This window comes from Alligator mississippiensis, chromosome 2, assembly GCF_030867095.1.
Source record: "Alligator mississippiensis isolate rAllMis1 chromosome 2, rAllMis1, whole genome shotgun sequence".
In the NCBI taxonomy this organism is placed as follows: Eukaryota; Metazoa; Chordata; order Crocodylia; family Alligatoridae; genus Alligator; species Alligator mississippiensis.
In genome coordinates this window covers 1,151,481-1,384,887 of record NC_081825.1, presented here as the reverse complement: position 1 = coordinate 1,384,887, position 233,407 = coordinate 1,151,481, and the positions used below count along the sequence as shown (strand labels likewise).

The window sequence follows — 233,407 nt, the reverse complement described above, 5'->3', positions numbered from 1 at the left end:
AAACCCCTGATCTCCATCCAGCCTGGGCCACTCGCAACCAAACCCCACATCCCCTCCCCTGGTGACACAGGCTGAGCTGAGCATTGCCTGCTGCTGCCCCAGCCCCCTGAAGGGAACTGCCACCCTGTGAGGCGATAACACCTCCACCCTACTCGCGTCACCAGCAGCGACTGTGGTTAACACGTAATGTTGGTGCTGTCGGGAGCCTGCAGCTGGATGTGGTGTGCAGCTTGCTGCTCAGATCTCACTTGGCAGATGTAGCATTTTTTACTTGGTGGTCAGAGGCCTTTCATTTCACTTGTTCAGAGGATGTACAGTGCTCACTTCTCATTTACAGTGCTCAGTCCCTACATTTCTCTGCACGAGGGATACTCTCACCAAGCAGTTGGGAGGAGACGGTGGCTGGGTTCTCCGTGCACGATGAAAGCAGCAGCAGAAGAGCCTGTGTACCCCCTCTCCAATTGAAGGGATCAGAGCAGGTGCACAAGCACTGTGGGAGGTGTAGGGACTCTTCTCCCCCTATAAAGCAGAGCCAGATCACTAGTGGGGACTTAACCATATACCTTTTAATGAGAGAACTGTGCTGGGAACATAACCGGTATAAACCAGGGGGTACTGGGAACACTACAACACCCTGAGGGGGCAGGATTCAATAAAGGTTAGACACTTACAATCACAGACATATTCATCCAGTTGACAAAAGGCAGGGTTAACAAAATATAAACCACAAACAGCACAACAAACTATACTGATGGGTGAAATATAAAAGGCTCAAAATGCAAAACATCAAATAACAAGGAATATAGGACTTGGGTACCTGGAGTGGGGGGATGAGGGAAAACACAGTGACCCCTTTCCACTGCAACAAGAACTTCACTTTGTCATTTCACTCACCCTAGCTGGGACTTGAACTCAAATCACCCATGGGGTAATGGGCAGAAACGCTACTACATAGCCACCCATACCAGGATGACTCTCTATTGCTAGGGATCTTTATCTTCCTGAAGCCCCAGCCTCATGTCAAGCTTCTAGGCTTCTCATTGGAGGAGCTGGAAGCAGAGCGGGGAACCTCTCAGGTCACCGCTCAGATCCTTGCTGGAGCATGAGTCTCTGGGGCCTGGTTGCTGAGGAAAGGGTATCCCAACCCCTCCAATCATCTTTCGCCCTTTCAAAACCCCTGGGCTAAGTCACTGCCAGCTAGCCCATCACATCCTCCCCCGCAGAACCCCTTCATCACCTGTGAAGCACAGGCCTCAGCCTGGGGGACTACTGAACCCAAGGGACAGCAATGGGGACCTCCCCCAGCACTCCTGGAGCATCGTAGGTGAACCAGTGGACTGGCCGAAGCTCCCACCTTGGCCATGGGGTGCGGTCTGGGGCAGGACTCCAAGAGGGTCCTGGCGACTTGGGTTTACTCTCACTCGAGGAGTCTGCCCCACTGGCAGGTAAAGGCATGGGGATGTTTTCTCCTTTGGTCTCGCCAGGCAGGGCCCCATGAACAGCCGTCCCCATCTCTCCTTCGCCCTGAGGAGTGGCAGGTCCTCAGCTCCGGTGAAAGTCAGTAGGGTACCACCAGTCAGAGTCCGAGTCCTCCATGGGAGCTGCAGGTACAACTGCCAGCTGTGTGGCGTGAGGCCTCCTTCTATGGGGAGACCTAGGCCTCTCTTCTCACGGCTCTCTCTCAGGCGGAGGGGGCCCCACCAATTCACCAACAGGCAGCAAGAGGTTCTGGTGGACCACGAGACTTCAATCCAGTCCAGACTCAGGGAGATTTCGTATACTGCGAGGTCTCCCAGTTGTAGCACCACTGGATAGGGTTCAGCCCACCACCGATCAGCGATTTTGTGTCTCCCAGTTGGCCCCACGTTTCACAGCAGCACCCGGTCCCCTTCTTGTAACCCTTGCTCATGAACAAAAGCATCATAAAGCCGCTTATGGCATTGCTGATTTCTTCCAGCAGTTTCGGCTGCCAGTCAGTATGCACAATGGAGATGAACCTGAAGCTGTTGTGCATATTGACCATGAGTCAAATGTTTCATAGTTTCAGAGTAGTTAGGGGTCAGAAGGGACCTGAATAGATCATCTAGTCTGACCCCTGACACTGGTTGGATCACATGACCCCAGACAGGTGCTCATCCAACCTCTTTTTGAATTTACCCAAGGTAGGAGCGAGGACCCCTTCCCTAGGAAGTTGGTTCCAGATTCTAGCTACCATGACAGTGAAATAGTGCCTCCTAATCTCTAACCTGAAGCTAGATGATTCATAGATTCATAGATGTTAGGTTCGGAAAGGATCTCAATAGATCATCGAGTCTGACCCCCTGCATGGGCAGGAAAGAGTGCTGGGTCTAGATGACCCCAGCTAGATGCATATCCAACCTCCTCTTGTACACCCCCAGGGTAGGGGAGAGCACCACCTCCCTTGGGAGCCCGTTCCAAACCTTGGCCACTCCAACCGTGAAGAAGTTCTTCCTAATGTCCAATCTAAATCTGCTCTCTGCTAGCTTGTGGCCATTATTTCTTGTAACCCCCGGGGGCGCCTTGGTGAATAAATCCTCACCAATTCCCTTCTGTGCCCCCGTGATGAACTTATAGGCAGCCACAAGGTCGCCTCTCAACCTTCTCTTGCGGAGGCTGAAAAGATCCAGGTTCTTTAGTCTCTGCTCGTAGGGTTTGGCCTGCAGGCCCTTGACCATACGAGTGCCCTTCTATGGACTCTCTCCAGGTTATCCGCATCCCTCTTGAAGTGCGGCACCCAGAATTGCACGCAGTACCACAACTGCGGTCTGACCAGCGCCCGATAGAGGGGAAGTATCACCTCCCTGGACCTATTCGTCATGCATCTGCTGATGCACGATAAAGTGCCATTGGCTTTTCTGATGGCTTCATCACACTGCCGACTCATGTTCATCTTGGAGTCCACTAGGACTCCAAGATCCCTTTCCACCTCTGTGCCACCCAGCAGGTCATTCCCTAGGCTGTAGGTGTGCTGGACATTTTTCCTCCCTAGGTGCAGCACTTTGCATTTCTCCTTGTTGAACTGCATCCTGTTGTTTTCTGCCCACTTGTCCAACCTGTCCAGGTCTGCTTGCAGCTGTTCCTTGCCCTCCGGCGTGTCCACCTCTCCCCATAGCTTTGTGTCATCCGCAAACTTGTACAGAGTACATTTCACTCGCTCGTCCAAATCGCTGATGAAGACATTGAAGAGTATCGGTCCAAGGACCGAGCCCTGCGGGACCCCACTACCCACACCCTTCCAGGTCAAACCCGACCCATCCACCACAACTCTCTGGGTGCGACCCTCTAGCCAATTTGCCACCCACTGGACTGTGTAGTCATCCAAGTCACAGCCTCTTAACTTGTTCACCAGTATGGGGTGGGATACCGTATCGAAGGCCTTCCTGAAGTATAAGTTGGCCAGGTGCATCCAACTTAGCACTGGTGAGCACATAGGTAAGGGGATTATAGTCTGTCCACACCTGGAAGGTGGTTCCATAAAGATAGTCCCGGAATTTCTCAGTGACAGCCCACTTGAGGGACAGGAATTCAAGCTTATGTACCGGGTAGCGCAACTCACTGGGTGACAATCCCCTGCTGGTAAAAGCCACTGGTCCCCAGTGCCCATCATGTTCCTGGTACAGTACAGCCCCCAGTCCTGACAGGCTAGCATCCGTGTGCAAAATAAAAGGGTGGTTGGGGTCAGCATATGCCAGCACAGGCACCTGAGCCAACCGCTGAGACACCTCCTGGAAGGCATCTTTACACCGTGAGTCCCACCATGGACCAAAAGGCTCTGTGGGGCTTCATGTAGCAGGGAGCCCATTTAAGCTATTGTCTCAACCCTTTTTGTGGGGTGACCTTCCATAGATTCATAGATGTTAGGGTTGGAAGGGACCTCAATAGGTCATCGAGTCCGACCCCCTGCATAAGCAGGAAAGAGTGCTGGGTCTAGATGACCCCATCTAGATACTCATCTAACCTCCTCTTGAAGACCCCCAGGGTAAGGGAGAGCACCACTTCCCTTGGGAGCCCGTTCCAGACCTTGGCCACTCGAACTGTGAAGTGTCTGCGAACCCCAGTGTCTGCGAATCAGGGCATTTAAAGGTCCAATTATTGTAGCATAGTCTTTAACAAATCGCTGATAGAAACCCGCAAATCCCAGGAACCTTTTCAATTCCCTAAAGTTCTTGGGTCAAGGCCAGGTGGTCACAGCACTTACTTTCTCCAGATCAGTGTTGACCCCTTCCTGTGATACAATATGTCCTACATACTTCACAGAGGCCTGGCAGAACTTACGTTTACCAATGGCCAACTTAAGTCCAGCAGTCTCCAGCCGATCGAGTACCTGGAGTAGCCGTTCTTCATGTTCCCCCACGGTCTTTCCAAAAATAATAATATCATCTAAATACACCAGTATTTGGGTCATATGCATATCCCCAACCACCTTCTCCATTAGTCGCTGGAAGGTGGTGGGAGACCCAGATATCCCCTGGAGCATTTGCTCAAACTGATAGAATCCCAAGGGGCAAATAAAAGCAATCTTCTCTTTGTCCTCTTCCCGCAGAGGTATTTGGTAGTAGCCACTGCGGAGGTCTAGTACTGAAAACCATTTGCTCCCTACTAAACAGTCCAAAGCCTCCTGCACCCACAGGACAGTGTTTTGATTGGTGATGGTCCGGGCATTCAAGGTTCAGTAATCAATACACATATGGAGTTGGCCATTCTTCTTCAGCACAATCACAGTGGGAGAGGCACAAAAGTCTCTTAGATTCCGTGATGATGCGGTGGTCCATGAGCTCATGTAGATGATGTCTTACTCCCCCCAGTCTCAGTGTGGGAAATGTGTCAAGACCTTTTGCAAAAGGGTCGTGGGATGATCAGATGAATGTGATGCTCCACCCCCTTAGCCTCCCCCACATTCCAGTCATGCAAGGAGAAAACATGGGCTCGATCCCCGAGTTTGTCCCGGAGCTGAGCTTTACAGGCTTCAGGCACCAGGGAGTTCCTGAAAAAGAACTTTGAAGGGTCAATTGGAGGGAGGTTTGCCTCCTGCTCAGGGCTCACCACTTCAGCTTCCTTTATCAAGGCCATCTTCTGTCCCGGGTGGACCATAATATCTTTCAAGGTTGGGTTAACCACTATCACTGTAACCGGGTCTTGATTGAGCCCTTTTGTCTCGATCATGCCATTATGGACCCTCAGCAAACCGGGTCTCTCTCTCCCAGTGGGAGTCTCCACCACCAGCAGCTTATTCTTTTCATCCCTCTCAATCCAATTGCATACAGTAGGCAAAGTCCATTGGCTCTGTGCAGGGACTCACTGGGGCTTTGCTCCAGAAAAGTGCAGGGTCCCCACAACCTCAGGGTGACCCCACATCTCTCTATGCTCCCATCAGTCATATGCCTCTGAGCGCAAGGCATGCATCGTTAACCATTATAGGTAACCTGGGCCAGCCTGTTTTTTACAGTAGTGACCAAGAACCTGGAAAAGGCTGGAGTTGGTCCCTACAATGAGAGTGGCCTCTTTTATTCACCCCAGATGAGGGCATACTAGAGTGATGGTTGACACTTCTTCCTCCACCCCAGCTATTTCAGCAGGGAATTTTAGCCTCATGTTCACATAACCCCTGTAGAGATATTGTTCCTGGCTTAAGCCACAAAGTCCCAGCCCCATAAGGGGAAGGAAAGGCAAGTGTCTCAGATGTTCCTTATAGAAGGATTGAAATAGGATGGTAACCTGGGACCCACTGTCTAGAATGGCCGAGCACAGGTGACCATTCCCAGTCACAGGGACCTCTGCACAGGCTCCCACTAGCCCCTTTGGCAGTGAATTTACTGAAGGTAATGTGCGGTAGTCTGTCTGGGTCTAGAGTGGAGCCGACTCCATTGCTCTGCCCCTCCCTCATTTCCTGCTGCCCACCACCCTTTTAAACTTTCAAATACCAAACCAGGGCTCTCAGGCTGAGTTCACTCCTGAGCTATGTACCCCGGCTCCCCACATCTATAGCAGAACCCTGGGGCCCTAGACCAATGACGAGCAGAACAAATACCCAGGTAAGCAACAGGGGCCAGGGCAGTACTGAGAGTAGGGGGCCAGTGCACACATCTTCAGGAGGTCTCAAATGCCTCTACACAAATGCTTGTAGTATGGGGAACAAGCAGGAGGAACTTACCCTCCTGCTAGCCGTCACCAACCCAGACATAGTGGTGCTCACAGGAAAGGTGGGAGTGTGATGCTCTTCGTCAAGGAGGAATACACATCCTCAACGAGTAACACAACGTCAGATGAGGGGCAGACTGAAGTGCTCTGGGTTAGAATACAAGGGAGTCAAGGGGAAAGGGACTTAATGGTGGGGGTCTAGTACAGGCCACCCAACCAAGGGGAAGAGCTAGACCGGGAATTCTTAAGTCAGCTCATGAAGGTAGTTAGGTCAAAGGAAGTCGTCATCATGGATGACCTGAACTTTCCAGACATCTGCTGGGAAGAGCAGTCAGCCAGGTCTGACCACTCATGTATGTTCCTAGCTGAGATACAGGACCTCCATCTAACCCAGGAGGTGCACAGCCCCACCAGGGGAGACGCCTTGTTGGACTTGGTCCTGACCATGGAGATGACCTGGTGAGGAGTCTGCGGGTGCTCAACCACCTGGGTGACAGAGATCATCGCCTGCTGGAATTCACCATCCAGTGCAAGGTGGCAAAGGCCTGCAGCAAGGCGGCAGCCCTGGACTTCAGGAGGGCAGACTTCAATGAGGTAAGGAGAATAGTTGGGGAGGCACTGAGGTCCTGGAGGGGAGAGGAGTCAGGGGTCCAAGAAGAGGGTTGTTCCTTAAGGAGACAATCCTCCAAGCCCAAAGGGAGGTAATCTCAACACAGATCAAAGGGAGCAAGAGGGCACAAAAGCCCCCAAGGCTCACCAAAAGCATATGGGAACGTCCCCTGGCTAAACGGGAGACGTATACCCAACTGAAAGGAGGGGCCATCATCAGGGAGGACTATACCTCGGTTGCTTGGTGCTGCAGGGGGGCAGTCAAAAAGGCCAAGACAGAGATGGAACTGGGACTAGCGACCCAGATCAAGAACAACAAGAAGTCCTTTTTTAAATACAGGGGGGTAAAAAGAAGGTACTGGGTAACGGGGGGCCTCTTCAAGACACACTAGGAAATCTGGTCATCACACCAGATGACAAAGCTAAGCTATTTAACAATTTCTTTCCCTCCATTTTCCTGAGCAGGGACTGGGTCACCCCCACCCCACCAGGACCTCTGTAGGCCCCAGGGGAGGCGCACCCAGACTTAAGGTCAGTGAGGATCTAGTCAGGGAACTTCTGGAGGGACTGGATGTATTTAAATCAGCTGGTCCTGATGACCTCCACCCCAGAGTGCTAAGGGAATTAGCAGGGGTCATTGCCTGATCCCTGGCATGGCTTTACGAGCACTCGTGGTGCTCTGGTGTGGTGCCAGAGGACTGGAAAAGGGCCAATGTGGCCCCCATTTCCAAAAAAGGAAGGAAGGAGGACCCAGGGAACTATAGGCCAGTTAGTCTTACCTCGATCCTGGGGAAGCTCTTTGAGAGGGTTATTCTGGTGCACATCTGCGAGGGAACAGCAGGGGGGATCATGCATAGGGGCAATCAACATGGGTTCATTAGGGGCAGGTCCTGTCAGACCAATGTGGTGGCCGTCTATGACCAGGTCACAAAATCCTTAGATGCAGGGGTAGCAGTGATCGTAATCTTTCTGGGTTTTAGGAAGGCCTTCGACACTGTCTCTCACCCCATTCTCATTAAAAAAATAGGGGACTGTGGTGTCAACACCTACACAGTCAGATGGGTCACTAACTGACTGGAGGGCCGCACCCAGAGAGTGGTGGTGGACGGGTCATTTTTGACCTGGAGGGATGTGGGCAGTGGGGTTCCCCAGAGCTCGGTCCTTGGGCCTGCACTGTTCAACATCTTCATCAGTGACTTGGACAAGGGGATGAAAAGCGCCCTGTTCAAATTCACAGACGACACTAAGATGTGGAGGGAAGTGGGCACAGTAGAAGGGAGGAATAGGCTGCAATTGGACCTAGGCAGGTTACAGGGGTGGGTGGATGAGAACATGATGGGTTTCAACACTGACAAGTGCAAGGTGCTGCACCTGGGGAGGAAGAACCAGCAGGAGACCTACAGGCTGGGGAACTCCCTTCTCGTCAGCTCAGAGGCAGAAAAGGATCTTGGAGTCATTATTGAGGCCAAGATGAACATGGGCCGGCAGTGTAGGGACGCAGTCAGGAAGGCCAACCGCACCTTGTCGTGCATCCACATATACATCTTCAGCAGGTCCAAGGTGGTGATCCTCCCCCTCTATGCAGCACTGGTCAGGCTGCAGTTGGAGTACTGAGTCCAGTTCTGGGTGCCACTTCAGGAGGGATGTGGACATGGAGAGGGTCCAGAGAAGGGCCACTTGCATGATCGGGGGCAGCAGGGCAGGTCCTACGAGGAGAGGCTAAGGGACCTGAACCTGTTCAGCCTCCAGAAGAGAAGGTTGAGGGGGGACCTGGTGGCCATTTACAAACCAGTCACAGGGGACCAGTAGGCATTGGGGGAGTCCATGTTCCCCCGAGCACTCCTTGGAGTGACAAGAAATAATGGTCACAAGCTGGCAGGGGATAGATTTACACTAGACATCCGTAGGAACTACTTCACTGTCAGGGCAGGTAGGATCTGGAACCAACTTCCAAGAGAAGTGGTGCTGGCTCCTACCCTGGGGGTCTTTAAGAGGAGGCTAGATGAACACCTTGCTGGAGTCATTTGACCCCAGTACTCTTTCCTGCCATGGCAGGGAGTCAGACTTCATGATCTGCTCAGGTCCCTTCCAACCCAACCAAATATGAAACTATAGGTAGGGGGCCGTGGTCCTCCCTAGGCACAATGATGAGGCAAGGGCTGACCCCTGGGGAGTGGGGTTCTGGTCACAGTAGCTGCTAGTGCTGGAGCCACAGGCTCCTCCTCCACTCCCAACAAGATGTCCTCATGGGCAGCCACCCTTAGCACCCAAACCATGGGTCCTCTCTGGGGGGAAACATCCTCTGGGACCCACATAGTTTCTGCAAGTCTGGATATGTCTTCCTCTTCATGAATCTCTCGGAGGAGGTGACTGAAGTCAGGTGGGCTGCTCCTGCTGCCCTCTAAGTTGAGGTTCCAGAGTAAATTCAAGCTATACTGTGCCCCAGTATGAATTTGCTGGAGCCGTATCTGATCAGCATCAGTGACACTAAGCGCTCCTTGGGTCACCAGGCATTGTAACACTGGCTCTAAGCGCAGGACATGCACTGAAAGAGTCTCGCCCTCGTGCTGGAAAGTTCCCAGCAATTTGTAGTATGCCCCCACCACTCCCTGTGGGTTGACCAAAAGCATCCTGAAGGACCTGCATGCATTGCTGGGTGGTGATAACAGGGTTCCAGACTTTGGCAGTCCTCACATCCCCAAAGGCAGGCTCGCTCAGGACCTCCAGCAGATGGCGTCGCTTATCCTCATCAGGTATTTGCCAAGTCAGTAAAGTCTCTTTGTAGCAGGGCACTAAGGTGTCTGCTACTTGGAGAGCTGAGATAACTCCTCAGGTGCCAGTTGCTTTCGTTCGCTGTTTGTAACCAGTGGTTTGGGTGAGGCTAAGAGGGGATGGAGGAGGCCTATTAGGGGACTCACAGCAGTGTGGAGACCACAGCACCAGTGAGGGCACAGCATACAGGGTACACTGACCCCAGCCCCAGAAAGGGGGCAGCGAGAATCCCCGGTGAGAGGGCAGCGATTGTCGAGTTCCGAAGAGGGCACAGAGAGTGAGATGGGGCTGCAGAGAGCTTAAGTGCCAGAGAGGGCGCGGAGAGAGACGGGGCCATGGAGAGCCCAAGCGCCAGAGAGGGTGTGGAGAGAGAGAGAGACAGGGCTCCAGAGAGCCCGAGTACTGGAGAGGGTGCAGAGAGAGACAGGGCCACGGACAGCCCGAGTGCCGGAGAGGGCGCGGAGAGAGAGAACAACATCAGTCACATCTGCAAGCCTTGGGGCGTGGTACAGGGGTGGTTGGAGCCACGCATAGCCCATAAGACTGGGGTGCACAGAACCCCAAGACAGGAAAGGAATAATTGTTAACAGAACTGTGGCCAGGAGGATGAAAGGCAGCCTCCCTATAAAATATATATAAGATTAAAGTCATGGTGGGTGAGAATTGGAGAATGCTAGTTGGCAGCTTGGGACAGTAAAGGAGGAGGCAGGGGAGAGCACGGCAACCCTGACCGCCCTCCTGTGACACTCTTGAATATGGGAGAGCCAAGAATCGAATCCTTCCTCCCCTGCAGAGACTGGAAGGGTTCCTGAGAAATTCTGGAGTCTCTTATAGGTCACCTGGTCACTGGAGGAATAGGTCACCTCCTGCAGAATCTGCTGGAAAGCCTAAGTACCAGCAGGTTGCCCCGCTCCTCTGTGCACCGTCCCATCACTCCCGGAGGGTATGCCAGACTGTTTGGCATTGGACATGTCTTCCGGTGGCACTCCCTCTCTCTACAGGCCTACACAGCACTTGAATAGTATTCTAGCACCCCCTATGCAGGGATCCCGGATGACCCCCCAAAATGTAACCCAGGCGGTACTCCAAGAGGTACCCCCTCTCCAATTGTTGGGATCAGAACAGGTGCACAAGTACTGTTGGAGGTGTAGGGACCCTCCTCCCCCTATAGACCAGAGCCAGATCACTAATGGCAACTTAACCATATACTTTTTATAAGAGAACAGTGTTGGGAACATAACCAGTATAAACCACGGGGTAAAGGGGACACTCCCTCTGCTGCTGAGCCTCCTCCTTGTGGCTTCTCTTGGTGGAGTCTGACTCCCTTCTCTCTCCCACCACGTGCCTCTTTGATCCATGGAAGATAATTTCTTCCCTCAGCTCCAGCTCTGCTGCCTCTTCTAGATTGGCGGATCTCTTCCGGCAGGCTTTAAACTAAGCTCATCGGGGGGAGGGGAAGATGAAAGCAGGGGAAGCTGTGGACCACCAAACCATGTGGCACCTACAAGGACAGCCCAGCCTGAAGAAGGAGAACATTGGGAACCTGCAAACCATGGGTCGGCCAGCACGACGGCACAGGTAAGCAATAAGCAGGTAAGAAATAAGAGGCCCCTTGGGAATCGGAGCGGGGGGGCAGCAAAGGCACCAGTCACAGGGCTCAAGTGCCCATACATTAATGCTAGGAGCATGGGGAACAAGCAGGATGAACTAGCTCTCCTGCTTGCAGAAAACACCTACGACTTAGTAGGGCTAACAGAAACCTGGTGGGATTTGACTGGGCGGTACATATTGAGGGTTATAGGCTGTACAGAAAGGACAGGGTGGGGAAGAAACGGGGGGGGGTTACGCTCTGTCAATGAGAAATATACATCGACCCTCATCAAGACGGAATCGAAGGATGAGGAAGTAGAAGGATTGTGGATTAGGCTACATGGGGGGCAAGGAGAAAGGGATTTGGTGGTAGGGGTCTGCTACAGACCCCCACACCAAGGGAAAGAACTACATTTGGGGCTCCTGAGGCAGCTCTCGGAGACCATAAAAGCTAAGGAGATGGTAGTCATGGGGGACCTAAACTACCCAGACATCTGCTGGGAGACGCAGACTGCAAAGTCCCACTGTTCACGCAGGTTCCTATCCTGTGTACAGGACCTCCACCTGACACAGGAGGTACATGGTCCCACTAGGGAGAATGCCTTACTGGACCTGGTATTGGCAATGGGGGATGACATGGTAGGGGACCTACAGATCGGTAGCCATCTGGGGGACAGTGATCACCAAATAATAGAATTCACCATAAGACGTCGAGTGGGTAAGGTAACTAGTAGGGTGAAAGTGCTAGACTTTAGGAAAGCTGATTTCAATGAACTCAGGCAATTAATCAAGGACGCACTGCAGAGTAGGAGTTTTGAAGAGATGGGAGCCCAAGAAGGGTAGCTGTGCCTTAAGGAAATGATCCTTCAGGCACAGAGGGAGACGATCCCGATGAGAGAAAAAGGAGGGAAAGGGGCCAGGAGGTTTCCCTGGCTGACCAGAGAAATCCAGGGCAGCATACGGGCCACAGGGGGGCACATAAGAAGTGGAAACAGGGAGAGATCACCAAAGAGGAGTATACCTCCTCTGCTCGTGACTCTAACATCTATGAATCTATACCTCCTCTGCTCGTGCTTGTAGGGAGGCAGTTCATAGATTCATAGATGACAGGGTCAGAATGGACCTCAATAGATCATCGAATCCAACCCCCTGCCTAGGCAGGAAAGAGTGCTGGGTCTAGATGACCCCAGCTAGATGCATATCCAACCTCCTATTGAAGACCCCCAGGGTAGGAGAGAGCACCACCTCCCTTGGGAGCCCATTCCAGACTTTGGCCACTCTAACTGTGAAAAAGTTCTTCCTAATGTCCAGTTAGACAGGCCAAAGCTACCATGGAGCTGAGGATGGCATCCCAAGTAAAGGATAACAAGAAATTGTTTTTTAGATATTTAGGGAGTAAAAGGAAGGTCCAGGGAGGGCCTACTAAATGGGCAGAAGCAATTGGTGCCAGACGGGGGGACAAGGCTGAACTTCTCAATGAGTTCTTTGCCTCAGTGTTCCTAAGCGAGGGGCAAGACAAGTCTCTCATTGTGGTTGTAGAGAGGCAGCAGCAGGGTGCCAGACTTCCATACATAGATCCTGAGATGGTGCAGAGTCACTTGGAAGAACTGGATGCCTTTAAGTTGGCAGGCCTGGATGAGCTCCATCTGAGGGTGCTGAAGGCTCTGGCCAACATCGTTGCACAGCCACTGGCAGAAATATTTGAAAGCTCGTGGCGCACGGGCCAAGTCCTGGAGGACTGGAAAAGGGCCAATGTGGTCCCCATTTTCAAGAAGGGAAAGAAGAAGTACTGGGGCAACTAAAGGCCAGTCAGTCTCACCTCCATCCTTGGCAAAGTCTTTGAAAAAATTGTCAAGGCTTACATTTGCGAGAGCCCGGCAGGACAAATTATACTGAGCGGAAACCAGCACGGGTTCATAGCAGGTAGATCATGCCCGACTAATCTATTCTCTTTTTATGACCAGGTTACTGTGCGGGCTGGGAGTGGTCCGAGGCTTTTGGGGGCACGCGGCGGTCTGTGGCCAGCAGCCCTGGTACGTGGGTTGGGGAATGCGGCACGACGGACTAGAATTAGGCACGGACTTGTAGCGGTTGATTAAAGATTATTTTACTTACACCGTAGATGGTCGCGATGCAGGCAGGAAACGCCTGAGTTGCAGTTACAAAGAAAACAAACGTGGAGTTTGCTAGGCTCCACAGAACGAACATGAACAAGACCCACAGAAAACTCAAGCCTCTCTTATAGAGCTCTTGATACCACGATGAGAGTCTGAAAGGTGACTCCTGACGAGCGTGCAAGGAAGGGTACGTCAAGGGATCGTGCGGTGACGGGGAGAGGCTAGAGGTTGATCAGGCCCCTGTATCCTCCTCTAAGACACACGCGGAGTTTGCTAGGCTCCACAGCGCGCTTAGAGTTCTTCACGAGATGGATGTGAAGTCCTCCTCCTCCCACTTGGGCGGAAACCGCTCAAGCCTCTTACACGACTAGCAAGCCAATCGCTAGCCACCATGTGGGAATAAGTTAGAACTGGCCAATAGTGGGAGACAAATTTACATATGGGTGGCAGGAACTCCTTTGCACCAGGGTTTTCTCTTTGCAACTGAGAATTGCAACGTGCAAAGAAAGCTCCTCGTGGCGGGAATAATTCTGCAGTGCCAAAGCACACACAAAATCATACCCATTGGGTCATGACATCCCCCCTTGCTGAAGGCACAGCTGAATTATACCACATGCTTGTCACTCGGGTCGCCAGTAGCTCTTACAACGGGTTGTTGAACTAAACGGGTAAACACAAAATTAGCTAACATAAGAAGTTCGTCCTCCAGGGATCGAATCAGATAATAGCCGGCACAAACACATACACACATAACCACATTCATAACAAAAAATTGAACTATCAGGGCTTCAGTGGGTGTCATGGCGAAGTCACGTATCAAGCCCTCACTTCTTTCGGTGATGTTGTCCTTCTTGGGGCTTCTCTCCGCCACGCACTCTGAATTCCGGATCTGTGAAAAGTATTCTCTTAAAACAGTTATTTCACTAATATTTACAAAATTTACACGGAACCGCACGACACGGCGGTCAATTAAACTTACTATCATTTCTAAAACATATAATACAGGTGTTTGAACATGACTCTTCTCTGGACAACCCTCTCTTGTACGCTCAACTAGATGAAATCGTCGAGGAATCATCATCCAGTTCTTCCAGATAATGAAAACGTAACCCATAGGCCAGTTGCCATTGGCCTGCATCTCCTAAAATTCGAAGTTGCTGCTTATTGAGTCCAGAACACTGTAGGAGGAATCCAAACATGTATCGCTCCTCTGGTGTTCTCTGTGGCAATGATGGAAGATCGGATTCACGGCGTCTTGCGTCTTGAGCCTCGGTCGGGCGTTGATGTTCCCGATCGCTGGATATTCTTGGCTCCATCAGGATACGCAGTCGTGACAACTGACGAAGGAGACTACTCACAGGTTGGTTAACCATTGGGTTAAGCAGAATCCAAAGGGCAATGATGTTTTTTTGCCCATAAACCTCAAGACAACTATCTATGCTGTGGATGGTCACTGGAACAGTTCCAGGGTTTCGTAGATGACAATAAGGCCATGGTCGTATTCGCTGGAGTGATGTTAGTCCCAGTGCACATGCTCTGGGGTTCCATGCACAATATGAGACCCCGATGATGGCTAGCATAAGTTGTTCTGCACCGGTATGTTCTGGCCATCCGTCATGCCATGCGTGGGCCTTTTGTCCGATTAGTCCTGCAACAAGCGCTGGCAGTGGAATAGGCCAGTGGACGTTAAACGCTACCATGTCGATGTCAGTGACATGTCCTCTACTCCACGAAGCTTGTCTGACCAAGAAGCTTGCTTCTTCCTGGTTTAGCAGGTCGGACCCAAGTTCCATGACCAGACGTCCCAACCACACAGCTAGAGTTTCTTCAGGTTGGATCCTTGATTCTCTACACAACTCCTGTAGTTCAGTTCTGGTGCGAGCGTAATAAGTAATAGTGTTGTTCCCAAAGGACAGTGAGTTCGTGCCTGGTGCGCTTGTGCCAATAAACACACAGGGGTGGAGGATCCAACTTAATCTTTATTTCTGCACAGAAAGTGGTGCTTGGCAATCGTTTGCAAAGCAAGCACCCCCACCCCAGTGGGCATCTGCCTTATATAGCTACGTAACAGGTTAAACTTGCTGATGTGATGAAATATGTAGCAAGCCCAGCAAGTAACCCCTCTTCCAGCTCCCCCCCAAGTAACCCCCCTTCCTTCCCTGGGACTTTGTTGATACAGCTTTTCCTTCTAGCGAGGCCAGCAATTAAACAACTAAGCAACAAGTGATCTCCCCCAGCCTAAACAACCTACTCTATGCCCTTGGTTAGATAAAATACTTTTTCAAAACATACAAAGCTGTTCCCGAAGTAGAAAATGCATAGTGAAAGTTCAGGGGTGCTCATCAGTAGCACAAATTGCACTCTGTGGATTGATGACTCGGCTAGTTGTTGCTACAGGCTGATCTGTTACTTCGGAAGTCGATGCTGCTGTTACTGCTTCTGGCAGGAGGGGCGGATGCACTCCTCCTCTCAATGCTCCCTCCCATTGGCATGAAGGCGTGGTCGCCAGAAGCGACGCTGTGTCGGTGGGTGGGGTCGCCAGCCGAACTCTCGCGGGTTCTTCTGAAGCTCCACCCTTCTCTTCCGGTTCTTCCACACGGTCTCCTTCTTGTTCGGCGCCATCTTGGAGTGGCGTCTCAGGTTTCTTTTTCGCAGCCGCTTCTTGGACCGCTTGAACGGACATACGCAGCTGGGCTTTCAAGCTTATGTTTTTCTGCATGAAATCAGTGATAGTACGAAAAGCTGCAGTTAACTTTCTCCCCTTGTCGTGTCCCGGGGTTACCCTTTCATTTGCGGCGCGTTCCTCCGTCTCCAGATCTTTGCGGAGCTCGGATGGAATCTCGCGACCCTTCAATCTAGATGCCAGCATAAAGGAGGGGGACCGGCCGATCGGCACCAGTTCCTCACTCTCCCGAGCACATCTCAAGCAACGGGCACACTCCTGGGTAAGGGTCGGGTTTACTGCACCTGCCGGGTTGACTCTAGCGAAGGACACAGTCTTCAGGGGCTTAAACAAGACCCGCTCATTATTCATGATAACCCAAATGCCGTGGGGTGAAGATACACCTCCCTCTCTTCTGGGGCTCCATCTTTGGAAGCTCCCTCTTCTCCCTTCAGCAAAAGGTGTCCGCTGATAAACCTCTCACCCGTTCCACCCACCTGGTGGTAAGCAATATGCGCCTCCAGTTCCACGACGCTTGCTTCGTCGCGTCTCCCACTTCGCCAAGGGCAGTTCTTAACTAATTCTAGTTCCATTGTGCTTTCCCCGGATCCAATCCTCGTCACCATGTGCGGGCCGGGAGCGGTCCAAGGCTTTCAGGGGCGTGCAGTGGGCTGTAGCCAGCAGCCCTGGCACATGGGTTGGGGAATGTGGCATGACGGACTAGAATTAGGCACGGACTCGTAGCGGTTGATTAAAGATTATTTTACTTACACCATAGATGGTCGCGGTGCAGGCAGGAAACACTTGCTTGAGTTGCAGTTACAAACAAACGTGGAGTTTGCTAGGCTCCACAGAACGAACATGAACAAGACCCGCAGAAAACTCGAGCCTCTTGTATAGAGCTCTTGATACCACGATGAGAGTCTGAAAGGTGACTCCTGATGAGCGCGCAAGGAAGGGTACATCGAGGGATCGTGCAGTGACAGGGAGAGGCTAGAGGTTGATCAGGCCCCTGTATCCTCCTCTAAGGCACACGTGGAGTTTGCTAGGCTCCACAGTGCGCTTAGAGTTCTTCACGAGATGGATGTGAAGTCCTCCTCCTCCCACTTGGGCGGAAACCGCTCAAGCGTCTTATATGGCTAGCAAGCCAATCTCTAGCCACCACGTGGGAATAATTTAGAACTGGCCAATAGCGGGAGACAAATTTACATGCGAGTGGCGGGAACTCCTTTGCACCAGGGTTTTCTCTTTGCAACTGAGAATTCCACCGTGCAAGGAAAGCTCCATGTGGCGGGAATAATTCTGAAGTGCCGAAGCACACAAAATCATACCCTTTGGGTCAGGACAGTTACAAAACTCCTGGACACAGGAGTAGGGGTGGATGTTGTATACTTAGACTTCAGGAAGGCCTTCGATACGACATCCCACCCCATACTGGTGAACAAGTTAAGAGGCTGTGACTTGGATGACTACACAGTCCGGTGGGTACCGAATTGGCTAGAGGGTCGCACCCAGAGAGTTGTGGTGGATGGGTCGGTTTTGACCTGGAAGGGTGTGGGCAGTGGGGTCCCGCAGGGCTCGGTCCTTGGACCGATACTCTTCAATGTCTTCATCAGCGACTTGGACGAGGGAGTCAAATGTACTCTGCCCAAGTTTGCAGATGACACAAAGCTATGGGGAGAAGTGGACACGCCAGAGGGCAGGGAAAAGCTGCAAGCAGACCTGGACAGGTTGGACAAGTGGGCAGAAAACAACAGAATGCAGTTCAACAAGGAGAAATGCAAAGTGCTGCATCTAGGGAGGAAAAATGTCCAGCACACCTACTGCCTAGGAAATGACCTGCTTGGAGGCACGGAAGCGGAAAGGGATGTTGGAGTCCTAGTGGACTACAAGATGAACATGAGTCGGCAATGTGATGAAGTCATCAGAAAAGCTAATGGCACTTTATCGTGCATCAGCAGATGCATGATTAACAGAACCAAGGAGGTGATACTTCCCCTCTATCGGGCGCTGGTCAGACCGCAGTTGGAGTACTGCGTGCAATTCTGGGCACCGCACTTCAAGAGGGATGCTGATAGCCTGGAGAGGGTCCAGATAAGGGCCACTCTCATGGTTAAGGGCTTGCAGACCAAGCCCTACGAGGAGACTAGAGAACCTGGAACTCTTCAGCCTCCGCAAGAGAAGGTTGAGAGGCAACCTTGTGACTGCCTATAAGTTCATCACGGGGGCACAGATGGGAATTGGTGAGGTTTTATTCACCAATCGCCCTTGGGGCTTACAAGAAATAATGGCCACAAACTAGCAGAGAGCAGATTTAGACTGGACATTAGGAAGAACTTCTTCACAGTTCGAGTGGCCAAGGTCTGGAACGGGCTCCCAAGGGAGGTGGTGCTCTCCCCTACCCTGGGGGTCTTCAAGAGGAGGTTGGATATGCATCTAGCTGGGGTCATCTAAACCCAGCACTCTTTTCTGCCTATACAGGGGGTCAGACTAGATGATCTATTGCGGTCCCATCCGACCCTAACATCTATGAATCTATGAATCCTTTGTCTCAGTTTTCCTCCCTCCTGCTCTACTCTAGTTCCCAGCTCTGCCCTGTGAGGAGGTGACTGGGGCTCCTGGACCCATCGCCAATGTGCCCCCTCCAGAGTTGAAAGGAAAGGCCAAATAGAAAAATATGGAGCTTCCTCTGCCACCAGAGCCAGGGACAAAGGGGAACACAGCGGGGGGCAGAGATTTGCTTTTCTCTTATATTTCCTTCACAGAGGCTCAGTGCATGGAGAAGAGGGAGACCTGATTTGATCAGTCTGCAGATTCCTGCAGGCCAATGCAGAGAGGCTGGAGACAGTCTGTTCTCTGTGGCCTCTGGGGACAGGACGGGAGTAATGGTTGCAAGCTGCAGCAGGGAAAGCAGAGACTGGAGTGGAGCAGGAACTCCAAGTCTCTGATTGGGGCCGAGCGCAGGAACAGGCACTGAGAGACGTGGGAAGGATCCATCCCTGGCAGGTCCCAGGAGCAGGTCGCACAGACGTGGCTGGGATGGTGTAGTGAGGGCTGGTCCTGCCTGGAGCTGGGGCTAAACGACCGTGTGAGGGCCTTCCAGCCTGACTTTCAATAGTCCTTTGACCCTGAGCACCTGGGTAGTCTCACACAGTCCCCGATAACCAGAACTCACAGATGAGGGGGACAGAGCACCAGGAGATGATGATGATCTAGTCTGGCCTCCAGCCCAGCAGGGCCAGGGAAGGCCTCCTCGGCTTCCAGCATGGAGGCCAAGGCTGCTGGCAGAGCAGTGACCTCTTGTCCAAGAGAAATCTGAGGTGCCATGTTACAGGTTGTGTGTGAGAGCCCACCACGAGCCCAGCTGACCCTCTGCATCAGACGCACATCGATCAGACCACTAATGGTCATGAGACCGGCTTGAAAACTCCTGCAATGCCCTCAGATAATGAGGTTTGTGAGGCTTTCCAGATTTCTTGCCTGTGTTAGGCCCCAGCTCAAGTCTGGGTTCGTGCCCGGTATGCAAAGGCCAATAAAGATACCAGGGGTGAAAGTATAAAGAAGATTTATTGCTAGCAATAAAAGGTGCAAGCAGAATAATTTCACAGAACAAGCACACTAGATTTCAATTCTAAGCCACTTTTATACAGAAGTTTTAGACCTGCGTAAGCATCCTTGTTTGCTAATTGGCTATAAAGGAGTGACGCAAGGAGTTCTTTACTGAGCATGTCTCTATACCTGTGTTTTAGCTATGTATCTCATTAACATACATATATGTTTCATTAGCATACTTTTTGCCCACCTAGGGGTGTGATTTTTAGTATTTTAATGAGATCTTTGACTCAGTACTCTGATTCTGCTTTTGTTTTCAAGCCTCCTTTATCTAAGACTGTCTCCTCCTTATCATTGCAGATGGGCATTCGTCACATAACATTCACTTTTGCTTAGGCTCTGCATAGTAGTTTCTAGGTCAAACCTCACACCTGGGCTTGGAAGCTGGAAGGAGAATCCCCTATGGCTACCACATCTGAGGGGAACATTCAGCCTTGCAGACCCCAACCACAATGGGTTTTTCCCATTGCTGTATGAAGGGGACATTGAGACAGTGACCTGCGCTGTGGTGGAGAACATCCATCCACAGCACTTGTCCCAAAGCAGAAGTCCAGCTCTGCACACTCTGTTGCCTCAGCTGTGTCCTGCCCCAGGTCCATCCTGTTTCCTGTGCCCTTCCCTGGCTCAGACCCTCTGACCTCCAGCACTCCAGCCATGCAGGGCTTCAGCAAGGGGGGAGCCTGCCGTCCCCACACTGTGGGTATCCAGCCAGGGACCCTCAGCATCTGGGCTGTCTGTCCTATGGTCTGGACTGCCCTCTCTCCCTTTCCCACGGCCTCTCCCCTCCAGGCTCAGCCTGGCCTTCCTCTCCTGGGACTGGGCACAGAAACCCCTGATCTGCATCCAGCCTGGGCCACTCACAACCAAACCCCACATCCCTTGCCTCGGCAACACAAGCCGAGCTGAGCATTGCCTGCAGTTGCCCCCAGCCCCTCTGAAGGGAACCGCCATTCTGTGAGGCTATAACACCTCCACCCTACTCGTGTCACAGCCAGTGAATGGGGGTAAATTGTAATGTTGGTGCTGCCAGGGGCCTGCAGCTGTGGGTAGCATGTGGCTTGCTGCTCAGATCTCATTTAATGGATGTAGCACTTTTTACTTGGTGGTCAGAGGCCTTTGGTTTCACTTGTTCAGAGGATGTACAGTGCTCACTTCTCATATACAGTGCTCAGTCCCTACATTTTTCTGCATGAGGGATTCTCTCACTGAGCAGTTGGAAGCAGACGATGGCTGGGTTCTCTATGCATAATGAAGGCAGCAGCAGAAGAGTCTGTGTATGAAGGTTAAGACTCTCCTGTTCTCTGCTTCATGGCCCAGATGACCTCCATCCATGGCTACTGAAAGAATTGGCTGGTGTCATAGATGAGCCACTGGCACAGCTGTTCAAGCACTTGTGGTGCTCCGGCCAGGTCCCTGAGGACTGGAGAAGGGCCAATGTGGTGCCCAGTTTCAAGTAAGGGAGAAGGGAATAGCAGGGTAACTTTAGACGAGTCAGTCTTACCTCTCTTCCTGGGAAAATGCTAGAGAAAATAATCAAAGAACACATTTGTGCAGGCCCAGCAGGGGAAACGATGTTGAGGGGAAACCAGCACAGGTTTGTCACAGGTAGATCCTGCCTGACAAACCTTGTAGCCTTCTATGGCCAGGTCACACACTGCCTGGACATGGGAGCTGATGCTGATGTCATCTTCCTGGACTTTAGGAAGGCCTTCGACACAGTCTCACATGATATCCTCATTGGGAGGCTAGCAGACTGTGAAGTGGACGCCTACACAGACAGGTGGGTGGCCAACTGGCTTAGGGACCACACCAACAGAGTGGTAGTGGATGGTTCCTTCTCGGCCTGGAGAGAGGTGGGCAGTGGGGTCCCGCAGGGTTCAGTCCTCAGACCGATATTATTCAATATCTTCATCAGCGATTTGGACGAGGACATGGAGAGCACCCTCTCCAAGTTCACAGATGATACTAAGTTATGGGGCAAAGTTAGTACACAGAAGGGCAAGGAGCAGATTCAGGCCGACCTGGACAGGTTGGATCAATGGGCAGAGAGAAATAGGATGCAATTTAATAAAGATAAATGTAAGGTACTCCACCTGGGAAGGAGGAACCCCAACACACCTATAGGTTGGGGAGTGTCCTTCTCAGCAGCTCGGAGACAGAGAGGGATCTTAGAGTCTGTGACAGGGGGCCACCTGGGGCCGAACTCTATGGCCCGCCCGCCTGTCACCGTGACAGCAGGCCTACTCAGAGCCGAGCTCTTCATGGTCCACCCACCTATAAGCGGGCGGTTGCCCAGAGACCTCACCCGCCACGTCTTTGATGATAATGAGTTCAATTAAGATGATAATTAAGCAGGAGGCTGCCCATTGTAATGCCCCGATGCCAAGGGGCGCTCTGCGGCTCCAACCTCCCTTAATACCGCAGCCCAAGCTTCACAGATGGCATCATGGTGTTCTTCCTCACCGGCCCCACACTGGGCCCCAGAATCTTTCACACAAGACCCCACTATGATCTTCGCTACTCAGGCGGCCACTCTGCCATCATCTGGGCTACCTCACCCCTCCAAAGCTATCTTCCCCTCTCGGGTGTGGTTCCCCCGGAACCTTCAGCTACCTAGCCCTGGCCCACCTCAAGGCCAGTCGGGACCCCAGGCCCCTGGCTCTTGGGCGTCCCTCGCGGTGGGCCCCCAGCCCTTTTGACCCTCACTGGTCCTGGCCCCAGCATGGGCCAGTCGAGGGTACTCTCCCCTTCGGGCTGGGTCTCTCTAGCCACTCACTCTCCTCCTCGGGCCTCACTGTGCCACTACTCCCATCCTCCTAGGAGCAACAGCAGCACCTCGCCCCCATCACTGCCACTCTCGGGGTCCGCCCTCTCTGGGCCCCTCACAAACACTATCAGGGTTACCCACCCGGTGGTGGTGGGAGCTAGGGGTTAAGGCGCCCCGACCCGCCTTTCACCAGGGTGATAACTGGCCTGGCATTTCCTGGGGGCTCCCGTGCCACTGAGAGCCCCACCAGGCCACTCACTCCCAGCAGGGTGAAGTTTCAGGTCATGCCCAGGACCAGGAGCCTCCTGCCAACCCCTTGCAGCTCCCCCTTACCTCCAGGTCATTCACAGCAGCCCTACAACCAGGCAATGTTGCTGCCTAACCTCCTGCAGCCGAACTGCTTGGTTTATATAAGCCTCAAAATGGCTGCCGCAATCAGGCACCTGGAGGCTGCCGGCTCCAGGCCCTTAAAGTGGCAGGAGCACCCTGTGCTCCGCCACACTCCTCCCCCCTTAAATCTTCACCGCCCCTTCACTGGGGCCTCTCATCACTGCCCCTTCGCTGGGGCCTCCTCATCACCGCCCCCTCACACTGGGGCTCCCCATATTTGAGCCTCCGGTCTTTTAGGCCCCGCGCACTACCGTCCTCCCAACTGGGCTCACCGTCCTGCTCTCTCCCTTCCTGAAGCTATCTTCCCCTCTTGGGTGTGGTTCCTCCGGAACCTTCGGCCTCTTGCCCTGGCCCACCTCAAGGCCAGTCGGGACCCCAGGCCCCCAGCTCTTGGGCGTCCCTCGCAGTGGGCCCCTGGCCCTTTTGACGATCCTGGTCCTGGCCCCAGCATGGGCCAGTCGAGGGTACTATCCCCTTCAGGCTGCTACCGCAGGACCCTGCCCCCTTGAAGCCTATCATTGTGCTGGCCTTCTACCGGGCTCGATGTACAGCCCCTCTCAGGCTCCTCATTGGTGGCCCCCTTCCCACTGGGGCCTCTCACTACCGCCCCCTCACACCGGGGCTACGCAACCCACTGGTTGCAAGTGGCAGGCACACACAGTGCACTGCCACAGAGTCATAATTGACTCCAAGATGAACATGAGCCGGCAGTGTAATGAGGCCATCAACAAGGCCAATCGCACCTTGTCGTGCATTAGAAGGTGCTAATAGATCAAAGGAGGCGATGCTCCCCCTCTACGCAGCACTGGTCAGGCCGCAGTTGGAGTGCTGTGTCCAGTTTTGGGTGCCGCACTTCAGGAGGGATGTGGGGAATATGGAGAGGATCGAGAGGAGGGCCACTCGCATGATTAGTGCCCTTCATGATAGACCCTACGGGGGGAGGTTGAGAGAGCTTAATCTCTTCAGCCTTCACAGGAGACAGTTGAGGGGAGATATTGTGGCCGCCTATACATTCATTAGGGGAGGTCAATGGGGAATAGGGGAAGTGCTGTTTACTAAGGCGCCCCAGGGAGTGACTAGGAATAATGGGTGTAAACTAGCTGAGAGTGGATTTAGGTTAGATATTAGGAAGAAATTTTTCACAGTAAGGGTGGCCAGGATCTGGGATGGGCTTCCAAGAGAGATGGTGCTATCACCTAGCTTGGAGGTCTTCAAGAGGTGGGTAGATAGTCACCTGGCTGGGGTCATCTGACCTCAGTCCTCTTTCCTGCCAGGGGCAGGGGGTCGGACACGATGATCCATTGTGGTCCCTTCCGACTCTACACTCTATGAATCTATTATTCTTCCTAAGAGGCTTTGCACTTGTGAGCAGCAGTGTCTTGGGGACAGGGCACAATGCTGCTGTGCAACACACATGAGCCATGAAGGCACCCAGGCAGTGTGCAGTCAGTCCCTCATCTGGTCTCTAGTGGGACGGTGGGTGGCATAAACCAGATTAAGAATGAAAAGAACCCCTCAGACTGGGACCAGGGGAGAGCACTTACTGTGCCCGACCTCTTTAGCCTTTTGCTGCAGGTTGCAAATGATGCTAGAAAAGGAATGTTGCAAGTCGCAAATAGTGCTAAGACAGCAAAAGGTGGCATCCTTCTTTTCATCATGGCAGACCTGGTCCCAGGAGTGCCACGATCCCTCCATATGCATGTTTCCAGTGAGGTCCTGGGAGGAGGCATAAGAGGCGATCCTTGTGCTCACTGTTTCCTATGGGTTAGCTGTAAGCTTGTGTCTGGTCAGTGCCTGAGCACTTCACCCTCCCTGCCAAACCACCAAACAAGAAATGGTTTTGCTTCTGAGAATGATCTCTATCTGGCCCTAGGCACCTGTCTGGGGAAGGGAGATTGTCTGAGAGAGGGGATTGAGGTCCAGCAGAGAAAGGCCCAGTGGCTGGACACTGAAAGCTGGAGAATTAGGATCACAGAATCACAGACAACGAGGGTGGGAAGGGACCTCAGCAGGTCACATCTCGTCCAACCTCCTGCTCAAAGCAGGACCAGCCCCAACTACATCATCCCAACCAGGGCTTTGTCTAGTCAGGGCTTGAAAACCTCCAAGGATGAAGATTGCACCACCTCTCTGGGGAGCCTGTTCCAGTGGATTACTAGCCTCTTAGTGAGAAAATTCTTCCTAATTCCTAACTTAAACTTCCCTTGCTGCAACTTGAAATTCAGAGCAGCAAGAAGGTCCAGTGTGTAAGAGGCCAGGCAAGAACCTTTAGCACAGCTTACTGAGGCTGGAAGGGGATGCTGTCTTACTGGAAATGTCTGTATCTAGATTAGAAACACCCATAGCATGAACAGAAGCAGAATCTCAGCTATCGGTTTCAAACCAGGTGAAGCAGTAATTGTCATGGCCTTCGTTACGCAGGGGTTCAGTCTAGAAGGTGATGGAGGGAACCAGCAGTGGAAAGGAGAGGATCCAGGCACACGTGTGTCCCGCACACGTGTGCCCCCTTACTAACTCACTGACCGGAGGCAGAACCAGCAGCAGAACCAGCAGAAGAAGAAGAATCAGCAGCGGGGGCAGCAACAGCTGATCCCCCGAAGGTAAGTGGGGCGGAGGGACCAGGCACAGCTGAGCCAGATCCAGAGGGGAAGCGCCCCGGGTCCCATATAGCTGAGCCAGTAGGGAGCTGCGCTCCCGAGCCACGCAGCATGAACAGAGCACGCATACAGGGTGGGCTCTGTAAGAGCACGCCGGAGTTTGTGCAGGCCTTTGCGCTGGTGGGAGGGCCAGGAGAGAGACTCCTGTAAGGGTAGGGCATAGACACCACACAGATCTACAAACAGCAGCTTACAGAATGGTGTCGACGAGGAGTGTTGCTAGGGCCTCTGCCCAGGGGGCCAAGCCCACCCGGGGCTGGTCTGAGGCCTCCCCCCAGACCGAGCCCATGGTGGAGCTGGTGTCCCCTGCCTCCTGGCCTGCGGGGGATCCCCAGCAGGTTTGGGGGGGGCAGAGATTGGGGGCCCCCACACCTGTCTGGCAGGTGCCCATCTTAGGGCCCTGGAGGCACAGTTGAGGGAGTTCTGGGAGGAGGTTAGCAGGCTGAGGGGGATCAGGGAGGCGGAGGATGAAATTGACAGCTATTTCCTTTCCCTGCAGGCCCAGGCACCTAAGGAAGAAGCACCCTGGGGAGTGCCCTCCACAGCAGAGTGGCAGATGGTCACATCCAGGACAGGAGCTGCTCACAGCGAACTGGTACCAGTTCCTCCAGTCCGACTGGAGAACAGGTATGAGGCCCTGGCGACCCTGCAGGAGATGGAAGGAGAGGAGGAAACCTCTGGGCAGGAAGCAAAACCACATTCTCCACACTCCAAACAGATCAAGAGATCCAAGCGGACCCAGAGGAGGAGACATCGAGTGCTCGTCATAGGCAACTCCATCCTGAGAGGTACAGAAGGGCCCATCTGTTGCCAGGACCCCTCAACACGAGAGGTCTACTGCCTGCCCGGAGCAAAGATTCAGGACGTGACAGAAGTAATCCAAGCCATGATTCAGCCCAATGATTACTACCCCATGGTCCTAGTCCATGTGGGCACTAATGATGCGGCCAGGAGAACCCCCGATCACCTGATGACAGACTACAAGGCTCTGGGTGGCGTGCTGAAGGAGATCGGTGCACAGGTGGTATTCTCTTCTCTCCTACCAGTGAACAGATGCAGAAGACGGCATGAGAACTGCATCAGAGAGACCAACTGGTGGCTTCGGCAGTGGTGTCTCAAGGCAGGCTTAGGCTTCCTGGACAACGACACGCACATCACGATGAGGGACATGCTCAGTTGGGATGGGCTTCACCTGTCCCCCAAAGGTAAGCGTGTGTTTTCTTCTAGATTGGCGGATCTCCTCAGGTGGGCTTTAAACTAGGCTCGTCAGGGGAAGGGAAAGATGAAGGCAGGGGAAGCTGTGGACCACCAAACCACGTGGCACCCACAAGGACAGCCCAGCCTGAAGGAGAACATCGGGAACCTGCAAGCCATGGGGTGGCCAGCACTACAGCACAGGTAAGCAATAAGCAGGTAAAAAATAAGAGGCCCCTTGGGATTCGGAGCTGGCTGGCACCAAAGGCACCAGTCACAGGGCTCAAGTCCCTATACACTAATGCTAGGAGCATGGGGAACAAGCAGGATGAACTAGCACTCCTGCTTGAAAAAAACACCTACGACTTAGTAGTGCTAACAGAAACCTGGTGGGATTCATCCCACGACTGGGCGGTACATATTGAGGGTTATAGGCTGTACAGAAAGGACAGGGTGGGGAAGAAAGGGGGAAGGGTTCCGCTCTGTAAATGAGCAATATACATCTACCCTCATCAAGACGGTCTTGAAGGATGAGGGAGTAGAAGAATTGTGGGTTAGGTTACATGGGGGGCAAGGAGAAAGGGATTTGGTGGTAGGGGTCTATTACAGACCCCCACACCAAGGGGAAGAACTACACTTGGGGCTCCTGAAGCAGCTCTCGGAGACCATAGAAGCTAAGGAGGCGGTAGTCATGGGGGACCTAAACTACCCAGACATCTGCTGGGAGACATAGACAGCAAAATCCCACCATTCACGCAGGCTCCTATCCTCTGTACAGGACCTCCACCTGACACAGGAGGTACACGGTCCCACTAGGGGGAATGCCTTACTGGACCTGGTTTTGGCAACGGGGGATGATATGGTAGGGGACCTACAGATCAGTGGTCATCTGTGAGACAGTGATCACCAAATAATAGAATTTTTCATAAGATGTCAAGTGGGTAAGGTAACTAGAAGGGTGAAAGTGCTAGACTTTAGGAAAGCTGATTTCAATGAACTCAGGCAATTAGTTAAGGACGCATTGCAGGGTAGGAGTTGGGAAGTGATGGGAGCCCAGGAAGGGTGGCTGTGCCTTAAGGAAATGATCCTTCAGGCACAAAGCAAGACAATCCCAATGAGAGGAAAAGAGGGAAAGGGGCCAGGAGGCTTCCTTGGCTGACCGGAGGAATGCAGAGCAGCCTACAGGCCAAAAGGGGGGCACATAAAAAGTGGAAACAGGGAGAGATCACCAAAGAGGAGTATACCTCCTCTGCTCGTGCTTGTAGGGAGGCAGTTAGACTGGCCAAAGCTACCATGGAGCTGAGAATGGCATCCCAAGTTAAGGATAACAAGAAATTGTTTTTTAGATATATAGGGAGTAAAAGGAAGGCCCAGGGAGGAATAGGACCCCTACTAAATGGGCAGAAGTGATTGGTGACAGACCGGGGGGACAAGGCTGAACTCCTCAATGAGTTCTTTGCCTCAGTGTTCCTCAGCGAGGGGCAAGACAAGGCTCTCACTCGGATTGTAAAGAGGCAGCAGCAAGGCGCCAGACTGCCATGCGTAGACCCTGAGGTGGTACAGAGTCACTTGGAGGAACTAGATGCCTTTAAGTTGGCAGGCCCGGATGAGCTCCCTCCGAGGGTACTGAAGGCACTGGCCGACATCATTGCACAGCCACTGGCGGGAATATTTGAACACTCGTCCCACACAGGCCAAGTCCTGGAGGACTGGAAAAGGGCCAATGTGGTCCCCATTTTCAAGAAGGGGAGGAAGGAGGACCCGGGGAACTATAGGCCAGTTAGTCTCACCTCCATCCTTCGCAAAGTCTTTGAAAAAATTATCAAGGCTCACATTTGCGAGAGCCCAGCAGGACAAATTATGCTGCGGGGAAACCAGCACTGGTTCATAGCAGGCAGATCGTGCCTGACCAATCTAGTTTCTTTTTATGACCAGGTTACGAAACACCTGGACACAGGAGTAGGGGTGGATGTCGTGTACTTAGACTTCAGGAAGGCCTTTGATGCGGTATCCCACCCCATACTGGTGAACAAGTTAAGAGGCTGTGACTTGGATGACTACACAGTCCGGTGGGTACCAAATTGGCTAAAGAGTCGTACCCAGAGAGTTGTGGTGGATGGGTCGGTTTTGATCTGGAAGGGTGTGGGCAGTGGGGTCCCGCAGGGCTCGGTCCTTGGACCAATAATCTTCAATGTCTTCATCAGCGACTTGGACGAGGGAGTGAAATGTACTCTGTCCAAGTTTGCAGATGACACAAAACTGTGGGTAGAAGTGGACACGCCGGAGGGCAGGGAACAGCTGCAGGCAGACCTGGATAGGTTGGACAAGTGGGCAGAAAACAACAGGATGCAGTTCAACAAGGAGAAATGCAAAGTGCTGCATCTAGGGAGGAAAAATGTCCAGCACACCTACAGCCTAGGGAATGACCTGCTGGGTGGCACGGAAGTGGAAAGGGATCTTGGAGTCCTAGTGGACTCCAAGATGAACATGAGTCGGCAGTGTGACAAAGCCATCAGAAAAGCCAATGGCACTTTATTGTGCATCAGCAGATGCATGACAAATAGGTCCAAAGAGGTGATACTTCCCCTCTATCGGGCACTGGTCAGACCGCAGTTGGAGTACTGCGTGCAATTTTGGGTGCCACACTTCAAGAGGGATGCAGATAACCTGTAGAGGATCCACAGAAGGCCACTCGTATGGTTAAGGGCCTACAGACCAAGCCCTACGAGGAGAGACTAAAGTACCTGGACCTTTTCAGCCTCCGCAAGAGAAGGTTGAGAGGCGACCTTGTGGCTGCCTATAAGTTCATCACGGGGGCACAGAAGGGAATTGGTGAAGTTTTATTCACCAAGGCACCCCCGGGGGTTACAAGAAATACTGGCCACAAGCTAGCAGAAAGCAGATTTAGATTGGACATTAGGAAGAATTTCTTCACAGTCAGAGTGGCCAAGGTCTGGAACGGGCTCCCAAGGGAGGTGGTGCTCTCCCCTACCCTGGGGGTCTTCAAGATGAGGTTAGATAACCATCTAGCTGGTGTCATCTAGACCCAGCACTCTTTCCCGCCTATGCAGGGGGTCGGACTCGATGTTCTATTGAGGTCTCTTCTGACCCTAACATCTATGAATCGTTGTAGTCTCATCCAGAAGATGGTAGAGATCTGGCTCATAGATTTCCAGAGGGAGTGCATTTTGTTTAGATCAGACTCTCTCCCTGTGTCCTGATGCTTGTGCCATGCTGGTAAAATGGCTTCTCTCCCGCTTCTTCTTGGATCAGGCCCTTATATAGTCTTTCTGAGCTCAGCAGCCCAGTCCAATAGAAGCCAGCAGGGTTGGCAACTAGCCAACCAATTTAAAAAGCATCACTGGTTACCTGGGCAGAGGAGCAGGGGCTTTTTCCTCCCCCACACCCTCGGCACCAGGCTTTTGTCACGTAGGCAGGGAGGAAAATCCCCGCTCTCTTAGGAATTTCACCCCAGTGTCCCAAGCTGACTGGGACAGATTTCTGGAGAGACACAGACGGTGGCATTTCTGCCACAAGCTCAATGACCAGAAAGTATAGTACAGCATATCCAACAAGTGATGACAATGTATGCAACATAGACAAGGTACTTTGGGTAAACATGAGATCTTTTATTAGCTCAACTAAATCATTGGAATAATTGTTCTTTACAAGCTTTCGAGAACAACCTTCTTCAGTCATAGGATGATTATGCTGGTGTTTGTGGGCTCCCCTGGATGAATAGAAACAAGCCAATGTGCAAAATGTAGGTCTGTGGAAATGCAAATGTATGGCAGGAAAGATCAAGAGGGCTATAACCAATACTCTCAAATATATAGAACAGGCATTCCTCTAAAGACTCATAGAAAATTGGGGTTGGAAGGGACCTCAGGAGCTCATCTAGTCCATCCCCCTGCTTAAATCAGGACCATTCCCAAATAGATCGTCCCAGCCAAACCTTTGTCTAGCTGGGTTTTGAAAACCTCCAAGGATGAAGCTTTCACCACCTCTCTGGGGAGCCTGTGTAGCAGAATACCATCTCTTTCTCTCCTCGAACTCTGGTATCTGACAGTTTGGTTCCCAGGGTCACTGCAGCGGGCAGACTCCTCTGGCTCCATCGGCTTCAGGTAACCCTGAGTTGTAACCTGAGCTGGACATTCCTGAGGGAGCAGGGAAAACCTACTCCCTCTGCCTATGTGACTGGCCTCACACACCTGGGTGGGGGCTTAAGCTCCCTATTGTTCAAAGCAATGCCAACATGACTGGGAGGGAGCTAAAGACCCTGCAAGTCTGCTAGGCAACCAGCAACGCATTTCAAATTGGTTGGTTGGCAGTCAGCAGTCACTGGCCTTCATTGGATCGGGTAAATGAGGTCATAGGGGCTACATAGGTTAAGGACTGCCCAGGAGGATGAGCAGCAGCCATGATAAGAACTCCCAGAGAAGCAGGACCATCTGAAACTCAACATCTCCTTTGAAATTCATGATCAATGAACTGTTTGTCCCCAGAGGGAATCTCCACCTGCCTGTGGATGATACTTGTAAGTAAGTTACTTAAGATCTAACTAGATATATAGTTTGCAGTAACTCAGATGCATGATCAAAAGCTGCCATGCCACTCTTTGCTCTAAAGTATTTCTCTGATATCGCTCTACCCTGTATCCTATTCCAAACCTACTCCTTGTAACCAATAAAGTTCTCCTTTGTGCCTAGTGCTGGAGACTTACTGGGAGAGGGTCTAGATTATTTCATAGGCATTAGGGCTGGAAGGGGCCGTAGAAGATCACTGAGTCCAGCCCCCTTCCCCAAGGGCAGGAAGTCAGGTAGGGTCAAAGGATCCCAGCAAGATAGATATCTAAATGTTTTTTAAAAAGAGTCCAGAGTAGGTGCTTGCACCACCTCCGGAGGGAGTCTATTCCAGGCCTTGGGGGCTCAGACAGTAAAGAAGTTTTTCATAGATTCATAGACTGTAGAGTCGGAAGGGACCACAATGGATCATCGTGTCTGACCCCCTGCCCCTGGCAGGAAAGAGGACCGAGGTCAGATAACCCCAGCCAGGTGACTATCTAGCCTCCTCTTGAAGTCCTCCAAGCTAGGTGATAGCACCACCTCTCTTGGAAGCCCATCCCAGATCCTGACAACCCTTACTGTGTCAAATTTCTTCCTAATATCTAACCTAAATCCACTCATAACTAGTTTACACCCATTATTCCTAGTCACTCCAAGGGGCGCCCTGGAAAACAGCACATCACCTATTCCCCGTTGACCTCCCCTAATAAATTTATAGAGGAGGTCAACAAGATCTCCCCTCAGCCATCTCTTGTGAAGGCTGAAGAGATTCAGCTCTCTCAACCCCCCTGCCCCCCCACCGTACGGTCTATCACGAAGGCCACTACTTATGCGAGTGGCCCTCCTCTGGACCCTCTCCAGATTCCCCTCATCCCTCTTGAAGTGCAGCACCCAAAACTGGACACAGTACTCCAACTGTGGCCTGACCTGTGCCCCATAGAGAGGGAGCATCACCTCCTTTGGTCTATAAATCATGCACCTGCTAAGGTATGAGAAGGAGCGATTGGCCTTGTTGATGTCCTCGTTACACTGCCGGCTCATGTTCATCTTGGAGTCAATTAAAACTCCAAGATCCCTCTCTGCCTCCAAGCTGCTGAGAAGGACACTCCCCAACCTGTAGGTGTGCTGGGGGTTCCTCCTTCCCAGGTGGAGTACCTTACATTTATCTTTATTAAATGGCAGCCTATTTCTCTCTGCCCATTGATCCAACCTGTCGAGGTCAGCCTGAATCTGTTCCCTGCCCTCCGGTGTACTAACTTTGCCCCATAACTTTGTATCTTCTGTGAACTTGGAGAGGGTGCTCTCCACGCCCTCATCCAAACCACAGATGAAGATATTGAATAATATCGGTGCAAGGACTGAACCCTGTGGGACCCCATTGCCCACCTCCCTCCAGGCCAAGAAGGAACTGTCCACCACCACTCTCTGGGTGCAATCTGTAACCCAGTTGGCCACCCACCTGACCATGTAGGCATCCACTCCACAGTCTGCTAGCTTGCTAATGAGGATAGGGTCCGAAACTGTGTTGAAGGCCTTCCTAAAGTCCAGGAAGATGACATCAGCTTCAGCTCCCTTGTCCAGGCAGTGTGTGACCTGGTCATAGAAGGCTACAAGGTTTGTCAGGCAGGATCTACCTGTGACAAACCTGTGCTGGTTTCCCCTCAGCATTGTTTTCCCTGCCGGGCCTGCACAAATGTGTTCTTTGATTATTTTCTCTAGCATTTTCCCAGGAATAGAGGTAAGACTGACTGGTCTAAAGTTACCTGGCTCATCCCTTTTCCCGTTCTTGAAAATGGGCACCACATTGGCCCTTCTCCAGTCCTCAGGGACCTGGCCGGAGCACCAGAATTGCTCAAACAGCTGTGCCAGCAGCTCAGCTATGACACCGGCCAATTCTTTCAGCAGCCATGGATGGAGGTCATCCGGGCCTGCTGACTTGTACCCATCCAGCTCCTCCAGGAGCTCCTTAACTATTTCAGAACTAACCATAGGTGGACTGGTGCCATGTGGACATCCATCAATGATCGAGGTGGGGGAATTGGCTTGGTTGGTACTTAGAAATACTGAAGTGTGGCTCGTCGGTGGGGAGGGGAGTACTGAACTAGGCTCGTCGGGGGGAGGGGAGTACGAGGGCAGGGGAAGCTGTGGACCACCAAACCATGTGGCACCCACAAGGACAGCCCGGCCTGAAGAAGGAGGACATTGGAAACCTGAAAGCCATGGGGAGACCAGCACTACAGAACAGGTAAGAAACAAGAAGGTAAGAAACAATGGGCCCCATGGGACTCAGAGTGGGGGGGGGCAGCAAAGGCACCAGTCGCAGGGCTCAAGTGCCTATATACTAATGCTACGAGCATGGGGAACAAGCAGGATGAACTAGCACTCCTGCTTGCACTAAACACCTATGACTTAGTGGGGCTAACAGAGACCTAGTGGGATTCATCCCATGACTGAGCAGTACATATTGAGGGTTATAGACTGTACAGAAAGGACAGGTCGGGGAATAAACGGGGGGGGGTTGCACTTTATGTCAGTAAGCAATATACATCAACCCTCATCAAGACAGAATCCGAGGTTGAGGAAGTAGAAGGATTGTGGGTTAGGCTACATGGGGGGCAAGGAGAAAGGGATTTGGTGGTAGGGGTCTATTACAGACCCCCACACCAAGGGGAAGAAATAGATGCGGGGCTCCTGAGGCAACTCTCGGAGACCATAAAAGCTAAAGAGGCGGTAGTCATGGGGGACCTAAACTACCCAGACATCTGCTGGGAGACGCAGACAGCAAGGTCCCATCGCTCACGCAGGTTTCTAACCTGTGTACAGGACCTCCACCTGACACAGGAGGTGCATGGTCCCACTAGGGGGAATGCCATACTGGATCTGGTATTGGCAACGGGAGATGACATGATAGGGGACCTCCAAATCGGTAGCCATTTGGGAGACAGTGATCACCTAATAATAGAATTCAACATAAGACGGCGAGTGGGTAAGGTAACTAGTAGGGTGAAAGTGCTAGACTTTAGGAAAGCTGATCTCAATGCACTCAGGCGATTAGTCAACGACGCACTGCAGAGTAGGAGTTTTGAAGGGATGGGAGCCCAGGAAGGGTGGCTGTGCCTTAAGGAAACGATCCTTCAGGTTCAAAGCAAGACAATCCCCGAGCGAGGCAAAAAAGGGAAAGGGGCCAGGAGGCTTCCATGGCTGACCACAGAAATCCAGGGCAGCCTAAGGGCCAAAAGGGGAGCACATAAAAAGTGGAAACAGGGTGAGATCACTAAAGTTGAATATACCTCCTCTGCTCATGCTTGTAGGGAGGCAGTTAGGCGGGCCAAAGCTACCATGGAGCTGAGGATGGCAACCCAAGTAAAAGACAACAAGAAATTGTTTTTTAGATATATAGGGAGTAAAAGGAAGGCCCAGGGAGGAATAGGACCTCTGCTAAATGGGCAGAAACAATTGGTGACAGACAGGGGGGACAAGGCTGAACTCCTCAATGAGCTCTTTGCCTCAGTGTTCCTAAGAGAGGAGCACAACAAGTCTCTCGCTGGGGTTATAGAGGGGCAGCAGCAAGGCGCCAGACTTCCATACGTAGATCATGAGGTGGTGCAGAGTCACTTGGAAGAACTGCATGCCTTTAAGTCGGCAGGCCCAGATGAGCTCCATCCGAGGGTGCTAAAGGCACTGACCGACATCATTGCAGAGCCACTGGCAGGAATATTCGAACGCTCGTGGCGCATGGGCCAAGTCCCAGAGGATTGGAAAAGGGCTAACGTGGTCCCCATTTTCAAGAAGGGGAGGAAGGTGGACCCGGGCAACTATAGGCCAGTCAGTCTCACCTCCATCCTTGGTAAAGTCTTTGAAAAAATTATCAAGGCTCACATTTGTGAGAGCCCGGCAGGGCAAATTATGCTGAGGGGAAACCAGCATGGGTTTGTGGCAGGCAGATCGTGCCTGACCAATCTAGTCTCCTTCTACGACCAGGTTACGAAACGCCTGGACACAGGAGGAGGGGTGGATGTCGTATACTTAGACTTCAGGAAGGCCTTCGATACGGTATCCCACCCCATACTGGTGAACAAGTTAAGAGGCTGTGATGTGGATGACTACACAGTCCAGTGGGTGGCAAATTGGCTAGAGGGTCGCACCCAGAGAGTCGTGGTGGATGGGTCGGTCTCGACCTGGAAGGGTGTGGGCAGTGGGGTCCCGCAGGGCTCTGTCCTTGGACCGATACTCTTTAATGTCTTCATCAGTGACTTGGACGAGGGAGTCAAATGTACTCTGTCCAAGTTTGCAGATGACACAAAGCTATGGGGAGAAGTGGACACGCCGGAGGGCAGGGAAAAGCTGCAAGCAGACCTGGACAGGTTGGACAAGTGGGTAGAAAACAACAGGATGCAGTTCAACAAGGAGAAATGCAAAGTGCTGCACCTAGGGAGGAAAAATGTCCAGCACACCTACAGCCTAAGGAATGACCTGCTGGGTGGCACAGAGGTGGAAAGGGATGTTGGAGTCCTAGTGGACTCCAAGATGAACATGAGTCGGCAGTGTGACGAAGCCATCAGAAAAGCCAATGGCACTTTATCGTGCATCAGCAGATGCATGACGAATAGGTCCAAGGAGGTGATACTTCCCCTCTATTGGGCGCTGGTCAGACCGCAGTTGGAGTACTGCGTGCAATTCTGGGTGCCACACTTCAAGAAGGATGCGGATAACCTGGAGAGGGTCCAGAGAAGGGCAACTCGTATGGTCAAGGGCCTGCAGACCAAGCCCTACGAGGAGAGACTAGAGAAACTGGACCTTTTCAGCCTCCGCAAGAGAAGGTTGAGAGGCGACCTTGTGACTGCCTTTAAGTTCATCACGGGGGCACAGAAGGGAATTGGTGAGTATTTATTCACCAAGGCACCCCCGGGGGTCACTAGAAACAATGGCCACAAGTTAGCAGAGAGCAGATTTAGATTGGATATTAGGAAGAACTTCTTCACAGTTCAAGTGGCCAAGGTCTGGAACAGGCTCCCAAGGGAGGTGGTGCTCTCCCCTACCCTGGGGGTCTTCAAGAGGAGGTTAGATGAGTATCTAGCTGGGATCATCTAGACCCAGCACTCTTTCTTGCTTATGCAGGGGGTCGGACTCGATGATCTATTGAGGTCCCTTCCGACCCTAACATCTGTGAATCTATGAAGTGAAAAACTCATTGAAGAGCTCTGCTTTTTTCCCCACGTCAACCACCAACTGTCCTGATTTGTCCTGCAGGGGCCCTATGTTGCTCTGAGCTTTCCTTTTGCCCACTATATACCTGAAGAAGGACTTTTTATTGTCCTTGACTGTTGAAGCCAGCCTGAGCTCAAACCCCACCTTGGCCTGTCTAACTGATTCCCTGCAATAGCACGCCAGGGAGAGAGATTCCTCCTTGGTGGCTGCTCCCTGCTTCCATTACGTATACATCTCTTTCTTTGCCCCTAGACTCTCCTGGAGTTCCCTGTTCAGCCAAGGGGGCTTTTCTGACCCCTTACTTCCCTTCCTATATAATGGGATTTCTTTATGTCCAACCTAAAATGGTCTTGGAGGATTTTGTGACCATTTGACCTTGTCATCCCCTAGGGCATTTTGGTGAACAGCCATTCCCACACATCCTGATGAGCACCCCTGATAAACTTATAGGTGGCTACCAGATCACCCCGAGCCTGCGCTTTGTCAGGCTGAAGAGCCTCATGGCTCTCGGCCTTTATTCATAAGGTCTATGCTCTTGCCCTCTGATCATGCGTGTGGCTCTCCTCTGGACTCTCTCAAGCTTCTCCACATCCTTCTTGAATTGTGAAGCCCAGAACTGGATGCAGTACTCCAGCTGTGGCCTCACCAAGGCTAAGTATGGTGGGAGGATGACATTCTGGAATTGACTTGGGAAGCATCTATGGATGCAATCCAGAGATTGGTTTCCTTTACCAGCTGCAACATAGCATTGGTGGCTCATGTTCATCTCTTGGTCAAACATGACCCCTATGTCTCTTTTGGTCATGGTGCTAGTGAGCATTGCACTGCCAAGCCTATAAGCGTGCTGCAGGATTATTCCCCGCCGCCCAAGTTGGAGCACCTTGCATTTGTTGGTACTGAATGTCATCAGGTTTGTATCTGCCCACTCTTTAAAGCTATCTAAGTCAGCCTGAATTATCAGCATATCCTCAGGTGTGGACGCTCTACCCCAAAGTTTAGTGTCTTTGGCAAAGTTGCCCAATCCACTTCTGATACCAGTTATCCATATTATTGATAAATATGTTAAAGAGAACAGGTCCAAGGACGGAGCCTTGGGGGACCCCACTGGTCACAGAGCACCATAATGATTCACTTCCATTGACTACCACTCTCTGGGTCCAGCATTGGAGCCAATTCCCCAGCCATCGGACTGTTATGCCTTGGGGTTGCCTTGGTTCGGCTGACTAAGGGAGACCACTATTTGCACTTCAGACTTCAGGAAGCACCCCAAGTTCTTGTAGTGGGTCAAGTACCCACAAGGACTACTAGGCCTGTGTTTCCCATAGGGCACAGGTCCAAGAACAGTCCAGACTCTGGGTGGTGGTGGCATTACCCCCAGGCTTGCGGGCATGCTCCAGGAAAGGGGTCGGCCAGACATGAGGCACTCCAAGGGAGGCACTCAGAGCCTGGAAGGTGGTCAGGCTCAGTGAGGTGGGTTGTTCAATGCTGGAGCACCCCCTACTGGCCTGTCACAGCCTTTTCCAGGGTTTTACTACCCTCCTAGGGAGAAAATACTTGCTAATATTTAACCTAAACTTCTCTTGCTGCAACTTGAGACCATTGCTCCTTGTTCTGGCATCTGCCACCACTGAGAACAGTCCAGCTCCATCCAATCTTGAACCCTCCTGCAGGTAGTTGAAGGCTGCTATAATATCCCCCCTCAGACTTCTCTTCTCTAGACTAAATAAGCCCAGTTCCCTCAGCCTAGCCTCATAAGTCATGTTCCCCAGCCCCACAACCACTTTTGTTGCCCTCTGATGGACTACCCAATTTGTCCACATCCTTTCTGTACAGGGTGGCTTACAACTGAACACAGGACTCCAGATATGGCCTCCAGTGTGCAAATATAGGGAAAGAATCACTTCCCTCCATCTGCTGGCAACACTCCTACGAATGCAGCCCAGGATGCCCTTAGCCTTCTTTGCAACAAAGGCACACTGCTGGCTTCTATTCAGTTTCTTGCCCCCTGTCCCTCTCAGGTCCTTTTCTGCAGGGTGGGTTATTAACCTCGTGGAGTAGCTCTGACAGGACATTTATGGAGCCAAATGGCTTTGACAGAAGGAGGGAAGCCTCAATATTCCCAATGGTAAGATTACAACATGCTGCAGTCCACCAGCATGAGACTACTTCCCTGGATGCAAACCCTTTCTGTATTGCTGGCAGAATTATGGACAAACCCGGATAGGGATGCACTGGTGCTGGGCCACTTTGGAGGAGTGGAGAAACACTTCCTGCACTCTGAGCATGGATGTGGTTTCTTCTCTGTGTGGATGATCTGGTGCTGGACAGGTGGGAGGATTGGGTGAAGCTCTTCCCACACTCAGAGCATCAGTATGGTTTCTCCCCCATATGGATGAGGTGGTGTTTGATTAGGTCAGAGTGCTGAGTGAAACTCTTTGGACACACCTGGCCCTGATGTGGCTTCTCCCCTGTGTGGATACACTGGTGCTGAGACAGACTAAAGTACTGAGTGAAGCTCTTCCAACACTCTGAGCACTGGTGTGGCTTCTCTCGTGTGCATGCACCAGTGCCTCACCAGGTTGGAGAGCTGCCTGAATCTCTTCCCACTGGGTGAAGTGGTGCTGCACACACTCGTGCTGGGACAGGTCTTGCAAGCAGATGAAGTTCTTCCTGCATTCAGTGCAGTGGTGTGTCTTCCTCCCTAGGGGAGGGAACGGTGGGGGGGGGGGGGGGGGGAAGGTGAATTTCTTGCCATTCTTGACACAGCTGTGCCTGATGCTTCCCCCACTGCACATGTAGGTGCATGACCAGGTCTGTGTGTCAAAGCTCTTTGCCCATTTAGTGAAGCAGTGGGGTAGCTCTCCAGAATGGATCTGGCAGTGAACAACCAGGGCAGAGGTAGGTGAAGCTCTTCCCACACTTGGTCTATACATGGGACTTCCCCCCAGTCTACCTTATCTTGTGCAGAGACAGGAGTGATGGGCATGTAAAGGATTTCCTGACCTTCAGGTAGGGGTGAGCTCTGCCCCTGTGCTTGGAAGTGAGCTCTGGCTAACCTCTGAGGCCCTCCCCACTGCCTTTGCTTGGATGCAGTGCATCTTTCCAGTGGGTCTTAAGGTCTCTCAGCTCCACATATTCTTCCCTACACCCAGGGCTCTTTCTAGGTTCTGCCCCTTCTCCACCCTCACACCCAAGTGGAGATGATACCTAGTTCATCGCTAGACTCTCCTTCTGTGTTTGAGGCCTCCCCTGACTCTCGTGGCATGGCTCCTTCTCAGGTCTCAGGGACTCCATCTCACCCAAACTCCCTGGGGAAGTCTGTGTTAGCTCCAGGTCTGCAGACCCTTCCGCAGAAGGCTGCTCCTCAGCTCTGCTCAGTGGCCAGGCACCTCCTGCATGGGGAACAGAAACTCCAGATTAGTCCCTACCCTGCTGGCAAAGGGCAAACACTGCTACTCCTTCTGTTGGGATGGGCCTCAGAGCAGGCCTGAACCATGGCATTGTGTTCCCTCAAGAAAACAAGGTCTTCCTGCCAAAACCCGACGTGCTGGGGGTGAGGGTGGGGGAAGTCCCTGTGCTGGGCTACTGTTCCCAACTCAGTGCAGATCAGACCCAGACTCTCAGAGTTTTGGCCCCAGCTGTCCATACCATCACCTCAGGCCCTGCTGAGACAAGCACACGTGGGACGTGCATTAGGGCAGTGTCTGAATAGCTTCATGCTCTAGTGGGCTGAGGATGAGGGGAAGACATAGAGCTGTGGCACTTTTCTGAGACAAAGAGGGCTGTGCTTCCTGCCTGCTTCCAGGGAAAGCTCTTGTGCAGGGCGTGCACCCAGGCAGCATCCATGTCACAGGACTCTTCAAGGGGTCTAAGGCCTCAGCATGAACCAAAACCAGGACTCTGTGCTGAGTCTCAGGATTCATGACTGTAACAGGGGGCCTGCTTGGGACCATTCTCAGAGTGTCCCGCCCACCTCTTCCTGGGCCAACCACCCACATTCTCGCTCACCACGCCTTGTTGTTATAATTAATTAGTTGATGTTAATAAGCAGGAGGCTGCCCATTTCCTGCCCCAATGCAAGGGGGTGCTATCTGCTGCTACTTTCCTCACCTACACCACAGCCCAAGCCTCACACATGGCATCACAATGTTCCTTTAATCACCGGCCCCCACACCGGGCCCCAGAATCCTCCAATTGAACCCCATCTGGACTCTCCCCTTTCAGGCAGCCTCTTTGCCATCCTACAAGGCAGCATAGCTCCCCGAGCTGGTTCCCCTTTGAGTGTGGTCCCCTCACTGAGATCTTCAGCTCATCTAGTCCTGGCCTACCTCCAGGCGGGTCAGGACCCCAGGCCCTCAGCTCTTGGGCATCCCTCACGTTGGGCCCCTGGCCCTTTGACCCTTCCGGTCCTGACCCCAGCATGAACCAGTCAGGGGAAACTCAGACAGGCCTGAATCTATGGCCCTTTTCTCATTCTCTGAGAGCCCACTCTCTGGGCCCTCCAAACAAAGGGGTCACCTACCTGGTCATGGGGGCTAGGGGTTAAGGTGCTCCGACCCACCTTTCACTGGGGTGGTCACTGGCCTGGCATTTCCTGGGGGCTCCTGCACCACTGAGAGCCCCACCAGGCCACCCATTCCAGGCAGCATGCAGTTTTAAGTAATTCCCAGAACCAGGAGCCTCCAAACCACCCCCTACGGCTCCTCCCTTACCTCCAGATGATATCAGTAGCCCTCCAGACAGGCAATGCTGTTACCCTGGCCTCTCACAGCAAAACTGCCATGTTTATATGGGCAGCCCCAGATCCAAAGATGGCTGTCCTAATCAGGCACCTGGCAGCTGCCAGCTCCAGGCCCTTAAAGTGGCAGCACATCCAGTGCCCTGCCACAATGACACTCAGAGCCCCAGAGAGAAAACAGGAAGGGGGCATTTCTGGTGGAAAGCATGGGGGACTCACTTCCCCCCACAACCTGAAATCTTGTGAATCCCACCCATGCCATGGAGTCATTTAATGCAGCTTCAGACCATGATGAAACTCTTCCTTGATTGCATGTCAACCTGACCAGAAGCAGCAAGGGACAGCCTCAGCATCTTTTTTGACCAACAGGAATGGCTATGCAGAACCTCTGTATACCATGCTGATTTCAATGGAGGACTACAAAACCCATCATACCCTGGGAGAGGGTGGCTACCTTGGGCCATGGGATGAACTCTTACATTGCTGAGTGAAGATGGAATGTTAAGATTGTGGCAGCCCACGGAAACTAGGTCTGGGCCAAAAATCAAGACAAACCTGATTGTCCTCTAACTTGTGTGATTAGACGAAGGGAACAGTTTCTTCTTTCCATATTGTTCAATTTCAGAGAATGGGAACAACACCTTCCTGGATATATTACATCAGAAGTGGGCAAAATGTGGTCAGCAGGCCACATCCGGCCCATGGAGGGGCTTTGTCCAGCAGGTACCAGTGCGTGCATCCCTGACCCCATACCAGCTCCAGGCTCACCTGTCCAGGCTGAGCAGTAGCAGTGCAAGAGAAAACCTGCTGCTCAGCACAGGGCAAAAATGGCCCCTTCCTAACACCGGCGCTTCCAGGTATAGCAGGTCTACCCTCAGTCTCCACCGTGTCACCGCTGCGTCCAAGCTGCCCAGTGGGGCAGAGGTGGCAGCACAAAGCAGACACAGGGCAGCCCCGCATGGGCTCTGGGAGGATGCCCCAGGAAGTGCTGGCAGTGGGAGGGGTTGCTTGTACTCCACCCTGAGCAGCAGTTTCTCTCCCGTGCTGCTGCTGCTGAGCATGGCCCCAGCAATGGCTCTGGGCCCGCCCCTCCAGGCTGAGCAGCAGCAGCTGTGCCAGGAAGAAACTGGTGCTCTTTGCAGGGTAAAATTGGCTCCAGCCCCTCACCACCACTGGGCAGCAAATGGTACATCCTGTGTGGCAGTGGTCAACATGCAGAGCAGCCGCAGGGAAGCCCAGAGGTGGTGGTGACTGAATCATAGGGGAGCCTGGAACAGTGCGGGCAGCCACACAAAAAATTGCCCGGTAGTGGCAAGGGCGAGGAGACACTCCCCCCCCCCACCCCACCCCACCCCACCCCGCTGCAACAAGCAACAGTTTCTGCCTGGCTGCTGCTGCTCAGCCTGGAGGGGTGAGCCCACAGCTGGCACATGGTGTGCGGGGTCAGGGCTGCAAGTGCTGGTCCCTTCTGCTACTGTGGGGCTGGGGGCAGTGGTGGTGGCAGCCAGAAGGAGCTGCCCTAGCCGTGATGCATGCCCAGGGGCAGTTGAATGTGCTACGGCTGGGAGGAGCGGGAGCTGGCTACACTGGGTTTGTACACTGTTGGCAATGGTGGGGGAGGTGCAGTGGGGCATGTGGGATCTGGGATGTTGCAGGGCAGGGGCTGACTGGCTCAGTTGGGCTCATGAAGGGGCTTCCATGCACACCTGACATATCCTCAAACCTTCCCCCACAAACCCCATAACCACACCATTCTCCACAAATCCCACACCTACCCACACTCTCCCTTACTGCTGCTGCTCAGCCTCAAGGGGCGAGCCCAGACCTGGCACATGGTGCACGGAGTTAGGGCTGCAAGTGGTGGTCCCCGCTATTACCATGGAGCTGGGGGCAGTGGCAGCGGCAGCAAGAAGGAGCTGTCCTAGCCACACTGCACATCCACAGTTGGTTAAACACCCCAAGTCCGGGGGGAGCAGGCGCGGGCCATGATGGGACTGTGCGCTATAGGCTGTGGCAGGGAACGAGCCACAGGTATACAGGCTCTGGGCTGTTGCAGGGCAGGGGTGGAGACAGGGGCTGCTATGCACACCCCACATACCCGAATTGATCTGCCCCACCATACCCCTTCCCTCCCCCCTGCCCTTCCACCACAACAGACTTATCACCTGCACACCACTTTCCAGGCTGCCGTGCTGTTCTGCTCACTGTGGCTGCACGCACACACGGGCACCGGTCGGCCAGCTTATTATCCACATTCAATTTCCGATATTCTCAATTTCCCGTATATCAGTGCTGTTCCGATATTGGACCGATGTATCGGTGCACCTCTAATACTCCTCCAGATCCCACCACAATATACAGGAGTAAGACTTCATTTTAGGCTATTATGCAATCATTTCTATACATACAGCATAAATTCACACAAATCAGGACAAAAATATTTTTTTTAATAAAATTAAAATATATTACTACAGATGTTTGATTTTCAGTATATAATGTGTTTTTCTTTCCTGGTTCCAAGATGGTAAATCCCCTTCCCAAAAGGAGTACTTCTGGGGGCAAGGGGAAGGTGGTTAGGAGGTTAGGACGGGATGTCCAGTCCCAAGATGGGAACTTAGGCATGCGTGCACCCTGACAACCCTTGACAGCTCACCAAAACTTCTTAAGCAACCCTTCAGCTAAAATAATTGCCTGCCCCTGCATTACAGCATAATATACTGTGTCTGAGGTCAGCACCCTGGAAGGGCAGCATAGGGCAGGCCTGCAGTTTCCAGGTCTCTCTGGGACTCAGGCCATGAGGTTTTACTGAGAGCAGAGCCGGGTCAAGGGGGGAACACCCATAACTCACCTGGCAACAGGTCCTCCCATCTTGAGATTTCCCTATGGTCTTCATTATCACAGACCCAGAGCTGCACCTGTCCTTGCTGGATGCTGCAGATTAAGTCAGGTGTGGGACCTCGATATCCTGTGTGGGCAGTGGTTAAAGAGCATTTGTGACTGGGTACTGGATGCAGAATCCAACTGGGATTTGGGGACTGGATCCAGTGAAATCAAAGTCTCTACTAGGGCCTTGATGGACAAAGAAGGATGGACATTTAAGAAGAGAAGGCACTGCAGGGAGAAGCCTTCAAGAGATAACAGTCCTTGTCACCCAGGAGATGAGTGGTCACAGGAGGGAAGCAAGACCCACAGATTTACCCAGGGAAACGAGGGCTTGGTGATTCTTCAGTATCTGCTCCTGGTAAAGCACCTTGTCTTCATCGTCCGGCAGCTCCCACTCCTTCCGTGTGAAATACACAGCCACGTCCTCAAACACCTCCCAGAGCTGCAGGCACAAGCGTTGCACCATCAGTGTCTCCTGGGCCAGCTGTTCCCAGCCCCCACAGCCCTGCCTGCAATCACTGGGTACTACCACGAATTGCAATCTTAGCCATGACAGGTAAGGGGACACAACTCCCCAGTCTTCAGAAGACATGTGATGTGGATGCAGCTGTGGACACAGGAGTTCAGGTGCCGGCTTTAGCCCAGATCACCCTGCTCTTTTTGCTCGGTCCTTTTTGGCAGCCTGGGCAGCACTTCTAGAGGCAGGGAGCCCCGGCTCCATGCACTGTGACCCGGCCTGCCCATGCCAGCACCCCTGGTATCTGCACTCGGGAGGGAGCTCCTGCTAATGCAGCTTGGGGAGTCTGCAGAGTCTATCATGCTCTTCAGGTCTCTCTTGTCATGGAAACACACACAGCATACTTTTGGGTCAGGTCAGCAGAAGCTTTTATTCAAAAGAAACTACAGCTGTAGGGGGGATTCCAAAGTGACATGGATTTCCCAAGCACTTGGAAGGGGTTGCCCCCCAAGAGCAAAATCAGGAGGCTTATATACTTCTTAACAGTCTCTTACAACTCACGTGATCATATAGTGAAATTAGCTAGAAAAGCAGCTATAACATTACTTCATTACTTCTTTGCTGTAATCAGGATGGGAACTGATGGGGGAGGCGAGGTTAGTTCACAAACCTCCTTCTTGCTCCTGGAAATCAGAGTTGTACATACTTTTTGCTATCTTCAAGGCCGTGGTGAGTTACAAAGAACAAACACTTTCCCTTGTGGCAGAAATGCCACCGTGGGTGCCCCTCTCCAGAGACCTGTCTCCGCCAGCCTGGGAGGCTGGTGTTTCATTCCTCAGGGCGGGGATCTCCCACCTGGTCTACATGACAAAAGCCTGGCACCTGGGAGGCGATGCTCTGGTCACCTGGGCAGGGGGGAAAGACCCGGCCCTGCGCGGGCCCAGGTAGCCAGGGATGCGGGGGAGATTGGTCGGCTTGTGGCCAGTATTGGCAGCTTCGATTGGACCGGGCTGCTGAGGTCAGAGAGGTTATTTAAGGGCTCGGTCCAAGAAGAAGGGAGTCAGCCATTAGCCATGCGGTCATCCAGGTGAATCTGAGCCTGGCTCTCTCCTCATCACCGCATGCTCCAAGAGTGCCCTGCCTCCAGAGGAAACAACAACCACCTCTGGACGATGCGAGTGAGTAAGCTACTAAAGATCCGATTAGATATTTAGTTTCAGTAACTCAGATGCGTTTAAACGGCTACCTCAGCCACCCTGGTTTGCTCTATGGGATTCCTTTGATATTCCTGTAAGATTTCTATGATACTGCTCTACCTTTTACCCTGTTTTCACCCTACCCCCTGTAATCAATAAAGTTCTCCTTTGTGACCGGTGTGGGAGACTTATTGAGGGGTGGGTCTAAATTATGCCAAGGAGGCCCCTTAGGTCTGTGGACTAAGGGAGACTTTCCTAATAAGCCCCTGACTTGGGGAAGTGCCCCAAGTGCTTGTATTGGATCTAGTACCCATTGGACGATCAGGCCTGCGTTCTCCAAGGCGCGCAGAGCCAGAAGTGAGTCCAGAGCCTTGGATGGTGGCAGCGGGACCCCAGGCTAGCGGGTGTGCTCCAGGGAAGGGGTCGGCCGGACGGGAGGCACCCTAAGGGAGGCACTCGGAGCCTGGAAGGTGGTCGGGCGCAGGGAGGTGGGCGGCTCAACGCAGGAGCGCCCCCTACTGGCCCGCCACATCCCTTATCTGTTCTACTGTACAGAGTCAGCAATTCTCCACAAAGCAGTTATGTCATCTTATAACTCAAATGATCAAAGTTTAAGGCATTTATTTTTTCTGATTCCACACTCTGTACCCCAAATTCTTTAAAGCACTTCTGGCTCCTCCTGCACTGTACTCCCCACCACAAGTGAACCAGGTGCCCTGCTCACCTCCGAGCTCTCCTCCTGCTTTGGAGGCCTGCCCTGCCCCTTCTGCACTTGGCCTGAATCAGGGGTCAGGGAGCTCCTCTCCTCCAGGCTCCCTGTGCACATCCTCTGCAGCTCCAGGATCACCGGCCCCTCCTTCAGAGCCTGTTGCTCAGCTCTCTGCAGGGTCCCAGCACCTGTGGGTGGGGAAGGGAGGGCCTATGTGAGCCCTGGTGCTGCTGGCACGGGGAAAGCCCTGCTAGTCTCCTGAACTGGCCTGGGACTGAGGAGACGGAAGCTTCAGTGTGTGGAAGAGAGGGGAGAAGGAAGATGCAGAACCCCAAGCTCTTGCTAACACACCTCCACAGGCATGAGGCTGGAGATGAGCCCAGTAACTCTGTCCCAGCGTGGGGAGGTGATCACAGCACCACGGCAGAGCCTGCAGGGACATCGCTCCCTGGGAAAGCAGCTCGAGCGATGCTGGGGCCATATCAGATCCACATGCTAAGGGCAAGGTAGGGGAAACGCAAGGTCGATCTTCTCCTGGGCTGTGAAATGATTGCAGGGGCACCAGGAGAACAAGAACCACTGATCTGTGGAGCACTGACCCCACCACCATGTTGTGGAAGGGAAATTTCTGCAGCGAGGGACTGTGCTCATGCTGCTGGAAAGTGGAGACCCACCGCCCCCTCCTTGCCCCGGGGACCGAGCCTCGTCTGGGCCACCAGCCTGAGCAGCTTTCATCTCCTGACAGATCTCAGGTCTCCTCCATTTCAGGGGAGTCTGCAGCAGCACACAGGCCTGGGTTAGCTGTACCTTCATCAGTCAGGGGCTGCTGGGGAATCTAATTTCCCCGTCACCTGCAGCAACCCCTTCTTGGGCACAGAGGCCTCATGGGGACATGAAGAAAGGGCAGTGAACACTGACTGCTGGGATGTGAAGTTTTTGTGGCAGCACGACAAGCCCCAAGCAAGGTAAAGCCTCTCTGTGCAGGGGCTGCACCCGTGCAGGGAGGAAGATCCGGGTCTCAGCACTGAAGCTGCCCACCCTGTTACCTGTCAGCTCTGTGTTCCTGAGGGAGCCCTGGCACCCAGCTTGCTGGATTTATAAAGTAACTTTTCTCCCCACTCCCCTCCCACCTCATCTAACCAAAACTAAGCAGAAGGAAAGTTTAATAGGCATCTTCAGACGTACATTCCCTGGTCCCACTATGGGAGGCCTATTTAAACTTGATTCAGTAAAACTCGGTTGCTGGTTGGGGAATGCTGAGGCAAGAGACTGAGTCAGAGGAGGTAAGGGCGACACTTGAACAATGGTTCAGGGTCCATCACAGCGTCCAGCCAAGGGGCCCCTGACCACAAATGCTGTCATACTTTTCCTGGCATGACTGGTGGAAGTCCTCCCCACAATGTTTATGAACACTTCAAGTAATCAATCCCTTTAAGTCTGTTCAAAGACAACAGCAAGATCTGAAAGTCATGCTGAGCTGAGGCTTGTTCACAAGAGGTAAAATACACAACACCGATGCTGACTTCACAGTGCAAGCATAGCTAGGCCACCTGAGAAGTCCATCCAGTATATCTTCTATATTCATAATAATTTCAAGCTGGCTCCTAGGTGTCTGGTTACTCCTTAAAACTTTATGTATTTTGTGGTTGTGAATCAGTTTCTTGAGATACTCCAAACCAGATAACTCCCTGTCACTGAAAAAGGCAATTCATTTAAATTGAAAATGTTTATACAACAGGATTTTCCCTGTCAATTATGGCTTGGGGCCTTCTGGATTTACACAAAGGAATGCTTTGAAGAGGCTGGACTAAGGGTATAAGAAAGCTGTAAAGCAGAAAACAGTGTGCTTCAGGACAGAGAAATCTCTCTGAAACCATCTTTCTCTTGCCTGTTTAACCTTCAAGGATTGTGCTGGGAACTTTGTCTGTCAACAAAACACCCGAGTGCCTTGGAAGGGGGAGATCCCCACCCAGAGAGTCGTGGTGGATGGGTCGGTCTCGACCTGGAAGGGTGTGGGCAGTGGGGTCCCGCAGGGCTCGGTCCTTGGACCGATAGTCTTTAATGTCTTCATCAGTGACTTGGACGAGGGAGTCAAATGTACTCTGTCCAAGTTTGCAAATGACACAAAGCTATGGGGAGAAGTGGACACACCGGAGGGCAGGGAACAGCTGCAGGCAGACCTGGACAGGTTGGACAAGCGGGCAGAAAACAACAGGATGCAGTTCAACAAGGAGAAATGCAAAGTGCTGCACCTAGGGAGGAAAAATGTCCGGCACACCTACAGCCTAGGGAATGACCTGCTGGGTGGCACGGAAATGGAAAGGGATCTGGGAGTCCTAGTGGATTCCAAGATGAACATGAGTCGGCAGTGTGACGAAGCCATCAGAAAAGCCAATGGCACTTTATCGTGCATCAGCAGATGCATGACGAATAGGTCCAGGGAGGTGATACTTCCCCTCTATCGGGCGCTGGTCAGACCGCAGTTGGAGTACTGCGTGCAATTCTGGGCACCACACTTCAAGAAGGATGCGGATAACCTGGGGAGGGTCCAGAGAAGGGCAACTCGTATGGTCAAGGGCCTGCAGACCAAGCCCTACGAGGAGAGACTAGAGAAACTGGACCTTTTCAGCCTCCGCAAGAGAAGGTTGAGAGGCGACCTTGTGGCTGCCTTTGAGTTCATCACGGGGGCACAGAAGGGAATTGGTGAGTATTTATTCACCAAGGCGCCCCCGGGGGTTACAAGAAACAATGGCCACAAGCTAGCAGAGAGCAGATTTAGACTGGACATTAGGAAGAACTTCTTCACAGTTCGAGTGGCCAAGGTCTGGAACGAGCTCCTAAGGGAGGTGGTGCTCTCCCCTACCCTGGGGGTCTTCAAGAGGAGGTTGGATGAGTATCTAGCTGGGGTCATCTAGACCCAGCACTCTTTCCTGCTTATGCAGGGGGTTGGACTCGATGATCTATTGAGGTCCCTTCCGACCCTAACATCTATGAATCTATGAATCTATGAATCCCAGCTCTCACTCTCTCTTTTTCTTTTTCTCTCTAGGCATAGCTTTCTGAACCTGAATTTTATTAGTTAAGCTTGAGCTAGGTTTCCCCAAATACACAATTAAATCTGGGTAACATTGTAATTGTTTTGTTTGTTTTTGTCATGGCACGGGGTCCTGCAGGATGGCCATGATCTCTCCAAGGCCCCCTTCCAGTGCCAAGTTGGCCCAAAGGGCACCCTCACTTCTTGCCCGCCATGTCATGATGGAGAATAAATATATCAGAGGCTGCCTTACGTCCTCTTGGACACGGTTTGCTCTAATACCTGACCCCATGGACTCCCAGACCTCTTGTGGGTCTTGCTCTGTAATGGGTGCTTCAGGGGCACCCTAGCCTTATGGGCTATGCATGGCTCCAACCACCCCTTTACCACGCCCCAAGCCTCACAGATGGAATTGACGTTGTTCAGTCAGGGCCTTGTTATAATTTGGCCCCCTTTTCCTCTCTGCGCCCTCTCTGGCATTCGCCAATGCTTCCCCCTCTCTTGGGGTTCCTCACTGCCCCCTCTCTTGGGGCTTCTCCAAGACTACCCCCTCTCTGGGGCTTCTCACAATAATGTTGCCCCCCACCCTGGGGCTTCTCACAATGCTGCCCCCCTCTCTGGGGCTGGGGTCAGTGCACCCCAAATGCCATGCCCTCACTGGCGCTGGGGTCCTCACGTTGCAGTGGGTCCCCTATGAGGCCTCCTCCAACCCCTAATAGCCTCACTCAAACCGCCGGTATTTAAGCAGCAACAAAACCCAATCCCTGGGCTGTAACACAAATTAAAATCGCCCTGCTAAAACATCATTCAAGGCTACCAGGGAATACTCCATCCCTCAGCAGTGTCAGATGCTGCTCCTGCAGTCAAGCGTCCCCTCTCTTCCCTGAGAGAGCTCCTGCCCCCTTGGCTGCTGGCAGGGAACTCCCTGCCTGACTTCAGCCCTGAGGTTTATATGTGCCAGGCCCTGTCCCCTTCATTCAGCTCACCGCTGGCAGGTGTGGGTCATTAACTATTCTAGTTGCCCTGGTGACAAACAGCTGGGCTCCTTACTCACTGCTAGGGCTCTTTCCCTAGCAGTTTCCCCATTTTATAGGAGCAGAGCACCAAAGTGCTCTGCGACAGTTTTCTAGGGCTGTGCGAGACTTTGGACAGAGCTTCGGATCCAGAGAAGCTTCGGATACTTCGGGGTCTGAAGCAGCACATTCAAGTCAAAGTGAAGGCCTCGTTAGGTTTCCCAGTGCTGCAGGGATGGTGGCATCACTATCTGGCCCCCTCTTGTCCTCTCTGGGCCTCCCTTCCTTTGATACATGCTCCCTCCGGTGCTAGGGCTCTCCTAGGCCCTATCTCACTCTGTGCCCTCTTCTCCGGGGCCTTATCTACAATGCTGCCCCCTCTCTGGGGCCTCCATGTCCACACTGGGACTTCTCAATAATGACGCCCCCTCTCCAGGGCTCACCAGGCCCAAACTGGGGTTTCTCAGTAAGGCTGCCCCCTTTCCTGGGGCTCACCGTGCCCACACTGGGGATTCTCAGTAAGGCTGCCCCCTTTCCTGGGGCTCACTGCACCCACACTGGGGCTTCTCAGTAAGGCTGCCCCCTTCTCTTGGGGCTCACCATGCCCCCACTGGGGCTCCTCCGTAAGGTTGTCCCCTCTCTGGGGCCTTCTCAATGATGCTGCCCCCTGCTGTGGGGCCAGGGTCTATGCACCCCGAATGCTGTGCCCTCACTGGTGCTGGGGTCCTCACACTCCACTGTGAGACCCCTATGAGGCCTCCTCCAACCCCTAATAGCCTCACCCAGACTGTGTCTGTTGCCCCCAAGCATTACCTTCCATGCTGGGCCCCCACAGATGTGCTCCTGGATAATTTTCTCAAAGTTCTTCCCCAGGACTCAGGTAAGACTAACCAGCTTATAGTTACCCAGGTCCTCCTTTCTCCCCTTCTTGTAAATGGGAGCCACATTGGCCCTTTTCCTGTCCTCTTGAACCTGGCCAGAGCACCACGAGCACTCATACAGCCATGCCAGGGGCCCTGCTATGACCCTCGTACTGGGATAGTCTCCCTCTGTGCCCGAAGGATAACTTTCTTCAGGAACGACCACCCTTCCTGGACTCCCATCTCACCAATACTCCTGTCCTGCAGTGCACCGTTGACTGCATTCCTGAGCATGCTGGAGTTAGCCTTCCTAAAATCAAGCAGTTTCACCCTATGAGTTATCTTACCCATCCCATGCCGGATGGTGAATTCGACTGATTGGTGGTCACCGTCCCCAAGGTGACCACAAGTCTGCAGCTCCCCTTCCAGGTCCTCCCTCATAGCCAACACCAAGTCCAGTAAGGCATTCCCTGAGCAGGACCATATCCCTCCTGCATTAGGTGACGGTCCTGCACGCAGGTTAAGGACCTACATGAACGGTTGGATTTGGCTGTCTGCTCCTCCCAGCAGATGTCCGGGTAGTTCAGGTCCCCCATGACAACCACATCCTGGACTGTATGTCCTCCAATACCTGCCTCAAGACTTCCAAGTCAAGCTTTTCCTTCTGGTGTGGTGGTCTGTAGCAGACCCCCCACCAGGTCCCTTTCCCTTTGACTTCCATGTATCCTAACCCACAATGCCTCAACTTTCTCCTCTTCTGATCTCATTTGGATTAGGGTAGATGTATAATGCTCCTTAACATAGAGAACAACCCCACTCCCCCTTTCCTCCCTTCTCTGTCCCTTCTGTACAACCTGTAGCCCTCAATGTGCACCGCCCAGTCATGGGTAGGGTCCCACCAGGTTTCCATTGGCCCCACTAAATCAAAGTTACTGTCTGCAAGCAGAAGTGTGAGTTTTTCCTGCTTGTTCCCCATGCCCCTAGCATTAGTATAGAGGCACCTGAGGCCTCCAAATGGTGACTTTGGTGCCCCTTCTGCCCACATTCCCCCATCCCTGGACTGATGCCCAAAGGGCCCCTTGGTACTTACCTGGGGTGTACTGCTGTGTGTCTCACAATTTGTAGGTTCTAGACTCTCTCCATCTCCTGCCTCCCCATCCCCTGTTGAACTTAGTTTAAAGCCCAGCGTAGGAGATTGGAAGGGACCTCAGCACATTTCATAGATTTCATAGACATTAGGGCTGGAAGGGATCTTGGGAGATCATTGAGTCTGACCCCCTGCCCCAGGCAGGAAAGAGAGCCGGGGTCAGACAACCCCAGCCTGGTGCTTGTCCTGTCTCCTCTTAAAGACTCCCAGGACAGGGAAAAGACCACCTCCCTTGGAGCCCATTCCAGATTCTGGCAACCCTCACCGAGAAGAAGCTCTTCCTGACGACTAACCTGAATCTGCTTCCCAGCAGTTTGTGGCTGTTATTTCCAGTTACTCCAAGGGGTTCCCTGCTAAACAGAGCATCTCCTATCCCGTGCTGCCTCCCCACCCCACTCCCCACTATAAATTTGTAGGCATCCACAAGATCACTTCTCAGCATTATCCCTTCTCTTGTGCAGGCTGAAGACATCCAGGTCCCTTAGTCTCTCCTCATAGGGCTTGTCCTGTAAGCCCCTAACCATACGAGTGGCCTCTGGACACTCTCAAGGTTGTCCACATCACTCCTGAAGAGTGGTGCCCAGAACTGGACTCAGTACTCCAACCGTGGCCTGACCAGTGCCGCATAGAGGGGGAACATCAGCTCCCAGGACCTGTTTGGATGGGAAGAGCTCTATTGTGGCTCCACTTGATTTTGAACTGAAATGTAGGATTTAATGTCCAGCGTGCTTTGAACTTCCCTCTCGTTCTCTCCCCTTCTCTTCCTGCTGAATGCATTTCTCCATGGACAGCTCACCTTTTTCTGCAGACTGAAATAGAATTAAGGTATTAAATATATGGGGTTTCTTTTCCTTGCACTATCCATTTTCCCTGCGGGGCAAGGCATGGGGCAAAGGCTGCACCTTTGTTCATCTTTGTATTTGCAGCATGCTCTCCATGCTGTGGAAATAATCTAGAGCAGTAAGTCTGAGCCGGGGTGATTGAGCACTCTGGGGTGCTGTGACCTGTTTGTTTATGCTGCCACACAATATTAGCCCTGCTACTTGTCTGTATATTTGCATATGAATCATAAGATAAATGCCGAAGGTTAAAAAAGGAATTGGTAATGTAAAAAATATGGTGACTTATTCTGCCACCTTTGTTTTGGAAAATCTGCTTTATTAATTGATTGATTGATTTACTAGCCAAGTCCCCATAAAGAACGATGGGAGGATGGCGGTGATAGAGCTTCACTACCCACTGCCCTGCACTGCCACCGCTCCGTGTCTGGCCATGCATAACCCCCTTACACACACACACACAGAGACTTGCCCCTTACAGGCTCCCACTTCCGCACTCTCGATCAGACACAGGCAGCCCCCCCCACCCTCCTGTGTAACCCTACAGATGCCAGGTGCATCATGTCTCTGCGGGCGGGGGCAGGGTGAGAAGAGGTGGGCTGGTACTGGGAGTGATAGCTCAGCTGCAGGGGGGGCTGGCTAACATGAATTTTTAGAGGCTCTCACCCCCAAAGCCATCCCAGTGCCACCAGCCCTAGCCCCAACTGCTCCCCCTCAGCAGGTGGGGCACGGCTCTCCCAGCCTGGCCCCAGCCTTGCCCCCCCTTCCCCCAGCCCCATGGGGTGGATACTTACAGCTCCCGGGGAAGCAAATGTAAAAGCTGCAGTTTTAAACTTGGTGCAAAAAATGGGTGGGAGATTAAAACTGTGGCTTTCCCTTCCCTGCTGGAGAGGATCTTGGGTCCCGAATTGGAAAGAGCCCCTGAGGTCCTGCCCAGCCCCTTCACTAATCTTCTTATTGTGTTGTGGGGAGCACTGCCACAGTGACCCCTGCTCCCTGCCGACTGCTGTCGGGGGCACAGTGGGTCCCTCGTCTCTACCTCCTCCCCTGAGCAGTGGTGCAAATTGTGCCTGCACCCACACTCTCAGTGGTGCATGCGCAGTTGGCCCAGAGTGTTACAGACAGACAGATGCAATGATACAAGGCTTTTTTAATAAAATAATTTTTTCCCCCATTGAGATACAGGAAAGTTAGAGTCAAGGATCTTCCTCAAGAACTATCTGAGGCCCCTAAGGTAGGCAAAATAGTTGCTTAAACCACAGCTGTACTGGCTGGAAATTGAACCCAGGTCCCCTGCATGGCAAGCAGGAATTCTACCATTGAACCACCAGTGCTGGACGTGACCAGCTTTTTGTGGTGGCCTTGGAAAAGAAAAGATAATGGTGACTCTTCCCTCCACCCCAGGTCACTCCAAGGAGAAACAAGCCAAAGCTTTTGGGTGCTTTTCAATCTTATGGTAAAAAGCTGATTGCTTTTTTAATTTAAATTTTTCCATGTTCCAAGACAAATCAGCCAAATCAGTTTCAAATCTGCAGGTCAGTCAAGAACCATAATTGGCCCTACTAGCAGCTATGGCAGAAAGCCACCTTTTTTTTCTCAGAATTGCCCAGAATGTGACAGACTACTGCAGATCTTGCAAGACGTGCCAGCACATGGGCAAAAGTGGGGACAAGAGAAAGGCTCCCCTACAGCCCCTCCCTATCATTGATCAACCCTTCCAAAGAGTGGGGATAGACATTGCAGGCCCTCTGAGGCATAAGACTCATAGAGGGAAGAAATACATCCTGACTCTAGTGGATTTCGCAACTCGGTACCTGGAGGCAATTGCTTTGAACTCCACCGAGGCACCTGTAGTTGCTGATGCGAGCAGCCCGTGACAACGTGGGAGGAGGACGATGACCTGCCCGATGCCATCGATGACTGCAAGATCTTCGATCTCATCTGCTCCATCAACGACCCAGAGCACCCACTCATGCTGGAGGAGCTCAACGTGGTGGAGCAGGTGAGGGTGAAGGTGAATGATGCTGAAAGCACAGTTGCAGTGGAGTTTACTCCCACAGTTCCTCACTGTAGTATGGCAACATTAATTGGCTTGTCAATAAAAGTAAAGTTGATCAGATCGCTACCTGAAAGGTTTAAGGTTGATGTTCACATAACGCCAGGAACACACATCTCTGAGCATGCAGTAAACAAACAGCTTGCTGACAAAGAGCGAGTAGCTGCTGCTTTGAAGAATTCTCATTTGTAAGGAAGTGGTGAACCAGTGTTTAGCTGCTCGATCTTAACTGCCTGATAAGAAGCTCTGCTTTTCTGATATGGTGGGCTAACTTTGTAAAGAAACATTGCTGCTAGTATTTAGTTGGATATGTATCTATAAGCAAAATAAAGCCCTAACCAAGACTTTCTTCCAGCTGGGTTTTCCCTCCAAGATCCTGACTGACAGGAGTGTGAACTTTCTGGAGGAGGTGATGAAGTACCTGCGGGAGTGCTGTGGGGTGAAACACCTCAAGACCACAGCCTACCACCCTCAGACAAATGAGCTCATAAAAAGGTTCAATGGGACCTTGAAAGGTACGCTAAAGGCCTGTGTGGACTCTAACCCCAATGACTGGCATGAGAAACGGCCGCATTTGCTCTTTGCCTCCCAGGAGGTGCCCCAGGAGTCCACTGGGTTCTCGCCCTTTGAGTTGATGTTTGGGAGGTGAGTTAGAGGTGCTCTCAATTTGGTAAGAGAAGAGTGGGAAGGGAAAATCTCTTCCACCAAGACCTCTGTGGTAGAATACATGCTCAGCTTTCGACAGAAGCTAAATGACATGAAGAAGGTGGCATGAGACTCCCTGGGACAGGCCCAGGAGAAGCAAAGCACCTGATAAGATGAAAAGGCTCGCTTTCGTACCTTTGAATGAGACAGAATAAAGACAGACTAGCTGCAAGCAGCTTGGGAAGCTCCTCATGTCATCCTAGACAAGCTGGACAATGTGACCTACGTAGTGGCCAGGAGTGGGAAAAAGCCTAAGACCATTCATGTGAACATGCTTAAACCATACTTTAATAGAAGTGATGCAGTATTCTGGATTTCCTCAATAGAAGGATCACCGGAGGATCCAGAGGAGCCGGTCATGTATGATGACTGGGATGGCGAGGCAGGGATGGATGCTTCCCTGGCTGACCAGAGAAATCCTAACGGCCAAAAGGGGAGCACATAAAAAGTGGAAACAGGGAGAGATCACCAAAGACGAATATACTTCCTCTGCTCATGCTTGTAGGGAGGCAGTTAAACGGGCCAAAGCTACCATGGAGCTGAGGATGGCAACCCAAGTAAAAGACAACAAGAAATTGTTTTTTAGATATATAGGGAGTAAAAGGAAGGCCCAGGGAGGAATAGGACCCCTGCTAAATGGGCAGAAACAATTGGTGACAGACAGGGGGGACAAGGCTGAACTCCTCAACGAGTACTTTGCCTCAGTGTTCCTAAGTGAGGGGCATGACAAGTCTCTCACTGGGGTTGTAGAGAGGCAGCAGCAAGGCGCCAGACTGCCATGCGTAGACCCTGAGATGATGCAGAGTCACTTGGAAGAATTGGATGCCTTTAAGTCGGCAGACCCGGATGAGCTCCATGCGAGGGTACTGAAGGCACTGGCCGACATCATTGCAGAGCCACTGGTGGGAATATTTGAACGCTCGTGGCGCACGGGCAAAGTCCCAGAGGACTGGAAAAAGGCCAAAGTGGTACCCATTTTCAAGAAGGGGAGGAAGGAGGACCCGGGCAACTATAGGCCAGTCAGTCTCACCTCCATCCTTGGCAAAGTCTTTGAAAAAATTATCAAGGCTCACATTTGTGAGAGCCCGGCAGGATAAATTATGCTGCGGGGAAACCAGCACGGGTTCGTGGCAGGCAGGTCGTGCCTGACCAATCTAGTCTCTTTTTATGACCAGGTTACAAAACGCCTGGACACAGGAGGAGGGGTGGATGTCGTATACTTAGACTTCAGGAAGGCCTTCGATACGGTATCCCACCCCATACTGGTGAACAAGTTAAGAGGCTGTGACTTGGATGACTCCTCAGTCCGGTGGGTGGCGAATTGGCTAGAGGGTCGCACCCACAGAGTTGTGGTGATGGGTCGGTTTTGACCTGGAAGGGTGTGGACAGTGGGGTCCCGCAGGGCTCTGTCCTTGGACCGATACTCTTTAATGTCTTCACCAGCAACTTGGACGAGGGAGTCAAGTGTACTCTGTCCAAGTTTGCAGATGACACAAAGCTATGGGGAGAAGTGGACACGCCGGAGGGCAGGGAACAGCTGCAAGCAGACCTGGACAGGTTGGACAAGTGGGCAGAAAACAACAGGATGCAGTTCAACGAGGAGAAATGAAAAGTGCTGCACCTAGGGAGGAAAAATGTCCTGCACACCTACAGCCTAGGGAATGACCTGCTGGGTGGCACAGAGGTGGAAAGGGATCTCTGAGTCCTAGTGGACTCCAAGATGAACATGAGTCGGCAGTGTGACGAAGCCATCAAAAAAGCCAATGTCACTTTATCGTGCATCAGCAGATGCATGATGAATAGGTCCAGGGAGGTGATACTTCCCCTCTATCGGGCGCTGGTCAGACCACAGTTGGAGTACTGCATGCAATTCTGGGCGCCGCACTTCAAGAAGGATGCGGATAACCTGGAGATGGTCCAGAGAAGGGCCACTCGTATGGTTAAGGGCCTACAGACCAAGCCCTTCGAGGAGAGACTAAAGTACCTGGACCTTTTCAGCCTCCACAAGGGAAGGTTGAGAGGGGACCTTGTGGCTGCCTATGAGTTCATCACGGGGGCACAGAAGGGAATTGGTGAGGCTTTACTCACCAAGGCGCCCCCGAGGGTTACAAGAAATAATGGCCACAAGCTAGCAGAGAGCAGATTTAGATTGGACATTAGGAAGAACTTCTTCACAGTTCGAGTGGCCAAGGTCTGGAATGAGCTCCCAAGGGAGGTGGTGCTCTCCCCTACCCTGGGGGTCTTCAAGAGGAGGTTAGATCAGTATCTAGCTGGGGTCATCTAGACCCAGCACTCTTTCCTGCTTATTCAGGGGGTCAGACACGATGATCTACTGAGGTCCCTTCCAACCCTAACATCTATGAATCTATGAACTCCACCTGCCGGACCATCTGCCCTCCCAGGACAAGGACAAGCTGCTCGCAGCACTCAAAGACTTTGGGACAGTGTTCTCCAACAAACCAGGTAAAATGGACCTGGCAATACACTCTATAGACATGGGCAGCCATTGCCCTATCCAGTCCAGACCTTACCCCATTAATGAGAAGGTGAAGCAAGAAATAATGTGAGAGATCACAGAGATGAAAGGGTTAGGGGTAATCCGGCCTTCAATGAGTCTCTGGGCCAGCCCGGTGGTACTCGTCTGGAAGCAGGTTGGGTCCATCCGGTTCTGTGTGGACTACTGGAAGCTGAATGCTATTGCCACCCCTGATGTTTACCCTATGCCCAAGATGGACACTTTACTTGATCGCCTGGGCCCAGCCAAGGTCATCTCTACTCTCGATCTGTCCAAAGGATTCTGGAAAATTGCACTGGATCCAGATGTCATAGCCAAGTCTGCCTTTACTACACCCATGGGACTATAGGAGTTTACAGTTTTACCTTTCGGTATGCGCAACTCTCCTGCATCTTTCCAAAGACTGATTAATAACCTCTTACAAGGATGTGAGCAGTTTGCCATTGCTTACATCGATGACATTGTCATCTTCAGTAAGCTGGTCTTACTGTGAAGTCCAAAGTACTTAAAGTGGAAGTTAATCCCTTGGGAACAGAACCTGTCATCCATTGAGAAGGAGTGTTTGGCAATCACCTGGGTGCTGAACAAGGTGAGGCCCTATTTGTGGAGGCAGCAGTTCACCGTCCTATCGGACCATGCCCCACTGCAGTGATTGCAGACAATCTATGTCTTCCACTAACATCTATGTCTATCCACTAACATCTATGAATCTATGAATCTATTATCCAGCATAAGACCCATCGTTTACCCATAAGCAAACCCAGTGCTCTCCCTTGAGCCATTCTTATTTCCCTTCAAAAACCCCTCCCTAACTCCAGTCTCTGTTCTGGGCCTTGGACCCCAGCTCCACTGGGACTTCACCTTCTTGTTTCCTGCCTGGATACCTTCACTGGTCATGCTGAGGGCGCTGCCCGTCTGCAAGCTCCAACAAACACACGGGAACCTTGACCACTTCAAGCCTTGCTGACAGGTAAGACCCCAACTTTCTCTGTGTCTCTTAATCCAGGCACAGACCTGACTTTTGCTGATGTCTCTTACTCCAGGTACAGCTTTCTAAACCTGACTTTTGCAGATCAAACTTGAGCTAACGTCCCCAAATACCCAGTTAAAACTGTATCATATCGTGTTTTTCCTTGCAAGGCTATTACTACTAGTATCATCATAAGTGTCCTATACCCAGCAATAAAATCACTTCTATGGTCAAGCTGGTTGCCATACTCTCTCTGAACCTCATTTACTCTTCCTTCTCGTCAACCTCCCCATTTGCTCTGCAGCAACGCTTCTTTTACCTGACCCAAACACCCAAAAATCCTGTGGGGTCTGCTCATCAAGGGATTTACTACCACAACAATTATGATGGAGGGAGGGGGGTTCTGAGTTTGGAGCCTTTGAGGGCGTCAGCCTGTAAATGCTGATTGACCCAGCTGGTTCAGATGGGCTCCGTGTCTGTGCTGAGTTCAGGGCCCATGAGGGTATCATCCAGGAAATGCTGAGTAGCCCTGCCCATTCAGATGTACTCTGTTAATTTGTGTGTATGTGTTGGCTTCAAAGCACCAACTCATGAAATCATAATAAATTCTAGTTTATTGGACAGGATGTGAAGTTACCAATAACATCATAAATGAAAACTTTGAGTTATGAGGGGTACTGGTCACCTTAGCACACACACAACACACATGCACTCACTCATCCAAACCCATGTCACCTAAACCCATGTAGAATAGTGTGCAGTAGCTGCTCTAGTGATTGTGAGAGCACTGGTGTCAGTATATCTACCTATCTGAGGCCCTGGACTCTGCTGTCGATGCTCAGGTTCCTTTAAGGCGATGTCTTGTCTGGAAAGTTCCACTGGTTTATCTGAAAATACATTTCTGTGTGTGCCAGGGAGGTGTGAACAGTCTCAGTGGCCCAGTGGAATAAAAAAACACTGGTTTCAGGTGCTAGGGTTTTAGAGTTTGAGTCCTATCTAGGTTGGAATTGCTTCACAAGTATAAAAGGAAAGAAATAGCCATCCTTTCTTGATTAAAATCTGACCATTGACTTGGAAAAAAAAGTACCAACATGTCTAACTGCATGAATGGTCCTACCAAAAGAAAAGGTCATTAGAAGCCTCCAAGTGGAAGGATTTCCCTTTCCCATTAGGAAGCAGAGAGTTTGCTCACAAGTGAGCAGGAATCAATGAAGCGGGGAGGTGAGGGCCTTTCTGGGACTGGGTTTGTTTCCCTGGAGTCCAAACACACACGCAGGAGCTGAGCTGTGGAGAACGAAAAGAGGATCCATTCATGCAACTGCTGAGGACCATATCCTAGAAGGAGAAACTATAGACTTGAAGTCATCTCCAGAGATCACACCTAGTCCAAACCCCCTTCCCATGCACGTTTCTGTCCCACCTATTCCTAAAACTACACAATTGCCCCTGAACTGCAACTCCCAGGCACGTTACCCACAGACACCTACAGTGCCCGCCCCAGCACCAGTCAAGCAGGGGAGGAGCGTGGTCGGTGTCTCTGCTGCTGCACGGGCTCTTGAAAGACACTGCAGAGATCAAAGGAGCACAGCCATGCCTCCCGCTACAGAGAAACGCAACCACCGGTGCTTCATACCCATCTGACCGTGGGCTTAAATCCCTTCCTGATCCCAAATAGGCCTGACCTGAATGCAGGGGCAAAACCTTCCAGCCAGGAACCTTCCCATTTTGTTGCCAGAAGGGGCATTGGCACATGTGGGGGTGGCTCCTTGGCGCCAACTGCTGCACTTTCCAATGCACTACAGTCACAGCGACTCCTAGACCCCCCGAGCAATGCCTTCCCCAAGTCTTCTGAAAATCGCTGAAGATCCAGCTAGTTCACTGCCTGACTGCTCTAAAAAGAACAAGGATTTCCCATCAATCCAATGTGAAATTACTTGGTAAACACTTCAAGACATTGCTAAATATCCATCATTCCCCAGTGTCACCCACAGACAGCTGTGGTTTTTCTTATCACACAATGCAAGTCCCACGTGGAGCGCTGTATTTAATTGCTAAAAACAGTGCTCTACATGGGACTTGAACCTATAGTCTCTGGTTCAGGGATCCAACGGTTTCTCCATTGGGCTAGCAGGGCTGAAAAGGCTCAAGCAAGTAGGAAAAGGACCTTTTCCCTCTTCATGCAACTGTCTCGGAAAAGGCCGTGGATGGCTGCAGTCCACTCGATTTATGCCCCACACTTGTCTGTGACCCAGGTTTCACAGACTGGATGCTTTTGTGATGATGACACACTCCTGTGAAGTTGGAGCCAGTGCTTGGTCCTCCATCAAGTCACAGGAACGTGCCCCCCAGAATTGATGCCAGACACGATGGCAACAGCAGGAGCCTGCACGGACTCCTGCAAACACTGCCCAGGCTTTGGCGCATGGATTCGGGAACATGCATCTTGTGCAGGGGCCTGAGAGGAGAGAACTGCAGACGACAGAGGAGACAGTGGGGACCTGCAGGGAGTGGGTGTGCAGTTGCAGGTTGGACTGAATGTCATGTTGGCTCCCTGGGGCAGGAGACAGAAACGTGAGCCCCGGGCCCTGGGTCCCGGTCATGTCTGTGAAGAACGTGCCTCGACTCCCGCCTGCCTGCGCCCACCGCCAAGCCTTTGAGAAATGCTTGTCTCAGTGTGCAACGCAAGGCAGTGCCCTGCCCAGGAGTGGGGTGGTGGGGGAACCCTGGCAGTGAGGGCACTGTGGCTTAGCTGGTTAAAGCACCTGTCTTGTAAACAGGGGGTCCTGGGTTCAAATCCCAGCAGTGCCTGTTTTTTCACCACAGTGCAGAGTTGCGATTAGGCCAAAAGAAATCTCAAGGTTCAACTAGGGCAAAATCCTGCATTTAGCACAGAGCAACCGGGACAGGCTCAGGGATGGGCAGCAGCTCTGCAGAAAACCAGCCCAATCCTCTAGTTGCTCTAGGTCACTCTGACTCCTAGCCCTACCCTTCAGCATACCTACTACTCCCCCCATCCCCAGCTTGGTGTCATCGCCCAGCGTGCTGAGGATTCACTCTGTCTCATCTTCCAGGACAGTGATGAAGATTCACAGGTTGTAGGGGCCAGAAGGGGCCTTGGAAGACCATGGGGTCCAGCCCCCTGCACCACTCAGGAAAGACTCCCGAGGGCCAGGTGACCCCAGCAAGGTGCTGTCCAGTCTCTTGAAGGTTTCCAGGGTCAGCGATTGCACCACCTCTGGAGGGAGCTTCTTCCACAGTCGGGACACCCTGTCTATGAAGGAGTTCTTCCTAATGTTGAGCCCGAATCGGTCTTCAAGGAGTTAATGGCCATTATCCTGGCTTTCCCCTCGGGTGTCCTGGTGAACAGTTGCCTGGATGTACCCCACTAGTGTAGCGGTAAGCTGCTACCAGGTGCCCGCTCAGCCTTCCTTTCGTCCGGCTGAAGAGTCCCATGTCCCTCAGCCTTTCCTCGTATGGCTTGCCGTGTAAGACTCTGATCCTTTGGGTGGCTTTTCTCTCGACTCTCTCAAGCTTGTCCCTGTCCTTGTTCAAGTGCGGTGCCCAGAACTGGATGTCCTCTTGCAACTCCACATCCCAAAGCAGCCCTCATCCTGCATTCCACCACTACACTACACCTGACTCCAGTGTGCCCCCTTCTCAACCGCTGCATTCACCTTCCCGTGTCCCGGGGCAGCTCTCCCCACTGAACTGAGTACTTCTGCCTCTGGGGTGCATCCGCTGTCATCTGCATCAAACCTCTCTCATCAATACAGTGTACGTGCACCCCGATGACTGCTCCCACGATTTATAGGCCTTGAGCGGGGCAGAAAAAGCCCCCTGCCCGCCTTGTTTTGGTGTAAACATTGCTCTACACATGCTGGCACCAGGCTGGAAAAGAGCGCCAAAACCCTGTCCAAAAAGAGCACCGCAATAGTGCACAAAAACGGCGCCAAAAGACTTGTTGGGGGCAGCCCCTTTTGGGTGGCTTTGCAAAGTGCTTGGGTGGTTGTAGGGATTGGAGGTGTGATGCCAGTGTCCAGGGATCCTGGCAAGCCAGACTTGTGAGGGGTAGGCACCCCTTTGGGTAGCATTGCCAGGAAGACTGCACCCCAAAAAATGAACACCCAATCCAGCCCCGCCCACCCTCCCACTCACCGGTGCCCAGCAAAAGCAGCAATACTGCATCCAGGGTAGGAGCAAGGGAAGGTTTTACATTTGAAAGAAGTCAATTAGCAACTGCTCAGGCCCAGCTTCCCCTCTTTGTTCTCCCAGAAGCAAAAGCCCTTTCCTTTGTAAAAAATGTATTCACCCTCAGTCTCCCACCATGACCCTTACACTTGGTCCCTGCCTACACTTGGGGTTTGATTTGTGCATCCTGCACTGCCCTCACCTCCCTCCACCACCCCCACCCCACACAGTGAGCAGGGATTTTGGCAGCCCTTCACAAGTAGGGAGCCACACAAAGGAAGGCAGGGTAACATGAGGCTTTATTGTAAAGGTTTGGAGACAAGGCCAGCTGGACAACTGGGATTCATGTGTCGGAGGGACAGAAGACTGCGCTCACATGGACCTACCACCTGCCAAAACAGGAAATGATGCCAACTGCGCCCCACAGCACCAGTGGATCTGTAAGACAGCCCTTGGGTAGGCTTGGCTGTGACACTGTGGGTGCATCTACAGGTGCATTTACTGTGCAGTAACTCATTCTGCCATAAGTTCATAGATTTTATAGATTTCATAGACATTAGGGATGGATGAGACCTTAGAAGATCATTGAGTCCAGCCCCCAGCCACAAGGGCAGAAAGTCAGCAGGGGTCATAGGATCCCAGCAAGATAAATGTCCAAATGTCTCTTGAGCATGTTCAAAGTAGGTGCTTTAACCACCTCCAGTAGCAGTCTGTTCCACACCTTGGGAGCTTGGACAGTAAAGAAGTTCTTCCTTATTTTCAGCCTGAAAAGGTCATGGAGGAGTTTGTGATCATTTGACTTTGTCATCCCTTGGGGCACTCTGATGAACAAATGTTCCCCCAGATCCTGGTGAACACCCCAGATAAACTTATAGGTGGCCATCTGAACACACCTGAGCCTGCACTTTTCCAAGCTGAAGAGTCCCATAGCTCTCACCCTCCCAGCATAAGGTCTGTTTTCCTGACCTCTGATCATGTGCGTGGCTCTCCTCTGAACTCTCTCAAGCTTCTCCACATCCTTCTTGAATTGTGGAGTCCAAAACTGAATGCAGTACTCCAGCTGTGGCCTCACCAAGGTCGAGTACAATGGCAAACTGACATCCTGGGATTTGCTTGAGAAGCTTCTATGCATGCAAGCCAGGGTTTTGCTCTCTTTACTAGCTGCCGCATCACATTGAAGGTTCATGTTCATCTAGTGGTCAATCATGACACCAAAGTCCCTTTCGTCTGTAGTGCAAGCCAGCGTAGCACTGCCGAGCCTATAAGCATGCTGCGGGTTTTTCTTCCCAACATGGAAAACCTTGCATTTTTCAGTGTTAAACACCATCAGGTTCTCATCCGCTCATTGCCTGAGCCTGTCAAGGTCAGCCTGGATCACCCCTCTGTCCTCAGGTGTGGATGCTTTACCCCTAAGTTTGGTGTCATCTGTGAACTTGGCCAGTCTGCTTCTGATGCCAAAGTCCATATCATTAATGAAGAGATGGAACGATATGAGACCAAGGACAGAGCCTTGGGGGACCCCACTGGTCACAGGGCACCATGACAATTGGCTTCCATCAACCACCGCCATCTAGGTCTGACCATGGAGCCAGTTCCCCAGCCAGTGGATCATGGTGAGGCCAAGGCCGCAATTAGCCAGTTTTGCTAGGGGTGATCATGGGATACCAGATCGAAGGCTTTTTTAAAGACAAGATATATGATATCAGTCTCTTCTCCCTTGCCCAGGTGATAGGTCACCTGGTCATCAAAGGAAATGAGATTGGTCAAGCAAGACCTACCCATGACAAAGCCGTGCTGGCTATCCCTCAGGATGTTGCCATCAGCCAGTCTGTTAATAACGGTGTCTTTGATAATCTTTTCTAAGACCTTACCCTGAGAAAGAGGTCAGGCTGATGGGCCTGTAGTTTGCCAGATCCACTTTCCTCCCTTTCTTGAAGATAGGCACCACATTGGCCTTCTTCCAGTCTTTGGGCACTACACCAGAGCGCCAGGAGTTCTGAAAGATCCATGCCAGGGGCTGAGCTATGATGCTCACCAGCTCCTTGAGTACCCTGGGGTGTAAATTGACAGGGCTGGCTGACTTGAAGGTATCCAGCATCTCAAGGTGTTCCTTCACGAGGTCAGCATTGATGGAGGGTAAGGAATGACCCTCACCTGGGTCTCCCTGTCCTGTAATGGGCAGGGGCGTCCCATTGGACTGGTGAAAGTCTGAATCAAAATATCCGTTAAGCAGGTTGGCTTTTTCCTGGGCATTGGTTATCAGTTGTCCCATCTTGTTTAGCAGGGGTCTAATGTTGCCCTTGCTTTTCCTCCTGCTCCTCACATATCTGAAAAAGGACTTTTTATTGTCCTTGATATTCAAAGCTAGTTGGAGTTCAGTAGCAGCCTTGGCTTTCCTGGTTCGCTCCCTGCAGGTCCAGACCAGAGCAGAGTATTCCTCCTTGGAGGTGGATCCCATCTTCCATCCTTTGTAGATCTGTCTTTTTAGATGCAGGAGGTCCGCTAGATCCCTGGAGAGCCAGGGGGCTGCTGTGCCCTTTTCCTGCCTTTCCTCCGAGATGGGATAGACTGAGCTTGTGCATTGAGGATCGCTCCCTCTAGGAGCAACCACTCATCCTGAACTCCCCTCCCCTTTGGGTTGTGACCCTTGAGGGCCTCACCAACAAGCCTTATGAGCTTGTCAAAGTCAGCTTTCCTGGAGTCAAGAACTTCCGTATCACCGACTGACTTGCCAGCTTCATGGCAGATGGTGAAGGTGATCATCTTGTGGCTGCTGTCACCCAGCTTCCCTTCGATCACTAAGTCACCGATTATGTCGTCCTTGGTTGCCAGTACCAGGTCGAGCAGCACTTTGCCTTTTATTGGCCCGTAGACTTCCTGCGGCAGATAGAGGTTATCCACGCATGAGAGAAGCTATGTGACTGCTCGGATTTGGCCGAGCGCTCTTCACACGAGATGTCTGGGTAGCTGAAGTCTCCCTTGACAACCGTGCACTGGGATCGTAAGACCTCATGCAACTCCATGGCGAACTCCTGGTCCAGCTCTTGACTTTGGGTGGGAGGTCTGTAGTAGACTCCCACCATTGTGTCCCCTGTGCTGTGTTCCCCACAGATTTTAACCCAGCGGGTCTCCAGCTGTTTACCCTGGTCACCAATGTCAGCTTGCAGGGATGCGTAGCTTTCCTTGACATAGAGAGCTACACCCCTGCCCCTTTTGCCCACTTGATCCCCCCTGTACAGGGTATAGCCATCTATACCCATGGTCCAGTCATGGGTGGAGTCAGGGGTGGGCTCCCTTAAGTGCCTTGGCCTGCTAGCTTTGCAAGGGTTGCTCAGAGGGCCAGCAGTGGCAGTAGTCCCCCCATCCCTCGGCAGGCTTAGTTTGAAGCCCGGTGGAGCAGGTCAGCCAGTCTGGCTGTGAAGAGCCTCCTCCACAGTGGAGAGAGGTGGAGGTCATCCCTTCCCAGCAGCTCACTGCCTCTCTCACCAAAGTGAGGACTGTGGTCATGGAAGCTGAAGCCTTCCAGATGACACCAGTGCCGCAGTCATTGGTTAACTACCTTGATCCTCCTCTCGCTCCTCAGTCCGTAGCCCAAAACTGGGAGGATCAAGGAAAACACCACCTGTGCCCCAAGGCCCTTTAGACATGCTCCCAAATCCCTGCAGTGCTTCATGACCCAGCTGGGATTGCTCTGCGCCCTCTTATTGGAGCCCACATGGAGAAAGAACACAGGGTAGTTGTCATTGGGCTGAAGGAATTTAGGGATCTTCTCCACAATGTCTCAGATACGGGGTCCTGGGAAGCAGCAGTCTTCCCGGGTTGAGCAAATTGCCCCCTCTGCCCCACTCAGGATGGAGTCTCCTACCACAAACACTTTGAATTGTGTCTTGGGGAGAGCGGGGGCGGTAGCTATTGTTGAGCTGGTGCAGTCTACCGGAGCTGGTGACTTAGCAGGCTCTGCTGGGGCTGCAAGAGTTTCGTACCTCTTCCAAAGCTCTAGTGGTGAGTGGGCCTCAGTGCGGCCAGGCTTGGGGCCATTGACCACCTTGGCGTTACATCACAGTAACTCTGTGTGTGGACTGATTTGGGAATAACTGGGCTTATATTTGCTTCCTGCATCATGCATTGCAAATGAATTTGTTACCTGCCCTTCACCTGGTGTCTGCACTGGCCAAGGCAGTCCTGATTGGAGCTGGGCCGGGGGCTGGTCTCCGTGGTCATGACCTGGCAGGTGTGAGCATGGCGCAGCCCAAGAGACACCATGGGAAACCCACCAGAGCCGAACCCGGCAGGGGACCAAGGCTGAAGCAGAGCAGAGATGCCTCCTCTCATGCCTGATCTCGTCCCACAGGTGCCTGGCACTGATTTCCAGCCCCTGCAACCATCACGCTGTGTCTGTGAGGGGAGGGTGGCCATTTTGAGCACGGGAGCACCCCTGAGGCGGCACCTCTGCAGGCGTCTGCACAGACAGACAAACCCCCAAACTCCCCTCAGCCTGTTGGCTTTTTTTCCCGGTGCTGGTTCAAAGTCAGACATGATTATTTCTGCCTCCCTTCCCTTCCCCACCACGTGCCTCTTTGGTCCATGGGAGGTGATTTTTTCCCTCAGCCCCAGCTCTGCTGCCTCCTCTGCCTCAGTTTCCCTCGCTCCAGCCCTTCTCTGGCTCCCAGCTCTGCCCCGTGGGGAGGTGACTCGGGCTCCCGGTCCCATTGCCAGCGTGTCCCCTCCACAGCTGAAAGGAAAGGCCAAATAGAAATATTTGGAGCTTCCTCCATGACCAGAGCCAGGGACGGGGGGAGCACAGCGGGGGACAGAGATTTGTGTTTCTGTCGTCTTTCCTGCACGGAGGCTCCGCGCACAGAGAAGAGGGCGCCCGGCCCCGTGCTGCCCTGGCACTGCACCAGGGACCAGCCATGCTGCCCAAGGCCGACCTGCAAGTGCTGCAGCCATGGCCTTCCCTGCCCGCAGGAAGCACTCAGCACCCACCCTGCGCCGAGCACACCGCTGCAGCCAGTGCTGCTCGCATGCACCCACATGTCCCCTGATTCATGCGCGTTTGGGCTGAATCCTGGGGCCGACCGCACTCCCGACACAAAGGTGAGTCCGCCCTGCCTGGCCCGCACCATTCACGCCTGACAGAGCCCATGCGAATGGATCTGGGAGAGACCCTGGAAATCTTCATGCTCCCGTCACAGCGGTTCCCAGGCGGGCGGGCGGGCATGCAACCATGGGTTTGAAGTGCAGCAGAACAGATGGTAGCCTGGAGCGGGGAGGTGAAGCAGGTGGTGTTTGGACGGTGGGCTGGAAAAGCTGGGCATTGAGTCTGGAGAGGAGAAAATGGAGTGGGGATTTGACCAGTTAGCAGATCCCTGCAGGGCGATGCAGAGAGGCTGGAGATGGGCTGTTCTCCGTGGGCACAGGGGACCGGACGGGAGCAATGGTCCTGAGCTGCAGCAGGGCAAGCAGGTGTGAGGTCAAAGGGTCAAAACAAGTGCTCCCCCAGGGGACAGTGAGCAGAGCACCCCGGACAGCGCCCACCGGCTGACAAACTGCAGCAGCTCACCGGCGGCTACTGCCCAGTGGTACTGTGGGGGAAAACTTAGTCCCTGGGTTCGTTGGCCGGAGGCTCAAACGAACAGGCCAATTGAAGTTTAAAGACTTAGTTTAATAAAGAATGCATTCCTGGTCAGCGTCATACACAAAATCAGAATTTTGCCATGAGGTCTGATTCTGAACATAGGCAGTGAGGGGGTAATATAGAAAATGTGACGTCATAAGTATAGCAACAGTATAAACCAATCAACATTAGCTACGATGCAGACAAGTCTGCACATGTCTTCAACTTGTTACTGGAGAAAAAAAACTAGTTTAAACCAGTCTGTAACAGCAAGGTCATGACCTGGCTACATGACTCGCTCACAAACAAAATGGCAGACTGGAACCATTTCGGTTTTCCCCTTCAGTACTCTGCTCAGACGCAGGCACGAAGGACACCAAGGAAAAACGCCCCGAGGTGACCGGGAGCCTTCCCGGCCAGAGCCTCCCGCCTGGATAGCCAGATGACAAGCTTGGCCAGAGCCAGGAGGAGGTTGACCAGTTGGTCCCGGGCCTTGGTGGGGCGGCGGATGGGGAGTGCATAAACCAAAAGGTGCAGGGAATAGTGCAGCCAGAACTTGAGCAACAAGTTCTGGAGGAGGAGGTGCAGGGGCTGCACTGCCTGGAGCTGGGACTATTGAAAGTCTCAGTTCGTCATAGAGATCTTAGGGCCACCCCAGTCGGGTGGTCGATGTTGATGCCGGCGTCCGGCTGTTTGCCAGACAGATGTCGATGAACAAAAAAATTCTTCGGGGGCCACCACTGTTTCTATTGGGCGGCTGGGCTCCCAACATTTAAATAAACATTACGGGGGACAACCAAAAGAAAAACAGGGTGTGCACATGGGGGGTCAAAGGTTCAAAATGAGTGCTCCCCCTGGGGGACAGTGAGCAGAGCACCCCGGACAGCGCCCACCAGCCCACAAACTGCTTTAGCTTGCCGGCGGCTACTGCCCAGTGGTGCTCTGCTCGGAGACGGGCACGAAGGACACCGAGGAAAAATGCCCCGAGGTGACCGGGAGCTTTCCCGGCCAGAGCCTCCTTCCTGGATAGCCAGATGACGAGCTTGGCCAGAGCCAGGAGGAGGTTGACCAGTTGGTCCCGGGCCTTGGTGGGGCGACGGATGGGGAGTGCATAAACCAAAAGGTGCGGGGAATAGTGCAGCCAGAACTTGAGCAACAAGTTCTGGAGGAGGAGGTGCAGGGGCTGCACTGCCTGGAGCTGGGGCTGAACTAGACGACCGTGTGAGGGCCCTTCCAGCCTGACTTCTAATAGTCCTCTGACCCTGAGCACCTGGGCAGTCTCACAGTCCCCAGTAACCAGCACTTGCAGACAAGGGGACAGATCACCAGGAGGAGATGACAATCAAGTCTGGTCTCCATCCCAGCAGGGCCCGGGAAGGCCAACTTGGCTTCCTGCATGGAGGCCAGGGCTACATGGAAGGGACATCGAGACACTGCCCTGCCCCAGATGGAGAAGATCCATCTGCAGCATCTAACACCGGCCCCATTGATCAAATCCAGCTCTGCCCATGCTGCTGCCTCAGCCGTGTCCTGCCCCTGGTCCGTCCTGTATTTCTGTGCCCCTTCCCCGGTTCAGACTCCCTGCCCTCTGGGGCTAAACCTATGCAGGGCTGCAGCAAGGATGAAGCCCGCTATCACCACACTGTCGGTGTCCCGCCAGGGACCCTCAGCATCAGGCATGTCTGTCCCAAGGCTTGGGCTGTCCTCTCTCCCTTTCCCATGGCCTCTCCACTCCAGGCTAGGCCTGGCCTTCCTCTCCTGGGACTGGGCACAGAAACCCCTGATCTCCATCCAACCTGGGCCACTCGCAACCAAACCCCACATCCCTTCCCCTGGTGACACAGCCTGAGCTGAGCATTGCCTGCAGCTGCCCCCAGCCCCCTGAAGGGAACCGGCACCCTGTGAGGCTGTAACACTTCCACCCAACTCGTGTCACAGGCAGCGACTGTGGTTAATGCGTAATGTTAGTGCTGTTGGGGGCCTGCAGCTGGATGTGGTGTGAGGCTTGCTGCTCAGATCTCACTTGACGGATGTAGCACTTTTAATTTGGTGGTCAGAGGCCTTTGGTTTCACTTGTTCAAAGGATTTGCAGTGCTCACTCCTCATTTGCAGTGTTCAGTCCCTACATTTTTGTGCAGGAAGGATACTCTCACCAAGCAGTTGGGAGGAGACGGCGGCTGAGTTCTCCGTGCACGATGAAAGCAGCAGCAGAAAACCCTGTGTATGAGACTATGGTCATGTCAGACGTTCCTTGCCAGTCTTGTGGGAAGGGTAAGACTCTCCTGTTCTCTGCTTCATGGCTTATTCTTCCTAAAGGCTTCTTGCTTGTGAGCAGCAGCATCTCGGGGACAGGGCACTACGCCCCTGTGCAACACACACGAGCCATGCGGGCACCCAGGCAGTGTGCAGTCAGTCCCTCGCCTGGTCTCCCATGGGATGGATGGGGGCATGAACCCGATTACGAATGAAAAGGCTCTCTCAGACTGGGGCCGGGGGAGCGTGCTTACTGTGCCCAAACCCTTTAGCCTTTTGCTGCCGGTTGCAAATGATGCTAGAAACCAAATGTTGCAGGTTGCAAATGGTACTAGGACAGCAAAGGGAGGCGTCCAGCACTGTGTACTTCCATTCATCCTGGCAGATCCGGTCCAGGAGTGCCACGGTCCCTCCCCATGTGCATGTTCCCAGCGGGGTCCTGGGAGGGGGCATAAAGGGCAAGCCTTGTGCTCACTGTTTCCCATGGGTTAGCTGTAGGCTTGTGTCTGGTCAGTGCCTGGGCACTTCACCCTCCCTGCCAAACCACCAAACAAGAAATGGTTTTGCTTGTGAGAATGATCTAAATCTGGCCCTAGGCACCCATCTGGGGAAGGGAGATTTTCTGAGAGAGGGGATTTGGGTCCAGCAGAGAAAGGCCCAGTGGCTGGACGCTGAAAGCTGGAGAATGAGGATGACAGAATCACAGACAACGAGGGTGGGACAGGACCGCAGCAGGTCACATCTAGTCCAACCCCCTGCTCCAAACAGAACCAGCCCCAACTGCATCATCCCAGCCAAGGCTTTGTCTAGTCACGTCTTGAAAACTTCCAAGGATGGAGATTGCGCCGCCTCTCTGGGGACCCTGTTCCAGTGGTTTACTACTGTCTTAGTGAGAAAATGTTTCCTAATTTCTAACTTAAACATCCCTTGTTGCAACTTGAAATTCAGAGCAGCAAGAAGGTCCAGTGTGTAAGAGGCCAGGCGAGAACCCTTAGCACAGCTCACCAAGGCCGGAAGGGGATGCTCCCTTACAGGAAATGTCTGTATCTAGATTAGAAACACACCCAAAGCATGAACGGAAGCAGAACCTCTGCCATCGGGCTTTAGCCAGGTGTAGCAGTAACTCTCACAGCCGGCGTTATGCAGGGGTTCAGTCTAGATGGTGATGGAGGTCATGTCCTCTGGACTGGAAATCTGGGAATGCCTTACACACACCAGTTCCCCAGGTGGGCTGAGTGATGTGTGGGCACACGCGTGTGCCACCTTCTGAGGTTCTGACTCATTGCAGCAGTGTGGACAGGAACTACAACTGGAGACTGTGCTGGGGACACTGATCGTGTGACTTGCCAAGAGATGTTTCTTCTTCTTCCAGGAAACCTTATCAAGTCCTCTCCAAAGAGATCCTGTGTCCTCTACGCTCTCCTCCTGCTGCTGAGCGTCCTCCTCGCGGCTTCTCTTGGTGGAGTCATGGCCATATGTAAGTCCAGCACCAGTCTCAAACGCAACTTTGATGTGAACTTTTGTGACTCAAAATGAATTCACTGGATGTCAGTAAATGCAGAAAACCTAGATATATAAAATGAGCAACTGGGCACAAGCTGGAGCAATCAATCCTCAGGAAACCCCATAATTACCACTGCCCAGCCCCTTGTTACATGAGGTGCATTCAGTGGGTCTTTTCTGGTCATAATCGCTGGGCATCTCACCCTGCTCCATCTCCTCCAGTCTCCTCCATAACTTAACACTTCCTGTGTCCTGAACAGACGTGATTGCTGCTGTGTTTGGTGATGCCTTTGTGGGCTCCATAAATATTGTGGATGGAAATGTTCTTGGTCCTAGGAGATGTCTGGTTCAGAGAAGAAAGACACAGAGGATAGAAAAAGGCTTCTGCTCATTCTGTGCTCCCAGCATCCTAGTCTAGCCGTGCAGTCAAAGCTAAGGTCCTCACTGTGGAGGAATCCTGTCCCAGCCTCCTCCTCTGCCGGGGGCAGTCTGTCCCTCCCCTTTCTTGCTCATGTGTCTATGACTCCAGTTGCTAAGCAACCCACTCTGCCTAGGTGCCTGAGGACAGGTAAGGGGGCGGGAACTCAACCCCTCTCTTCTTTTAAGCACTGACCTCATGGCATGGAGGTAGGGGCTTGAGCCATGTCACTGATGTAGGGGACCAGTGATGTTTCTCAAACTGGTTGGTCGGCCTCAAACAACACCGGTCCTGATGGGGTCTGGAACATGAGGTCAGAAAGATTATTTAAGAATCCCTCCATCCTGGAAGTGGGGGGGAGCCATATTGGGGAACATGGGGTAAGCACATAGCCTCTGGAGCTCATCTAGGCTCCAGATGAACATGTGAATAACTTACCTGAAACTTATCTAGAAACATAGCTTACTGTAATGTAGGAGCCTGTCCAAAGGTGACTTTTTGCTCTGGGCTATTCTGTGATACTTCTCTAACCGGTACCCTGCCCCAAGCCTACCCTCTTTAACCAATGAAACTCTCCACAATAACAAACTTGGTGGACTTGCTGGGAGAGGGATTGGGTCATGCCTTATGCTCCCTATGCTTGGCTGACTAAGGGAGGCTACTATCTGTGCCTTGGGTTGAAGGAAGCACCCCACGTTCTCGCAGTGGGTCAAGCACCCTCCAGGTCTACAAGGCCTGTGTAGCCCAGAGGGCACAGGGCCAAATAAAGATCAGACCCCTGGGTGGTGGCAGCAGTTACCCCAGGCTTGAGGATGTGCTCCAGGAAGGGGGATGGCCAGATGTGAAGCACCTGGGGGAGGCACTCGGGGTTTGGTAGGTATTTGGGCACAGTGTGGTGGGTGGCTCAGCTCCGGATCATCCCCTACTGGCCCACTACATGCACCCAATCCTTTGCACTCATATGCAGAGCCATGGTATGCAACACATTTAGGGCTGAATCTGCAGGACGGGATTAGTATCCTTAGTAAGAAGTATTAATTCTTTTGCAAACCAGCCATGTGGCCCGGAGGGAGGGAGACTTCTTCAAAGCCTCTGCTTCTTTGTATTTGGGACATAACCTGTTCCACATCCCCCTGTCCCTGCAGAAGTTGGCCCTGCAGCACCCTGTAGATGTAGCTGCAAATGGGTGAACCTGTACAGAAGCAATGGCTCTGTGAGCACACAGCTGTTGTAGATGGTCCTGGACTGTGTGGGTTGTAGGTGAGTTGTTGTTGGGCCCCTGGCAACCAATAAATGGGGCTCCAGGAGGAAACGGTCTTCCCAGTTTCTAAGCTAGTTCAACTGACTCATGTGTAGACAAGACCAGATGAACACTGGCTCTACAAGCCATCGCCATACACAGCCTCACTGATGCTCTCATTAGGCAGGCACGGGCTCTTCATTCTCCTCTGGACAAATGACAACCCTTCCCCTCTCCCTAACTGAGCCTGTCCTGATGTCCTCCCTAGATTTCCAAGAGCGGCAGGAGAAGCACCGAGTGGCCGAAGCGGTTCAGGAAATCCGAGACTTCTGGAAGGAAAACAGCACTGTGAACGTGTCTGTCCTGGAGCAGACGGGTGAGCAGCAGCACGGGACAGACTGGGTCAGACCGATGGTCCCTCTCCCTGTATCCTGTTGCCAACAGCGGCAGGGGAGGATGCTGCAGAGGGAGAGCACTGAACATGCTCCATCCCCTTTTCAACACCCTCCCTGACGCCCCCCAGCACTGGGTGAGACATGCCCGATGAAACGTCTCCACCTGTTCAGTGCCACAGCCACGAGCAGATCCATCCTCCAGCCATGTGTCCAGCCCCTTCCTGCCCCTGGCTCTGCTCCCTGCCCCCACTCCTCCTGGGGCAAACAACTACACACAACCACTGCACGTTGCATCAAAAAGTGCTGTCTCTTGCTAGTTTTACACCCATCACCTGCTCATTTCAGTGTGCCCCCCGGTTCTGAGAGGTGGTGAACACCAGGCCCCTCTTCCCTTCGTTCACACCCGTCAACATTTTGTAGACCTCGATCCTATCCCACCTCAGCCTTCTCCTTTTCAGTTGAAGTGTCCTGGCCTTTTCAGTCTTCAATTTGTTTTACCCCTGCCTGCCACCGGCCCCTGCCCTTCTGTTTACTTATCTTATGCTGCTGGTGACAGTAGGGTTGGAGCATTTGCTCAGCCATGATGGTCCATGACATGTACAGGAGGCAGGGATTTGGCGTGAGCCCTGTTCTATGACCCACTGATTAGCTGGAACAAGTGTTGAGCCAGCTTTTGAGCATCATGTGCCTTCTTTGGGTCTCCTTTCTACTCTGGGAGGAAGTGGCCACTACCAGAGGCTGAGGAAGGGCAGGTGATGCTTGTCCAACCCCACTTCCAACTGTTCAGTGGGTTGGATAAGAGAGGCTGCTCCCAGCCCTACTGGGAGGCACGGTGGGGTCAGATGGCAGGGCCAGGAACACCATCTGTCACACACGTCCTGTTCTGCTTCGGGCATCACCTCGTGTGACCTGCTCAGGCTCACCTAATCCTTTGCACTCATATGCGATGGCATGGTATGCAACACATCTACGGCTGAGTCTGTGGGATGGGATTAGTGTCCTTAGTAAGAGGAACTCATTCTTTTGCAAAGCTGCCATGTGGCTCAGAGAAACAGAGATGTCTTCAAAGTCTCTGCTTCTTTGTATTCAGGACATAAACTGTTCCACGTCCCCCTGTCCCTGAAGAAGTTGGCCCTGCAGCACCCTGTAGATGTAGCTGACAATGGGTGAAGCTGTATGGATGCAATGGCTCTGCGAGTACGCAGCTGTAGTAGATGGTCCTGGACTGTGTGGGTTGTAGGTGTGTTGTTGTGGGGCCCCTGGCAACCAATTAATGGGGATCCAGGAGGAAACGGTCCTCCCAGCCTCTAAGCTAGTTCAACTGACTCATGTGTAGACAAGGCCGCATGAGCACTGGCTCTACAACCCATCGCAGTACACAGCCACACCAGTGCTCTCACTAGGCAGGCACGGGCTCTTCGTTCTCCTCTGGACAAATGACAAACCTTCCCCTCTCCCTAACTGAGCCTGCTCTGACGTCCTCCCTAGATTTCCAGGAGCAGCGGGAGAAGCACCGAGTGGCCGAAGTGGTTCAGGAAATCCGAGACTTCTGGAAGGAAAAAAGCACTGTGAACGTGTCTGTCCTGGAGCAGACAGGTGAGCAGCAGCACAGGACAGACTGGGTCAGACCAACGGTCCCTCTTCCTGTATCCTGTTGCCTACAGTGGCAGGGGTGGGTGCTGCAGAGGGAGAGTACTGAACATGCTCCATCCCCTCTTCAACACCCTCCCTGACGCCCCCCAGCACTGGGTGAGACATGCCAGAGGAAACGTCTCCACCCATTCTGTGCCACAGCCACGAGCAGATCCATCCTCCAGCCATGTGTCCAGCCCCTTGCTGCCCCTGGCTCTGCTCCCTGCCCCCACCCCTCCTGGGGCAAACAACTACACACAACCACTGCACGTTGCATCAAAAAGTCCTGTCTCTTGCTAGTTTTACACCCATCACCTGCTCATTTCAGTGTGTGCCCCCTGGTTCTGAGAGGTGGTGAACACCAGGCTCCTCTTCCCTTCGTTAACACCCGTCAGCATTTTACAGACCTCGATCCTATCCTCAGCCTCCTCCTTCCCAGTGGAAGAGTCCCAGCCTTTTGAATCTTTAATTTATTTTACCCCTGCTTGCCGCTGGCCACTGCCCTTCTGTTTACTCATCTTATGCTGCTGGTGGCGGTAGGGTTGGAGCATTTGCTCAGCCATGATGGTCCATGACATGTACAGGAGGCAGGGATCTGGCGTGAGCCCTGTTGTTCGACCCACTGATTAGCTGGAACAAGTGTTGAGCCAGCTTGTGAGCATCATGTGTCTTCTTTGGGTCTCCTTTCTACTCTGGGAAGAAGCAGCCACTACCTGAGGCTGAGGAAGGGCAGGTGATGCTTGTCCAACCCGCCTTCCAACTATTCGGTGGGCCCAATACGAGAGGCTGCTCCCAGCCCTTGCCTCTTGTTGCCAGTGTTGGCATTCGGTGTGGTGGGGTGGGAGGGTAGAGACCCTGCTGGGGGGCACAGTGGGGTCAGATGGCAGGGCCAGGAACAGCATCTGTCACACACGTCCTGTCCTGGTTCGGGCATCACTTTGTATGACCTGCTCGGGCTCACACCATGGGGCTGCCTCCTGTGAAGCCTTTCCATCCTTTCCAGGCCAGCAGCTGGTGGGTGAAATTCAGCCATTACGGGGCCTGTGGGAGGAGATAGTCTCGCCCTGTGCTGTGCTCCAGGAGCAATACCGTGAGTACCAGAGGCAAGCGCTGCACTCAGGTCTGCTAGGGCAAGGGTTGAAGAGAAGGGGAAGAGCCCCCGCACCCCCGAGCCAGTCCCAAGGTTAAGAGATCGAGATTAAGAAAGTTCCCAGGACCGCCCTACACTGAGTGGGGCTTAAGCCCCAGCAGAGCCCCTGACGCAGGACATTTGTCCTAACTGGGAAGAATTCATCCTCTTTGGGCAAACTGCCAAACGTCCCACTGGCTCGTGGCTGTGGGCACAGGAGCAGGATGTGGATTGGGAAGCGTCAGCTGCTGGGGCTTCCTCCTAAAGTGGAAGCATTGGCACATTCACATAATGCTCTGCCCTGCCTAATTACCTCCAGCCTCTCCACAGAGCTAATTAGCCTGCCAGCATCACCACGCTCAGGCAGATCCCCTTTCTGGTTATCCCAGGCCTTGTCCCCGCAGGGTTATTCAAGTGAAAATGGCATCACTTTGGGACCCATCAAGCTGCAGGCAAGGCCCTGCCACTCTGGGTGCCGTACACCCAAATTGGGGGCTCACGGCAAGCTGCATCCAGGGTCCAGGTGGAAATCCGGGGGTTGCTGTTCACCTCAGGGCCCTCGTTGCAGCACCTTTGCACTGTGATTCTGCCTCATGCTCCTGACCTGAATCTTTAGGCTACCTCCTGACCAGGGTTTCCCAAGGCTGGAGACATCATGGAGGGAACCTCTACTACTTCTCAAAGGAGAAAAGTTCCTGGGAGGAGGCCGAGCAGTTTTGCGTGTCCCAGAACTCGCACCTGAGCTCCGTCCTCTCCTGGGAAGAGCAGGTGAGTGCAGGGATGTCTCAGGGACTTCCCCAACCGCAGCACAACAGCCTCCATGCCAAGCCCTTCTTCCCCATGGCAGTGAGGACATTGCTGCCCTGTAGCCAGGGTCACACTAATGCTGCTATTTGTGTCTGGTAGGAGTATCTTGCCACAGAACTCAGAGGCGCATATCACTGGATCGGGCTGAGCGACCGTGAGGCAGAAGGCTCCTGGCGCTGGGTGGACGGCTCCAAGTACACGGCGGGGTAACGGCACTGGGACACTCTGGCCTGGGTGAAGCCTCTTGGAAATTTCTGCTGGCTTCAGAGCATAATCTTGGGCTGGAAGAGCCCTCAGGAGACCTCTAGTTCATGTCCCTGCTCCAGGCAGGGCCTCCCAGTCTGCAACGCCCAAGACCAGGGTTTCATAGATTCATAGATGTTGGGGTCAGAAGGGACCTCAATAGATCATTGAGTCCGACCCCCTGCATAAGCAGGAAAGAGTGCTGGGTCTAGATGACCCCAGCTAGATACTCATCCAACCTCCTCTTGAAGACCCCCAGGGTAGGGGAGAGCACCACCTCCCTTGGGAGCCCGTTCCAGACCTTGGCCACTCGAACTGTGAAGAAGTTCTTCCTAATGTCCAGTCTAAATCTGCTCTCTGCTAGCTTGTGGCCATTATTTCTTGTAACCCCGGGGGCGCCTTGGTGAATAAATACTCACCAATTCCCTTCTGTGCCCCCGTGATGAACTTATAGGCAGCCACAAGGTCGCCTCTCAACCTTCTCTTGCGGAGGCTGAAGAGGTCCAGGTTCTCTAGTCTCTCCTCGTAGGGCTTGGTCTGCAGGCCCTTGACCATACGAGTTGCCCTTCTCTGGACCCTCTCCAGGTTATCCGCATCCCTCTTGAAGTGTGGTGCCCAGAATTGCACGCAATACTCCAGCTGCGGTCTGACCAGTGCCCGATAGAGGGGAAGTATCACCTCCTTGGACCTATTCGTCATGCATCTGCTGATGCACGATAAAGTGCCATTGGCTTTTGTGATGGCTTCGTCACACTGCTGGCTCATGTTCATCTTGGAGTCCACTAGGACTCCAAGATCCCTCTCCACCTCTGTGCCACCCAGCAGGTCATTCCCTAGGCTGTAGGTGTGCTGGACATTTTTCCTCCCTAGGTGCAGCACTTTGCATTTCTCCTTGTTGAACTGCATCCTGTTGTTTTCTGCTCACTTGTCCAACCTGTCCAGGTCTGCTTGTCTGCTTGGGTTTGTCCAGGTCTGCTTGGGTCTGTCTGACTGACTTCCCCAGACAGAGATTTCCCCCCTCTCCAAGGACCTGCTTTTGTGCTGAATGCCGTCAGAGCTGGAAAGGTCTCCCTAAGCTCCCACCCAGTTCTGCCAGCCTTTCCTCGCAGGTCAGGTTTTCTAGACCTCTGATCCCTTTGGTTGTTCTGCTGGCGTCCCTCCGTGGCATCTTTGTGTTTCTTGAAGTGTTCCCCATCGCAGGCTTCCAGGACCTCTGCGCTGCTCTAGAGACCAGTTTTGCAAAGATGAATGGGCTCCAGCATGACATGGCCCTAGCTCCTCACTCAGTAACGGTTGGAGCTGGAGGACAGGGGACAAGGGGATGTGCAAGTAGGCCTTGAGATGGTGGAGGTGTGGACAAGGAGAAGTGAGGCCCAGGACTCCCCTGGCAATGGGGAAAGGGAAAGGTCCTGGTAGGGGAGGTTTGTGCCCCTGCGGGATGGGGGAAGGAGGAGGAGGAGCACACGGGGCACGTCTGCAGCATGGCAGCGCAGCACTCAGCCTTGCTAATGAGGAAATGAGCCCTGGCTACCCACACCCACCCCTTGGGCATCCACACCACAATGCAAAGGGGGCACCTGGGGCTTTCCAAGCCAGGCTCTGGGGTGCAGGTGTGAAGGAGAGTGCTAGGGTGACACCCCACCTGCATTGTCTGCTGGCTGATGTGGGAGGACAGAGCTTATGGTACCAGGATGCAGAGAAGCCCTAGTGACCGTGGTGAGGAGGAGGCAGCAGAGGAGGCTCTCAGAGCTGCAGACACAGGGGAGTGGAAGGGTGTCCTAGGCTGCCCCGACATAGCTGGGGAGGGGAGGGCACTGGGTGCCACATGCTATTCTACCTCTTGGGTGTGCAAGTGGGCTTGGGCACCCAGGTACCATTTCCTTCTCCCGTTTCAATCCCTGGAAAACCGGTAATGCAAACGGTGGGTGGGTCCTGTTACTCCTCACTGCTTTTTGGAGACTGAAGGGTGACATGGTCTTACACAGTAGATCGGGGTGGGGAGAATGCGGCCTGCCAGGCCATTCTATCCCAGCTGTGGGGCCCCTACAAAATTTAGAAAATTAATATTTATCTGTGCTGGGCTGCCTGTCATGCAGCCCTTGATGGCTTCCCAAAGCTCAGTAAGCGGCCCTCTGCCCAAAATAAGTGCCCACCCCTGTACTAGATGCATGTACAGATTTTCAGGACATGAACCGGGTGGCACAGAAGCACACCTAAAACGGGAAACAGAAGCTGGCCCTAGAAGTCTGCAGCGGCCTTTGCCTATAGAAGAACAGAGCCTAATAAACCCTGGTCAGGGGCACCTACACTGGCCAGTCAGCAGGAAATGTCCTTTTTTCCCTAGGTTTTGGTCAGAAAGCCAGCCGGACAACTGGGATCAGGGAGTTGGAGGGACAGAAGACTGTGTTCACCTGAGCAAACCACGTTATGAAACATGGAATGATGCCAACTGCACCCTGCAGCACCGGTGGATCTGTAAGGCGGCCCTGGGGTAGGCCACTGTTGTCCCAGGGAAGCCACACGCGGTAGCCTGGGACCGTAGAATAAGCATCTTTAAAGCAAGCTCGCTCAATAGGTTAAGACAAGTTCAGATAAGTGCTTTTGGGCAGCACTAGTAGCACTTAAGAGTAACAGCCGCTGTTCTGCTTTGCGGTAAGAACTGAATTGCACGTAGTCAGCTAGCAGCCTAGGATCCCCAAACCGCGGGCACGCAGCTCCGCAGAGCCAGGCCCCCCTGCACCAACACCGACGGTGTGACAACACAACAGAATTGCCCTCGAGCCCCTGCTTGCACGCGTCCCCAGACGTGGGGGGAAGAGAGAAGAAGTCACCCCTGCCGGAACCGGGGACCTCACCCGGGCCCCAAGGAAGCTGGTTTAAGACATGGCAGCGAAGGCAGTCAGCGCATCTTGAATACAACGCGCCGCACAGAAATGTTGGGTGTCGACTGAGCGGGGGATTTCGGAGAGCCCCGCACATTGGAGATGCCGTGCCGCCAGTCTGCGTGCCACCCTTCTGCGTGTCCCGAGCTCGGAGAGGGGAATCTCTATTACACCGCTGTGGCAGCGAGACGGGCACGGTGACCAGCCTTTCTTCTTGTGCTTGTAGGTGTGAGCAATAAAAGCCTGGGCCGTAAACCTGTCTCTGCTCTCTATGATCGGGGCCTGGGCTACGGGGAAGCCGCGGGGCCGCGGGAGGTTTGCAGCCGCCTGCCTGCCTGCCTGCGGGAGCTGCGTGTGCTCTGGCTGGAGCCCCAACGCCACAGCAAGGAGCAGGTGCTGGAGCTGGTGGTGCTGGAGCAGTGCCTGCCATCCTGCCCCGGGGATGAGATGCGGGGGCAGCACCGCCCTGGCGGAGGGGTTTATGGGGCTGGGGCACCACGAGACGCTCCGGGAGAAATGGTTTTGCTCTGATCGTGGATGCTGCTGTCCCCGTCCCCGTGCGATCGGGGGACATCCCCCAGCCCCATCTCACCCACATCCGGCTCCACGGTGACGCGCGGATCTCGTCCCCAGGTCGCGGTGAGGGTGAAGGGCGAGGAGGGGCCCTCCGATGAGATGCAGCCCCCGGGGGCCCTGCAGGACCCTGGTGATCCCCGGCGGGAGCAGCCCAGCACCCATGGTGCGGACAGGCCTCTGGACAAGCCACCTCGCATTCCCAGAGAGGATCCCCCGTCCCTGCAGCACTCAGGTGAGGTCCAGCACGGAGCCGTCCATGTGGGTCCGGGTGCCCGAGTGTCTGTGCTGCGTGCAGGGAGCGAGGCTTGAACGTCCCCCCCTGCCCGTGATGGAGCTGCAATATGCGTAACCACGTGACTGGGCTGGGACAGACCTGATCCCTGGGGCGGGCAGCCCCCAGGCTGAGACCCTGATCTTTGCTTGCGCAGGCCCAGCACAGAGAGGCTGCGTTTGGCTTGGGGCTTCTCATGCAGCTAGGGTAACAATTGATAACCTAATCTCTCACGCTTCTGTGAGTCCTCTGCGCCCAATACATGACTGGTGCAGGTGCCATGGAAATGAAACTTCCCAGTGGCCTATGACTGATTAAGGTGCAGCTAACTCAGGCCTGTGTCCTGCTGCAGACTCCCCTGACCCGGAGCAGACCTGGCAGCTGTCCGCAGACGAAAGCTGCTCAGGCTGGTGGCCCAGACAAGGCTCGATCCCAGGGGCAGGGTGGGGGCGGTGGGTCTCCACTCTCCAGCAGCGTGAGCACCGTCCCTCGGTGCAGAAATCTCCCTTCCACAGCATGGTGGTGTGACAGTGCTCCACAGATCAGCGCTGCTTGTTCTGCTGGTGCCCCTGCAATCATTTCACGGCCCAGGAGCAGACCGACTTCGCATTTCCCCTCCCCTGCCCTTAGCATGTGGATCTGACACGGCCCCAGCATCCCTTGAGCTGCTTTCCCCAGGAGCGATGTCCCTGCAGGCTCTGTCGTGGTGCTGTGATCACCTCCCCACGCTGGGACAGAGTTACCGGGGCTCATCTCCAGCCTCATGCCTGTGGAGGTGTGTTAGCAAGAGCTGCGGGATTCTGAGTCTTCCTTCTCCCCCCTCTTCCACACACTGTGGCCTCCGTCTCCTCAGTCCCAGACCAGTGCAGGAGACTCGCAGGGCTTTCCCTGTGTGAGCAGCACCAGGGCTCACGTGTGCACTCCCTTCCCACCTGCAGGTGCTGGGACCCTGCAGAGAGCTGAGCAGCAGCCTGCTGAGGAGGGGCCGGTGATCCTGGAGCTGCAGAGGACGTGCGCAGGGAGCCTGGAGGAAAGGAGCTCCCCGACCCCTGAGCCAGGGCAAGTGCAGAAGGGGCAAGGCAGGCCTCCAAAGCAGGAGGAGAGCTCGGAGGTGAGCAGGGCACCCGGTTCACTTGTGGTGGGGAGTACAGCTGGGGCAGAGCGCAGGAGGAGCCCGGGGTGCTGTAAGGAATTTGGGGAGCAGAGAGACCTGTAGAGCATGAAGGCTGCATTGACGGAGGCTGCAAACACCCCAAACTGCACTAGCAGGAGGTCCCTTCCAAGTGCAGATACCAGGGGTGCTGGCGCGGGCAGGCCGGGTTATAGCGCGTGCAGCCGGGGCTCCCTGCCTTTAGAAGTGCTGCCCACGCTGCCCCAAAGTACCAAGCAAATAGATCGTGATGATCTGGGCTAAAGGCAGCACATGAGCTCCTGTATCCGCAGCTGCATCCACGTCACATGTCAGCTGAAGATTGGGGAGTTGTGTCCCCTTACCTGTCATGGCTAAGATTGCAATTCGTGGTAGTACCCAGTGATTGCAGACCGGGCTGTGGGGGCCGGGAGCAGCTGGCGCAGGATTCACTGATGGTGCAGCGCTTGTGCCTGCAGCTCCGGGAGGTGTTCGAGGACGTGGCTGTGTATTTCACACGGAAGGAGTGGGAGCTGCTGGATGATGAAGACAAGGTGCTTTACCGGGACCAGATGCTGAAGAATCACCAAGCCTTCGTTTCCCTGGGTAAAGCTCTGGGTCTTGCTTCCCCCCGGAGATATGTGAATTGTGCAGTTTTGCAGTCACCTCCCTGTTCCAACAGTCTCATCCTGATGAACTTTTGGCCGTAGGTTTAAATCCCCTTCCTCCCCACTGCCCTGTCAGTGATCAGCAGGGATTTTGGTTTTCCATTTCCCACAGAAAAATAGAGAAAACCATGGATTTACTATTTTTATCAGAGAAAACATGGATTTTCCCTTTTAGAAGAGAAACCCGTGGATTTCCCTCTTTTGCAAAGAGTTCTGCAGGCTAGCAGAGTTCCAGCCTACAAGAGCTGTTTGTAAAAGGGGTGGGGAAACCCTCAACCTTGCAGGGAGGGGAAGGGAGGAGGGAAGGGCAAGGCCCAACACTCACACTTATTGGAGGGTGCTTCGGGCTCAGTCTTCTTGCTGGAGGCAAGTGGGACTTGGGGGTTGCAGGGCAGGGCTGGTGGGGGGGAAGCTGGGTAGGGGCTGAGGAAGCAGAGAGGTTTGCAGCCAGCCAGGCATTCCGGCTGGGGGGGGGGGGTTTCAGCCTCCCTGCCCCCAGCCAGAGTGCTCAGCTGGCTGGAAACCCCTGCTGCAAACCTCCCCGCTCCTTCAGCCCCCAGCCAGCTTGGGCGCTCCCCAGTCAGGCACTCTGGCTGGGAGGGGGTTTCCAGCTGGCTGGGGGAATGGCGGAGGTTTGCAGCTGCCCGAGCATTCTGGCCAGGAGCAGGCAGGCTGGAAACTCCGTCCTGGCTGACGTGCTCGGCCAGCTGCAAACCCTGGGTCACAAACGCTGTGCTCCCCGCCCTGCCGCCCTCCCCCAGGCTCTCCAGAGCGCAGCGTGTGTGACAGGTGCAGCAGGGCACAGCGGAGCCATGCACAAAAGCTGCCTGCCGCTGCAGGTTCTGTGCTGCCCTAGCCACACTTCCTCTGCGTGCATGGGGGGAGTGCTCATCTGCCTGCCCCCACCTGCCCCCACAGATCTGGGGGGTGTGGGTCCCCCACTACCCCTCAGGAGTGCATGCTGCCACTGGGAGCTGGCCCTGCGCAAGCCTGCAGCAGGCAGGCAGCAGTGGGGGAGCCGGCTCCTGCTGTAGCAGCAGCTGCCTTCCATTGGGGGCACAGGACTGTGGACCTGGGTCCCTGGCCCCATAGCACTGGCAGCTGAGGGCCCCCTCCAGCAGGGCTGGGGGTCTGTGAGGGGGAAGTCAGGGACACCAGCAGGGCTGTGGGGGGCATTTAATTTTGACTACAGATTGAGGGATTTTTATCAGAGAATTCGTAATTTTTTTTCATGGAAAACCAGGATCCCTGGTGATCAGGCCTCCCTCACATTTTCAGACTGAGGTCTCCTCCTTCATTTGCTCCAGCCGCCTTCACTTGTCCCTTCCCCGTTCTTGTGACTCCTGGTTCTTCCACATGCAGCAGTTTCTTGGCAACACGATCTCCCTTTGCCTTCTCAGCATGTTCACACCAACTCCAGGTCCTTGTGCACGAATGCACTAAGAGCTGTTCCCTGGGGGAGGATTCCGACTTCCTCCCTGTCTGGCCTAGCGAGTCCTCTCCAGACACATTTAACAATCCTAGCATGCTCCGTTCTGTGAGATCTAAATCCCCTTTCTCTTGTCATTATGACCCAGCAGAGGTTAACAGACTTACCAGCCTCTGCTGCTACAACAGGGGATGATGCATTTCCTTAACTGCTCCTCTAGTGACGTGTACACGAGATGTAACCCAAGTTTGTCTGCGAAGGGGTCCCTGGAAGCTCCTGTTCACATTCCTTCCGAGCATCTTTATCTCCATAGACCGGAGACGCTGGCTTTGCTGTATTTGCTCTCCAGCTCCCTCTGCAACTCTGAGAAGTTGTGCTCTTCCTAAAATCCCTTTACTGATCAGGTACCCATGATCAGGATAACAAGAAGTGGGCTAGCTGCAGGACCTAGTGAAAACCAGTTTTCATTCCCAGAGGATCTCTAATACAGGGGCTTGTACTGGCTTGTGCGCAGGGTTGTGGTACTGAGCCTTTAAGAGGTCAGTTTGCTTTTCTGATGCTTTCTTTACCCTCCCTTCCCCCAGAGGAAGTGCTTCAATGTTTTCTCTAGCTCAGCAAAGACCATATGGACCATTTCTATATCACGGCCTTTCACATGCTGTGAAACGTGTCTCTTTCTGCCGCCTTCTGTCCATATCCACAGCTTGGTGTTCAAGCCTGCAATACTTGCCAACCTCTGCGCTCCTCACCCCTCCTGGGGTGATCCTCCCAATGGATGGGATGATGGCTGAGTTGCAGCTACAGTTATTATGAGATCATCCTTTCCTGTCCCTGGTGATGATGACTTAGTCTGTGTCCCAGAAAAAAGTCTCATATTTATCCACTTCTCAAGGATGCTTTTCACTGCCATGACTCCCTTCACTCAGCTCATTTTCACTTCTTTTCCTGGAATTACACTGATAAGATAAGTGTTATCCATCAATCAGTGTGTCCAGTATGTCTTCTTTTTGGTACCTTGCAAACAGTGAAAGCTTTGTTTTTGGTCCCCATGCATCATAGATTCATAGATGTTGGGGTCAGAAGGGACCTCAATAGATCATCGAGTCCGATCCCCTGCATAGGCAGGAAAGAGTGCTGGGTCTAGATGACCCCAGCTAGATACTTGTCTAACCTCCTCTTGAAGACCCCCAGGGTAGGGGAGAGCACCACCTCCCTTGGGAGCCCGTTCCAGACCTTGGCCACTCGAACTGTGAAGAAGTTCTTCCTAATGTCCAGTCTAAATCTGCTCTCTGCTAGCTTGTGGCCATTATTTCTTGTAACCCCCGGGGGCGCCTTGGTGAATAAATCCTCACCAATTCCCTTCTGTGCCCCCGTGATGAACTTATAGGCAGCCACAAGGTCACCTCTCAACCTTCTCTTGCGGAGGCTGAAAAGGTCCAGTTTCTCTAGTCTCTCCTCGTAGGGCTTGGTCTGCAGGCCCTTGACCATACGAGTTGCCCTTCTCTGGACCCTTTCCAGGTTATCCGCATCCCCGTTTGCACCGCACCGCGCCGTGCCAAGCCGAACGGCCGGGTGAGCACCGCCCTCCACACACGTCCGACCACACCGAGCTGCATGCAGCCTCCGCACGGGACTCGAACTGCCGTCGCTGGCGCAGGGCTCGGATCTCGTCCCCCTCTCCACGGAGCTGTCTCTGCAAAGGCCGTGGGTCGCTGCAGTCCACTCGCTTTGTGCCCCGCACTTGTCTGGGACCCAGGTTTCACAGACCGACACTTGTGTGATGATGACGACACGCTCCTGTGAAGCTGGAGCCAGTGCGTGGTCCTCCACACGTCACGGGACCGTGCCCCCCGGACTGATGCCAGACACGGTGGCAGCAGCGGGAGCCTGCGCGGACTCCTGCAAACGCTGCCCCGGCTTTGGCGCATGGACCGGGGCCGCGTGTCTTGTGCCGGGGCCGGTGGGGACAGACCTGCCGGCGGCAGAGCAGACAGCGGGGACCTGGCGGGAGCGGGGGTGCAGCTGCAGGTCGGACTGACGGTCACGTTGGCTCCCTGGGGCGGGAGACAGGGATGTGAGCCCCGGGCCCTGGGTCCCGGTCACGGCGGTGAAGACCGTGCCTCGACCCCCACCTGCCTGCGCCCACCGCCAAGCCTTTGAGAAACGCTTGTCTCAGTGTGCAACGCAAGGCAGTGCCCTGCCCCGGAGTGGGGGGGAGGGGAAGCCCTTCAGTGTGGGCACTGTGGCTTAGCTGGTTAAAGCACCTGTCCTGTAAACAGGGGGTCCTGGGTTTGAATCCCAGCAATTCCTGCTTTTTCACCACAGTGCAGAGTGGTGACTGGGCCTGCCTGGGCTGGTCCTGCCTGGAGCTGGGGCTGAACTAGACGACCGTGTGAGGGCCCTTCCAGCCTGACTTCCAATAGCCCTTTGATCCTGAGCCCCCGGGCAGTCTCACAGTCCCCAGTAACCAGCACATGCAGACGAGGGACACAGCACCAGGAGGAGATGACGATCTAGTCTGGTCTCCATCCCAGCAGGACCAGGGAAGGTCACCTCGGCTGCCTGCACGGAGGCCAGGGCTACATGGAAGGGACATCGAGACACTGCCCTGCCCTGGGGTGGAAAACATCCATCCGCAGCACCTAGCACCGGCCGCATTGCACAAGTCCAGACCCCACATCCCTTCCCCTGGCGACACAGCCTGAGCTGAGCATTGCCTGCTGCTGCCCCAGCACCCTGACCCTGTGAGGCGATAACACCTCCACCTGACTCGTGTCACAGACAGTGAGTGTGGATAACACTTAATGTTGGTGCTGCCAGGGGCCTGCAACTGGGTGTGGTGTGGGGCTTGTTTTCTCTGTCTCACTTGGTGGAAGCACTTTTTACTTGGTGGTCAGAAGCCTTTGGTTTCACTTGGTCAGAGGATATGCAGTGGTCACTTCTCGTTTGCAGTGCTCAGTCCCTACATTTATGTGCACGAAGGATACTCTCACCGAGCAGTTGGGAGGAGATGGCGGCTGGGTTCTCCGTGCACGATGAAACCAGCAGCAGAAGAGCCTGTGTATGAGACCATGATCATGTCAGACGCTCCTCGCCAGTCTGGCGACAAGGGTAAGACTCCTGTTCTCTTCATGGCTTCTTCTTCCAAAAGGCTTCTTGCTTGTGAGCAGCAGTGTCTCGGGGACAGGGCACTGCACCGCTGTGCAACGCAGACGAGCCATGCGGCACCCAGGCAGTGCACAGTCAGTCCCTTGCCTAGTCTCCCATGGGATGGTGGGGAGCACAAATCAGATTAAGAGCAAAAAGGCTCCCTCAGACTGGGGCTGGGGGGGGCTTACTGTGCCCGACACCTTTAGCCTTTTGCTGCCGGTTGCAAATCATGCTAAAAACCAAATGTTGCAGGCTGCAGATGGTGCTAGGACAGGAAAGGGAGGCGTCCAGCACCGAGTACTGCCATTCATCCTGGCAGACCCGGTCCCAGGAGTGCCACGGTCCCTCCCCCTGTGCGTTTCCAGCGGGGCCTTGGGAGGGGGCATAAAGGGCGAGCCTTGTGCTCACTGTTTCCCGTGGGTTAGCTGTAGGCTTGTGTCTGCCCAGTGCCTGGGCACTTCACCCTCCCTGCCAAACCACCAAACAGGAAACAGTTTTGCTTCTGAGAATGATCTCTCTGGTGCTAGGCACCGTCTGGGGAAGAGATTCATAGATTATAGAGTCGGAAGGGACCACAATGAATCATCATGTTCAACCCCCTGCCCCTGGCAGGAAAGAGGACCGAGGTCAGATGACCCCAGCCAGGTGACTATCTAGCCTCCTCTTCATAGATTTCATAGACATTCAGGCTGGAAGGGAGCTCGGAAGATCATGGAGTCCAGCCCCCTGCCCAAAGGGCAGGAAGTCAGCTGGGGTCATAGGATCCCAGCAAGATAAGCATCCAGTTTCATCTTGAAGGTGTTCAATTGAAGGTGCTTGAACGACCTCCGGTGGCAGGCTGTTCCAGACCTTGGGGGCTCAGACAGTAAAGAAATTCTTCCTTATGTCCAGCCTGAAACGGTCTTGTAGTAGTTTATGACCATTCGACCTCGTCATCCCTTGGGGCGCTCTGGTGAACAAACGTTCCCCCAGATACTGGTGGTCACCCCAATAAACTTATCAGTGGCCATCAGATCACCCCTGAGCCTGCGCTTTTCCAGGCTAAAGAGCCCCAGGGCTCTCAGCCTGTCATGGTAGGGTCTGCTTCCCTGACCCCTGATCATGCGCGTGGCTCTTCTCTGGACTCTCTCAAGCTTCTCCACATCCTTTTTGAATTGTGGAGCCCAAAACTGGACGCAGTACTCCAGCTGCGGCCTCACTAAGGCCGAGTACAGGGGGAGAATGACGTCCCGGGATTTGCTTGAGAAGCATCTATGGATGCAAGCCAGCGTTTTGGTCGCTTTACTAGCCACAGCATCGCACTGCAGGCTCATGTTCATCTTGTGGTCAATGATGACCCCCAAGTCTCTTTCTTCCATAGTGCTAACCAACATAGCACTGCCGAGCCTATAAGGATGCTGCGGGTTTTTTTTCCCAAGGTGGCGAACCTTGCATTTATCGGCGTTGAACACCATCAGATTCTCGTCCGCCCACTTGCTGAGCCTGTCCAGGTCAGCCTGGATCACCCGCCTGTCTTCTGGTGTGGATGCTTTGCCCCAAAGTTTGGTGTCATCGGCGAACTTGGCCAGTCCGCTTCTGACTCCAGTGTCCAAATCATTAATGAAGATGTTGAACAGTATGGGTCCAAGGACAGAGCCTTGGGGGACCCCACTGGTCACCGGACACCACAATGAGTGACTTCCATCAATTACTACCCTCTGGGTCCAACCCCGGAGCCAATTTTCCAGCCAGTGGATCGTGGGGGACCCAAGGCGACAATTGGCCAGTTTCTCCAAGAGACGATCATGGGACACCAGATCGAAGGCTTTTTTGAAGTCAAGATATATGACATCAATCTCATCTCCCTTGTGCAGGTGATAGGTCACCTGGTCATAGAAGGAAATGAGATTGGTCAAGCAAGACCTACCCGCAACAAACCCGTGCTGGCTATCCCTTAAGATGTTGGCGTCAGCCAGTCCATTAAGGATGGCCTCCTTAATAAACTTTTCTAAGATCTTCCCCGGGATAGAAGTCAGGCTGATGGGCCTATAGTTAGCCGGATCCACTTTCCTCCCTTTCTTGAAGATAGGCACCACGTTGGCCTTCTTCCAGTCTTCGGGCACTACACCAGAACGCCAAGCGTTTTCAAAGATCCGCGCTAGAGGCTGGGCTATGATGTTCGCCAGCTCCTCGAGTACCCTGGGGTGAAGATTGGCAGGGCAGGCTGACTTGAAGGTATCCAGCTTCTCAAGATGTTCCTTCACGAAGTCAGCATTAATGGAGGGCAGGGGATCACCCTCACCCGGACTTCCCGGCCCTGTAGCAGGCACAGGCGTTCCATGGGGCTGATGAAAGACCGACGCAAAGTACCTATTTAATAGGTTGGCTTTTTCCTGGGCGCCAGTTGTCAGTTGCCCCATCTGGTTCAGCAGGGGTCCAACGTTGCCCTTGCTTTTCCTCCGGCTCCCCACATATCTGAAAAATGACTTTTTATTGTCCTTGATGCTCAAAGCTAGCTGGAGTTCAGTTGCAGCCTTGGCTTTCCTGGTCAGCTCCCTACAGGACCGGACCAGTGCACAATAATCCTCCTTGGAGGTGACTCCCATCCTCCATCCTTTGTAGGCCTTTCTTTTTAGCCTCAGGAGGTCTGCTAGGTCCCTGGAGAGCCAGGGGGGCTGCTGTGCCCTCTTGCTGCCTTTCCTCCGAGATGGAATAGACTTAGTTTGTGCATTGAGGATCGCTCCCTTGAGGAGCAACCACTCTTCTTGAACTCCCCTCTCCCTGTGGTCACAGTCCCTTAGGGCCTCACTGACAAGCCTCCTGAGCTTGTCAAAGTCGGCTTTCCTGAAGTCAAGGACTTCCGTGTTGCTGACTGACTTGCCAGCTTTTCGGCGGATGGTGAAGGTGATCAGCTCGTGGTCGCTGTCACCCAGCTTCCCATCGATCACTAGGTCGCCGACTAGGTCCTCCCCAGGAGCCAGTACCAGGTCGAGCAGCGCTTTGCCTCTCTTTGGCCCATAGACTTCGTGAGTGAGGTAGAGGTCATCCACGCATGAGAGGAAGCTCTGCGACCGCTCAGATGTTGCTGAGCGATCCTCCCACGAGATGTCGGGGTCATGGAAGTCACCCATGACAACCATGGTCCTGGAGCATGCTGCCTCAGCCAGTTCCTGGGCAAACTCCTGGTCAAGCTCAGGACTTTGGGTGGGAGGTCTGTAATAGACTCCCCCCATTGTGTCCCCCGTGCCGTGTTCCCCACGGATTTTAACCCAGAGGGTCTCCAGCTGTCCACCCTGGTCGCCAATATCGGCTTGCAGGGACGTGTAGCTTTCCTTGACATAGAGAGCTACACCCCGCCCCTTCTCTCTACACGATCCCTCCTGTACAGGGCATAGCCATATATCCCCGTGGTCCAGTCATGGGTGGAGTCCCACCAGGTCTCCGTTATCCCTATGACATCGTAATTGTTTGCACTGAGCAGGAGGATGAGCTCCTCCTGCTTATTCCCCAGGCTCCTGGCATTAGTGTAGAGAAGACCTCCAAGCTAGGTGAAAGCACCACCTCTCTTGGAAGCCCATTCCAGATCCTGGCCACCCTTACTATGAAAAATTTCTTCCTAATATCTAACCTAAATCCACCCTCAACTAGTTTACACCCATTATTCCTAGCCACTCCCTGGGGCGCCTTATTAAACAGCGCTTCCCCTATTTCCCATTGACCTCCCCTAATAAATTTATAGACGGCCACAAGATCTCCCCTCAGCTGTCTCTTGTGAAGGCTGAAGAGATTCAGCTCTATCAACCTCTCCCCATAGGGTCTATCACAAAGGCCAGTGATCATGCGAGTGGCCTCCTCTGGACCCTCTCCAGATTCCCCACATCCCTCTTGAAGTACAATGCCCAAAACTGGACACAGTACTCCAACTGCGGCCTGACCAGTGCCACATAGAGGGGGAGCATCACCTCCTTTGATCTATAAGTCATGCACCTGCTAATGCATGACAAGGTGTGATTGGCCTTGTTGTTGGCCTCGTTACACTGCCGACTCACGTTCCTCTTGGAGTCAGTTATGACTCCAAGATCCCTCTCTGCCTCCGAGCTGCTGAGAAGGACACTCCCCAACCTGTAGGTGTGCTGGGGGTTTCTCCTTCCCAGGTGGAGTACCTTACATTTATCTTTATTAAATGGCATCCTATTTCTCTCTGCCCATTGACACAACCTGTCCAGCTCAGCCTAAATCTGCTCCCTGCCCTCTGGTGTACTAACTTTTCCCCATGACTTGGTATCATCTGTGAACTTGGAGAGGGTGCTCTCCACACCCTCGTCCAAACCGCTGAGGAAGATATTGAATAATATCGGTCCAAGGACTGAACCCTGTGGGACCCCACTGCCAACCTCCCTCCAGGCCGAGAAGGAACCATCCACCACCACTCTCTGAGTGCGATTCCTAACCCAGTTGGCCACCCACCTGACCATGTAAGCATCCACTCCACAGTCTGCCAGCTTCCCAATGAGGATAGGGTGCGGAACTGTGTCAAAGGCCTTCCTAAAGTCCAGGAAGATGACATCAGCTTCAGCTCCCACGTCCAGGTAGTGCGTGACCTGGCCATAGAAGGCTACAAGGTTTGTCAGGCAGGATCTACCTGTGACAAACCCATGCTGGTTTCCCCTCAGCATCGTTTCCCCTGCCGGGCCTGCCCAAATGTGTTCTTTGAGTATTTTCTCTAGCATTTTCCCAGGAATAGAGGTAAGACTGACTGGTCTAAAGTTACCCAGCTCATCCCTTTTCCCTTTCTTGAAAATGGGCACCACACTGGCCCTTCTCCAGTCCTCAGAGACCTGGCCAGAGCACCACGAGTGCTCAAACAGCTGTGCCAGCAGCTCAGCTATGACATCGGCCAATTCTTTCAGCAGCCGTGGATGGAGGTCATCCGGGCCTGCTGACTTGTACCCATCCAGCTCCTCCAGGAGCTCCTTAACTATTTCAGAACTAACCATAGGCGGACTGGTGCCACGTGGACATCCGTCAATGATCGAGGTGGGGAAATTGACTTGGTTGGTACTTAGAAATACTGAAGTCAGGAACTCATTGAAGAGCTCTGCTTTTTTCCCCACGTCAACCACCAACTGTCCTGATTTGTCCTGCAGGGGCCCTATGTTGCTCTGAGCTTTCCTTTTGCCCACTATATACCTGAAGAAGGACTTTTTATTGTCCTTGACTGTTGAAGCCAGCCTGAGCTCAAGCCCCACCTTGGCCTGTCTAACTGATTCCCTGCAATAGCACGCCAGGGAGAGAGATTCCTCCTTGGTGGCTGCTCCCTGCTTCCATTACGTATACATCTCTTTCTTTGCCCTTAGACTCTCCTGGAGTTCCCTGTTCAGCCAAGGGGGCTTTTCTGACCCCTTACCTCCCTTCCTACATAATGGGATTTCTTTATGTCCAACCTAAAATGGTCTTGGAGGATTTTGTGACCATTTGACCTTGTCATCCCCTGGGGCATTCTGGTGAACAGCCGTTCCCACACATCCTGATGAGCACCCCTGATAAACTTATAGGTGGCTACCAGATCACCCCGAGCCTGCGCTTTGTCAGGCTGAAGAGCCTCATGGCTCTCGGCCTTTATTCATAAGGTCTATGCTCTTGACCTCTGATCATGCGTGTGGCTCTCCTCTGGACTCTCTCAAGCTTCTCCACATCCTTCTTGAATTGTGAAGCCCAGAACTGAATGCAGTACTCCAGCTGTGGCCTCACCAAGGCTAAGTATGGTGGGAGGATGACATTCTGGAATTGATTTGGGAAGCATCTATGGATGCAATCCAGATATTGGTTTGCTTTACCAGCTGCAACATAGCATTGGTGGCTCATGTTCATCTCTTGGTCAAACATGACCCCCAAGTCTCTTTTGGTCATGGTGCTAGTGAGCATTGCACTGCCAAGCCTATAAGTGTGCTGCAGGATTTTTCCCCACCGCCCAAGTTGGAGCACCTTGCATTTGTCAGTATTGAATGTCATCAGGTTTGTATCTGCCCACTCTTTAAGGCTATCTAAGTCAGCCTGAATTATCAGCATATCCTCAGGTGTGGACGCTCTACCCCAAAGTTTAGTGTCTTTGGCAAAGTTGCCCAGTCCACTTCTGATACCAGTTATCCACATTATTGACAAATATGTTAAAGAGAACAGGTCCAAGGACGGAGCCTTGGGGGACCCCACTGGTCACAGAGCACCATAATGATTCACTTCCATTGACTACCACTCTCTGGGTCCGGCATTGGAGCCAATTCCCCAGCCATCGGACTGTTATGCCTTGGGGTTGCCTTGGTTTGGCTGACTAAGGGAGACCACTATTTGCACTTCAAACTGCAGGAAACACCCCAAGTTCTTGTAGTGGGTCAAGTACCCCCAAGGACTACTAGGCCTGTGTTTCCCATAGGGCACAGGTCCAAGAACAGTCCAGACTCTGGGTGGTGGTGGCATTACCCCCAGGCTTGCGGGCATGCTCCAGGAAAGGGGTCGGCCGGACATGAGGCACTCCAAGGGAGGCACTCAGAGCCTGGAAGGTGGTCTGGCTCAGTGAGGTGGGTGGCTTAATGCAGGAGAACCCCCTACTGGCCTGTCACAGCCTTTTCCAGGGTTTTACTACCCTCCTAGGGAGAAAATACTTGCTAATATTTACCCTAAACTTCTCTTGCTGCAACTTGTGACCATTGCTCCTTGTTCTGGCATCTGCCACCACTGAGAACAGTCCAGCTCCATCCAATCTTGAACCCTCCTGCAGGTAATTGAAGGCTGCTATAATATCCCCCCTCAGACTTCTCTTCTCTAGACTAAATAAGCCCAGTTCCCTCAGCCTAGCCTCATAAGTCATGTTCCCCAGCCCCACAACCACTTTTGTTGCCCTCTGATGGACTATCCAATTTGTCCACATCCTTTCTGTACAGGGGGGCTTACATCTGGACACAGGACTCCAGATGTGGCCTCCAGTGTGCAAATATAGGGAAAGAATCACTTCCCTCCATCTGCTGGCAACACTCCTACCAATGCAGCCCAGGATGCCCTTAGCCTTCTTTGCAACAAAGGCACACTGCTGGCTTCAATTCAGTTTCTTGCCCCCTGTCCCTTTCAGGTCCTTTTCTGCAGGGTGGGTTATTAACCTCGTGGAGTAGCTCTGACAGGACATTTATGGAGCCAAATGGCTTTGACACAAGGAGGGAAGCCTCAATATTCCCAATGGTAAGATTACAACATGCTGCAGTCCACCAGCATGAGACTACTTCCCTGGATGCAAACCCTTTCTGTATTGCTGGCAGAATTATGGACAAACCCGGATAGGGATGCACTGGTGCTGGGCCACTTTGGAGGAGTGGAGAAACACTTCCTGCACTCTGAGCATGGATGTAGTTTCTCCTCTGTGTGGATGATCTGGTGCTGGACAGGTGGGAGGATTGGGTGAAGCTCTTCCCACACTCGGGGCACCAGTATGGTTTCTCCCCGGTATGGATGAGGTGGTGTTTGATTAGGTCAGAGTGCTGAGTGAAACTCTTTGGACACACCAGGCCCTGATGTGGCTTCTCCCCTGTGTGGATACACTGGTGCTGAGACAGACTAAAGTACGGAGTGAAGCTCTTCCCACACTCTGAGCACTGGTGTGGCTTCTCTCATGTGCATGCACCAGTGCCTCACCAGGTTGGAGAGCTGCCTGAATCTCTTCCCACTGGGTGAAGTGGTGCTGCACACACTCATGCTGGGACAGGTCTTACAAGCAGATGAAGTTCTTCCTGCACTCAGTGCAGTGGTGTGTCTTCCTCTCTAGGGGGATGCACTGGTCCTGAAACTGGGGGGTGGGGGGGGGCGGGGGGTGGAAATGGGTGAATTTCTTGCCGTTCTTGACACAGCTGTGCCTGATGCTTCCCCCACTGCACATGTAGGTGCTTGACCAGGTCTGTGGGGCATGCAAAGCTCTTCCCACATTTGGTGAAGCAGTGGGGTAGCTCTCCAGAATGGATCTGGCAGTGAACAACCAGGGCAGAGGCAGGTGAAGCTCTTCCCACACTTGGTCTATACATGGGACTTCTCCCCAGTCTACCTTATCTTGTGCACAGACAGGAGTGATGGGTACGTAAAGGATTTCCTGACCTTCAGGTAGGGGTGAGCTCTGCCCCTGTGCTTGGAAGTGAGCTCTGGCTAACCTCTGAGGCCCTCCCCACTGCCTTTGCTTGGATGCAGTGCATCTTTCCAGTGGGTCTTAAGGTCTCTCAGCTCCACAAATTCTTCCCTGCCCAGGGTTCTTTCTGGGTTCTGGCCCTTCTCCACCCTCATACCCAAGGAAGATGGTACCTGGTTCATTGCTAGACTCTCCTTCTGTGTTTGAGGCCTCCCCTGACTCTCGTGGCATGGCTCCTTCTCAGGTCTCAGGGAGTCCATCTCACCCAAACTCCTTGGGGAAGTCTGTGTTAGCTCCAGGTCTGCAGACCCTTCCGCAGGAGGCTGCTCCTCAGCTCTGCTCAGTGGCCAGGCACCTCCTGCATGGGGAACAGAAACTCCAGATTAGTCCCTACCCTGCTGGCAAAGGGCAAACACTGCTATTCCTTCTGTTGGGATGGGCCTCAGAGCAGGCCTGGACCTTGGCATTGTGTTCCTTCAAGAAAACAAGGTCTTCCTGCCAAAACCTGAAGTGCTGGGGGTGAGGGTGGGGAAGTCCCTGTGCTGGGCTACTGTTCCCAACTCAGTGCAGATCAGACCCAGACTCTCAGAGTTTTGGCCCCAGCTGTCCATACCATCACCTCAGGCCCTGCTGAGACAAGCACATGTGGGACACGTGCATTAGGGCAGTGTCTGAATAGCTTCATGCTCTAGTGGGATGAGGGGAGGACGTAGAGCTGTTGCACTTTTCTGAGACAAAGAGGGCTGTGCTTCCTGCCTGCTTCCAGGGAAAGCTCTTGTGCAGGGCGTGCACCCAGGCAGCTTTTATCTGCTGACCAATCCCAGATGGCATCCATGTCACAGGACTCTTCAAGGGGTCTAAAGCCTCAGCATGAACCAAAACCAGGACTCTGTGCTGAGTCTCAGGATTCATGACTGAGACAGGGGGCCTGCTTGGGACCATTCTCAGAGTGTCCTGCCCACCTCTTTCTGGGCCAACCACCCACATTCTCACTCACCATGCCTTGTTGTTATAATTAATTAGTTGATGTTAATAAGTGGGAGGCTGCCCATTTCCTGCCCCGATGCAAGGGGGTGCTATCTGCTGCTACTTTCCTCACCTACACCACAGCCCAAGCCTCACACATGGCATCACAATGTTCCTTTAATCACCAGCACCCACACCGGGCCCCAGAATCCTCCAGTTGAACCCCATCTGGACTCTCCCCTTTCAGGCGGCCTCTTCTGCCATCCTACAAAGCAGCATAGCTCCCCAAGCTAGTTCCCCTTTGAATGTGGTCCCCTCACTGAGATCTTCAGCTCATCTAGTCCTGGCCTACCTCCAGGCGGGTCGGGACCCCAGGGCCTCAGCTCTTGGGCATCCCTCACGTTGGGCCCCTGGCCCTTTGACCCTTCCGGTCCTGACCCCAGCATGGACCAGTCAGGGGAAACTCAGACAGGCCTGAATCTATGGCCCTTTTCTCATTCTCTGAGAGCCCACTCTCTGGGCCCTCCAAACAAAGGGGTCACCTACCTGGTCATGGGGGCTAGGGGTTAAGGTGCTCCGACCCACCTTTCACTGGGGTGGTCACTGGCCTGGCATTTCCTGGGGGCTCCTGCACCACTGAGAGCCCCACCAGGCCACCCATTCCAGGCAGCATGCAGTTTTAAGTAATTCCCAGAACCAGGAGCCTCCAAACCACCCCCTACGGCTCCTCCCTTACCTCCAGATGATATCAGTAGCCCTCCAGACAGGCAATGCTATTACCCTGGCCTCTCACAGCAAAACTGCCATGTTTATATGGGCAGCCCCAGATCCAAAGATGGCTGTCCTAATCAGGCACCTGGCAGCTGCCAGCTCCAGGCCCTTAAAGTGGCAGCACATCCAGTGCCCTGCCACAATGACACTCAGAGCCCCAGAGAGAAAACAGGAAGGGGGCATTTCTGGTGGAAAGCATGGGGGACTCACTTCCCCCCACAACCTGAAATCTTGTGAATCCCACCCATGCCATGGAGTCATTTAATGCAGCTTCAGACCATGATGAAACTCTTCCTTGATTGCATGTCAACCTGACCAGAAGCAGCAAGGGACAGCCTCAGCATCTTTTTTGACCAACAGGAATGGCTATGCAGAACCTCTGTATACCATGCTGATTTCAATGGAGGACTACAAAACCCATCATACCCTGGGAGAGGGTGGCTACCTTGGGCCATGGGATGAACTCTTACATTGCTGAGTGAAGATGGAATGTTAAGATTGTGGCAGCCCATGGAAACTAGGTCTGGGCCAAAAATCAAGACAAACCTGATTGTCCTCTAACTTGTGTGATTAGACGAAGGGAACAGTTTCTTCTTTCCATATTGTTCAATTTCAGAGAATGGGAACAACACCTTCCTGGATATATTACATCAGAAGTGGGCAAAATATGGTCAGCAGGCCACATCAGGCCCATGGAGGGGCTTTGTCCAGCAGATACCAGTGCGTGCATCCCTGACCCCATGCCAGCTCCAGGCTCACCTGTCCAGGCTGAGCAGTAGCAGTGCAAGAGAAAACCTGCTGCTCAGCACGGGGCAAAAGTGGCCCCTTCCTAACACCGGCGCTTCCAGGTATAGCAGGTCTACCCTCAGTCTCCACCGTGTCACCGCTGCGTCCAAGCTGCCCAGTGGGGCAGAGGTGGCAGCACAAAGCAGACACAGGGCAGCCCCGCATGGGCTCTGGGAGGATGCCCCAGGAAGTGCTGGCAGTGGGAGGGGTTGCTTGTACTCCACCCTGAGCAGCAGTTTCTCTCCCGTGCTGCTGCTGCTGAGCATGGCCCCAGCAATGGCTCTGGGCCCGCCCCTCCAGGCTGAGCAGCAGCAGCTGTGCCAGGAAGAAACTGGTGCTCTTTGCAGGGTAAAATTGGCTCCAGCCCCTCACCACCACTGGGCAGCAAATGGTACATCCTGTGTGGCAGTGGTCAACATGCAGAGCAGCCGCAGGGAAGCCCAGAGGTGGTGGTGACTGAATCATAGGGGAGCCTGGAACAGTGTGGGCAGCCACACAAAAAATTGCCCGGTAGTGGCAAGGGGGAGGAGACACTCCCCCCCCCCACCCCACCCCGCTGCAACAAGCAACAGTTTCTGCCTGGCTGCTACTGCTCAGCCTGGAGGGGTGAGCCCACAGCTGGCACATGGTGTGCGGGGTCAGGGCTGCAAGTGCTGGTCCCTTCTGCTACTGTGGGGCTGGGGGCAGTGGTGGTGGCAGCCAGAAGGAGCTGCCCTAGCCGTGATGCATGCCCAGGGGCAGTTGAATGTGCTACGGCTGGGAGGAGCGGGAGCTGGCTACACTGGGTTTGTACGCTGTTGGCAGTGGTGGAGGAGGTGCAGTGGGGCATGTGGGATCTGGGATGTTGCAGGGCAGGGGCTGACTGGCTCAGTTGGGCTCATGAAGGGGCTTCCATGCACACCTGACATATCCTCAAACCTTCCCCCACAAACCCCATAACCATACCATTCTCCACAAATCCCACACCTACCCACACTCCCTTACTGCTGCTGCTCAGCCTCAAGGGGCGAGCCCAGACCTGGCACATGGTGCATGGAGTTAGGGCTGCAAGTGGTGGTCCCCGCTATTATCATGGAGCTGGGGGCAGTGGCAGCGGCAGCAAGAAGGATCTGTCCTAGCCACACTGCACATCCACAGTTGGTTAAATACCCCAAGTCCGGGAGGAGCAGGCGTGGGCCATGATGGGACTGTGCGCTATAGGCTGTGGCAGGGAACGAGCCACAGGTATACAGGCTCTGGGCTGTTGCAGGGCAGGGGTGGAGACAGGGGCTGCTATGCACACCCCACATACCCGAATTGATCTGCCCCACCATACCCCTTCCCTCCCCCCTGCCCTTCCACCACAACAGACTTATCACCTGCACACCACTTTCCAGGCTGCCGTGCTGTGCTCCTCACTGTGGCTGCACGCACACACGGGCACCGGTCGGCCAGCTTATTATCCACATTCAATTTCCGATATTCTCAATTTCCCGTATATCAGTGCTGTTCCGATATTGGACCGATGTATCGGTGCACCTCTAATACTCCTCCAGATCCCACCACAATATACAGGAGTAAGACTTCATTTCAGGCTATTATGCAATCATTTCTATACATACAGCATAAATTCACACAAATCAGGACAAAAATATTTTTTTTAATAAAATTAAAATATATTACTACAGATGTTTGATTTTCAGCATATAATGTGTTTTTCTTTCCTGGTTCCAAGATGGTAAATCCCCTTCCCAAAAGGAGTACTTCTGGGGGCAAGGGGAAGGTGGTTAGGAGGTTAGGATGGGATGTCCAGTCCCAAGATGGGAACTTAGGCATGGGTGCACCCTGACAACCCTTGACAGCTCACCAAAACTTCTTAAGCAACCCTTCAGCTAAAATAATTGCCTGCCCCTGCATTACAGCATAATATACTGTGTCTGAGGTCAGCACCCTGGAAGGGCAGCATAGGGCAGGCCTGCAGTTTCCAGGTCTCGCTGGGACTCAGGCCATGAGGTTTTACTGAGAGCAGAGCCGGGTCAAGGGGGGAACACCCATAACTCACCTGGCAACAGGTCCTCCCCTCTTGAGATTTCCCTATGGTCCTCATTATCACAGACCCAGAGCTGCACCTGTCCTTGCTGGATGCTGCAGATTAAGTCAGGTGTGGGACCTCAATATCCTGTGTGGGCAGTGGTTAAAGAGCATTTGTGACTGGGTACTGGATGCAGAATCCAACTGGGATTTGGGGACTGGATCCAGTGAAATCAAAGTCTCTACTAGGGCCTTGATGGACAAAGAAGGATGGGCATTTAAGAAGAGAAGGCACTGCAGGGAGAAGCCTTCAAGAGATAACAGTCCTTGTCACCCAGGAGATGAGTGGTCACAGGAAGGAAGCAAGACCCAAAGCTTTACCCAGGGAAACGAGGGCTTGGTGATTCTTCAGTATCTGCTCCTGGTAAAGCACCTTGTCTTCATCGTCCGGCAGCTCCCACTCCTCCCATGTGAAATACACAGCCACGTCCTCAAACACCTCCCAGAGCTGCAGGCACAAGCGTTGCACCATCAGTGTCTCCTGGGCCAGCTGTTCCCAGCCCCCACAGCCCTGCCTGCAATCACTGGGTACTACCACAAATTGCAATCTTAGCCATGACAGGTAAGGGGACACAACTCCCCAGTCTTCAGAAGACATGTGATGTGGATGCAGCTGTGGACACAGGAGTTCAGGTGCCGGCTTTAGCCCAGCTCACCCTGCTCTTTTTGCTCGGTCCTTTTTGGCAGCCTGGGCAGCACTTCTAGAGGCAGGGAGCCCCGGCTCCATGCACTGTGACCCGGCCTGCCCATGCCAGCACCCCTGGTATCTGCACTCAGGAGGGAGCTCCTGCTAATGCAGCTTGGGGAGTCTGCAGAGTCCATCATGCTCTTCAGGTCTCTCTTGTCATGGAAACACATGCAGCATACTTTTGGGTCAGGTCAGCAGAAGCTTTTATTCGAAAGAAACTACAGCTGTAGGGGGGATTCCAAAGTGACATGGATTTCCCAAGCACTTGGAAGGGGTTCCCCCCAAGAGCAAAATCAGGAGGCTTATATACTTCTTAACAGTCTCTTACAACTCACGTGATCATATAGTGAAATTAGCTAGAAAAGCAGCTATAACATTACTTCATTACTTCTTTGCTGTAATCAGGATGGGAACTGATGGGGGAGGCGAGGTTAGTTCACAAACCTCCTTCTTGCGCCTGGAAATCAGAGTTGTACATACTTTTTGCTATCTTCAAGGCCGTGGTGAGTTACAAAGAACAAACACTTTCCCTTATCTGTTCTGTACAGAGTCAGCAATTCTCCACAAAGCAGTTATGTCATCTTATAACTCAAATGATCAAAATTTAAGGCATTTATTTTTTCTGATTCCACACTGTACCCCAAATTCTTTAAAGCACTTCTGGCTCCTCCTGCACTGTACTCCCCACCACAAGTGAACCAGGTGCCCTGCTCACCTCCGAGCTCTCCTCCTGATTTGGAGGCCTGCCCTGCCCCTTCTGCACTTGGCCTGGCTCAGGGGTCAGGGAGCTCCTCTCCTCCAGGCTCCCTGCGCACGTCCTCTGCAGCTCCAGGATCACTGGCCCCTCCTTCAGAGCCTGTTGCTCAGCTCTCTGCAGGGTCCCAGCACCTGTGGGTGGGGAAGGGAGGGCCTATGTGAGCCCTGGTGCTGCTGGCATGGGGAAAACCCTGCTAGTCTCCTGAACTGGCCTGGGACTGAGGAGACGGAAGCTTCAGTGTGTGGAAGAGAGGGGAGAAGGAAGATGCAGAACCCCAAGCTCTTGCTAACACACCTCCACAGGCATGAGGCTGGAGATGAGCCCCAGTAACTCTGTCCCAGCGTGGGGAGGTGATCACAGCACCACGGCAGAGCCTGCAGGGACATCGCTCCCTGGGAAAGCAGCTCGAGCGATGCTGGGGCCATATCAGATCCACATGCTAAGGGCAAGGTAGGGGAAACGCAAGGTCGATCTTCTCCTGGGCTGTGAAATGATTGCAGGGGCACCAGGAGAACAAGAACCGCTGATCTGTGGAGCACTGACCCCACCAACGTGTTGTGGAAGGGAGATTTCTGCACCGAGGGAAGGTGCTCATGCTGCTGGAGATTGGAGACCCACCGCCCCCTCCCTGCCCCGGGGACCGAGCCTCGTCTGGGCCACCAGCCTGAGCAGCTTTCATCTCCTGACAGATCTCAGGTCTCCTGCATTTCAGGGGAGTCTGCAGCAGCACACAGGCCTGGGTTAGCTGTACCTTCATCAGTCAGGGGCTGCTGGGGAATCTAATTTCCCCGTCACCTGCAGCAACCCCTTCTTGGGCACAGAGGCCTCATGGGGACATGAAGAAAGGGCAGTGAACATTGACTGCTGGGATGTGAAGTTATTGTGGCAGCACGACAAGCCCCAAGCAAGGTAAAGCCTCTCTGTGCAGGGGCTGCACCCGTACAGGGAGAAAGATCCGGGTCTCAGCACTGAAGCTGCCCACCCTGTTACCTGTCAGATCTGTGTTCCTGAGGGAGCCCTGGCACCCAGCTTGCTGGATTTATAAAGTAACTTTTCTCCCCTCTCCCCTCCCACCTCATCTAACCAAAACTAAGCAGAAGGAAAGTTTAATAGGCATCTTCAGACGTACATTCCCTGGTCCCACTATGGGAGGCCTTTTTAAACTTGATTGACTAAAACTCGGTTGCTGGGTTGGGGAATGCTGAGGCAAGAGACTGAGTCAGAGGAGGTAAGGGTGACACTTGAACAATGGTTCAGGGTCCATCACAGCGTCCAGCCAAGGGGCCCCTGACCACAAATGCTGTCATACTTTTCCTGGCATGACTGGTGGAAGTCCTCCCCACAATGTTTATGAACACTTCAAGTAATCAATCCCTTTAAGTCTGTTCAAAGACAACAGCAAGATCTGAAAGTCATGCTGAGCTGAGGCTTGTTCACAAGAGGTAAAATACACAACACCGATGCTGACTTCACAGTGCAAGCATAGCTAGGCCACCTGAGAAGTCCATCCAGTATATCTTCTATATTCATAATAATTTCAAGCTGGCTCCTAGGTGTCTGGTTACTCCTTAAAACTTTATGTATTTTGTGGTTGTGAATCAGTTTCTTGAGATACTCCAAACCAGATAACTCCCTGTCACTGAAAAAGGCAATTCATTTAAATTGAAAATGTTTATACAACAGGATTTTCCCTGTCAATTATGGCTTGGGGCCTTCTTGATTTACACAAAGGAATGCTTTGAAGAGGCTGGACTAAGGGTATAAGAAAGCTGTAAAGCAGAAAACAGTGTGCTTCAGGACAGAGAAATCTCTCTGAAACCATCTTTCTCTTGGCTGTTTAACCTTCAAGGATTGTGCTGGGAACTTTGCCTGTCAACAAAACACCCGAGTGCCTTGGAAGGGGGAGATCCCCACCCAGAGAGTCGTGGTGGATGGGTCGGTCTCGACCTGGAAGGGTGTGGGCAGTGGGGTCCCGCAGGGCTCGGTCTTTGGACCGATACTCTTTAATGTCTTCATCAGTGACTTGGACGAGGGAGTCAAATGTACTCTGTCCAAGTTTGCAAATGACACAAAGCTATGGGGAGAAGTGGACACGCCGGAGGGCAGGGAACAGCTGCAGGCAGACCTGGACAGGTTGGACAAGCGGGCAGAAAACAACAGGATGCAGTTCAACAAGGAGAAATGCAAAGTGCTGCACCTAGGGAGGAAAAATGTCCGGCATACCTACAGCCTAGGGAATGACCTGCTGGGTGGCACGGAGGTGGAAAGGGATCTGGGAGTCCTAGTGGATTCCAAGATGAACATGAGTCGGCAGTGTGACGAAGCCATCAGAAAAGCCAATGGCACTTTATCGTGCATCAGCAGATGCATGACGAATAGGTCCAAGGAGGTGATACTTCCTCTCTATAGGGCACTGGTCAGACTGCAGTTGGAGTACTGCGTGCAATTCTGGGCACCACACTTCAAGAAGGATGCGGATAACCTGGGGAGGGTCCAGAGAAGGGCAACTCGTATGGTCAAGGGCCTGCAGACCAAGCCCTACGAGGAGAGACTAGAGAAACTGGACCTTTTCAGCCTCCGCAAGAGAAGGTTGAGAGGCAACCTTGTGGCTGCCTTTGAGTTCATCACGGGGGCACAGAAGGGAATTGGTGAGTATTTATTCACCAAGGCGCCCCCGGGGGTTACAAGAAACAATGGCCACAAGCTAGCAGAGAGCAGATTTAGACTGGACATTAGGAAGAACTTCTTCACAGTTCGAGTGGCCAAGGTCTGGAACGAGCTCCTAAGGGAGGTGGTGCTCTCCCCTACCCTGGGGGTCTTCAAGAGGAGGTTGGATGAGTATCTAGCTGGGGTCATCTAGACCCAGCACTCTTTCCTGCTTATGCAGGGGGTTGGACTCGATGATCTATTGAGGTCCCTTCCGACCCTAACATCTATGAATCTATGAATCTATGAATCCCAGCTCTCACTCTCTCTTTTTCTTTTTCTCTCTAGGCATAGCTTTCTGAACCTGAATTTTATTAGTTAAGCTTGAGCTAGGTTTCCCCAAATACACAATTAAATCTGGGTAACATTGTAATTGTTTTGTTTGTTTTTGTCATGGCACGGGGTCCTGCAGGATGGCCGTGATCTCTCCAAGGCCCCCTTCCAGTGCCAAGTTGGCCCAAAGGGCACCCTCACTTCTTGCCCGCCATGTCATGATGGAGAATAAATATATCAGAGGCTGCCTTACGTCCTCTTGGACACGGTTTGCTCTAATACCTGACCCCATGGACTCCCAGACCTCTTGTGGGTCTTGCTCTGTAATGGGTGCTTCAGGGGCACCCTAGCCTTATGGGCTATGCATGGCTCCAACCACCCCTTTACCACGCCCCAAGCCTCACAGATGGAATTGACGTTGTTCAGTCAGGGCCTTGTTATAATTTGGCCCCCTTTTCCTCTCTGCGCCCTCTCTGGCATTCGCCAATGCTTCCCCCTCTCTTGGGGTTCCTCACTGCCCCCTCTCTTGGGGCTTCTCCAAGACTACCCCCTCTCTGGGGCTTCTCACAATAATGTTGCCCCCCACCCTGGGGCTTCTCACAATGCTGCCCCCCTCTCTGGGGCTGGGGTCAGTGCACCCCAAATGCCATGCCCTCACTGGCGCTGGGGTCCTCACGTTGCAGTGGGTCCCCTATGAGGCCTCCTCCAACCCCTAATAGCCTCACTCAAACCGCCGGTATTTAAGCAGCAACAAAACCCAATCCCTGGGCTGTAACACAAATTAAAATCGCCCTGCTAAAACATCATTCAAGGCTACCAGGGAATACTCCATCCCTCAGCAGTGTCAGATGCTGCTCCTGCAGTCAAGCGTCCCCTCTCTTCCCTGAGAGAGCTCCTGCCCCCTTGGCTGCTGGCAGGGAACTCCCTGCCTGACTTCAGCCCTGAGGTTTATATGTGCGAGGCCCTGTCCCCTTCATTCAGCTCACCGCTGGCAGGTGTGGGTCATTAACTATTCTAGTTGCCCTGGTGACAAACAGCTGGGCTCCTTACTCACTGCTAGGGCTCTTTCCCTAGCAGTTTCCCCATTTTATAGGAGCAGAGCACCAAAGTGCTCTGCGACAGTTTTCTAGGGCTGTACGAGACTTTGGACAGAGCTTCGGATCCAGAGAAGCTTCGGATACTTCGGGGTCTGAGGCAGCACATTCAAGTCAAAGTGAAGGCCTCGTTAGGTTTCCCAGTGCTGCAGGGATGGTGGCATCACTATCTGGCCCCCTCTTGTCCTCTCTGGGCCTCCCTTCCTTTGATACATGCTCCCTCCGGTGCTAGGGCTCTCCTAGGCCCTATCTCACTCTGTGCCCTCTTCTCCGGGGCCTTATCTACAATGCTGCCCCCTCTCTGGGGCCTCCATGTCCGCACTGGGACTTCTCAATAATGACGCCCCCTCTCCAGGGCTCACCAGGCCCAAACTGGGGTTTCTCAGTAAGGCTGCCCCCTTTCCTGGGGCTCACCGTGCCCACACTGGGGATTCTCAGTAAGGCTGCCCCCTTTCCTGGGGCTCACCGCACCCACACTGGGGCTTCTCAGTAAGGCTGCCCCCTTTCCTGGGGCTCACCGTGCCCACACTGGGGATTCTCAGTAAGGCTGCCCCCTTTCCTGGGGCTCACTGCACCCACACTGGGGCTTCTCAGTAAGGCTGCCCCCTTCTCTTGGGGCTCACCATGCCCCCACTGGGGCTCCTCCGTAAGGTTGTCCCCTCTCTGGGGCCTTCTCAATGATGCTGCCCCCTGCTGTGGGGCCAGGGTCTATGCACCCCGAATGCTGTGCCCTCACTGGTGCTGGGGTCCTCACACTCCACTGTGAGACCCCTATGAGGCCTCCTCCAACCCCTAATAGCCTCACCCAGACTGTGTCTGTTGCCCCCAAGCATTACCTTCCATGCTGGGCCCCCACAGATGTGCTCCTGGATAATTTTCTCAAAGTTCTTCCCCAGGACTCAGGTAAGACTAACCAGCTTATAGTTACCCAGGTCCTCCTTTCTCCCCTTCTTGTAAATGGGAGCCACATTGGCCCTTTTCCTGTCCTCTTGAACCTGGCCAGAGCACCACGAGCACTCATACAGCCATGCCAGGGGCCCTGCTATGACCCTCGTACTGGGATAGTCTCCCTCTGTGCCCGAAGGATAACTTTCTTCAGGAACGACCACCCTTCCTGGACTCCCATCTCACCAATACTCCTGTCCTGCAGTGCACCGTTGACTGCATTCCTGAGCATGCTGGAGTTAGCCTTCCTAAAATCAAGCAGTTTCACCCTATGAGTTATCTTACCCATCCCATGCCGGATGGTGAATTCGACTGATTGGTGGTCACCGTCCCCAAGGTGACCACAAGTCTGCAGCTCCCCTTCCAGGTCCTCCCTCATAGCCAACACCAAGTCCAGTAAGGCATTCCCTGAGCAGGACCATATCCCTCCTGCATTAGGTGACGGTCCTGCACGCAGGTTAAGGACCTACATGAACGGTTGGATTTGGCTGTCTGCTCCTCCCAGCAGATGTCCGGGTAGTTCAGGTCCCCCATGACAACCACATCCTGGACTGTATGTCCTCCAATACCTGCCTCAAGACTTCCAAGTCAAGCTTTTCCTTCTGGTGTGGTGGTCTGTAGCAGACCCCCCACCAGGTCCCTTTCCCTTTGACTTCCATGTATCCTAACCCACAATGCCTCAACTTTCTCCTCTTCTGATCTCATTTGGATTAGGGTAGATGTATAATGCTCCTTAACATAGAGAGCAACCCCACTCCCCCTTTCCTCCCTTCTCTGTCCCTTCTGTACAACCTGTAGCCCTCAATGTGCACCGCCCAGTCATGGGTAGGGTCCCACCAGGTTTCCATTGGCCCCACTAAATCAAAGTTACTGTCTGCAAGCAGAAGTGTGAGTTTTTCCTGCTTGTTCCCCATGCCCCTAGCATTAGTATAGAGGCACCTGAGGCCTCCAAATGGTGACTTTGGTGCCCCTTCTGCCCACATTCCCCCATCCCTGGACTGATGCCCAAAGGGCCCCTTGGTACTTACCTGGGGTGTACTGCTGTGTGTCTCACAATTTGTAGGTTCTAGACTCTCTCCATCTCCTGCCTCCCCATCCCCTGTTGAACTTAGTTTAAAGCCCAGCGTAGGAGATTGGAAGGGACCTCAGCACATTTCATAGATTTCATAGACATTAGGGCTGGAAGGGATCTTGGGAGATCATTGAGTCTGACCCCCTGCCCCAGGCAGGAAAGAGAGCCGGGGTCAGACAACCCCAGCCTGGTGCTTGTCCTGTCTCCTCTTAAAGACCCCCAGAATGGAGGAGAGACCACCTCTCTTGGAGCCCATTCCAGATTCTGGCAAACCTCACCGAGAAGAAGCTCTTTCTGACGACTAACCTGAATCTGCTTCCCAGCAGTTTGTGGCTGTTATTTCCAGTTACTCCAAGGGGTGCCCTGCTAAACAGAGCATCTCCTATCCCGTGCTGCCTCCCCACCCCACTCCCCACTATAAATTTGTAGGCATCCACAAGATCACTTCTCAGCATTATCCCTTCTCTTGTGCAGGCTGAAGACATCCAGGTCCCTTAGTCTCTCCTCATAGGGCTTGTCCTGTAAGCCGCTAACCATACGAGTGGCCTCTGGACACTCTCAAGGTTGTCCACATCACTCCTGAAGAGTGGTGCCCAGAACTGGACTCAGTACTCCAACCGTGGCCTGACCAGTGCCGCATAGAGGGGGAACATCAGCTCCCAGGACCTGTTTGGATGGGAAGAGCTCTATTGTGGCTCCACTTGATTTTGAACTGAAATGTAGGATTTAATGTCCAGCATGCTTTGAACTTCCCTCTCGTTTTCTCCCCTTCTCTTCCTGCTGAATGCATTTCTCCATGGACAGCTCACCTTTTTCTGCAGACTGAAATAGAATTAAGGTATTAAATATATGGGGTTTCTTTTTCTTGCACTATCCATTTTCCCTGCGGGGCAAGGCATTGGGCAAAGGCTGCTCCTTTGTTCATCTTTGTATTTGCAGCATGCTCTCCATGCTGTGGAAATAATCTAGAGCAGTAAGTCTGAGCCGGGGTGATTGAGCACTCTGGGGTGCTGTGACCTGTTTGTTTATGCTGCCACACAATATTAGCCCTGCTACTTGTCTGTATATTTGCATATGAATCATAAGATAAATGCCGAAGGTTAAAAAAGGAATTGGTAATGTAAAAAATATGGTGACTTATTCTGCCACCTTTGTTTTGGAAAATCTGCTTTATTAATTGATTGATTGATTTACTAGCCAAGTCCCCATAAAGAATGACAGGAGGATGGTGGTGACGGAGCACCACTACCCACTGCCCTGCACTGCCACCGCTCCGTGTCTGGCCATGCATAACCCCCTTACACACACACACACACACACACAGACTTGCCCCTTACAGGCTCCCACTCCCGCACTCTCGATCACACAGAGGCAGCCCCCCCACCCTCCTGTGTAACCCTACAGATGCCAGGTGCATCATGTTTCTGCGGGCGGGGGCAGGGGGAGAAGAGGTGGGCTGGTACTGGGAGTGATAGCTCAGCTGCAGGGGGGGCTGGCTAACATGAATTTTTAGAGGCTCTCACCCCCAAAGCCATCCCAGTGCCACCAGCCCTAGCCCCAACTGCTCCCCCTCAGCAGGTGGCGCACGGCTCTCCCAGCCTGGCCCCAGCCTTGCCCCCCCTGCCCCCAGCCCCATGGGGTGGATACTTACAGCTCCCGGGGAAGCAAATGTAAAAGCTGCAGTTTTAAACTTGGTGCAAAAAATGGGCAGGAGATTAAAACTGTGGCTTTCCCTTCCCTGCTGGAGAGGATCTTGGGTCCTGAATTGGAAAGAGCCCCTGAGGTCCTGCCCAGCCCCTTCACTAATCTTCTTATTGTGTTGTGGGGAGCACTGCCATAGTGACCCCTGCTCCCTGCCGACTGCTGTCGGGGGCACAGTGGGTCCCTCGTCTCTACCTCCTCCCCTGAGCAGTGGTGCAAATTGTGCCTGCACCCACACTCTCAGCAATGCATGCACAGTTGGCTCAGAGCGTTACAGACAGACAGATGCAACAGAATTTTTTACCCCCTTGAGATACAAGAAAGTTAAAGTCAAGCATCTTCCTCAAAAACTACCTGAGGCCCCTAAGGTAAGCAAAATACTCACTTGAACCACATCTGCACTGGCTGGGAATTGAACCCAGGTCCCCTGCATGGCAAGCAGGAATTCTGCCATTGAACCACCAGTGCTGGATTTGACCAGCTTCTTGTGGTGGCCTTGGAAAAGAAAAGATAATAGTGACTCTTCCCTACACCCCAGGTCACTCCAAGAAGAAACAAGCCAAAGATTTTGGGTGCTTTTCAATCTCATGGTCGAAAGCTGATCGCTAAGCACTGCTCAGAACTGAAAGAAACGGCCTGCCCTGGAAAAGAGAGGGGAAATGTACTTGGGCTACCTTTGGTGTGGTTGTGTTTTGTCTTTGCTTCGACAAGGACCCCAAATCCCTGTTTGAGCTCCTTCTTTCCACGTGATTCCATCCTTTCCTGGGCTGGGTGCTGAAGGGGTCCTGCAGTGATTGAAAGCACCTGGGAATGTAGGCGCCCAGGAGAGGCAGGATGGACATAGCAGATGTCTGCATGGGTGGTGTCTGTGCCACAGGATGGGCATTTGGCTGTTCCTTTTCCTTTTTCTGTGTTGATTCTTGAAGGAATATTTTCCTCGCCCAAGGGCAAGAGAAGGGAGATTTTTTTTTTAATTTAAATTTTTCCGTGTTCCAAGACAAATCAGCCAAATCAGTTTCAAATCTGCAGGTCAGTCAAGAACCATAATTGGCCCTACTAGCTGCTATGGCAGAAAGCCACCTTTTTTTTCTCAGAATTGCCCAGAATGTGACAGACTACTGCAGACCTTTTGAGACATGCCAGCAGATGGGCAAAAGTGGGGACAAGAGAGAGGCTCCCCTACAGCCCCTCCCTATCATTGATCAACCCTTCCAAAGAGTGGGGATAGACATTGCAGGCCCTCTGAGGCATAAGACTCATAGAGGGAAGAAATACATCCTGACTCTAGTGGATTTCGCAACTTGGTACCTGGAGGCAATTGCTTTGAACTCCACTGAGGCACCTGTAGTTGCTGATGCTAGCAGCCCGTGACAACGTGGGAGGAGGACGATGACCTGCCCGATGCCATCGATGACTGCAAGATCTTCGATCTCATCTGCTCCATCAACGACCCAGAGCACCCACTCATGCTGGAGGAGCTCAACGTGGTGGAGCAGGTGAGGGTGAAGGTGAATGATGCTGAAAGCACAGTTGCAGTGGAGTTTACTCCCACAGTTCCTCACTGTAGTATGGCAACATTAATTGGCTTGTCAATAAAAGTAAAGTTGATCAGATCGCTACCTGAAAGGTTTAAGGTTGATGTTCACATAACGCCAGGAACACACATCTCTGAGCATGCAGTAAACAAACAGCTTGCTGACAAAGAGCGAGTAGCTGCTGCTTTGAAGAATTCTCATTTGTAAGGAAGTGGTGAACCAGTGTTTAGCTGCTCGATCTTAACTGCCTGATAAGAAGCTCTGCTTTTCTGATATGGTGGGCTAACTTTGTAAAGAAACATTGCTGCTAGTATTTAGTTGGATATGTATCTATAAGCAAAATAAAGCCCTAACCAAGACTTTCTTCCAGCTGGGTTTTCCCTCCTAGATCCTGACTGACAGGAGTGTGAACTTCCTGGCGGAGGTGATGAAGTACCCGTGGGAGTGCTGTGGGGTGAAATACCTCAAGACCACAGCCTACCACCCTCAGACAAATGGGCTCATAAAAAGGTTCAATGGGACCTTGAAAGGTACACTAAAGACCTATGTGGATTCTAACCCCAATGACTGGGATGAGAAACTGCTGCATTTGCTCTTTGCCTCCCAGGAGGTGCCCCAGGAGTCCACTGGGTTCTCGCCCTTTGAGTTAATGTTCGGGAGGTGAGTTAGAGGTGCTCTCAATTTGGTTAGAGAAGAGTGGGAAGGGAAAATCTCTTCCACCAAGACCTCTGTGGTGGCACGAGACTCCCTGGGACAGGCCCAGGAGAAGCAAAGCACCTGGTATGATGAAAAGGCTCGCTTACGTAACTTTGAATGAGGTGATAAGGTCATGGTTTTCCTGTCACTAAAGACAGACTAGCTGCAAGCAGCTTGGGAAAGTCCTCATGTCATCCTAGACAAGCTGGACAATGTGACCTACGTAGTGGCCAGGAGTGGGAAAAAGCCTAAGACCATTCATGTGAACATGCTTAAACCATACTTTAATAGAAGTGATGCAGTATTCTGGATTTCTCAGTAGAAGGATCACCGGAGGATCCAGAGGAGCCGGTCATGTATGGTGACTGGGATGGAGAGGCAGGAATAGAGGAACTCCACCTGCCGGACCATCTGCCCTCCCAGGACAAGGACAAGCTGCTCGCAGCACTCAAAGACTTTGGGACAGTGTTCTCCAACAAACCAGGTAAAATGGACCTGGCAGTACACTCTATAGACACGGGCAGCCATTGCCCTATCCAGTCCAGACCTTACCCCGTTAACGAGAAGGTGAAGCAAGAAATAATGTGAGAGATCACAGAGATGAAAGGGTTAGGGGTAATCCGGCCTTCAATGAGTCCCTGAGCTAGCCCGGTGGTACTCGTCCGGAAGCAGGATGGGACCATCCGGTTCTGTGTGGACTACTGGAAGCTGAATGCTATTGCCACCCGTGAGGTTTACCCTATGCCCAAGATGGACACTTTACTTGATCACCTGGGCCCAGCCAAGGTCATCTCTACTCTTGATCTGTCCAAAGGATTCTGGCAAATGGCACTGGATCCGGATGCCATAGCCAAGTCTGCCTTTACTACACCCATGGGACTATAGGAGTTTACAGTTTTACCTTTCGGTATGCACAACTCTCCTGCATCTTTTCAAAGACTGATTAATAACCTCTTAGAAAGATGTGAGCAGTTTGCCATGGCTTACATCGATGACATCGTCATCTTCAGTCAGGACTTTGAATCGCACCTGATTCATCTAACCACCGTGTCAGGCAAGATCAAGCAAGCTGGTCTTACTGTGAAGTCCAAAATGTGCCAGTGGGCACTATCTGAAGTGGTATATTTGGGACATCATGTGGGTGGAAATCATATTGCTCCCTTGTGGGACAAAATCGAGGCCATCAAAGACTGGCTGCCTCCTCAAACCAAGAAGCAAGTCGGAGCCTTCCTTGGCCTGACTGGATATTACAGGCGGTTTGTCCCTGGATTTGGAGCAACAGCAGCTCCCCTACATGAGCTGACCAAGAAGGGCAGCCCTGATCCAGTGGTCTGGAAGCAGGGGTGCCAGGAAGTATTTGACACCCTCAAGGCTGCCCTGATCAAACAACCGATCCTGAAGGCACCGCTCCATGATAAGCCCTTCTACATAGCCACTGATGCCTCCGACTCAGGACTAGGAGCTGTACTCCTGCAAGAGCACCAAGAGACACGGCACCTCATGGTGTACTTAAACTGGAAGTTAATCCCTTGGGAGCAGAACCTGTCATCCATTGAGAAGGAGTGTTTGGCAATCACCTGGGTGCTGAACAAGCTGAGGCCCTATTTCTGGAGGCAGCAGTTCACCGTCCTGTCGGACCATGCCCCACTGCCATGGTTGCAGACAATGCAAAACACCAACACCAAGCTTCAACAATGGGCCTGGCAGCTTCAGGAGTTCAACTTCACTGTCGAACACATCAAAGAAAGGCAGAATGTGATAGCGGATGCCCTGTCACGAAAAGACTCTGGGTAGTGGGTCGGACAGACTAAGACCCACCTGACCGACCTCTGGTGTGGGAGTTCTTTAACATGCTTTCATGTTCTATGTGTATTATTGTTATGGCCCATATTATGTGTTGTGTAATCTCTCTTTAGGTGTGAAAGGTGACCCTTCCAAATGAAACACGCTCGTACCCATAGCTCTGTAAAGCTAAGTTGTCCAAGATTTTAAGGGGGAGGGGGGAAGTGTGGCAGAAAGCCACCTTTGTTTCTCCCAAAAAAACTCTGCTCTGTGACAATTGTGATTAGGATGGGCCCAGCAGAGGATACACACCTTTACCCTATCTCTTTGGGTAACCTGAGCTGGATACATTCCTGAGGGAGGGGGGAAACCTGCTCCCTCTGCCTACGTGACTGGCATCACATACCTGGATGAGGGGCTTCCTTCCTGGTGGGCTAGAGTCTGCCTGGCAACTAGTGATGTATTTCAAATTGGTTGGCTGACAGCCAACAGGTGCTGGCTTCCATTGGACCAGGTAAATGAGGTCACAAGGGCCATATAAGTTAAGGACTGCCCAGGAGGAGGGGGGCAGCAGCCATGAGGGATTCTCAGGAATGAAGAGCTGTACCATCTGAAACTTGCTCTCTCTCTCAAAAGTCATGATCAAGGAGCTACTTGCCTCCAGAAGGAATCTCCAGCTGCCTCTGGATGATACTTGTGAGTAAGCTACCTGAGATCCAACTAGATATATAGCTTGCAGTAACTCAGATGCGAGATCAAAGGCTACCCAGCCACAGGAGTTTGCTGTATGGGATTTCTCTGATATTGCTCTGCCCTGTACCCTATTCTAACCCTACCCTCTGTAACCAATAAAGTTCTCCTTTGTGACTGGTGTAGGAGACTTATTGAAGGGTGGGTTTAATTATGCCCAGGAGGCCCCTTGGGTCTGAGGACTAAGGGAGAGTATCTTTCTTGGCCCCCAACTTGAGGAAGTTCCCCAAGTTCTTGTATGGGGTCAAGTACTCATAGGACTATTAGGCCTGTATTTCCCTGAAGACACAGGCCCCAGACAGTCCCTTCATGGGGTGGTGGCAGCACACATTATCCCTGGATTCTGCGGTGGGTCTCGAAAGGGGGTTTGCCAGGGCATAGGCGCCCCTGGAGAGACACATGGAGTGCGGAAGGTGGACGGGCATGGTGAGGTCAGAGGCTCAATGCAGGACCTCCCCCTACTGGCCCACCACACCAGCAAACATCCTCCACCCCCATCTGGGGCTTCAGATGTCCCCAAAACCTTTGGCTGGCATCCTACTTGCAGGCCCAAGCCCAGAGGATTTAGGTTTGGACGCCACCAAGTTTTGCTTCCCCATATCCATAAGGCCACAGGAGTAAGCTAGGGAGGAGTCTCCCAGTTCCATAAGGTGGGCATAAAGCCCAGGTTAACTATGCCTTACCTACACAGGTACTATCCCATGCCAGTAAAGCAGTCTTCCCTGGGCATGACTAGGAAGCCACTGTGGTGATCATGGTATATCCCCTAGGTAAGCACAGGCTACACTTGACCTGAGCCAACAGGAGGCCGAGAAGCAGTTTGCCTCCTCTCAGTGTCTCCCTGCAGCCAGTTCCTATTATCCAGCATAAGAACCATCGTTTACCCATAAGCAAACCCAGTGCTCTCCCTTGAACCATTGTTATTTCCCTACAAAAACCTCTACCCAAACTCCAGTCTCTGTTCTGGGCCTTGGACCCTAGCTCCACTGGGACTTCACCTTCTTGTTTCCTGACTGGATACCTTCACTGGTCATGCTGAGGGCACTGCCCGTCTGCAAGCTCCAACAAACACACGGGAACCTTGACCACTTCAAGCCTTGCTGACAGGTAAGATCCCAACTTTCTCTCTGTCTCCTAATCCAGGCACAGACCTGACTTTTGCTGATGTCTCTTACTCGAGGCACAGCTTTCTAAACCTGACTTTTGCAGATCAAACTTGAGCTAAAGTTCCCCAAATACCCAGGTGAAACTGTGTACTATTGTAACTGTCTCGTTTGTTTTTCCTTGCAAGGCTATTACTTCTAGTATCATCATAAGAGCTCTATTGTGGCTCCACTTGATTTTGAACTGAAATGTAGGATTTAATGTCCAGCATGCTTTGAACTTCCCTCTCATTCTTTCCCCTTCTCTTCCTGCTGAATGCATTTCTCCATGGACAGCTCACCTTTTTCTGCAGACTGAAATAGAATTAAGGTATTAAATATATGGGGTTTCTTTTTCTTGCACTATCCATTTTCCCTGCGGGGCAAGGCATGGGGCAAAGGCTGCACCTATGTTCATCTTTGTATCTGTAGCATGCTCTCCATCCTGTTTCATAGTTTCATAGTAGCTAGGGTCAGGAGGGACCTGATCAGTTCATCTCGCCTGACCCCCTGCCACAGGCAGGAATGAATGCTGGGTTCACAAGACCCCAGACAGGTGAGCATCCAACCTCCTCTTGAATTTGTCCAAGGTAGGAGCAAGGACCACTTCCCTGGGAAGCTGGCTCCAGATCCTGACTGACCTGGCACTGAAGTAGCACCTCCTGATGTCTAGCCTGAATTTATATTCTAAGAATTTGTGGCCATTTTTCCTTGTTACCCCGGGGGGCACTCGGGGGAACAGGATCTCTCCCATTCCCCGCTGGTCCCCCCTGGTGAGTTTATAGATGGCTACCAGGTCCCCCCTCAGCCTCCTCTTGCTGAGACTGAACAGGTTCAGGTCCCTCAGTCTCTCCTCAACGGCCTGTCCTGCTGCCTTCTCACCAAGCAGGTGCCCTCCTCTGGACCCTCTCAAGGCTAGTCACATCCCCTTTGAAGTGCTGCACCTTCAATACCTTTTGAAGTGTTGAAATAATCTAAAGAAGTAAGTCTGAGCCGGGGTGATTGGGCACTCTGGGGTGCCGTGTGCTGTTTGTTCATGCTGCCACACAATATTAGCCCTTGTAGTTGTGTGTATATTTGCATATGAATCATAAGATAAATGCAGAAGTTGCAAAAAAGAATCGGTAATGTCAAAAATATGGTGACTTATTCTGCCATCTTTATTTTGGAAGATCTGTTTTATGATGGGAGGATGGCAGTGACGGCACACCACCACCCACTCCCCTGCATTGCCGCTACTCCGTGTCTGGCCATGCACAACCCCCTTACACACACACACACACACACGCACACGCACACACACACGCACACGCACACACACACACACAGACTTGCCCCTTACAGGCTCCCCTTCCCGCACTCTTGATCACACAGAGGTAGCCCCCCCCACCCCCCGTGTAACCCTACAGATGCCAGGTGCATCATATCTCTGCGGTGGGGGAGGGGGGTGGTACTGGGAGTGGTAGCTCAGCTGCAGGGGGGTGTGGCTAACATGAATTTTTAGGGGCTGTAGCCCCCAAGGCCCTCCCAGTGCCACCAGCCCAGCCCCAACCCCTCCCCCCCAGCAGGTGGGGCACGGCTCTCCCAGCCTGGCCCCAGCCTTGCCCCCACTGCTCCCAGCCCCATGGCGTGGGTACTTACAGCTCCCAGGGAAGCAAACGTGAAAGCTGAAGTTTTAAACTTGGCGCCAAACATGGGCAGGAGATTAAAACTGCGGCTTTCCCTTCCCTGCTGGGGAGGATCCCGGGACCTGAATTGCAAAGGCCCCCGGGGTCCTGCCCAGCCTCTGCATTAATCTGTCGATGGTGGTGGGGGGAGCACTGCCACAGTGACATCCCCCACCCCATCCCCTCCCTGCCGACTGCTGTCAGGGGGTACAGTGGGTCCCTCACCTCCAACTCCCCTGAGCAGTGGCGCAAAGTTGTGCCAGCAACCGCACTCGTGCATGCGTGGTTGGCACAGAACACTACAGACAGACAGATACACACAAACAAGGCTTTTATTATATAAGAATTTTTTCCCCTCTTTGGATTAGGAAAAGTTGGAGCAAAGCATTTTCCTCAAAGACTACCCAATGGCCCTATAGTAGGGAAAGTGTTCACTCAAGCCATATCTGACCTGGCTAGGGATTGAACCCAGGTCCCCTGCAGGGGGAGCAGGAATTCTACCATTGAACCACCAGTGCTTGATAAGACCAGCTGCTTGTGGCAGCCTTGGAGAAGAAAAGGCCACTGGGACCCCCCCCCCCTTCACTCCAAGGAGATATAGGTCAAAGGTTTTGGGTGCTTTTCAATCTCCTGGTCCAAAGCTGATTGCTAAGCACTGCCCAGAACTGCAAGAAACAGCCTGCCCTGGAAAAGAGGGAAAATGTACTTGGGCTACCTTTGGTGTGGTTGTGTTTTGTCTTTGCTTCGACAAGGACCCCAAATCCCTTTCTGAGCTCCTGCTTTCCATGTGACTCCATCTTTTCCTGGGCTGGGTGCTGAGGGGATCCTGCAGTGATTGAAAGCATCTGGGAATGTGGGCGCCCAAGAGAGGCTGAATGGACATAGTAGATGTCTGCATGGGTGGTGTCTGTGCCACAGGCTGCTCCTTTTCCTTTTTCTGTGCTGATTCTTATTCCTAGATTCATAGATTCATAGATGCTATGGTCGGAAGGGACCTCAATAGATCATCGAGTCTGACCCCCTGCAAAGACAGAAAATAGTGCTGGGTCTAGATGACCCCAGCTAGATGCTCATCTAACCTCCTCTTGAAGACCCCCAGGGTAGGGGAGAGCACCACCTCCCTTGGGAGCCCATTCCAGACCTTGGCCACTCTAGCTGTGAAGAAGTTCTTCCTAATGTCCAGTCTAAATCTGCTCTCTGCTAGCTTGTGGCCATTGTTTCTTGTAACCCCCGGGGGTGCCTTGGTGAATAAATACTCACCAATTCCCTTCTGTGCCCCCGTGATGAACTCAAAGGCAGCCACAAGGTCGCCTCTCAACCTTCTCTTGCGGAGGCTGAAAAGGTCGTTTCTCTAGTCTCTCCTCGTAGGGCTTGGTCTGCAGCCCCTTGACCATACGAGTTGCCCTTCTCATTTTTCCTCCCTAGGTGCAGCACTTTGCATTTCTCCTTGTTGAATTGCATTCTGTTGTTTTCTGCCCACTTGTCCAACCTGTCCAGGTCTGCTTGTAGTTATTCCCTGCCCTCCGGCGTGTCCACTTCTCCCCACAGTTTTGTGTCATCTGCAAACTTAGACAGAGTACACTTCACTCCCTCATCCAAGTCGCTGATGAAGACATTGAAGAGTATCGGTCCAAGGACCGAGCCCTGCGGGACCCCACTGCCCACAACCTTCTAGGTCGATACCGACCCATCCACCACAACACTCTGGGTGCGACCCTCCAGCCAATTCGCCACCCACTGGACTGTGTAGTCATCCAAGTCACAGCCTCTTAACTTGTTCACCAGTATGGGATGGGATACTGTATCGAAGGCCTTCCTGAAGTCTAAGTATACGACATCCACCCCTACTCCTGTGTCCAGGCATTTTGTAACCTGGTCATAAAAAGAGACTACATTAGTCAGGCATAATCTGCCTGCCACGAACCCGTGCTGGTTTCCCCTCAGCATAATTTTTCCTGCCGGGCTCTCACAAATGTGAGCCTTGATAATTTTTTCAAAGACTTTGCCAAGGATGGAGGTGAGACTGACTGGCCTCTACTTGCCCGGGTCCTCCTTCCTCCCCTTCTTGAAAATGGGGACCACATTGGCCCTTTTCCAGTCCTCTGGGACCTGGCCCTTGCACCACGAGCATTCAAATATTCCCGCCAGTGGCTTCAGTAACCTCGGATGGAGCTCATCTGGGCCTGCCGACTTAAAGGCATCCAGTTCTTCCAAGTGGCTCTGCACCATCTCAGGGTCTACGCATGGCAGTCTGGCGCCCTGCTACTGCCTCTCTACAACCGCAGTGAGAGACTTGTCATGCCCCTCGCTTAGGAACACTGAGGCAAAGAACTCATTGAGGAGTTCAGCCTTGTCCGCCCTGTCCATCACCAATTGCTTCTGCTCATTTAGCAGGGGTCCTATTCCTCCCTGGGCCTTCCTTTTACTCCCTATATATCTAAAAAACAATTTTTTCTTATCCTTTACTTGGGATGCCATCCTCAGCTCCATGGTGGCTTTGGCCCATCTAACTGCCTCCCTACAAGCGAGAGTAAAGGAGGTATACTCCTCTTTGGTAATCTCTCCCTGTTTGCACTTTTTATGTGCCCCCCTTTTGGCCCTTAGGCTGCCCTGGATTTCTCTGGTCAGCGAAGGAAGCCTCCTGGCCCCTTTCCCTCTTTTTCCTCGCATCGGGATCATCTACCTCTGTGCCCGAAAGATCGTTTCCTTAAGGCACAGCCCCCTTCTTGGGCTCCCATCACTTCAAAACTCCTACTCTGCAGTGCGTCCTTGACTAATTGCCTGAGTTCATTGAAATCAGCTTTCCTAAAGTCTAGCACTTTCACCCTACTAGTTACCTTACCCACTCGACGTTGTCACAACCCAAAGTTGTGATTTTTTATTTGTGTGTGCTTCGGCACTGCTAAATTATTTTCCCGCTAAATTGCAGCTTCTTTGCATGGTGGAGTTTTCTGCTGCAGAAGAGAACCCCGGTGCAACGGAGAATTTCCCGCCAATTTGTAGCTTTCTTTGCATGGTGCATTTCTTTTTGCATCTAGGAAATGCTTGGTGCAAAGAGTTTCCGCCATTTGTATTCAAATTCGAGCCACATTACTGGTTCACATTAAATTATGCACACGTGGCAGCTAGCGATTGGCTTGCTAGCCGTATAAAGAGCTTGGGTGGTTTCCGCCCAAGTTGGAGAGAAATTGGAGTTCGAGCTGGAGAGAAATCGGAGTGAGAGAGAAGCCTTCACCTTGCGTGAAGATCTCTAAGCGCTGTGGATCCTCACGGACCCAACGCATTTCTTAAAAGGCAACAGAGGCCTGAACAGCCTCTGGCCTCTCCCCATCACTGATAGATTCCTAGACGTATCCCTTCCTGCACGAGAAACTACCGAACCCACAGAGCTTCAACAACTCCGTGGGAGAGAACGAATTTGTCGTAGTCCTTTAACAAGCATTTAAGCGGAGCTGTACCTGGAAAACTGTCCAGCCTACACCACGACCACCTTTGGTGTAAGTAAGCAATCTTTAAATCAACCACTACGCATCCGTGACTAATTCTAGCTTGCCCCCTGTCTTCTCCGACCCCACGTGCCAGGGCTGCTGGCCACAGCCCGCGTGCACAAAAGGGCCCGGATTGCTCCCGGCCCGCACAGACATCTTATGATGAATTCTATTATTAGGTGATCACTGTCCCCAGGTGGCTACCGATCTGGAGGTCCCCTACCATGTCATCCCCCGTTGCCAATACCAGATCCAGTAAGGCATTCCCCCTAGTGGAATCGTGTACCTCCTGTGACAGGTGGAGGTCCTGTATGCAGGACAGGAACCTGCATGAACGGTGGGACTTTGCTGTCTGCGTCTCCCAGCAGATGTCTGGGTAGTTTAGGTCCCCCATGACTACCACCTCCTTAGCTTTTATGGTCTCCGAGAGCTGCCTCAGGAGCCCCAAATCTAGTTCTTCCCCTTGGTGTGGGGGTCTGTAGCAGACCCCTACCACCAAATCCCTTTCTCCTTGACTTCCATGTAACCTAACCCACAATCCTTCTACTTTCTCCTCCTCCGATTCCATTTTGATAAGGGTCGATGTATATCGCTCATTAACATAGAGAGCAACCCCTCCCCCTCTCTTCCCCACTCTATCCTTTCTGTACAGCTTATAACCCTCAGTGTGTACCTCCCAGTCATGGGAAGAATCCCACCAGGTTTCTGTTAGCCCTACTAATCGTAGGTGTTTTGTGCAAGCAGGAGCGCCAGTTCATCCTGCTTGCTCCCCATGCTCCTAGCATTAGTGTATAGGCACTTGAGCCCTGTGACTGGCACCTTTTTTGACCCCTAGCTCTGATGCCCAAAGAGCCTATTATTGCTTACCTGATTATTGCTTACCTGTGCAGTACTACTGGCCACCCCATGGCTTGCAGGTTCCCAATGTTCTCCTTCTTCAGGCTAGGCTGTCCTTGTGGGTGCCACATGGTTTGGTGGTCCATGGCTTCCCCCGGCCTCATCATCCCCTCCCCCCAACGAGCCTAGTTTAAAGCGCGCCGGAGGAGATCCACCAACCTAGAAGAGAACACACGCTTACCTTTGGGAGACAGGTGAAGACATCCCAACTGAGCATGTCCCAACTGAGCATGTCTTGCAGGAATCTTTCCCTGGCCCAAGGTAAAGAGGAGGGAGATTTATTTATTTTTTTATTTAAATTTTTCCATGTTCCAAGACAAATCAGCCAAATCAGTTTCAAATCTGCTAGTCAGTCCAGAACCATAATTGGCCCTACTACCAACAAAATCCTCCACCCCCCGATCTGGTGCTTCAGATGTTTCCAAAACCTTTGACTGGCATCCTACTTGCAGGCCCAAGCCCAGAGGATTTAGGTTTGGATGCCACCAAGTTTTGCTTCCCCATATCCATAAGGCCCCAGGAGCAAGCTAGGCAGGAGTCTCCCAGTTCCATAAGGTGGGAATAAAGCCCAGGTTAACTATGGCTTACCAACACAGGTACTATCCCATGCCAGCAGAGTGGTCTTCCCTAGGCACGACTAGGAAACCCCTGTGGTGATCATGGTATATCCCCTAGGTAAGCACAGGCTACACTTGACCTGAGCCAACGAGAGGCCGAGAAGCAGTTTGCCTCCTCTCAGTGTCTCCCTGAAGTCAGTTCCTATGATCCAGCATAAGAGCCATCATTTACCCATAAGCCTCCACTGCTCTCCCTTGAGCCATTGTTATTTCCCTACAAAAACCCCTCCCAAGCTCCAGTCTCTGTGCTGGGCCTTGGATCCAAAATGCTGCCCCAGCTCCACTGGGACTTCACCTCCTCCTTTCCTGCCTGAATACCTTCACTGGTCATGCTGAGGGCGCTGCCCGTCTGCAAGCTCCAACAAACACACGGGAACCTTGACCACTTCAAGCCTTGCTGACAGGTAAGATCCCAACTTTCTCTCTGTCTCTTAATCCAGGCACAGACCTGACTTTTGCTGATGTCTCTTACTCCAGGTACAGCTTTCTAAACCTGACTTTTGCAGATCACACTTGAGCTAACACCCCCAAATACCCAGTTAAAACTATATCATATCGTGTTTTTCCTTGCAAAGCTATTACTACTAGTATCATCATCAGTGTCCTATACCTGCCAATAAAATCACTTCTATGGTCAAGCTGGTTGCCATACTCTCTCTGAACCTCATTTACTCTTCCTACTCCTCAACCTCCCCATTTGCTCTGCAGCAACGCTTCTTTTACCTGACCCAAACACCAAAAATTCCTGTGAGGTCTGCTCATCAAGGGAGTTACTACCACAACTATGATGAGATTACGGGGGGAGGGAGGGGGGTTTTGAGTTTGGAGCCTTTGAGGGCGTCAGCCTGTAAATGCTGATTGACCCAGCTGGTTCAGACAGGCTCCGTGTCTGTGCTGAGTTTGGGGCCCAAGAGGGTATAATCTGGAAATGCTGAGTAGCCCTGCCCATTCAGATGTACTCTGTTAATTTGTGTGTATGTGTTGGCTTCAAAGGACCAACTTATGGGACCATAATAAATTCTAGTTTATTACAGAGGGGGAAGTCCTTCAGTGTGGGCACTGTGGCTTAAATGGTTAAAGCACCTGTCTTGTAAACAGGGGGTCCTGGGTTCAAATCCCAGCAGTGCCTGCTTCTTTTCACCACAGTGCAGAGTTGTGATTAGGCCAAAAGAAATCTGAAGGTTCAACTAGAGCAAAATCCTGCACTTAGCACAGAGCAACCGGGACAGGCTCAGGGCTTGCTGGCTGCACAGCAGGTCTGCAGAAATCCAGCCCAAGTTTCTCTAGGTCACTCTGAATCCTAGCCCTACCCTTCAGCCTACCTACTACTCCCCTCTGCTTGGTGTCATCACCCAGCGTGCTGAGGATTCACTCTGTGTCACCTTCCAGGACAGTGATGAAGATTTACAGGTTATAGGGGCTGGAAGGGCCCTTGGAAGAGTATAGGGTCCAGCCCCTTGCACCACGCAGGAAAGACACCCATGGGCCAGGTGACCCCAGCAAGGTGCTGTCCAGTCTCTTGAAGGTTTCCAGGGTCGGCGATTGCACCACCTCTGGAGGGAGCTTCTTCCACAGTCTGGACACCCTGCCTGTGAAGGAGTTTTTCCTGATGTTGAGCCGGAATTGATCTTCCAGGAGTTAGTGGGCATTATACTGGCTTTCCCCTCGGGTGTCCTGGTGAACAGTTGCCCAGATGTACCCCGCTAGTGTAGCGGTAAGCTGCTACCAGGTCCCCACTCGACCTTCCTTTCCTCAGGCTGAAGAGTCCCAGGTCCCTCAGCCTTTCCTCGTATGGCTTGCCATGTAAGACTCTGATCCTTTGGGTGGCTTTTCTCTCGACTCTCTCAAGCTTATCCTTATCCTTGTTCAAATGCGGTGCCCAGAACTGGATGTCCTCTTGCAACTCCACATCCCAAAGCAGCCCTCGTCCTGCACTCGACCGCTGCACTGCACCCGACTCCAGCGTGCCCCCTTCTCAACCGCTGCATTCGCCTTCCCGTGCCCCGGGGCAGCTCTCCCCGCTGGGCTGAGTCCTTCTACCTCTGGGGTGCGTCCACTCTCATGTGCATCAAACCTCTCTCATCAATACAGCATACGCGCATCCCGACAACTGCTCCCACGATTTATAGGCCTTGAGCGGGGCAGAAAAAGCCCCCTGCCCGCCTTGTTGCGGTGTAAACATTACTCCACACATGCTGGCGCCGGGCTGGAAAAGAGTGCCAAAACCATGTCCAAAAAGAGCACCACAACAGTGTACAAAAACGGCGCCAAAAGACTTGTTGGGGGCAGCCCCTTTGGGTGGCTTTGCAAAGTGCTTGGGTGGTTGGGGGGATGGGAGGTGCGATGCCAGTGTGCAGGGATCCTGGCAAGCCAGACTTGTGAGGGGCAGGCACCCCTTTGGGTAGCTTTGCCAGGAAGACTGCACCCCAAAAACTGAGCACCCAATCCAACCCCCCCCCACCCTCCCACCCACCCCTGCCTAGGAAAAGCAGCAATACTGCACCCAGGGTAGGAGCAGGGGAAGGTTTTACATTTGAAAGAAGTCAATTAGCAACTGCTCAGGCCCAGCTCCCCCTCTTTGTTCTCCCGGAAGCAAAAGCCCTTTCCTTTGTAAAAAGTTTATTCACCCTCCCCCTCAACCTCCCAGCACCACCCTTGCACTTGGTCCCTGCCTACACTTGGGGTTTGATTTGTGCATCCTGCACCCCCCCACCTCCCTCCACCACCACCCACACCGTGAGCAGGGATTTTGGCAGCCCTTCACAAGTAGGGAGCCACACAAAGGAAGGCAGGGTAACATGAGGCTTTATTGTAAAGGTTTGGAGACAAGGCCAGTTGGACAACTGGGATTCACGTGTCAGAGGGACAGAAGACTGCGCTCACATGGACCCACCACCTGCTGAAACAGGAAATGATGCCAACTGCGCCCCACAGCACCAGTGGATCTGTAAGACGGCCCTTGGGTAGGCTTGGCTGTGACACCATGGGTGCATCTACAGGTGCATTTACTGTGCAGTAACTCATTCTGCCATAAGTTCATAGATTTCATAGATTTCAGAGACATTAGGGATGGAAGAGACCTCAGAAGATCATCGAGTCCAGCCCCCTGCCACAGGGGCAACAAGTCAGCAGGGGTCATAGGATCCCAGCAAGATAAATATCCAAATGTCTCTTGAACGTGTTCAAAGTAGGTGCTTGAACCACCTCCAGCGGCAGTCTGTTCCAGACCTTGGGAGCTTGGACAGTAAAGAAGTTCTTCCTTATTTCCAGCCTGAAAAGGTCATGGAGGAGTTTGTGATCATTCAACTTTGTCATCCCTTGGGGCACTCTGATGAACAAATGTTCCCCCAGATCCTGGTGAACACCCCTGATAAACTTATAGGTGGCCATCTGAACACACCTGAGCCTGCTCTTTTCCAAGCTGAAGAGTCCCATAGCTCTCACCCTCCCAGCATAAGGTCTGTTTTCCTGACCTCTGATCATGTGTGTGGCTCTCCTCTAAACTCTCTCAAGCTTCTCCACATCCTTCTTGAATTGTGGAGCCCAAAACTGAATGCAGTACTCCAGCTGTGGCCTCACCAAGGTCGAGTACAATGGCAAACTGACATCCTGGGATTTGCTTGAGAAGCTTCTATGCATGCAAGCCAGGGTTTTGCTCGCTTTACTAGCTGCAGCATCACATTGAAGGTTCATGTTCATCTTGTGGTCAATCATGACCCCCAAGTCCCTTTTGTCTGTAGTGCAAGCCAGCGTAGCACTGCCGAGCCTATAAGCATGCCGCGGGTTTTTCTTCCCAACATGGAAAACCTTGCATTTTTCAGTGTTAAACACCATCAGGTTCTCATCTGCTCATTGCCTGAGCCTGTCAAGGTCAGCCTGGATCACCCCTCTGTCCTCAGGTGTGGATGCTTTACCCCTAAGTTTGGTGTCATCCATGAACTTGGCCAGTCTGCTTCTGATGCCAAAGTCCATATCATTAATGAAGAGATGGAACGATATGGGACCAAGGACAGAGCCTTGGGGGACCACACTGGCCACAGGGCACCATGACAATTGGCTTCCATCAACCACTGCCATCTAGGTCCGACCATGGAGCCAATTCCCCAGCCAGTGGATCATAGTGAGGCCAGGGCTGTAATTAGCCAGTTTTGTTAGGGGTGATCGTGGGATACCAGATCAAAGACTTTTTTAAAGACAAGATATATGACATCAATCTCTTCTCCCTTGTCCAGGTGATAGGTCACCTGGTCATCAAAGGACATGAGATTGGTCAAGACCTACCCATGACAAAGCCATACCGGCTATCCCTCAGGATGTTGCCATCAGCCAGTTTGTTAATAATGGTGTCTTTGATAATCTTTTCTAAGACCTTACCCCGGGATAGAGGTCAGGCTGATGGGACTGTAGTTTGCCGGATCCACTTACCTCCCTTTCTTGAAGATAGGAACCACATTGGCCTTCTTCCAGTCTTCGGACACTTCACCAGAGTGCCAGGAGTTCTCAAAGATCCATGCCAGGGGCTGGGCTATGATGCTTATCAGCTCCTTGAGTACCCTGGGGTGTAAATTGACAGGGCTGGCTGACTTGAAGGTATCCAGCATCTCAAGGTGTTCCTTCACGAGGTCAGCATTGATGGAGGGTAAGGAATGACCCTCACCTGGGTCTCCCTGTCCTGTAATGGGCAGGGGCGTCCCATGCGACTGGTGAAAGTCTGAATCAAAATATCCATTAAGCAGGTTGGCTTTTTCCTGGGCATTGGTTATCAGTTGTCCCATCTGATTTAGCAGGGGTCCAATGTTGCCCTTGCTTTTCCTCCTGCTCCTCACATATCTGAAAAAGGATTTTTTATTGTCCTTCATATTCAAAGCTAGTTGGAGTTCAGTAGCAGCCCTGGCTTTCCTGGTTTGCTCCCTGCAGGTCCGGACCAGAGCAGAGTATTCCTCCTTGGAGGTGGATCCCATCTTCCATCCTTTGTAGATCTGTCTTTTTAGATACAGGAGGTCCGCTAGATCCCTGAAGAGCCAGGGGGCTGCTGTGCCCTTTTCCTGCCTTTCCTCCGAGATGGGATAGACTGAGCTTGTGCATTGAGGATCGCTCCCTCTAGGAGCAACCACTCATCCTGAACTCCTCTCCCCTTTTGGTTGTGACCCTTTAGGGCCTCACTGACAAGCCTTATGAGCTTGTCAAAGTCAGCTTTCCTGGAGTCAAGGACTTCTGTATTGCTGACATGCCAGGTTTATGGCGGATAGTGAAAGTGGTCAGCTCATAGTCACTGTCACCCACCTTCCCTTCAATCATTAGGTTGCCGATTACATCATCCCAGGTTGCCAACACCAGGTCAAGAAGTGCTTTGCCTCTCATTGGCCTGTAGACTTCCTGTGTCAGATAGAGGTCATCCACGCATGAGAGAAAGCTTTGTGACTCCTCAGATTTGGCCAAGCACTTTTCCCGCCAGATGTCTGGGTAGTTGAAGTCTCCCATGACAACCATGCACCGGGAGCGTGCAACCTCAGGCAATTCCATGGCGAACTCCTGGTCCAGCTCTTGACTTTGGGTGGGAGGTCTGTAGTAGACTCCCACCATTGTGTCCCCTGTGCTGTGTTCCCAACAGATTTTAACCCAGCGGGTCTCCAGCCGTCTACCTTGGTCACCAATGTCAGCTTGCAGGGACGTGTAACTTTCCTTGACATAGAGAGCTACACCCCTGCCTCTTTCATCCACTTGATCCCTCCTGTACAGGGTATAGCCATCTATACCCATGGTCCAGTCATGGGTGAAGTCAGGGGTGGGCTCCCTTAAGTGCCTTGGCCTGCTAGCTTTGCAAGGGTTGCTCAGAGGGCCAGCAGTGGCAGTAGTCCCCCCATCCCTCGGCAGGCTTAGTTTGAAGCCCGGTGGAGCAGGTCAGCCGGTCTGGCTGAGAAGAGCCTCCTCCACAGTGGAGAGAGGTGGAGGTCATCCCTTCCCAGCAGCTCACTGCCTGTCTCACAAAACAGCAAACTGTGGTCATGGAAGTCGAAGCCTTCCAGATGACACCAGCGCCGCAGTCATTGGTTAACTACCTCGATCCTCCTCTCGCTCCTCAGTCCGTAGCCCAAAACTGGGAGGATCAAGGAAAATACCACCTGTGCCCCGAGACCCTTTAGTCCTGCTCCCAAATCCCTGCAGTGCTTCATGACCCGGCTGGGATTTCTCTGAGCCCTCTTATTGGAAACCACATGGAGAAGGAGCATAGGGTAGTTGTCAGTGGGCTGAAAGAGTTTAGGGATCTTCTCCACAATGTCTCGGATATGGGGTCCCGGTAAGCAGCAGTCTTCCAGGGTTGAGCAAATTGCCCCCTCTGCCCCGCTCAGGATGGAGTCTCCCACAACAAACACTTTGAATTGTGCCTTGGGGAGAGTGGGGGCGGTAGCTATGGTTGAGCCGGTGCTGTCTACTGGAGCTGGTGACTTAGCAGGCTCTGCTGGGGCTGCAAGAGGTTCGTACCTCTTCCAAAGCTCTAGCAGTGCATGGGCCTTAGTGTGGCCGGGCTTGGGGCCGTTGACCACCTTGGCGTTACATCACAGTAACTGTGTGTGGACTGACTTGGGACTAACTGGGCATACATTTGCTCCCTGCATCATGTATTGCAAATGAATCTGTTACCTGCCCTTCACCTGGTGTCTGCACTGGCCAAGGCGGTCCTGATTGGAGCCGGGCCGGGGGCTGGTCTCTGTGGTCGTGACCTGGCAGGTGTGAGCATGGCACAGCCCAAGAGACACCACGGGAAACCCACAAGAGCCGAACCCAGCGGGAAGCTGAGGCAGAGCCAAGCTGCCTCCTCTCGTGGCTGATCCCGTCCCGCAGGTGCCTGGGCGCTGATTTCCAGCCCCTGCAACCATCGCGTCGTCAGCCTCTCGGGTTTTCTTCCTGGTGCAAGTTCAAAGTCAGACGTGATTATTTCTGCCTCCCTTCTCTCCCCCGCTGCGCGCCTCTTTGGTCCATGAAAGGTGATTTTTTTCCCTCAGCCCAAGCTCTGCTTTGTCCTCTGCCTCAATTTCCCTCCCTCCAGCCCTTCTCTGGCTCCCAGCTCTGCCCCGTGCGGAGGTGACGGGCTCCCAGTCCCATCGCCAGTGTGCCCCCTCCACAGCTGAAAGGAAAGGCCAAACAGAAAGATTTGGAGCTTCCTCCGCAACCAGAGCCAGGGACGGGGGGAGCACGGCGGGGCACAGATTTGCGTTTCTGTCATCTTTCATGCATGGAGGCTCAGGGCATGGAGAAGAGGGCGCCCGGCCCCGTGCTGCCCTGGCACCCCACCAGGGACCAGCTCACGCTGCCCAAGGCTGACCTGCAAGTGCTGCAGTCATGGCCTTCCCTGCCCGCAGGCAGCGCACAGCGCCCGCCTGCACCAAGCACACCGCTGCAGCCAGCGCCACTTGCATGCACCCGTGTCTCCACTGACTTGTGCGCATTTGGGCTGAATCCTGGGGCCAACCGCACTCCCGACACAAAGGCACGTCCGCCCTGGCCGGCCCGCGCCATTCACGCCTGACAGAGCCCATGCGAATGGATCTGAGAGAGACCCTGGAAATCTTCATGCTCCCTTCACAGCTGTTCCCAGACGGGCGGGCAGGCATGCAACCGTGGGTGTGAAGTGCAGCAGAACAGATTGTAGCCTGGAGCGGGGAGGTGAAGCAGGTGGTGTTTGGACGGTGGGCTGGAAGAGCTGGGCATTGAGTCTGGAGAGGAGAAAACTGAGTGGGGATTTGATCACAGTCTGCAGATACCTGCAGGGCAATGCAGAGGGGCTGGAGACGGGCTGTTCTCCGTGGGCACAGGGGACCAGACGGGAGCAATGGTCCTGAGCTGCAGTAGGACAAGCGGAGGCAGGAGCGGAGCAGGAACGCCGTGATGCCGAGTGGGGCCGAGAGCGGGAACAGGCCCCGAGAGACGTGGGGAGGATCCATCCCTGGCAGGTCCCAGGAGGAGGTTGCAGAGACGTGGCTGGGGTGGTGTAGTGAGGGCTGGTCCCGCCTGGAGCTGGGGATGAACTAGACAACCATGTGAGGACCCTTCCAGCCTGACTTTCAGTAGCCCTTCGATCCTGAGCCCCCGGGCAGTCTCACAGTCCCCAGTAACCAGCACGTGCAGACAAGGGGACACAGCGCCAGGAGGAGATGATGATCTAGTCCAGTCTGCAGCCCAGCAGGACCGGGGAAGGTCACCTTGGCTTCCTGCATGGAGGCCAGGGCTACATGGAAGGGACATCAAGACACTGCCCTTCCCCGGGTGGAGAAAATCCATCCGCAGCATCTAGCACCGGCCCCAGTGCACAAGTCCAGCTCTGCCCATGCTGCTGCCTTTGCCATGTCCTGCCCCGGGTCTGTCCTGTATTTCTGTGCACTTCCCCGGTTCAGACTCCCTGCCCTCTGGGGCTAAAGCTATGCAGGGCTGCAGTAAGGGTGGGGCCCACCGTCACCACACTGTCGGGGTCCAGCCAGGGACCCTCAGAATCGGGGCTGTCTGTCCCAAGGCCTGGGCTGTCCTCTCTCCCTTTCCCATGGCCTCTCCTCTCCAGGCTCAGCCTGCCCTTCCTCTCCTGGGACTGGCACAGAAACCCCTGATCTCCATCCAGCCTGGGCCACTCACAACCAAACCCCACATCCCTTCCCCCGCCAACACAGGCTGAGCTGAGCATTGCCTGCAGCTGCCCCAGCCCCCTGAAGGGAACCGCCACCCTGTGAGGCTATAACACCTCCACCCTACTCCTGTTGCAGGCAGTGAGTGTGGATAACACTTAATGTTGGTGCTGTCGGGGAGTGCAGCTGGATGTGGTGTGTGACTTGCTCAGATTTCACTTGACGGATGTAGCACTTTTTACTTGGTGGTCAAAAGCCTTTGGTTTCACTTGTTCAGAGGATTTGCAGTGCTCACTTCTCATTTGCAGTGCTCAGTCCCTACATTTTTGTGCAGGAAGGATACTCTCACCAAGCAGTTGGGAGGAGACGGCGGCTGGGTTCTCCGTGCACTATGAAAGCAGCAGCAGAAAACCCTGTGTATGAGACCATGATCATGTCAGACGTTCCTTGCCAGTCTTGTGGGAAGGGTAAGACTCTCCTGTTCTCTGCTTCATGGCTTATTCTTCCTAAAGGCTTCTTGCTTGTGAGCAGCAGCATCATGGGGACAGGGCACAACACTGCTGTGCAACACACACGAGCCATGCGGGCACCCAGGCAGTGCGCAGTCAGTCCCTCGCCTGGTCTCCCATGGGATGGTGGGGAGCACAAATCAGGTTAAGAACAAAAAGGCTCTCTCAGACTGGGGCCAGATGAGTGCACTTACTGTGCCCGACCCCTTTAGCCTTTTGCTGCTGGTTGCAAATGATGCTAGAAACCAAATGTTGCAGGTTCCAAGTGGCGCTAGGACAGCCAAGGGAGGCATCCAGCACTGCGTACTTCCATTCTTCCTGGAAGACCCGGTCCCAGGAGTGCCACGGTCCCTCCCCATGTGCGTTTCCAGCCAGGTCCTGGGAGGGGGCATAAAGGGCGAGCCTTGTGCTCACTGTTTCCCGTGGGTTAGCTGTAGGCTTGTGTCTGCTCAATGCCTGGGCACTTCACCCTCCCTGCCAAACCACAAAACAAGAAATGGTTTTGCTTGTGAGAATGATCTAAATCTGGCCCTAGGCACCATCTGGGGAAGGGAGATTTTCTGAGAGAGGGGATTTGGGTCCAGCAGAGAAAGGCCCAGTGGGTGGATGCTGAAAGCTGGAGAATGAGGATCACAGAATCACAGACAACGAGGGTGGGACAGGACAGCAGAAGGTCACATCCAGTCCAACCCCCTGCTCCAAACAGAACCAGCCCCAACTACATCATCCTAGCCAAGGCTTTGTCTAGTTACGTCTTGAAAACCTCCAAGGATGGAGATTGCACCACCTCTCTGGGGAGCCTGTTCCAGTGGTTTACTACTGTCTTAGTGAGAAAATTTTTCCTAATTTCTAACATAAACATCCCTTGTTGCAACTTGAAATTCAGAGCAGCAAGAAGGTCCAGTGTGTAAGAGGCCAGGCGAGAACCCTTAGCACAGCTTACCAAGGCTGGAAGGGGGGTGCTCCCTTACTGGAAATGTCTGTATCTAGATTAGAAACACACCCAAAGCATGAACGGAAGCAGAAACTCTGCCATCAGGCTCAAGCCAGGTGAAGCAGTAATTCTCACAGCCGGCGTTATGCAGGGGTTCAGTCTAGAAGGTGATGGAGGTCATGTCCTCTGGACTGGAAGTCTGGGAATGCCTTACACACACCAGTTCCCCAGGTGGGCTGAATGATGTGTGGGCAGACGCGTGTGCCACCTTCTGAGGGCCTGACTTATTGCAACAGTGTGGACAGGAACTACAACTGAAGACTGTGCTGAGGACACTGATCGTGTGACTTCCCTGGAGACGTTTCTTCTTCCAGGAAACCTTCCTGAGTCCTCTCCAAAGAGATCCTGTATCCTCTACACTCTCCTCCTGCTGCTGAGCCTCCTCCTCGCGGCTTCTCTTGGTGGAGTCATGGCCATGTGTAAGTCCAGCACCAGTCACAAACACACCTTTCATGTGAACTTTTGTGAATCAAAATGAATTCACTGGATGTCAGTAAATGCAGAAAACCTAGATCTATAAAAAGAGCAACTGGGCACAAGCTGGAGCAATCAACCCTCAGAAAACCCCATAATTACCACAGCCCAGCCCCTTGTTACATGAGGTGCATTCAGTGGGTCTTTTCTGGTCATAATCGCTGGGCATCTCACCTTGCCACAGCTCCTCCAGTCTCCTCCATAACTTAGCACTTCCCCCCGTCCTGAACAGACGTGATCGCTGCGGTGTTTGGTGATGCCTTTGTGGGCTCCATAAATACTGTAGATGGAAATGTTCTCAGTAGGAGATCCCTGGTTCAGAGGAGAAAGACACAGAGGATAGAAAAAGGCTTCTGTTCATTCTGTGCTCCCAGCATCCTAGTCTAGCCGTGCAGTCAAAGCTAAGGTCCTCACTGTGGAGGAATCCTGTCCCAGCCTCCTCCTCTGCCGGGGGCAGTCTGTCACTCCCCTTCCTCGCTCATGTGTCTATCACTCCAGTTGCTAAGCAACCCACTCTGCCTAGGTGCCTGAGGACACATAAGGGGGCGGGAACTCAACCCCTCCCTTGTTTTAAGCACTGACCTCATGGCATGGAGGTAGGGGCTTGAGCCATGTCACTGCTGTAGGGGTCCAGTGATGCTTCTCAAACTGGTTGGTCGGCCTCAAACAACACCGGTCATGATTGGGTCTGGAACATGAGGTCAGAAACATTATTTAAGAATCCCTCCGTCCTGGAAGTGGGGAGGAGCCATATTGGGGAACATGGAGTAAACACATAGCCTCTGGAGCTCATCTAGGCTCCAGATGAACATGTGAATAACTTACCTGAAACTTATCTAGAAATATAGTTTACTGTAATGTAGGAGCCTGTCCAAAGGTGACTTTTTGCTCTGGGCTATTCTGTGATACTTCTCTAACCCGTACCAAGCCCCAAGCCTACCCTCTTTAACCAATGAAACTCTCGTAGATGTTAGATGTTAGGGTCGGAAGGGACCTCAATACATCATCGAGTCCAACCCCCTGCATAAGCAGGAAAGAGTGCTGGGTCTAGATGACCCCAGCTAGATAATCATCTAACCTCCTCTTGAAGACCCCCAGGGTAGGGGAGAGCACCACCTCCCTTGGGAGCCCGTTCCAGACCTTGGCCACTCGAACTGTGAAGAAGTTCTTCCTAATGTCCAGTCTAAATCTGCTCTCTGCTAGCTTGTGCCCATTGTTTCTAGTAACCCCCGGGGGCGCCTTGGTGAATAAATCCTCACCAATTCCCTTCTGTGCCCCTGTGATGAACTTATAAGTGGCCACAAGGTCGCCTCTCAACCTTCTCTTGAGGAGGCTGAAAAGGTCCAGGTGCCCCAGTCTCTCCTCGTAGGGCTTGGTCTGCAAGCCCTTAACCATACGAGTTGCCCTTCTCTGGACCCTCTCCAGGTTATCCGCATCCTTCTTGAAGTGTGGCGCCCAGAATTGCACACAGTACTCCAACTGCGGTCTGACCAGCGCCCGATAGAGGGGAAGTATCACCTCCTTGGATCTGTTCGTCATGCATCTGCTGATGCACGATAAAGTGCCATTGGCTTTTCTGATGCCTTCGTCACACTGCCGGCTCATGTTCATCTTGGAGTCCGCTAGGACTCCAAGATCCCTTTCCACTTCCGTGCCACCCAGCAGGTCATTCCCTAGGCTGTAGGTGTGCTGGACATTTTTCCTCCCTAGGTGCAGCACTTTGCATTTCTCCTTGTTGAATTGCATCCTGTTGTTTTCTGCCCACTTGTCCAACCTATCCAGGTCTGCCTGCAGCTGTTCCCTGCCCTCCGGCGTGTCCACTTCTCCCCATAGCTTTGTGTCATCTGCAAACTTGGACAGAGTACATTTGAATCCCTCGTCCAAGTTGCTGATGAAGACATTATAGAGTATCGGTCCAAGGACCGAGCCCTGCGGGACCCCACTGCCCACACCCTTCCAGGTCGAAGCCGACCCATCTACCACGACTCTCTGGGTGCGACCCTCTAGCCAATTCACCACCCACCGGACTGTGTAGTTATCCAAGTCACAGCCTCTTAACTTGTTCACCAGTATGGGGTGGATTACCGTATCGAAGGCCTTCCTGAAGTCTAAGTATACGACATCCACCCCTCCTCCTGTGTCCAGGCGTTTCATAACCTGGTCATAAAAAGAAACTAGATTGGTCAGGCAGGATCTGCCTGCCACGAACCCGTGCTGATTTCCCCTCAGCATAATTTGTCCTGCCAGGCTCTCACAAATGTGAGCCTTGATAATTTTTTCAAAGACTTTGCCAAAGATGGAGGTGACACTGACTGGCCTATAGTTGCCCGGGTCCTCCTTCCTCCCCTTTTTGAAAAGGGGGACCACATTAGCCCTTTTCCAGTCCTCTGGGACTTGGCCCGTGCGCCACGAGCGTTCAAATATTCCCGCCAGTGGCTCTGCAATGATGTCGGCCAGTGCCTTCAGCACCCTTGGATGGAGCTCATCCGGGCCTTCCGACTGAAAGGCATCCAGTTCCTCCAAGTGACTGTGCACCATCTCAGGGTCTACGCATGGCAATCTGGTGCCTTGCTGCTGTCTCTCTACAACCCCAGTGAGAGACTTGTCGTGCCCCTCACTTAGGAACACTGAGGCAAAGAACTCGTTGAAGAGTTCAACCTTGTCCCCCCTGTCCATCACCAATTGTTTCTGCCCATTTAGCAGGGGTCCTATTCCTCCCTGGGCCTTCCTTTTACTCCCTATATATCTAAAAAACAATTTCTTGTTGTCTTTTACTTGGGTTGCCATCCTCAGCTCCATGGTAGCTTTGGCCTGTCTAACTTCAAGAGGAGGTTAGACGAGTATCTAGCTGGGTCATCTAGACCCAGCACTCTTTCCTGCTTATGCAGGGGGTCGGACTTGATGATCTATTGAGGTCCCTTCCGACCCTAACATCTATGAATCTATGAATCTATGAAACTGCCTCCCTACAAGCACGAGCAGAGGAGGTATATTCATCTTTGGTGATCTCTCCCTGTTTCCACTTTTTATGTGCTCCCCTTTTGGCCCTTAGGCTGCCCTGGATTTCTCTGGTCAGCCAGGGAAGCCTCCTGGCCCCTTTCCCTCTTTTGCCTCGCTCGGGGATCATCTTGCTTTGTGCCCGAAGGATCGTTTCCTTAAGGCACAGACACCCTTCTTGGGCTCCCATTACTTCAAATCTCCTACTCTGCAGTGGGTCCTTGACTAATCCCCTGAGTTCATTGAAATCAGCTTTCCTAAAGTCTAGCACTTTCACCCTACTAGTTACCTTACCCACTCGACGTCTTATGGTGTATTCTATTATTAGGTGATCACTGTCCCCCAGATGGCTACCGATCTGGAGGTCCACTACCATGTCATCTCCCGTTGCCAATACCAGATCCAGTATGGCATTCCCCCTAGTGGGACCGTGTACCTCCTGTGTCAGGTGGACGTCCTGTACACAGGTTAGAAACCTGCGTGAACGGTGGGACTTTGCTGTCTGCGTCTCCCAGCAGATGTCTGGGTAGTTTAGGTCCCCCATGACTACCGCCTCTTTAGCTTTTATGGTCTCCAAGAGTTGCCTCAGGAGCCCTGAATCTCTTTCTTCCGCTTGATGTGGGGGTCTGTAGCAGACCCCTACCACCAAATCCCTTTCTCATTGACCCCATGTAGCCTAACCCACAATCCTTCTATTTCCTCATCCTTGGATTCCGTCTTGATGAGGGTTGATGTATATTGCTCACTGACATAGAGCGCAACCCCTCCCCCTTTCTTCCACAATAACAAACTTGGTGGACTTGCTGCGAGAGGGATTGGGTCATGCCTTATGCTCCCTACGCTTGGCTGACTAAGGGAGGCTACTATCTGTGCTTTGGGTTGAAGGAAGCACCCCAAGTTCTCGCAGTGGGTCAAGCACCCTCCAGGTCTACAAGGCCTGTGTAGCCCAGAGGGCACAGGGCCAAATAAAGATCAGACCCCTGTGTGGTGGCAGCAGTTACCCCAGGCTTCTGGATGTGCTCCAGGAAGCAGGGTGGCCAGATGTGAAGCACCTGGGGGAGGCACTTGGGGTTTGGTAGGTATTTGGGCTCAGTGTGGTGGGTAGCTCAGCTCAGGATTGTCCCCTACTGGCCCACTACATGCACCCAATCCTTTCCACTCAAAAGCAGAACCATGGTATGCAACACATTTAGGGCTGAATCTGCAGGACGGAATTAGTATTCTTAGTAAGAAGCATTAATTCTTTTGCAAAGCAGCCATGTGGCCCAGAGGGAGGGAGACTTCTTCAAAGCCTCTGCTTGTTTGTATTTGGGACAACCTGTTCCACATCCCCCTGTCCCTGCAGAAGTTGGCCCTGAAGCACCCTGTAGATGTAGCTGCAAATGGGTGAAGCTGTACGGATGCAATGGCTCTGCGAGCACGCAGCTGTAGTAGATGGTCCTGGACTGTGTGGGTTGTAGGTGAGTTGTTGTGGGGCCCCTGGCAACCAATAAATGGGGCTCCAGGAGAAAACGGTCTTCCCAGTCTCTAAGCTAGTTCAACTCACTCTCATGTAGACAAGGCCGCATGAGCACTGGCTCTACAGCCCATCACCATACACAGCCTCACTGATGCTCTCATTAGGCAGGCACGGGCTCTTCGTTCTCCTCTGGACAAATGACAACTCTTCCCCTCTCCCTAATCGAGCCTGCCCTGATGTCCTCCCTAGATTTCCAGGAGCAGCAGGAGAAGCACCGAGTGGCCGAAGCGGTTCAGGAAATCCGAGACTTCTGGAAGGAAAACAGCACTGTGAACGTGTCTGTCCTGAAGCAGACGGGTGAGCAGCAGCACAGGACAGACTGGGTTAGACCAATGGTCCCTCTCCTTGTATCCTGTTGCCTACAGCGGCAGGGGTGGGTGCTGAAGAGGGAGAGTACTGAACATGCTCCATCCCCTCTTCAACACCCTCCCTGACGCCCCCCAGCACTGGGTGAGACATGCCAGAGGAAATGTCTCCACCCATTCTGTGCCACAGCCATGAGCAGCTCCATCCTCCAGCCATGTGTCCAGCCCCTTGCTGCCCCTGGCTCTGCTCCCTGCCCCCACCCCTCCTGGGGCAAACAACTACACACAACCACTGCACGTTGCATCAAAAAGTCCTGTCTCTTGCTAGTTTTACACCCATCACCTGCTCATTTCAGTGTGCCCCCAGTTCTGAGAGCTGGTGAACAACAGGCCCCTCTTCCCTTCGTTCACACCCGTCAACATTTTGTAGACCTCGATCCTATCCCACCTGAGCCCTCTTCTTTCCAGTTGAACAGTACTGGCCATTTCAGTCTTCAATTTGTTTTACCCCTGCCTGCCGCCGGCCCCTGCCCTTCTGTTTACTCATCTTATGCTGCTGGTGACAGTAGGGTTGGAGCATTTGCTCAGCCATGATGGTCCATGACATGTACAGGAGGCAGGTATTTGGCGTGAGCCCTGTTCCTCGACCCACTGATTAGCTGGAACAAGTGTTGAGCCAGCTTTTGAGCATCATGTGTCTCCTTTGGGTCTCCTTTCTACTCTGGGAGGAAGTGGCCACTACCAGAGGCTGAGGAAGGGCAGGTGATGCTTGTCCAACCCCATTTCCAACTGTTCAGTGGGTTGGATAAGAGAGGCTGCTCCCAGCCCTACTGGGAGGCACGGTGGGGTCAGATGGCAGGGCCAGGAACACCATCTGTCACACACGTCCTGTGCTGCTTCGGACATCACCTCGTGTGACCTGCTCAGGCTCACACCATGGGGCTGCCTCCTGTGAAGCCTTTCCATCCTTTCCAGGCCAGCAGCTGGTGGGTGAAATTCAGCCATTACTGGGCCTGTGGGAGGAGATCATCTCGCCCTGCGCTGTGCTCCAGGAGCAATACCGTGAGTACCAGAGGCAAGCGCTGCACTCAGGTCTGCTAGGGCAAGGGTTGAAGAGAAGGGGAAGAGCTCCCCCACCCCTGAGCCAGGCCCACGGTGAAGAGATCGAGCTCAGCAAAGTTCCCAGGACTGTCCTACACTGAGTGGGGCTTAAGCCCCAGCAGAGCCCCTGACGCAGGACATTTGTCCTAACTGGGAAGAATTTGTCCTCTTTGGGCAAACTGCCAAACGTCCCATTGGCCCCGGGCTGTGGGCACAGGAGCAGGATGTGGCTTGGGAAGCGTCAGCTGCTGGGGCTTCCTCCTAAAGTGGAAGCATTGGCACATTCACATAATGCTCTGCCCTGCCTAATTACCTCCAGCCTCTCCACAGAGCTAATTAGCCTGCCACCATCACCACACTCAGGCAGATTCCTTACCAGTTATCCCAGCCCTTGTCCCTGCAGGGTTATTCAAGCACAAGGGGCATCACCTTGGAACCCATCAAGCTGCAGGCAGGGCCCTGCCACTCTGGGCACCGTACACCCCAATTGGGGGCTCACAGCAAGCTGCATCCAGGGTCCAGGTGGAAATCCGGGGGTTGCTGTTCACCTCTGGGCCCTCGTTGTAGCACCTTTGCACTGTGACTCCACCACATGCTCCTGACCTGAATCTTTAGGCTACCTCCTGACCAGGGTTTCCCAAGGCTCGAGCCGGGGTTCATCTTCCTCTGTAGTGGGGGCACGTCCTCTGCCTGGGATTTCTTGATCTTATTTTAACAGCCCCTACAGCAGCAGGACATTGGCCACCACAGCCCCCTGCTTTCCCTGTGGCAGGTTTGGGTGTGATGTCTGGTGCTGTTTCTGGTGTGATTTTAGCCTTAGATGATGGTTTGTCTGGGCTGGTTTGGACAGGGCTTATCCTGGCTCAGGCAGGCCTTGGAGTAGATGTGACCCTGCAGGTCCCTTCCAACCTCGACTTTTCTATGATGTCTGTGATCACCCCTAGATTTCCAGGAGCGGCGGGAGAAGCGCCGAGTGGCTGAAGCGGTTCAGGGAATCCAGGACTTCTGGAAGCAAAATAGCACTGTGAACGTTTCTGTCCTGGAGCAGACGGGTGAGCAGCAGCACGGGACAGACTGGGTCAGACCAATGGTCCCTCTCCCTGTATCCTGTTGCCTACAGCAGCAGGGGTGGGTGCTGCAGAGGGAGAGCACTGAACATGCTCCATCCCCTCTTCAACACCCTCCCTGATGCCCCCCAGCACTGGGTGAGACATGCCAGAGGAAACGTCTCCACCCATTCTGTGCCACAGCCACGAGCAGATCCATCCTCCAGCCATGTGTCCAGCCCCTTGCTGCCCCTGGCTCTGCTCTCTGCCCCCACCCCTCCTGGGGCAAACAACTACACACAACCACTGCACATTGCATCAAAAAGTCCTGTCTCTTGCTAGTTTTACACCCATCACCTGCTCATTTCAGTGTGCCCCCTGGTTCTGAGAGCTGGTGAACACCAGGCCCCTCTTCCCTTCGTTCACACCCGTCAGCATTTTGTAGACCTCGATCCTATCCCACCTCAGCCTTCTCCTTTCCAGTTGAAGACTACTGGCCTTTTCAGTCTTCAATTTGTTTTACCCCTGCCTGCTGCCGGCCCCTGCCCTTCTGTTTACTCATCTTATGCTGCTGGTGGCGGTAGGGTTGGAACATTTGCTCAGCCATGATGGTCTATGACATGTACAGGAAGCAGGGATTTGGCATGAGCCCTGTTCTTTGACCCACTGATTAGCTGGAACAAGTGTTGAGCCAGCTTTTGAGCATCATGTGTATCCTTTGGGTCTCCTTTCTACTCTGGGAGGAAGTGGCCACTACCAGAGGCTGAGGAAGGGCAGGTGATGCTTGTCCAACCCCACTTCCAACTGTTCAGTGGGTTGGATAAGAGAGGCTGCTCCCAGCCCTACTGGGAGGCACGGTGGGGTCAGATGGCAGGGCCAGGAACACCATCTGTCACACACGTCCTGTCCTGGTTCGGGCATCACCTCATGTGACCTGCTCGGGCTCACACCATGGGGCTGCCTCCTGTGAAGCCTTTCCATCCATTCTAGGCCAGCAGCTGGTGGGTGACATTCAGCCATTACTGGGCCTGTGGGAGGAGATCCTCTCGCCCTGCGCTGTGCTCCAGGAGCAATACCGTGAGTACCAGAGGCAAGCGCTGCACTCAGGTCTGCTAGGGCAAGGGCTGAAGAGAAGGGGAAGAGCTCCCCCACCCCTGAGCCAGGCCCACGGTGAAGAGATCGAGCTCAGCAAAGTTCCCAGGACTGTTCTACACTGAGTGGGGCTTAAGCCCCAGCAGAGCCCCTGACGCAGGACATTTGTCCTAACTGGGAAGAATTCATCCTCTTTGGGCAAACTGCCAAACGTCCCATTGGCTCGTGGCTGTGGGCACAGGAGCAGGATGTGGCTTGGGAAGCGTCAGCTGCTGGGGCTTCCTCCTAAAGTGGAAGCATTGGCACATTCACATAATGCTCTGCCCTGCCTAATTACCTCCAGCCTCTCCACAGAGCTAATTAGCCTGCCACCATCACCACACTCAGGCAGATTCCTTACCAGTTATACCAGCCCTTGTCCCCACAGGGTTACTCAAGCACAAGGGGCATCACCTTGGGACCCATCAAGCTGCAGGCAGGGCCCTGCCACTCTGGGCACCGTACACCCCAATTGGGGGCTCATGGCAAGCTGCATCCAGGGTCCAGGTGGAAATCCGGGGGTTGCTGTTCACCTCAGGGCCCTCGTTGTAGCACCTTTGCTCTGTGACTCTGCCTCATGCTCCTGACCTGAATCTTCAGGCTACCTCCTGACCAGGGTTTCCCAAGGCTCGAGCCGGGGTTCATCTTCCTCTGTAGTGGGGGCATGTCCTCTGCCTGGGATTTCTTGATCTTATTTTAACAGCCCCTACAGCAGCAGGACATTGGCCACCACAGTCCCCGTGCTTTCCCTGTGGCAGGTTTGGGTGTGATGTCTGGTGCTGTGTCTGGTTTCATGGTAGCCTTAGATGATGGTTTGTTTGGGCTGGTTTGGACAGGGCTGATCGTGGCTCAGGCAGGCCTTGGAGTAGATGTGACCCTGCAGGTCCCTTCCAACCTCGACCTCTCTAGCATGTCTGTGATCACCCCTAGATTTCCAGGAGCAGTGGGAGAAGCGCCAAATGGCTGAAGCGGTTCAGGGAATCCGGGACTTCTGGAAGCAAAATAGCACCTTGAACAAGCCCGACCTGGATCAGACAGGTGAGCAGCAGCATGGGACCCTGTCTGCCACCAGCCCCTGCCCATATGCCCCCTCCGACTGGACTGTAGCAGTGGGCACAAGGGTGGCGTCCCTGGGAGGGATCAGGCTGCAGTGCCAGGAGTATCTTTTCTCCTGTGCTCTGGGTCAAGCATGTTCCACCTGGGTTTGGGCATCACCTTGTGCGACCTGCCAGGTCCTGCTCCATGTAGCAGCCTCCTATTCACCTTTTCCCTGCTCTCTAGATCAGCCGCTGCTGGGCGAAATTGAGCCCTTACAGGTCCTTTGGGAAGAGGTCATCACCCCTTGTTCTGTGATGAAGAACCAGTTCAGTAAGTACCAGAAGCAAAAGATGCAGAGATAGTTGATGTTGGAAGGAACTAACATACGGAGGGGAAGGAGTGTTCCCTTCCTGCTAAAGGCCGGGATTGAGACACCAACATCTGGCATTTCCCAGGACAGTCGCACATTGACGGGATCGTTGAGCATAGCAGGATTTTTTTTGTCCAGGATTTGAAAGCATTGCCCTCTGTGATGGGGGAGCAGCCAGCCCTGCCTGAGCCTGGGGCATGGGTGTGGGGTCACCAGCTGTGCTGAGATGATATGGAGGGGACGGAGGAAGCCATGGGAAGAGTTGGCCCCACCCAAGGTTTATCTGCACCTCAGAATTCATCCTGAATAAGTCCCTGGGTGACTTTTAAATGGATTGCCTCTTCCCAATTCATTCAAGGGTCAGATATTAGGTTTCTGGGACAAGAATGTCTATATACAGAGCTAATCAGGGAGCTAATAATGAGAAACAACTCATCAGGAATGACTCCATGTGGACAGGCCCTATTCTTAGTGGAAGGCACATGATTGACATTTGATTTCAACCCCCACATGTGTGACCTTAGATATGGGCCAATCCAGGATTTTGAAAAGGGGGTGCAGGCGGTGTGGTGCATCATCACATATAACAACATCTTCCTTTCCCGTTAAAAGGAAACTAGAAGCCTTGCTACAAAGCTAGGGGCCTAGGGCTAAATTATATAGTTTAAGACTGAAGCAAATATATATATATATATATTTGACATTATTGGAATACACATTACTTTGCTAAATGAGATATAGAAACATATAACAAATGAGGCAAAAATACTCAAAAGTTGTTGTTTCATTACTTCTGTCATCATGAGAATTAAATGTGCATCTCTCAGATCCATAAAACTAAATCTCAGCTTCTTCAGCATCTTCAGAGCACATTCAATGTGTCCCCCAAAGTTCCTGCCATGCCTGAGTTCATGTTTCTAGCTGGAGTTAGAAACAGGCTGCAGGGCTGTGAGGTAGGAGCAACCTGAGCAGCAACAGTCAGCAAGCAGCAGAATTGTAGGAAAAAGGCTAGCTGGACCAGTACATCAAGACCATTAAAAAAAGGAAGGAGAGAGGGTCATTAACACATATGGAATGAGGAGTTTAGAAGACAACAAGTAGATTATGATGAGCCATGAAGTGAAGTGACTCCCCCAGCACTGCCTGGATAGAAATGCCACTGCCACTCCTAGGCACTTGGCTTGAAGTTTGGGTGGAGCAGGAATCAAAGGCAGATGCGACTGCACTGCTTCCCTGCCCCCTGGCCCCAGACCCCAGGCTTTCATAGATTTCATAGACATTAAGGCTGGAAGGGACCTCGGAAGATCATCGAGTCCAGCCCCCCGCCCAAAGGGCAGGAAGTCAGCTGGGGTCATAGGATCCCAGCAAGATAAGCATCCAGTTTCATCTTGAAGGTGTTCAATGAAGGCGCTTGAACCACCTCCGGTGGCAGGCTGTTCCAGACCTTGGGGGCTTGGACAGTAAAGAAATTCTTCCTTATGTCCAGCCTGAAACGGTCTTGTAGTAGTTTATGACCGTTCGACCTAGTCGTCATCTCTTGGAGCACTCTGGTGAACAGACGTTCCCCCAGATACTGGTGGTCACCCCTAATAAACTTATAGGTGTCATCGGCAAACTTGGCCAGCCCGCTTCTGACTCCAGTGTCCACATCATTAATGAAGATGTTGAACAGTATGGGTCCAAGGACAGAGCCTTGGGGGACTCCACTGGTCACAGGACACCATGATGAGTGATTCCCATCAATGACTACCCTCTGGGTCCGACCACGGAGCCAGTTGTCCAGCCAGTGGATCGTGGAGGACCCAAGGCGACAATTGGCCAATTTCTTCAAGAGGGAATCATGGGAAACCAGATCGAAGGCTTTTTTGAAGTCAAGATATATGACATCAATCTCTTCTCCCTTGTCCAGGTGATAGGTCACCTGGTCGTAGAAGGAAATGAGATTGGTCGAGCAAGACCTACCCGCAACAAACCCGTGCTGGCTATCCCTTAAGATGTTGGCGTCGGCCAGTCCATTAAGGATGGCCTCTTTGATAAACTTTTCTAAGATTTTCCCCGGGATAGAAGTCAGGCTGATGGGCCTATAGTTAGCCGGATCCACTTTCCTCCCTTTCTTGAAGATAGGCACCACATTGGCCATCTTCCAGTCTTCGGGCACGACACCAGAGTGCCAACAGTTTTCAAAGATCTGTGCTAGAGGCTGGGCTATGATGCTCGCCAGCTCCTCGAGTACCCTGGGGTGAAGATTGTCAGGGCCGGCTGACTTGAAGGTATCCAGCTTCTCAAGATGTTCCTGCACGAAGTCAGCATTAATGGAGGGCAGGGGATCACCCTCACCCAGACTTCCCTGTCCCATAGCGGGCATGGGCGTCCTATGGGACTGATGAAAGACCGACGCAAAGTACCTATTTAATAGGTTGGCTTTTTCCTGGGCGTCAGTTGTCAGTTGCCCCATCTGGTTCAGCAGGGGTCCAATGTTTCCCCTGCTTTTCCTCCGGCTCCCCACGTATCTGAAAAAGGACTTTTTATTGTCCTTGATGCTCAAAGCTAGCTGGAGTTCAGTTGCAGCCTTGGCTTTCCTGGTCAGCTCCCTGCAAGACCAGACCAGTGCAGAATAATCCTCTTTAGAGGTAAGTCCCATCCTCCATCCTTTGTAGGCCTTTCTTTTTAGCCTCAGGAGGTCTGCTAGGTCCCTGGAGAGCCAGGGGGGCTGCTGTGCCCTCTTGCTGCCTTTCCTTCGAGATGGAATAGACTTAGCTTGTGCATTGAGGATCGCTCCCTTGAGGAGCAACCACTCTTCTTGAACTCCCCTCTCCCTGTGTTCACAGTCCCTTAGGGCCTCACTGACAAGCCTCCTGAGCTTGTCAAAGTCGGCTTTCCTGAAGTCAAGGACTTCCGTGTTGCTGGCTGACTTGCCAGCTTTTCGGCAGATGGTGAAGGTGATCAGCTCGTGGTCGCTGTCACCCAGCTTCCCATCGATCACTAGGTCGCCGACTAGGTCCTCCCCAGTAGCCAGTACCAGGTCGAGCAGCGCTTTGCCTCTCGTTGGCCCATAGACTTCTTGAGTCAGGTAGAGGTCATCCACGCATGAAAGGAAGCTTTGCAACCACTCAGATTTTGCTGAGCGATCCTCCCACGAGATGTCCGGGTAATTGAAGTCACCCATGACAACCATGGTCCTGGAGCATACCGCCTCAGCCAGTTCCCGGGCAAAATCCTGGTCAAGCTCAGGACTTTGGGTGGGAGGTCTGCTTTTGCTAGATGCTCAGGAGCAGATAGTGAAAACCCAGACTTACCATAAGAACATAAGAACTGCCATGTCCTGGGTCAGACCCTAGGCCCCCTTGCCCAGTCTCCTGTGTCGCACAGCAGCAGAGAGCAGAGGCTGGAAGGGAGAGTGAACAGGACCTGAGGGTTTATTCTGCCACTGTTCCTGTCTCACTTTCAGCCTCCAGCATTTGAGGTCTATCCCAGACCTTGTCCCCTTGTTTCATAGTTGGTCGGGTTGGAAGGGACCTGAGCAGATCATCAAGTCTGACCCCCTGCCATGGCAGGAAAGAGTACTGGGGTCAAACGACCCCAGCAAGGTGTTCATCCAACCTCCTCTTAAAGACCCCCAGGGCAGGAGCCAGCACCACTTCTCTTGGAGGTTGGTTCCAGATCCTAGCCGCCCTGACCGTGAAGTACCGCCTGCTGTGATGAGATCCATGCAAGGCCTCAACCAGGGATGACACCTTGAGGCCGATCAGAAGCTGGAGCCAGCACCGTGACACTGTGGGCACTGCACATGCACACGCTGGGTCTGCAGTCACCAGCACCTGGTTTCAGGTGGAGCTGAGAGTGTTGGTGTTCACCACTCAGCCCTGGGTGTACCACTGGACACCGTGCACCCCTGTCTGTGCACGTGGGGGTGCTGCGCCTTCGCTTTCTGATGCTATCTCATGCTTCCGTCTAAAACATTTGCTTCCAGGGCGTGTCATGACCATGCTTTCTCAAGGCTGGAGACATCATGGGGGGAACCTCTACTACTTCTCAAGGAAGAAAAATTCCTGGGAGGAGGCTGAGCGGTTTTGCATGTCCCAGAACTCACACCTGAGCTCCGTCCTCTCCCCGGAAGAGCAGGTGAGTGTAGGGATGTCTCAGGGACCTCCCCAACCACAGCACAACAGCCTCCATGCCAAGCCCTTCTCCCCCACAGCAGTGAGGACATTGCTGCCCTGTAGCCAGGGTCACACTAATGCTGCTATTTGTGTCTGGTAGGAGTATCTTGCCACGCAAGTCAAAGGTGCAAATCACTGGATCGGGCTGAGTGACCGTGAGGCAGAAGGCTCCTGGCGCTGGGTGGACGGCTCCAAGTACACGGAGGGGTAACGGCACTGGGACACTCTGGCCTGGGTGGAGCCTCTTGGAAATTTCTGCTGGCTTCAGAGCATAATCTTGGGCTGGAAGAGCCCTCAGGAGACCTCTAGTTCATGTCCCTGCTCCAGGCAGGGCCCCCCCACTCTGCACCATCCCACACAAGGGTTTGTCTGACCAACTTCCCCAGACAGAGATTTCCCCCCTCTCCAGGGACCTGCTTTTGTGCTGAACACCCTCAGAGCTGGAAAGGTCTCCCTAAGCTCCCACCCAGTTCTGCCAGCCTTTCCTCGCAGGTCAGGTTTTCTAGACCTCTGATCCCTTTGGTTGTTCTGCTGGCGTCCCTCCGTGGCGTCTTTGTGTTTCTTGAAGTGTTCCCCATCGCAGGCTTCCAGGACCTCTGCACTGCTCTAGAGACCAGTTTTGCAAAGATGAGTGGGTTCCAGCGTGACATGGTCCTAGCTCTTCACTCAGTAATGGTTGGAGCTGGAGGACAGGGGAAAAGGAGTTGTGCATGTAGGCCTTGAGATGGTGGAGGTGTGGACAAGGAGAAGTGAGGCCCACGACTCCCCTGCCAATGGGGAAAGGGAAAGGTCCTGGTAGGGGAGGTTTGTGCCCCTGCGGGATGGGGGAAGGAGGAGGAGGAGCACACGGGGCACCTCTGCAGCATGGCAGCGCAGCACTCAGCCTTGCTGATGAGGAAATGAGCCCTGGCTACCCACTCCCGACCCTTGGGCATCCACACCACAATGCAAAGGGGGCACCTGGGGCTTTCCAAGCCAGGCTCTGGGGTCCAGGTCTGAAGGAGAGTGCTAGGGTGACACCCCACCTGCATTGTCTCCTGGCTGATGTGGGTGGACAGAGCTTATGGTACCAGGATGCAGAGAAGCCCTAGTGACCGTGGTAAGTAGGAGGCAGCAGAGAAGGCTCTCAGAGCTGCAGGCACAGGGGAGTGGGGGGCATCATAGGCTGCCCCTGACATAGCTGGGGAGGGGAGGGCACTGGGTGCCACATGCTATTCTACCTCTTGGGTGTGCAAGTGGGCTTGGGCACCCATGTACCGTTTCCTTCCCCCGTTTCAATCTCTGGAAAACTGGTAATGCAAAAGGTGGGTGGGTCCTGTTACTCCTCACTGCTTTTTGGTGACTGAAAGGTGACATGGTCTTACATACTAGATGCACTCAGGGGTTTTCAGGACATGAACAGGGTGGCACAGAAGCACACCTAAAATGGGAAACAGAAGCTGGCCCTAGGAGTCTGCAGCGGCCTTTGCCTATAGAAGAACAGACACCTGGTCAGGGGCGCCTACACTGGCCAGTCAGCAGGAAATGTCCTTTTTTCCCTAGGTTTTGGACAGAAAGCCAGCCAGACAACTGGGATCAGGGAGTTGGAGGGACAGAAGACTGTGTTCACCTGGACCAACCAAGTTATGAAAGATGGAACGATGCCAACTGCACCCTGCAGCACCGCTGGATCTGTAAGGCGGCCCTGGGGTAGGCCACTGTTCTCCCAGGGAAGCCACACGCAGTAGGCTAAGACTGTAAAATAAGCATCTGTAAAGCAAGCTTGCTCAATATGTTAAGACAAGTTCAGATAAGTGCTTTTGGGCATCACTAGTAGCAGTTAAGAGTAACAGCCGCTGTTCTGCTTTGCGGTAAGAACTGAATTGCACGTAGTCAGCTAGCAGCCTAGGATCCCCAAATCGTGGGCACGCAGCTCCGCAGAGCCAGGCCCCCCTGCACCAACACCGAAGTTGCGACAAAACAACAGAATTGCCCTCGAGCCCCTGCTTGCACGTGTTCCCAGACGTGGGGGGAAGAGAGAAGAAGTCACCCCTGCCAGAACCGGAGGCCTCACCCGGGCCCCAAGGAAGCTGGTTTAAGACATGGCAGCGAAGGCAGTCAGCACATCTTGAATACAACGCGCCGCACAGAAACGTTGGGTGTCGACTGAGCGGGGGATTTCGGAGAGCCCCGCACATTGGAGATGCCGTACCGCCAGTCTGTGTGCCACCCTCCTGCATGTCCCGAGCTCGGAGAGGGGCAATCTCTATTACAGCGCTGTGGGCAGTGAGACGGGCACGGCGATGAGCCATTTTTCTTGTGCTTGTAGGTGTGAGCAATAAAAGCCTGGGCCGTAAGCCTGTCTCTTTGCTTTCTGTCGGCCTTCGGCGGTGGAGACCCAGGCAGCCAAGAGTGGGTGGAGGGTCACAGGGATGCACCGTCATATCTTGCTGTAGCGTCTGAACGAGGCAGCGCTCGGGGAGAAGGAGCGGGACTGTCCCTGCCTCGTGCGTCTGCGCCGGCCGAGGAGGTCCTGACTGGAGCCGGGCCGGGGGCTGGTCTCCGTGTCCATAACCTGGCAGCATGAGCATGGCACAGCCCAGGAGACATCATGGGAAACCCGCCAGAGCCGAACCCGGCGGGAAGCCGAGGCCGAGCCGAGCTGCCTCCTCTCCTGGCTGAACCCATCCCGCAGGCGCCTGGCGCTGATTTCCAGCCCTGCAGGATGCGGGCCGGCCGTCCCGGGCCATCAGGAAGGGCACAGGCCCCATGAGCGGGGGTCACCCCCCATCCCCACCCGGGGCTGCACACCAGTGCCATGGCCGCCGGCAGCCATCGCACTGTGCCTGTGAGGGAAGGGCGGCCATTTTGAACGTGGGAGCACCCCTGAGGCGGCACCCCTGTGGGCATCTGCACAGACAGACAAACCCCCAATCTCCCCTCAACCTCTCGGGTTTTCTTCCCGGTGCCGGTCCAAAGTCGGACACAGTTATTTCTGCCTCCCTTCTCTCCCCCACCACGCACCTCTTTGGTCCATGGGAGGTGATTTTTCCCTCAGGTCCAGCTCTGCTGCCTCCTCTGCCTCAGTTTCCCCCCCTCCAGCCCTCCTCTGGCTCCCAGCTCTGCCCTGTGCGGAGGTGACTCGGGCTCCTGGTCCCGTCGCCAGCGTGCCCCCTCCACAGCTGAAAGGAAAGGCCAAGCAGAAATACTTTGAGCTTCCTCCGCCACCAGAGCCAGGGACGGGGGGAGCACGGCGGGGGACAGAGAGTTGGTTTCTGTCATCTTTCCTGCACGGAGGCTCAGGGCACGGAGAAGAGGGTGCCCAACCCCGCACCGCCCTGGCACCCTACCAGGGACCAGCCACGCTGCCCAAGGCCGACCTGCAAGTGCTGCAGCCATGGCCTTCCCTGCCCGCAGGCAACACACAGCACCCGCCTGCACCGAGCACACCGCTGCAGCCAGCGCTGCTCGCATGCACCCGCGTCTCCCCTGACTCGTGCGCGTTTGGGCCGAATCCTGGGGCCGACCGCACTCCCGACACAAAGGCACGTCTGCCCAGGCCAGCCCGCACCATTCACGCCTGACAGGGCCCATGCGAATGGATCTGGGAGAGATCCTGGAAATCTTCATGCTCCCGTCACAGTGGTTCCCAGACGGCCAGGTGTGCAACCGCGGGTTGGAAGTGCAGCAGAACAGATGGTAGCCTGGAGCGGGGAGGTGAAGCAGGTGGTGTTTGGACGGTGGGCTGGAAGAGCTGGGCTTTGAGTCTGGAGAGAAGAAAACTGAGTGGGGATTTGATTATAGTCTGCAGATCCCTGCAGGGCGATGCAGAGAGGCTGGAGACGGGCTGTTCTCCGTGGGCACAGGGGACCGGACCGGAGCAATGGTCCCGAGCTGCAGCAGGGCAAGTGGAGGCTGGAGTGGAGCAGGAATGCTGTGACTCTGATTGGGGCCGAGCACGGGAACAGGCCCCGAGAGACGTGGGGAGGATCAATGCCTGGCAGGTCCCAGGAGCAGGTTGCACAGACGTGGCTGGGGTGGTGTAGTGAGGGCTGGTCCTGCCTGGAGCTGGGACTATTGAAAGTCTCTGTTCATTGAAGAGATCTTAGGGCCACCCCGGTCGGGTGGCCAATGTCGATGCCGGCATCCGGCTGGTTGCCGGACAGATGACAATGTTGGTAGCTAAACAAAAAAATTCTTCGGGGGCCGCCGCTGTTTCTATTGGGCGGCTGGGCTCCCGACATTTAAATAAACATTGCGGGGGACCCTGCCTGGAGCTGGGGCTGAACTAGACGACCGTTTGAGGGCCCTTCCAGCCTGACTTTCAGTAGTCCTTCAATCCTGAGCACCTGGGCAGTCTCACAGTCCCCAGTAACCAGCACGTGCAGACGAGGGGACACAGCACCAGGAGGAGATGACGATCTAGTCTGGTCTCCATCCCAGCAGGACCGGGGAAGGTCACCTCGGCTTCCAGCATGGAGGCCAGGGCTTTTGGCAGAGCTGCGACCTCTTGTTCAACGAGACGTGGGGTGCCACAGCGTGACAGGTTGTGGTTTGTGAGGCTTTCTGGATTTCTTGCCTGGGCGTGGAAGCTGGAAGGGGAAGCCCCTGCGGCTACCACGTCTGAGGGGAACATTCAGCCTTGCAGACCCCGACCACAGCAGGTTCTTCCCACCGCTACATAAAGTGGACTTCGACAAATTGCCATGGCCCGGGGTGGAGAACATCCATCCGCAGCACCTAGCGCCTGCCCCAGTGCACAAGTCCAGCTCTGCCCATGAGGCTACCTCAGCCGTGTCATGCCCCAGGTCTGTCCTGTTTTCTGTGCCCTTCCCCGGTTCAGACTCCCTGCCCTCCAGGGCTAAAGCTATGCAGGGCTGCAGCTAGGGGGGAGCTCGCCATCCCCACACTGCGGGCATCCAGCCAGGGACCGTCAGCATCGGACATGTCTGCCCCACGGCCTGGGCTGCCCTCTCTCCCTTTCCCACAGCCTCTCCCCTCCAGGCTCAGCCTGCCCTTCCTCTCCTGGGGCTGGGCACAAAAACCCCTGATCTCCATCCAGCCTGGGCCACTCGCAACCAAACCCCACATCCCTTCCCCCGGCGACACAGCCTGAGCTGAGCATTGCCTGCAGCCCCCTGCTGCCCCAGCCCCCTGAAGGGAACCTCCACCCTGTGAGGCTATAACACCTCCACTCTACTCCTGTTGCAGGCAACGAGTGTGGTTAATGCGTAATGTTGGTGATGTTGGAGGCCTGCAGCTGGATGTGGTGTGTGGCTTGCTGCTCAGATCCCACTTGACGGATTTAGCGCTTTTAACTTGGTGGTCAGAGGCCTTTGGTTTCACTTGTTCAGAGGATTTGCAGTGCTCACTTCTCATTTGCTTCTTTCTGCTGGAAATATTACTTTAACTAGATGCCCTGTTTTAAACCCTGCCTCCCTGCTGCCTACTCCTTCAGATGGTGAACCCCACAATTGTACTGCTGTTACTGCCCACCTAACAGTGCCCCACACTGATCTAAAGGACACCTCCTTGCAAAACCCAAATCTAGTATTTTATGTTGATGGATCATGTCAAAGAAGCTCAAAAGGTTCTCTTGTTGCAGGATATGCAGTATGTTCCCAATATGATGTTATAGAAAGCCATCACTTGCCCAATGTGTATTCAGCTCAAGTTGCTGAGCTTGTGGCCCTTCCCAGGGCTTGCACCCTAGCCTCTGGTCCCTCTGTTAATATTCACACTGATTCTCACTATGCCTTTGGTATTGTACATGATTATGGTCAACTTTGGAAGCAAAGAGGCTTCCTTACGTCAAAAGGTGCCAAAATTAGTAATGGTCCATATGTAAATGCCTTGTTAAATGCTTTACAGTTACCTTCTGCTGTTGCTATTATTAAATGCCAAGCTCACCAGAACCCTTATGATGATGTTACGTGTGGAAATGCTCTGGCAGACTCCGCTGCCAAAGCTCCAGCTATTTCCTCTCCTCAGGCTACACCTGTGTTTTTGTCTATCTCAACTAACCAGTCTCCATTGGCAAGTCTTCATGATGTTGCCCTCCTCCAAGATCAGGCTCCAGAACCAGAAAAATATATGTGGAGACTGGCTGGGTGTTTGTTATACCCTGCCCATTTGTGGCGCTCCCGGGACGGCCGCCTGGTTGCCCCAATGGTCCTTCTTCCCTATCTTGCTTGCATGCACCAGGGCATAGCACACGTGAGCAAAGGCGGGGATGATAGAAGCTGTTAAGCTTGATTGGTTTGCTCCAACTTTTCCATCTGTGGCTCAACAATACTGTTATACCTGCCCTATTTGTCAAGCCCATAATGTGGGAAACCTGTAAAAACAAAAAAAGGCAGCACATCCCCCACCTTGGGGGCTATTTGTAAATTTACAAATAGATTTTATTCAAATGCAGAAATGTTGTTCTTATGAATACGTTCTTGTTATTGTATGTATGTTCTCTGGATGGGTAGAAGCCTACCCGTGTGCAAAAGCTGATACCATCACTGTGAGCAAAAAGTTGCTCAGAGACTTTATTCCAAGGTTTGGTATTCCTTTATCCATAAACTCCGATAGAGGAATTCATTTTACTGGGCAGATAATGAAAGAAGTCTGCAAAGTCCTGCAAGTCCAGCAAAACTTTCATTGCCCGTACCATCCACAGGCCTTGGGCCAACTGGAACCCCAAAATAGCATTTTAAAAAATAAAATGGCCAACATTTGTGCTGAGACTCACCTGAAATGGCCAGGTGCACTTCCTATAGCCCTTATGAGCATGAGATCTACTGTTAACCGAAAGACTGGACTCAGCCCACATGAAATCCTGATGGGAAGACCCATGAGGCTCCCTGCCTCCCCACCTGTTGCCTCCCACTTTTGCGATATACATTTACTTGATGATACTATTCTAGACTACTGCACGGCACTAATGAAGTATGTCAAGGCTTTTCATTCACAGGTACAAGCAGCTCTCCCCAAGGAACCAGATGAGCCATGCCATCCCATCCTGCCTGGTGACTGGGTTCATGTAAAAGTCCATCAACAGAAGTCATCGCTGGAACCTGGCTGGAAAGGCCCATTCCAGGTGCTATAAAGGTCAAGGACTCCAACCATGGATCCATGCTGCACACACTAAGAAAACATCAGCCCCATGAGACCTAGAGTTTCCTCCATATCAACCTTGTAATCAGCCTCCACAGACTGGTAGTGAGCCTAGCGCCTGCCAACAGGAGAGCTCAAGACCAGTAGTGAGCCAAGTGCCTACTGGCGAAGAGGATTTGTCACTACAGAGCGAAGAGGATTTACCACTACAGAACGAAGAAAATGTACCCCAACGACTATGCCCTTCGGGGAAGGAAAAAGACCTCTACCTAGTTCCTGGTTCCTGCGGTGGGGTTGGTTAGTCGTGACTTGGGTACTTCTCAGTCTTTCCTTTTGTATCACCTTATATGAACTTAAAGACTCAGCAGGTAAAAGAAACTTTGTAAATCAGACTAGACTTCAAAATAGGTCAAAAAGACCACTCCCCCACTGGCATGATCACCAAAATGCTTTTCTTCAACGGTCTTATCAATATGCAAAGGATTTAAATGTTTCTAAATGTTGGGTATGTCCCCACTTGCTTCCTAGTACAATGAACAGGGGTGCCTATACTTGCTTTATCCCTTAATTGGACCGACTTTTGTGATATGTATGTTAAAATAGCGAAAAGGTAAAGAGAAAGAAAAATTAAAAGTTAAAAGGCTCATGGCTATAAATATCTAATATGTTGGGCCAAAAAGGTCCAAAAGGGGGGGATGTGGAAATAAGTTTAACCAGGCCTCTTACTTGACTAAGAAGAGAGAGAAAGAGAGAGAAAAAGATGCTGATGCTGATGCTATGTGTTTCAAAATGTTCTAAGATAAGGAAAAACCTTCATGCCTTGTTTTGTGTGTGTGTGCAAATGTTAACCTCCTCCTTTCCCCCGAACCAGAAGCTGATAACTGTTCCCAAAACACAGTGGTTTTTTTCTGAATAAACTGCTTACATGTGACAAACAAATGATCAACATCTTTCTGTTTCTCTCAAGGTTGCTCTGTCTGAACCCTGCATCTTTTCTCGCTGTCTAAAGTATAAATGCGCTTGTAAACTTGTAGAGGTCCGAGTTCCTTTGAGAGCTCTCCTTGTGATCACTTGTCTAGCTTTAAATAAACCTAGATGGCTCTGCCAATTCTAACACAACCACAACGCAAAGTTTCATTTCTTCCACAGAAGGGACCTCAGGAAGTCACATCTAGTTCAGCTCCCTGCTCAAAGCAGAACCAGCCCCACCTACATCATCCCAACCAGGGCTTTGTCTAGTCACGTCTTGAAAACCTCCAAGGACGGAGGTTGCACCACCTCTCTGAGGAGCCTGTTCCAGTGGTTTACTAGCCTCTTAGTGAGAAAATTCTTCCTAATTCCTAACTTAAACATCCCTTGCTGCAACTTGAAATTCAGAGCAGCAAGAAGGTCCAGTGTGTAAGAGGCCAGCGTGCCCCCTCCACAGCTGAAAGGAAAGGCCAAACAGAAATATTTGGAGCATCCTCCACCACCACAGCCAGGGACGGGGGGAGCACGGCAGGGCACAGATTTGCGTGTCTGTCGTCTTTCCTGCATGGAGGCTCAGGGCACGGAGAAAAGGGCGCCCGGCCCCGCGCTGCCCTGTCACCGCACCAGGGACCAGCTCACACTGCCCAAGGCCGACCTGCAAGTGCTGCAGCCATGGGAGCCGCAGGGAGCGTGCAGCACCCGCCCTGCACCGAGCACACCACTGCAGCCAGCTCCGCTCGCATGCGCCCATGTCACCCCTGACTTGTGCGCGTTTGGGCCGAATCCTGGGGCCGACCGCACTCCCGACACAAAGGCACGTCCGCCCTGGCCGGCCTGCACCATTCACGCCTGACAGAGCCCATGCGAATGGATCTGGGATAGACCCTGGAAATCTTCATGCTCCCATCACAGCGGTTCTCAGACGGTTGGGCGGGCAACCGCGGGTTGGAAGTGCAGCAGAACAGATGGTAGCCTGAGCGGGGAGGTGAAGCAGGTGGTGTTTGGACGGTGGGCTGGAAGAGCTGGGCATTGAGTCTGGAGAGAAGAAAACTAAGTGGGGATTTGATCATAGTCTGCAGATCCCTGCAGGACGATGCAGAGAAGCTGGAGACGGGCTGTTCTCTCTGGGCACAGGGGACCAGATGGGAGCAATGGTCCCGAGCTGCAGCAGGGCAAGCGGAGGCAGAAGCGGAGCAGGAATGCTGTGACTCCGACTGGGGCCGAGCACGGGAACAGGCCCCGAGAGACGCGGGGAGGATCCATCCCTGGCAGGTCCCACAAGCAGGTTGCACAGACGTGGCTGGGGTGGTGTAGTGAGGGCTGGTCTTCCCTGGAGTTGGGGCTGAACGATATGACTGTGTGAGGGCCCTTCCAGCCTGACTTCCAATAGTCCTCTGACCCTGAGCACCTGGGCAGTCTCACAGTCCCCGATAACCAGCACTTGCACATGCAGGAGACAGAGCACCAGGAGAAGATGATGATCCAGTCTGGTCTCTAGCACAGCAGGGCCAGGGAAGGCCAACTCGACTTCCTGCATGGAGGCCAGGGCTACATGGAAGGGACATCGAGACACTGCCCTGCCCTGGGGTGGAGAACATCCATCCGCAGCAAATAGCACCTGCCCCAGTGCACAAGTCCAGCTCTGCCCATGGTGCTGCCTCAGCCGTGTCCTGCCCCGGGGTCAGTCCTGTTTTCAGGCACCCTATGCCCTTGCCTGACTCAGTCTCCCTGACCTCTGGGGCTCCATCTGGGGCTGCAGCAAGAGGGGAGCCCACCATCCCCACACTGGGTGTCCAGCCCAGGGACCCTCAGCATTGGGGCTGACTGTCCCATGGCCTGAACTTCCCTCTTTCCCTTTCCCACGGCCAATTCCCTCCAGGCTCACCCTGGTCTTCCCAAACCCCACATCCCTTCCCCCGGGGACACAGGCTGAGCTGAGCATTACCTGCTGCTGCCCCAGCCCCATGAAGGGAACCGCCACCCTGTGAGGCTACAACACCTCTGCCCTGCTCCTGTCGCAGGCAGTGAGTGTGGGTAACACGTAATGTTGGTGCTGTCGGGGAGTGCAGCTGAATGTGGCTTGTGGCTTGCTGCTCAGATCTCACTTGACGGAAGTAGCACTTTTAACTTGCTGGTCAGAGGCCTTTGGTTTCACTTGTTCAGAGGATTTGCAGTGCTCACTTCTCATTTACAATGCTCAGTCCCTACATTTTTCTGCGTGAGGGATACTCTCACCAAGCAGTTGGGAGGAGACGGTGGCTGGGTTCTCCGTGCACGATGAAAGCAGCAGCAGAAGAGCCTGTGTACCCCCTCTCCAATTGAAGGGTTCAGAGCAGGTGCACAAGCGCTGGGGGAGGTGTAGGGACTCTTCTCCCCCTATAAAGCAGAGCCAGATCACTAGTGGGGACTTAACCATATACCTTTTAATGAGAGAACTGTGCTGGGAACATAACCAGTATAAACCAGGGGGTACTGGGAACACTACAACACCCTGAGGGGGCAGGATTCAATAAAGGTTATGCACTTACAGTCACAGACATATTCATCCAGTTGACAAAAGACAGGGTTAACAAAATATAAAACACAAACAGCACAACAAACTATACTGAAGGGTGAAATACAAAAGGCTCAAAATGCAAAACATCAAATAACAAGGAATATAGGACTTGGGTACCTGGAGTGGGGGGATGAGGGAAAACACAGTGACCCCATTCCACTGCAACAAGAACTTCACTTTGTCATTTCACTCATCCTAGCTGGGACTTGAACTCAAATCACCCAGGGGGGAGGCAGAAATTCCACCACACAGCCACCCACACTGGAACTACTCCTGACTGCTAAGGGTCTTGTTCTTCCCGAAGCACCAGCTTCATGTCATGCTTCTAGGCTTCTTATTGGAGGAGCTGAAGCAGAGCTGGGAGCCTCTCAGGTCACTGCTCAGATCCTTGCTGGAGCTGGGGAACCTCTCCTGCTGGCTGCAGCCTCTTGTAGGTGATCCTGGAGCCCAGCAGGGAGCCTCTCCTGCCCCCCGCATGCCACACTGCTGAGGGTCCAACTGCTGCCTGCAGGTCCTGCTTCTTCAGGCTCTTCTGGGGCAACTGCTTCCGTCCCCCTGGCCCAGCTCTTGCCAGCTCTTTGAATCTCCTTCCTTGTGGTCCCTCGCTGGTCTCCCCTGAGTCAGCTGCGCTGCCCCTTTTATTCCCCACCAGGTGACCCAAGGGGCCAATGAGGGGATATGGAGGGTGAGTCTCTGGGGCCTGATTGGTGAGGAAAGGGAATCCCAACCCCTCCAATCATCTTTTACCCTTTCAAAGCCCCTGGTCTAGGTCACTGCCAGCTAGCCCGTCACTTCCTCCCCCGCGGAACCCTTCACCATCCCCGGTGAAGCGCAGGCCTCAGCCTGGGGAACTACTGGACCCACGGGGCAGCGATGGGGACCTTCCCTGGCACCCCCAGGGCATCGTAGGTGAAGTGGAGGACTGGCTGAAGCTCCCACCTTGGCCGTGGGGTGTGGTCTGGGGCAGGACTCCACGAGAGCCCCAGCACTTTGGGTTCCCTCTCACTCGAGGAGTCTGCCCCACTGGCAGGGAAAGGCATGGGGATGTATTTTCCTTCGGTCTCGCCAGACGGGGCCCCATGAGCAGCAGTCCCTGTCTCTCCTTCGCCCTGAGGAGTGGCAGGTCCTCAGCTCGGGTGAAAGTCAGTAGGGTACCACCAGTCAGAGTCCGAGCCCTCCGTGGGAGCTGCAGGTACAACTGCCGGCTGGGTGGCGTGAGGCCTCCTTCTATGGGGAGACCTAGGCCCCTCTTCTCGCAGCTCTCTCTCAGGCGGAGGGGGCCCCACCAATTCGCCAATAGGCAGCAAGAGGTTCCGGTGGACCACGCGACTTCAACCCGGTCCAGACTCAGGGGAGATCTCGCATACTGGGGGGTCTCCCAGTTGTTGCACCACTTTATAGGGTTCAGCCCACCACCAATTAGCAATTTTGTGTCTCCCAGTTGGCCTCAAGTTTCGCAGCAGCACCTGGTCCCCTTCTTGTAACCCTTGCTCATGAACTAAAGCATCATAAAGCCGCTTATGGCATTGCTGGTTTCTTCCAGCAGTTTTGGCTGCCAGTCGGTACGCACGACGGAGACGGTCCTGAAGCTGTTGTGCATATTGACCATGAGTCAAATGTTGTTGGTAGACTCGTTCTACCCCAAAGCACAAATCTGTGGGTAACCAGGGCTCCCTCCTGAACATGAGTAAATATGGACTGACTCCTGTTGCATCATTCCTAGCGGAGTTGCAGGCATGCACCAGGTATGCGATATGCTGGCTCCATGCGGCCTTCTGTTCCTGCTGAAGGGTACCCAGCATGTTCAAGAGAGTACGATTGAAGCGCTCAGGTTGGGGATTCCCTTGGCGGTGGTAGGGTGTAGTCCTCAATTTCTTTATGCCAGCCACTGTCAGTACTTCACGCAACAACCGGCTTTCAAAATCTCGCCCTTGATCGGAGTGGATTCTTGCAGGCAGCCCAAACACGGAGAAGTACTTTTCCCACAGCACTTTGGCAACTGTTCTTGCTGTTTGGTCTCGTGCAGGGAAGGCCTGGGCATATCAGGTGAAGTGGTCTGTCACAACCAGCACATTCCCCTTTCCGTGCCCGAACCCTTCTATGACTAGGAAATCCATGCACACGAGCTTTGTGGGTTTTGAGCTCTGGATGGTGTGTAGATAGGCAGTTCGAACGGGCAGGGTCTTCCTCCACACACACCGATCACAGTTTGAGCATTTAGTCTTTACATCTTCAGCCATTTGGAGCCAAAAGAACCGCTAATGGGCTAGCACCAGAGTGCTCTCCACCCCCATGTGCCCAAAGTCATCATGCAAGGCCCGTAACGCAAGGGCCGTATTCTTCTGAGGGAGGACAAGCTCCCAATATTTCCATCCTTCTGGGGCTGGGTCCTGCACGTCCCGATGTAGCACTCCATCAAACAAGTGAAGCCTTTCCCATTCCCTCAATAGGAGGTGGGCTGCTGGGGTAGCATTATTAAGGGCTGTGGGGAGGGTATTCCCTGATCTCTGGGCACGCAGCACCTCTCACACATCCGGGTCCTGTTCTTGAGCTGTCTGCCATTCTGTGGCCATGACCTGGGGCAACGAAGAGGGAGTCAGCATGGTGTACTGAACCCAGGCCTGTGGGATCCCCTCAGGGGGCAACCCCAACACCTCAGCCATGCAAACAGTACTTTCCCTCATTCCCACAGGGTCTTGTAGCTGCAGATCACAAATGGCCTTCACTGTCTCGGGGCTCCAAACAATCCTGGGTTTGCTGGGGTTTTGTCGAGACAGGGCATCAGCATCCATGTTCTTTCGTCCTGCTCGATAGTGCAGGCTGAAGGTGTCGTCAGCTAGAGCCGCGATCCAGCATTGGCCAGGCGCATCCAACTTAGCACTGGTGAGCACATAGGTAAGGGGGTTATTGTCTATCCACACCTGGAAGGTGGTTCCATATAGATAGTCCCAGAATTTCTCAGTGAGGGCCCAGTTGATGGCCAAGAATTCAAGTTTATGTACCAGGTAGCGCGTCTCGCTGGGTGACAATCCCCTGCTGGCAAAAGCCACTAGTCACCGGTGTCCATCATGTTCCTGGTACAGTACAGCCCCCAGTCCTCACAGGTTAGCATCCATGTGCAAAATAAAAGGGTGGCTGGGGTCAGCATATGCCAGCACAGGCGCCTGAGTCAACCGCCCGATCACCTCCTGGAAGGCATCTTCACACTGTGAGTCCTACCGCAGACCAAAAGGCTCTGTGGGGCTTCATGTTGCAGGAAGCCCATTTAAGCCATTGTCTCGCCCCTTCTTGTGGGGTGACCTTCCCCCCGGTGTCCGCGAGTCAGGGCTTTTAAAAGTCCAGTTATTGTAGCATGGTCTTTAACAAATGGCCAATAGAAACCCACAAATCCCAAGAACCTTTTCAATTCCCTAAAGTTCTTAGGTCAAGGCCAGGTGGTCACAGCACTTACTTTCTCCAGATCAGTGCTGACCCCTTCCTGTGATACAATATGTCCTACGTACTTCACGGAGGCCTGGCAGGAATTACATTTATCAATGGCCAACTTAAGTCCAGCAGTCTCCAACCGATCGAGTACCTGGAGTAGCCGTTCTTCGTGTTCCTCCAGGGTCTTTCCAAAAATAATAATATCATCTAAATATACCAGTACTTGGGTCATATGCATATCCCCAACTACCTTCTCCATTAGTCGCTGGAAGGTGGTGGGAGCCCCAGATATCCCCTGGAGCATTAGCTCAAACTGATAGAAACCCAAGGGGCAAATAAAAGCAATCTTCTCTTTGTCCTTTTCCCGCAGAGATATCTGGTAGTAGCCACTGCGGAGGTCTAGTACCAAAAAACATTTGCTCCCTACTAAACAGTCCAAAGCCTCCCACACCTGTGGGACAGTGTATTGATCAGTGATGGCAGGGGCATTCAAAGTCCAGTAATCAATACACATATGGAGTTGGCCGTTCTTCTTCTGCACAATCACAGTCGGAGAGGCATAAGGACTCTTAGATTCCGTGATGATGCAGCGATCCATGAGCTCCTGTAGATGATGTCTTACTCCCCCCATCTCAGCAAGGGGAATGCACCGAGACCTTTCGTGAAAGGGTCGTGGGTTGCTCAGATGAATGTGATGCTCCACCCCCTTAGCCTCCCGCACATTCCATTCATGCAGGGAGAAAACACAGGCTCAAGCCCCGAGTTTGTCCCGGAGCTGAGCTTTACAGGCTTCAGGCACCAGGGAGTTCCTAAAAAAGAACCTTGAAGGGTCAATTGGAGGGAGGTTTGCCTCCTGCTCAGGGCTCACCACTTCAGCTTCCTTTATCAAGGCCACCTTCTGTCCCAGGTGGACCACAATATCTTTCAAGGTTGGGTTAACCACTATCACTGTAACTGGGACTTTGTTGAGGCTTTTTGTCTCGATCATGCCATCAGGGACCCTCAGCACACCGGGTCTCTCTCTCCCAGTGGGGGTCTCCACCACCAGCAGCTTATTCTTTTCATCCCTCTCAATCCAGTTGCATACAGTAGGCAAAGCCCATTGGCTCTGTGCAGGGATTCGCTGGGGCTTTGCTCAAGAAAAGTGCAGGGTCCCCATAACCTCAGGGTGACCCCACATCTCTCTATCCTCCCATCGGTCATACGCCTCTGAGCACAACGCATACATCGTTAACCATTGTTGGTAACCTGGGCCAGCCTGTTGTTTACAGTAGTGAGCAAGAACCTGGAAAAGGCTGGGGTTGGTCCATACAATGAGTGTGGCCATTTTATCCACCCCGGATAAGGGCATACTAGAGTGATGGTTGACACTTCTTCCTCCACCCCAGCTATTTCAGCAGAGAGTTTTAGCCTCACGCTCACATAACCCCTGTAAGGATACTGTTCCTGGCTTAAGCCACAAAGACCCAGCCCTGTAAGGGGGAGCAAAGGCAAGTGTCTCAGATGTTCCTCATAGAAGGATTGAAATAGGATGGTAACCTGGGACCCTCTGTCTAGAATGGCCCAGCACGGGTGACCATTCACAGTCACAGGGACCTCTGCACAGGGTCCTACTAGCCCCTTTGGCAGTGAATTTACTGAAGGTAATGTGCGGTAGTCTGTCTGGGTCCAGAATGGAGCCGACTCCATTGCTCTGCCCCTCCCCCATTTCCTGCTGCCCACCGCCCTTTTAACCTTTCAAATACCAAACCAGGGTTCTGAGGCTGGGTGCACTCCCAAGCTGTGCAGCCCAGCTCTACACATCTATAGCAGAACCATGGGGCCCTAGAGCAGGTATGGGGCTGGGGTCCTCCCGAGGCACGATGACAGGGTGAGGGCTGACCCCTGGGGAGGGGGGTCTGGCCACAGCAGCTGCTAATGTTAGAGCCACAGGCTCCTCCTCCACTCCCAACAAGGTGGCCTCATGGGGAGCCGCCGCTAGCACCTGACCCATGGATCCTCTCCGGGGGGAAACATCCTCTGGGACCCACACAGATTCATAGATTGTAGAGTCGGAAGGGACCACAATGGATCATCGTGTCTGACCCCCTGCCTCTGGCAGGAAAGAGGACTGAGGTCAGATGACCCCAGCCAGGTGACTATCTAGCCTCCTCTTGAAGACCTCCAAGCTAGGTGACAGCACCACCTTTCTTGGAAGCCCATTCCAGATCCTGGCCACCCTTATTGTGAAACATTTTTTCCTAATATCTAACCTAAATCCACCCTCAACTAGTTTACACCCATTGTTCCTAGTCACTCTCTAGGGCACCTTAGTAAACAGCACTTCCCCTATTCCCCTTTGACCTCCCCTAATAAATTTATAGGTGGCTACAAGATCTCCCCTCAGCTGTCTCCTGTGAAGGCTGAAGAGATTCAGCTCTCTTAACCTTCCCGATAGGGTCTATCATGAAGACCACTAATCATGCGAGTGGCCCTCCTCTGGACTCTCTCGAGATTCCCTGCGTCCCTCTAGAAGTGTGGCACACAAAACTGGACACAGTACTCCAACTGCATCCTATTTCTCTCCTATTTCTCTCTGCCCATTGATCCAACCTGTCCAGCTCAGCCTGAATCTGCTCTCTACCCTCCGGTGTACTAACTTTGCCCCATAACTTGGTGTCATCAGTGAACTTGGAGAGGGTGCTCTCCACGCCCTCGTCCAAATCGTGGATGAAGATTTTGAATAATATCAGTCCAAGGACTGAACCCCGCAGGACCCCACTGCCCACCTCCCTCCAGGCCAAGAAGGAACCATCCACCACCATGCTCTGGGTGCAGTCCCTAAGCCAGTTGGCCACCCACCTGACCATGTAGGCATCCACTCCACAGTCTGCTAGTTTCCCAATGAGGATAGGGTGCGAAACTGTGTCAAAGGCCTTCCTAAAGTCCAGGAAGATGACATCAGCCTCAGCTCCCACGTCCAGGCAGTGTGTGACCTGGTCATAGAAGGCTACAAGGTTTGTCAGGTAGGATCTACCTGTGACAAACCCATGCTGGTTTCCCCTCAGCATCGTTTCCCCTGCTCGGCCTGCACAAACGTGTCCTTTGATTATTTTCTCTAGCATTTTCCCAGGAATAGAGGTAAGACTGACTAGCCTAAAGTTACCCGGCTAATCCCTTCTCCCTTTAGAGGCCATCCTTAATGGACTGGCCGATGCCAACATCTTAAGGGATAGCCAGCACGGCTTTGTTGCAGGTAGGTCTTGCTTGACCAATCTCATTTCCTTCTATGACCAGGTGACCTATCGCCTGGACAAGGGAGAAGAGATTGATGTCATATATCTTGACTTCAAAAAAGCCTTCGATCTGGTTTACCATGAGGAGAAACTGGTAAATTGTCACCTTGGGTCCTCCACGATCCACTGGCTGGAAAATTGGATCCATGGTCAGACCCAGAGGGTAGTAATAGATGGAAGTCACTCATCATGGTGTCCTATGACCAGTGGGGTCCCCCAAGGCTCTGTCCTTGGACCCATACTGTTCAACATCTTCATTAATGATGTGGACAATGGAGTCAGAAGCGGACTGGCCAAGTTCGCAGATGACACCAAACTTTGGGGCAAAGCATCCACACCAGAAGACAGGCAGGTGATCCAGGCTGACCTGGACACGCTCAGCAAGTGGGCGGATGAGAATCTGATGGTGTTCAACGCCAATAAATGCAAGGTTCTCCACCTTGGGAAAAAAAACCCGCAGCATCCTTATAGGCTCGGCAGTGCTATGTTGGCTAGCACTATGGAAGAAAGAGACTTGGGGGTCATCATTGACCACAAGATGAACATGAGCCTGCAGTGCGATGCTGCAGCTAATAAAGAGATCAAAACGCTGGCTTGCATCCATAGATGTTTCTCAAGCAAATCCCAGGACGTCATTCTCCCCTTGTACTCGGCCTTGGTGAGGCCGCAGCTGGAGTACTGCGTTGTTTTGGGCTCCACAATTCAAAAAGGATGTGGAGAAGCTTGAGAGAGTCCAGAGAAGAGCCACGTGCATGGTCAGAGGTCAGGGAAGCAGACCCTACGATGACAGGCTGAGAGCCCTGGGGCTCTTTAGCCTGGAAAAGCGTAGGCTCAGGGGTAATCTGATGGCCACCGATAAGTTTATCAGGGGTGACCACCAGTATCTGGGGGAACGTTTGTTCACCAGAGCGCCCCAAGGGATGACGACTAGGTTGAATGGTCATAAACTACTACAAGACCGTTTCAGGCTGGACACAAGAAAGAATTTCTTTACTGTCCAAGCCCCCAAGGTCTGGAACAGCCTGCCACCAGTGGTGGTTCAAGCTCCTACATTGAACATCTTCAAGAGTAAATTGGATGCTTATTTTGCTGGGATCCTATGACGCCAGCTGACTTCCTGCCCTTTGGGCGGGGGGCTGGACTTGATGATCTTCCGAGGTCCCTTCCAGCCCTAATGTCTATGAAATCTATGAAATCTTTCTTGAAAATGGGCACCTCATTGGCCCTTCTCCATTCCTCAGGGACCTGGCCGGAGCACCATGAGTGCTCGAACAGCTGTGCCAGTGGCTCAGCTATGACACTGGCCAATTCCTTCAGCAGCCCTGGATGGAGGTCATCCGGGCCTGATGACTTGTACCCATCCAGCTCCTCCAGGAGCTCCTACACTATTTCAGAACTGACCGTAGGTGGACCGGTGCCATGTGGACATCCGTCAATGATCGAGGTGGGGGAATTGGCTTGGTTGGTACATAGAAATTCTGAAGCAAAGAACTCATTGAAGAGCTCTGCTTTTTTCCCCAAGTCAACCACCAATTGTCCTGATTCATCCTGCGGGGGCCCTATGTTGCTCTCAGCTTTCCTTTTGCCCGCTATATACCTGAAGAAGGACTTTTTATTGTCTATTATTGTTGAAGCCAGCCTGAGCTCAAGCTCTTTCTTGGCCTGTCTAACTGATTCCCTGCAGTATCACTGCAGGGGGAAATATTCCTCCTGGGTGGCTGCTCCCTGCTTCCATTGCCTATACATCTCTTTCTTGGCCCCTAGACTCTCCTGGAGTTTCCTGTTCAGCCAAGGGAGCTTTTTTGCCCCCTTACCTCCCTTCCTATATAATGGGATAGACTCCTTTTGAGCCCCATGGATCACTTCCTTGAGATACCTCCAACCCTCCTGGACCCCCATTTGCTCTATGTTCTTGAGTTGCATCCCATCACTAACTAGCCTTCTAAGCTTCCTAAGTTGGCCCTTCTGAAGTCCAACACTTTAGCGCCACTAGTTACTTTACCCACCCTTTGCTGGACAGAGAACTTGACTAAGTGATGGTCACTATCTCCCAGGCTACCATGAACTCGAATGGTCCCCACGAGATCATCCCCTGTTGCTAAGACCAGCTCAAGCAAGGTGCTACCTCTGGTGGGACTAGACACCACCTGGGTTAGGTGGAGGTCCTGCAAACAGTGTAAGAACCTCCATGAGTGGCTTGTTTTGGCTGTCTGCTCCTCCCAGCAGATATCTGGGTAGTTTCTCTGAGTTTGGATATCTCTTCCTCTTCACAAATCTCACGGAGGAGGTGACTGAAGTCAGGTGGGCTGCTCCTGCTCCCCACTAAGTTGATGTTCTGAAGTAACTCCAAGCTATACCATGCCCCAATATAGATTCATAGATTCATAGATGTTAGGGTCGGAAGGGACCTCAATAGATCATCGAGTCCGACCCCCTGCATAAGCAGGAAAGAGTGCTGGGTCTAGATGACCCCAGCTAGATACTCATCTAACCTCCTCTTGAAGACCCCCAGGGTAGGGGAGAGCACCACCTCCCTTGGGAGCCCGTTCCAGACCTTGGCCACTCAAACTGTGAAGAAGTTCCTCCTAATGTCCAATCTAAATCTGCTCTCTGCTAGCTTGTGGCCATTATTTCTTGACACCCCCAGGGGCGCCTTAGTGAATAAAACCTTACCAATTCCCTTCTGTGCCCCCGTGATGAACTTATAGGCAGCCACAAGGTCGCCTCTCAACCTTCTCTTACGGAGGCTGAAAAGGTCCAGTTCCTCTAGTCTCTCCTCATAGGGCTTGGTCTGCAGGCCCTTAACCATACAAGTTGCCCTTCTCTGGACCCTCTCCAGGTTATACGCATACTTCTTGAAGTGCGGAGCCCAGAATTGCACGCAGTACTGCAACTGCGGTCTGACCAGCGCACGATAGAGGGGAAGTATCACCTCCTTGGACCTATTCATCATGCATCTGCAGATGCACGATAAAGTGCCATTGGCTTTTCTGATGGCTTCGTCACACTGCCGACTCATGTTCATCTTGGAGTCCACTAGGACTCCAAGATCCCTTTCCACTTCCATGCCACCCAGCAGGTCATTCCCTAGGCTGTAGGTGTGCTGGACATTTTTCCTCCCTAGGTGCAGCACTTTGCATTTCTCCTTGTTGAACTGCATTCTGTTGTTTTCTGCCCACTTGTCCAACCTGTCCAGGTCTGCCTGCAGCTGTTCCCTGCCCTCCGGCGTGTCCACTTCTCCCCATAGCTTTGTGTCATCTGCAAACTTGGACAGAGTACATTTCACTCCCACGTCCAAGTCACTGATGAAGACATTGAAGAGTATCGGTCCAAGGATTGAGGCCTGCGTGACCCCACTGCCCACACCCTTCCAGGTCAAAACCGACCCATCCACCACGACTCTCTGGGTGTGACCCTTTAGCCAATTCACCACCCACCGGACTGTGTAGTCATCCACGTCACAGCCTCTTAACTTGTTCACCAGTATGGGGTGGGATACCATATCGAAGGCCTTCCTGAAGTCTAAGTATACGACATCCACCCCTCCTCCTGTGTCCAGGCGTTTCATAACCTGGTCATAAAAAGAGACTAGATTGGTCAGGCACGATCTGCCTGCTATGAACCTGTGCTGGTTTCCCCTCAACATAATTTGTCCTGCTGGGCTCTCACAAATGTGAGCCTTGATAATTTTTTCAAAGAATTTGCCAAGAATGGAGGTGAAACTGACTGGCCTATAGTTGCCCAGGTCCTCCTTCCTCCCCTTCTTGAAAATGGGGACCACATTGGCCCTTTTCCAGTCCTCCGGGACTTGGCCCGTGCGCCATGAACATTCAAGTATTCCCGCCAGTGGCTCTGCAATGACGTCAGCCAGTGCCTTCAGCACCCTCGGATGGAGCTCATCCGGGCCTGCCGACTTAAACGCATCCAGTTCCTCCAAGTGACTCTGCACCATCTCAGGGTCTACGCATGGAAGTCTGGTGCCTTGCTGCTGCCTCTCCACAACCCCAGTGAGAGACTTGTCGTGCCCCTCACTTAGGAACACTGAGGCAAAGAACTCATTGAGGAGTTCAGCCTTGTCCCCCCTGTCCATCACCAATTGTTTCTGCCCATTTAGTAGGGGTCCTATTCCTCCCTGGGCCTTCCTTTTACTCCCTATATATCTAAAAAACAATTTCTTGTTGTTCTTTACTTGGGATGCCATCCTCAGCTCCATGGTAGCTTTGGCCCGTTTAACTGCCTCCCTACAAGCACGAGCAGAGGAGGTATATTCGTCTTTGGTGATCTCTCCCTGTTTCCACTTTTTATGTGCTCATGTTTTGGCCCTTAGGCTGCCCTTGATTTCTCTGGTCAGCCAAGGAAGCCTCGTGGCCCCTTTCCCTCTTTTTCCTCGCATCGGGAACATCTCGTTTTGTGCCCGAAGGATCATTTCCTTAAGGCACAGCCACCCTTCTTGGGCTCCCATCACTTCAAGACTCCTATTCTGCAGTGCATCCTTGACTAATCGCCTGAGTTCACCGAATTTGCTGGAGCTGTATCTGATCAGCAATAGTGACACTAATCACTCCTTGGGTCACCAGACTTTGTAACACTGGCTCTAAGTGCAGGACATACACTGAAACAGTGCTGCCCTTGCACTGGGAGGTTCCCAGCAATTTGTAGTACACCCCCCCCCCCAACTCCCTATGGGTTGGTCAAAAGCATCCTGAAGGACCTGCATGCATTGCTAGGTGGTGATAACAGGGTTCCAGAGTTTGGCAGTCCTCACAACCCCTAAGGCAGGATCCCTCAGGACCTCCAGCAGATGCGTCACTTATCCTCGACAGGTATTTGCCAAGTCAGTAAAATCTCTTGAATATGGGAAAGCCAAGAATTGAATCCTTCCTCCCCTGCAGGGACTGGAAGGGTTCCTGAGAAACTCTGGAGTCTCTTATAGGCCACCTGGTCACTGGAGGAATGGGTCACCTCCTGCAGAATCTGCTGGAAAGCCCTCACCCATTCTGGGGTAGCCTCAGTACCAGCAGGTTGTCCCACACCCCTCTGCACCGTCCCATCACTCCCGGAGGGTATGCCAGACAGTTTGCATTGGACATGTCTCCTGGTGGCTCTCTCTCTCTCTCTCTCTCTCTCTCTACAGGCATACACAGCACTTGAATAATATTCTAGCACCCTGTCCCAGGGGAGCCGGGGTTACAGGAAGGCCCCAGGCAAAAGGAGAGCCTCACTTACCTTCTGCAGAGCCTGGAGAGCAGGAGGAGATGCACGCGGCGAAACTGCCATCACAGCTGATCAGCCGTGCATATATTCAGCTGTGGCCGAGCAGCATGAGTGAGACACTGCCTAGTGGAAATAAAAAGCTGCCCCGAGGATGCGGCGAGGTGGCAGACGAGCAGAGGCTCAGGGAGAGAGCCCTTACCCAGAGGGGCTCAGCTGCCGTGTCAGGCAGTGAGGAAAGTTGGGGGACGGAGTCAGGAGAGGCTCCGACAGTAGAGCCAACAGGGTCGACAGCAACACCGACAACAGAGTCGGCAGGAAAGCCAGCAGTAACACCAGCAGAGAAGCCAGCAGCGAGGCCAGCAACAGAGCTGACGGAGCCGGCAGTGACGCTATCAGTAGAGGCGGCAGCAAAGCCGGGAGCGACACCAGCGGAGGAGCTGGCGGAGACGTCTGCAGCAGGGATCACTGCAAAGTTGAGAGAGAGGTTTGTAGCAACGCCGACAGAGGCTACAGCAGAAGCACCTGCAGCAGAACCGGCAGCGGCATTGGTGAAGGAGCCAGTTACAGACACGGAGAACGCAGCGTCAGAGCACTCCGGTGCGGGGAGCAAAGAGTGAGCCAGCATTAAAGCCATGGAGAGGAGGTAACAGGCGTGGCCAACGGGGTCCCATTGGGCTTTGCCAGAGGACAGCTGAAGACCCAAGGAGGGACTGAGCAAGTGACGGACGTGGCCCACTATAGCCCTAGGATAAAAGGCTGGGACTCAATACCCGAGTAGGGCGAGCCACCAGGGCTGTGGAACCCGGGCACAGGGGAATCCACGAGACCCATAGACCAGAGGCACCCTTCATGGCCTCCTGGCCCAGTAGCTTAGTACTTCAGCTATTACAGTGGTGGGATTGGCACGTCAAGTCACAGGGTGATTAGTATAGGGCTCTAGGGATTCGGATCGGAGGGACCAGGTCCAAGGACTTCGAGGTCCATTCATCAAGGCCCGAAGACTCTGGCGTGTAGCTGGCAAGCCGTGGGAAGAGGTTGGGTAAAACTAAGAACACCTAAGGGGCCCGAAGACCGGCAACCCAAGGTGGTGAGTGGCCGGGGTGTAGGGGAGGTCAGAGTCCCGTGAGTGCCCACTGGGAGGTGCAACAACCTTGGAGACTGCCTCGAAGGGGAGCCCCTCCACTGAGGTAACATTCAAAGTCATGGCAGAAGAGTCAAGGGGATCCCCTGACATCAGCTGGGGTAGTCTTTGGGGTCCACCCGCAAGCCCAGGACAGGCACGAGCAATAGTCCGGGCTAAGGCCGCACGAGAGCGCCTAATTGAACAGAGGTGGGCACACACCCACTTCACAGAGATCCCGGATGAGCCCCCAAAATGTAACCTGGGCACTACTCCAAGAGGTACCCCTTCTCCAATTGAAGGGATCAGAGCAGGTGCACAAGCACTGTGGGAGGTGTAGGAACCCTCCTCCCCCTATAAAGCAGAGCCAGATCACTAATGGGAATTAACCATATACCTTTTAATGAGAGAGCAGTGCTGGGTACATAACCGGTATAAACCAGGGGGTAAAGGGAACACTCCCTCTGCTGCTGAGCCTCCTCCTCATGGCTTCTCTTGGTGAGGTCTGACTCTCTTCTCTCCCCCACTACGCGCCTCTTTGATCCAATGAAGATTATTTCTTCCCTCAGCTCCAGCTCTGCTGCCTCCTCTGCCTCAGTTTTCATAGATTCATAGATGTTAGGGTCAGAAGGGACCTCAATAGATCATCGAGTCCGACCCCCTGCACAGGCAGGAAAGAGTGCTGGTTCTAGATGACCCCAGCTAGATGCATATCTAACCTCCCCTTGAAGACCCCCAGGGTAGGGGAGAGCACCACCTCCCTTGGGAGCCCGTTCCAGACCTTGGCCACTCTAAATGTGAAGAAGTTCTTCCTAATTCATAGATTCATATACATTAGGGCTGGAAGGGACCTCGGAAGATCATCGAGTCCAGCCCCCCGCCCAAAGGGCAGGAAGTCAGCTGGGGTCATAGGATCCCAGCAAGATAAGCATCCAGTTTCATCTTGAAGGTGTTCAATGAAGGCGCTTGAACGACCTCCGGTGGCAGGCTGTTCCAGACCTTGGGGGCTCGGACAGTAAAGAAATTCTTCCTTATGTCCAGCCTGAAACGATCTTGTAGTAGTTTGTGACCATTCAACCTTGTCATCCCTTGGGGCGCTCTGGTGAACAAACGTTCCCCCAGATACTGGTGGTCACCCCTGATAAACTTGTAGGTGGCCATCAGATCACCCCTGAGCCTGCGCTTTTCCAGGCTAAAGAGCCCCAGGGCTCTCAGCCTGTCATCGTAGGGTCTGCTTCCCTGACCTCTGATCATGCGCGTGGCTCTTCTCTGGACTCTCTCAAGCTTCTCCACATCCTTTTTGAATTGTGGAGCCCAAAACGGGACGCAGTACTCCAGCTGCGGCCTCACTAAGGCCGAGTACAGGGGGAGAATGACGTCCTGGGATTTGCTTGAGAAGCATCTATGGATGCAAGCCAGCGTTTTGGTCGCTTTACTAGCCGCAGCATCACATTGCAGGCTCATGTTCATCTTGTGGTCAATGATGACCCCCAAGTCTCTTTCTTCCATAGTGCTAACCAACATAGCACTGCCGAGCCTATAAGAATGCTGCAGGTTTTTTTACCCAAGGTGGAGAACCTTGCATTTATCGGCGTTGAACACCATCAGATTCTCGTCCGCCCACTTGCTGAGCCTGTCCAGGTCAGCCTGGATCACCCGCCTGTCTTCTGGTGTGGATGCTTTGCCCCAAAGTTTGGTGTCATCTGCGAACTTGGCCAGTCCACTTCTGACTCCAGTGTCCACATCATTAATGAAGATGTTGAACAGTATGGGTCCAAGGACAGAGCCCTGGGGGACCCCACCGGTCACAGGACACCATGATGAGTGACTTCCATCAATTACTACCCTCTGGGTCCAAACCCGGAGCCAATTTTCCAGCCAGTGGATCATGGAGGACCCAAGGCGACAATTGGCAGTTTCTCCAAGAGACTCATAGATTCATAGATTCATAGATGTTAGGGTCGGAAGGGACCTCAATAGATCATCAAGTCCGACCCCCTGCATAAGCAGGAAAGAGTGCTGGGTCTAGATGACCCCAGCTAGATACTCGTCTAACCTCCTCTTGAAGACCCCCAGGGTAGGGGAGAGCACCACCTCCCTTGGGAGCCCGTTCCAGACCTTGGCCACTCGAACTGTGAAGAAGTTCTTCCTAATGTCCAGTCTAAATCTGCTCTCTGCTAGCTTGTGGCCATTGTTTCTTGTAACCCCCGGGGGCGCCTTGGTGAATAAATCCTCACCAATTCCCTTCTGTGCCCCTGTGATGAACTTATAGGCAGCCACAAGGTCGCCTCTCAACCTTCTCTTGCGGAGGCTGAAAAGGTCCAGTTTCTCTAGTCTCTCCTCGTAGGGCTTGGTCTGCAGGCCCTTGACCATACGAGTGGCCCTTCTCTGGACCCTCTCCAGGTTATCCGCATCCTTCTTGAAGTGTGGCGCCCAGAATTGCACGCAGTACTCCAACTGCGGTCTGACCAACGCCCTATAGAGGGGAAGTATCACCTCCCTGGACCTATTCGTCATGCATCTGCTGATGCACGATAAAGTGCCATTGGCTTTTCTGATGGCTTCGTCACACTGCCGGCTCATGTTCATCTTGGAGTCCACTAGGACTCCAAGATCCCTCTCCACCTCCGTGCCACCCAGCAGGTCATTCCCTAGGCTGTAGGTGTGCTGGACATTTTTCCTCCCTAGGTGCAGCACTTTGCATTTCTCCTTGTTGAACTGCATCCTGTTGTTTTCTGCCCACTTGTCCAGCCTATCCAGGTCTGCCTGCAGCTGTTACCTGCCCTCCGGCGTGTCCACTTCTCCCCATAGCTTTGTGTCATCTGCAAACTTGGACAGAGTACATTTCACTCCCACGTCCAAGTCGCTGATGAAGACATTAAAGAGTATCGGTCCAAGGACCGAACCCTGCGGGACCCCACTGCCCACACCCTTCCAGGTCGAGACCGACCCATCTACCACGACTCTTTGGGTGCGACCCTCTAGCCAATTCGCCACCCACCGAACTGTGCAGTCATCCACATCACAGCCTCTTAATTTGTTCACCAGTATGGGGTGGGATACCGTATCGAAGGCCTTCCTGAAGTCTAAGTATACGACATCCACCCCTCCTCCTGTGTCCAGGCGTTTCGTAACCTGGTCATAGAAAGAGACTAGGTTGGTCAGGCACGATCTGCCCGCCACAAACCCATGCTGGTTTCCCCTCAGCATAATTTGCCCTGCCGGGCTCTCACAAATGTGAGCCTTGATAATTTTTTCAAATACTTTACCAAGGATGGAGGTGAGACTGACCGGCCTATAGTTGCCCGGGTCCTCCTTCCTCCCCTTTTTGAAAATGGGGACCACGTTAGCCCTTTTCCAGTCCTCCGGGACTTGGCCCGTGCGCCACGAGCATTCGAATATTCCCGCCAGTGGCTCTGCAATGACATCGGCCAGTGCCTTCAGCACCCTCGGATGGAGCCCATCTGGGCCTGCCGACTTAAAGGCATCCAGTTCTTCCAAATGACTCTGCACCACCTCAGGATCTACGCATGGAAATCTGGCGCCTTGCTGCTGCCTCTCTACAACCCCAATGAGAGACTTGTCGTGCCCCTCGCTTAGGAACACTGAGGCAAAGAACTCGTTGAGGAGTTCAGCCTTGTCCCCCCTATCTGTCACCAATTGCTTCTGCCCATTTAGCAGGGGTCCTATTCCTCCCTGGGCCTTCCTTTTACTCCCAATATATCTAAAAAACAATTTCTTGTTGTCCTTTACTTGGGTTGCCATCCTCAGCTCCATGGTAGCTTTGGCCCGCCTAACTGCCTCCCTACAAGCACGAGCAGAGGAGGTATATTCATCTTTAGTGATCTCACCCTGTTTCCACTTTTTATGTGCTCCCCTTTTGGCCTTTAGGCTGCCCTGGATTTCTCTGGTCAGCCATGGAAGCCTCCTGGCCCCTTTCCCTCTTTTGCCTCGCTCGGGGATCGTCTTGCTTTGTGCCCAAAGGATCGTTTCCTTTAGGCACAGCCACCATTCTTGGGCACCCATCCCATCAAAACTCCTACTCTGCAGTGCTTCCTTGACTAATCGCCTGAGTGCATTGAGATCAGCTTTCCTAAAGTCTAGCACTTTCACCCTACTAGTTACCTTACCCACTCACCGTCTTATGTTGAATTCTATCATAAGGTGATCACTGTCTCCCAGATAGCTACCGATTTGGAGGTCCCCTATCATGTCATCTCCCGTTGCCAATACCAGATCCAGTATGGCATTCCCCCTAGTGGGACCATACACCTCCTGTGTCAGGTGGAGGTCCTGTACACAAGTTAGAAACCTGCGTGAGCGGTGGGACCTTGCTGTCTGCGTCTCCCAGCAGATGTCCGGGTAGTTTAGGTCCCCCATGACTACCGCCTCTTTAGCTTTTATGGTCTCCGAGAGTTGCCTCAGGAGCCCCGCATCTATTTCTTGCCCTTGGTGTGGGGGTCTGTAACAGACCCCTACCACCAAATCCCTTTCTCCTTGCCCCCCATGTAGCCTAACCCACAATCCTTCTACTTCCTCAGCCTTGGATTCTGTCTTGATGAGGGTTGATGTATATTGCTCACTGACATAAAGTGCAACCCCCCCCCTTCTTCCCCGACCTGTCCTTTCTGTACAATCTATAGCCCTCAATATGTACCGCCCAGTCATGGGATGAATCCCACCAGGTCTCTGTTAGCCCCACTAAGTCATAGGTGTTTAGTGCAAGCAGGAGCGCTAGTTCATCCTGCTTGTTCCCCATGCTCCTAGCATTAGTATATAGGCACTTGAGCCCTGAGACTGGCACCTTTGCTGCCCCCCCGCTCCCAGTCCCATGGGGCCCATTGTTTCTTACCTTCTTGTTCCTTACCTGTTCTGTTGTGCTGGCCTCCCCATGGCTTTCAGGTTCCCAATGTTCTCCTTCTTCAGGCTGGGCTGTCCTTGTGGGTGCCACATGGTTTGGTGGTCCACAGCTTCCCCTGCCCTCGTACTCCCCTCCCCCCGACGAGCCTAGTTTAAAGCCCGCCGGAGGAGATCTGCCAACCTAGAAGAAAACACAGGCTTACCTTTGGGGGACAGGTGAAGCCCATCCCAGCTGAGCATGTCCCTCATCGTGATGTGCGGGTCATGGTCCAGGAAGCCGAAGCCTGCCTCGAGACACCACTGCCGAAGCCGCCAGTTGGTCTCTCGGATGCAGTTCTCCTGCCGTCTTCCTCGTCCGGTCACGATCATGGGACACCAGATCGAAGGCTTTTTTGAAGTCAAGATATATGACATCAATCTCATCTCCCTTGTCCAGGTGATAGGTCACCTGGTCATAGAAGGAAATGAGATTGGTCAAGCAAGACCTACCCGCAACAAACCCGTGCTGGCTATCCCTTAAGATGTTGGCATCGGCCAGTCCATTAAGGATGGCCTCTTTTATAAACTTTTCTAAGATCTTCCCCAGGATAGAAGTCAGGCTAATGTCCAGTCTAAACCTGCTCTCTGCTGCCAGGCTCTCGCAAATGTGAGCCTTGATAATTTTTTCAAAGACTTTGCCAAGGACTTTTCTTCCCTCCTGCTCTACTCTGGCTCCCAGCTCTGCCCCGTGAGGAGCTGACTTGGGCTCCTGGTCTCATCACCAATGTGCTCCCTGCAGAGTTGATAGGAAAGGCCAAAAAGAAAAATCTGGAGCTTCCTCTGCCACCAGAGCCTGGGATGGAGGGGAACAAGGCAGGGACGAGAGATTTGCTTTCCTGTTGTCTTTCCTGCATGGAGGCTCAGCGCACAGAGAAGAGGGAGACTGACTTGACCAGTCTGCAGATCCCTGCAGGGCAATGCAGACAGGCTGGAGACGAGCTGTTCTCTGTGGCCTCCAGGGACAGGATGGGAGTAATGGTTGTGAGCTGCAGCAGGGGAAGTGGAGGCTGGAGTGGAGCAGAACCATGACTCTGAGAGGGGCTGAGCATAGGAACAGGCCCTGAGAGATGTGGGGAGGATCTTTAAGAGGAGGCTTAACGTCTACCTGGCTCTGGTCATTTGAGCCCGGATTTCTCTCCTGCCCAGGGCAGGGGGTTGGACCTGATGATCTACGATATCCCTTCTGACCCAACTTCAGTGAATCTATGAATCTATGATCCATCCCTGGCAGGTCCTAGGATCTGGTTGCACAGATGTGGGATGGTGTAGTGAGGGCTGGTCCTGCCTGGAGCGGGGGCTAGATGACAGTGTGAGGGCCCTTCCAGCCTGACTTTCAATAGTCCTTTGACCCTGAGCACCTGGGTAGTCTCACACAGTCCCTGATAACCAGCACTTGCAGATGAGGGGGACAGAGCACCAGGAGGAGATGACGATCTAGTCTGCTCTCCAGCCCAGCAGGGCCGGGGAAGGCCACCTCAGCTTCCTGCACAGAGGCCAGGGCCACTGGCAGAGCTGTGACCTCTCGTCCAAGCAAAATCTGAGGTGCCACGATGTTACACGTTGTGCGTGGGAGGCCACAACTAGCACAGCTGACCCTCCTCATCAGACGCACATCAGTCAGACCACTAAAGATCAGGAGACTAGCTTGAAAATTCCTGTGATGCCCTCAGATAATGAGGTTTGTGAGGTTTTCTGGATTTCCTCCACCCTACTCATGTTGCAGGCAGCGAGTGTGGTTAACACGTAATGTTGGTGCTGCCAGGGGCCTGCAGCTGTAGGTAGTGTGTGGCTTGAGGTTAAGATCTCACATGATGGATGTAGCACTTTATACTTGGTGGTCAGAGGCCTTTTGGTTTCACTTGGTCAGAGGATGTACAGTGCTCACTTCTCATTTGCAGTGCTCAGTCCCTACATTTTTTCTGTGCAAAGGATACTCTCACCGAGCAGTTGGGAGGAGACGGCGGCTGAGTTATCCGTGCACGATGAAAGCAGCAGCAGAAGAGTCTGTATGAGAACATGGTCATGTCAGATGTTCCTCGCCAGTCTTGTGGGAAGGGTAAGACTCTCCTGTTCTCTGCTTTGTGGCTTCTTCTTCCTAAAGGCTTCTTGCTTGTGAGCAGCAGTGTCTCGGGGACAGGGCACAACGCCGCTGTGCAACACACATGAGCCATGCGGGCACCCAGGCAGTGCGCAGTCAGTCCCTCGCCTGGTCTCCTATGGGATGGATGGGGGCATGAACTAATTTATGAATGAAAAGTCTCTCTCAAACTGGGGCCAGGTGAGTGCACTTACTGTGCCCGACCCCTTTAGCCTTTTGCTGCCGGTTGCAAATGATGCTAGAAACCAAATGTTGCAGGCTGCAGATGGTGCTAGGACCGCAAAGGGAGGCGTCCAGCACCGAGTACTTCCATTCATCCTGGCAGACCCGGTCCCAGGAGTGCCACGGTCCCTCCACATGTGTGTGTTTCCAGCGGGGTCCTGGGAGGGGGCATAAAGGGCGAGCCTTGTGCTCACTGTTTCCCGTGGGTTAGCTGTAGGCTTGTGTCTGCTCAGCTCCTGGGCACTTCACCCTCCCTGCCAAACCACCAAACAAGAAATGGTTTTGCTTGTGAGAATGATCTAAATCTGGCCCTAGGCACCTGTCTGGGGAAGGGAGATTGTCTAAGAGAGGGGATTTGGGTCCAGCAGAGAAAGACCCAGTGGCTAAAAGCTGGAGAATGAGGATCACAGAATCACAGACAACGAGGGTGTGAAGGGACCTCAGCAGGTCACTTCTAGTCCATCCCCCTGCTCCTAGCAGAACCAGCCCCAACTACAGTATCCCAGCCAAGGCTTTGTCTAGTCACGTCTTGAAAACCTCTAAGAATGGAGATGGCACCACCTCTCTGAGGAGCCTGTTCCAGTGGTTTACTAGTCTCTGAGAGAGAAAATACTTCCTAACTCAGGCGTGGCAGGTACTTTGGGGGACACATTGGATGTGCTCTGAAGATGCTCAAATGGGTAAACTTCCCTTGCTGCAACTTGAAATTCAGAGCAGCTCCCACTGCATCCTCAGTGCACGCCGGGCATCTTTCCCTGGCCAGTAGATCTTCCACCAGGCCCTGTGTACACTTTTACAAACGCGACTCCCCCGACTCTAGCTTCAACTATTTGTCTCAGGGTCCACCATCTGACTTGCCCTGGGATGTTATTAACATACACGCATGGCCGTCTTCCTCTCCTTTGTTCTTTTTCCCACCGAATTACCTTGGTTGTTGATGGACCTTCGGTTTCCTTAGCTTGACCTGTGGTCTGTATTCGGTCTAGCCTCTGTTTCTGTGCAGGGCTGGACACCTCACCTTTAGGGTGAAGCTTGAGACCTCCTTCTCCTCCCCCCTTAGTTTCCCAGGGGTTTTGGCTCCTCCGGTCCCTCTCAGGCCTTTGGGCCTCTCTGTTACTTAGATGTTCTACCGCTCTCTCTCTTTTGGAAACTGCACCTTGCTTATTGTATGCCCGAGTCTGGGCCATTTTTGGTCTCTGGTCTAGTTTCCTCTGTTGCCCTTGTTTTGGTACAGTCAATTTTCCAGCATCACGCGAGCCTGCAACTTTCTCTAGTTTTTCCCTCAGGCCGTTCATTTCTTCAGTGAATTGGTTCACCCACTGACCCCATCTCTGATTCAGGCACTCCATTATGGTAGCGGTGATCTCTTCTTTCATCCTCATGGGGGTTACCCCTGAGAGTGCCTCCATCCTTGCATTCCTTTCCTGCTGCTCTGTTTCCTCTTCTCTAGAAATATCTAAGCCTTTTGTCCTGGATGGTTCCTGATTTTTCAGGACATTTAGGAGCATGGGCTGCACAGTCTTTACCAGTTTTCCTGTGTTCATTAGAATCTCTTTCAAGACTTTATACTCTGTAAGGTGCTCCTCGTATCCGGCTTTAATCTTGGAGGCATGTTCCTCCAACCGGCTGCTTATTGTGATCAGTCTCCTGCTTTGTATTTGAGCAGCCTGTACTGATTGTTGTTCGATCCTCTCTTGCAATGCCAGCTCCCTGGCTGTGCTTTCTCTTAATAGGGTCTTCAGGGACCATATCTCTTCCCCCAGTTGGTCCTTTAGTCCTGCTTCTGTCTGGGTCGCTGTATTTGTTATCTCCATTTCCACTGACTCCCCAGAATCTTGGCCTTTTGCATCTATCTGACTGTTTGTTGCTTGTAGAGTTTTATTTTCTGCTTCCAGGGCCTGAATCCGCTGCTCTAAAACTTGCCTTTGAAGCTGTGACTGCTCTTTCTCGGCATTTGCCACTGCTTCTCTAGCCGAGCTGTCCCTGGGGCAACCGCCCACCTACTTGTCTGCCACGCCTTGGTCTTAATGAATTAGTGTTAATCAGTGGGAGGCTACCCTTATACTGTCCCGCTGCTAGGGGGCGCTATCTGCAGCTCCGTTTCCTCCCCTACACCGCAGTCCACACCTCGCCGATGTTAACTCAGGTCTATCCCTATCTTGGCCCCTTCCTGTTCTCTCTGGGCCTTCCTTCTCTGTGCCCTCACTTGGGCTTCCTAATAATGCTGCCCCCTGTCTGGGGCTCGCCGTGCCCAACTTGGGCTTCCTAATAATGTTGCCCCCCTTTCTGGGGCTCACCGAGCCCTCACTTGGGCTTTCTAATAATGTTGCCCCCTCTCTGGGGCTCACCGTGCCCCACTTGGGCTTCCTAATGATGCTTCCCCTGCCTGGGGCTCGCCGTGCCCAACTTGGGCTTCTTGTAATGCTGCCCCCTATCTGGGGCTTGCCGTGCCCACACTTGGGCTTCCTAATGATGCTGCCCCTGCCTGGGGCTTGCCACGCCCACACTGGGGCTTCTCAATAGTGCTCCCCTCTCTGGGGATCGCCACACCCACACTAGGGCTTCTCAAATGCCCCTCTCTGGGGCTGGGGTCTATGCACCCCATGTGCTTCCCCCGCTGGCGCTGGGGTCCTCACATTCTGCTGTGAGTCCCCTATGAGGCCTCCTCCAACCCCTAATAGCCTTACCCAAACCACCGGTGCAAAAGCAACAAAGCAAAACACAACAGCCCCTAGGCTATAACATAACGTAGAGCCGCTCGGCTAAAACAACATTGCTCAACTCAGGTCAAGCTATACGTGGAGTTCCGCTTCTCCTCACATCCTGCCTTAGGGAGCTCCTGCCTCTTTGGCTGCTGGCAAGGAAGTGCCTCAGGCCTCTGCTCCTGGGCTTTATAAGGGCCAGGCCCTGCCCCTTCTGGTCAACTGACCTCCTTTGGTTGCCCCGGCAACACACAGCTGTGCTCCTTAGTCACTGCTAGGGCTCCTTCCCTAGCAGTTTTCCCCTCTACAGGCACAGGGCACCTCAGTGCTCTGTGACAGTTATGCAGGGGTTCAGTCTACATGGTGATGGAGGTCATGTCTTTTGGACTAGAAGTCTGCGAAAGTCTTACACACACCAGTTCCCCTAGGTAGGGTGAGTGATGTGTAGGCACACGCGTGTGCTACCTTCTGAGGGCCTGACTCGTTCCAGCAGTGTGGTCAGGAACTACAACTGCAGACCGTGCGGGGGACACCGATCGTGTGACTTCCCTGGAGATGTTTCTTCTTCTTCCAGAAAAACTTCCTGAGTGCTCTCCAAAGAGATCCCATGTCCTCTACGCTCTCCTCCTGCTGCTGAGTGTCTTCCTCGTGGCTTCTCTTGGTGGAGTTATGGCCACATGTAAGTCATGCATCAGTCTCAAACGCAACTTACATGTGAACTTTTGTGACTCAAAATTAATTCACTGGATGTCAGTACATGCAGAAAACCTAGATATATAAAAAGAGCAACTGGGCACAAGCTGGAGCAATGAACCTTCAAAAAACACCATAATTACCACTGCCCGACCCTGCTGTGCTCTGCTGCTTTGCCTGCAGGTTACCAGGTAGCCTTTCCTTCTGCCAGGTGTTCCCTGCCTCGCTGATGTGGGGCTGGACGGGGGTGAGAGCTCTGCACAGTGTGATCCCACCTTGCTTTCTATGGAAAACCTCCCTGCCTCATGCACTGCTTGGCCAGGTCTCAGTCAGTCCCAGTGGCACCTCTTGGGATTTTCAGCCTTGTCAGTGCAAATGGAATCAGGCTCAATATGAGGTGTAGATCCAAAGATTTCAGGCCAGATTGTGAACGCTGTGGAGAGTCCCTGTCAAGGAAAAATGTCCCTTGCAAGGGAGTGCCCTGGGACCAGAACCATTGCGCTCATCAGATATCACTATGAAAACCCCAGTTCCAGTAAACATGCAGGACATATAGCAGGGAGTGGTCCATGCTGCTGGGAGCAACATGAGGTGGATATAGTGGTCTTTTCTGGTCATAATCACTGCACATCTCATCTTGCTGCGTCTCCTCCAGTCTCCTCCATAACTTAACACTTCCCCTCATCCTAAACAGACGTGATCGCTACGGTGTTTGGTGATGCATTTGAGGGCTCCATAAATATTGTAAATGGAAATGTTTTTGCTCCTGGTTTAGAGAAGAAAGACCCAGAGGATAGAAAAGGCTTCTGCTCATTCTGTGCTCCCAGCATCCTAGTCTAGCTGTGCAGTCAAAGTTAAGGTCCTCACTGTGGAGGAATCCTGTCCCAGCCTCCTCCTCTGCCGGGGGCAGTCTGTCCCTCCCCTCTCTCACTCATGTGTCTATCACTCCAGTTGCTAAGCAACCCACTCTTCCTAGGTGCCTGAGGACAGGTAAGGGGGAAGGAACTCAACCCTTCCCTTGTTTTAAGCACTGACCTCATGGCATGGAGGTAGGGGCTTGAGATATGTCACTGCTGTAGGGGACCGGTGATGCTTCTCAAGCTGGTTGGTCGGCCTCAAACAACACCTGCCCTACTAATTCTGTTACAAAGCAGCCATGTGGTCTGGAGGAACAGAGACTTCTTCAAAGCCTCTGCTCCTCTGTATTGTTCCACATCCCCCTGTCCCTGAAGAAGTTGGCCCTGCAGCACCCTGTAGAAGTAGCTGCAAATGGGTGAAGCTGTACGGATGCACTGGCTCTGTGAGCACGCAGCTGTAGTAGATGTTCCTGGACTGTGTGGGTTGTAGGTGAGTTGTTGTGGGGCCCCTGGCAACCAATTAATGGGGATCCAGGAGGAAACGGTCTTCCCAGTTTCTAAGCCAGTCCAACTGACTCGTGTGTAGACAAGACCACAGGAGGACTGGCTCTACAGCCCATTGCTGTACACAGCCTCACTGATGCTCTCACTAGGCAGGCACGGGCTCTTCGTTCTCCTCTGGACAAATGACAACCCTTCCCCTCTCCCTAACCGAGCCTTCCCTGATGTCCTCCCTCGATGTCCAGGAGCAGCAGGAGAAGCACCGAGTAGCCGAAGTGGTTCAGGGAATCCAAGACTTCTGGAAGGAAAACAGCACTGTGAACGTGTCTGTCCTGGAGCAGATGGGTGAGCAGCAGCACAGGACAGACTGGGTCAGACCAACGGTCCCTCTTCCTGTATCCTGTTGCCAACAGCGGCAGGGGTGGATGCTGCAGAGGGAGAGTACTGAACATGCTCCATCCCCTCTTCAACACCCTCCCTGACGCCCCCCAGCACTGGGTGACACATGCCAGAGGAAACGTCTCCACCCATTCTGTGCCACAGCCACGAGCAGGTCCATCCTCCAGCCATGTGTCCAGCCCCTTGCTGCCCCTGGCTCTGCTCTTCCCCCCACCCCTCCTGGGGCAAACAACTACACACAACCACTGCACGTTGCATCAAAAATTCCTGTCTCTTGCTAGGTTTACACACATCACCTACTCATTTCAGTGTGCCCCCCAGTTCTGGGAGCTGGTGAACAACAGGCCCCTCTTCCCTTCATTAACACCCGTCAACATTTTGTAGACCTCGATCCTATCCCACCTCAGCCTTCTCCTTCCCAATTGAAGAGTCCTGGCCTTTTCAGTCTTCAATTTGTTTTACCCTGCCTGCCACCAGCCACTGCCCTTCCATTTACTCATAAGAAGGATCATATTATGCTGCTGGTGGCAGTAGGGTTGGTGCATTTGCTCAGCTATGATGGTCCATGAAATGTACAGAGGAAGGTGTGGTAAAAATACGTTATAATCTAACCACCAGACTTCTGCAAACGCTTCTGCACTCAACATGTTTTCGCAATTGCTTCTGCATATAGATTAATGCTTGCTTTGCACATAAGTTTTGCAACCATACTTTTCAGTGCCCTAGAGTTACACCAAGATACAAGGTTACTAAAAGGCATTAATTTTGCCGCAGTTCCCCTTTTCAGCTGCGCATGCGACAGGCCTTTTTGCCTCAGTTCTGCTTTTAGGACTACGCATGTACTAACCTCTGCAGAAAAAGTAACCAATTACAAATTGGGCTAGACTTGCATGCAAGACATAACAATAAGGAAATGTTAAGACTGCCAATAATCGCACGACACGTTAAAATCCTTTCTTTATGTTAGCTATAAAAATGGAACCTCGGGCACAGCTCAGGGTCGACTCTGCTTTGAGCGACTCAGCTCCTTTGTCGATCTGTTTGCTCAAACAATAAACTCGAGATGGACCCAACCTGAGAGTGTGACTCTCTCCTTGAGGTAAATTGGACAAGCCTCCAGGGGCACGAAACTAGCCATTTGTGCAACACAGGGATTTGGCGTGAGCCCTGTTCTTCGACTCACTGAATACCTGGAACAGGTGTTGAGCCAGGTTTGAGCATCGTGTGCCTTCTTTGGGTCTCCTTTCAACTCATGGAGGAAGCCACCACTACATGAGGCTGAGAAAGGGCAGGTGATGCTTGTCCAACCCCACTTCCAACTATTCAGTTTGCCTGATACAAGAGGCTGCTCCCAGCCCTTGCCCCTCATTGACAGTGTTGGCATTCGGTGTGGTGGGGTGGGAGGGTAGAACCCCTGCCTGGAGGCACGGTGGGGTCAGATGGCAGTGCCAGGAACAGCATCTGTCACGTCCTGTCCTGGTATGGGCATCACCTCTTGTGACCTGCTCAGTCTCACACCATGGGGCTGCCTCCTGTGAAGCCTTTCCATCCTTCCTAGGCCAGCAGCTGGTGGGTGAAATTCAGCTATTACGGGGCCTGTGGGAGGAGATCGTCTCGCCCTGCGCTGTGCTCCAGGAGCAATACCGTGAGTACCAGAGGCAAGCGCTGCACTCAGGTCTGCTAGGGCAAGGGTTGAAGAGAAGGGGAAGAGCTCCCCCACCCCTGAGCCAGGCCCACGGTGAAGAGATCGAGCTCAGCAAAGTTCCCAGGACTGCCCTACACTGAGTGGGGCTTAAGCCCCAACAGAGCCCCTGATGCAGGACCTTTGTCCAGAACTGGGAAGAATTTGTCCTCTTTGGGCAAACTGCCAAACGTCCCATTGGCTCATGGCTGTGGACACAGAAGCAGGATGTGGCTTGAGGAGCATCAGCCGCTGGGGCTTCCTCCTAAAGTGGAAGCATTGGCGCATTCACATAATGCTCTGCCCTGCCTAATTACCTCCAGCCTCTCCACAGAGCTAAGTAGCCTGCCAGCATCACCACGCTCAGGCAGATCCCCTTGCCAGTTATCCCAACCCTTGTCCCCGCCGGGTTACACAAGTGCAAGGGGCGTCACCTTGGGACCCATCAAGTTGCAGGCAGGGCCCTGCCACTCCAGGCACCATACACCCAAACTGGGGGCTCACGGCAAGCTGCATCCAGGGTCCACGTGGAAATCTGGGGGTTGCTATTAACCTCAGGGCCCTCGTTGTAGCACCTTTGCTCTGTGACTCTGCCTCATGCTCCTGACCTGAATCTTTAGGCTACCTCCTGACCAGGGTTTCCAAGGCTGGAGACATCATGGAGGGAACCTCTACTACTTCTCAGAGGAGAAAAGGACCTAGGAGGAGGCCGAGCGATTTTGCGTGTCCCAGAACTTGCACCTGAGCTCCGTCCTCTCCTGGGAAGAGCAGGTGAGTGCAGGGATGTCTCAGGGACTTCCCTAACTGCAGCACAACAGCCTCCCTGCCGTGGGGGAGAAGGGCTTGGCAGTGAGGACATTGCTGCCCTGTAGCCAGGGTCACACTAATGCTGCTATTTGTGTCTGGTAGGAGGATCTTGCCACGCAAGTCAAAGGCGCAGATCACTGGATCGGGCTGAGCGACCGTGAGGCAGAAGGCTCCTGGCGCTGGGTGGACGGCTCCAAGTACACGGCGGGGTAACGGCACTGGGACACTCTGGCCTGGGTGGAGCCTCTTGGAAATTCCGCTGGCTTCAGAGCATAATCTTGGGCTGGGAGAGCCCTCAGGAGACCTCTAGTTCATGTCCCTGCTCCAGGCAGGGCCTCCCAGTCTGCACCATCCCACACAAGGGTTTGTCTGACCGATTTCCCCAGACAGAGATTTCCCCCCTCTCCAGGGACCTGCTTTTGTGCTGAACACCCTCAGAGCTGGAAAGGTCTCCCTAAGCTCCCACCCAGTTCTGCCAGCCTTTCCTCGCAGGTCAGGTTTTCTAGACCTCTGATCCCTTTGGTTGTTCTGCTGGCGTCCCTCCGTGGCGTCTTTGTGTTTCTTGAAGTGTTCCCCATCACAGGCTTCCAGGACCTCTGCGCTGCTCTAGAGACCAGTTTTGCAAAGATGAGTGGGCTCCAGCGTGACATGGTCCTAGCTCCTCACTCAGTAATGGTTGGAGCTGAAGAGGACAGGGAAAATGGGGTTGTGCATGTAGGCCTTGAGATGGTGGAGGTGTGGACAAGGAGAAGTGAGGCCCAGGACTCCCCTGCCAATGGGGAAAGGAAAAGGTCCTGGTAGGGGAGGTTTGTGCCCCTGTGGGATGGGGGAAGGAGGAAAAGAGCACATGGGACTCCTCTCCCTGGCACCTCACCAGACCTCTGCCACTGCACTCTGCCTCTGCCCTTCATGCGGCTGTGCTGCTGCACCTCACTCCTACCCCCGCAGCCATGACACCAGGACTAGGCTTTGAGTGCCCCAGAAGGTGGCAGCCATCTTTAGTGAGGGCAGCTCCCTGCTCCACATTAGCACTCTAAGGGAAAGGATGAGCATCTTGGTGGCATCCCCTCCCTTGACTGAGCATGGAGAAGAGGGAGCCCGGCCCCATGCTGCCCTGGCACCACATCAGGGACCAGCTCATGCAGCCCAAGTCCAACCTGCAAGTGCTGCAGCCATGGGACCTTCTCTGACCTCAGGTAGCTCATATCATCCGCCTCTGCATGCTGTCTCTGCACCATCCAGACCGCTGCAGCCAGCACTGCTCACATGCACCCGCATCTTCCGCTGACTCGTGCACATTGGGGCTGAGCCCAGGGGCCAACTGCACACACGACAAAGGCAGCTCAGCCCTGGCTGGCCAGCACCATTCACTCCTAACAGAGCCAATGTAAATGGATCTGAGAGAGACCCTAGAAATCTTGTGTTCCCGTGAAGGCTGTTCCCAGATGGCAGGACATGCAACTGTGGGTTTGAAGTGCAGCAAAACAGATTGCAAGGAAATTTCAGGGGGAAAGTCTTTCTTAATGTCAGAGCAGCAGGGCAACGGGACCAAGTGTTCCAGAGACCTAATGACCCTGCCTCCCTGGAGGTTTCCAAGCAGAGGTTGGATGGGGTGTGTGTGCGATGGCCTAGGAAGAGTATCCTGCTGCCTCCACGCAGGGGCCTGGATTCGATGCTTGAGGTCTCTCCAACCCAGTATCTTCACAGTGCGGTGGGCAACAGTGCCACCTGCCGAGTCCTGCCGCAATATGCAGGAGAGCCCAGGATTTGTTTGTGATCCCTTTTCTTGAACCAGCTCATAGTTGGCAGGGACAGAAGGCAAGCTTTTGGGCTCAAAGACCCTGTTTCACCTGCTCCATCCAGCACTGGAGACTGCCCAGGTTTGGGCCCCACACTGCCAGAATGATGTGGACAGATTGGGAAGAGCCCAGCACAGAGCAACCAAAATTATCAGGACCTGGGAGGCAAGAGCACAGGGTGGAAGAGCTGGGGGGATTGAGTCTGCATGTGACTGGGATGGTGTAGTGAGGGCTGGTCCTGCCTTGAGCAGGGGGCTGGACTAGATGACCATGTGAGGGCCCTTCCAGCTTGACTTTCCAATAGTCCTTTGATCCTGAGCACCTGGGTAGTCTCACAGTCCCCGATAACCAGCACTCACAGGTGAGGGGGACAGAGCATCAGGAGGAGATGATGATCTAGTCTGGTCTCCAGCACAGCAGGTCTGGGGAAGGCCATGTCAGCTTCCTGCTTGGAGGCCAGGGCTGCTGGCAGAGCTGTGACCTCTTATACAAGAGTAATCTGAAGTGTCATGAAGTTACAGGTTGGGTGCGAGGGGCCACAACCAGCCGGCTGACTTACGCATCAGAGGCTCATCAGCCAGACCACTAAAGATCTGAAGACTTGCTTTCATAGATTCATATTCAGCCACAAGGGACTTTGGAAGATCATTGGGTCCAGCCCTCAGTGCCAAGCAGGAAAGACAACTGGGGTCAGGTGACTCTAGCAAGGTGATCATCCAGTCTACTCTTGAAGATTTCCAGGGTCGGTGATTGCACCACCACTGGAGGGAGCTTCTTCCACACTCTGGACACCCTGCCTGTGAAGGAGTTTTTCCTAATGTTGCACCTGAAATCATCTTCCAGGAGTTTCACACCATTGCTCCCAGTTTTCCCCTTGGGTGCCCTGGTGAACAGTTACTCACGAGCCCTTGCTGTACTCCCCTAGTGTAGCGGTAAGCTGTTACCAGGTCCCCGCTCGGCCTTCTTTTCTTCAGGCTGAAGAGTCCCAGATCCCTCAGGCTTTCCTCATATGGCTTGCCATGTGAGACTCTGATCCTTTGGTTGGCTCTTCTCTCAACTCTCTCAAGCTTGTCCTGGTCCTTGTTCAAGTGTGGTGCCCAGAACTGGATGCAGTACTCCAGCTGTGGTCTCGCCAGTGCTGAGTACAGTGGGAGAATCACCTCCTTGGTTTTTCTGGAGATTCATCGATTGATGTATGCCAGAGTATTGTTTGCCCTGCCGGCTACAGCATTGCACTGCCAGCTCATGTTCATACTGTGGACTGTTCATAGAATCATAGAAGTCGGGTCGGAAGGGAACTTGTATATCTTCAGGTCCGACCCCCTGCCTGGGCAGGAAGAAAACTGGGCTCAAATGACCCCAGCCAGGTAAGCATCAAGTCGCTTCTTAAGGACCCCCAGGGTAGAAGCCAGCACCACTTCCCTTGGAAGTTGGTCCCAGATCCTAGCTGCCCTGACTGCGAAGTAGTTCCTACGGATGTCTAATCAAAACCTGCTCTCCAACAACTTGTGGCCGTTATTCCTTGTGATCCCGGGGGGCACTAGGGGAAAAAAGGTCTCCCCCAAACCCTTCTGGTCACCCCTGGTGAGTTTATAGACAGTCACCAGGTCCCCCCTCAGCCTTCTCTTATGAAGGCTGAACAGGTTCAGGTCCCCTTGGCCCTGCCTGTGAAACGCCAAAGCAAAGTAGTCATTCAGGGGTTCAGTTTTCTCCTGAGTGCCGGTAACCTGTTATTCCAAGCTGTTGAGCAATGGCCCCAAACTACCATTTGTTTTCCTCCTGTTCCCTACATACCCAAAGAAGAACTTCTCTTGTGTCCTTGATCCCCGTTGCTAATTTCAGTTCAGTGGCTGCCTTATGTGATGGCCAGAACCAAAGAAATTAATAAGCAATAAATATGTGTTTCTTGGAGGCATTTGGAATTTTTGTCTAATATAAAGCTTGTAAGTTTGTAGCCCACAAATGTAACTTGCCTGACTTAAGTTTAACCAAAAATGATAAAACTAACTTTTTGTGGAACTGCCTAAGCTTTAAAGACAAAGCTATAGCTGTAAGATTAGCTGACCTAATGGTTTTTGCTCAGAATTCAGCCTTGATGATAAAAACTGGATTCAACCACCTGGCATACCCAGCACATTCCAGGAAAGCACATCTCAAGGAAGCATAGTCAGAGAAATCTAAAGGGATTGGATTTAGGCAGAGTACTGTTCATTTCAAACCTAAAGGTGCTGCATTGTATTTTGCTTATTGGATAAACCCAAGTCTGGGTAGTGACCTTTTATAATAATGTTTAACACCTTTTAGTCCCATAGAGTAACTGCTATAGGGCAAGATTGTGAGTGCCTCTAAAGCCAGCAGATTAGCATAAGACTAGGTACAAAAAGCACATGTGCCAGGTGACCAGCAGGAAGGAGGGAACAGGACAGTAATTGCTTTTCCAAGCCCGGACCCGAACTCCCAGTGTGAGTGAGGATAGGATCCTGATCAAGGGAATTTCCCCGGTAATCCCTCCAAAAGTGTTGATCAAGGACTCCTGACTTCGCTGGAATCACTTGGCATGCACCTGGCATTGGGGGACTATCGATAAGTTCCCAACCCATGTCTGTCTATTTGTTGTTTTAAACAGCCCAGTGGCTGATACCCTCGCAGTGCCCAGTTGGCCTGTGACAGACTGATCTATTTATCTGTTGTCATTATCTGTTGTTATTATTTACTATTAGCTCTTTAATACTGCATTATCTGCTTATCGCATTTCTCTTTCTGTTAACTGTTGTGTGTGTAAGCTATAATAAATTTGCCATTACTTCACTCCCAACTCTGCCTCCTCGCTCCCAAACCAAAGGGCCCAGTGGTCGATACAGTTGCAGCACCCAGTCAGCCTGCAACTAAATTGATACACTCCCAGTGCCCAGCTGGCCCCTGACAGCCTTAGCCCTTCTTATCTGTTCCCATCCCTCACACCCATAATCTAAACCCACCTAATGCACATTCAGTTAACGTGCATTAAATGTAGGCACGCTTAAATGCACGTGTAGATGTGCCCCATAAGTCTATCTTCAACCCTGATACAACACAGCCTTGACACTGTAACCTGCCACAGGCAAATCAGGGCAAACATAGCAGCCAATTTCCTCCTCCTATACAATTCTGTCTGGATATGCTGAAGAGGTCCCAGGCAGATGGCCATGTCCCCTGCTCCAGAGGAAGGCAGACCCCCGCAGTCCATACGGTCTGCATCATCCGCTCAGCACAAGGAGACAAAACATACTTTCCCTCTTCAGCAACATAGACCTTTCAGTATTTGCAGACTGTTACAAAGTCCCTTATTAAAACACCTTTTCCACAATGTGAGCATTGAATTATACAAAATTAGGGTTGAAAGCAGGACAAGCCCCAGCTAGGTCATTCCAGCCAGGGCTTTGTAGAGCTGGGCCTTAAAAACCTCCAAGGATGGAGTCTCCACCACCTCTCTCGGTAACCCATTCCAGCCATCCTCTTAGCAAGAAGATCTTTCCTAATATCCAACCTCAACTTCCCTTGCTGCAGCTTGAGCCCATTGCTCCTTGTCCTGTTATCTGCCCCCACTGAGAACAGCCCAGCTCCATCTTCTTTGCAGTCCCCCTGCAGGTAGCTAAAGGCTGCTATCAAATCTCCCCTCAGGCTTCTTTCTCCTGGCTATATAAGTCCAGTTCCCTCGGCCTCTCCTCCCAAGTCATGTCCCTCAGCCACCTCCACACATTCATTGCCCTCTGCTGGCTATTTCCAACTTGCCCATGTCCTTTCTGTATTGGAGGCCCCACAACTGGACCCAGGACTCCAGATGTGTACTCACCAGGGGAGAACAGAGGGGAATAATTACTTCCATCAATTTGCTGCAATGCTCCTACCAATGCAGCCCAGGATGCCGTTAGCCTTTTCGGCAACATGTGCACACTGCTGGTTCCTGTCCAGCTTCTTGTCTACTGTAACCCCAGGTCGTTTTCTGCAGAGCTGCTCTTTAGCCGGTTGGTCCCAAGCCTGTAGCGGTGCCTGGGGTTGTTCCATCCTAAGTACGGGACTTTGCACTTTGCAAGTTTTTCAGCAGTAGGTCAAGAGCAGTCCCCCTAGTTGCTCCCTGCAACACTTGCACCAGGAAGTTGTCTCCAACATTGTCCAAAAACCTCCTGGATTGCCTGGGCATTGCTGTATTGCCCTCCCAGCACATGTCAGGGGGATTGAAGTCCCCCATGAGAACCAGAGCCTGTGATCTGGATGTTTCTGCTAATTGTCTGAAGAAAGCCTCATCTACCTCATCCTCCAGGTCTGGTGGTCTATAATAGACACCCAGCATGACATCAGCCTTCTTGCTCCCTGCTTTAACCTTAACCCAGAGACTATTGAAATACTGGTTTCACAGTGAAGCTCTTAGCAATCATACAGCTCTTTTACATATAACACAAATCCTGTGGGGTAATTTCCTTTTCCCCACCAATCAGGCCCTGGAAAAGGAGAAGGCTTGCCCCCCTCACCCAGGGTCCAGGTAGGGAAACCAGACCAGAGAGCTGGCCAGTGGGGTGGAGTGGCTGCCCCTGAAGAGTCTGGGAGCCGCAGGAGGCAGTTTGGCTGAGGACCGGACCTGCAGGCAGTGGCTCAGGCTCCAGCCACTCAGCATTCAGGCAGTGCACAGTGGATCCCCTGCTGGGAACAAAGCCCTGAGCCAGGGCGGCAGCTCAGGCATTCGACCCTGGCAGGGATGCCGGGAGCTGGGTGTACTGGCGGCACGTGGTGGGGACCCAAGTCCTGAGCTGCAGGCAGTGGCTCGGGCATCCGACCCCCCAGCAAGGAAGCCGGGAGCTCAGCACACAGGCAGCAGGAGGTGGGATCAAAGCCCTGAGCCTGCATGTGGCAGCTCGGGTTTTCCCATCCCCAGCATGAAGCTGGGCAGCTTGGTATGCAGACAGCATGTGGAGGATCCTGGAGGGACTAGAGCCTGGGGCCACAGACAGCAGGCCAGGCATTGATAGCTCAGTGGTAGAGTTGTTGTGGATTGCCTCTGCTAGATGTACATGTGTACCTAACCGTTACTGAATCCCCTCTTGCTCTCCTGCACCCAGTGCCCTCCCCACTGTGTCGTATTTTAACCCGGTTCTTTTCCTATTAAACCAGTATATGATTATGTTCCAACTGGTCTCTGCTCTACTCTACAGGGGATAGGAGGGGAGTGACTGCCCCTCCCACAGCACACTAGCACTTGCTAAATCCCTTCAATTGGACAGGGGGGTATCTTGTCTGAGTACCACCCGGGTTACATGATCAATAGACTGACCTATTTAGGAACTAAATGACTCACATTTAGAGAAATTTAAAAGATCCTCATTTGGAGAAAGATTAAAGCATATTCTTAAGACAATATCAATTCTATTTGCTTGCTCTCCGTTGGGAGGAGCAGCACTTTCCCTCTTGCTCTTAAAGCAAAGTGACACTCCAAAGCACCAAAGACAAAGGATCAGACAGGGCCCCAGGGCTGGACAGACCTGGCAGCACTGAGGGCCACTGAGCTGCTACTGGAGGGGAGGTCACTGCAGAGGAGGTAGGAGGCAAGTTCACCTCTCGACTCACCACCACCGTCACTGTGGTAAGCCAGTAGAGGGAGCTCCTGTGTTGAGCCTCCCACCTCACTATGCCCGTCCACCTTCCAGACTCCACATGTCTCTCCAGGGGTGCCTAAGCCCTGGCAGACCCCCTTTCAAGACCCACCGCAGAGTCCCAGGGTAACATGTGCTGCCACCACCCCAAGAAGGGACTATCTGGGGCCTGTGTCCTCAGGGAAACACAGGCCTAATAGTCCTACAGGTAGTTGACCCAATACAAGAACTTGGGGCACTTCCCCAAGTCAGGGGCCAAAAAGGATAGTCTCCCTTAGTCCGCAGACCCAAGGGGCCTCCTGGGCATAATTAAACCCACCCTTCAATAAGTCTCCCACACCAGTGACAAAGGAGAACTTTATTGGTTACAGAGGGTAGGGTTAGAATAGGGTACAGGGTAGAGCAGTACCAGAGACATCCCATTGAGCAAACTCCCCTGGCTGGGTAGCCTTTGATCTCGCATCTGAGTTACTGCAAGCTATATATCTAGTTGGATCTCAGGTAGCTTACTCACAAGTATCATCCAGAGGCAGCTGGAGATTCCTTCTGGAGGCAGGCAGTTCCTTGATCATGACTTTTGAGAGATAGAGCAAGTTTCAGATGGTACAGCTCTTCTTTGTTCCTGAGTATCCCTCATGGCTGCTGCTCGCCCTACTCCTGGGCAGTCCTTAACTTATATAGCCCTTGTGACCTCATTTACCGGGTCCAATGGAGGTCAGCACCTGTTGGCTGTCAACCAACCAATTTGAAATACATCACTAGTTGCCAGCAGACTCTAGCCCACCAGGAAAGAAGCCCCTCACCCAGGTATGTGATGCCAGTCATGTAGGCAGAGGGAGCAGGTTTCTCCCCTCCCTCAGGAATGTATCCAGCTCAGGTTCCCCAAAGAGATAGGGTAAAGGTGTGTATCCTCTGCTGGCCCATCCTAATCACAATTGTGATACAGCAGAGTTTTTTGGGGAGAAACAAAGGTGGCTTTCTGCCACAGCTCCTTTCCCCCTATTCCCTCATAGTTTCATAGTTTCTAGGGTCAGAAGGCAGCTGAACAGATCATCAAGTCTGACCCTCTACCCTGAGCAGGAACAAGTGCTGGGATCATATCACCCCAGCCAGATATCTGTCCAACCTCCTCTTGAAGACCCCCAAGGTAGGGGAGAGCACCACCCCCTTGGGAGCCCATTGCAGAGCCTGGCAGCTCTAACCATAAAGTGATGTCTCCTGATGTCCAGCCTGAACCTTCTCTCAATCAATCTGTAGCAGTTATTCCTAGTTATCCCAGGTGGTGCCCGGGAGAACAGAGCCTCACCTATTTTCCACTGGTTCCCCCTGGTGAGTTTGTAAATGGCCACCAGATCCCCTCTCAGCGTTCTCCTGTGGAGGCTGAACAGGTTCAAGCCCTTAAACGTCTCTTCGTAGGGCCTGACCCTCTGCCCCCTGACTGTGCGAGTGGTCCTCCTCTGGACCCGCTCAACACTGGCCACCCCCCTCTTCAAGTGCGGCGCCCAGAACTGGACGCAGTACTCCAACCACAGCCTGACCAGTGTCGCATAGAGGGGGAAGATCACCTCCTTGGACCTGCTTCTGATGCATCTGTAGATGCATGACAACATGCAGTTGGCCTTCCTGACTGCTTCCTCACATTGGCAGCTCATGTCCATCCTGGAGTCAACAATGACTCCAAGCTCCCTTTCTACCACCATGTTGTTCAGAAGTGTGTTCCCAGCCTATAGGGGTGTTGCTGGTTCCTTCTCCCTAGACGCAGCATCTTGCACTTGTCTGTGTTGAAATCCACCCTATTCTCACCCACCCACCTCTGTAACCTGTCCGGAGCTAGGTGGATTCTGAAAGTCCAGAGCTTCCACCCTACGAGTTATCTTACCCGCCCACACTGGGTGGTGAACTCGACTGATTGGTGGTCGCTGTCCCCAAGGTGAATACGAATCTGCACCTCCTGTGTTAGGTGACGGTCCTGCACGTAGGCTAAGGACCTACATGCTTGGTTGGATTTGGCTGTCTACTCCTCCCAGCAGATGTCCGGGTAGCTCAGGTCACCCATGACAACCAAGTCCCTGGACTGTACGACCTCCAACAGCTGTCTCAAGACTTCCAAGTTGAGTTTTTCCTCCTGGTGTGGTGGTCTGTAGCAGACCCCACCACCAAGTCTCTTTACCTTCGACCTCTATGTATCCTAACCCACAATGCCTCAACTTTCTCCTCCTCTGATGCCATCTGGATTAGGACAGAAGTATAATGCTTCTTAACACAGAGAGCAACCCCGCTCCCCCTTTCCTCTCTTCTCTGTCCCTTCTGTACAACCTGTAGCCCTCAATGTGCACCACCCAGTCATGGGTAGGGTCCCACCAGGTTTTCTTTAGCCCCACTAAATCAAAGTTATTGTCTGCAAGCAGAAGTGTGTTTTTCCAGCTTGTTCCCCATGCTCCTAGCATTAGCATAGGGGGGTGGTACCGGGAGTGGTAGCTCAGCTGCAGGGGGGCGTGGCTAACATGAATTTTTAGGGGCTCTAGCCCCCACGGCCCTCCCAGTGCCACCAGCCCAGCCCCAACCCCTCCCCCCCAGCAGGTGGGGCACGGCTCTCCCAGCCTGGCCCCAGCCTTGCCCCCACTGCTCCCAGCCCCATGGCGTGGGTACTTACAGCTCCCAGGGAAGCAAACATGAAAGCTGCAGTTTTAAACTTGGCGCCAAACGTGGGTGGGAGATTAAAAGTGCAGCTTTCCCTTCCCTGCTGGGGAGGATCCCGGGTCCTGAATTGCAAAGGGCCCCTGGGGTCCTGCCCAGCCCCTACATTAATCTGTTGATGGTGGTGGGGGGAGCACTGCCACAGTGACACCCCCCACCCCATCCCCTCCCTGCTGACTGCTGTTGGGGGGCACAGTGGGTCCCTCGCCTCCAACTCCTCCCTGAGCAGTGGCGCAAAATTGTGCTGGCACCCGCACTCATGCATGCGTGGTTGACACAGAGCATTACAGACAGACAGATGCACAAAAACAAGGCTTTTATTATATAAGAAATTTTTCCCCCTTAGGGTTAGGGAAAGTTACAGTGAAGCATTCTTTTCAAGGACTACCTGAGGGCCCTAAGGTAAGCAAAGTATTCACTCAAGCCATATCTACACTGGCTGGGAATTGAACCCAGGTATCCTGCATGGCAAACAGGAATTCTACCATTGAACCACCAGTGCTGGATAAAACAAGCAGCTTGTGGCAGCCTTGGAGAAGAAAAGGCCATTGGGACCCCCCACCCTTCACTCCAAGGAGAAATAGGTCAAAGGTTTTGGGTGTTTTTCAGTCTCCTGGTCCAAAGCTGATTGCTAAGTACTGCCCAGAACTGCAAGAAACAGCCTGCCCTGGAAAAGAGCACATAAATGTACTTGGGCTACCTTTGGTGTGGTTGTGTTTTGTCTTTGCTTCGACAAGGACCCCAAATCCCATTCTCAGCTCCTGCTTTCCATGTGACTCCATCCTTTCCTGGGCTGGGTGCTGAGGGGACCCTGCAGTGATTGAAAGCATCTGGGAATGTGGGCACCCAGGAGAGGCTGGATGGACATAGCAGATGTCCGCATGGGTGGTGTCTGTGCCAAGGAGGGGCATTTGGCTATTCCTATTCCTTTTTCTGTGCTGATTCTTATTCATAGATTCATAGATGTTAGGGTCGGAAGTGAACTCAATAGATCATCGAGTCCGACCCCCTGCATAGGCAGGAAAGAGTGCTGGGTCTAGATGACCCCAGCTAGATGCTTATCTAACCTCCACTTGAAGACTCCCAGGGTAGGGGAGAGCACCACCTCCCTTGGGAGCCCGTTCCAGACCTTGGCCACTCAAACTGTAAAGAAGTTCTTCCTAATGTCCAATCTAAATCTGCTCTCTGCTAGCTTGTGGCCATTGTTTCTTGTAACCCCCGGAGGCGCCTTGGTGAATAAATCCTCACCAATTCCCTTCTGTGCCCCCGTGATGAACTTATAGGCAGCCACAAGGTCGCCTCTCAACCTTCTCTTGCGGAGGCTGAAAAGGTCCAGTTTCTCTAGTCTCTCCTCGTAGGGCTTGGTCTGCAGGCCCTTGACCATACGAGTGGCCCTTCTCTGGACCCTCTCCAGGTTATCCGCATCCCTCTTGAAGTGCGGTGCCCAGAATTGCACGCAGTACTCCAACTGCGGTCTGACCAGCGCCCGATAGAGGGGAAGTATCACCTCCTTGGATCTGTTCATCATGCATCTGCTGATGCACGATAAAGTGCCGTTAGCTTTTGTGATGGCTTCGTCACACTGCCGACTCATGTTCATCTTGGAGTCCACTAGGACTCCAAGATCCCTTTCCACCTCTGTGCCACCCAGCAGGTCATTCCCTAGGCTGTAGGTGTGCTGGACATTTTTCCTCCCTAGGTTAAGCACTTTGCATTTCTCCTTGTTGAACTGCATCCTGTTGTTTTCTGCCCACTTGTCCAACCTGTCCAGGTCTGCCTGCAGCTGTTCCCTGCCCTCAGGTGTGTCCACTTCTCCCCACAGTTTTGTGTCATCCGCAAACTTGGACAGAGTACATTTCACTCCCTCGTCCAAGTCGCTGATGAAGACATTGAAGATTATTGGTCCAAGGACCGAGCCCTGCGGGACCCCACTGCCCACACCCTTCCAGGTCGAGACCGACCCATCCACCACGACTCTCTGGGTGCAACCCTCCAGCCAATTGGCCACCCACCAGAGTGTGTAGTCATCCAAGTCACAGCCTCTTAACTTGTTCACCAGTATGGGGTGGGATACCGTATCGAAGGCCTTCCTGAAGTCTAAGTATACGACATCCACCCCTCCTCCTGTGTCCAGGCCTTTTGTAACCTGGTCATAAAAAGAGACTAGATTAGTCTGGCATAACCTGCCTGCCATGAACCCGTGCTGATTTCCCCTCAGCATAATTTGTCCTGCCGGGCTCTCACAAATGTGAGCCTTGATAATTTTTCCAAAGACTTTGCCAAGGATGGAGGTGAGACTGACTGGCCTATAGTTGCCCGGGTCCTCCTTCCTCCCCTTCTTGAAAATGGGGACCACATTGGCCCTTTTCCAGTCCTCTGGGACCTGGTCCGTGCCCCACGAGCGTTCAAATATTCCCACCAGTGGCTGCGCAATGACGTCAGCCAGTGCCTTCAGCACCCTTGCATGGAGCCCATCCGGGCCTGCCGACTTAAAGGCATCCAGTTCCTCCAAGTGACTCTGCACCATCTCAGGGTCTACGCATGGCAGTCTGGCGCCTTGCTGCTGCCTCTCTACAACCCCAGTGAGAGACTTGTCGTGCCCCTCACTTAGGAACACTGAGGCAAAGAACTCATTGAGGAGTTCAGCCTTGTCCCCCCTGTCCATCACCAATTGTTTCTGCCCATTTAGCAGGGGTCCTATTCCTCCCTGGGCCTTCCTTTTACTCCCTATATATCTAAAAAACAATTTCTTGTTGTCCTTTACTTGGGATGCCATCCTCAGCTCCATGGTAGCTTTGGCCCGTCTAACTGCCTCCCTACAAGAGTGAGCAGAGGAGGTATATTCGTCTTTGGTGATCTCTCCCTGTTTCCACTCGCCGCTCGCCTGACTTTCAATAGCCCTTCGATCCTGAGCCCCCGGGCAGTCTCACAGTCCCCAGTAACCAGCACGTGCAGACGAGGGACACAGCGCAAGGAGGAGATGATGATCTAGTCTGCTCTCCATCCCAGCAGGACCGGGGAAGGTCACCTCGGCTGCCTGGATGGAGGCCAGGGCTATATGGAAGGGACATTGAGACACTGCCCTGCCCTGGGGTGGAGAACATCCATCCGCAGCACCTAACACCAGCCCCAGTGCACAAGTCCAGATCTGCCCATGGCGCTGCCTCGGCCGTGTCCTGCCCCAGGTCCGTCCTGGTTCCTGTGCCCTTCCCCAGCTCAGACTCCCTGCCCTGCAGGGCGCCAGCCATGAGTAGCTGCAGCAAGGGGGGAGCCCACCATCCCCACACTGTGGGTGTCCAGCCAGGAACCCTCAGCATCGGGCCTATCTGTCCCATGGCCTGGGCTGCCCTCTCTCCCTTTCCCATGGCCCATTCCCTCCAGGCTCAGCCTGGCCTTCCTCTCCTGGGACTGGGCACAGAAACCCCTGATCTCCATCCAGCCTGGGCCACTTGCAACCAAACCCCACGTCCCTTCCCCCGGCGACACAGGCTGAGCTGAGCATTGCCTGCAGCTGCCCCAGCCCCCTGAAGGGAACCGCCACCCTGTGAGGCTATAACACCTCCGCCCTGCTCCTGTTCCAGGCAGTGAGTGTGGATAACACTTGATGTTGGTGCTGTTGGAGAGTGCAGCTGGATGTGGTGTGTGACTTGCTCAGATCTCACTTGACGGATGTAGCACTTTTTACTTGGCGGAAACACTTTTTACTTGGTAGTCAGAAGCCTTTGGTTTCACTTGGTCAGAGGATGTACAGTGCTCACTCCTCATTTGCAGTGCTCAGTTCCTACATTTATGTGCACGAAGGATACTCTCACGGAGCAGTTGGGAGGAGAAGGCGCCTGGGTTCTCCGTGCACGATGAAAGCAGCAGCAGAAGAGCCTGCGTATGGGAACATGGTCATCTCAGATGTTCCTCGCCAGTCTGGCAACAAGGGTAAGACTCTCCTGTTCTCTTCGTGGCTTCTTCTTCCTAAGTGGCTTCTTGCTTGTGAGCAGCAGTGTCTCGGGGACAGGGCACTACGCCCCTGTGCAACGCACACGAGCCATGCGGGCACCCAGGCAATGTGCAGTCAGTCCCTCGCCTGGTCTCCCACGCGACAGTGGGGAGCACAAATCAGGTTAAGAACAAAAAGGCTCCCTCAGACTGTGGCCAGGTGAGCATGTTTACTGTGCCCGACCCCTTTAGCCTTTTGCTGCCGGTTGCAAATGATGCTAAAAACCAAAAGTTGCAGGCTGCAGATGGTGCTAGGACAGCAAAGGGAGGCGTCCAGCACCGAGTACTGCCATTCATCCTGGCAGACCCGGTCCAGGAGTGCCACGGTCCCTCCCCATGTGCGTTTCCAGCGGGGGTCCTGGGAGGGGGCATAAAGGGCGAGCCTTCTGCTCACTGTTTCCCATGGGTTAGCTGTGGGTTGTGTCTGCTCAGTGCCTGGGCACTTCACCCTCCCTGCCAAACCACCAAACAGGAAACAGTTTTGCCTGTGAGAATGATCTCTATCGGGCCCTAGGCACCGTCTGGGGAAGAGAGATGTGCTGAGAGCGGGGATTTGGGTCCAGCAGAGAAAGGTCCAGTGACTGGGCGCTGAAAGCTGGAGGATGAGGATCACAGAATCACAGACAACCAGGGCTGAAGGGAGCTCAGGAGGTCACATCTGGTCCAACCCCTGCTCCAAACAGAACCAGTCCCAACTACAGCATCCCAGCCAAGGCTTTGTCTACCCAGGTTAAATCATGTCCCCCAGTCCCCAAACCATTTTTGTTGCCCTCTGCTGGACTCTCCCATGTCCACACCCTTTCTGCAGTGGGGGCCCACAGCTGGACACAGGCCTCCAGATGTGGCCGCCCCAGTGCCAAATAGAGGGGAAGAGTAATTTCCCTTGAACTACTGGCAGTACAGCTCCCAGTGCAGCCCAGTATGCCCTTAGCCTTCTTGGCAACAAGGGCACACTGCTGGCTCAGTCACCTTAGTGCCCACTTTAACACCCAGGCCCTTTTCTGCAGGATGGGTGATTAACCTCTTGGAGTGGCTCCTAAAGGACACTCATGGAGCCAAATGGCTTCCGCACTAGGAGGGAGGCCTCAGTATGCCCAAAGGGAGATTACAACTTGATGCATTTCACCCAGAGGATCCCTTCATTCTTTCCCAACCCTTCCACAGAAGAGGCAGGACATATCACAGGCTGCACTTCCTTTACCCTTATAATTGCATTTCACAGCTCTTGAGAGGACAGAGACCAACCACAGGGGTATCATGTTACGTTGTGGGGCTTGATGACCAAGGAACCTGCTACAGAGAATATCATGGTGGAAAGGAAGTCCGGGGGGCAGCTAGCACCTGGTGGTGCTAAGTTTTGATGAGGGGCTGAGCAGCAGAACCGGCTGAACTTGGCCCACGGGGTGGCAGCAGTAGTTTCTTGCAGACCACAATGGCCATGTGCAGGCCTGGGAGAGGGGTGATGTGCTGGGGAGCAAAGGTTTGGTCAGAGTGGAAAGCAGGGAATCCTTCCCCAGGAATATACGTTCTCCTTCCTGCAACTCTGCAGCTTCAGCACAAGAACCCTGGGGCCAGCAGGGACGTCAGAGTGGGAGTCTGCCAAACACAGTCCCTGGGTGTCATACGGAGCCAGCTGTCTTGGGGAAGGCACCTATGGTGAAGACGCTTCTTCTCCCTCTGGGAGCACTGGCTGTTTTAGAAAATGATGGGGATGGCACAGGCTCCAAGGCTGATGCAAGGATCATCTCACAGATCCCCCAGGATCCGTCCTGGCCTCCGCCTGAGGTGTTTCCTTATAACCCTTCACCTGCATCAAGGTTGGGAGACCAGCCTTTGTGTCCATTCGGTTTTCCAGTGGCCTAGAAGGGCTGAACGGAGGCTAAACTGTTGCTGCAGTCCACCAGCATGAGACTGCTTCTTGAATGCAAACACCAGTGGGTGCTGAGCTGGTATACATCCCCAAACCATTCCTGCATTGCTTGCAGAATTATGGACATCCCTGGATACAGATACATTGGTGCTGAGCCAGTTGCAAGGAGTGGAGGAAGCACTCCCCGCACTCCAAGCACGGATACAGTTTCTTCTGTGTGTGGATGAGTTGGTGTCGAGACAGGTGGGAGGACTGGGTGAAGCTCTTCCCACACTCTGAGCACTGATGTGGCTTCTCCCCTGTGTGTATCAGCTGGTGCCGGACCAGGGCAGAAGATAGGGTGAAGCTCTTCCCACACTCGGAGCAATGATATGACTTCTCCCTCGTGTGGATAAGTTGGTGTCGAGCCCGGCTGGAGGAGTGAGTGAAGCTCTTCCCACACTCTGAGCATTCATATGGCTTCTCCCCTGTGTGGATCAGCTGGTGCTGAGCCAGGTTGAAGGAGTAAGTGAAGCTCTTCCCACACTCTGAGCACTTATGTGGCTTCTCCCCTGTGTGGATACGCTGGTGCTGAGCCAGGCTACAGGACTGAGTGAAACTTTTCCCACACTCTGAGCACTGATGGGGCTTCTCCCCTGTGTGGATACGCTGGTGCTGAGCCAGACTGGAGGACTGAGTGAAGCTCTTCCCACACTCTGAGCACTGATGGGGCTTCTCCCCTGTGTGGATACGCTGGTGCCGGGCTAGGCTGGAGGAAAGTGTGAAGCTCTTCCCACACTCTGAGCACTGATGTGGCTTTTCCCCTGTGTGGATACGCTGGTGCTGGACCAGGCTGGAGGACTCGGTGAAGCTCTTCCCACACTCTGAGCACTGATATGGTTTCTCCCCTGTGTGGATACGCTGGTGCTGAGCCAGGCTGGAGTAGTTAGCAAAACTCTTCCCACACTCTGAGCACTGATGTGGCTTCTCCCCTGTGTGGATACGCTGGTGCCGAGTCAGCCTAGACGAGTGAGTGAAGCTCTTCCCACACACTGAGCACTGATGTGGCTTCTCCCCTGTGTGGATACGCTGGTGCTGAGCCAGACTAGAGGACTGACTGAAGCTCTTTCCACACTCCGAGCACTGATATGGCTTCTCCCCCGTGTGGATACGCCGGTGCTGAGCCAGGCTGTAGGAGTGAGTGAAGCTCTTCCCACACTCCGAGCACTGATGTCGCTTCTCCCCTGTGTGGATACGCTGGTGCTGAGCCAGGCTATAGGACTGAGTGAAGCTCTTCCCACACTCTGAGCACTGATGTAGCTTCTCCCTTGTGTGCATGCACCAGTGCCTTGCCAGTTTGGAGAGCTTCCTGAATCTTTTCCCACACTTGGTGCAGTGGTGCCACACACACTCATGCTGGGACAGGTCTTGCAAGCAGATGAAGTTCTTCCTGCACTCAGTGCAGTGGTGTGTCTTCCTCCCTAGGTGGATGCACCAGTCCTGAGACGGGGAGAAAAAAATGGGTGAAGCTCTTGCCACTCGTGACACAGCTGTGCCTGATGCTTCCCTGTCTGCATATGTAGCTGCTTGACCAGGTCTATGAGGCACACAAAGCTCTTTCCCCATTTGGCAAAGCAGTAGGGTAGCTCCCAAGAATGCATCTGGCAGTGAGCAACCAGGGCAGAGGCAGGTGAAGCTCTTCCCACACTTGGTCCATACATGGGACTTCTCCCCAGTATACATTATCTTGTGAAGAGCCAGGACTGATAGCAGTGAGCTCTCGCTTACCTCTGCGGCCCTCCCTACTGCCTTAGCCTGCATGCAATGTATCTTTCCAGTGGCTCTTTAGGTCTCTCAGCTCTTTCCTGCACCCAGGGAACCTGCACCACAAATTCGTCTCTGCACCCGGGGATCTTTCTAGGTTCTGCCCCTTCTCCACCCTCATGCCCAACTGGAGATGGTACCTGGTTCATGGCTACATTCTCCTTCTGCTTTTGGGACCTCCCCTGACTTTCGTGCCATGGCTTCTTCTCAGGTCTCAGGGAGTCCATGTCACCCAAACTCCCTGGGGAAACCTGTGCTGGCTCCAGGTCTGCAGACCCTTCCGCAGGAGGCTGCTCCTCAGCTCTGCTCAGTGGCCAGGCACCTCCTGCATGGGGAAGTGAAACTCCAGATTAGTCCCTACCCTGCTGGCAATGGACAGACAGTGCTAGGTTCAGGTTCCTTGGCATGGCTCCACAGCTGGTCTGCGTTCCTAGGTAGTCCAGTTGGCAGCTTCTTCTGGCTGCTACCAGCCAAGCCATAGTGGCAGGTGTAGGGCGTGCAGCCCTGTACCCATGCGCTCTACACCAGCTCCAGGCTCGCCTCTCCGGGCTGAGCAATGGCAATACAGGAGAGAAACTGCTGCTCAACGTGGGACAAAAGCAACCCCTCCTGCTGTCAGTATTTCCAGGTATAGCCGCCCAGAGCCCATGTGGGGCTGCCCTGAGTCTCCACCGTGTCACCGCCGTCTCCAACCTGCCCAGTGGGGCAGAGGTGGCAGTGCAGAGCAGACCCAGGACAGCCAGGGTGTACCGGCTCTGGGCTGTTGTGGGGTGGGGGCAGGGGCTGACTAGCTTGGTTGGGCACACGAAGGGGCTCCCACACACACCCCACATATCCTCAAACCCTCCCACACAAACCCCACATCCACACCATCGCCCGCTACAATCATACACACGACAAAGGCCACACCTTCCCACACCCTTCTCTACAACCCTCAATACTCACAGCCACAAGCCCGTGGGAAGCCCCATTTACTGCTACATGCACACACCACACACACACCCCATAGCCCCCCACAAGTCCCATACCTACACACACATCCCCACAAACCACCCATACCCACCTCCAGACACACCCTGTACCCACCCACATTTTCTAAGGGTGCACTGATAAGAGATTTTGTGGGCTGATACCGATAGTCACTTTTTAAGGAGGCATATCGGCCAATACCGATCCGATTTCATATACAGCTGCATTGAGCTGGTAAGTCTGTTGTGGTGGAAGGGGAGGGAAGTGGTGTGGGGGGGAGATCAACAGCCCCCCAAAACACGTGGTGAGGGCAGGAATGGGGCTGGGGCACGCACTGCCTCCCCTGGGGCAGGGTGGGGGACAGAGCCGTGGCTTGTCTGGGGCATGGGGGGGAAGGGCAGCTCCCGCCACTGCGCACACCTCAGGAGGGCATTGCGGGGGGCGGGTCATGACCCCCTGGAATCACGGTCAGCACCCTGCAATGGCAGCACAGGGCAGGCCTGCGGCTTCCAGGTCCTGCACGCACTCTGGCTATGGAGCTGTACTGATAGTGTTGGGTGGGGGCGGGGAACAGCCACAACTCACCTGGCAGCAGGTCCTCCCATCTTGAGATTTCCCCACGGTCCTCATCATCACAGACCCAGAGCTCCACCTGTTCCTGCTGGATGTTGCAGATTAAGTCAGGTGTGGGACCTCGATATCCTGTGTTGGCAGTGGTTAAAGAGCATTTGTGACTGTGTATGGGACACAAGATTCAAGTGGGATTTGGGGAATGGATCCAGTGAACTCAAGGTGTCTACTAGGGCCTTGATGGACAAGGGAGGATGGGCATTTAAGATGAAAGAGAGGGCACTGCAGAGAGAAGCCTTCAACAGATAACAGTCCTTGTGACCCAGGTGGATGAGGAACAGTCACAGGAAACAAAGCACCAACCACTCCTGATTTAGAAAGAGCATTAAACTGGGAAAGTCACCAGGGACATGTGTAGAGATGCAGTGATCTATCTTAAAGAAGGGGAGGAAGGAGGACCCAGGCAACTATAGGCCAGTTAGTCTCACCTCCATCCTTGGCAAAGTCTTTGGAAAAATTATCAAGGCTCACATTTGTGAGAGCCCAGCAGGACAAATTATGCTGAGGGGAAACCAACACGGGTTCATGGCAGGCAGATCATGCCTGACTAATCTAGTCTCTCTTTATGACCAGGTTACGAAACGCCTGGACACAGGAGGAGGGGTGGATGTCGTATACTTAGACTCCAGGAAGGCCTTCGATGCGGTATCCCACCCCATACTGGTGAACAAGTTAAGAGGCTGTGACTTGGATGACTATACAGTCCGGTGAGTGGCGAATTGGCTAGAGGGTCGCACCCAGAGAGTCGTGGTGGATGGGTCGGTTTCGACCTGGAAGGGTGTGGGCAGTGGGGTCCCGCAGGGCTCGGTCCTTGGACCGATACTCTTTAATGTCTTCATCAGTGACTTGGACGAGGGAGTGAAATGTACTCTGTACAAGTTTGCAGATGACACAAAGCTATGGGGAGAAGTGGACACGCCAGAGGGCAGGGAACAGCTGCAGGCAGACCTGGATAGGTTGGACAAGTGGGCAGAAAACAACAGGATGCAGTTCAACAAGGAGAAATGCAAAGTGCTGCACCTAGGGAGGAAAAATGTCCAGCACACCTACAGCCTAGGGAATGACCTGCTGGGTGGCACGGAAGTGGAAAGGGATCTTGGAGTCCTAGTGGACTCCAAGATGAACATGAGCCGGCAGCGTGACGAAGCCATCAGAAAAGCCAATGGCACTTTATCGTGCATCAGCAGATGCATGACGAATAGGTCCAAGGAGGTGATACTTCCCCTCTATCAGGCGCTGGTCAGACCGCAGTTGGAGTACTGCGTGCAATTCTGGGCGCTGCACTTCAAGAAGGATGCGGATAACCTGGAGAGGGTCCAGAGAAGGGCAACTCGTATGGTCAAGGGCCTGCAGACCAAGCCCTACGAGGAGAGACTAGAGAAACTGGACCTTTTCAGCCTCCGCAAGAGAAGGTTGAGAGGCGACCTTATGGCTGCCTATAAGTTCATCACGGGGGCACAGAAGGGAATTGGTGAGGATTTATTCACCAAGGCGCCCCCGGGGGTCACAAGAAACAATGGCCACAAGCTAGCAGAGAGCAGATTTCGACTGGACATTAGGAAGAACTTCTTCACAGTTCGAGTGGCCAAGGTCTGGAACGGGCTCCCAAGGGAGGTGGTGCTCTCCCCTACCCTGGGGGTCTTCAAGAGGAGGTTGGATATGCATCTAGCTGGGGTCATCTAGACCCAGCACTCTTTCCTGCCTATGCAGGGGATCGGACTCGATGATCTATTGAGGTCCCTTCTGACCCCAACATCTATGAATCTATGATGCATGGGGACCAAAAACAAAGCTTTCACTGTTTGCAAGGTACCAAAAAGAAGACATATTGGACACACTGATTGATGGATAACACTTATCTTATCAGTGTAATTCCAGGAAAAGAAGTGAAAATGAGCTGAGTGAAGGGAGTCATGGCAGTGAAAAGCATCCTTGAGAAGTGGATAAATATGAGACTTTTTTCTGGGACTCAGACTAAGTCATCATCACCAGGGACAGGAAAGGATGATCTCATAATAACTGTAGCTGCAACTCGGCCATCATCCCATCCATTGGGAGGATCACCCCAGGAGGGGTGAGGAGCGCAGAGGTTGGCAAGTATTGCAGGCTTGAACACCAAGCTGTGGATATGGACAGAAGAAGGCAGAAAGAGACACGTTTCACAGCATGTGAAAGGCCGTGATATAGAAATGGTCCATATGGTCTTTGCTGAGCTAGAGAAAACACTGAAGCACTTCCTCTGGGGGAAGGGAGGGGAAAGAAAGCATCAGAAAAGCAAACTGACCTCTTAAAGGCTCAGTACCACAACCCTGCGCACAAGCCAGTACAAGCCCCTGTATTAGAGATCCTCTGGGAATGAAAACTGGTTTTCACTAGGTCCTGCAGCTAGCCCACTTCTTGTTATCCTGATCATGGGTACCCGATCAATAAAGGGATTTTAGGAAGAGCACAACTTCTCAGAGTTGCAGAGGGAGCTGGAGAGCAAATACAGCAAAGCCAGCGTCTCCGGTCTATGGAGATAAAGATGCTCAGAAGGAATGTGGACAGGAGCTTCCAGGGACCCCTTCGCAGACAAACTTGGGTTACATCTCGTGTACACGTCACTAGAGGAGCAGTTGAGGAAATGCATCATCCCCTGTTGTAGCAGCAGAGGCTGGTAAGTCTGTTAACCTCTGCTGGGTCATAATGACAAGAGAAAGGGGATTTAGATCTCACAGAACGGAGCATGCTAGGATTGTTAAATGTGTCTGGAGAGGACTCGCTAGGCCAGACAGGGAGGAAGTCGGAATCCTCCCCCAGGGAACAGCTCTTAGTGCATTCGTGCACAATGACCTGGAGTTGGTGTGAACATGCTGAGAAGGCAAAGGGAGATCGTGTTGCCAAGAAACTGCTGCATGTGGAAGAACCAGGAGTCACAAGAACGGGGAAGGGACAGGTGAAGGCGGCTGGAGCAAATGAAGGAGGAGACCTCAGTCTGAAAATGTGAGGGAGGCCTGATCACCAGGGATCCTGGTTTTCCATGGAAAAAAATTACGAATTCTCTGATAAAAATCCCTCAATCTGTAGTTAAAATTAAATGCCCCCCACAGCCCTGCTGGTGTCCCTGACTTCCCCCTCACAGCCCCCCAGCCCTGCTGGAGGGGGCCCTCAGCTGCCAGTGCTATGGGGCCAGGGACCCAGGTCCACAGTCCTGTGCCCCCAATGGAAGGCAGCTGCTGCTACAGCAGGAGCCGGCTCCCCCACTGCTGCCTGCCTGCTGCAGGCTTGCGCAGGGCCAGCTCCCAGTGGCAGCATGCACTCCTGAGGGGTAGTGGGGGACCCACACCCCCCAGATCTGTGGGGGGAGGTGGGGGCAGGCAGATGAGCACTCCCCCCATGCACGCAGAGGAAGTGTGGCTAGGGCAGCACAGAACCTGCAGCGGCAGGCAGCTTTTGTGCATGGCTCCGCTGTGCCCTGCTGCACCTGTCACACACGCTGTGCTCTGGAGAGCCTGGGGGAGGGCGGCAGGGCGGGGAGCACAGCGTTTGTGACCCAGGGTTTGCAGCTGGCCGAGCACGTCAGCCAGGACGGAGTTTCCAGCCTGCCTGCTCCTGGCCAGAATGCTCGGGCAGCTGCAAACCTCCGCCACTCCCCCAGCCAGCTGGAAACCCCCTCCCAGCCAGAGTGCCTGACTGGGGAGCGCCCAAGCTGGCTGGGGGCTGAAGGAGCGGGGAGGTTTGCAGCAGGGGTTTCCAGCCAGCTGAGCACTCTGGCTGGGGGCAGGGAGGCTGAAACCCCCCCCCAGCCGGAATGCCTGGCTGGCTGCAAACCTCTCTGCTTCCTCAGCCCCTACCCAGCTTCGCCCCCACCAGCCCTGCCCTGCAACCCCCAAGTCCCACTTGCCTCCAGCAAGAAGACTGAGCCCGAAGCACCCTCCAATAAGTGTGAGTGTTGGGCCTTGCCCTTCCCTCCTCCCTTCCCCTCCCCGCAAGGTTGAGGGTTTCCCCACCCCTTTTACAAACAGCTCTTGTAGGCTGGAACTCTGCTAGCCTGCAGAACTCTTTGAAAAGAGGGAAATCCACGGGTTTCTCTTCTAAAAGGGAAAATCCATGTTTTCTCTGATAAAAATAGTAAATCCATGGTTTTCTCTATTTTTCTGTGGGAAATGGAAAACCAAAATCCCTGCTGATCACTGACAGGGCAGTGGGGAGGAAGGGGATTTAAACCTACGGCCAAAAGTTCATCAGGATGAGACTGTTGGAACAGGGAGGTGACTGCAAAACTGCAGAGTTCACATATCTCCGGGGGGAAGCAAGACCCAGAGCTTTACCCAGGGAAACAAGGGCTTGGTGATTCTTCAGCATCTGGTCCCGGTAAAGCACCTTGTCTTCATCGTCCAGCAGCTCCCACTCCTTCCGTGTGAAATACACAGCCACGTCCTCGAACACCTCCCGGAGCTGCAGGCACAAGCATTGCACCATCAGTGTCTCCTAGGCCAGCTGCCCCCGGCCCCACAGCCCAGCCTGCAATCACTGGGTACTACCACGAATTGCAATCTTAGCCATGACAGGTAAGGGGGCACAACTCCCCAGTCTTCAGCTGAAATGTGACGTGGATGCAGCTGCGGATACAGGAGTTCATGTGCTGCCTTTAGCCCAGATCATCACGATCTATTTGCTTGGTACTTTGGGGCAGCCTGGGCAGCACTTCTAAAGGCAGGGAGGCCCGGCTGCACGCGCTATAACCCGGCCTGCCCGCGCCAGCACCCCTGGTATCCGCACTCGGGAGGGAGCTCCAGCTAATGCAGTTTGGGGTGTTTGCAGCCTCCGTCAATGCAGCCTTCATGCTCTACAGGTCTCTCTGCTCCCCAAATTCCTTACAGCACCCCGGGCTCCTCCTGCGCTCTGCCCCAGCTGTACTCCCCACCACAAGTGAACCGGGTGCCCTGCTCACCTCCGAGCTCTCCTCCTGCTTTGGAGGCCTGCCCTGCCCCTTCTGCACTTGGCCTGGCTCAGGGGTCGGGGAGCTCCTCTCCTCCAGGCTCCCTGCGCACGTCCTCTGCAGCTCCAGGATCACCGGCCCCTCCTCAGCAGGCTGCTGCTCAGCTCTCTGCAGGGTCCCAGCACCTGCGCGTGGGGAAGGGAGTGCACACGTGAGCCCTGGTGCTGCTGGCACGGGGAAAGCCCTGCGAGTCTCCTGCACTGGCCTGGGACTGAGGAGACGGAGGCCACAGTGTGTGGAAGAGGGGGGAGAAGGAAGACTCAGAATCCCGCAGCTCTTGCTAACACACCTCCACATGCATGAGGCTGGAGATGAGCCCCGGTAACTCTGTCCCAGCGTGGGGAGGTGATCACAGCACCACGACAGAGCCTGCAGGGACATCGCTCCTGGGGAAAGCAGCTCAAGGGATGCTGGGGCCGTGTCAGATCCACATGCTAAGGGCAGGGGAGGGGAAACGCAAAGTCGGTCTGCTCCTGGGCCGTGAAACGATTGCAGGGGCACCAGGAGAACAAGCAGCGCTGATCCATGGAGCACTGACCCCACCACCATGCTGTGGAAGGGAGATTTCTGCACCGAGGGACGGTGCTCACGCTGCTGGAGAGTGGAGACCCACCGCCCCCGCCCTGCCCCGGGGATCGAGCCTCGCCTGGGCCACCAGCCTGAGCAGCTTTCGTCTGCGGACAGCTGCCAGGTCTGCTCCGGGTCAGGGGAGTCTGCAGCAGCACACAGGCCTGGGCGAGCTGCACCTTAATCAGTCATAGGCCACTGGGAAGTTTCATTTCCATGGCACCTGCACCAGTCATGTATTGGGTGCAGAGGACTCACAGGAGCATGAGAGATTAGGTTATCAATTGTTACCCTAGCTGCATGAGAAGCCCCAAGCCAGACGCAGCCTCTCTGCGCTGGGCCCGCGCAAGCAAAGATCAGGGTCTCAGCCTGGGGGCTGCCCGCCCCAGGGATCAGGTCTGTCCCAGCCCAGTCACGTGGTTACGCATATTGCAGCTCCATCACGGGCAGGGGCGGACGTTCAAGCCTCGCTCCCTGCACGCAGCACAGACACTCGGGCACCCGGACCCACATGGACGGCTCCGTGCTGGACCTCACCTGAGTGCTGCAGGGACGGGGGATCCTCTCTGGGAATGCGAGGTGGCTTGTCCCGAGACCCTGGGGTTTCCATCTCTCCTGACTGCTCCAGAGGCCTGTCCGCACCACGGGTGCTGGGCTGCTCCCGCCGGGGATCACCAGGGTCCTGCAGGGCCCCCGGGGGCTGCATCTCGTCGGAGGGCCCCTCCTCGCCCTTCACCCTCACCGCGACCTGGGGACGAGATCCGCGCGTCACCGTGGAGCCGGATGTGGGCGAGATGGGGCTGGGGGGGGGGGGAGGGGGGACGTCCCCCGATCGCACGGGGACGGGGACAGCAGCATCCACGATCAGAGGGAAACCATTTCTCCCGGAGCGTCTCGTGGTGCCCCAGCCCCATAAACCCCTCCGCCAGGGCGGTGCTGCCCCCGCATCTCATCCCCGGGGCAGGATGGCAGGCACTGCTCCAGCACCACCAGCTCCAGCACCTGCTCCTTGCTGCGGCGCTGGGGCTCCAGCCAGAGCACACGCAGCTCCCGCAGGCAGGCAGGCAGGCAGGCGGCTGCAAACCTCCCGCGGCCCCGCGGCTTCCCCGTAGCCCAGGCCCCGCAAACGGGGCCCCAGGTCTCTGGGCCGGGCAGGTCGTGCCCCGCTGCGAGCTGGGGGGGCTCCGCGGGGAGCTGGGCCGAGCAGGGGGCTGCACGCCCGCCACGCCCGCCCGGCTCCCAGCGACACCTGCGGCTGCGGCACGGCTGCGAGGGGAAGGCCGCGGGGGCTGCCCCGGGCTGCAGCAGCACACGCGGCTCCCCGGAGAGGCCTCCCCCGCGGCGGCCGGGCTCTCGCTCACGCGCGGCGCCTGCCCACAGCGCGCGGTCTGCGGGGAAGGGGAAGGGGAAGGGGAAGGGGACGGCACGGACGGCCCCGCGCGGTGGGAGCGCCGGGACAGCTCCCCCCACACCCCCCGTGCCCCGCACGTGGGCCCACGGGGCTGCCCCTCCCCCCGACGGGGCACGGTCCCCGCACGTGTCCCGACAGCCCCGCACACCAGCAGACCCGCACGGCCCGCACCCGCTGTGGAGGCCCGGCGGCCCCGTCCTGCCCCGCCCCGCCCCCCGCAGCGTCACGACACAGCCCCCGCCCCCCCGCACGGGGCTGCACCTCCCGCCCCGCCGACGCCCCGCCCCGCCCCGCCCCGCGCGGGGGCTCCTGGGACCCGACCGCAAACCTCCGGCCGCAACTCCCGCTTCCGCGGCCCCGGCCGCGTCACACCCGACGTCACGACACCTACAGCTGGCCCCGCCCCCGCGCCGTAACCCTTTGCTGCCCCGTCCCGTCCCGATGTCCCTGCGCGCCGCGGCACGGGGTCAGCCACGACAGGAGGCAGCCCGGCTCGGCTCGGCTCGGCTCGGCTCGGCCTCCCGCCGGGTCGGCTCTGGCGGGTTTCCCGTGGTGTCTCCCGGGCTGCGCCGCGCCCACGCTGCCAGGTCACGGCCACGGAGACCAGCCCCGGCCGGCTCCGCTCGGCACCTCCTCGGCCGCCGCAGACGCACGAGGCAGGGAGTGCCGCTCCTTCCCCGCGCGCCGCCTCGTTCAGACGCGACAGCACGATACGGCGGCGCGTCCCTGGGACCCTCCACCGCGGATGCCGGCAGAGAGCAGAGACAGGCTTACGGCCCAGGCTTTTATTGCTCACCTACAAGCACAAGAAGAAAGGCTGGTCGCCGTGCCCGTCTCGCTGCCACAGCGCTGTAATAGAGATTCCCCTCTCCGAGCTCGGGACACGCAGGATGGTGGCACGCAGACTGGCGGCACGGCATCTCCAACGTGCTGGGCTCTCCGAAATCCCCCGCTCAGTCGACACCCAACGTTTCTGTGCGGCGCGTTGTATTCAAGATGCGCTGACTGCCTTCGCTGCCATGTCTTAAACCAGCTTCCTTGGGGCCCGGGTGAGGCCCCCGGTTCCGGCAGGGGTGACTTCTTGTCTCTTCCCCCCACGTCTGGGGACGCGTGCAAGCAGGGGCTCGAGGGCAATTCTGTTGTGTTGTCACACCGTCGGTGTTGGTGCAGGGGGGCCTGGCTCTGCGGAGCTGCGTGCCCGCGGTTTGGGGATCCTGGGCTGCTAGCTGACTACGTGCAATTCAGTTCTTACCGCAAAGCAGAACAGCGGCTGTTACTCTTAAGTGCTACTAGTGATGCCCAAAAGCACTTATCTGAACTTGTCTTAACCTATTGAGCAAGCTTGCTTTACAGATGCTTATTCTACGGTCCCAGGCTGCTGCGTGTGGCTTCCCTGGGAGAACAGTGGCCTACCCCAGGGCCGCCTTACAGATCCAGTGGTGCTGCAGGGCGCAGTTGGCATCATTCCATGTTTCATAACGTGGTTTGCTCAGGTGAACACAGTCTTCTGTCCCTCCAACTCCCTGATCCCAGTTGTCCGGCTGGCTTTCTGACCAAAACCTAGGGAAAAAAGGACATTTCCTGCTGACTAGCCAGTGTAGGTGCCCCTGACCAGGGGTTATTAGGCTCTGTTCTTCTATAGGCAAAGGCCGCTGCAGACTCCTAGGGCCAGCTTCTGTTTCCCGTTTTAGGTGTGCTTCTGTGCCACCCGGTTCATGTCCTGAAAATCTGTACATGCATCTAGTACAGGGGTGGGCAATTATTTGGGGCAGAGGGCCGCTTACTGAGCTTTGGGAAGCCATCAAGGGCTGCATGACAGGCAGCCCAGCACAGATAAATATTAATTTTCTAAATTTTGTAGGGGCCCCACAGCTGGGATAGAATGGCCTGGCCCGCCGCATTCTCCCCACCCCGATCTACTGTGTAAGACCATGTCACCCTTCAGTCTCCAAAAAGCAGTGAGGAGTAACAGGACCCACCCACCGTTTGCATTACCGGTTTTCCAGGGATTGAAACGGGAGAAGGAAACGGTACCTGGGTGCCCAAGCCCACTTGCACACCCAAGAGGTAGAATAGGATGTGGTGTCTAGTGCCCTCCCCTCCCCAGCTATGTCGGGGCAGCCTAGGACACCCTTCCGCTCCCCTGTGCCTGCAGCTCTGAGAGCCTCCTGTGCTGCCTCCTCCTCACCACGGTCACTAGGGCTTCTCTGCATCCTGGAACCATAAGCTCTGTCCTCCCACATCAGCCAGCAGACAATGCAGGTGGGGTGTCACCCTAGCACTCTCCTTCACACCTGCACCCCAGAGCCTGGCTTGGAAAGCCCCAGGTGCCCCCTTTGCATTGTGGTGTGGATGCTTAAGGGTCGGGAGTGGGTAGCCAGGGCTCATTTTCTCATCAGCAAGGCTGAGTGCTGTGCTGCCATGCTGCAGACGTGCCCCGTGTGCTCCTCCTCCTCCTTCCCCCATCCCGCAGGGGCACAAACCTCCCCTACCAGGACCTTTCCCTTTCCCCATTGCCAGGGGAGTCCTGGGCCTCACTTCTCCTTGTCCACACCTCCACCATCTCAAGGCCTACTTGCACAACCCCTTGTCCCCTGTCCTCCAGCTCCAACCGTTACTGAGTGAGGAGCTAGGGCCATGTCACGCTGGAGCCCATTCATCTTTGCAAAACTGGTCTCTAGAGCAGCGCAGAGGTCCTGGAAGCCTGCGATGGGGAACACTTCAAGAAACACAAAGACGCCACGGAGGGACGCCAGCAGAACAACCAAAGGGATCAGAGGTCTAGAAAACCTGACCTGTGAGGAAAGGCTGGCAGAACTGGGTGGGAGCTTAGGGAGACCTTTCCAGCTCTGAGGGCATTCAGCACAAAAGCAGGTCCTTGGAGAGGGGGGAAATCTCTGTCTGGGGAAGTCGGTCAGACAGACCCAAGCAGACCTGGACAAACCCAAGCAGACAAGCAGACCTGGACAGGTTGGACAAGTGGGCAGAAAACAACAGGATGCAGTTCAACAAGGAGAAATGCAAAGTGCTGCACCTAGGGAGGAAAAATGTCCAGCACACCTACAGCCTAGGGAATGACCTGCTGGGTGGCACAGAGGTGGAAAGGGATCTTGGAGTCCTAGTGGACTCCAAGATGAACATGAGTCAGCAGTGTGACGAAGCCATCAGAAAAGCTAACGGCACTTTATCGTGCATCAGCAGATGCATGACGAATAGGTCCAGGGAGGTGATACTTCCCCTCTATCGGGCGCTGGTCAGACCGCAGTTGGAGTACTGCGCGCAATTCTGGGCGCCGCACTTCAAGAGGGATGCGGATAACCTGGAGAGGGTCCAGAGAAGGGCCACTGGTATGCTTAAGGGCCTGCAGACCAAGCCCTACGAGGAGAGACTAGAGAAACTGGACCTTTTCAGCCTCCGCAAGAGAAGGTTGAGAGGCGACCTTGTGGCTGCCTATAAGTTCATCACGGGGGCACAGAAGGGAATTGGTGAGTATTTATTCACCAAGGCGCCCCCGGGGGTTACAAGAAACAATGGCCACAAGCTAGCAGAGAGCAGATTTACATTGGACATTAGGAAGAACTTCTTCACAGTTCGAGTGGCCAAGGTCTGGAACGGGCTCCCAAGGGAGGTGGTGCTCTCCCCTTCCCTGGGGGTCTTCAAGAGGAGGTTAGATGAGTATCTAGCTGGGGTCATCTAGACCCAGCACTCTTTTCTGCTTATGCATGGGATCAGACTCGATGATCTATTGAGGTCCCTTCTGACCCCAACATCTATGAATCTATGAAACCCTGGTCTTGGACGTTGCAAACTGGGAGGCCCTGCCTGGAGCAGGGACATGAACTAGAGGTCTCCTGAGGGCTCTTCCAGCCCAAGATTATGCTCTGAAGCCAGCAGAAATTTCCAAGAGGCTCCACCCAGGCCAGAGTGTCCCAGTGCCGTTACCCCTCCGTGTACTTGGAGCCGTCCACCCAGCGCCAGGAGCCTTCTGCCTCACGGTCGCTCAGCCCGATCCAGTGATATGCGCCTCTGAGTTCCGTGGCAAGATACTCCTACCAGACACAAATAGCAGCATTAGTGTGACCCTGGCTACAGGGCAGCAATGTCCTCACTGCCGTGGGGGAGAAGGGCTTGGCAGGGAGGCTGTTGTGCTGCGGTCGGGGAAGTCCCTGAGACATCCCTGCACTCACCTGCTCTTCCCGGGAGAGGACGGAGCTCAGGTGCGAGTTCTGGGACACGCAAAACTGCTCAGCCTCCTCCCAGGAACTTTTCTCCTTTGAGAAGTAGTAGAGGTTCCCTCCGTGATGTCTCCAGCCTTGGGTAACCCTGGTCAGGAGGTAGCCTACAGATTCAGGTCAGGAGCATGAGGCAGAGTCACAGTGCAAAGGTGCTACAACGAGGGTCCTGAGGTGAACAGCAACCCCCGGATTTCCACCTGGACCCTGGATGCAGCTTGCCGTGAGCCCCCAATTTGGGTGTACGGCACCCAGAGTGGCAGGGCCTTGCCTGCAGCTTGATGGGTCCCAAAGTGATGCCATTTTCACTTGAATAACCCTGCGGGGACAAGGCCTGGGATAACCAGAAAGGGGATCTGCCTGAGCTTGGTGATGCTGGCAGGCTAATTAGCTGTGTGGAGAGGCTGGAGGTAATGAGGCAGGGCAGAGCATTATGTGAATGTGCCAATGCTTCCACTTTAGGAGGAAGCCCCAGCAGCTGACGCTTCCCAAGCCACATCCTGCTCCTGTGCCCACAGCCACGAGCCAATGGGACGTTTGGCAGTTTGCCCAAAGAGGATGAATTCTTCCCAGTTAGGACAAATGTCCTGCGTCAGGGGCTCTGCTGGGGCTTAAGCCCCGCTCAGTGTAGGACAGTCCTGGGAACTTTGCTGAGCTCGATCTCTTCACCGTGGGCCTGGCTCAGGGGTGGGGGAGCTCTTCTCACTCACTTCAACCCTTGCCCTAGCAGACCTGAGTGCAGCGCTTGCCTCTGGTACTCACGGTATTGCTCCTGGAGCACAGCGCAGGGCGAGACGATCTCCTCCCACAGGCCCCGTAATGGCTGAATTTCACCCACCAGCTGCTGGCCTAGAATGGATGGAAAGGCTTCACAGGAGGCAGCCCCATGGTGTGAGCCCGAGCAGGTCATGCAAAGTGATGCCCGAACCAGGACAGGACGTGTGTGACAGATGCTGTTCCTGGCCCTGCCATCTGGCCTCACTGTGCCCCCCAGCAGGGTCTCTACCCTCCCACCCCACCACACCGAATGCCAACACTGCCAACAAGAGGCAAGGGCTGGGAGCAGCCTCTCGTATTGGGCCCACTGAACAGTTGTAAGTGGGGTTGGACAAGCATCACCTGCCCTTCCTCAGCCTCAGGTAGTGGCTGCTTCTTCCCAGAGTAGAAAGGAGACCCAAAGAAAGCACATGATGCTCAAACCTGGCTCAACACTTGTTCCAGCTAATCAGTGGGTCGAAGAACAGGGCTCATGCCAGATCCCTGCCTCCTGTACATGTCATGGACCATCATGGCTGAGCAAATGCTCCAACCCTACTGCCACCAGCAGCATAAGATGAGTAAACAGAAGGGCAGGGGCCGGCGGCAAGCAGGGGTAAAATAAATTAAAGATTGAAAAGGCTGGGACTCTTCCACTGGAAAGGAGAAGGCTGAGGATAGGATCGAGGTCTGTAAAATGCTGACGGGTGTGAACGAAGGGAACAGGGGCCTCGTGTTCACCACCTCTCAGAACCAGGGGGCACACACTGAAATGAGCAGGTGATGGGTGTAAAACTAGCAAGAGACGGGACTTTTTGATGCAACGTGCAGTGGTTGTGTGTAGTTGTTTGCCCCAGGAGGGGTGGGGGCAGAGAGCAGAGCCAGGGGCAGCAAGGGGCTGGACACATGGCTGGAGGATGGATCTGCTCGTGGCTGTGGCACTGAACAGGTGGAGTCGTTTCCTCTGGCATGTCTCACCCAGTGCTGGGGGGCGTCAGGGAGGGTGTTGAAGAGGGGCTGGAGCACGTTCAGTGCTCTCCCTCTGCAGCACCCACCCCTGCCGCTGTTGGCAACAGGATACAGGGAGAGGGACCATTGGTCTGACCCAGTCTGTCCTGTGCTGCTGCTCACCCGTCTGCTCCAGGACAGAAACCTTCACAGTGCTCTTTTGCTTCCAGAAGTCCCGGATTCCCTGAACCGCTTCGGCCACTCGGCGCTTCTCCCGCCGCTCCTGGAAATCTAGGGGTGATCACAGACATCATAGAGAGGTCGAGGTTGGAAGAGACCTGCAGGGTCACATCTACTCCAAGCCCTGCCTGAGCCAGGATCAGCCCTGTCCAAACCAGCCCAGACAAACCATCATCTAAGGCTACCATGAAACCAGACACAGCACCAGACATCACACCCAAACCTGCCACAGGGAAAGCAGGGGGGCTGTGGTGGCCAATGTCCTGCTGCTGTACCGGCTCTTAAAATAAGATCAAGAAATCCCAGGCAGAGGCCGTGCCCCCACTACTGAGGAAGATGAACCCCTTCTCGAGCCTTGGGAAACCCTGGTCAGGAGAGTGCCTACAGATTCGGGTCAGGAGCATCAGGCAGAGTCACAGAGCAAAGGTGCTACAACGAGGGTCCTGAGGTGAACAGCAACCCCCGGATTTCCACCTGGACCCTGGATGCAGCTTGCTGTGAGCCCCCAATTGGGGTGTACGGTGCCCAGAGTGGCAGGGCCCTGCCTGCAGCTTGATGGGTCCCAAGGTGATGCCCCTTGCACTTGAATAACCCTGCAGGGACAAGGGCTGGGATAACTGGTAAGGAATCTGCCTGAGTGTGGTGATGGTGGCAGGCTAATTAGCTCTGTGGAGAGGCTGGAGGTAATTAGGCAGGGCAGAGCATTATGTGAATGTGCCAATGCTTCCACTTTAGGAGGAAGCCCCAGCAGCTGACGCTTCCCAAGCCACATCCTGCTCCTGTGCCCACAGCCACGAGCCAATGGGACGTTTGGCAGTTTGCCCAAAGAGGATGAATTCTTCCCAGTTAGGACAAATGTCCTGCGTCAGGGGCTCTGCTGGGGCTTAAGCCCCACTCAGTGTAGGACAGTCCTGGGAACTTTGCTGAGCTCGATCTCTTTACCGTGGGCCTGGCTCAGGGGTGGGGGAGCTCTTCCCCTTCTCTTCAGCCCTTGCCCTAGCAGACCTGAGTGCAGCGCTTGCCTCTGGTACTCACGGTATTGCTCCTGGAGCACAGCGCAGGGCGAGATGATCTCCTCCCACAGGCCCCGTAATGGCTGAATTTCACCCACCAGCTGCTGGCCTGGAAAGGATGGAAAGGCTTCACAGGAGGCAGCCCCATGGTGTGAGCCCGAGCAGGTCACACGAGGTGATGCCCAAAGCAGGACAGGACGTGTGTGACAGATGGTGTTCCTGGCCCTGCCATCTGACCCCACCGTGCCTCCCAGTAGGGCTGGGAGCAGCCTCTCTTATCCAACCCACTGAACAGTTGGAAGGTGGGGTTGGACAAGCATCACCTGCCCTTCCTCAGCCTCTGGTAGTGGCCACTTCCTCCCAGAGTGGAAAGGAGACCCAAAGGAGACACATGATGCTCCAAAGCTGGCTCAACACTTGTTCCAGCTAATCAGTGGGTCGAAGAACAGGGCTCACGCCAAATCCCTGCCTCCTGTACATGTCATGGACCAACATGGCTGAGCAAATGCTCCAACCCTACTGTCACCAGCAGCATAAGATGAGTAAACAGAAGGGCAGGGGCCGGCGGCAGGCAAGGGGTAAAACAAATTGAAGACTGAAAAGGCCAGGACACTTCAACTGGAAAGGAGAAGGCTGAGGTGGGATAGGATCGAGGTCTACAAAATGTTGACGGGCGTGAACGAAGGGAAGAGGGGCCTGTTGTTCACCAGCTCTCAGAACCGGGGGCACACTGAAATGAGCAGGTGATGGGTGTAAAACTAGCAAGAGACAGCACTTTTTGATGCAACGTGCAGTGGTTGTGTGTAGTTGTTTGCCCCAGGAGGGGTGGGGGCAGGGAGCAGAGCCAGGGGCAGCAAGGGGCTGGACACATGGCTGGAGGATGGATCTGCTCGTGGCTGTGGCACAGAATGGGTGGAGACATTTCCTCTGGCATGTCTCACCCAGTGCTGGGGGGCGTCAGGGAGGGTGTTGAAGAGGGGATGGAGCATGTTCAGTGCTCTCCCTCTGCAGCATCCTCCCCTGCCGCTGTTGGCAACAGGATACAGGAAGAGGGACCATTGGTCTGACCCAGTCTGTCCTGTGCTGCTGCTCACCCGTCTGCTCCAGGACAGACACGTTCACAGTGCTGTTTTCCTTCCAGAAGTCTCGGATTCTCTGAACCGCTTCGGCCACTCGGTGCTTCTCCTGCTGCTCCTGGAAATCTAGGGAGGACGTCAGGGCAGGCTCGGTTAGGTAGAGGGAAAGGGTTCTCATTTGTGCAGGGGAGAATGAAGAGCCCGTGCCTGCCTAGTGAGAGCACCGGTGAAGAGGGGCCTGTTGTTCACCAACTCCCAGAACTGGGGGCACAGTGACATGAGCAGGTGATGGGTGTAAAACTAGCAAGAGACAGGACTTTTTGATGCAACGTGCAGTGGTTGTGTGTAGTTGTTTGCCCCAGGAGGGGTGGGGGCAGAGAGCAGAGCCAGGGGCAGCAAGGGGCTGGACACATGGCTGGAGGATGGATCTGCTCGTGGCTGTGGCACAGAATGGGTGGAGACGTTTCCTCTGGCATGTCTCACCCAGTGCTGGGGGGCATCAGGGAGGGTGTTGAAGAGGGGATGGAGCATGTTCAGTGCTCTCCCTCTGCAGCACCCACCCCTGCTGCTGTTTGCAACAGGATACAGGGAGAGGGACCATCGGTCTGACCCAGTCTGTCCCGTGCTGCTGCTCACCCGTCTGCTCCGGGACAGACATGTTCACAGTGCTGTTTTCCTTCCAGAAGTCTCGGAGTTCCTGAACTGCTTTGGCCACTCGGCGCTTCTCCTGCCGCTCCTGGAAATCTAGGGAGGACGTCAGAGCAGGCTAAGTTAGGGAGAGGGGAAGGGTTGTCGTTTGTCCAGAGGAGAACGAAGAGCCCTTGCCTGCCTAATGAGAGCACTGGTGAGGCTGTGTATGGCGATGGGCTTTAGAGCCAGTGCTGCTGCAGTTTTGTTTATGCACGAGTCAGTTGAACTAGCTTAGAGACTGGGAAGACCGTTTCCTCCTGGATCCCCATTAATTGGTTGCCAGGGGCCCCACAACAACTCACCTACAACCCACACAGTCCAGGACCATCTACTACAGCTACGTGCTCACAGAGCCAGTGCATCCGTACAGCTTCACCCATTGTCAGCTACTTCTACAGGGTGCTGCAGGGCCGACTTCTTCAGGGACAGGGGGACATGGAACAGTTTATGTCCCGAATACAAAGAAGCAGAGACTTTGAAGACATCTCTGTTTCTCTGGGCCACATGGCAGCTTTGCAAAAGAATGAGTTCCTCTTACTAAGGACACTAATCCCATCCCACAGACTCAGCCGTACATGTGTTGCATACCATGGCTCCACGTATGAGTGCAAAGGATTGGGTGCATGTAGTGGGCCAGTAGGGGACGCTCCTGCACTGAGCCATTCACCACACTGCGCCCAAATACCTACCGAGTGCCTCCCCCAGGGCACCTCACATCTGGCCACCCCACTTCCTGGAGCACATCTGCAAGCCTGGGGTAACCGCTGCCGCCACCCAGGGGCCTGATCTTTATTTGGGCCCTGTGCCCTCTGGGCTACACAGGCCTTGTAGACCTCGAGGGTGCTTGACCCACTGCGAGAACTTGGGGTGCTTCCTTAAGCCTGAAGCACAGACAGGCTGGGACAGCATTCCTCCACAGTGAGGACCTCAGCTTTGACTGCACGGCTAGACTAGGATGCTGGGAGCACAGAATGAGCAGAAGCCTTTTTCTATCCTCTGTGTCTTTCTCCTCTGAACCAGGCATCTCCTACTGAGAACATTTCCATCTACAGTATTTATGGAGCCCACAAAGGCATCACCAAACACCGCAGCGATCACGTCTGTTCAGGACGGGGGGAAGTGTTGAGTTATGGAGGAGACTGGAGGAGATGTAGCAAGGTGAGATGCCCAGCGATTATGACCAGAAAAGACCCACTGAATGCACCTCATGTAACAAGGGGCTGGGCAGTGGTAATTATGGGGTTTCCTGGGGGTTGATTGCTCCAGCTTGTGCCCAGTTGCTCATTTTATATATCTAGGTTTTCTGCATTTACTGACATCCAGTGAATTCATTTTGTGTCACAAAGGTTCACATGAAAGGTGTGTTTGTGATTGGTGCTAGGCTTACACATGGCCGTGACTCCACCAAGAGAAGCCACGAGGAGGAGGCTCAGCAGCAGGAGGAGAGTGTAGAGGACACGGGATCTCTTTGGAGAGGACTCAGGAAGGTTTCCTGGAAGAAGAAGAAGAAACATCTCCAGGTAGAGTCACACGATCAGTGTCCCCAGCACAGTCTCCAGTTGTGGTTCCTGGCCACACTGCTGGAATGAGTCAGGCCCTTGGAAGCGAGCACACACGCATACCACACACCTACACCTGCCCCTGCTTTGCCTCCAGCAGGGGACTGAAAGGTCTCCTGGGTGCTCCTGCAGGAGCCTCGCAGGCTGTGTTGTTCCCTTCTAGCGCCGGAGCTGCAGCCCGCCTAGGGAGCTGCTGGCCCGTGCTCTCCTTCTCCAACTCTCCCCCCGCCCGTGTTCTGGCGGGGCTTTTAAACTTACCTGTGGAGGCCGGTACAGCCGCTGGGATTGTTCCAGCTGTTTCCCACGGCAGAAACATCTGATTAAACAACCGGCATAATGCTAGTTCATGCAACTGCGGCTGTGGCCGCGGCTCCTGCTCCAGCTGCCTTGCAGGAGATGAGTTACCCTCGCCGGAGGTCTGCTCCCGGGGTATGGGGCCCGTGGGGTCTACTCTCTCCCCTTCGGGAGCCTGTGGTGGCACCTTGCCACCATAGAAAATAATCAAAGAACACATTTGTGCAGGCCCAGCAGGGGAAACGATGCTGAGGGGAAACCAGCACGGGTTTGTCACAGGTAGATCTTGCCTGACAAACCTTGTAGCCTTCTATGACCAGGTCACGCACTGCCTGGACATGGGAGCCGAGGCTGATGTCATCTTCCTGGACTTTAGGGAGGCCTTTGAAACAGTTTCGCACCCTATCCTCATTGGGAAGCTAGCAGAGTGCACGACTACACGGTCGGGTGGGTGGCCAACTGGCTTAGGGACCGCACCCAGAGAGTGGTGGTGGATGGTTCCTTCTCGGCCTGGCGGGAGGTGGGCAGTGGGGTCCCTCAGGGTTCGGTCCTGGACAGATATTATTCAATATCTTCATCAGCGATTTGGACGAGGGCGTGGAGAGCACCCTCTCCAAGGTCACTGATGATACCAAGTTATGGGGCAAAGGTAGTACAGCAGAGGGCAGGGAGCAGATTCAGGCTGACCTGGACAGGTTGGATCAATGGGCAGAGAGAAATAGGATGCCATTTAATAAAGATAAATGTAAGGTACTCCACCTGGGAAGGAGGAACCCCCCGCACACCGACAGGTTGGGGAGTGTCCTTCTCAGCAGCTTGGAGGCAGAGACGGATCTTGGAGTCATAATTGACTCCAAGAGGAACATGAGCTGGCAGTGTAACGAGGCCATCAACAAAGCCAATCGCACCTTGTCGTGCATTAGCAGGTGCACGAGTAATAGATCAAGGGAGGTGATGCTCCCCCTCTATGCGACACTGGTCAGACCGCAGTTGGAGTAGCGTGTCCAGTTCTGGGCCCCGCACTTCAAGAGGGACGCGGGGAATCTGGAGAGGGTCCAGAGGAGGCCACTCGCATGATCGTTGGCCTTTGTGATAGACCCTATGGGGAGAGGTTGATAGAGCTGAATCTCTTCAGCCTTCACAAGAGACGGCTGAGGGGAGATCTTGTGGCCACCTATAGATTTATTAGGGGAGGTCAATGGTTAATAGGGGAAGCGCTGTTTAATAAGGCGCCCCAGGAAGTGACTAGGAATAATGGGTGTAAAGTAGTTGAGGGTGGATTTAGGTTAGATATTAGGAAGAAATTTGTCATAGTAAGGGTGGCCAGGATCTGGAATGGGCTTCCAAGAGAGGTGGTGCTATCACCTAGCTTGGTGGTCTTCAAGAGGAGGCTAAATAGTCACCTGGCTGGGGTCATCTGACCTCGGTCCTCTTTCCTGCCAGGGGCAGGGGGTTGAACATGATGATTCATTGTGGTCCCTTCCGACTCGACAATCTATGAATCTCTTCCCCAGACGGTGCCTAGCACCAGATGGAGATCATTCTCAGAAGCAAAACTGTTTCCTGTTTGGTGGTTTGGCAGGGAGGGTGAAGTGCCCCGGCGCTGAGCAGACACAAGCCTACAGAGCTAACCCATGGGAAACAGTGAGCACAAGGCTCGCCCTTAATGCCCCCTCCCAGGACCCCGCTGGAAACGCACATGGGGAGGGACCGTGGCACTCCTGGGACCGGGTCTGCCAGGATGAATGGCAGTACTCGGTGCTGGACGCCTCCCTTTGCTGTCCTAGCACCATCTGCAGCCTGCAACATTTGGTTTTTAGCATGATTTGCAACCGGCAGCAAAAGGCTAAAGGAGTCGGGCACAGTAAGCCCCCCCCCGGCCCCAGTCTGAGAGCGCCTTTTTGTTCTTAACCTGATTTGTGCTCCCCACCATCCCATGGGAGACCAGGCGAGGGACTGACTGCGCACTGCCTGGGTGCCGCACGGCTCATGTGCGTTGCACAGTGGCGTAGTGCCCTGTCCCCGAGACGCTGCTGCTCACAAGCAAGAAGCCTTTAGGAAGAAGAAGCCACGAAGAGAACAGGAGTCTTACCCTTGTCGCCAGACTGGCGAGGAGCGTCTGACATGATCATGTTCTCATACACAGGCTCTTCTGCTGCTGCTTTCATCGTGGACGAAGAACCCAGCCGCCATCTCCTCCCAACTGCTCGGTGAGAGTATCCTTCACGCACAAAAATGTAGGAACTGAGCACTGCAAACGAGAAGTGACCACTGCATATCCTCTGACCAAGTGAAACGAAAGGCTTCTGACCACCAAGTAAAAAGTGCTTCCACCAAGTGAGACAGAGAAAACAAGCCCCGCACCACACCCAGCTGCAGGCCCCTGGCAGCACCAACATTAAGTGTTATCCACACTCACTGCCTGTGACAGGAGCAGGGCGGAGGTGTTATTGCCTCACAGGGTCAGGGGGCTGGGGCAGCTGCAGGCAATGCTCAGCTCAGGCTGTGTCGCCAGGGGAAGGGATGTGGGGTCTGGTTGCGAGTGGCCCAGGCTGGATGGAGATCAGGGGTTTCTGTGCCCAGCCCCAGGAGAGGAAGGCCAGGCTGAGCCTGGAGGGGAGAGGCCATGGGAAAGGGAGAGAGGGCAGCCCAGGCCATGGGGCAGAGATGCCCGATGACCCGGCTCCCCCCTTGCTGCAGCCCCGCACGGCTGGCGCCCCGCAGGGCAGGGAGTCTGAGCCGGGGAAGGGCACAGGAACCAGGACGGACCCGGGGCAGGACACGGCCGAGGCAGCGCCATGGGCAGATCTGGACTTGGGCACTGGGGCTGGTGCTAGGTGCTGCGGATGGATGTTCTCCACCCCAGGGCAGGGCAGTGTCTCGGTGTCCACTTCATATAGCCCTCGCCTCCATGCAGGAAGCCGAGGTGACCTTCCCGGGTCCTGCTGGGATGGAGACCAGACTAGATCGTCATCTCCTCCTGGTGCTGTGTCCCTCGTCTGCACGTGCTGGTTACTGGGGACTGTGAGACTGCCCGGGGGCTCAGGATCGAAGGGCTACTGAAAGTCAGGCTGGAAGGGCCCTCACACAGTCGTCTAGTTCAGCCCCAGCTCCAGGCAGGACCAGCCCTCACTACACCACCCCAGCCACGTCTGTGCGACCTGCTCCTGGGACCTGCCAGGGATGGATCCTCCCCACGTCTCTCGGGGCCTGTTCCCGTGCTCGGCCCCGCTCGGCGTCACGGTGTTCCTGCTCCGCTCCAGCCTCCGCTTGCCCTGCTGCAGCTCGGGAACCATTGCTCCCATCTGGTCCCCTGTGTCACTGTGCCACTGTGGGCAGTGGGGTCCTGCAGGGTTCGGTTCTCAGACCGATATTATTCACTATCTTCATCAGCGATTTGGACAAGGGCGTGGAGAGCACCCTCTCCAAGTTCGCTGATGACACCAAGTTATGAGGCAAAGCTAGTACACCGGAGGGCAGGGAACAGATTCAGGCTGACCTGGACAGGTTGGATCAATGGGCAGAGAGAAATAGGATGCCATTTAATAAAGATAAATGTAAGGTACTCCACCTGGGAAGGAGGAACCCCCAGCACACCTATAGGTTAGGAAGTGTCCTTCTCAGCAGCTCGGAGGCAGAGACGGATCTTGGAGTCATAACTGACTCCAAGAGGAACGTGAGCCGGCAGTGTAACGAGGCCATCAACAAGGCCAATCGCACCTTGCCGTGCATTAGCAGGTGCATGACTAACAGATCAAAGGAGGTGATGCTCCCCCTCTATGCGGCACTGGTCAGGCCGCAGTTGGAGTAGTGTGTCCAGTTTTGGGCATTGCACTTCAAGAGGGATGTGGGGAATCTCGAGGGTCCAGAGGAGGCCGCTCGCATGTTTAATGGCCTTTGTGATAGACTCTACAGGGGGAGGTTGGGAGAGCTGAATCTCTTTAGCTTTCACAAGAGACGGCTGAGGGGAGATCTTGTGGCCACCTATAAATTTATTAGGGGAGGTCAACGGGGAATAGATGATGCGCTGTTTACCAGGGCACCCCAGGGAGTGACTACAGGTAATGGGTGTAAACTAGTTGAGGGTGGATTTAGGTTAGATATTAGGAAGACATTTTTCACAGTAAGGGTGGCCGGGATCTGGAATGGGCTTCCAAGAGAGATGGTGCTATCACCTAGCTTGGAGGTCTTCAAGAGGAGGCTAGATAGTCACCTGGCTGGGGTCATCTGACCTCGGTCCTCTTTCCTGCCAGGGGCAGGGGGTCGGACACGATGATCCATTGTTGTCCCTTCCGACTCTACAATCGATGAATCTATGAATCTATTAATCTCTTCCCCAGACGGGTGCATGGGGCCAGATACAGGTCACTCTCACAAGCAAAACTGTTTCCTGTTTGGTGGTTTGGCAGGGAGGGTGAAGTGCCCAGGAGCTGAGCAGACACAAGCCTACAGAGCTAACCCATGGGAAACAGTGAGCACAAGGCTCGGCCTTCATGTCCCCTCCCAGGACCCCACTGGAAACATGCATGTGGAGGGACTGTGGCACTCCTGGGACCGGGTCTGCCAGGATGAATGGAAGTACGCAGTGCTGGACGCCTCCCTTTGCGGTCCTAGCACCATCTGCAGCCTGCAACATTTGGTTTCTAGCATCATTTGCAACCGGCAGCAGAAGACTAAAGGGATCGGGCACAGTAAGTGTGCTCACCCAGCTCCAGTCTGTGGGAGCCTTTTTGCTCTTAATCTGATTTGTGCTCCCCACCATCCCATGGGAGACCGGGCGAGGGTCTGACTGCGCACTGCCTGGGTGCCGCACGGCTCCCGTGTGTTGCACAGCGGCGTAGTGCCCTGTCCCCGAGACACTGCTGCTCACAAGCAAGAAGCCTTTAGGAAGAAGAAGCCTCGAAGAGAACAGGAGAGTCTTACCCATCTCGCCAGACTGGCGAGGAGCATCTGACATGATCATGGTCTCATACACAGGCTCTTCTGCTGCTGCTTTCATCGTGCACGGAGAACCCAGCCGCCGTCTCCTCCCAACTGCTCGGTGAGAGTATCCTTCGTGCACAAAAATGTAGGGACTGAGCACTGCAAATCCTCTGACCAAGTGAAACCAAAGGCTTCTGACCACCAAGAAAAAAGTGCTACATCCGTCAAGTGAGATCTGAGCAAGTCACACACCACATCCAGCTGCACTCCCCGACAGCACCAACATTACATGTTAACCACACTCGCTGCCTGTGACACGAGTCGGGTGGAGGTGTTATAGCCTCACAGGGTGCCGGTTCCCTTCAGGGGGCTGGGGCAGCTGCAGGCAATGCTCAGCTCAGCCTGTGTCGCCAGGGGAAGGGATGTGGGGTCTGGTTGCAAGTGACCCAGGCTGGATGGAGATCAGGGGTTTCTGTGCCCAGTCCCAGGACAGGAAGGGCAGGCTGAGCCTGGAGGGGAGAGGCCGTGCAAAAGGGAGAGAGAGCAGCCCAGGCCATGGGGCAGACAGCCCCGATGCCCAGGCTCCCCCCTTGCTGCAGCCCCGCACGGCTGGAGCCCCGCAGGGCAGGGAGTCTGTGCCGGGGAAGGGCACAGGAACCAGGACGGACCCGGGGCAGGGCACGGCCGAGGCAGCATCGTGGGCAGAGCTGGACTTGGGCACTGGGGCCGGTGCTAGGTGCTGCGGATGGATGTTCTCCACCCCGGGGCAGGGCAGTGTCTCGATGTCCCCTTCATATAGTAATGGGAAGGCCTCGCTGTGATTGGGGTCTGCAAGGCTGAATTTTCCCCTCAGACATGTTACCCACAGGGGCTTCCCCTTCCAGCTTCCACGCCCAGGCAAGAAATCCAGAAAGCCTCACAAACCACAACCTGTCATGCCGTGGCACCCCACGTCTCGCTTGAACGAGAGGTCACAGCTCTGCCAGCAGCCCTGACCTCCATGCTGGAAGCCGAGGTGGCCTTCCCCGGCCCTGCTGGGCCGCAGACTGGACTAGATCATCACCTCCTCCTGGCGCTCTGCCCCTTCGTCTGCACATGCTGGTTACTGGGGTCTGTGAGACTGCCCGGGGGCTCAGGATCGAAGGGCTATTGGAAGTCAGGCTGGAAGGGCCCTCACACGGTCGTCTAGTCTGGGACCTGCCAGGGATGGATCCTCCCCACGTCTCTCGGGGCCTGTTCCCGTGCTCAGCCCCGCTCGGCGTCACGGCGTTCCTGCTCCGCTCCAGCCTCCGCTCGCCCTGCTGCAGCTCGGGACCATTGCTCCCGTCCGGTCCCCTGTGCCCACAGAGAACAGCCCGTCTCCAGCCTCTCTGCATCGCCCTGCAGGGATCTGCAGACTATAATCAAATCCCCACTCAGTTTTCTTCTCTCCAGACTCAAAGCCCAGCTCTTCCAGCCCACCGTCTAAACACCACCTGCTTCACCTCCCCGCTCCAGGCTACCATCTGTTCTGCTGCACTTCATACCCACGGTTGCACGCCCGACCGTCTGGGAACCGCTGTGATGGGAGCATGAAGATTTCCAGGGTCTCTCCCAGATCCATTCGAATGGGCTCTGTCAGGCGTGAATGGCGCGGGCCGGCCAGGGCGGACGTGCCTTTGTGTCGGGAGTGCGGTTGGCCCCAGGATTCGGCCCAAACGCGCATGAGTCAGGGGAGACGCGGGCGCATGCGAGCGGCGCTGGCTGCAGCGGTGTGCTCGGTGCAGGCGGGTGCTGCGCGCTGCCTGCGGGCAGGGAAGGCCATGGCTGCAGCACTTGCAGGTCGGCCTTGGGCAGCGTGGCTGGTCCCTGGTGCAGTGCCAGGGCGGTGCGGGGTCGGGCACCCTCTTCTCCGTGCCCTGAGCCTCCGTGCAGGAAAGACGACAGAAACCAACTCTCTGTCCCCCGCTGTGCTCCCCCCATCCCTGGCTCTGGTGGCGGAGGAAGCTCAAAGTATTTCTGTTTGGCCTTTCCTTTCAGCTGTGGAGGGGGCACACTGGCGACGGGACCGGGAGCCCGAGTCTCCTCCGCACAGGGCAGAGCTGGGAGCCAGAGGAGGGCTGGAGGGAGGGAAACTGAGGCAGAGGAGGCAGCAGAGCTGGACCTGAGGGAAAAATCACCTCCCATGGACCAAAGAGGCGCACGGCAGGGGAGAGAAGGGAGGCACAAATAACCGTGTCCGACTTTGGACCGGCACTGGGAAGAAAAGCCGACAGCCTGAGGGGAGTTTGGGGGTTTGTCTGTCTGTGCACACACCCACAGGGGTGCCGCCTCAGCGGTGCTCCCGTGTTCAAAACGGCTGCCCTCCCCTCGCAGGCACGGCGCGATGGCTGCCGGCGGCCGTGGCACCGGTGTGCAGCCCCGGTTGAGGATGGGGGCGACCCCGCTTGTGGGGCCGGTGCCGTTCCTGAAGGCCCAGGACGGCCGACCCGCAGCCTGCAGGGCTGGAAATCAGCACCAGGCGCCTGCGGGACGGGGTCAGCCACGAGAGGAGGCAGCTGGGCTCGGCCTCGGCCTCCCGCCGGGTTCGGCTCTGGCGGGTTTCCCGTGGTGCCACCTGGGCTGTGCTGCGCTCACGCTGCCAGGTCACAGCCACAGAGACCAGCCGCCGCCCAGCTCCGGTCAGGACCTCCTCGGCAGATTTATGCCCAGTTCGTCCCAAATCAGTCTTCCTTTGTGTGGCTCCCTACTTGTGTGGCTCCCCACGGTGCGGGGTGGTGTGCGGTGCGGTGAGGGCAGAGGGAGCGGGGTGCAGGATGCACAAATCAAACCCCAAGTGTGGGCAGAGACCAAGTGCAAGGGTGGTGTTGGGAGGGTGAATAAAGTTTTTACAAGGAAAGGGCCTTTGCTTTGGGGGGAACAAAGAGGGGGAGCTGGGCTTGAGCAGTTCCCAATTGCCGTCTTTCAAATGGAAAACCTTCCCCCACCCCGCCTACCCTGGGCGCAGTATTGCTGCTTTTGCCGGGGGTGGGGGTGTTGGATTGGGTGCTCAGTTTTTGGGGTGCATTTTTCCTGGCAAAGCTACCCAAAGGGGTGCCTGCCCCTCACAAGTCTGGCTTGCCGGGATCCCTGGGAGCTGGCATGGGGGTACCCCAGGCATTGCACCTCCCATCCCCCCAATCCCGCAAGCACCTTGCAAAGCCACCCAAAGGGGCTGCCCCCGACAAGTCTTTTGGTGCCGTTTTTGTGCACTATTGCAGTGCTCTTTTTGGACAGAGTTTTGGCGCTCTTTTCCAGCCTGGCACCAGCATGTGTGGAGTAATGTTTACACCGAAACAAGGCGGGCAGGGGGCTTTTTCTGCCCCGCTCAAGGCCTATAAACCGTGGGAGCAGTTGTCGGGGTGCACGTACACTGTATTGATGAGAGCGGCTTGATGCGGATGGGAGCGGACGCACCCCAGAGGCAGAAGGACTCAACCCAGCGGAGAGAGCTGCCCCGGGGCACGGGAAGGAGGATGCAGCGTTTGAGAAGGGGGCACGCTGGAGTCGGGTGCAGTGCAGCGGTCGAGTGCAGGACGAGGGCTGCTTTGGGATGTGGAGTTGCAAGAGGACATGCAGTTCTGGGCACCGCACTTGAACGAGGACAGGGACGAGCTTGAGAGAGTCGAGAGAAAAGCCACCCAAAGGATCAGCGTCTTACACGGCAAGCCATACGAGGAAAGGCTGAGGGACCTGGGACTCTTCAGCTGGAGGAAAGGAAGGCCGAGCGGGCACCTGGTAGCAGCTTACCGCTACACTAGCGGGGTACATCCAGGCAACTGTTCACCAGGGCACCCGAGGGGAAAGCCAGGACAATGGCCACTAACACCTGGAAGACTGATTCAGGCTCAACATCAGGAAAACTCCTTCACAGGCACGGTGTCCCTACAACCTGTGAGTCTTCATCGCTGTCCTGGAAGATGACACAGAGTGAATCCTCAGCACGCTGGGCGATGACACCAAGATGGGGGTGGGGGGAGTAGGAGATATGCTGAAGCGTAGGGCTAGGAGTCAGAGTGAACTAGAAAAACTGGAGGATCGGGCAGCCCTGAGCCTGACCCGGTTGCTCCTGAGCTAAGTGCAGGATGATTTTGCCCTTGTTGAACCTTGAGATGCCTTTTGGCCCAGTCACCACTCTGCACTGTGGTGAAAAGGCAAGCACTGCTGGGATTTGAACGCAGGACCCCCTGTTTACAAGACAGGTGCTTTAACCAGCTAAGCCACAGTGCCCACACTGAAGGGTTTCCCCTCCCCCCCACTCCGGGGCAGGGCACTGCCTTGCGTTGCAAACGGAGAGAGCAGCGTTTCTCAAAGGCTTGGCGGTGGGCGCAGGCAGGTGGGGGTCGAGGCACGGTCTTCACCGCCGTGACCGGGACCCAGGGCCCGGGGCTCACATCCCTGTCTCCCGCCCCAGGGAGCCAACGTGACCGTCAGTCCGACCTGCAGCTGCACCCCCGCTCCCGCCAGGTCCCCGCTGTCTGCTCTGCCGCCGGCAGGTCTGTCCCCACCGGCCCCGGCACAAGACACGCGGCCCCGGTCCATGCGCCAAAGCCGGGGCAGCGTTTGCAGGAGTCCGCGCAGGCTCCCGCTGCTGCCACCGTGTCTGGCATCAGTCCGGGGGGCACGGTCCCGTGACGTGTGGAGGACCACGCACTGGCTCCAGCTTCACAGGAGCGTGTCGTCATCATCACACAAGTGTCGGTCTGTGAAACCTGGGTCCCAGACAAGTGCGGGGCACAAAGCGAGTGGACTGCAGCGACCCACGGCTTTGCAGAGACAGCTGCGTGGAGCGGGGAAAGGGCCGTTTGCCGCTGCCCTGCCTCCGGCCAGCCCAGCGGGGGCCGCGTCCGAGCCCTGCGCCAGCGACGGCGGTTCGAGTCCCGTGCGGAGGCTGCACGCAGCTCGGGGTGGTCGGACGTGTGTGGAGGGCGGTGCTCGCCCGGCCGTTCGGCTCGGCGCGGTGCGGTGCGGTGCGGTGCGGTGCGGTGCGGCGCGGAGCGGGGAGCCCTCCCGAGCCTCCAGGCCCGGCGGGAAGAGAAGCGCTCGCAGTGTCGGCAG

General features: G+C 53.8%; 4 protein-coding genes, 1 long non-coding RNA gene, 6 other non-coding genes and 2 pseudogenes across 17 annotated transcripts; 7 read left to right on the top strand and 6 right to left on the bottom strand.

The window, feature by feature from the left end:
• The first annotated feature begins 53,551 nt into the window (after positions 1-53,551).
• Positions 53,552-55,561, top strand: LOC132248894 (cytosolic iron-sulfur assembly component 2B-like; annotated as a pseudogene).
• On the bottom strand, positions 54,442-54,512 carry TRNAG-GCC (transfer RNA glycine (anticodon GCC)). Its single transcript has one exon. It is a non-coding gene; the product is annotated as a tRNA-Gly (tRNA).
• A 6,597-nt stretch (positions 55,562-62,158) lies between the features above and the next one.
• TRNAT-UGU (transfer RNA threonine (anticodon UGU)) lies at positions 62,159-62,232 on the top strand. Its single transcript has one exon. It is a non-coding gene; the product is annotated as a tRNA-Thr (tRNA).
• A 19,757-nt stretch (positions 62,233-81,989) lies between these two features.
• LOC132248252 (zinc metalloprotease ZmpB-like) lies at positions 81,990-84,590 on the top strand. The gene is made up of 3 exons (XM_059721281.1): positions 81,990-82,539; positions 83,517-83,689; positions 84,187-84,590. The coding sequence occupies exons 1-3, from the start codon at positions 82,269-82,271 to the stop codon at positions 84,415-84,417; spliced, it is 675 nt and encodes a 224-aa protein (XP_059577264.1). The 5' UTR covers positions 81,990-82,268; the 3' UTR covers positions 84,418-84,590.
• A 4,249-nt stretch (positions 84,591-88,839) lies between these two features.
• LOC132248893 (cytosolic iron-sulfur assembly component 2B-like) lies at positions 88,840-112,800 on the top strand (annotated as a pseudogene).
• TRNAG-GCC (transfer RNA glycine (anticodon GCC)) lies at positions 111,321-111,391 on the bottom strand. Its single transcript has one exon. It is a non-coding gene; the product is annotated as a tRNA-Gly (tRNA).
• Positions 112,801-124,552: 11,752 nt separating the features above from the next.
• On the top strand, positions 124,553-124,626 carry TRNAT-UGU (transfer RNA threonine (anticodon UGU)). The gene has a single exon. It is a non-coding gene; the product is annotated as a tRNA-Thr (tRNA).
• Positions 124,627-132,373: 7,747 nt separating this feature from the next.
• On the top strand, positions 132,374-150,079 carry LOC109281707 (C-type lectin domain family 4 member F). The gene is made up of 11 exons (XM_059721264.1): positions 132,374-132,579; positions 133,852-134,034; positions 138,795-138,902; positions 139,886-139,972; positions 140,956-141,063; positions 142,048-142,134; positions 143,119-143,226; positions 143,470-143,556; positions 147,567-147,718; positions 147,857-147,963; positions 149,299-150,079. Exons 1-11 carry the CDS (start codon positions 132,504-132,506, stop codon positions 149,447-149,449), a joined length of 1,254 nt encoding a protein of 417 aa, XP_059577247.1. The 5' UTR covers positions 132,374-132,503; the 3' UTR covers positions 149,450-150,079.
• A 46,731-nt stretch (positions 150,080-196,810) lies between these two features.
• Positions 196,811-196,881, bottom strand: TRNAG-GCC (transfer RNA glycine (anticodon GCC)). Its single transcript has one exon. It is a non-coding gene; the product is annotated as a tRNA-Gly (tRNA).
• Positions 196,882-201,551: 4,670 nt separating this feature from the next.
• On the bottom strand, positions 201,552-212,812 carry LOC102568719 (zinc finger protein 501-like). 6 transcript variants are annotated; one of them, XM_059721228.1, is made up of 7 exons: positions 212,772-212,812; positions 211,727-211,937; positions 210,575-210,747; positions 209,952-210,078; positions 205,597-205,713; positions 204,183-204,367; positions 201,552-203,718 (listed from the first exon to the last, which is right to left on the bottom strand). In XM_059721228.1, exons 2-7 carry the CDS (start codon positions 211,893-211,895, stop codon positions 202,357-202,359), a joined length of 2,133 nt encoding a protein of 710 aa, XP_059577211.1. In that variant the 5' UTR covers positions 211,896-211,937; positions 212,772-212,812; the 3' UTR covers positions 201,552-202,356. The 6 variants fall into 6 exon arrangements, with proteins under 6 accessions (XP_059577211.1, XP_059577210.1, XP_059577209.1 ...); XM_059721227.1 differs by having other exon boundaries at positions 212,749-212,809; XM_059721226.1 differs by lacking the exon at positions 212,772-212,812 and adding an exon at positions 212,439-212,663.
• Positions 212,813-213,411: 599 nt separating this feature from the next.
• Positions 213,412-228,417, bottom strand: LOC132243283 (C-type lectin domain family 4 member F-like). Its single transcript, XM_059721265.1, has 11 exons — positions 228,332-228,417; positions 225,501-225,659; positions 222,943-223,047; positions 221,502-221,609; positions 220,884-220,991; positions 219,812-219,898; positions 218,720-218,827; positions 217,595-217,681; positions 216,788-216,939; positions 216,543-216,649; positions 213,412-214,160 (listed from the first exon to the last, which is right to left on the bottom strand). Exons 1-11 carry the CDS (start codon positions 228,405-228,407, stop codon positions 214,010-214,012), a joined length of 1,248 nt encoding a protein of 415 aa, XP_059577248.1. The 5' UTR covers positions 228,408-228,417; the 3' UTR covers positions 213,412-214,009.
• Positions 214,005-225,745, top strand: LOC132248257 (uncharacterized). Of its 2 annotated transcripts, XR_009459448.1 has the most exons (4): positions 214,005-214,093; positions 222,576-222,713; positions 222,937-223,075; positions 225,555-225,745. It is a non-coding gene; the product is annotated as an uncharacterized LOC132248257 (long non-coding RNA). The 2 variants fall into 2 exon arrangements; XR_009459447.1 differs by lacking the exon at positions 214,005-214,093 and having other exon boundaries at positions 221,603-222,713.
• Positions 228,418-232,505: 4,088 nt separating the features above from the next.
• TRNAT-UGU (transfer RNA threonine (anticodon UGU)) lies at positions 232,506-232,579 on the bottom strand. The gene has a single exon. It is a non-coding gene; the product is annotated as a tRNA-Thr (tRNA).
• Positions 232,580-233,407: the final 828 nt, after the last annotated feature.

Excerpts from the sequence above, each read along its gene's own strand:
- LOC102568719 (XM_059721228.1), bottom strand. The coding sequence starts at position 211,895 with ATGCAGCCCCCGGGGGCCCTGCAGGACCCTGGTGATCCCCGGCGGGAG. Across the intron at positions 210,748-211,726 it reads CCCGTCCCTGCAGCACTCAG|GTGCTGGGACCCTGCAGAGA; the intron begins GTGAGGTCCAGC and ends CCCCACGCGCAG. Across the intron at positions 205,714-209,951 it reads CCAAGCCCTTGTTTCCCTGG|GATATCGAGGTCCCACACCT; the intron begins GTAAAGCTCTGG and ends CTGCCAACACAG.
- LOC132243283 (XM_059721265.1), bottom strand. The coding sequence starts at position 228,407 with ATGAAAGCAGCAGCAGAAGAGCCTGTGTATGAGACCATGATCATGTCA. Across the intron at positions 216,940-217,594 it reads TGTGCTCCAGGAGCAATACC|GCTACCTCCTGACCAGGGTT; the intron begins GTGAGTACCAGA and ends CTGAATCTGTAG. Across the intron at positions 216,650-216,787 it reads TCCTCTCCCGGGAAGAGCAG|GAGTATCTTGCCACGGAACT; the intron begins GTGAGTGCAGGG and ends TGTGTCTGGTAG.
- LOC109281707 (XM_059721264.1), top strand. The coding sequence starts at position 132,504 with ATGAAAGCAGCAGCAGAAAACCCTGTGTATGAGACCATGATCATGTCA. Across the intron at positions 132,580-133,851 it reads TTGCCAGTCTTGTGGGAAGG|TGTGGACAGGAACTACAACT; the intron begins GTAAGACTCTCC and ends TTATTGCAACAG. Across the intron at positions 141,064-142,047 it reads TTCTGTCCTGGAGCAGACGG|GCCAGCAGCTGGTGGGTGAC; the intron begins GTGAGCAGCAGC and ends CATCCATTCTAG.
- LOC132248252 (XM_059721281.1), top strand. The coding sequence starts at position 82,269 with ATGCTGCTGTCCCCGTCCCCGTGCGATCGGGGGACATCCCCCAGCCCC. Across the intron at positions 82,540-83,516 it reads CCCGTCCCTGCAGCACTCAG|GTGCTGGGACCCTGCAGAGA; the intron begins GTGAGGTCCAGC and ends TCCCACCTGCAG. Across the intron at positions 83,690-84,186 it reads AGCAGGAGGAGAGCTCGGAG|CTCCGGGAGGTGTTCGAGGA; the intron begins GTGAGCAGGGCA and ends TTGTGCCTGCAG.